Below are 288,358 nucleotides of genomic sequence, written 5' to 3' on the forward strand. Positions count from 1 at the left end.
AATTCTTAGAACAATGGAAGAGTTCCAAAGCATTTTTAAACTTTAGCGGCCTTCCGAGAACAATGGAAGAGTTCCGAAGCATATTTAAACGTCAGCAGAATTCCTTGAACAATTATAGAGTTCCGAAGCATTTTTAAGCTTCAGTTGAATTCCGGAAACAATGGAAGTGTTCCGAAGCATTTTTAAACTTCAGAAGAATTCAGTGAACAATGGAAGAGTTCCAAAGCATTTTTAAACTTCAGCAGAAATCCAAGAACAATGGAAGAGTTCCGAAGCATTTTAAAATGTCAGCAGAATTCCCAGAGCAATGGAAGAGTTCCGAAGCATTTTTAAACATCAGCTTAATTCCGAGAACAATGAAAGAGTTCCGAAGCATTTTTAAACGTCAGCAGAATTACTTGAACAATGAAAGAGTTCCGAAGCATTTTTAAGCTTCAGTGTAATTCCGGGAACAATGGAAGTGTTCCGAAGCATTTTTAATCTTCAGAAAAATTCCGGAAACAATGGAAGTGTTCCGAAGCATTTTTAAACTTCAGAAGAATTCAGTGAACAATGGAAGAGTTCCAAAGCATTTTTAAACTTCAGCAGAAATCCAAGAACAATGGAAGAGTTCCGAAGCATTTTAAAATGTCAGCAGAATTCCCAGAGCAATGGAAGAGTTCCGAAGCATTTTTAAACATCAGCTTAATTCCGAGAACAATGAAAGAGTTCCGAAGCATTTTTAAATGTCAGCAGAATTACTTGAACAATGAAAGAGTTCCGAAGCATTTTTAAGCTTCAGTGTAATTCCGGGAACAATGGAAGTGTTCCGAAGCATTTTTAATCTTCAGAAAAATTCCGGAAACAATGGAAGAGTTCCCAAGCATTTTTAAACTTCAGCAGAATTCCGAGAACAATGGAAGAGTTCCGAAGCATTTTTAAATTTCAGCAGAATTCCTTGAACAATGAAAGTGTTCCGAAGCATTTTTAAACTTCAGCAGAATTCCTTGAACAAAGAAAGAGTTCCGAAGCATTTTTAAACTTCAGCAGAATTCCTTGAACAATGGAAGAGTTCCGAAGCATTTTTAAACTTCATTGGAATTCAGGGAACAATGGAAGAGTTCCGAAGCATTTTTAAACTTCAGAAGAATTCCGGGAACAATGGAAGAGTTCCGAAGCATTTTTAAACTTCAGCAGAAATCCGAGAACAATGGAAGAGTTACGAAGCATTTTAAAATGTCAACAGAATTCCCAGAGCAATGGATGAGTTCCGAAGCATTTTTAAACTTCAGCGGAATTCCGAAAACAATGGAAGAGTTGCGAAGCATTTTTTAGCTTCAGCAGAATTCCGAGAACAATGGAAGAGTTCCGAAGTATTTCTAAACATCAGCAGAATTCCGAGAACAATGGAAGAGTTCCGAAACATTTTTAAACGTCAGCGGAATTCCGAGAGCAATGGAAGATTTCCAAAGCATTTTTAAACTTCAGCGGAATTCCTAGAACAATGGAAGAGTTCCAAAGCATTTTTAAACTTTATCGGCCTTCCGAGAACAATGGAAGAGTTCCGAAGCATTTTTAAACTTCAGCAGAATTCCTTGAACAATGGAAGAGTTCCGAAGCATTTTTAAACTTCATTGGAATTCAGGGAACAATGGAAGAGTTCCGAAGCATTTTTAAACTTCAGAAGAATTCCGGGAACAATGGAAGAGTTCCGAAGCATTTTTAAACTTCAGCAGAAATCCGAGAACAATGGAAGAGTTACGAAGCATTTTAAAATGTCAACAGAATTCCCAGAGCAATGGATGAGTTCCGAAGCATTTTTAAACTTCAGCGGAATTCCGAAAACAATGGAAGAGTTGCGAAGCATTTTTTAGCTTCAGCAGAATTCCGAGAACAATGGAAGAGTTCCGAAACATTTTTAAACGTCAGCGGAATTCCGAGAGCAATGGAAGAGTTCCAAAGCATTTTTAAACTTCAGCGGAATTCCTAGAACAATGGAAGAGTTCCAAAGCATTTTTAAACTTTATCTGCCTTCCGAGAACAATGGAAGAGTTCTGAAGCATTTTTAAACGTCAGCGGAATTCCGAGAGCAATGGAAGAGTTCCAAAGCATTTTTAAACTTCAGCGGAATTCCTAGAACAATGGAAGAGTTCCAAAGCATTTTTAAACTTTAGCGGCCTTCCGAGAACAATGGAAGAGTTCCGAAGCATTTTTAAACGTCAGCAGAATTCATTGAACAATGAAAGAGTTCCGAAGCATTTTTAAACTTCAGAAGAATTCAGTGAACAATGGAAGAGTTCCAAAGCATTTTTAAACTTCAGCAGAAATCCAAGAACAATGGAAGAGTTCCGAAGCATTTTAAAATGTCAGCAGAATTCCAAGAGCAATGGAAGAGTTCCGAAGCATTTTTAAACATCAGCTTAATTCCGAGAACAATGAAAGAGTTCCGAAGCATTTTTAAATGTCAGCAGAATTACTTGAACAATGAAAGAGTTCCGAAGCATTTTTAAGCTTCAGTGTAATTCCGGGAACAATGGAAGTGTTCCGAAGCATTTTTAATCTTCAGAAAAATTCCGGAAACAATGGAAGAGTTCCGAAGCATTTTTAAACTATAGCAGAATTCCGAGAACAATGGAAGAGTTCCGAAGCATTTTTAAACGTCAGCAGAATTCCTTGAACAATGAAAGTGTTCCAAAGCATTTTTAAACTTCAGCAGAATTCCTTGAACAAAGAAAGAGTTCCGAAGCATTTTTAAACTTCAGCAGAATTCCTTGAACAATGGAAGAGTTCCGAAGCATTTTTAAACTTCATTGGAATTCAGGGAACAATGGAAGAGTTCCGAAGCATTTTTAAACTTCAGAAGAATTCCGGGAACAATGGAAGAGTTCCGAAGCATTTTTAAACTTCAGCAGAAATCCGAGAACAATGGAAGAGTTACGAAGCATTTTAAAATGTCAACAGAATTCCCAGAGCAATGGATGAGTTCCGAAACATTTTTAAACTTCAGCGGAATTCCGAAAACAATGGAAGAGTTGCGAAGCATTTTTTAGCTTCAGCAGAATTCCGAGAACAATGGAAGAGTTCCGAAACATTTTTAAACGTCAGCGGAATTCCGAGAGCAATGGAAGAGTTCCAAAGCATTTTTAAACTTCAGCGGAATTCCTAGAACAATGGAAGAGTTCCAAAGCATTTTTAAACTTTATCTGCCTTCCGAGAACAATGGAAGAGTTCTGAAGCATTTTTAAACGTCAGCAGAATTCCGAGAGCAATGGAAGAGTTCCAAAGCATTTTTAAACTTCAGCGGAATTCCTAGAACAATGGAAGAGTTCCAAAGCATTTTTAAACTTCAGCAGAATTCCGAGAACAATGGAAGAGTTCCAAAGCATTTTTAAACGTCAGCGGAATTCCGAGAACAAAGAAAGAGTTCTGAAGCATTTTTAAACGTCAGCGGAATTCCGAGAGCAATGGAAGAGTTCCAAAGCATTTTTAAACTTCAGCGGAATTCCTAGAACAATGGAAGAGTTCCAAAGCATTTTTAAACTTCAGCAGAATTCCTAGAACAATGGAAGAGTTCCAAAGCATTTTTAAACTTTATCTGCCTTCTGAGAACAATGGAAGAGTTCTGAAGCATTTTTAAACGTCAGCAGAATTCCTTGAACAAAGAAAGAGTTCCGAAGGATTTTTAAACTTCAGCAGAATTCCTTGAACAATGGAAGAGTTCCGAAGCATTTTTAAACTTCATTGTAATTCCGGGAACAATGGAAGAGTTCCGAAGCATTTTTAAACTTTAGCGGATTTCCGAGAACAATGGAAGAGTTCCGAAGCATTATTAAATGTCAGCAGAATTCCTTGAACAATGAAAGAGTTCCGAAGCATTTTTAAACTTCATTGGAATTCCGGGAACAATGGAAGAGTTCCGAAGCATTTTTAAACTTCAGAAGAATTCCGGGAACAATGGAAGAGTTCCGAAGCATTTTTAAACTTCAGCAGAAATCCGAGAACAATGGAAGAGTTACGAAGCATTTTAAAATGTCAACAGAATTCCCAGAGCAATGGATGAGTTCCGAAGCATTTTTAAACTTCAGCGGAATTCCGAAAACAATGGAAGAGTTGCAAAGCATTTTTTAGCTTCAGCAGAATTCCGAGAACAATGGAAGAGTTCCGAAGTATTTCTAAACATCAGCAGAATTCCGAGAACAATGGAAGAGTTCCGAAACATTTTTAAACGTCAGCGGAATTCCGAGAGCAATGGAAGAGTTCCAAAGCATTTTTAAACTTCAGCGGAATTCCTAGAACAATGGAAGAGTTCCAAAGCATTTTTAAACTTTAGCGGCCTTCCGAGAACAATGGAAGAGTTCCGAAGCATTTTTAAACGTCAGCAGAATTCCTTGAACAACTAAAGAGTTCCGAAGCATTTTTAAGCTTCAGTGGAATTCCGGAAACAATGGAAGTGTTCCGAAGCATTTTTAAACTTCAGAACAATTCAGTGAACAATGGAAGAGTTCCAAAGCATTTTTAAACTTCAGCAGAAATCCGAGAAGAATGGAAGAGTTCCGAAGCATTTTTAAACATCAGCTTAATTCCGAGAACAATGAAAGAGTTCCGAAGCATTTTTAAACGTCAGCAGAATTACTTGAACAATGAAAGAGTTCCGAAGCATTTTTAAGCTTCAGTGGAATTCCGGGAACAATGGAAGTGTTCCGAAGCATTTTTAATCTTCAGAAAAATTCCGGAAACAATGGAAGAGTTCCGAAGCATTTTTAAACTTCAGCAGAATTCCGAGAACAATGGAAGAGTTCCGATGCATTTTTAAACGTCAGCGGAATTCTGAGAACAATGAAAGAGTTCCGAACCATTTTTAAACATCAGCAGAATTCCTTGAACAATGAAAGTGTTCCGAAGCATTTTTAAACTTCAGCAGAATTCCTTGAACAAAGAAATAGTTCCGAAGCATTTTTAAACTTCAGCAGAATTCCTTGAACAATGGAAGAGTTCCGAAGCATTTTTAAACTTCATTGGAATTCCGGGAACAATGGAAGAGTTCCGAAGCATTTTTAAACTTCATTGTAATTCCGGGAACAATGGAAGAGTTCCGAAGCATTTTTAAACTTTAGAAGAATTCCGAAAACAATGGAAGAGTTGCGAAGCATTTTTTAGCTTCAGCAGAATTCCGAGAACAATGGAAGAGTTCCAAAGCATTTTTAAACTTTAGCGGATTTCCGAGAACAATGGAAGAGTTCCGAAGCATTATTAAATGTCAGCAGAATTCCTTGAACAATGAAAGAGTTCCGAAGCATTTTTAAACTTCAGCGGAATTCCGAAAACAATGGAAGAGTTGCGAAGCATTTTTTAGCTTCAGCAGAATTCCGAGAACAATGGAAGAGTTCCGAAGTATTTCTAAACATCACCAGAATTCCGGGAACATTGGAAGAGTTCCGAAACATTTTTAAACGTCAGCGGAATTCCGAGAGCAATGGAAGAGTTCCAAAGCATTTTTAAACTTCAGCGGAATTCCTAGAACAATGGAAGAGTTCCAAAGCATTTTTAAACTTTAGCGGCCTTCCGAGAACAATGGAAGAGTTCCGAAGCATTTTTAAACGTCAGCAGAATTCATTGAACGATGAAAGAGTTCCGAAGCATTTTTAAACTTCAGTGGAATTACGGGAACAATGGAGAAGTTCCGAAGCATTTTTAAACTTCAGAAGAATTCCGGGAACAATGGAAGAGTTCCAAAGCATTTTTAAACTTCAGCAGAAATCCGAGAACAATGGAAGAGTTCCGAAGCATTTTAAAATGTCAGCAGAATTCTAAGAGCAATGGAAGAGTTCAGAAGCATTTTTAAACTTCAGCGGAATGCCGAAAACAATGGAAGAGTTCCGAAGCATTTCTAAACTTCAGCAGAATTCTAAGAACAATGGAAGAGTTCTGAAGCATTTTTAAACGTCATCGTATTTCCGAGAACAATGGAAGAGTTCCAAAGCATTTTAAAACGTCAGCGGAATACCGAGAACAATGGAAGAGTTCCGAAGCATTTTTAAACTTCAGCGGATTTCCAAGAACAATGGAAGAGTTCCGAAGCATTTTTAAATGTCAGTGGAATTCCGAGAACAATGAAAGAGTTCCAAAGCATTTTTAAACTTCAGCAGAATTCCGAGAACAATGGAAGAGTTCCAAAGCATTTTTAAACGTCAGCGGAATTCCGAGAACAAAGAAAGAGTTCCGAAGCATTTTTAAACATCAGTAGAATTCCTTGAACAATGAAAGAGTTCCGAAGCATTTTTAAACTTCAGCAGAATTCCTTGAAAAATGAAAGAGTTCTGAAGCATTTTTAAACTTCAGTGGAATTCCGGGAACAAAGGAAGAGTTCCGAAGCATTTTTATACTTCAGAAGAATTCCGGGAACAATGGAAGAGTTCCGAAGCATTTTTAAACTTCAGCATAAATCCGAGAACAATGGAAGAGTTACGAAGCATTTTAAAATGTCAACAGAATTCCCAGAGCAATGGATGAGTTCCGAAACATTTTTAAACGTCAGCGGAATTCCGAGAGCAATGGAAGAGTACCAAAGCATTTTTAAACTTCAGCGGAATTCTTAGAACAATGGAAGAGTTCCAAAGCATTTTTAAACTTTAGCGGCCTTCCGAGAACAATGGAAGAGTTCCGAAGCATATTTAAACGTCAGCAGAATTCCTTGAACAATTATAGAGTTCCGAAGCATTTTTAAGCTTCAGTGGAATTCCGGAAACAATGGAAGTGTTCCGAAGCATTTTTAAACTTCAGAAGAATTCAGTGAACAATGGAAGAGTTCCAAAGCATTTTTAAACTTCAGCAGAAATCCAAGAACAATGGAAGAGTTCCGAAGCATTTTAAAATGTCAGCAGAATTCCCAGAGCAATGGAAGAGTTCCGAAGCATTTTCAAACATCAGCTTAATTCCGAGAACAATGAAAGAGTTCCGAAGCATTTTTAAACGTCAGCAGAATTACTTGAACAATGAAAGAGTTCCGAAGCATTTTTAAGCTTCAGTGTAATTCCGGGAACAATGGAAGTGTTCCGAAGCATTTTTAATCTTCAGAAAAATTCCGGAAACAATGGAAGAGTTCCGAAGCATTTTTAAACTTCAGCAGAATTCCGAGAACAATGGAAGAGTTCCGAAGCATTTTTAAATTTCAGCAGAATTCCTTGAACAATGAAAGTGTTCCGAAGCATTTTTAAACTTCAGCAGAATTCCTTGAACAAAGAAAGAGTTCCGAAGCATTTTTAAACTTCAGCAGAATTCCTTGAACAATGGAAGAGTTCCGAAGCATTTTTAAACTTCATTGGAATTCAGGGAACAATGGAAGAGTTCCGAAGCATTTTTAAACTTCAGAAGAATTCCGGGAACAATGGAAGAGTTCCGAAGCATTTTTAAACTTCAGCAGAAATCCGAGAACAATGGAAGAGTTACGAAGCATTTTAAAATGTCAACAGAATTCCCAGAGCAATGGATGAGTTCCGAAGCATTTTTAAACTTCAGCGGAATTCCGAAAACAATGGAAGAGTTGCGAAGCATTTTTTAGCTTCAGCAGAATTCCGAGAACAATGGAAGAGTTCCGAAGTATTTCTAAACATCAGCAGAATTCCGAGAACAATGGAAGAGTTCCGAAACATTTTTAAACGTCAGCGGAATTCCGAGAGCAATGGAAGATTTCCAAAGCATTTTTAAACTTCAGCGGAATTCCTAGAACAATGGAAGAGTTCCAAAGCATTTTTAAACTTTATCGGCCTTCCGAGAACAATGGAAGAGTTCCGAAGCATTTTTAAACTTCAGCAGAATTCCTTGAACAATGGAAGAGTTCCGAAGCATTTTTAAACTTCATTGGAATTCAGGGAACAATGGAAGAGTTCCGAAGCATTTTTAAACTTCAGAAGAATTCCGGGAACAATGGAAGAGTTCCGAAGCATTTTTAAACTTCAGCAGAAATCCGAGAACAATGGAAGAGTTACGAAGCATTTTAAAATGTCAACAGAATTCCCAGAGCAATGGATGAGTTCCGAAGCATTTTTAAACTTCAGCGGAATTCCGAAAACAATGGAAGAGTTGCGAAGCATTTTTTAGCTTCAGCAGAATTCCGAGAACAATGGAAGAGTTCCGAAACATTTTTAAACGTCAGCGGAATTCCGAGAGCAATGGAAGAGTTCCAAAGCATTTTTAAACTTCAGCGGAATTCCTAGAACAATGGAAGAGTTCCAAAGCATTTTTAAACTTTATCTGCCTTCCGAGAACAATGGAAGAGTTCTGAAGCATTTTTAAACGTCAGCGGAATTCCGAGAGCAATGGAAGAGTTCCAAAGCATTTTTAAACTTCAGCGGAATTCCTAGAACAATGGAAGAGTTCCAAAGCATTTTTAAACTTTAGCGGCCTTCCGAGAACAATGGAAGAGTTCCGAAGCATTTTTAAACGTCAGCAGAATTCATTGAACAATGAAAGAGTTCCGAAGCATTTTTAAACTTCAGAAGAATTCAGTGAACAATGGAAGAGTTCCAAAGCATTTTTAAACTTCAGCAGAAATCCAAGAACAATGGAAGAGTTCCGAAGCATTTTAAAATGTCAGCAGAATTCCCAGAGCAATGGAAGAGTTCCGAAGCATTTTTAAACATCAGCTTAATTCCGAGAACAATGAAAGAGTTCCGAAGCATTTTTAAATGTCAGCAGAATTACTTGAACAATGAAAGAGTTCCGAAGCATTTTTAAGCTTCAGTGTAATTCCGGGAACAATGGAAGTGTTCCGAAGCATTTTTAATCTTCAGAAAAATTCCGGAAACAATGGAAGAGTTCCGAAGCATTTTTAAACTATAGCAGAATTCCGAGAACAATGGAAGAGTTCCGAAGCATTTTTAAACGTCAGCAGAATTCCTTGAACAATGAAAGTGTTCCAAAGCATTTTTAAACTTCAGCAGAATTCCTTGAACAAAGAAAGAGTTCCGAAGCATTTTTAAACTTCAGCAGAATTCCTTGAACAATGGAAGAGTTCCGAAGCATTTTTAAACTTCATTGGAATTCAGGGAACAATGGAAGAGTTCCGAAGCATTTTTAAACTTCAGAAGAATTCCGGGAACAATGGAAGAGTTCCGAAGCATTTTTAAACTTCATTGGAATTCAGGGAACAATGGAAGAGTTCCGAAGCATTTTTAAACTTCAGCAGAAATCCGAGAACAATGGAAGAGTTACGAAGCATTTTAAAATGTCAACAGAATTCCCAGAGCAATGGATGAGTTCCGAAGCATTTTTAAACTTCAGCGGAATTCCGAAAACAATGGAAGAGTTGCGAAGCATTTTTTAGCTTCAGCAGAATTCCGAGAACAATGGAAGAGTTCCGAAACATTTTTAAACGTCAGCGGAATTCCGAGAGCAATGGAAGAGTTCCAAAGCATTTTTAAACTTCAGCGGAATTCCTAGAACAATGGAAGAGTTCCAAAGCATTTTTAAAGTTTATCTGCCTTCCGAGAACAATGGAAGAGTTCTGAAGCATTTTTAAACGTCAGCGGAATTCCGAGAGCAATGGAAGAGTTCCAAAGCATTTTTAAACTTCAGCGGAATTCCTAGAACAATGGAAGAGTTCCAAAGCATTTTTAAACTTCAGCAGAATTCCGAGAACAATGGAAGAGTTCCAAAGCATTTTTAAATGTCAGCGGAATTCCGAGAACAAAGAAAGAGTTCTGAAGCATTTTTAAACGTCAGCGGAATTCCGAGAGCAATGGAAGAGTTCCAAAGCATTTTTAAACTTCAGCGGAATTCCTAGAACAATGGAAGAGTTCCAAAGCATTTTTAAACTTCAGCAGAATTCCTAGAACAATGGAAGAGTTCCAAAGCATTTTTAAACTTTATCTGCCTTCCGAGAACAATGGAAGAGTTCTGAAGCATTTTTAAACGTCAGCAGAATTCCTTGAACAAAGAAAGAGTTCCGAAGGATTTTTAAACTTCAGCAGAATTCCTTGAACAATGGAAGAGTTCCGAAGCATTTTTAAACTTCATTGTAATTCCGGGAACAATGGAAGAGTTCCGAAGCATTTTTAAACTTTAGAAGAATTCCGAAAACAATGGAAGAGTTGCGAAGCATTTTTTAGCTTCAGCAGAATTCCGAGAACAATGGAAGAGTTCCAAAGCATTTTTAAACTTTAGCGGATTTCCGAGAACAATGGAAGAGTTCCGAAGCATTATTAAATGTCAGCAGAATTCCTTGAACAATGAAAGAGTTCCGAAGCATTTTTAAACTTCATTGGAATTCCGGGAACAATGGAAGAGTTCCGAAGCATTTTTAAACTTCAGAAGAATTCCGGGAACAATGGAAGAGTTCCGAAGCATTTTTAAACTTCAGCAGAAATCCGAGAACAATGGAAGAGTTACAAAGCATTTTAAAATGTCAACAGAATTCCCAGAGCAATGGATGAGTTCCGAAGCATTTTTAAACTTCAGCGGAATTCCGAGAACAATGGAAGAGTTCCGAAGTATTTCTAAACATCAGCAGAATTCCGAGAACAATGGAAGAGTTCCGAAACATTTTTAAACGTCAGCGGAATTCCGAGAGCAATGGAAGAGTTCCAAAGCATTTTTAAACTTCAGCGGAATTCCTAGAACAATGGAAGAGTTCCAAAGCATTTTTAAACTTTAGCGGCCTTCCGAGAACAATGGAAGAGTTCCGAAGCATTTTTAAACGTCAGCAGAATTCCTTGAACAACTAAAGAGTTCCGAAGCATTTTTAAGCTTCAGTGGAATTCCGGAAACAATGGAAGAGTTCCGAAGCATTTTTAAACTTCAGCAGAATTCCGAGAACAATGGAAGAGTTCCGATGCATTTTTAAACGTCAGCGGAATTCTGAGAACAATGAAAGAGTTCCGAACCATTTTTAAACATCAGCAGAATTCCTTGAACAATGAAAGTGTTCCGAAGCATTTTTAAACTTCAGCAGAATTCCTTGAACAAAGAAATAGTTCCGAAGCATTTTTAAACTTCAGCAGAATTCCTTGAACAATGGAAGAGTTCCGAAGCATTTTTAAACTTCATTGGAATTCCGGGAACAATGGAAGAGTTCCGAAGCATTTTTAAACTTCAGCAGAATTCCTTGAACAATGGATGAGTTCCGAAGCATTTTTAAACTTCAGCGGAATTCCGAAAACAATGGAAGAGTTGCGAAGCATTTTTTAGCTTCAGCAGAATTCCGAGAACAATGGAAGAGTTCCGAAGTATTTCTAAACATCACCAGAATTCCGGGAACATTGGAAGAGTTCCGAAACATTTTTAAACGTCAGCGGAATTCCGAGAGCAATGGAAGAGTTCCAAAGCATTTTTAAACTTCAGCGGAATTCCTAGAACAATGGAAGAGTTCCAAAGCATTTTTAAACTTTAGCGGCCTTCCGAGAACAATGGAAGAGTTCCGAAGCATTTTTAAACGTCAGCAGAATTCATTGAACAATGAAAGAGTTCCGAAGCATTTTTAAACTTCAGTGGAATTCCGGGAACAATGGAGAAGTTCCGAAGCATTTTTAAACTTCAGAAGAATTCCGGGAACAATGGAAGAGTTCCAAAGCATTTTTAAACTTCAGCAGAAATCCGAGAACAATCGAAGAGTTACGAAGCATTTTTTAGCTTCAGCAGAATTCCGAGAACAATGGAAGAGTTCCGAAGTATTTCTAAACATCAGCAGAATTCCGAGAACAATGGAAGAGTTCCGAAACCTTTTTAAACGTCAGCGGAATTCCGAGAGCAATGGAAGAGTTCCAAAGCATTTTTAAACTTCAGCGGAATTCCTAGAACAATGGAAGAGTTCCAAAGCATTTTTAAACTTTAGCGGCCTTCCGAGAACAAAGGAAGAGTTCCGAAGCATTTTTAAACTTCAGAAGAATTCCTTGAACAATGAAAGAGTTCCAAAGCATTTTTAAACTTCAGCAGAAATCAGAGAACAATGGAAGAGTTACAAAGCATTTTAAAATGTCAACAGAATTCCCAGAGCAATGGATGAGTTCCGAAGCATTTTTAAACTTCAGCGGAATTCCGAAAACAATGGAAGAGTTGCGAACATTTTTTAGCTTCAGCAGAATTCCGAGAACAATGGAAGAGTTCCGAAGCATTTTTAAACTTCAGAAGAATTCCGAAAACAATGGAAGAGTTGCGAAGCATTTTTTAGCTTCAGCAGAATTCCGAGAACAATGGAAGAGTTCCGAAGTATTTCTAAACATCACCAGAATTCCAAGAACAATGGAAGAGTTCCGAAACATTTTTAAACTTCAGCGGAATGACGAAAACAATGGAAGAGTTCCGAAGCATTTTTAAACTTCAGCAGAATTCTAAGAACAATGGAAGAGTTCTGAAGCATTTTTAAACGTCATCGTATTTCCGAGAACAATGGAAGAGTTCCAAAGCATTTTTAAACGTCAGCGGAACACCGAGAACAATGGAAGAGTTCCAAAGCATTTTTAAACTTCAGCGGATTTCCAAGAACAATGAAAGAGTTCCGAAGCATTTTTAAACGTCAGCGGAATTCCGAGAACAATGAAACGGTTCCGAAGCATTTTTAAACTTCAGCAGAATTCCGAGAACAATGGAAGAGTTCCAAAGCATTTTTAAACGTCAGCGGAATTCCGAGAACAATGAAAGGGTTCCGAAGCATTTTTAAACTTCAGCAGAATTCCGAGAACAATGGAAGAGTTCCGAAGCATTTTTAAACGTCAGCAGAATTCCTTGAACAATTAAAGAGTTCCGAAGCATTTTTAAGCTTCAGTGGAATTCCGGAAACAATGGAAGTGTTCCGAAGCATTTTTAAACTTCAGAAGAATTCAGTGAACAATGGAAGAGTTCCAAAGCATTTTTAAACTTCAGCAGAAATCCAAGAACAATGGAAGAGTTCCGAAGCATTTTAAAATGTCAGCAGAATTCCCAGAGCAATGGAAGAGTTCCGAAGCATTTTTAAACATCAGCTTAATTCCGAGAACAATGAAAGAGTTCCGAAGCATTTTTAAACGTCAGCAGAATTACTTGAACAATGAAAGAGTTCCGAAGCATTTTTAAGCTTCAGTGTAATTCCGGGAACAATGGAAGTGTTCCGAAGCATTTTTAATCTTCAGAAAAATTCCGGAAACAATGGAAGAGTTCCGAAGCATTTTTAAACTTTAGCAGAATTCCGAGAACAATGGAAGAGTTCCGAAGCATTTTTAAACGTCAGCAGAATTCCTTGAACAATGAAAGTGTTCCGAAGCATTTTTAAACTTCAGCAGAATTCCTTGAACAAAGAAAGAGTTCCAAAGCATTTTTAAACTTCAGCAGAATTCCTTGAACAATGGAAGAGTTTCGAAGCATTTTTAAACTTCATTGGAATTCAGGGAACAATGGAAGAGTTCCGAAGCATTTTTAAACTTCAGAAGAATTCCGGGAACAATGGAAGAGTTCCGAAGCATTTTTAAACTTCAGCAGAAATCCGAGAACAATGGAAGAGTTACGAAGCATTTTAAAATGTCAACAGAATTCCCAGAGCAATGGATGAGTTCCGAAGCATTTTTAAACTTCAGCGGAATTCCGAAAACAATGGAAGAGTTGCGAAGCATTTTTAAGCTTCAGCAGAATTCCGAGAACAATGGAAGAGTTCCGAAACATTTTTAAACGTCAGCGGAATTCCGAGAGCAATGGAAGAGTTCCAATGCATTTTTAAACTTCAGCGGAATTCCTAGAATAATGGAAGAGTTCCAAAGCATTTTTAAACTTTATCTGCCTTCCGAGAACAATGGAAGAGTTCTGAAGCATTTTTAAACGTCAGCGGAATTCTGAGAGCAATGGAAGAGTTCTAAAGCATTTTTAAACTTCAGCGGAATTCCTAGAACAATGGAAGAGTTCCAAAGCATTTTTAAACTTCAGCAGAATTCCGAGAACAATGGAAGAGTTCCAAAGCATTTTTAAACGTCAGCGGAATTCCGAGAACAAAGAAAGAGTTCTGAAGCATTTTTAAACGTCAGCGGAATTCCGAGGGCAATGGAAGAGTTCCAAAGCATTTTTAAACTTCAGCGGAATTCCTAGAACAATGGAAGAGTTCCAAAGCATTTTTAAACTTCAGCAGAATTCCTAGAACAATGGAAGAGTTCCAAAGCATTTTTAAACTTTATCTGCCTTCCGAGAACAATGGAAGAGTTCCAAAGCATTTTTAAACGTCAGCGGAATTCCGAGAACAAAGAAAGAGTTCCGAAGCATTTTTAAACATCAGCAGAATTCCTTGAACAATTAAAGAGTTCCGAAGCATTTTTAAGCTTCAGTGGAATTCCGGAAACAATGGAAGTGTTCCGAAGCATTTTTAAACTTCAGAAGAATTCAGTGAACAATGGAAGAGTTCCAAAGCATTTTTAAACTTCAGCAGAAATCCAAGAACAATGGAAGAGTTACGAAGCATTTTAAAATGTCAACAGAATTCCCAGAGCAATGGATGAGTTCCAAAGCATTTTTAAACTTCAGCGGAATTCCGAAAACAATGGAAGAGTTCCGAAGCATTTTTAAACTTCAGCAGAAATCCGAGAACAATGGAAGAGGTACGAAGCATTTTAAAATGTCAACAGAATTCCCAGAGCAATGGATGAGTTCCGAAGCATTTTTAAACTTCAGCGGAATTCCGAAAACAATGGAAGAGTTGCGAAGCATTTTTTAGCTTCAGCAGAATTCCGATACCAATGGAAGTGTTCCGAAGCATTTTTAAACTTCAGCGGAATTCCTAGAACAATGGAAGAGTTCCAAAGCATTTTTAAACTTTATCGGCCTTCCGAGAACAATGGAAGAGTTCCGAAGCATTTTTAAACTTCAGAAGAATTCCGAAAACAATGGAAGAGTTGCGAAGCATTTTTTAGCTTCAGCAGAATTCCGAGAACAATAAAAGAGTTCCGAAGTATTTCTAAACACCACCAGAATTCCAAGAACAATGGAAGAGTTCCGAAACATTTTTAAACGTCAGCGGAATTCCGAGAGCAATGGAAGAGTTCCAAAGCATTTTTAAACTTCAGCGGAATTCCTAGAACAATGGAAGAGTTCCAAAGCATTTTTAAACTTTAGCGGCCTTCCGAGAACAATGGAAGAGTTCCAAAGCATTTTTAAACGTCAGCGGAATTCCGAGAACAAAGAAAGAGTTCTGAAGCATTTTTAAACGTCAGTGGAATTCCGAGAGCAATGGAAGAGTTCCAAAGCATTTTTAAACTTCAGCGGAATTCCTAGAACAATGGAAGAGTTCCAAAGCATTTTTAAACTTCAGCAGAATTCCTAGAACAATGGAAGAGTTCCAAAGCATTTTTAAACTTTATCTGCCTTCCGAGAACAATGGAAGAGTTCTGAAGCATTTTTAAATGTCAGCAGAATTCCTTGAACAAAGAAAGAGTTCCGAAGGATTTTTAAACTTCAGCAGAATTCCTTGAACAATGGAAGAGTTCCGAAGCATTTTTAAACTTCATTGTAATTCCGGGAACAATGGAAGAGTTCCGAAGCATTATTAAACTTTAGAAGAATTCCGAAAACAATGGAAGAGTTGCGAAGCATTTTTTAGCTTCAGCAGAATTCCGAGAACAATGGAAGAGTTCCAAAGCATTTTTAAACTTTAGCGGATTTCCGAGAACAATGGAAGAGTTCCGAAGCATTATTAAATGTCAGCAGAATTCCTTGAACAATGAAAGAGTTCCGAAGCATTTTTAAACTTCATTGGAATTCCGGGAACAATGGAAGAGTTCCGAAGCATTTTTAAACTTCAGAAGAATTCCGGGAACAATGGAAGAGTTCCGAAGCATTTTTAAACTTCAGCAGAAATCCGAGAACAATGGAAGAGTTACAAAGCATTTTAAAATGTCAACAGAATTCCCAGAGCAATGGATGAGTTCCGAAGCATTTTTAAACTTCAGCGGAATTCCGAAAACAATGGAAGAGTTGCGAAGCATTTTTTAGCTTCAGCAGAATTCCGAGAACAATGGAAGAGTTCCGAAGTATTTCTTAACATCAGCAGAATTCCGAGAGCAATGGAAGAGTTCCAAAACATTTTTAAACGTCAGCGGAATTCCGAGAGCAATGGAAGAGTTCCAAAGCATTTTTAAACTTCAGCGGAATTCCTAGAACAATGGAAGAGTTCCAAAGCATTTTTAAACTTTAGCGGCCTTCCGAGAACAATGGAAGAGTTCCGAAGCATTTTTAAACGTCAGCAGAATTCCTTGAACAACTAAAGAGTTCCGAAGCATTTTTAAGCTTCAGTGGAATTCCGGAAACAATGGAAGTGTTCCGAAGCATTTTTAAACTTCAGAACAATTCAGTGAACAATGGAAGAGTTCCAAAGCATTTTTAAACTTCAGCAGAAATCCGAGAAGAATGGAAGAGTTCCGAAGCATTTTTAAACATCAGCTTAATTCCGAGAACAATGAAAGAGTTCCGAAGCATTTTTAAACGTCAGCAGAATTACTTGAACAATGAAAGAGTTCCGAAGCATTTTTAAGCTTCAGTGGAATTCCGAGAACAATGGAAGTGTTCCGAAGCATTTTTAATCTTCAGAAAAATTCTGGAAACAATGGAAGAGTTCCGAAGCATTTTTAAACTTCAGCAGAATTCCGAGAACAATGGAAGAGTTCCGATGCATTTTTAAACGTCAGCGGAATTCTGAGAACAATGAAAGAGTTCCGAACCATTTTTAAACATCAGCAGAATTCCTTGAACAATGAAAGTGTTCCGAAGCATTTTTAAACTTCAGCAGAATTCCTTGAACAAAGAAATAGTTCCGAAGCATTTTTAAACTTCAGCAGAATTCCTTGAACAATGGAAGAGTTCCGAAGCATTTTTAAACTTCATTGGAATTCCGGGAACAATGGAAGAGTTCCGAAGCATTTTTAAACTTCAGCAGAATTCCGTGAACAATGGATGAGTTCCGAAGCATTTTTAAACTTCAGCGGAATTCCGAAAACAATGGAAGAGTTGCGAAGCATTTTTTAGCTTCAGCAGAATTCCGAGAACAATGGAAGAGTTCCGAAGTATTTCTAAACATCACCAGAATTCCGGGAACATTGGAAGAGTTCCGAAACATTTTTAAACGTCAGCGGAATTCCGAGAGCAATGGAAGAGTTCCAAAGCATTTTTAAACTTCAGCGGAATTCCTAGAACAATGGAAGAGTTCCAAAGCATTTTTAAACTTTAGCGGCCTTCCGAGAACAATGGAAGAGTTCCGAAGCATTTTTAAACGTCAGCAGAATTCATTGAACAATGAAAGAGTTCCGAAGCATTTTTAAACTTCAGTGGAATTCCGGGAACAATGGAGAAGTTCCGAAGCATTTTTAAACTTCAGAAGAATTCCGGGAACAATGGAAGAGTTCCAAAGCATTTTTAAACTTCAGCAGAAATCCGAGAACAATGGAAGAGTTACGAAGCATTTTTTAGCTTCAGCAGAATTCCGAGAACAATGGAAGAGTTCCGAAGTATTTCTAAACATCAGCAGAATTCCGAGAACAATGGAAGAGTTCCGAAACCTTTTTAAACGTCAGCGGAATTCCGAGAGCAATGGAAGAGTTCCAAAGCATTTTTAAACTTCAGCGGAATTCCTAGAACAATGGAAGAGTTCCAAAGCATTTTTAAACTTTAGCAGCCTTCCGAGAACAATGGAAGAGTTCCGAAGCATTTTTAAACGTCAGCGGAATTCCGAGAGCAATGGAAGAGTTCCAAAGCATTTTTAAACTTTAGCGGCCTTCCGAGAACAATGGAAGAGTTCCGAAGCATTTTTAAACTTCAGAAGAATTCCTTGAACAATGAAAGAGTTCCAAAGCATTTTTAAACTTCAGCAGAAATCAGAGAACAATGGAAGAGTTACAAAGCATTTTAAAATGTCAACAGAATTCCCAGAGCAATGGATGAGTTCCGAAGCATTTTTAAACTTCAGCGGAATTCCGAAAACAATGGAAGAGTTGCGAACATTTTTTAGCTTCAGCAGAATTCCGAGAACAATGGAAGAGTTCCGAAGCATTTTTAAACTTCAGAAGAATTCCGAAAACAATGGAAGAGTTGCGAAGCATTTTTTAGCTTCAGCAGAATTCCGAGAACAATGGAAGAGTTCCGAAGTATTTCTAAACATCACCAGAATTCCAAGAACAATGGAAGAGTTCCGAAACATTTTTAAACTTCAGCGGAATGACGAAAACAATGGAAGAGTTCCGAAGCATTTTTAAACTTCAGCAGAATTCTAAGAACAATGGAAGAGTTCTGAAGCATTTTTAAACGTCATCGTATTTCCGAGAACAATGGAAGAGTTCCAAAGCATTTTTAAACGTCAGCGGAACACCGAGAACAATGGAAGAGTTCCGAAGCATTTTTAAACTTCAGCGGATTTCCAAGAACAATGGAAGAGTTCCGAAGCATTTTTAAACGTCAGCGGAATTCCGTGAACAATGAAACGGTTCCGAAGCATTTTTAAACTTCAGCAGAATTCCGAGAACAATGGAAGAGTTCCAAAGCATTTTTAAACGTCAGCGGAATTCCGAGAACAATGAAAGGGTTACGAAGCATTTTTAAACTTCAGCAGAATTCCGAGAACAATGGAAGAGTTCCGAAGCATTTTTAAACGTCAGCAGAATTACTTGAACAATGAAAGAGTTCCGAAGCATTTTTAAGCTTCAGTGTAATTCCGGGAACAATGGAAGTGTTCCGAAGCATTTTTAATCTTCAGAAAAATTCCGGAAACAATGGAAGAGTTCCGAAGCATTTTTAAACTTTAGCAGAATTCCGAGAACAATGGAAGAGTTCCGAAGCATTTTTAAACGTCAGCAGAATTCCTTGAACAATGAAAGTGTTCCGAAGCATTTTTAAACTTCAGCAGAATTCCTTGAACAAAGAAAGAGTTCCAAAGCATTTTTAAACTTCAGCAGAATTCCTTGAACAATGGAAGAGTTCCGAAGCATTTTTAAACTTCATTGGAATTCAGGGAACAATGGAAGAGTTCCGAAGCATTTTTAAACTTCAGAAGAATTCCGGGAACAATGGAAGAGTTCCGAAGCATTTTTAAACTTCAGCAGAAATCTGAGAACAATGGAAGAGTTACGAAGCATTTTAAAATGTCAACAGAATTCCCAGAGCAATGGATGAGTTCCGAAGCATTTTTAAACTTCAGCGGAATTCCGAAAACAATGGAAGAGTTGCGAAGCATTTTTTAGCTTCAGCAGAATTCCGAGAACAATGGAAGAGTTCCGAAACATTTTTAAACGTCAGCGGAATTCCGAGAGCAATGGAAGAGTTCCAATGCATTTTTAAACTTCAGCGGAATTCCTAGAATAATGGAAGAGTTCCAAAGCATGTTTAAACTTTATCTGCCTTCCGAGAACAATGGAAGAGTTCTGAAGCATTTTTAAACTTCAGCAGAATTCCTTGAACAAAGAAAGAGTTCCGAAGCATTTTTAAACTTCAGCAGAATTCCTTGAACAATGGAAGAGTTCCGAAGCATTTTTAAACTTCATTGGAATTCAGGGAACAATGGAAGAGTTCCGAAGCATTTTTAAACTTCAGAAGAATTCCGGGAACAATGGAAGAGTTCAGAAGCATTTTTAAACTTCAGCAGAAATCCGAGAACAATGGAAGAGTTGCGAAGCATTTTAAAATGTCAACAGAATTCCCAGAGCAATGGATGAGTTCCGAAGCATTTTTAAACTTCAGCGGAATTCCGAAAACAATGGAAGAGTTGCGAAGCATTTTTTAGCTTCAGCAGAATTCCAAGAACAATGGAAGAGTTCTGAAGCATTTTTAAACGTCAGCGGAATTCCGAGAGCAATGGAAGAGTTCCAAAGCATTTTTAAACTTCAGCGGAATTCCTAGAACAATGGAAGAGTTCCAAAGCATTTTTAAACTTCAGCAGAATTCCGAGAACAATGGAAGAGTTCCAAAGCATTTTTAAACGTCAGCGGAATTCCGAGAACAAAGAAAGAGTTCTGAAGCATTTTTAAACGTCAGCGGAATTCCGAGAGCAATGGAAGAGTTCCAAAGCATTTTTAAACTTCAGCGGAATTCCTAGAACAATGTAAGAGTTCCAAAGCATTTTTAAACTTCAGCAGAATTCCTAGAACAATGGAAGAGTTCCAAAGCATTTTTAAACTTTATCTTCCTTCCGGGAACAATGGAAGAGTTCCAAAGCATTTTTAAACTTCAGCAGAATTCCGAGAACAATGGAAGAGTTCCGAAACATTTTTAAACGTCAGCGGAATTCCGAGAGCAATGGAAGAGTTCCAAAGCATTTTAAAACTTCAGCGGAATTCCTAGAACAATGGAAGAGTTCCAAAGCATTTTTAAACTTTAGCGGCCTTCCGAGAACAATGGAAGAGTTCCGAAGCATTTTTATACGTCAGCAGAATTCCTTGAACAATTAAAGAGTTCCGAAGCATTTTTAAGCTTCAGTGGAATTCCGGAAACAATGGATGTGTTCCGAAGCATTTTTAAACTTCATAAGAATTCAGTGAACAATGGAAGAGTTCCGAAGCATTTTTAGACTTCAGCAGAATTCTGAGAACAATGGAAGAGTTCCGAAGCATTTTTAAACGTCAGAGGATTTCTGAGAACAATGAAAGAGTTCCGAAGCATTTTTAAACGTCAGCAGAATTCCTTGAACAATGAAAGAGTTCCGAACCATTTTTAAACATCAGCAGAATTCCTTGAACAATGAATGAGTTCCGAAGCATTTTTAAACTTCAGCAGAATTCCTTGAACAAAGAAAGAGTTCCGAAGGATTTTTAAACTTCAGCAGAATTCCTTGAACAATGGAAGAGTTACGAAGCATTTTTAAACTTCATTGGAATTCCGGGAACAATGGAAGAGTTCCGAAGCATTTTTAAACTTCAGAAGAATTCCGAAAACAATGGAAGAGTTGCGAAGCATTTTTTAGCTTCAGCAGAATTCCGAGAACAATGGAAGAGTTCCGAAGTATTTCTAAACACCACCAGATTTCCAAGAACAATGGAAGAGTTCCGAAACATTTTTAAACGTCAGCGGAATTCCGAGAGCAATGGAAGAGTTCCAAAGCATTTTTAAACTTCAGCGGAATTCCTAGAACAATGGAAGAGTTCCAAAGCATTTTTAAACTTTAGAGGCCTTCCGAGAACAATGGAAGAGTTCCGAATCATTTTTAAACGTCAGCAGAATTCATTGAACGATGAAAGAGTTCCGAAGCATTTTTAAACTTCAGTGGAATTACGGGAACAATGGAGAAGTTCCGAAGCATTTTTAAACTTCAGAAGAATTCCGGGAACAATGGAAGAGTTCCGAAGCATTTTTAAACTTCAGCAGAAATCCGAGAACAATGGAAGAGTTACGAAGCATTTTAAAATGTCAACAGAATTCCCAGAGCAATGGATGAGTTCCGAAGCATTTTTAAACTTCAGCGGAATTCCGAAAACAATGGAAGAGTTGAGAAGCATTTTTTAGCTTCAGCAGAATTCCGAGAACAATGGAAGAGTTCCGAAGTATTTCTAAACATCAGCAGAATTCCGAGAACAATGGAAGAGTTCCGAAACATTTTTAAACGTCAGCGGAATTCCGAGAGCAATGGAAGATTTCCAAAGCATTTTTAAACTTCAGCGGAATTCCTAGAACAATGGAAGAGTTCCAAAGCATTTTTAAACTTTATCGGCCTTCCGAGAACAATGGAAGAGTTCCGAAGCATTTTTAAACGTCAGCGGAATTCCGAGAGCAATGGAAGAGTTCCAAAGCATTTTTAAACTTCAGCGGAATTCCTAGAACAATGGAAGAGTTCCAAAGCATTTTTAAACTTTAGCGGCCTTCCGAGAACAATGGAAGAGTTCCGAAGCATTTTTAAACGTCAGCAGAATTCATTGAACAATGAAAGAGTTCCGAAGCATTTTTAAACTTCAGAAGAATTCAGTGAACAATGGAAGAGTTCCAAACATTTTTAAACTTCAGCAGAAATCCAAGAACAATGGAAGAGTTCCGAAGCATTTTAAAATGTCAGCAGAATTCCCAGAGCAATGGAAGAGTTCCGAAGCATTTTTAAACATCAGCTTAATTCCGAGAACAATGAAAGAGTTCCGAAGCATTTTTAAATGTCAGCAGAATTACTTGAACAATGAAAGAGTTCCGAAGCATTTTTAAGCTTCAGTGTAATTCTGGGAACAATGGAAGTGTTCCGAAGCATTTTTAATCTTCAGAAAAATTCCGGAAACAATGGAAGAGTTCCGAAGCATTTTTAAACTATAGCAGAATTCCGAGAACAATGGAAGAGTTCCGAAGCATTTTTAAACGTCAGCAGAATTCCTTGAACAATGAAAGTGTTCCGAAGCATTTTTAAACTTCAGCAGAATTCCTTGAACAAAGAAAGAGTTCTGAAGCATTTTTAAACTTCAGCAGAATTCCTTGAACAATGGAAGAGTTCCGAAGCATTTTTAAACTTCATTGGAATTCAGGGAACAATGGAAGAGTTCCGAAGCATTTTTAAACTTCAGAAGAATTCCGGGAACAATGGAAGAGTTCCGAAGCATTTTTAAACTTCAGCAGAAATCCGAGAACAATGGAAGAGTTACGAAGCATTTTAAAATGTCAACAGAATTCCCAGAGCAATGGATGAGTTCCGAAGCATTTTTAAACTTCAGCGGAATTCCGAAAACAATGGAAGAGTTGCGAAGCATTTTTTAGCTTCAGCAGAATTCCGAGAACAATGGAAGAGTTCCGAAACATTTTTAAACGTCAGCGGAATTCCGAGAGCAATGGAAGAGTTCCAAAGCATTTTTAAACTTCAGCGGAATTCCTAGAACAATGGAAGAGTTCCAAAGCATTTTTAAACTTTATCTGCCTTCCGAGAACAATGGAAGAGTTCTGAAGCATTTTTAAACGTCAGCGGAATTCCAAGAGCAATGGAAGAGTTCCAAAGCATTTTTAAACTTCAGCGGAATTCCTAGAACAATGGAAGAGTTCCAAAGCATTTTTAAACTTCAGCAGAATTCCGAGAACAATGGAAGAGTTCCAAAGCATTTTTAAACGTCAGCGGAATTCCGAGAACAAAGAAAGAGTTCTGAAGCATTTTTAAACGTCAGCGGAATTCCGAGAGCAATGGAAGAGTTCCAAAGCATTTTTAAACTTCAGCGGAATTCCTAGAACAATGGAAGAGTTCCAAAGCATTTTTAAACTTCAGCAGAATTCCTAGAACAATGGAAGAGTTCCAAAGCATTTTTAAACTTTATCTGCCTTCCGAGAAAAATGGAAGAGTTCTGAAGCATTTTTAAACGTCAGCGGTATTCCGAGAGCAATGGAAGAGTTCAAAAGCATTTTTAAACTTCAGCAGAATTCCGAGAACAATGGAAGAGTTCCAAAGCATTTTTAAACGTCAGCGGAATTCCGAGAACAAAGAAAGAGTTCCGAAGCATTTTTAAACATCAGCAGAATTCCTTGAACAATGAAAGAGTTCCGAAGCATTTTTAAACTTCAACAAAATTCCTTGAAAAATGAAAGAGTTCTGAAGCATTTTTAAACTTCAGTGGAATTCCGGGAACAATGGAGAAGTTACGAAGCATTTTTAAACTTCAGAAGAATTCCGGGAACAATGGAAGAGTTCCAAAGCATTTTTAAACTTCAGCAGAATTCCTTGAACAATGAAAGAGTTCTGAAGCATTTTTAAACTTCAGTGGAATTCCGGGAACAATGGAAGAGTTCCGAAGCATTTTTAAACTGAAGAAGAATTCCGGGAACAATGGAAGAGTTCCGAAGCATTTTTAAACTTCAGCAGAATTCCGAGAACAATGGAAGAGTTCCAAAGCATTTTTAAACTTTAGCGGCCTTCCGAGAACAATGGAAGAGTTCCGAAGCATTTTTAAACGTCAGAGGATTTCTGAGAACAATGAAAGAGTTCCGAAGCATTTTTAAACGTCAGCAGAATTCCTTGAACAATGAAAGAGTTCCGAACCATTTTTAAACATCAGCAGAATTCCTTGAACAATGAATGAGTTCCGAAGCATTTTTAAACTTCAGCAGAATTCCTTGAACAAAGAAAGAGTTCCGAAGGATTTTTAAACTTCAGCAGAATTCCTTGAACAATGGAAGAGATCCGAAGCATTTTTAAACTTCATTGGAATTCCGGGAACAATGGAAGAGTTCCGAAGCATTTTTAAACTTCAGAAGAATTCCGAAAACAATGGAAGAGTTGCGAAGCATTTTTTAGCTTCAGCAGAATTCCGAGAACAATGGAAGAGTTCCGAAGTATTTCTAAACACCACCAGAATTCCAAGAACAATGGAAGAGTTCCGAAACATTTTTAAACGTCAGCGGAATTCCGAGAGCAATGGAAGAGTTCCAAAGCATTTTTAAACTTCAGCGGAATTCCTAGAACAATGGAAGAGTTCCAAAGCATTTTTAAACTTTAGCGGCCTTCCGAGAACAATGGAAGAGTTCCGAAGCATTTTTAAACGTCAGCAGAATTCATTGAACGATGAAAGAGTTCCGAAGCATTTTTAAACTTCAGTGGAATTACGGGAACAATGGAGAAGTTCCGAAGCATTTTTAAACTTCAGAAGAATTCCGGGAACAATGGAAGAGTTCCAAAGCATTTTTAAACTTCAGCAGAAATCCGAGAACAATGGAAGAGTTCCGAAGCATTTTAAAATGTCAGCAGAATTCTAAGAGCAATGGAAGAGTTCAGAAGCATTTTTAAACTTCAGCGGAATGCCGAAAACAATGGAAGAGTTCCGAAGCATTTCTAAACTTCAGCAGAATTCTAAGAACAATGGAAGAGTTCTGAAGCATTTTTAAACGTCATCGTATTTCCGAGAACAATGGAAGAGTTCCAAAGCATTTTTAAACGTCAGCGGAATACCGAGAACAATGGAAGAGTTCCGAAGCATTTTTAAACTTCAGCGGATTTCCAAGAACAATGGAAGAGTTCCGAAGCATTTTTAAATGTCAGTGGAATTCCGAGAACAATGAAAGAGTTCCAAAGCATTTTTAAACTTCAGCAGAATTCCGAGAACAATGGAAGAGTTCCAAAGCATTTTTAAACGTCAGCGGAATTCCGAGAACAAAGAAAGAGTTCCGAAGCATTTTTAAACATCAGCAGAATTCCTTGAACAATGAAAGAGTTCCGAAGCATTTTTAAACTTCAGCAGAATTCCTTGAAAAATGAAAGAGTTCTGAAGCATTTTTAAACTTCAGTGGAATTCCGGGAACAAAGGAAGAGTTCCGAAGCATTTTTATACTTCAGAAGAATTCCGGGAACAATGGAAGAGTTCCGAAGCATTTTTAAACTTCAGCATAAATCCGAGAACAATGGAAGAGTTACGAAGCATTTTAAAATGTCAACAGAATTCCCAGAGCAATGGATGAGTTCCGAAACATTTTTAAACGTCAGCGGAATTCCGAGAGCAATGGAAGAGTTCCGAAGCATATTTAAACGTCAGCAGAATTCCTTGAACAATTATAGAGTTCCGAAGCATTTTTAAGCTTCAGTGGAATTCCGGAAACAATGGAAGTGTTCCGAAGCATTTTTAAACTTCAGAAGAATTCAGTGAACAATGGAAGAGTTCCAAAGCATTTTTAAACTTCAGCAGAAATCCAAGAACAATGGAAGAGTTCCGAAGCATTTTAAAATGTCAGCAGAATTCCCAGAGCAATGGAAGAGTTCCGAAGCATTTTTAAACATCAGCTTAATTCCGAGAACAATGAAAGAGTTCCGAAGCATTTTTAAGCTTCAGTGTAATTCCGGGAACAATGGAAGTGTTCCGAAGCATTTTTAATCTTCAGAAAAATTCCGGAAACAATGGAAGAGTTCCGAAGCATTTTTAAACTATAGCAGAATTCCGAGAACAATGGAAGAGTTCCGAAGCATTTTTAAACGTCAGCAGAATTCCTTGAACAATGAAAGTGTTCCGAAGCATTTTTAAACTTCAGCAGAATTCCTTGAACAAAGACAGAGTTCCGAAGCATTTTTAAACTTCAGCAGAATTCCTTGAACAATGGAAGAGTTCCGAAGCATTTTTAAACTTCATTGGAATTCAGGGAACAATGGAAGAGTTCCGAAGCATTTTTAAACTTCAGAAGAATTCCGGGAACAATGGAAGAGTTCCGAAGCATTTTTAAACTTCAGCAGAAATCCGAGAACAATGGAAGAGTTACGAAGCATTTTAAAATGTCAACAGAATTCCCAGAGCAATGGATGAGTTCCGAAGCATTTTTAAACTTCAGCGGAATTCCGAAAACAATGGAAGAGTTGCGAAGCATTTTTTAGCTTCAGCAGAATTCCGAGAACAATGGAAGAGTTCCGAAACATTTTTAAACGTCAGCGGAATTCCGAGAGCAATGGAAGAGTTCCAAAGCATTTTTAAACTTCAGCGGAATTCCTAGAACAATGGAAGAGTTCCAAAGCATTTTTAAACTTTATCTGCCTTCCGAGAACAATGGAAGAGTTCTGAAGCATTTTTAAACGTCAGCGGAATTCCAAGAGCAATGGAAGAGTTCCAAAGCATTTTTAAACTTCAGCGGAATTCCTAGAACAATGGAAGAGTTCCAAAGCATTTTTAAACTTCAGCAGAATTCCGAGAACAATGGAAGAGTTCCAAAGCATTTTTAAACGTCAGCGGAATTCCGAGAACAAAGAAAGAGTTCTGAAGCATTTTTAAACGTCAGCGGAATTCCGAGAGCAATGGAAGAGTTCCAAAGCATTTTTAAACTTCAGCGGAATTCCTAGAACAATGGAAGAGTTCCAAAGCATTTTTAAACTTCAGCAGAATTCCTAGAACAATGGAAGAGTTCCAAAGCATTTTTAAACTTTATCTGCCTTCCGAGAACAATGGAAGAGTTCTGAAGCATTTTTAAACGTCAGCGGTATTCCGAGAGCAATGGAAGAGTTCCAAAGCATTTTTAAACTTCAGCAGAATTCCGAGAACAATGGAAGAGTTCCAAAGCATTTTTAAACGTCAGCGGAATTCCGAGAACAAAGAAAGAGTTCCGAAGCATTTTTAAACATCAGCAGAATTCCTTGAACAATGAAAGAGTTCCGAAGCATTTTTAAACTTCAACAAAATTCCTTGAAAAATGAAAGAGTTCTGAAGCAGTTTTAAACTTCAGTGGAATTCCGGGAACAATGGAGAAGTTACGAAGCATTTTTAAACTTCAGAAGAATTCCGGGAACAATGGAAGAGTTCCAAAGCATTTTTAAACTTCAGCAGAATTCCTTGAACAATGAAAGAGTTCTGAAGCATTTTTAAACTTCAGAAGAATTCCGAAAACAATGGAAGAGTTGCGAAGCATTTTTTAGCTTCAGCAGAATTCCGAGAACAATGAAAGAGTTCCGAAGTATTTCTAAACACCACCAGAATTCCAAGAACAATGGAAGAGTTCCGAAACATTTTTAAACGTCAGCGGAATTCCGAGAGCAATGAAAGAGTTCCAAAGCATTTTTAAACTTCAGCGGAATTCCTAGAACAATGGAAGAGTTCCAAAGCATTTTTAAACTTTAGCGGCCTTCCGAGAACAATGGAAGAGTTCCGAAGCATTTTTAAACGTCAGCAGAATTCATTGAACGATGAAAGAGTTCCGAAGCATTTTTAAACTTCAGTGGAATTACGGGAACAATGGAGAAGTTCCGAAGCATTTTTAAACTTCAGAAGAATTCCGGGAACAATGGAAGAGTTCCAAAGCATTTTTAAACTTCAGCAGAATTCCGAGAACAATGGAAGAGTTCCGAAACATTTTTAAACGTCAGCGGAATTCCGAGAGCAATGGAAGAGTTCCAAAGCATTTTTAAACTTCAGCGGAATTCCTAGAACAATGGAAGAGTTCCAAAGCATTTTTAAACTTTAGCGGCCTTCCGAGAACAATGGAAGAGTTCCGAAGCATTTTTATACGTCAGCAGAATTCCTTGAACAATTAAAGAGTTCCGAAGCATTTTTAAGCTTCAGTGGAATTCCGGAAACAATGGATGTGTTCCGAAGCATTTTTAAACTTCATAAGAATTCAGTGAACAATGGAAGAGTTCCGAAGCATTTTTAGACTTCAGCAGAATTCTGAGAACAATGGAAGAGTTCCGAAGCATTTTTAAACGTCAGAGGATTTCTGAGAACAATGAAAGAGTTCCGAAGCATTTTTAAACGTCAGCAGAATTCCTTGAACAATGAAAGAGTTCCGAACCATTTTTAAACATCAGCAGAATTCCTTGAACAATGAATGAGTTCCGAAGCATTTTTAAACTTCAGCAGAATTCCTTGAACAAAGAAAGAGTTCCGAAGGATTTTTAAACTTCAGCAGAATTCCTTGAACAATGGAAGAGTTACGAAGCATTTTTAAACTTCATTGGAATTCCGGGAACAATGGAAGAGTTCCGAAGCATTTTTAAACTTCAGAAGAATTCCGAAAACAATGGAAGAGTTGCGAAGCATTTTTTAGCTTCAGCAGAATTCCGAGAACAATGGAAGAGTTCCGAAGTATTTCTAAACACCACCAGATTTCCAAGAACAATGGAAGAGTTCCGAAACATTTTTAAACGTCAGCGGAATTCCGAGAGCAATGGAAGAGTTCCAAAGCATTTTTAAACTTCAGCGGAATTCCTAGAACAATGGAAGAGTTCCAAAGCATTTTTAAACTTTAGCGGCCTTCCGAGAACAATGGAAGAGTTCCGAATCATTTTTAAACGTCAGCAGAATTCATTGAACGATGAAAGAGTTCCGAAGCATTTTTAAACTTCAGTGGAATTACGGGAACAATGGAGAAGTTCCGAAGCATTTTTAAACTTCAGAAGAATTCCGGGAACAATGGAAGAGTTCCGAAGCATTTTTAAACTTCAGCAGAAATCCGAGAACAATGGAAGAGTTACGAAGCATTTTAAAATGTCAACAGAATTCCCAGAGCAATGGATGAGTTCCGAAGCATTTTTAAACTTCAGCGGAATTCCGAAAACAATGGAAGAGTTGAGAAGCATTTTTTAGCTTCAGCAGAATTCCGAGAACAATGGAAGAGTTCCGAAGTATTTCTAAACATCAGCAGAATTCCGAGAACAATGGAAGAGTTCCGAAACATTTTTAAACGTCAGCGGAATTCCGAGAGCAATGGAAGATTTCCAAAGCATTTTTAAACTTCAGCGGAATTCCTAGAACAATGGAAGAGTTCCAAAGCATTTTTAAACTTTATCGGCCTTCCGAGAACAATGGAAGAGTTCCGAAGCATTTTTAAACGTCAGCGGAATTCCGAGAGCAATGGAAGAGTTCCAAAGCATTTTTAAACTTCAGCGGAATTCCTAGAACAATGGAAGAGTTCCAAAGCATTTTTAAACTTTAGCGGCCTTCCGAGAACAATGGAAGAGTTCCGAAGCATTTTTAAACGTCAGCAGAATTCATTGAACAATGAAAGAGTTCCGAAGCATTTTTAAGCTTCAGTGTAATTCTGGGAACAATGGAAGTGTTCCGAAGCATTTTTAATCTTCAGAAAAATTCCGGAAACAATGGAAGAGTTCCGAAGCATTTTTAAACTATAGCAGAATTCCGAGAACAATGGAAGAGTTCCGAAGCATTTTTAAACGTCAGCAGAATTCCTTGAACAATGAAAGTGTTCCGAAGCATTTTTAAACTTCAGCAGAATTCCTTGAACAAAGAAAGAGTTCCGAAGCATTTTTAAACTTCAGCAGAATTCCTTGAACAATGGAAGAGTTCCGAAGCATTTTTAAACTTCATTGGAATTCAGGGAACAATGGAAGAGTTCCGAAGCATTTTTAAACTTCAGAAGAATTCCGGGAACAATGGAAGAGTTCCGAAGCATTTTTAAACTTCAGCAGAAATCCGAGAACAATGGAAGAGTTACGAAGCATTTTAAAATGTCAACAGAATTCCCAGAGCAATGGATGAGTTCCGAAGCATTTTTAAACTTCAGCGGAATTCCGAAAACAATGGAAGAGTTGCGAAGCATTTTTTAGCTTCAGCAGAATTCCGAGAACAATGGAAGAGTTCCGAAACATTTTTAAACGTCAGCGGACTTCCGAGAGCAATGGAAGAGTTCCAAAGCATTTTTAAACTTCAGCGGAATTCCTAGAACAATGGAAGAGTTCCAAAGCATTTTTAAACTTTATCTGCCTTCCGAGAACAATGGAAGAGTTCTGAAGCATTTTTAAACGTCAGCGGAATTCCGAGAGCAATGGAAGAGTTCCAAAGCATTTTTAAACTTCAGCGGAATTCCTAGAACAATGGAAGAGTTCCAAAGCATTTTTAAACTTCAGCAGAATTCCGAGAACAATGGAAGAGTTCCAAAGCATTTTTAAACGTCAGCGGAATTCCGAGAACAAAGAAAGAGTTCTGAAGCATTTTTAAACGTCAGCGGAATTCCGAGAGCAATGGAAGAGTTCCAAAGCATTTTTAAACTTCAGCGGAATTCCTAGAACAATGGAAGAGTTCCAAAGCATTTTTAAACTTCAGCAGAATTCCTAGAACAATGGAAGAGTTCCAAAGCATTTTTAAACTTTATCTGCCTTCCGAGAACAATGGAAGAGTTCTGAAGCATTTTTAAACGTCAGCGGTATTCCGAGAGCAATGGAAGAGTTCCAAAGCATTTTTAAACTTCAGCAGAATTCCGAGAACAATGGAAGAGTTCCAAAGCATTTTTAAACGTCAGCGGAATTCCGAGAACAAAGAAAGAGTTCCGAAGCATTTTTAAACATCAGCAGAATTCCTTGAACAATGAAAGAGTTCCGAAGCATTTTTAAACTTCAGCAAAATTCCTTGAAAAATGAAAGAGTTCTGAAGCATTTTTAAACTTCAGTGGAATTCCGGGAACAATGGAGAAGTTACGAAGCATTTTTAAACTTCAGAAGAATTCCGGGAACAATGGAAGAGTTCCAAAGCATTTTTAAACTTCAGCAGAATTCCTTGAACAATGAAAGAGTTCTGAAGCATTTTTAAACTTCAGAAGAATTCCGAAAACAATGGAAGAGTTGCGAAGCATTTTTTAGCTTCAGCAGAATTCCGAGAACAATGGAAGAGTTCCGAAGTATTTCTAAACACCACCAGAATTCCAAGAACAATGGAAGAGTTCCGAAACATTTTTAAACGTCAGCGGAATTCCGAGAGCAATGGAAGAGTTCCAAAGCATTTTTAAACTTCAGCGGAATTCCTAGAACAATGGAAGAGTTCCAAAGCATTTTTAAACTTTAGCGGCCTTCCGAGAACAATGGAAGAGTTCCGAAGCATTTTTAAACGTCAGCAGAATTCATTGAACGATGAAAGAGTTCCGAAGCATTTTTAAACTTCAGTGGAATTACGGGAACAATGGAGAAGTTCCGAAGCATTTTTAAACTTCAGAAGAATTCCGGGAACAATGGAAGAGTTCCAAAGCATTTTTAAACTTCAGCAGAATTCCGAGAAAAATGGAAGAGTTCCGAAACATTTTTAAACGTCAGCGGAATTCCGAGAGCAATGGAAGAGTTCCAAAGCATTTTTAAACTTCAGCGGAATTCCTAGAACAATGGAAGAGTTCCAAAGCATTTTTAAACTTTAGCGGCCTTCCGATAACAATGGAAGAGTTCCGAAGCATTTTTATACGTCAGCAGAATTCCTTGAACAATTAAAGAGTTCCGAAGCATTTTTAAGCTTCAGTGGAATTCCGGAAACAATGGATGTGTTCAGAAGCATTTTTAAACTTCATAAGAATTCAGTGAACAATGGAAGAGTTCCGAAGCATTTTTAGACTTCAGCAGAATTCTGAGAACAATGGAAGAGTTCCGAAGCATTTTTAAACGTCAGAGGATTTCTGAGAACAATGAAAGAGTTCCAAAGCATTTTTAAACGTCAGCAGAATTCCTTGAACAATGAAAGAGTTCCGAACCATTTTTAAACATCAGCAGAATTCCTTGAACAATGAATGAGTTCCGAAGCATTTTTAAACTTCAGCAGAATTCCTTGAACAAAGAAAGAGTTCCGAAGGATTTTTAAACTTCAGCAGAATTCCTTGAACAATGGAAGAGTTACGAAGCATTTTTAAACTTCATTGGAATTCCGGGAACAATGGAAGAGTTCCGAAGCATTTTTAAACTTCAGAAGAATTCCGAAAACAATGGAAGAGTTGCGAAGCATTTTTTAGCTTCAGCAGAATTCCGAGAACAATGGAAGAGTTCCGAAGTATTTCTAAACACCACCAGAATTCCAAGAACAATGGAAGAGTTCCGAAACATTTTTAAACGTCAGCGGAATTCCGAGAGCAATGGAAGAGTTCCAAAGCATTTTTAAACTTCAGCGGAATTCCTAGAACAATGGAAGAGTTCCAAAGCATTTTTAAACTTTAGCGGCCTTCCGAGAACAATGGAAGAGTTCCGAATCATTTTTAAACGTCAGCAGAATTCATTGAACGATGAAAGAGTTCCGAAGCATTTTTAAACTTCAGTGGAATTACGGGAACAATGGAGAAGTTCCGAAGCATTTTTAAACTTCTGAAGAATTCCGGGAACAATGGAAGAGTTCCAAAGCATTTTTAAACTTCAGCAGAAATCCGAGAACAATGGAAGAGTTCCGAAGCATTTTAAAATGTCAGCAGAATTCTAAGAGCAATGGAAGAGTTCAGAAGCATTTTTAAACTTCAGCGGAATGCCGAAAACAATGGAAGAGTTCCGAAGCATTTCTAAACTTCAGCAGAATTCTAAGAACAATGGAAGAGTTCTGAAGCATTTTTAAACGTCATCGTATTTCCGAGAACAATGGAAGAGTTCCAAAGCATTTTTAAACGTCAGCGGAATACCGAGAACAATGGAAGAGTTCCGAAGCATTTTTAAACTTCAGCAGATTTCCAAGAACAATGGAAGAGTTCTGAAGCATTTTTAAACGTCATCATATTTCCGAGAACAATGGAAGAGTTCCAAAGCATTTTTAAACGTCAGCGGAATACCGAGAACAATGGAAGAGTTCCGAAGCATTTTTAAACTTCAGCAGATTTCCAAGAAGAATGGAAGAGTTCCGAAGCATTTTTAAATGTCAGTGGAATTCCGAGAACAATGAAAGAGTTCCGTAGCATTTTTAAACTTCAGCAGAATTCCGAGAACAATGGAAGAGTTCCAAAGCATTTTTAAACGTCAGCGGAATTCCGAGAACAAAGAAAGAGTTCCGAAGCATTTTTAAACATCAGCAGAATTCCTTGAACAATGAAAGAGTTCCGAAGCATTTTTAAACTTCAGCAGAATTCCTTGAACAATGAAAGAGTTCTGAAGCATTTTTAAACTTCAGTGGAATTCCGGGAACAATGGAAGAGTTCCGAAGCATTTTTAAACTGAAGAAGAATTCCGGGAACAATGGAAGAGTTCCGAAGCATTTTTAAACTTCAGCAGAATTCCGAGAACAATGGAAGAGTTCCGAAACATTTTTAAACGTCAGCGGAATTCCGAGAGCAATGGAAGAGTTCCAAAGCATTTTTAAACTTCAGCGGAATTCCTAGAAGAATGGAAGAGTTCCAAAGCATTTTTAAACTTTAGCGGCCTTCCGAGAACAATGGAAGAGTTCCGAAGCATTTTTAAACGTCAGCAGAATTCCTTGAACAATTAAAGAGTTCCGAAGCATTTTTAAGCTTCAGTGGAATTCCGGAAACAATGGATGTGTTCCGAAGCATTTTTAAACTTCAGAAGAATTCAGTGAACAATGGAAGAGTTCCAAAGCATTTTTAAACTTCAGCAGAAATCCAAGAACAATGGAAGAGTTCCGAAGCATTTTAAAATGTCAGCAGAATTCCCAGAGCAATGGAAGAGTTCCGAAGCATTTTTAAACATCAGCTTAATTCCGAGAACAATGAAAGAGTTCCGAAGCATTTTTAAACGTCAGCAGAATTACTTGAACAATGAAAGAGTTCCGAAGCATTTTTAAGCTTCAGTGTAATTCCGGGAACAATGGAAGTGTTCCGAAGCATTTTTAATCTTCAGAAAAATTCCGGAAACAATGGAAGAGTTCCGAAGCATTTTTAAACTTCAGCAGAATTCCGAGAACAATGGAAGAGTTCCGAAGCATTTTTAAACGTCAGCAGAATTCCTTGAACAATGAAAGTGTTCCGAAGCATTTTTAAACTTCAGCAGAATTCCTTGAACAAAGAAAGAGTTCCGAAGCATTTTTAAACTTCAGCAGAATTCCTTGAACAATGGAATAGTTCCGAAGCATTTTTAAACTTCATTGGAATTCAGGGAACAATGGAAGAGTTCCGAAGCATTTTTAAACTTCAGAAGAATTCCGGGAACAATGGAAGAGTTCCGAAGCATTTTTAAACTTCAGCAGAAATCCGAGAACAATGGAAGAGTTACGAAGCATTTTAAAATGTCAACAGAATTCCCAGAGCAATGGATGAATTCCGAAGCATTTTTAAACTTCAGCGGAATTCCGAAAACAATGGAAGAGTTGCGAAGCATTTTTTAGCTTTAGCAGAATTCCGAGAACAATGGAAGAGTTCCGAAGTATTTCTAAACATCAGCAGAATTCCGAGAACAATGGAAGAGTTCCGAAACATTTTTAAACGTCAGCGGAATTCCGAGAGCAATGGAAGATTTCCAAAGCATTTTTAAACTTCAGCGGAATTCCTAGAACAATGGAAGAGTTCCGAAGCATTTTAAAATGTCAGCAGAATTCTAAGAGCAATGGAAGAGTTCAGAAGCATTTTTAAACTTCAGCGGAATGCCGAAAACAATGGAAGAGTTCCGAAGCATTTCTAAACTTCAGCAGAATTCTAAGAACAATGGAAGAGTTCTGAAGCATTTTTAAACGTCATCGTATTTCCGAGAACAATGGAAGAGTTCCAAAGCATTTTTAAACGTCAGCGGAATACCGAGAACAATGGAAGAGTTCCGAAGCATTTTTAAACTTCAGCGGATTTCCAAGAACAATGGAAGAGTTCCGAAGCATTTTTAAATGTCAGTGGAATTCCGAGAACAATGAAAGAGTTCCGAAGCATTTTTAAACTTCAGCAGAATTCCGAGAACAATGGAAGAGTTCCAAAGCATTTTTAAACGTCAGCGGAATTCCGAGAACAAAGAAAGAGTTCCGAAGCATTTTTAAACATCAGCAGAATTCCTTGAACAATGAAAGAGTTCCGAAGCATTTTTAAACTTCAGCAGAATTCCTTGAAAAATGAAAGAGTTCTGAAGCATTTTTAAACTTTATCGGCCTTCCGAGAACAATGGAAGAGTTCCGAAGCATTTTTAAACGTCAGCGGAATTCCGAGAGCAATGGAAGAGTTCCAAAGCATTTTTAAACTTCAGCGGAATTCCTAGAACAATGGAAGAGTTCCAAAGCATTTTTAAACTTTAGCGGCCTTCCGAGAACAATGGAAGAGTTCCGAAGCATTTTTAAACGTCAGCAGAATTCATTGAACAATGAAAGAGTTCCGAAGCATTTTTAAACTTCAGAAGAATTCAGTGAACAATGGAAGAGTTCCAAAGCATTTTTAAACTTCAGCAGAAATCCAAGAACAATGGAAGAGTTCCGAAGCATTTTAAAATGTCAGCAGAATTCCCAGAGCAATGGAAGAGTTCCGAAGCATTTTTAAACATCAGCTTAATTCCGAGAACAATGAAAGAGTTCCGAAGCATTTTTAAATGTCAGCAGAATTACTTGAACAATGAAAGAGTTCCGAAGCATTTTTAAGCTTCAGTGTAATTCTGGGAACAATGGAAGTGTTCCGAAGCATTTTTAATCTTCAGAAAAATTCCGGAAACAATGGAAGAGTTCCGAAGCATTTTTAAACTATAGCAGAATTCCGAGAACAATGGAAGAGTTCCGAAGCATTTTTAAACGTCAGCAGAATTCCTTGAACAATGAAAGTGTTCCGAAGCATTTTTAAACTTCAGCAGAATTCCTTGAACAAAGAAAGAGTTCCGAAGCATTTTTAAACTTCAGCAGAATTCCTTGAACAATGGAAGAGTTCCGAAGCATTTTTAAACTTCATTGGAATTCAGGGAACAATGGAAGAGTTCCGAAGCATTTTTAAACTTCAGAAGAATTCCGGGAACAATGGAAGAGTTCCGAAGCATTTTTAAACTTCAGCAGAAATCCGAGAACAATGGGAGAGTTACGAAGCATTTTAAAATGTCAACAGAATTCCCAGAGCAATGGATGAGTTCCGAAGCATTTTTAAACTTCAGCAGAATTCCGAGAACAATGGAAGAGTTCCGAAACATTTTTAAACGTCAGCGGAATTCCGAGAGCAATGGAAGAGTTCCAAAGCATTTTTAAACTTCAGCGGAATTCCTAGAACAATGGAAGAGTTCCAAAGCATTTTTAAACTTTATCTGCCTTCCGAGAACAATGGAAGAGTTCTGAAGCATTTTTAAACGTCAGCGGAATTCCGAGAGCAATGGAAGAGTTCCAAAGCATTTTTAAACTTCAGCGGAATTCCTAGAACAATGGAAGAGTTCCAAAGCATTTTTAAACTTTATCTGCCTTCCGAGAACAATGGAAGAGTTCTGAAGCATTTTTAAACGTCAGCGGTATTCCGAGAGCAATGGAAGAGTTCCAAAGCATTTTTAAACTTCAGCAGAATTCCGAGAACAATGGAAGAGTTCCAAAGCATTTTTAAACGTCAGCGGAATTCCGAGAACAAAGAAAGAGTTCCGAAGCATTTTTAAACATCAGCAGAATTCCTTGAACAATGAAAGAGTTCCGAAGCATTTTTAAACTTCAGCAAAATTCCTTGAAAAATGAAAGAGTTCTGAAGCATTTTTAAACTTCAGTGGAATTCCGGGAACAATGGAGAAGTTACGAAGCATTTTTAAACTTCAGAAGAATTCCGGGAACAATGGAAGAGTTCCAAAGCATTTTTAAACGTCAGCGGAATTCCGAGAACAAAGAAAGAGTTCCGAAGCATTTTTAAACATCAGCAGAATTCCTTGAACAATGAAAGAGTTCCGAAGCATTTTTAAACTTCAGCAAAATTCCTTGAAAAATGAAAGAGTTCTGAAGCATTTTTAAACTTCAGTGGAATTCCGGGAACAATGGAGAAGTTACGAAGCATTTTTAAACTTCAGAAGAATTCCGGGAACAATGGAAGAGTTCCAAAGCATTTTTAAACTTCAGCAGAATTCCTTGAACAATGAAAGAGTTCTGAAGCATTTTTAAACTTCAGAAGAATTCCGAAAACAATGGAAGAGTTGCGAAGCATTTTTTAGCTTCAGCAGAATTCCGAGAACAATGGAAGAGTTCCGAAGTATTTCTAAACACCACCAGAATTCCAAGAACAATGGAAGAGTTCCGAAACATTTTTAAACGTCAGCGGAATTCCGAGAGCAATGGAAGAGTTCCAAAGCATTTTTAAACTTCAGCGGAATTCCTAGAACAATGGAAGAGTTCCAAAGCATTTTTAAACTTTAGCGGCCTTCCGAGAACAATGGAAGAGTTCCGAAGCATTTTTAAACGTCAGCAGAATTCATTGAACGATGAAAGAGTTCCGAAGCATTTTTAAACTTCAGTGGAATTACGGGAACAATGGAGAAGTTCCGTAGCATTTTTAAACTTCAGAAGAATTCCGGGAACAATGGAAGAGTTCCAAAGCATTTTTAAACTTCAGCAGAATTCCGAGAACAATGGAAGAGTTTCGAAACATTTTTAAACGTCAGCGGAATTCCGAGAGCAATGGAAGAGTTCCAAAGCATTTTTAAACTTCAGCGGAATTCCTAGAACAATGGAAGAGTTCCAAAGCATTTTTAAACTTTAGCGGCCTTCCGATAACAATGGAAGAGTTCCGAAGCATTTTTATACGTCAGCAGAATTCCTTGAACAATTAAAGAGTTCCGAAGCATTTTTAAGCTTCAGTGGAATTCCGGAAACAATGGATGTGTTCCGAAGCATTTTTAAACTTCATAAGAATTCAGTGAACAATGGAAGAGTTCCGAAGCATTTTTAGACTTCAGCAGAATTCTGAGAACAATGGAAGAGTTCCGAAGCATTTTTAAACGTCAGAGGATTTCTGAGAACAATGAAAGAGTTCCAAAGCATTTTTAAACGTCAGCAGAATTCCTTGAACAATGAAAGAGTTCCGAACCATTTTTAAACATCAGCAGAATTCCTTGAACAATGAATGAGTTCCGAAGCATTTTTAAACTTCAGCAGAATTCCTTGAACAAAGAAAGAGTTCCGAAGGATTTTTAAACTTCAGCAGAATTCCTTGAACAATGGAAGAGTTACGAAGCATTTTTAAACTTCATTGGAATTCCGGGAACAATGGAAGGGTTCCGAAGCATTTTTAAACTTCAGAAGAATTCCGAAAACAATGGAAGAGTTGCGAAGCATTTTTTAGCTTCAGCAGAATTCCGAGAACAATGGAAGAGTTCCGAAGTATTTCTAAACACCACCAGAATTCCAAGAACAATGGAAGAGTTCCGAAACATTTTTAAACGTCAGCGGAATTCCGAGAGCAATGGAAGAGTTCCAAAGCATTTTTAAACTTCAGCGGAATTCCTAGAACAATGGAAGAGTTCCAAAGCATTTTTAAACTTTAGCGGCCTTCCGAGAACAATGGAAGAGTTCCGAATCATTTTTAAACGTCAGCAGAATTCATTGAACGATGAAAGAGTTCCGAAGCATTTTTAAACTTCAGTGGAATTACGGGAACAATGGAGAAGTTCCGAAGCATTTTTAAACTTCAGAAGAATTCCGGGAACAATGGAAGAGTTCCAAAGCATTTTTAAACTTCAGCAGAAATCCGAGAACAATGGAAGAGTTCCGAAGCATTTTAAAATGTCAGCAGAATTCTAAGAGCAATGGAAGAGTTCAGAAGCATTTTTAAACTTCAGCGGAATGCCGAAAACAATGGAAGAGTTCCGAAGCATTTCTAAACTTCAGCAGAATTCTAAGAACAATGGAAGAGTTCTGAAGTATTTTTAAACGTCATCGTATTTCCGAGAACAATGGAAGAGTTCCAAAGCATTTTTAAACGTCAGCGGAATACCGAGAACAATGGAAGAGTTCCGAAGCATTTTTAAACTTCAACAGATTTCCAAGAACAATGGAAGAGTTCTGAAGCATTTTTAAACGTCATCGTATTTCCGAGAACAATGGAAGAGTTCCAAAGCATTTTTAAACGTCAGCGGAATACCGAGAACAATGGAAGAGTTCCGAAGCATTTTTAAACTTCAGCAGATTTCCAAGAACAATGGAAGAGTTCCGAAGCATTTTTAAATGTCAGTGGAATTCCGAGAACAATGAAAGAGTTCCGAAGCATTTTTAAACGTCAGCAGAATTCATTGAACAATGAAAGAGTTCCGAAGCATTTTTAAACTTCAGAAGAATTCAGTGAACAATGGAAGAGTTCCAAAGCATTTTTAAACTTCAGCAGAAATCCAAGAACAATGGAAGAGTTCCGAAGCATTTTAAAATGTCAGCAGAATTCCCAGAGCAATGGAAGAGTTCCGAAGCATTTTTAAACATCAGCTTAATTCCGAGAACAATGAAAGAGTTCCGAAGCATTTTTAAATGTCAGCAGAATTACTTGAACAATGAAAGAGTTCCGAAGCATTTTTAAGCTTCAGTGTAATTCTGGGAACAATGGAAGTGTTCCGAAGCATTTTTAATCTTCAGAAAAATTCCGGAAACAATGGAAGAGTTCCGAAGCATTTTTAAACTATAGCAGAATTCCGAGAACAATGGAAGAGTTCCGAAGCATTTTTAAACGTCAGCAGAATTCCTTGAACAATGAAAGTGTTCCGAAGCATTTTTAAACTTCAGCAAAATTCCTTGAACAAAGAAAGAGTTCCGAAGCATTTTTAAACTTCAGCAGAATTCCTTGAACAATGGAAGAGTTCCGAAGCATTTTTAAACTTCATTGGAATTCAGGGAACAATGGAAGAGTTCCGAAGCATTTTTAAACTTCAGAAGAATTCCGGGAACAATGGAAGAGTTCCGAAGCATTTTTAAACTTCAGCAGAAATCCGAGAACAATGGAAGAGTTACGAAGCATTTTTAAACTTTATCTGCCTTCTGAGAACAATGGAAGAGTTCTGAAGCATTTTTAAACGTCAGCGGTATTCCGAGAGCAATGGAAGAGTTCCAAAGCATTTTTAAACGTCAGCGGAATTCCGAGAACAAAGAAAGAGTTCTGAAGCATTTTTAAACATCAGCAGAATTCCTTGAACAATGAAAGAGTTCCGAAGCATTTTTAAACTTCAGCAAAATTCCTTGAAAAATGAAAGAGTTCTGAAGCATTTTTAAACTTCAGTGGAATTCCGGGAACAATGGAGAAGTTACGAAGCATTTTTAAACTTCAGAAGAATTCCGGGAACAATGGAAGAGTTCCAAAGCATTTTTAAACTTCAGCAGAATTCCTTGAACAATGAAAGAGTTCTGAAGCATTTTTAAACTTCAGAAGAATTCCGAAAACAATGGAAGAGTTGCGAAGCATTTTTTAGCTTCAGCAGAATTCCGAGAACAATGGAAGAGTTCCGAAGTATTTCTAAACACCACCAGAATTCCAAGAACAATGGAAGAGTTCCGAAACATTTTTAAACGTCAGCGGAATTCCGAGAGCAATGGAAGAGTTCCAAAGCATTTTTAAACTTCAGCGGAATTCCTAGAACAATGGAAGAGTTCCAAAGCATTTTTAAACTTTAGCGGCCTTCCGAGAACAATGGAAGAGTTCCGAAGCATTTTTAAACGTCAGCAGAATTCATTGAACGATGAACGAGTTCCGAAGCATTTTTAAACTTCAGTGGAATTACGGGAACAATGGAGAAGTTCCGAAGCATTTTTAAACTTCAGAAGAATTCCGGGAACAATGGAAGAGTTCCAAAGCATTTTTAAACTTCAGCAGAATTCCGAGAACAATGGAAGAGTTTCGAAACATTTTTAAACGTCAGCGGAATTCCGAGAGCAATGGAAGAGTTCCAAAGCATTTTTAAACTTCAGCGGAATTCCTAGAACAATGGAAGAGTTCCAAAGCATTTTTAAACTTTAGCGGCCTTCCGATAACAATGGAAGAGTTCCGAAGCATTTTTATACGTCAGCAGCATTCCTTGAACAATTAAAGAGTTCCGAAGCATTTTTAAGCTTCAGTGGAATTCCGGAAACAATGGATGTGTTCCGAAGCATTTTTAAACTTCATAAGAATTCAGTGAACAATGGAAGAGTTCCGAAGCATTTTTAGACTTCAGCAGAATTCTGAGAACAATGGAAGAGTTCCGAAGCATTTTTAAACGTCAGAGGATTTCTGAGAACAATGAAAGAGTTCCAAAGCATTTTTAAACGTCAGCAGAATTCCTTGAACAATGAAAGAGTTCCGAACCATTTTTAAACATCAGCAGAATTCCTTGAACAATGAATGAGTTCCGAAGCATTTTTAAACTTCAGCAGAATTCCTTGAACAAAGAAAGAGTTCCGAAGGATTTTTAAACTTCAGCAGAATTCCTTGAACAATGGAAGAGTTACGAAGCATTTTTAAACTTCATTGGAATTCCGGGAACAATGGAAGAGTTCCGAAGCATTTTTAAACTTCAGAAGAATTCCGAAAACAATGGAAGAGTTGCGAAGCATTTTTTAGCTTCAGCAGAATTCCGAGAACAATGGAAGAGTTCCGAAGTATTTCTAAACACCACCAGAATTCCAAGAACAATGGAAGAGTTCCGAAACATTTTTAAACGTCAGCGGAATTCCGAGAGCAATGGAAGAGTTCCAAAGCATTTTTAAACTTCAGCGGAATTCCTAGAACAATGGAAGAGTTCCAAAGCATTTTTAAACTTTAGCGGCCTTCCGAGAACAATGGAAGAGTTCCGAATCATTTTTAAACGTCAGCAGAATTCATTGAACGATGAAAGAGTTCCGAAGCATTTTTAAACTTCAGTGGAATTACGGGAACAATGGAGAAGTTCCGAAGCATTTTTAAACTTCAGAAGAATTCCGGGAACAATGGAAGAGTTCCAAAGCATTTTTAAACTTCAGCAGAAATCCGAGAACAATGGAAGAGTTCCGAAGCATTTTAAAATGTCAGCAGAATTCTAAGAGCAATGGAAGAGTTCAGAAGCATTTTTAAACTTCAGCGGAATGCCGAAAACAATGGAAGAGTTCCGAAGCATTTCTAAACTTCAGCAGAATTCTAAGAACAATGGAAGAGTTCTGAAGCATTTTTAAACGTCATCGTATTTCCGAGAACAATGGAAGAGTTCCAAAGCATTTTTAAACGTCAGCGGAATACCGAGAACAATGGAAGAGTTCCGAAGCATTTTTAAACTTCAGCAGATTTCCAAGAACAATGGAAGAGTTCTGAAGCATTTTTAAACGTCATCGTATTTCCGAGAACAATGGAAGAGTTCCAAAGCATTTTTAAACGTCAGCGGAATACCGAGAACAATGGAAGAGTTCCGAAGCATTTTTAAACTTCAGCAGATTTCCAAGAACAATGGAAGAGTTCCGAAGCATTTTTAAATGTCAGTGGAATTCCGAGAACAATGAAAGAGTTCCGAAGCATTTTTAAACTTCAGCAGAATTCCGAGAACAATGGAAGAGTTCCAAAGCATTTTTAAACGTCAGCGGAATTCCGAGAACAAAGAAAGAGTTCCGAAGCATTTTTAAACATCAGCAGAATTCCTTGAACAATGAAAGAGTTCCGAAGCATTTTTAAACTTCAGCAGAATTCCTTGAACAATGAAAGAGTTCTGAAGCATTTTTAAACTTCAGTGGAATTCCGGGAACAATGGAAGAGTTCCGAAGCATTTTTAAACTGAAGAAGAATTCCGGGAACAATGGAAGAGTTCCGAAGCATTTTTAAACTTCAGCAGAATTCCGAGAACAATGGAAGAGTTCCGAAACATTTTTAAACGTCAGCGGAATTCCGAGAGCAATGGAAGAGTTCCAAAGCATTTTTAAACTTCAGCGGAATTCCTAGAACAATGGAAGAGTTCCAAAGCATTTTTAAACTTTAGCGGCCTTCCGAGAACAATGGAAGAGTTCCGAAGCATTTTTAAACGTCAGCAGAATTCCTTGAACAATTAAAGAGTTCCGAAGCATTTTTAAGCTTCAGTGGAATTCCGGAAACAATGGATGTGTTCCGAAGCATTTTTAAACTTCAGAAGAATTCAGTGAACAATGGAAGAGTTCCAAAGCATTTTTAAACTTCAGCAGAAATCCAAGAACAATGGAAGAGTTCCGAAGCATTTTTAAACGTCAGCAGAATTCCTTGAACAATTAAAGAGTTCCGAAGCATTTTTAAACTTCATTGGAATTCAGGGAACAATGGAAGAGTTCCGAAGCATTTTTAAACTTCAGAAGAATTCCGGGAACAATGGAAGCGTTCCGAAGCATTTTTAAACTTCAGCAGAAATCCGAGAACAATGGAAGAGTTACGAAGCATTTTAAAATGTCAACAGAATTCCCAGAGCAATGGATGAATTCCGAAGCATTTTTAAACTTCAGCGGAATTCCGAAAACAATGGAAGAGTTGCGAAGCATTTTTTAGCTTTAGCAGAATTCCGAGAACAATGGAAGAGTTCCGAAGTATTTCTAAACATCAGCAGAATTCCGAGAACAATGGAAGAGTTCCGAAACATTTTTAAACGTCAGCGGAATTCCGAGAGCAATGGAAGATTTCCAAAGCATTTTTAAACTTCAGCGGAATTCCTAGAACAATGGAAGAGTTCCGAAGCATTTTAAAATGTCAGCAGAATTCTAAGAGCAATGGAAGAGTTCAGAAGCATTTTTAAACTTCAGCGGAATGCCGAAAACAATGGAAGAGTTCCGAAGCATTTCTAAACTTCAGCAGAATTCTAAGAACAATGGAAGAGTTCTGAAGCATTTTTAAACGTCATCGTATTTCCGAGAACAATGGAAGAGTTCCAAAGCATTTTTAAACGTCAGCGGAATACCGAGAACAATGGAAGAGTTCCGAAGCATTTTTAAACTTCAGCGGATTTCCAAGAACAATGGAAGAGTTCCGAAGCATTTTTAAATGTCAGTGGAATTCCGAGAACAATGAAAGAGTTCCGAAGCATTTTTAAACTTCAGCAGAATTCCGAGAACAATGGAAGAGTTCCAAAGCATTTTTAAACGTCAGCGGAATTCCGAGAACAAAGAAAGAGTTCCGAAGCATTTTTAAACATCAGCAGAATTCCTTGAACAATGAAAGAGTTCCGAAGCATTTTTAAACTTCAGCAGAATTCCTTGAAAAATGAAAGAGTTCTGAAGCATTTTTAAACTTCAGTGGAATTCCGGGAACAAAGGAAGAGTTCCGAAGCATTTTTAAACTTCAGAAGAATTCCGGGAACAATGGAAGAGTTCCGAAGCATTTTTAAACTTCAGCATAAATCCGAGAACAATGGAAGAGTTACAAAGCATTTTAAAATGTCAACAGAATTCCCAGAGCAATGGATGAGTTCCGAAACATTTTTAAACGTCAGCGGAATTCCGAGAGCAATGGAAGAGTTCCAAAGCATTTTTAAACTTCAGCGGAATTCTTAGAACAATGGAAGAGTTCCAAAGCATTTTTAAACTTTAGCGGCCTTCCGAGAACAATGGAAGAGTTCCGAAGCATATTTAAACGTCAGCAGAATTCCTTGAACAATTATAGAGTTCCGAAGCATTTTTAAGCTTCAGTGGAATTCCGGAAACAATGGAAGTGTTCCGAAGCATTTTTAAACTTCAGAAGAATTCAGTGAACAATGGAAGAGTTCCAAAGCATTTTTAAACTTCAGCAGAAATCCAAGAACAATGGAAGAGTTCCGAAGCATTTTAAAATGTCAGCAGAATTCCCAGAGCAATGGAAGAGTTCCGAAGCATTTTTAAACATCAGCTTAATTCCGAGAACAATGAAAGAGTTCCGAAGCATTTTTAAACGTCAGAGGATTTCTGAGAACAATGAAAGAGTTCCGAAGCATTTTTAAACGTCAGCAGAATTCCTTGAACAATGAAAGAGTTCCGAACCATTTTTAAACATCAGCAGAATTCCTTGAACAATGAATGAGTTCCGAAGCATTTTTAAACTTCAGCAGAATTCCTTGAACAAAGAAAGAGTTCCGAAGGATTTTTAAACTTCAGCAGAATTCCTTGAACAATGGAAGAGTTCCGAAGCATTTTTAAACTTCATTGGAATTCCGGGAACAATGGAAGAGTTCCGAAGCATTTTTAAACTTCAGAAGAATTCCGAAAACAATGGAAGAGTTGCGAAGCATTTTTTAGCTTCAGCAGAATTCCGAGAACAATGGAAGAGTTCCGAAGTATTTCTAAACACCACCAGAATTCCAAGAACAATGGAAGGGTTCCGAAACATTTTTAAACGTCAGCGGAATTCCGAGAGCAATGGAAGAGTTCCAAAGCATTTTTAAACTTCAGCGGAATTCCTAGAACAATGGAAGAGTTCCAAAGCATTTTTAAACTTTAGCGGCCTTCCGAGAACAATGGAAGAGTTCCGAAGCATTTTTAAACGTCAGCAGAATTCATTGAACGATGAAAGAGTTCCGAAGCATTTTTAAACTTCAGTGGAATTACGGTAACAATGGAGAAGTTCCGAAGCATTTTTAAACGTCAGCGGAATTCCGAGAGCAATGGAAGAGTTCCAAAGCATTTTTAAACTTCAGCGGAATTCCTAGAACAATGGAAGAGTTCCAAAGCATTTTTAAACTTTAGCGGCCTTCCGAGAACAAAGGAAGAGTTCCGAAGCATTTTTATACGTCAGCAGAATTCCTTGAACAATTAAAGAGTTCCGAAGCATTTTTAAGCTTCAGTGGAATTCCGGAAACAATGGATGTGTTCCGAAGCATTTTTAAACTTCAGAAGAATTCAGTGAACAATGGAAAAGTTCCGAAGCATTTTTAGACTTCAGCAGAATTCTGAGAACAATGGAAGATTTCCGAAGCATTTTTAAACGTCAGAGGATTTCTGAGAACAATGAAAGAGTTCCGAAGCATTTTTAAACGTCAGCAGAATTCCTTGAACAATGAAAGAGTTCCGAACCATTTTTAAACATCAGCAGAATTCCTTGAACAATGAATGAGTTCCGAAGCATTTTTAAACTTCAGCAGAATTCCTTGAACAAAGAAAGAGTTCCGAAGGATTTTTAAACTTCAGCAGAATTCCTTGAACAATGGAAGAGTTCCGAAGCATTTTTAAACTTCATTGGAATTCCGGGAACAATGGAAGAGTTCCGAAGCATTTTTAAACTTCAGAAGAATTCCGAAAACAATGGAAGAGTTGCGAAGCATTTTTTAGCTTCAGCAGAATTCCGAGAACAATGGAAGAGTTCCGAAGTATTTCTAAACACCACCAGAATTCCAAGAACAATGGAAGAGTTCCGAAACATTTTTAAACGTCAGCGGAATTCCGAGAGCAATGGAAGAGTTCCAAAGCATTTTTAAACTTCAGCGGAATTCCTAGAACAATGGAAGAGTTCCAAAGCATTTTTAAACTTTAGCGGCCTTCCAAGAACAATGGAAGAGTTCCGAAGCATTTTTAAACGTCAGCAGAATTCATTGAACGATGAAAGAGTTCCGAAGCATTTTTAAACTTCAGTGGAATTACGGGAACAATGGAGAAGTTCCGAAGCATTTTTAAACTTCAGAAGAATTCCGGGAACAATGGAAGAGTTCCAAAGCATTTTTAAACTTCAGCAGAATTCCGAGAACAATGGAAGAGTTCCGAAACATTTTTAAACGTCAGCGGAATTCCGAGAGCAATGGAAGAGTTCCAAAGCATTTTTAAACTTCAGCGGAATTCCTAGAACAATGGAAGAGTTCCAAAGCATTTTTAAACTTTAGCGGCCTTCCGAGAACAATGGAAGAGTTCCGAAGCATTTTTATACGTCAGCAGAATTCCTTGAACAATTAAAGAGTTCCGAAGCATTTTTAAGCTTCAGTGGAATTCCGGAAACAATGGATGTGTTCCGAAGCATTTTTAAACTTCAGAAGAATTCAGTGAACAATGGAAGAGTTCCGAAGCATTTTTAGACTTCAGCAGAATTCTGAGAACAATGGAAGAGTTCCGAAGCATTTTTAAACGTCAGAGGATTTCTGAGAACAATGAAAGAGTTCCGAAGCATTTTTAAACGTCAGCAGAATTCCTTGAACAATGAAAGAGTTCCGAACCATTTTTAAACATCAGCAGAATTCCTTGAACAATGAATGAGTTCCGAAGCATTTTTAAACTTCAGCAGAATTCCTTGAACAAAGAAAGAGTTCCGAAGGATTTTTAAACTTCAGCAGAATTCCTTGAACAATGGAAGAGTTACGAAGCATTTTTAAACTTCATTGGAATTCCGGGAACAATGGAAGAGTTCCGAAGCATTTTTAAACTTCAGAAGAATTCCGAAAACAATGGAAGAGTTGCGAAGCATTTTTTAGCTTCAGCAGAATTCCGAGAATAATGGAAGAGTTCCGAAGTATTTCTAAACACCACCAGAATTCCAAGAACAATGGAAGAGTTCCGAAACATTTTTAAACGTCAGCGGAATTCCGAGAGCAATGGAAGAGTTCCAAAGCATTTTTAAACTTCAGCGGAATTCCTAGAACAATGGAAGAGTTCCAAAGCATTTTTAAACTTTAGCGGCCTTCCGAGAACAATGGAAGAGTTCCGAAGCATTTTTAAACGTCAGCAGAATTCATTGAACGATGAAAGAGTTCCGAAGCATTTTTAAACTTCAGTGGAATTACGGGAACAATGGAGAAGTTCCGAAGCATTTATAAACTTCAGAAGAATTCCGGGAACAATGGAAGAGTTCAGAAGCATTTTTAAACTTCAGCGGAATGCCGAAAACAATGGAAGAGTTCCGAAGCATTTCTAAACTTCAGCAGAATTCTAAGAACAATGGAAGAGTTCTGAAGCATTTTTAAACGTCATCGTATTTCCGAGAACAATGGAAGAGTTCCGAAGCATTTTTAAATGTCAGTGGAATTCCGAGAACAATGAAAGAGTTCCGAAGCATTTTTAAACTTCAGCAGAATACCGAGAACAATGGAAGAGTTCCAAAGCATTTTTAAACGTCAGCAGAATACCGAGAACAATGGAAGAGTTCCGAAGCATTTTTAAACTTCAGCGGATTTCCACGAACAATGGAAGAGTTCCGAAGCATTTTTAAATGTCAGTGGAATTCCGAGAACAATGAAAGAGTTCCGAAACATTTTTAAACTTCAGCAGAATTCCGAGAACAATGGAAGAGTTCCAAAGCATTTTTAAACGTCAGCGGAATTCCGAGAACAAAGAAAGAGTTCCGAAGCATTTTTAAACATCAGCAGAATTCCTTGAACAATGAAAGAGTTCCGAAGCATTTTTAAACTTCAGCAGAATTCCTTGAACAATGAAAGAGTTCTGAAGCATTTTTAAACTTCAGTGGAATTCCGGGAACAATGGAAGAGTTCCGAAGCATTTTTAAACTGAAGAAGAATTCCGGGAACAATGGAAGAGTTCCAAAGCAATTTTAAACGTCAGCGGAATACCGAGAACAATGGAAGAGTTCCGAAGCATTTTTAAACTTCAGCGGATTTCCAAGAACAATGGAAGAGTTCCGAAGCATATTTAAATGTCAGTGGAATTCCGAGAACAATGAAAGAGTTCCGAAGCATTTTTAAACTTCAGCAGAATTCCGAGAACAATGGAAGAGTTCCAAAGCATTTTTAAACGTCAGCGGAATTCCGAGAACAAAGAAAGAGTTCCGAAGCATTTTTAAACATCAGCAGAATTCCTTGAACAATGAAAGAGTTCCGAAGCATTTTTAAACTTCAGCAGAATTCCTTGAACAATGAAAGAGTTCTGAAGCATTTTTAAACTTCAGTGGAATTCCGGGAACAATGGAAGAGTTCCGAAGCATTTTTAAACTGAAGAAGAATTCCGGGAACAATGGAAGAGTTCCGAAGCATTTTTAAACTTCAGCAGAATTCCGAGAACAATGGAAGAGTTCCGAAACATTTTTAAACGTCAGCGGAATTCCGAGAGCAATGGAAGAGTTCCAAAGCTTTTTTAAACTTCAGCGGAATTCCTAGAACAGTGGAAGAGTTCCAAAGCATTTTTAAACTTTAGCGGCCTTCCGAGAACAATGGAAGAGTTCCGAAGCATTTTTAAACTTCAGAAGAATTCAGTGAACAATGGAAGAGTTCCAAAGCATTTTTAAACTTCAGCAGAAATCCAAGAACAATGGAAGAGTTCCGAAGCATTATAAAATGTCAGCAGAATTCCCAGAGCAATGAAGAGTTCCGAAGCATTTTTAAACATCAGCTTAATTCCGAGAACAATGAAAGAGTTCCGAAGCATTTTTAAACGTCAGCAGAATTACTTGAACAATGAAAGAGTTCCGAAGCATTTTTAAGCTTCAGTGTAATTCCGGGAACAATGGAAGTGTTCCGAAGCATTTTTAATCTTCAGAAAAATTCCGGAAACAATGGAAGAGTTCCGAAGCATTTTTAAACTTCAGCAGAAATCCGAGAACAATGGAAGAGTTACGAAGCATTTTAAAATGTCAACAGAATTCCCAGAGCAATGGATGAGTTCCGAAGCATTTTTAAACTTCAGCGGAATTCCGAAAACAATGGAAGAGTTGCGAAGCATTTTTTAGCTTCAGCAGAATTCCGAGAACAATGGAAGAGTTCCGAAGTATTTCTAAACATCAGCAGAATTCCGAGAACAATGGAAGAGTTCCGAAACATTTTTAAACGTCAGCGGAATTCCGAGAGCAATGGAAGATTTCCAAAGCATTTTTAAACTTCAGCGGAATTCCTAGAACAATGGAAGAGTTCCAAAGCATTTTTAAACTTTAGCGGCCTTCCGAGAACAATGGAAGAGTTCCGAAGCATTTTTAAACGTCAGCAGAATTCATTGAACAATGAAAGAGTTCCGAAGCATTTTTAAACTTCAGAAGAATTCAGTGAACAATGGAAGAGTTCCAAAGCATTTTTAAACTTCAGCAGAAATCCAAGAACAATGGAAGAGTTCCGAAGCATTTTAAAATGTCAGCAGAATTCCCAGAGCAATGGAAGAGTTCCGAAGCATTTTTAAACATCAGCTTAATTCCGAGAACAATGAAAGAGTTCCGAAGCATTTTTAAATGTCAGCAGAATTACTTGAACAATGAAAGAGTTCCGAAGCATTTTTAAGCTTCAGTGTAATTCCGGGAACAATGGAAGTGTTCCGAAGCATTTTTAATCTTCAGAAAAATTCCGGAAACAATGGAAGAGTTCCGAAGCATTTTTAAACTATAGCAGAATTCCGAGAACAATGGAAGAGTTCCGAAGCATTTTTAAACGTCAGCAGAATTCCTTGAACAATGAAAGTGTTCCGAAGCATTTTTAAACTTCAGCAGAATTCCTTGAACAAAGAAAGAGTTCCGAAGCATTTTTAAACTTCAGCAGAATTCCTTGAACAATGGAAGAGTTTCGAAGCATTTTTAAACTTCATTGGAATTCAGGGAACAATGGAAGAGTTCCGAAGCATTTTTAAACTTCAGAAGAATTCCGGGAACAATGGAAGAGATCCGAAGCATTTTTAAACTTCAGCAGAAATCCGAGAACAATGGAAGAGTTACGAAGCATTTTAAAATGTCAACAGAATTCCCAGAGCAATGGATGAGTTCCGAAGCATTTTTAAACTTCAGCGGAATTCCGAAAACAATGGAAGAGTTGCGAAGCATTTTTTAGCTTCAGCAGAATTCCGAGAACAATGGAAGAGTTCCGAAACATTTTTAAACGTCAGCGGAATTCCGAGAACAATGGAAGAGTTCCGAAACATTTTTAAACGTCAGCGGAATTCCGAGAGCAATGGAAGAGTTCCAAAGCATTTTTAAACTTCAGCGGAATTCCTAGAACAATGGAAGAGTTCCAAAGCATTTTTAAACTTTATCTGCCTTCCGAGAACAATGGAAGAGTTCTGAAGCATTTTTAAACGTCAGCGGAATTCCGAGAGCAATGGAAGAGTTCCAAAGCATTTTTAAACTTCAGCGGAATTCCGAGAACAAAGAAAGAGTTCTGAAGCATTTTTAAACGTCAGCGGAATTCCGAGAGCAATGGAAGAGTTCCAAAGCATTTTTAAACTTCAGCGGAATTCCTAGAACAATGGAAGAGTTCCAAAGCATTTTTAAACTTCAGCAGAATTCCTAGAACAATGGAAGAGTTCCAAAGCATTTTTAAACTTTATCTGCCTTCTGAGAACAATGGAAGAGTTCTGAAGCATTTTTAAACGTCAGCGGTATTCCGAGAGCAATGGAAGAGTTCCAAAGCATTTTTAAACTTCAGCAGAATTCAGAGAACAATGGAAGAGTTCCAAAGCATTTTTAAACGTCAGCGGAATTCCGAGAACAAAGAAAGAGTTCCGAAGCATTTTTAAACATCAGCAGAATTCCTTGAAAAATGAAAGAGTTCTGAAGCATTTTTAAACTTCAGTCCAATTCCGGGAACAATGGAGAAGTTACGAAGCATTTTTAAACTTCAGAAGAATTCCGGGAACAATGGAAGAGTTCCGAAGCATTTTTAAACTTCAGCAGAATTCCGAGAACAATGGAAGAGTTCCGAAACATTTTTAAACGTCAGCGGAATTCCGAGAGCAATGGTAGAGTTCCAAAGCATTTTTAAACTTCAGCGGAATTCCTAGAACAATGGAAGAGTTCCAAAGCATTTTTAAACTTTAGCGGCCTTCCGAGAACAATGGAAGAGTTCCGAAGCATTTTTAAACGTCAGCAGAATTCCTTGAACAATTAAAGAGTTCCGAAGCATTTTTAAGCTTCAGTGGAATTCCGGAAACAATGGATGTGTTCCGAAGCATTTTTAAACTTCAGAAGAATTCAGTGAACAATGGAAGAGTTCCGAAGCATTTTTAGACTTCAGCAGAATTCTGAGAACAATGGAAGAGTTCCGAAGCATTTTTAAACGTCAGAGGATTTCTGAGAACAATGAAAGAGTTCCGAAGCATTTTTAAACGTCAGCAGAATTCCTTGAACAATGAAAGAGTTCCGAACCATTTTTAAACATCAGCAGAATTCCTTGAACAATGAATGAGTTCCGAAGCATTTTTAAACTTCAGCAGAATTCCTTGAACAAAGAAAGAGTTCCGAAGGATTTTTAAACTTCAGCAGAATTCCTTGAACAATGGAAGAGTTACGAAGCATTTTTAAACTTCATTGGAATTCCGGGAACAATGGAAGAGTTCCGAAGCATTTTTAAACTTCAGAAGAATTCCGAAAACAATGGAAGAGTTGCGGAGCATTTTTTAGCTTCAGCAGAATTCCGAGAATAATGGAAGAGTTCCGAAGTATTTCTAAACACCACCAGAATTCCAAGAACAATGGAAGAGTTCCGAAACATTTTTAAACGTCAGCGGAATTCCGAGAGCAATGGAAGAGTTCCAAAGCATTTTTAAACTTCAGCGGAATTCCTAGAACAATGGAAGAGTTCCAAAGCATTTTTAAACTTTAGCGGCCTTCCGAGAACAATGGAAGAGTTCCGAAGCATTTTTAAACGTCAGCAGAATTCATTGAACGATGAAAGAGTTCCGAAGCATTTTTAAACTTCAGTGGAATTACGGGAACAATGGAGAAGTTCCGAAGCATTTATAAACTTCAGAAGAATTCCGGGAACAATGGAAGAGTTCCAAAGCATTTTTAAACTTCAGCAGAAATCCGAGAACAATGGAAGAGTTCCGAAGCATTTTAAAATGTCAGCAGAATTCTAAGAGCAATGGAAGAGTTCAGAAGCATTTTTAAACTTCAGCGGAATGCCGAAAACAATGGAAGAGTTCCGAAGCATTTCTAAACTTCAGCAGAATTCTAAGAACAATGGAAGAGTTCTGAAGCATTTTTAAACGTCATCGTATTTCCGAGAACAATGGAAGAGTTCCGAAGCATTTTTAAATGTCAGTGGAATTCCGAGAACAATGAAAGAGTTCCGAAGCATTTTTAAACTTCAGCAGAATACCGAGAACAATGGAAGAGTTCCAAAGCATTTTTAAACGTCAGCAGAATACCGAGAACAATGGAAGAGTTCCGAAGCATTTTTAAACTTCAGCGGATTTCCACGAACAATGGAAGAGTTCCGAAGCATTTTTAAATGTCAGTGGAATTCCGAGAACAATGAAAGAGTTCCGAAACATTTTTAAACTTCAGCAGAATTCCGAGAACAATGGAAGAGTTCCAAAGCATTTTTAAACGTCAGCGGAATTCCGAGAACAAAGAAAGAGTTCCGAAGCATTTTTAAACATCAGCAGAATTCCTTGAACAATGAAAGAGTTCCGAAGCATTTTTAAACTTCAGCAGAATTCCTTGAACAATGAAAGAGTTCTGAAGCATTTTTAAACTTCAGTGGAATTCCGGGAACAATGGAAGAGTTCTGAAGCATTTTTAAACTGAAGAAGAATTCCGGGAACAATGGAAGAGTTCCAAAGCAATTTTAAACGTCAGCGGAATACCGAGAACAATGGAAGAGTTCCGAAGCATTTTTAAACTTCAGCAGATTTCCAAGAACAATGGAAGAGTTCCGAAGCATATTTAAATGTCAGTGGAATTCCGAGAACAATGAAAGAGTTCCGAAGCATTTTTAAACTTCAGCAGAATTCCGAGAACAATGGAAGAGTTCCAAAGCATTTTTCAACGTCAGCGGAATTCCGAGAACAAAGAAAGCGTTCCGAAGCATTTTTAAACATCAGCAGAATTCCTTGAACAATGAAAGAGTTCCGAAGCATTTTTAAACTTCAGCAGAATTCCTTGAACAATGAAAGAGTTCTGAAGCATTTTTAAACTTCAGTGGAATTCCGGGAACAATGGAAGAGTTCCGAAGCATTTTTAAACTGAAGAAGAATTCCGGGAACAATGGAAGAGTTCCGAAGCATTTTTAAACTTCAGCAGAATTCCGAGAACAATGGAAGAGTTCCGAAACATTTTTAAACGTCAGCGGAATTCCGAGAGCAATGGAAGAGTTCCAAAGCTTTTTTAAACTTCAGCGGAATTCCTAGAACAGTGGAAGAGTTCCAAAGCATTTTTAAACTTTAGCGGCCTTCCGAGAACAATGGAAGAGTTCCGAAGCATTTTTAAATGTCAGCAGAATTCCTTGAACAATTAAAGAGTTCCGAAGCATTTTTAAGCTTCAGTGGAATTCCGGAAACAATGGATGTGTTCCGAAGCATTTTTAAACTTCAGAAGAATTCAGTGAACAATGGAAGAGTTCCAAAGCATTTTTAAACTTCAGCAGAAATCCAAGAACAATGGAAGAGTTCCGAAGCATTTTAAAATGTCAGCAGAATTCCCAGAGCAATGAAGAGTTCCGAAGCATTTTTAAACATCAGCTTAATTCCGAGAACAATGAAAGAGTTCCGAAGCATTTTTAAACGTCAGCAGAATTACTTGAACAATGAAAGAGTTCCGAAGCATTTTTAAGCTTCAGTGTAATTCCGGGAACAATGGAAGTGTTCCGAAGCATTTTTAATCTTCAGAAAAATTCCGGAAACAATGGAAGAGTTCCGAAGCATTTTTAAACTTCAGCAGAAATCCGAGAACAATGGAAGAGTTACGAAGCATTTTAAAATGTCAACAGAATTCCCAGAGCAATGGATGAGTTCCGAAGCATTTTTAAACTTCAGCGGAATTCCGAGAACAATGGAAGAGTTCCGAAGTATTTCTAAACATCAGCAGAATTCCGAGAACAATGGAAGAGTTCCGAAACATTTTTAAACGTCAGCGGAATTCCGAGAGCAATGGAAGATTTCCAAAGCATTTTTAAACTTCAGCGGAATTCCTAGAACAATGGAAGAGTTCCAAAGCATTTTTAAACTTTAGCAGCCTTCCGAGAACAATGGAAGAGTTCCGAAGCATTTTTAAACGTCAGCAGAATTCATTGAACAATGAAAGAGTTCCGAAGCATTTTTAAACTTCAGAAGAATTCAGTGAACAATGGAAGAGTTCCAAAGCATTTTTAAACTTCAGCAGAAATCCAAGAACAATGGAAGAGTTCCGAAGCATTTTAAAATGTCAGCAGAATTCCCAGAGCAATGGAAGAGTTCCGAAGCATTTTTAAACATCAGCTTAATTCCGAGAACAATGAAAGAGTTCCGAAGCATTTTTAAATGTCAGCAGAATTACTTGAACAATGAAAGAGTTCCGAAGCATTTTTAAGCTTCAGTGTAATTCCGGGAACAATGGAAGTGTTCCGAAGCATTTTTAATCTTCAGAAAAATTCCGGAAACAATGGAAGAGTTCCGAAGCATTTTTAAACTATAGCAGAATTCCGAGAACAATGGAAGAGTTACGAAGCATTTTAAAATGTCAACAGAATTCCCAGAGCAATGGATGAGTTCCGAAGCATTTTTAAACTTCAGCGGAATTCCGAAAACAATGGAAGAGTTGCGAAGCATTTTTTAGCTTCAGCAGAATTCCGAGAACAATGGAAGAGTTCCGAAACATTTTTAAACGTCAGCGGAATTCCGAGAACAATGGAAGAGTTCCGAAACATTTTTAAACGTCAGCGGAATTCCGAGAGCAATGGAAGAGTTCCAAAGCATTTTTAAACTTCAGCGGAATTCCTAGAACAATGGAAGAGTTCCAAAGCATTTTTAAACTTTATCTGCCTTCCGAGAACAATGGAAGAGTTCTGAAGCATTTTTAAACGTCAGCGGAATTCCGAGAGCAATGGAAGAGTTCCAAAGCATTTTTAAACTTCAGCGGAATTCCGAGAACAAAGAAAGAGTTCTGAAGCATTTTTAAACGTCAGCGGAATTCCGAGAGCAATGGAAGAGTTCCAAAGCATTTTTAAACTTCAGCGGAATTCCTAGAACAATGGAAGAGTTCCAAAGCATTTTTAAACTTCAGCAGAATTCCTAGAACAATGGAAGAGTTCCAAAGCATTTTTAAACTTTATCTGCCTTCTGAGAACAATGGAAGAGTTCTGAAGCATTTTTAAACGTCAGCGGTATTCCGAGAACAATGGAAGAGTTCCAAAGCATTTTTAAACTTCAGCAGAATTCAGAGAACAATGGAAGAGTTCCAAAGCATTTTTAAACGTCAGCGGAATTCCGAGAACAAAGAAAGAGTTCCGAAGCATTTTTAAACATCAGCAGAATTCCTTGAAAAATGAAAGAGTTCTGAAGCATTTTTAAACTTCAGTCCAATTCCGGGAACAATGGAGAAGTTACGAAGCATTTTTAAACTTCAGAAGAATTCCGGGAACAATGGAAGAGTTCCGAAGCATTTTTAAACTTCAGCAGAATTCCGAGAACAATGGAAGAGTTCCGAAACATTTTTAAACGTCAGCGGAATTCCGAGAGCAATGGTAGAGTTCCAAAGCATTTTTAAACTTCAGCGGAATTCCTAGAACAATGGAAGAGTTCCAAAGCATTTTTAAACTTTAGCGGCCTTCCGAGAACAATGGAAGAGTTCCGAAGCATTTTTAAACGTCAGCAGAATTCCTTGAACAATTAAAGAGTTCCGAAGCATTTTTAAGCTTCAGTGGAATTCCGGAAACAATGGATGTGTTCCGAAGCATTTTTAAACTTCAGAAGAATTCAGTGAACAATGGAAGAGTTCCGAAGCATTTTTAGACTTCAGCAGAATTCTGAGAACAATGGAAGAGTTCCGAAGCATTTTTAAACGTCAGAGGATTTCTGAGAACAATGAAAGAGTTCCGAAGCATTTTTAAACGTCAGCAGAATTCCTTGAACAATGAAAGAGTTCCGAACCATTTTTAAACATCAGCAGAATTCCTTGAACAATGAATGAGTTCCGAAGCATTTTTAAACTTCAGCAGAATTCCTTGAACAAAGAAAGAGTTCCGAAGGATTTTTAAACTTCAGCAGAATTCCTTGAACAATGGAAGAGTTACGAAGCATTTTTAAACTTCATTGGAATTCCGGGAACAATGGAAGAGTTCCGAAGCATTTTTAAACTTCAGAAGAATTCCGAAAACAATGGAAGAGTTGCGGAGCATTTTTTAGCTTCAGCAGAATTCCGAGAATAATGGAAGAGTTCCGAAGTATTTCTAAACACCACCAGAATTCCAAGAACAATGGAAGAGTTCGGGAAACATTTTTAAACGTCAGCGGAATTCCGAGAGCAATGGAAGAGTTCCAAAGCATTTTTAAACTTCAGCGGAATTCCTAGAACAATGGAAGAGTTCCAAAGCATTTTTAAACTTTAGCGGCCTTCCGAGAACAATGGAAGAGTTCCGAAGCATTTTTAAACGTCAGCAGAATTCATTGAACGATGAAAGAGTTCCGAAGCATTTTTAAACTTCAGTGGAATTACGGGAACAATGGAGAAGTTCCGAAGCATTTATAAACTTCAGAAGAATTCCGGGAACAATGGAAGAGTTCCAAAGCATTTTTAAACTTCAGCAGAAATCCGAGAACAATGGAAGAGTTCCGAAGCATTTTAAAATGTCAGCAGAATTCTAAGAGCAATGGAAGAGTTCAGAAGCATTTTTAAACTTCAGCGGAATGCCGAAAACAATGGAAGAGTTCCGAAGCATTTCTAAACTTCAGCAGAATTCTAAGAACAATGGAAGAGTTCTGAAGCATTTTTAAACGTCATCGTATTTCCGAGAACAATGGAAGAGTTCCAAAGCATTTTTAAACGTCAGCGGAATACCGAGAACAATGGAAGAGTTCCGAAGCATTTTTAAACTTCAGCGGATTTCCAAGAACAATGGAAGAGTTCCGAAGCATTTTTAAATGTCAGTGGAATTCCGAGAACAATGAAAGAGTTCCGAAGCTTTTTAAACTTCAGCAGAATTCCGAGAACAATGGAAGAGTTCCAAAGCATTTTTAAACGTCAGCGGAATTCCGAGAACAAAGAAAGAGTTCCGAAGCATTTTTAAACATCAGCAGAATTCCTTGAACAATGAAAGAGTTCCGAAGCATTTTTAAACTTCAGCAGAATTCCTTGAACAATGAAAGAGTTCTGAAGCATTTTTAAACTTCAGTGGAATTCCGGGAACAATGGAAGAGTTCCGAAGCATTTTTAAACTGAAGAAGAATTCCGGGAACAATGGAAGAGTTCCGAAGCATTTTTAAACTTCAGCAGAATTCCGAGAACAATGGAAGAGTTCCGAAACATTTTTAAACGTCAGCGGAATTCCGAGAGCAATGGCAGAGTTCCAAAGCATTTTTAAACTTCAGCGGAATTCCTAGAACAGTGGAAGAGTTCCAAAGCATTTTTAAACTTTAGCGGCCTTCCAAGAACAATGGAAGAGTTCCGAAGCATTTTTAAACGTCAGCAGAATTCCTTGAACAATTAAAGAGTTCCGAAGCATTTTTAAGCTTCAGTGGAATTCCGGAAACAATGGATGTGTTCCGAAGCATTTTTAAACTTCAGAAGAATTCAGTGAACAATGGAAGAGTTCCAAAGCATTTTTAAACTTCAGCAGAAATCCAAGAACAATGGAAGAGTTCCGAAGCATTTTAAAATGTCAGCAGAATTCCCAGAGCAATGAAGAGTTCCGAAGCATTTTTAAACTTCAGCAGAAATCCGAGAACAATGGAAGAGTTACGAAGCATTTTAAAATGTCAACAGAATTCCCAGAGCAATGGATGAGTTCCGAAGCATTTTTAAACTTCAGCGGAATTCCGAAAACAATGGAAGAGTTGCGAAGCATTTTTTAGCTTCAGCAGAATTCCGAGAACAATGGAAGAGTTCCGAAGTATTTCTAAACATCAGCAGAATTCCGAGAACAATGGAAGAGTTCCGAAACATTTTTAAACGTCAGCGGAATTCCGAGAGCAATGGAAGATTTCCAAAGCATTTTTAAACTTCAGCGGAATTCCTAGAACAATGGAAGAGTTCCAAAGCATTTTTAAACTTTATCGGCCTTCCGAGAACAATGGAAGAGTTCCGAAGCATTTTTAAACGTCAGCGGAATTCCTAGAACAATGGAAGAGTTCCAAAGCATTTTTAAACTTTAGCGGCCTTCCGAGAACAATGGAAGAGTTCCGAAGCATTTTTAAACGTCAGCAGAATTCATTGAACAATGAAAGAGTTCCGAAGCATTTTTAAACTTCAGAAGAATTCAGTGAACAATGGAAGAGTTCCAAAGCATTTTTAAACTTCAGCAGAAATCCAAGAACAATGGAAGAGTTCCGAAGCATTTTAAAATGTCAGCAGAATTCCCAGAGCAATGGAAGAGTTCCGAAGCATTTTTAAACATCAGCTTAATTCCAAGAACAATGAAAGAGTTCCGAAGCATTTTTAAACGTCAGCAGAATTACTTGAACAATGAAAGAGTTCCGAAGCATTTTTAAGCTTCAGTGTAATTCCGGGAACAATGGAAGTGTTCCGAAGCATTTTTAATCTTCAGAAAAATTCCGGAAACAATGCAAGAGTTCCGAAGCATTTTTAAACTATAGCAGAATTCCGAGAACAATGGAAGAGTTCCGAAGCATTTTTAAACGTCAGCAGAATTCCTTGAACAATGAAAGTGTTCCGAAGCATTTTTAAACTTCAGCAGAATTCCTTGAACAAAGAAAGAGTTCCGAAGCATTTTTAAACTTCAGCAGAATTCCTTGAACAATGGAAGAGTTCCGAAGCATTTTTAAACTTCATTGGAATTCAGGGAACAATGGAAGAGTTCCGAAGCATTTTTAAACTTCAGAAGAATTCCGGGAACAATGGAAGAGTTCCGAAGCATTTTTAAACTTCAGCAGAAATCCGAGAACAATGGAAGAGTTACGAAGCATTTTAAAATGTCAACAGAATTCCCAGAGCAATGGATGAGTTCCGAAGCATTTTTAAACTTCAGCGGAATTCCTAGAACAATGGAAGAGTTCCAAAGCATTTTTAAACTTCAGCAGAATTCCGAGAACAATGGAAGAGTTCCAAAGCATTTTTAAACGCCAGCGGAATTCCGAGAACAAAGAAAGAGTTCTGAAGCATTTTTAAACGTCAGCGGAATTCCGAGAGCAATGGAAGAGTTCCAAAGCATTTTTAAACTTCAGCGGAATTCCTAGAACAATGAAAGAGTTCCGAAGCATTTTTAAACTTCAGCAAAATTCCTTGAAAAATGAAAGAGTTCTGAAGCATTTTTAAACTTCAGTGGAATTCCGGGAACAATGGAGAAGTTACGAAGCATTTTTAAACTTCAGAAGAATTCCGGGAACAATGGAAGAGTTCCAAAGCATTTTTAAACTTCAGCAGAATTCCTTGAACAATGAAAGAGTTCTGAAGCATTTTTAAACTTCAGCGGAATTCCTAGAACAATGGAAGAGTTCCAAAGCATTTTTAAACTTTAGCGGCCTTCCGAGAACAATGGAAGAGTTCCGAAGCATTTTTAAACGTCAGCAGAATTCATTGAACGATGAAAGAGTTCCGAAGCATTTTTAAACTTCAGTGGAATTACGGGAACAATGGAGAAGTTCCGAAGCATTTTTAAACTTCAGAAGAATTCCGGGAACAATGGAAGAGTTCCAAAGCATTTTTAAACTTCAGCAGAATTCCGAGAACAATGGAAGAGTTCCGAAACATTTTTAAACGTCAGCGGAATTCCGAGAGCAATGGAAGAGTTCCAAAGCATTTTTAAACGTCAGCAGAATTCCTTGAACAATGAAAGAGTTCCGAACCATTTTTAAGCTTCAGTGGAATTCCGGAAACAATGGATGTGTTCCGAAGCATTTTTAAACTTCAGAAGAATTCAGTGAACAATGGAAGAGTTCCGAAGCATTTTTAGACTTCAGCAGAATTCTGAGAACAATGGAAGAGTTCCGAAGCATTTTTAAACGTCAGAGGATTTCTGAGAACAATGAAAGAGTTCCGAAGCATTTTTAAACGTCAGCAGAATTCCTTGAACAATGAAAGAGTTCCGAACCATTTTTAAACATCAGCAGAATTCCTTGAACAATGAATGAGTTCCGAAGCATTTTTAAACTTCAGCAGAATTCCTTGAACAAAGAAAGAGTTCCGAAGGATTTTTAAACTTCAGCAGAATTCCTTGAACAATGGAAGAGTTACGAAGCATTTTTAAACTTCATTGGAATTCCGGGAACAATGGAAGAGTTCCGAAGCATTTTTAAACTTCAGAAGAATTCCGAAAACAATGGAAGAGTTGCGAAGCATTTTTTAGCTTCAGCAGAATTCCGAGAACAATGGAAGAGTTCCGAAGTATTTCTAAACACCACCAGAATTCCAAGAACAATGGAAGAGTTCCGAAACATTTTTAAACGTCAGCGGAATTCCGAGAGCAATGGAAGAGTTCCAAAGCATTTTTAAACTTCAGCGGAATTCCTAGAACAATGGAAGAGTTCCAAAGCATTTTTAAACTTTAGCGGCCTTCCGAGAACAATGGAAGAGTTCCGAAGCATTTTTAAACGTCAGCAGAATTCATTGAAAGATGAAAGAGTTCCGAAGCATTTTTAAACTTCAGTGGAATTACGGGAACAATGGAGAAGTTCCGAAGCATTTTTAAACTTCAGAAGAATTCCGGGAACAATGGAAGAGTTCCAAAGCATTTTTAAACGTCAGCGGAATTCCGAGAACAAAGAAAGAGTTCCGAAGCATTTTTAAACATCAGCAGAATTCCTTGAACAATGAAAGAGTTCCGAAGCATTTTTAAACTTCAGCAGAATTCCTTGAACAATGAAAGAGTTCTGAAGCATTTTTAAACTTCAGTGGAATTCCGGGAACAATGGAAGAGTTCCGAAGCATTTTTAAACTGAAGAAGAATTCCGGGAACAATGGAAGAGTTCCGAAGCATTTTTAAACTTCAGCAGAATTCCGAGAACAATGGAAGAGTTCCGAAACATTTTTAAACGTCAGCGGAATTCCGAGAGCAATGGAAGAGTTCCAAAGCATTTTTAAACTTCAGCGGAATTCCTAGAACAATGGAAGAGTTCCAAAGCATTTTTAAACTTTAGCGGCCTTCCGAGAACAATGGAAGAGTTCCAAAGCATTTTTAAACTTCAGCGGAATTCCTAGAACAATGGAAGAGTTCCAAAGCATTTTTAAACTTTAGCGGCCTTCCGAGAACAATGGAAGAGTTCCGAAGCATTTTTAAACGTCAGCAGAATTCATTGAACGATGAAAGAGTTCCGAAGCATTTTTAAACTTCAGTGGAATTACGGGAACAATGGAGAAGTTCCGAAGCATTTTTAAACTTCAGAAGAATTCCGGGAACAATGGAAGAGTTCCAAAGCATTTTTAAACTTCAGCAGAATTCCGAGAACAATGGAAGAGTTCCGAAACATTTTTAAACGTCAGCGGAATTCCGAGAGCAATGGAAGAGTTCCAAAGCATTTTTAAACTTCAGCGGAATTCCTAGAACAATGGAAGAGTTCCAAAGCATTTTTAAACTTTAGCGGCCTTCCGAGAACAATGGAAGAGTTCCGAAGCATTTTTATACGTCAGCAGAATTCCTTGAACAATTAAAGAGTTCCGAAGCATTTTTAAGCTTCAGTGGAATTCCGGAAACAATGGATGTGTTCCGAAGCATTTTTAAACTTCAGCAGAAATCGGAGAACAATGGAAGAGTTCCGAAGCATTTTAAAATGTCAGCAGAATTCTAAGAGCAATGGAAGAGTTCAGAAGCATTTTTAAACTTCAGCGGAATGCCGAAAACAATGGAAGAGTTCCGAAGCATTTCTAAACTTCAGCAGAATTCTAAGAACAATGGAAGAGTTCTGAAGCATTTTTAAACGTCATCGTATTTCCGAGAACAATGGAAGAGTTCCAAAGCATTTTTAAATGTCAGCGGAATACCGAGAACAATGGAAGAGTTCCGAAGCATTTTTAAACTTCAGCAGAATTCCGAGAACAATGGAAGAGTTCCAAAGCATTTTTAAACGTCAGCGGAATTCCGAGAACAAAGAAAGAGTTCCGAAGCATTTTTAAACATCAGCAGAATTCCTTGAACAATGAAAGAGTTCCGAAGCATTTTTAAACTTCAGCAGAATTCCTTGAAAAATGAAAGAGTTCTGAAGCATTTTTAAACTTCAGTGGAATTCCGGGAACAAAGGAAGAGTTCCGAAGCATTTTTAAACTTCAGAAGAATTCCGGGAACAATGGAAGAGTTCCGAAGCATTTTTAAACTTCAGCATAAATCCGAGAACAATGGAAGAGTTACGAAGCATTTTAAAATGTCAACAGAATTCCCAGAGCAATGGATGAGTTCCGAAACATTTTTAAACGTCAGCGGAATTCCGAGAGCAATGGAAGAGTTCCAAAGCATTTTTAAACTTCAGCGGAATTCTTAGAACAATGGAAGAGTTCCAAAGCATTTTTAAACTTTAGCGGCCTTCCGAGAACAATGGAAGAGTTCCGAAGCATTTTTAAACGTCAGCAGAATTCCTTGAACAATTATAGAGTTCCGAAGCATTTTTAAGCTTCAGTGGAATTCCGGAAACAATGGAAGTGTTCCGAAGCATTTTTAAACTTCAGAAGAATTCAGTGAACAATGGAAGAGTTCCAAAGCATTTTTAAACTTCAGCAGAAATCCAAGAACAATGGAAGAGTTCCGAAGCATTTTAAAATGTCAGCAGAATTCCCAGAGCAATGGAAGAGTTCCGAAGCATTTTTAAACATCAGCTTAATTCCGAGAACAATGAAAGAGTTCCGAAACATTTTTAAACGTCAGCAGAATTACTTGAACAATGAAAGAGTTCCGAAGCATTTTTAAGCTTCAGTGTAATTCCGGGAACAATGGAAGTGTTCCGAAGCATTTTTAATCTTCAGAAAAATTCCGGAAACAATGGAAGAGTTCCGAAGCATTTTTAAACTTCAGCAGAATTCCGAGAACAATGGAAGAGTTCCGAAGCATTTTTAAACGTCAGCAGAATTCCTTGAACAATGAAAGTGTTCGGAAGCATTTTTAAACTTCAGCAGAATTCCTTGAACAAAGAAAGAGTTCCGAAGCATTTTTAAACTTCAGCAGAATTCCTTGAACAATGGAAGAGTTCCGAAGCATTTTTAAACTTCATTGGAATTCAGGGAACAATGGAAGAGTTCCGAAGCATTTTTAAACTTCAGAAGAATTCCGGGAACAATGGAAGAGTTCCGAAGCATTTTTAAACTTCAGCAGAAATCCGAGAACAATGGAAGAGTTACGAAGCATTTTAAAATGTCAACAGAATTCCCAGAGCAATGGATGAGTTCCGAAGCATTTTTAAACTTCAGCGGAATTCCGAAAACAATGGAAGAGTTGCGAAGCAATTTTTAGCTTCAGCAGAATTCCGAGAACAATGGAAGAGTTCCGAAGTATTTCTAAACATCAGCAGAATTCCGAGAACAATGGAAGAGTTCCGAAACATTTTTAAACGTCAGCGGAATTCCGAGAGCAATGGAAGATTTCCAAAGCATTTTTAAACTTCAGCGGAATTCCTAGAACAATGGAAGAGTTCCAAAGCATTTTTAAACTTTATCGGCCTTCCGAGAACAATGGAAGAGTTCCGAAGCATTTTTAAACGTCAGCGGAATTCCGAGAGCAATGGAAGAGTTCCAAAGCATTTTTAAACTTCAGCGGAATTCCTAGAACAATGGAAGAGTTCCAAAGCATTTTTAAACTTTAGCGGCCTTCCGAGAACAATGGAAGAGTTCCGAAGCATTTTTAAACGTCAGCAGAATTCATTGAACAATGAAAGATTTCCGAAGCATTTTTAAACTTAAGAAGAATTCAGTGAACAATGGAAGAGTTCCAAAGCATTTTTAAACTTTAGGAGAAATCCAAGAACAATGGAAGAGTTCCGAAGCATTTTAAAATGTCAGCAGAATTCCCAGAGCAATGGAAGAGTTCCGAAGCATTTTTAAACATCAGCTTAATTCCAAGAACAATGAAAGAGTTCCGAAGCATTTTTAAACGTCAGCAGAATTACTTGAACAATGAAAGAGTTCTGAAGTATTTTTAAGCTTCAGTGTAATTCCGGGAACAATGGAAGTGTTCCGAAGCATTTTTAATCTTCAGAAAAATTCCAGAAACAATGGAAGAGTTCCGAAGCATTTTTAAACTATAGCAGAATTCCGAGAACAATGGAAGAGTTCCGAAGCATTTTTAAACGTCAGCAGAATTCCTTGAACAATGAAAGAGTTCCGAAGCATTTTTAAACTTCATTGGAATTCAGGGAACAACGGAAGAGTTCCGAAGCATTTTTAAACTTAAGAATTCCGGAAACAATGGAAGAGTTCCGAAGCATTTTTAAACTTCAGCAGAAATCCGAGAACAATGGAAGAGTTACGAAGCATTTTAAAATGTCAACAGAATTCCCAGAGCAATGGATGAGTTCCGAAGCATTTTTAAACTTCAGCGGAATTCCGAAAACAATGGAAGAGTTGCGAAGCATTTTTTAGCTTCAGCAGAATTCCGAGAACAATGGAAGAGTTCCGAAACATTTTTAAACGTCAGCGGAATTCCGAGAGCAATGGAAGAGTTCCAAAGCATTTTTAAACTTCAGCGGAATTCCTAGAACAATGGAAGAGTTCCAAAGCATTTTTAAACTTTATCTGCCTTCCGAGAACAATGGAAGAGTTCTGAAGCATTTTTAAACATCAGCGGAATTCCGAGAGCAATGGAAGAGTTCCAAAGCATTTTTAAACTTCAGCGGAATTCCTAGAACAATGGAAGAGTTCCAAAGCATTTTTAAACTTCAGCAGAATTCCGAGAACAATGGAAGAGTTCCAAAGCATTTTTAAACGTCAGCGGAATTCCGAGAACAAAGAAAGAGTTCTGAAGCATTTTTAAACGTCAGAGGAATTCCGAGAGCAATGGAAGAGTTCCAAAGCATTTTTAAACTTCAGCGGAATTCCTAGAACAATGGAAGAGTTCCAAAGCATTTTTAAACTTCAGCAGAATTCCTAGAACAATGGAAGAGTTCCAAAGCATTTTTAAACTTTATCTGCCTTCCGAGAACAATGGAAGAGTTCTGAAGCATTTTTAAACGTCAGCGGAATTCCGAGAGCAATGGAAGAGTTCCAAAGCATTTTTAAACTTCAGCGGAATTCCTAGAACAATGGAAGAGTTCCAAAGCATTTTTAAACTTCAGCAGAATTCCGAGAACAATGGAAGAGTTCCAAAGCATTTTTAAACGTCAGCGGAATTCCGAGAACAAAGAAAGAGTTCCGAAGCATTTTTAAACATCAGCAGAATTCCTTGAACAATGAAAGAGTTCCGAAGCATTTTTAAACTTCAGCAAAATTCCTTGAAAAATGAAAGAGTTCTGAAGCATTTTTAAACTTCAGTGGAATTCCGGGAACAATGGAGAAGTTACGAAGCATTTTTAAACTTCAGAAGAATTCCGGGAACAATGGAAGAGTTCCAAAGCATTTTTAAACTTCAGCAGAATTCCTTGAACAATGAAAGAGTTCTGAAGCATTTTTAAACTTAAGTGGAATTCCGGGAACAATGGAAGAGTTCCGAAGTATTTTTAAACTGAAGAAGAATTCCGGGAACAATGGAAGAGTTCCAAAGCATTTTTAAACTTCAGCAGAATTCCGAGAACAATGGAAGAGTTCCGAAGCATTTTTAAATGTCAGCGGAATACCGAGAACAATGGAAGAGTTCCGAAGCATTTTTAAACTTCAGCAGAATTCCGAGAACAATGGAAGAGTTCCAAAGCATTTTTAAACGTCAGCGGAATTCCGAGAACAAAGAAAGAGTTCCGAAGCATTTTTAAACATCAGCAGAATTCCTTGAACAATGAAAGAGTTCCGAAGCATTTTTAAACTTCAGCAGAATTCCTTGAAAAATGAAAGAGTTCTGAAGCATTTTTAAACTTCAGTGGAATTCCGGGAACAAAGGAAGAGTTCCGAAGCATTTTTAAACTTCAGAAGAATTCCGGGAACAATGGAAGAGTTCCGAAGCATTTTTAAACTTCAGCATAAATCCGAGAACAATGGAAGAGTTACGAAGCATTTTAAAATGTCAACAGAATTCCCAGAGCAATGGATGAGTTCCGAAACATTTTTAAACGTCAGCGGAATTCCGAGAGCAATGGAAGAGTTCCAAAGCATTTTTAAACTTCAGCGGAATTCTTAGAACAATGGAAGAGTTCCAAAGCATTTTTAAACTTTAGCGGCCTTCCGAGAACAATGGAAGAGTTCCGAAGCATTTTTAAACGTCAGCAGAATTCCTTGAACAATTATAGAGTTCCGAAGCATTTTTAAGCTTCAGTGGAATTCCGGAAACAATGGAAGTGTTCCGAAGCATTTTTAAACTTCAGAAGAATTCAGTGAACAATGGAAGAGTTCCAAAGCATTTTTAAACTTCAGCAGAAATCCAAGAACAATGGAAGAGTTCCGAAGCATTTTAAAATGTCAGCAGAATTCCCAGAGCAATGGAAGAGTTCCGAAGCATTTTTAAACATCAGCTTAATTCCGAGAACAATGAAAGAGTTCCGAAACATTTTTAAACGTCAGCAGAATTACTTGAACAATGAAAGAGTTCCGAAGCATTTTTAAGCTTCAGTGTAATTCCGGGAACAATGGAAGTGTTCCGAAGCATTTTTAATCTTCAGAAAAATTCCGGAAACAATGGAAGAGTTCCGAAGCATTTTTAAACTTCAGCAGAATTCCGAGAACAATGGAAGAGTTCCGAAGCATTTTTAAACGTCAGCAGAATTCCTTGAACAATGAAAGTGTTCGGAAGCATTTTTAAACTTCAGCAGAATTCCTTGAACAAAGAAAGAGTTCCGAAGCATTTTTAAACTTCAGCAGAATTCCTTGAACAATGGAAGAGTTCCGAAGCATTTTTAAACTTCATTGGAATTCAGGGAACAATGGAAGAGTTCCGAAGCATTTTTAAACTTCAGAAGAATTCCGGGAACAATGGAAGAGTTCCGAAGCATTTTTAAACTTCAGCAGAAATCCGAGAACAATGGAAGAGTTACGAAGCATTTTAAAATGTCAACAGAATTCCCAGAGCAATGGATGAGTTCCGAAGCATTTTTAAACTTCAGCGGAATTCCGAAAACAATGGAAGAGTTGCGAAGCAATTTTTAGCTTCAGCAGAATTCCGAGAACAATGGAAGAGTTCCGAAGTATTTCTAAACATCAGCAGAATTCCGAGAACAATGGAAGAGTTCCGAAACATTTTTAAACGTCAGCGGAATTCCGAGAGCAATGGAAGATTTCCAAAGCATTTTTAAACTTCAGCGGAATTCCTAGAACAATGGAAGAGTTCCAAAGCATTTTTAAACTTTATCGGCCTTCCGAGAACAATGGAAGAGTTCCGAAGCATTTTTAAACGTCAGCGGAATTCCGAGAGCAATGGAAGAGTTCCAAAGCATTTTTAAACTTCAGCGGAATTCCTAGAACAATGGAAGAGTTCCAAAGCATTTTTAAACTTTAGCGGCCTTCCGAGAACAATGGAAGAGTTCCGAAGCATTTTTAAACGTCAGCAGAATTCATTGAACAATGAAAGATTTCCGAAGCATTTTTAAACTTAAGAAGAATTCAGTGAACAATGGAAGAGTTCCAAAGCATTTTTAAACTTCAGGAGAAATCCAAGAACAATGGAAGAGTTCCGAAGCATTTTAAAATGTCAGCAGAATTCCCAGAGCAATGGAAGAGTTCCGAAGCATTTTTAAACATCAGCTTAATTCCAAGAACAATGAAAGAGTTCCGAAGCATTTTTAAACGTCAGCAGAATTACTTGAACAATGAAAGAGTTCTGAAGTATTTTTAAGCTTCAGTGTAATTCCGGGAACAATGGAAGTGTTCCGAAGCATTTTTAATCTTCAGAAAAATTCCAGAAACAATGGAAGAGTTCCGAAGCATTTTTAAACTATAGCAGAATTCCGAGAACAATGGAAGAGTTCCGAAGCATTTTTAAACGTCAGCAGAATTCCTTGAACAATGAAAGAGTTCCGAAGCATTTTTAAACTTCATTGGAATTCAGGGAACAACGGAAGAGTTCCGAAGCATTTTTAAACTTCAGAAGAATTCCGGGAACAATGGAAGAGTTCCGAAGCATTTTTAAACTTCAGCAGAAATCCGAGAACAATGGAAGAGTTACGAAGCATTTTAAAATGTCAACAGAATTCCCAGAGCAATGGATGAGTTCCGAAGCATTTTTAAACTTCAGCGGAATTCCGAAAACAATGGAAGAGTTGCGAAGCATTTTTTAGCTTCAGCAGAATTCCGAGAACAATGGAAGAGTTCCGAAACATTTTTAAACGTCAGCGGAATTCCGAGAGCAATGGAAGAGTTCCAAAGCATTTTTAAACTTCAGCGGAATTCCTAGAACAATGGAAGAGTTCCAAAGCATTTTTAAACTTTATCTGCCTTCCGAGAACAATGGAAGAGTTCTGAAGCATTTTTAAACATCAGCGGAATTCCGAGAGCAATGGAAGAGTTCCAAAGCATTTTTAAACTTCAGCGGAATTCCTAGAACAATGGAAGAGTTCCAAAGCATTTTTAAACTTCAGCAGAATTCCGAGAACAATGGAAGAGTTCCAAAGCATTTTTAAACGTCAGCGGAATTCCGAGAACAAAGAAAGAGTTCTGAAGCATTTTTAAACGTCAGAGGAATTCCGAGAGCAATGGAAGAGTTCCAAAGCATTTTTAAACTTCAGCGGAATTCCTAGAACAATGGAAGAGTTCCAAAGCATTTTTAAACTTCAGCAGAATTCCTAGAACAATGGAAGAGTTCCAAAGCATTTTTAAACTTTATCTGCCTTCCGAGAACAATGGAAGAGTTCTGAAGCATTTTTAAACGTCAGCGGAATTCCGAGAGCAATGGAAGAGTTCCAAAGCATTTTTAAACTTCAGCGGAATTCCTAGAACAATGGAAGAGTTCCAAAGCATTTTTAAACTTCAGCAGAATTCCGAGAACAATGGAAGAGTTCCAAAGCATTTTTAAACGTCAGCGGAATTCCGAGAACAAAGAAAGAGTTCCGAAGCATTTTTAAACATCAGCAGAATTCCTTGAACAATGAAAGAGTTCCGAAGCATTTTTAAACTTCAGCAAAATTCCTTGAAAAATGAAAGAGTTCTGAAGCATTTTTAAACTTCAGTGGAATTCCGGGAACAATGGAGAAGTTACGAAGCATTTTTAAACTTCAGAAGAATTCCGGGAACAATGGAAGAGTTCCAAAGCATTTTTAAACTTCAGCAGAATTCCTTGAACAATGAAAGAGTTCTGAAGCATTTTTAAACTTAAGTGGAATTCCGGGAACAATGGAAGAGTTCCGAAGTATTTTTAAACTGAAGAAGAATTCCGGGAACAATGGAAGAGTTCCAAAGCATTTTTAAACTTCAGCAGAATTCCGAGAACAATGGAAGAGTTCCGAAGCATTTTTAAACTTCAGCAGAATTCCGAGAACAATGGAAGAGTTCCGAAACATTTTTAAACGTCAGCGGAATTCCGAGAGCAATGGAAGAGTTCCAAAGCATTTTTAAACTTCAGCGGAATGCCGAAAACAATGGAAGAGTTCCGAAGCATTTCTAAACTTCAGCAGAATTCTAAGAACAATGGAAGAGTTCTGAAGCATTTTGAAACGTCATCGTATTTCCGAGAACAATGGAAGAGTTCCAAAGCATTTTTAAATGTCAGCGGAATACCGAGAACAATGGAAGAGTTCCGAAGCATTTTTAAACTATAGCAGAATTCCGAGAACAATGGAAGAGTTCCGAAGCATTTTTAAACGTCAGCAGAATTCCTTGAACAATGAAAGAGTTCCGAAGCATTTTTAAACTTCATTGGAATTCAGGGAACAACGGAAGAGTTCCGAAGCATTTTTAAACTTCAGAAGAATTCCGGGAACAATGGAAGAGTTCCGAAGCATTTTTAAACTTCAGCAGAAATCCGAGAACAATGGAAGAGTTACGAAGCATTTTAAAATGTCAACAGAATTCCCAGAGCAATGGATGAGTTCCGAAGCATTTTTAAACTTCAGCGGAATTCCGAAAACAATGGAAGAGTTGCGAAGCATTTTTTAGCTTCAGCAGAATTCCGAGAACAATGGAAGAGTTCCGAAACATTTTTAAACGTCAGCGGAATTCCGAGAGCAATGGAAGAGTTCCAAAGCATTTTTAAACTTCAGCGGAATTCCTAGAACAATGGAAGAGTTCCAAAGCATTTTTAAACTTTATCTGCCTTCCGAGAACAATGGAAGAGTTCTGAAGCATTTTTAAACATCAGCGGAATTCCGAGAGCAATGGAAGAGTTCCAAAGCATTTTTAAACTTCAGCGGAATTCCTAGAACAAAGGAAGAGTTCCAAAGCATTTTTAAACTTCAGCAGAATTCCGAGAACAATGGAAGAGTTCCAAAGCATTTTTAAACGTCAGCGGAATTCCGAGAACAAAGAAAGAGTTCTTAAACATTTTTAAACGTCAGAGGAATTCCGAGAGCAATGGAAGAGTTCCAAAGCATTTTTAAACTTCAGCGGAATTCCTAGAACAATGGAAGAGTTCCAAAGCATTTTTAAACTTCAGCAGAATTCCTAGAACAATGGAAGAGTTCCAAAGCATTTTTAAACTTTATCTGCCTTCCGAGAACAATGGAAGAGTTCTGAAGCATTTTTAAACGTCAGCGGAATTCCGAGAGCAATGGAAGAGTTCCAAAGCATTTTTAAACTTCAGCGGAATTCCTAGAACAATGGAAGAGTTCCAAAGCATTTTTAAACTTCAGCAGAATTCCGAGAACAATGGAAGAGTTCCAAAGCATTTTTAAACGTCAGCGGAATTCCGAGAACAAAGAAAGAGTTCCGAAGCATTTTTAAACATCAGCAGAATTCCTTGAACAATGAAAGAGTTCCGAAGCATTTTTAAACTTCAGCAAAATTCCTTGAAAAATGAAAGAGTTCTGAAGCATTTTTAAACTTCAGTGGAATTCCGGGAACAATGGAGAAGTTACGAAGCATTTTTAAACTTCAGAAGAATTCCGGGAACAATGGAAGAGTTCCAAAGCATTTTTAAACTTCAGCAGAATTCCTTGAACAATGAAAGAGTTCTGAAGCATTTTTAAACTTAAGTGGAATTCCGGGAACAATGGAAGAGTTCCGAAGTATTTTTAAACTGAAGAAGAATTCCGGGAACAATGGAAGAGTTCCAAAGCATTTTTAAACTTCAGCAGAATTCCGAGAACAATGGAAGAGTTCCGAAGCATTTTTAAACTTCAGCAGAATTCCGAGAACAATGGAAGAGTTCCGAAACATTTTTAAACGTCAGCGGAATTCCGAGAGCAATGGAAGAGTTCCAAAGCATTTTTAAACTTCAGCGGAATGCCGAAAACAATGGAAGAGTTCCGAAGCATTTCTAAACTTCAGCAGAATTCTAAGAACAATGGAAGAGTTCTGAAGCATTTTTAAACGTCATCGTATTTCCGAGAACAATGGAAGAGTTCCAAAGCATTTTTAAATGTCAGCGGAATACCGAGAACAATGGAAGAGTTCCGAAGCATTTTTAAACTATAGCAGAATTCCGAGAACAATGGAAGAGTTCCGAAGCATTTTTAAACGTCAGCAGAATTCCTTGAACAATGAAAGAGTTCCGAAGCATTTTTAAACTTCATTGGAATTCAGGGAACAACGGAAGAGTTCCGAAGCATTTTTAAACTTCAGAAGAATTCCGGGAACAATGGAAGAGTTCCGAAGCATTTTTAAACTTCAGCAGAAATCCGAGAACAATGGAAGAGTTACGAAGCATTTTAAAATGTCAACAGAATTCCCAGAGCAATGGATGAGTTCCGAAGCATTTTTAAACTTCAGCGGAATTCCGAAAACAATGGAAGAGTTGCGAAGCATTTTTTAGCTTCAGCAGAATTCCGAGAACAATGGAAGAGTTCCGAAACATTTTTAAACGTCAGCGGAATTCCGAGAGCAATGGAAGAGTTCCAAAGCATTTTTAAACTTCAGCGGAATTCCTAGAACAATGGAAGAGTTCCAAAGCATTTTTAAACTTTATCTGCCTTCCGAGAACAATGGAAGAGTTCTGAAGCATTTTTAAACATCAGCGGAATTCCGAGAGCAATGGAAGAGTTCCAAAGCATTTTTAAACTTCAGCAGAATTCCGAGAACAATGGAAGAGTTCCAAAGCATTTTTAAACGTCAGCGGAATTCCGAGAACAAAGAAAGAGTTCCGAAGCATTTTTAAACATCAGCAGAATTCCTTGAACAATGAAAGAGTTCCGAAGCATTTTTAAACTTCAGCAAAATTCCTTGAAAAATGAAAGAGTTCTGAAGCATTTTTAAACTTCAGTGGAATTCCGGGAACAATGGAGAAGTTACGAAGCATTTTTAAACTTCAGAAGAATTCCGGGAACAATGGAAGAGTTCCAAAGCATTTTTAAACTTCAGCAGAATTCCTTGAACAATGAAAGAGTTCTGAAGCATTTTTAAACTTAAGTGGAATTCCGGGAACAATGGAAGAGTTCCGAAGTATTTTTAAACTGAAGAAGAATTCCGGGAACAATGGAAGAGTTCCAAAGCATTTTTAAACTTCAGCAGAATTCCGAGAACAATGGAAGAGTTCCGAAGCATTTTTAAACTTCAGCAGAATTCCGAGAACAATGGAAGAGTTCCGAAACATTTTTAAACGTCAGCGGAATTCCGAGAGCAATGGAAGAGTTCCAAAGCATTTTTAAACTTCAGCGGAATGCCGAAAACAATGGAAGAGTTCCGAAGCATTTCTAAACTTCAGCAGAATTCTAAGAACAATGGAAGAGTTCTGAAGCATTTTTAAACGTCATCGTATTTCCGAGAACAATGGAAGAGTTCCAAAGCATTTTTAAATGTCAGCGGAATACCGAGAACAATGGAAGAGTTCCGAAGCATTTTTAAACTATAGCAGAATTCCGAGAACAATGGAAGAGTTCCGAAGCATTTTTAAACGTCAGCAGAATTCCTTGAACAATGAAAGAGTTCCGAAGCATTTTTAAACTTCATTGGAATTCAGGGAACAACGGAAGAGTTCCGAAGCATTTTTAAACTTCAGAAGAATTCCGGGAACAATGGAAGAGTTCCGAAGCATTTTTAAACTTCAGCAGAAATCCGAGAACAATGGAAGAGTTACGAAGCATTTTAAAATGTCAACAGAATTCCCAGAGCAATGGATGAGTTCCGAAGCATTTTTAAACTTCAGCGGAATTCCGAAAACAATGGAAGAGTTGCGAAGCATTTTTTAGCTTCAGCAGAATTCCGAGAACAATGGAAGAGTTCCGAAACATTTTTAAACGTCAGCGGAATTCCGAGAGCAATGGAAGAGTTCCAAAGCATTTTTAAACTTCAGCGGAATTCCTAGAACAATGGAAGAGTTCCAAAGCATTTTTAAACTTTATCTGCCTTCCGAGAACAATGGAAGAGTTCTGAAGCATTTTTAAACATCAGCGGAATTCCGAGAGCAATGGAAGAGTTCCAAAGCATTTTTAAACTTCAGCGGAATTCCTAGAACAATGGAAGAGTTCCAAAGCATTTTTAAACTTCAGCAGAATTCCGAGAACAATGGAAGAGTTCCAAAGCATTTTTAAACGTCAGCGGAATTCCGAGAACAAAGAAAGAGTTCTGAAGCATTTTTAAACGTCAGAGGAATTCCGAGAGCAATGGAAGAGTTCCAAAGCATTTTTAAACTTCAGCGGAATTCCTAGAACAATGGAAGAGTTCCAAAGCATTTTTAAACTTCAGCAGAATTCCTAGAACAATGGAAGAGTTCCAAAGCATTTTTAAACTTTATCTGCCTTCCGAGAACAATGGAAGAGTTCTGAAGCATTTTTAAACGTCAGCGGAATTCCGAGAGCAATGGAAGAGTTCCAAAGCATTTTTAAACTTCAGCGGAATTCCTAGAACAATGGAAGAGTTCCAAAGCATTTTTAAACTTTATCTGCCTTCCGAGAACAATGGAAGAGTTCTGAAGCATTTTTAAACATCAGCGGAATTCCGAGAGCAATGGAAGAGTTCCAAAGCATTTTTAAACTTCAGCAGAATTCCGAGAACAATGGAAGAGTTCCAAAGCATTTTTAAACGTCAGCGGAATTCCGAGAACAAAGAAAGAGTTCCGAAGCATTTTTAAACATCAGCAGAATTCCTTGAACAATGAAAGAGTTCCGAAGCATTTTTAAACTTCAGCAAAATTCCTTGAAAAATGAAAGAGTTCTGAAGCATTTTTAAACTTCAGTGGAATTCCGGGAACAATGGAGAAGTTACGAAGCATTTTTAAACTTCAGAAGAATTCCGGGAACAATGGAAGAGTTCCAAAGCATTTTTAAACTTCAGCAGAATTCCTTGAACAATGAAAGAGTTCTGAAGCATTTTTAAACTTAAGTGGAATTCCGGGAACAATGGAAGAGTTCCGAAGTATTTTTAAACTGAAGAAGAATTCCGGGAACAATGGAAGAGTTCCAAAGCATTTTTAAACTTCAGCAGAATTCCGAGAACAATGGAAGAGTTCCGAAGCATTTTTAAACTTCAGCAGAATTCCGAGAACAATGGAAGAGTTCCGAAACATTTTTAAACGTCAGCGGAATTCCGAGAGCAATGGAAGAGTTCCAAAGCATTTTTAAACTTCAGCGGAATGCCGAAAACAATGGAAGAGTTCCGAAGCATTTCTAAACTTCAGCAGAATTCTAAGAACAATGGAAGAGTTCTGAAGCATTTTTAAACGTCATCGTATTTCCGAGAACAATGGAAGAGTTCCAAAGCATTTTTAAATGTCAGCGGAATACCGAGAACAATGGAAGAGTTCCGAAGCATTTTTAAACTATAGCAGAATTCCGAGAACAATGGAAGAGTTCCGAAGCATTTTTAAACGTCAGCAGAATTCCTTGAACAATGAAAGAGTTCCGAAGCATTTTTAAACTTCATTGGAATTCAGGGAACGACGGAAGAGTTCCGAAGCATTTTTAAACTTCAGAAGAATTCCGGGAACAATGGAAGAGTTCCGAAGCATTTTTAAACTTCAGCAGAAATCCGAGAACAATGGAAGAGTTACGAAGCATTTTAAAATGTCAACAGAATTCCCAGAGCAATGGATGAGTTCCGAAGCATTTTTAAACTTCAGCGGAATTCCGAAAACAATGGAAGAGTTGCGAAGCATTTTTTAGCTTCAGCAGAATTCCGAGAACAATGGAAGAGTTCCGAAACATTTTTAAACGTCAGCGGAATTCCGAGAGCAATGGAAGAGTTCCAAAGCATTTTTAAACTTCAGCGGAATTCCTAGAACAATGGAAGAGTTCCAAAGCATTTTTAAACTTTATCTGCCTTCCGAGAACAATGGAAGAGTTCTGAAGCATTTTTAAACATCAGCGGAATTCCGAGAGCAATGGAAGAGTTCCAAAGCATTTTTAAACTTCAGCGGAATTCCTAGAACAATGGAAGAGTTCCAAAGCATTTTTAAACTTCAGCAGAATTCCGAGAACAATGGAAGAGTTCCAAAGCATTTTTAAACGTCAGCGGAATTCCGAGAACAAAGAAAGAGTTCTGAAGCATTTTTAAACGTCAGAGGAATTCCGAGAGCAATGGAAGAGTTCCAAAGCATTTTTAAACTTCAGCGGAATTCCTAGAACAATGGAAGAGTTCCAAAGCATTTTTAAACTTCAGCAGAATTCCTAGAACAATGGAAGAGTTCCAAAGCATTTTTAAACTTTATCTGCCTTCCGAGAACAATGGAAGAGTTCTGAAGCATTTTTAAACGTCAGCGGAATTCCGAGAGCAATGGAAGAGTTCCAAAGCATTTTTAAACTTCAGCGGAATTCCTAGAACAATGGAAGAGTTCCAAAGCATTTTTAAACTTCAGCAGAATTCCGAGAACAATGGAAGAGTTCCAAAGCATTTTTAAACGTCAGCGGAATTCCGAGAACAAAGAAAGAGTTCCGAAGCATTTTTAAACATCAGCAGAATTCCTTGAACAATGAAAGAGTTCCGAAGCATTTTTAAACTTCAGCAAAATTCCTTGAAAAATGAAAGAGTTCTGAAGCATTTTTAAACTTCAGTGGAATTCCGGGAACAATGGAGAAGTTACGAAGCATTTTTAAACTTCAGAAGAATTCCGGGAACAATGGAAGAGTTCCAAAGCATTTTTAAACTTCAGCAGAATTCCTTGAACAATGAAAGAGTTCTGAAGCATTTTTAAACTTAAGTGGAATTCCGGGAACAATGGAAGAGTTCCGAAGTATTTTTAAACTGAAGAAGAATTCCGGGAACAATGGAAGAGTTCCAAAGCATTTTTAAACTTCAGCAGAATTCCGAGAACAATGGAAGAGTTCCGAAGCATTTTTAAACTTCAGCAGAATTCCGAGAACAATGGAAGAGTTCCGAAACATTTTTAAACGTCAGCGGAATTCCGAGAGCAATGGAAGAGTTCCAAAGCATTTTTAAACTTCAGCGGAATGCCGAAAACAATGGAAGAGTTCCGAAGCATTTCTAAACTTCAGCAGAATTCTAAGAACAATGGAAGAGTTCTGAAGCATTTTTAAACGTCATCGTATTTCCGAGAACAATGGAAGAGTTCCAAAGCATTTTTAAATGTCAGCGGAATACCGAGAACAATGGAAGAGTTCCGAAGCATTTTTAAACTATAGCAGAATTCCGAGAACAATGGAAGAGTTCCGAAGCATTTTTAAACGTCAGCAGAATTCCTTGAACAATGAAAGAGTTCCGAAGCATTTTTAAACTTCATTGGAATTCAGGGAACAACGGAAGAGTTCCGAAGCATTTTTAAACTTCAGAAGAATTCCGGGAACAATGGAAGAGTTCCGAAGCATTTTTAAACTTCAGCAGAAATCCGAGAACAATGGAAGAGTTACGAAGCATTTTAAAATGTCAACAGAATTCCCAGAGCAATGGATGAGTTCCGAAGCATTTTTAAACTTCAGCGGAATTCCGAAAACAATGGAAGAGTTGCGAAGCATTTTTTAGCTTCAGCAGAATTCCGAGAACAATGGAAGAGTTCCGAAACATTTTTAAACGTCAGCGGAATTCCGAGAGCAATGGAAGAGTTCCAAAGCATTTTTAAACTTCAGCGGAATTCCTAGAACAATGGAAGAGTTCCAAAGCATTTTTAAACTTTATCTGCCTTCCGAGAACAATGGAAGAGTTCTGAAGCATTTTTAAACATCAGCGGAATTCCGAGAGCAATGGAAGAGTTCCAAAGCATTTTTAAACTTCAGCGGAATTCCTAGAACAATGGAAGAGTTCCAAAGCATTTTTAAACTTCAGCAGAATTCCGAGAACAATGGAAGAGTTCCAAAGCATTTTTAAACGTCAGCGGAATTCCGAGAACAAAGAAAGAGTTCTGAAGCATTTTTAAACGTCAGAGGAATTCCGAGAGCAATGGAAGAGTTCCAAAGCATTTTTAAACTTCAGCGGAATTCCTAGAACAATGGAAGAGTTCCAAAGCATTTTTAAACTTCAGCAGAATTCCTAGAACAATGGAAGAGTTCCAAAGCATTTTTAAACTTTATCTGCCTTCCGAGAACAATGGAAGAGTTCTGAAGCATTTTTAAACGTCAGCGGAATTCCGAGAGCAATGGAAGAGTTCCAAAGCATTTTTAAACTTCAGCGGAATTCCTAGAACAATGGAAGAGTTCCAAAGTATTTTTAAACTTCAGCAGAATTCCGAGAACAATGGAAGAGTTCCAAAGCATTTTTAAACGTCAGCGGAATTCCGAGAACAAAGAAAGAGTTCCGAAGCATTTTTAAACATCAGCAGAATTCCTTGAACAATGAAAGAGTTCCGAAGCATTTTTAAACTTCAGCAAAATTCCTTGAAAAATGAAAGAGTTCTGAAGCATTTTTAAACTTCAGTGGAATTCCGGGAACAATGGAGAAGTTACGAAGCATTTTTAAACTTCAGAAGAATTCCGGGAACAATGGAAGAGTTCCAAAGCATTTTTAAACTTCAGCAGAATTCCTTGAACAATGAAAGAGTTCTGAAGCATTTTTAAACTTAAGTGGAATTCCGGGAACAATGGAAGAGTTCCGAAGTATTTTTAAACTGAAGAAGAATTCCGGGAACAATGGAAGAGTTCCAAAGCATTTTTAAACTTCAGCAGAATTCCGAGAACAATGGAAGAGTTCCGAAGCATTTTTAAACTTCAGCAGAATTCCGAGAACAATGGAAGAGTTCCGAAACATTTTTAAACGTCAGCGGAATTCCGAGAGCAATGGAAGAGTTCCAAAGCATTTTTAAACTTCAGCGGAATGCCGAAAACAATGGAAGAGTTCCGAAGCATTTCTAAACTTCAGCAGAATTCTAAGAACAATGGAAGAGTTCTGAAGCATTTTTAAACGTCATCGTATTTCCGAGAACAATGGAAGAGTTCCAAAGCATTTTTAAATGTCAGCGGAATACCGAGAACAATGGAAGAGTTCCGAAGCATTTTTAAACTTCAGCAGAATTCCGAGAACAATGGAAGAGTTCCAAAGCATTTTTAAACGTCAGCGGAATTCCGAGAACAAAGAAAGAGTTCCGAAGCATTTTTAAACATCAGCAGAATTCCTTGAACAATGAAAGAGTTCCGAAGCATTTTTAAACTTCAGCAGAATTCCTTGAAAAATGAAAGAGTTCTGAAGCATTTTTAAACTTCAGTGGAATTCCGGGAACAAAGGAAGAGTTCCGAAGCATTTTTAAACTTCAGAAGAATTCCGGGAACAATGGAAGAGTTCCGAAGCATTTTTAAACTTCAGCATAAATCCGAGAACAATGGAAGAGTTACGAAGCATTTTAAAATGTCAACAGAATTCCCAGAGCAATGGATGAGTTCCGAAACATTTTTAAACGTCAGCGGAATTCCGAGAGCAATGGAAGAGTTCCAAAGCATTTTTAAACTTCAGCGGAATTCTTAGAACAATGGAAGAGTTCCAAAGCATTTTTAAACTTTAGCGGCCTTCCGAGAACAATGGAAGAGTTCCGAAGCATTTTTAAACGTCAGCAGAATTCCTTGAACAATTATAGAGTTCCGAAGCATTTTTAAGCTTCAGTGGAATTCCGGAAACAATGGAAGTGTTCCGAAGCATTTTTAAACTTCAGAAGAATTCAGTGAACAATGGAAGAGTTCCAAAGCATTTTTAAACTTCAGCAGAAATCCAAGAACAATGGAAGAGTTCCGAAGCATTTTAAAATGTCAGCAGAATTCCCAGAGCAATGGAAGAGTTCCGAAGCCTTTTTAAACATCAGCTTAATTCCGAGAACAATGAAAGAGTTCCGAAACATTTTTAAACGTCAGCAGAATTACTTGAACAATGAAAGAGTTCCGAAGCATTTTTAAGCTTCAGTGTAATTCCGGGAACAATGGAAGTGTTCCGAAGCATTTTTAATCTTCAGAAAAATTCCGGAAACAATGGAAGAGTTCCGAAGCATTTTTAAACTTCAGCAGAATTCCGAGAACAATGGAAGAGTTCCGAAGCATTTTTAAACGTCAGCAGAATTCCTTGAACAATGAAAGTGTTCGGAAGCATTTTTAAACTTCAGCAGAATTCCTTGAACAAAGAAAGAGTTCCGAAGCATTTTTAAACTTCAGCAGAATTCCTTGAACAATGGAAGAGTTCCGAAGCATTTTTAAACTTCATTGGAATTCAGGGAACAATGGAAGAGTTCCGAAGCATTTTTAAACTTCAGAAGAATTCCGGGAACAATGGAAGAGTTCCGAAGCATTTTTAAACTTCAGCAGAAATCCGAGAACAATGGAAGAGTTACGAAGCATTTTAAAATGTCAACAGAATTCCCAGAGCAATGGATGAGTTCCGAAGCATTTTTAAACTTCAGCGGAATTCCGAAAACAATGGAAGAGTTGCGAAGCAATTTTTAGCTTCAGCAGAATTCCGAGAACAATGGAAGAGTTCCGAAGTATTTCTAAACATCAGCAGAATTCCGAGAACAATGGAAGAGTTCCGAAACATTTTTAAACGTCAGCGGAATTCCGAGAGCAATGGAAGATTTCCAAAGCATTTTTAAACTTCAGCGGAATTCCTAGAACAATGGAAGAGTTCCAAAGCATTTTTAAACTTTATCGGCCTTCCGAGAACAATGGAAGAGTTCCGAAGCATTTTTAAACGTCAGCGGAATTCCGAGAGCAATGGAAGAGTTCCAAAGCATTTTTAAACTTCAGCGGAATTCCTAGAACAATGGAAGAGTTCCAAAGCATTTTTAAACTTTAGCGGCCTTCCGAGAACAATGGAAGAGTTCCGAAGCATTTTTAAACGTCAGCAGAATTCATTGAACAATGAAAGATTTCCGAAGCATTTTTAAACTTAAGAAGAATTCAGTGAACAATGGAAGAGTTCCAAAGCATTTTTAAACTTCAGGAGAAATCCAAGAACAATGGAAGAGTTCCGAAGCATTTTAAAATGTCAGCAGAATTCCCAGAGCAATGGAAGAGTTCCGAAGCATTTTTAAACATCAGCTTAATTCCAAGAACAATGAAAGAGTTCCGAAGCATTTTTAAACGTCAGCAGAATTACTTGAACAATGAAAGAGTTCTGAAGTATTTTTAAGCTTCAGTGTAATTCCGGGAACAATGGAAGTGTTCCGAAGCATTTTTAATCTTCAGAAAAATTCCAGAAACAATGGAAGAGTTCCGAAGCATTTTTAAACTATAGCAGAATTCCGAGAACAATGGAAGAGTTCCGAAGCATTTTTAAACGTCAGCAGAATTCCTTGAACAATGAAAGAGTTCCGAAGCATTTTTAAACTTCATTGGAATTCAGGGAACAACGGAAGAGTTCCGAAGCATTTTTAAACTTCAGAAGAATTCCGGGAACAATGGAAGAGTTCCGAAGCATTTTTAAACTTCAGCAGAAATCCGAGAACAATGGAAGAGTTACGAAGCATTTTAAAATGTCAACAGAATTCCCAGAGCAATGGATGAGTTCCGAAGCATTTTTAAACTTCAGCGGAATTCCGAAAACAATGGAAGAGTTGCGAAGCATTTTTTAGCTTCAGCAGAATTCCGAGAACAATGGAAGAGTTCCGAAACATTTTTAAACGTCAGCGGAATTCCGAGAGCAATGGAAGAGTTCCAAAGCATTTTTAAACTTCAGCGGAATTCCTAGAACAATGGAAGAGTTCCAAAGCATTTTTAAACTTTATCTGCCTTCCGAGAACAATGGAAGAGTTCTGAAGCATTTTTAAACATCAGCGGAATTCCGAGAGCAATGGAAGAGTTCCAAAGCATTTTTAAACTTCAGCGGAATTCCTAGAACAATGGAAGAGTTCCAAAGCATTTTTAAACTTCAGCAGAATTCCGAGAACAATGGAAGAGTTCCAAAGCATTTTTAAACGTCAGCGGAATTCCGAGAACAAAGAAAGAGTTCTGAAGCATTTTTAAACGTCAGAGGAATTCCGAGAGCAATGGAAGAGTTCCAAAGCATTTTTAAACTTCAGCGGAATTCCTAGAACAATGGAAGAGTTCCAAAGCATTTTTAAACTTCAGCAGAATTCCTAGAACAATGGAAGAGTTCCAAAGCATTTTTAAACTTTATCTGCCTTCCGAGAACAATGGAAGAGTTCCAAAGCATTTTTAAACTTCAGCAGAATTCCGAGAACAATGGAAGAGTTCCAAAGCATTTTTAAACGTCAGCGGAATTCCGAGAACAAAGAAAGAGTTCCGAAGCATTTTTAAACATCAGCAGAATTCCTTGAACAATGAAAGAGTTCCGAAGCATTTTTAAACTTCAGCAAAATTCCTTGAAAAATGAAAGAGTTCTGAAGCATTTTTAAACTTCAGTGGAATTCCGGGAACAATGGAGAAGTTACGAAGCATTTTTAAACTTCAGAAGAATTCCGGGAACAATGGAAGAGTTCCAAAGCATTTTTAAACTTCAGCAGAATTCCTTGAACAATGAAAGAGTTCTGAAGCATTTTTAAACTTAAGTGGAATTCCGGGAACAATGGAAGAGTTCCGAAGTATTTTTAAACTGAAGAAGAATTCCGGGAACAATGGAAGAGTTTCAAAGCATTTTTAAACTTCAGCAGAATTCCGAGAACAATGGAAGAGTTCCGAAGCATTTTTAAACTTCAGCAGAATTCCGAGAACAATGGAAGAGTTCCGAAACATTTTTAAACGTCAGCGGAATTCCGAGAGCAATGGAAGAGTTCCAAAGCATTTTTAAACTTCAGCGGAATTCCTAGAACAATGGAAGAGTTCCAAAGCATTTTTAAACTTTAGCGGCCTTCCGAGAACAATGGAAGAGTTCCGAAGCATTTTTAAACGTCAGCAGAATTCCTTGAACAATTAAAGAGTTCCGAAGCATTTTTAAGCTTCAGTGGAATTCCGGAAACAATGGATGTGTTCCGAAGCATTTTTAAACTTCAGAAGAATTCAGTGAACAATGGAAGAGTTCCGAAGCATTTTTAGACTTCAGCAGAATTCTGAGAACAATGGAAGAGTTCCGAAGCATTTTTAAACGTCAGAGGATTTCTGAGAACAATGAAAGAGTTCCGAAGCATTTTTAAACATCAGCAGAATTCCTTGAACAATGAAAGAGTTCCGAACCATTTTTAAACATCAGCAGAATTCCTTGAACAATGAATGAGTTCCGAAGCATTTTTAAACTTCAGCAGAATTCCTTGAACAAAGAAAGAGTTCCGAAGGATTTTTAAACTTCAGCAGAATTCCTTGAACAATGGAAGAGTTCCGAAGCATTTTTAAACTTCATTTGAATTCCGGGAACAATGGAAGAGTTCCGAAGCATTTTTAAACTTCAGAAGAATTCCGAAAACAATGGAAGAGTTGCGAAGCATTTTTTAGCTTCAGCAGAATTCCGAGAACAATGGAAGAGTTCCGAAGTATTTCTAAACACCACCAGAATTCCAAGAACAATGGAAGAGTTCCGAAACATTTTTAAACGTCAGCGGAATTCCGAGAGCAATGGAAGAGTTCCAAAGCATTTTTAAACTTCAGCGGAATTCCTAGAACAATGGAAGACTTCCAAAGCATTTTTAAACTTTAGCGGCCTTCCGAGAACAATGGAAGAGTTCCGAAGCATTTTTAAACGTCAGCAGAATTCATTGAACGATGAAAGAGTTCCGAAGCATTTTTAAACTTCAGTGGAATTACGGGAACAATGGAGAAGTTCCGAAGCATTTTTAAACTTCAGAAGAATTCCGGGAACAATGGAAGAGTTCCAATGCATTTTTAAACTTCAGCAGAAATCCGAGAACAATGGAAGAGTTCCGAAGCATTTTTAAACTTCAGCGGAATGCCGAAAACAATGGAAGACTTCCGAAGCATTTCTAAACTTCAGCAGAATTCTAAGAACAATGGAAGAGTTCTGAAGCATTTTTAAACGTCATCGTATTTCCGAGAACATTGGAAGAGTTCCGAAGCATTTTTAAACTTCAGCGGATTTCCAAGAACAATGGAAGAGTTCCGAAGCATTTTTAAATGTCAGTGGAATTCCGAGAACAATGAAAGAGTTTCGAAGCATTTTTAAACTTCAGCAGAATTCCGAGAACAATGGAAGAGTTCCAAAGCATTTTTAAACATCAGCGGAATTCCGAGAACAAAGAAAGAGTTCCGAAGCATTTTTAAACATCAGTAGAATTCCTTGAACAATGAAAGAGTTCCGAAGCATTTTTAAACTTCAGCAGAATTCCTTGAAAAATGAAAGAGTTCTGAAGCATTTTTAAACTTCAGTGGAATTCCGGGAACAAAGGAAGAGTTCCGAAGCATTTTTAAACTTCAGAAGAATTCCGGGAACAATGGAAGAGTTCCGAAGCATTTTTAAACTTCAGCATAAATCCGAGAACAATGGAAGAGTTACGAAGCATTTTAAAATGTCAACAGAATTCCCAGAGCAATGGATGAGTTCCGAAACATTTTTAAACGTCAGCGGAATTCCAAGAGCAATGGAAGAGTTCCAAAGCATTTTTAAACTTCAGCGGAATTCCTAGAACAATGGAAGAGTTCCAAAGCATTTTTAAACTTTAGCGGCCTTCCGAGAACAATGGAAGAGTTCCGAAGCATTTTTAAACGTCAGCAAAATTCCTTGAACAATTAAAGAGTTCCGAAGCATTTTTAAGCTTCAGTGGAATTCCGGAAACAATGGATGTGTTCCGAAGCATTTTTAAACTTCAGAAGAATTCCGAAAACAATGGAAGAGTTGCGAAGCATTTTTTAGCTTCAGCAGAATTCCGAGAACAATGGAAGAGTTCCGAAGTATTTCTAAACACCACCAGAATTCCAAGAACAATGGAAGAGTTCCGAAACATTTTTAAACGTCAGCGGAATTCCGAGAGCAATGGAAGAGTTCCAAAGCATTTTTAAACTTCAGCGGAATTCCTAGAACAATGGAAGAGTTCCAAAGCATTTTTAAACTTTAGCGGCCTTCCGAGAACAATGGAAGAGTTCCGAAGCATTTTTAAACGTCAGCAGAATTCATTGAACGATGAAAGAGTTCCGAAGCATTTTTAAACTTCAGTGGAATTACGGGAACAATGGAGAAGTTCCGAAGCATTTTTAAACTTCAGAAGAATTCCGGGAACAATGGAAGAGTTCCAATGCATTTTTAAACTTCAGCAGAAATCCGAGAACAATGGAAGAGTTCCGAAGCATTTTTAAACTTCAGCGGAATGCCGAAAACAATGGAAGACTTCCGAAGCATTTCTAAACTTCAGCAGAATTCTAAGAACAATGGAAGAGTTCTGAAGCATTTTTAAACGTCATCGTATTTCCGAGAACAATGGAAGAGTTCCGAAGCATTTTTAAACTTCAGCGGATTTCCAAGAACAATGGAAGAGTTCCGAAGCATTTTTAAATGTCAGTGGAATTCCGAGAACAATGAAAGAGTTTCGAAGCATTTTTAAACTTCAGCAGAATTCCGAGAACAATGGAAGAGTTCCAAAGCATTTTTAAACATCAGCGGAATTCCGAGAACAAAGAAAGAGTTCCGAAGCATTTTTAAACATCAGCAGAATTCCTTGAACAATGAAAGAGTTCCGAAGCATTTTTAAACTTCAGCAGAATTCCTTGAAAAATGAAAGAGTTCTGAAGCATTTTTAAACTTCAGTGGAATTCCGGGAACAAAGGAAGAGTTCCGAAGCATTTTTAAACTTCAGAAGAATTCCGGGAACAATGGAAGAGTTCCGAAGCATTTTTAAACTTCAGCATAAATCCGAGAACAATGGAAGAGTTACGAAGCATTTTAAAATGTCAACAGAATTCCCAGAGCAATGGATGAGTTCCGAAACATTTTTAAACGTCAGCGGAATTCCGAGAGCAATGGAAGAGTTCCAAAGCATTTTTAAACTTCAGCGGAATTCCTAGAACAATGGAAGAGTTCCAAAGCATTTTTAAACTTTAGCGGCCTTCCGAGAACAATGGAAGAGTTCCGAAGCATTTTTAAACGTCAGCAGAATTCCTTGAACAATTAAAGAGTTCCGAAGCATTTTTAAGCTTCAGTGGAATTCCGGAAACAATGGATGTGTTCCGAAGCATTTTTAAACTTCAGAAGAATTCAGTGAACAATGGAAGAGTTCTGAAGCATTTTTAGACTTCAGCAGAATTCTGAGAACAATGGAAGAGTTCCGAAGCATTTTTAAACGTCAGAGGATTTCTGAGAACAATGAAAGAGTTCCGAAGCATTTTTAAACATCAGCAGAATTCCTTGAACAATGAAAGAGTTCCGAACCATTTTTAAACATCAGCAGAATACCTTGAACAATGAATGAGTTCCGAAGCATTTTTAAACTTCAGCAGAATTCCTTGAACAAAGAAAGAGTTCCGAAGGATTTTTAAACTTCAGCAGAATTCCTTGAACAATGGAAGAGTTCCGAAGCATTTTTAAACTTCATTTGAATTCCGGGAACAATGGAAGAGTTCCGAAGCATTTTTAAACTTCAGAAGAATTCCGAAAACAATGGAAGAGTTGCGAAGCATTTTTTAGCTTCAGCAGAATTCCGAGAACAATGGAAGAGTTCCGAAGTATTTCTAAACACCACCAGAATTCCAAGAACAATGGAAGAGTTCCGAAACATTTTTAAACGTCAGCGGAATTCCGAGAGCAATGGAAGAGTTCCAAAGCATTTTTAAACTTCAGCGGAATTCCTAGAACAATGGAAGAGTTCCAAAGCATTTTTAAACTTTAGCGGCCTTCCGAGAACAATGGAAGAGTTCCGAAGCATTTTTAAACGTCAGCAGAATTCATTGAACGATGAAAGAGTTCCGAAGCATTTTTAAACTTCAGTGGAATTACGGGAACAATGGAGAAGTTCCGAAGCATTTTTAAACTTCAGAAGAATTCCGGGAACAATGGAAGAGTTCCAATGCATTTTTAAACTTCAGCAGAAATCCGAGAACAATGGAAGAGTTCCGAAGCATTTTTAAACTTCAGCGGAATGCCGAAAACAATGGAAGACTTCCGAAGCATTTCTAAACTTCAGCAGAATTCTAAGAACAATGGAAGAGTTCTGAAGCATTTTTAAACGTCATCGTATTTCCGAGAACAATGGAAGAGTTCCGAAGCATTTTTAAACTTCAGCGGATTTCCAAGAACAATGGAAGAGTTCCGAAGCATTTTTAAATGTCAGTGGAATTCCGAGAACAATGAAAGAGTTTCGAAGCATTTTTAAACTTCAGCAGAATTCCGAGAACAATGGAAGAGTTCCAAAGCATTTTTAAACATCAGCGGAATTCCGAGAACAAAGAAAGAGTTCCGAAGCATTTTTAAACATCAGCAGAATTCCTTGAACAATGAAAGAGTTCCGAAGCATTTTTAAACTTCAGCAGAATTCCTTGAAAAATGAAAGAGTTCTGAAGCATTTTTAAACTTCAGTGGAATTCCGGGAACAAAGGAAGAGTTCCGAAGCATTTTTAAACTTCAGAAGAATTCCGGGAACAATGGAAGAGTTCCGAAGCATTTTTAAACTTCAGCATAAATCCGAGAACAATGGAAGAGTTACGAAGCATTTTAAAATGTCAACAGAATTCCCAGAGCAATGGATGAGTTCCGAAACATTTTTAAACGTCAGCGGAATTCCGAGAGCAATGGAAGAGTTCCAAAGCATTTTTAAACTTCAGCGGAATTCTTAGAACAATGGAAGAGTTCCAAAGCATTTTTAAACTTTAGCGGCCTTCCAAGAACAATGGAAGAGTTCCGAAGCATTTTTAAACGTCAGCAGAATTCCTTGAACAATTATAGAGTTCCGAAGCATTTTTAAGCTTCAGTGGAATTCCGGAAACAATGGAAGTGTTCCGAAGCATTTTTAAACTTCAGAAGAATTCAGTGAACAATGGAAGAGTTCCAAAGCATTTTTAAACTTCAGCAGAAATCCAAGAACAATGGAAGAGTTCCGAAGCATTTTAAAATGTCAGCAGAATTCCCAGAGCAATGGAAGAGTTCCGAAGCATTTTTAAACATCAGCTTAATTACGAGAACAGTGAAAGAGTTCCGAAGCATTTTTAAACGTCAGCAGAATTACTTGAACAATGAAAGAGTTCCGAAGCATTTTTAAGCTTCAGTGTAATTCCGTTAACAATGGAAGTGTTCCAAAGCATTTTTAATCTTCAGAAAAATTCCGGAAACAATGGAAGAGTTCCGAAGCATTTTTAAACTTCAGCAGAATTCCATGAACAAAGAAAGAGTTCCGAAGCATTTTTAAACTTCAGCAGAATTCCTTGAACAATGGAAGAGTTCCGAAGCATTTTTAAACTTCATTAGAATTCAGGGAACAATGGAAGAGTTCTGAAGCATTTTTAAACTTCAGAAGAATTTCGGGAACAATGGAAGAGTTCCGAAGCATTTTTAAACTTCAGCAGAAATCCGAGAACAATGGAAGAGTTACGAAGCATTTTAAAATGTCAACAGAATTCCCAGAGCAATGGATGAGTTCCGAAGCATTTTTAAACTTCAGCGGAATTCCGAAAACAATGGAAGAGTTGCGAAGCATTTTTTAGCTTCAGCAGAATTCCGAGAACAATGGAAGAGTTCCGAAACATTTTTAAACGTCAGCGGAATTCCGAGAGCAATGGAAGAGTTCCAAAGCATTTTTAAACTTCAGCGGAATTCCTAGAACAATGGAAGAGTTCCAAAGCATTTTTAAACTTTATCTGCCTTCCGAGAACAATGGAAGAGTTCTGAAGCATTTTTAAACGTCAGCGGAATTCCGAGAGCAATGGAAGAGTTCCAAAGCATTTTTAAACTTCAGCGGAATTCCTAGAACAATGGAAGAGTTCCGAAGCATTTTTAAACTTCAGCAGAATTCCTTGAACAAAGAAAGAGTTCCGAAGGATTTTTAAACTTCAGCAGAATTCCTTGAACAATGGAAGAGTTCCGAAGCATTTTTAAACTTCATTGGAATTCCGTGAACAATGGAAGAGTTCCGAAGCATTTTTAAACTTCAGAAGAATTCCGAAAACAATGGAAGAGTTGCGAAGCATTTTTTAGCTTCAGCAGAATTCCGAGAACAATGGAAGAGTTCCGAAGTATTTCTAAACACCACCAGAATTCCAAGAACAATGGAAGAGTTCCGAAACATTTTTAAACGTCAGCGGAATTCCGAGAGCAATGGAAGAGTTCCAAAGCATTTTTAAACGTCAGCAGAATTACTTGAACAATGAAAGAGTTCCGAAGTATTTTTAAGCTTCAGTGTAATTCCGGGAACAATGGAGGTGTTCCGAAGCATTTTTAATCTTCAGAAAAATTCCAGAAACAATGGAAGAGTTCCGAAGCATTTTTAAACTATAGCAGAATTCCGAGAACAATGGAAGAGTTCCGAAGCATTTTTAAACGTCAGCAGAATTCCTTGAACAATGAAAGAGTTCCGAAGCATTTTTAAACTTCAGCAGAATTCCTTGAACAATGGAAGAGTTCCGAAGCATTTTTAAACTTCATTGGAATTCAGGGAACAATGGAAGAGTTCCGAAGCATTTTTAAACTTCAGAAGAATTCCGGGAACAATGGAAGAGTTCCGAAGCATTTTTAAACTTCAGCAGAAATCCGAGAACAATGGAAGAGTTACGAAGCATTTTAAAATGTCAACAGAATTCCCAGAGCAATGGATGAGTTCCGAAGCATTTTTAAACTTCAGCGGAATTCCGAAAACAATGGAAGAGTTGCGAAGCATTTTTTAGCTTCAGCAGAATTCCGAGAACAATGGAAGAGTTCCGAAACATTTTTAAACGTCAGCGGAATTCCGAGAGCAATGGAAGAGTTCCAAAGCATTTTTAAACTTCAGCGGAATTCCTAGAACAATGGAAGAGTTCCAAAGCATTTTTAAACTTTATCTGCCTTCCGAGAACAATGGAAGAGTTCTGAAGCATTTTTAAACATCAGCGGAATTCCGAGAGCAATGGAAGAGTTCCAAAGCATTTTTAAACTTCAGCGGAATTCCTAGAACAATGGAAGAGTTCCAAAGCATTTTTAAACTTCAGCAGAATTCCGAGAACAATGGAAGAGTTCCAAAGCATTTTTAAACGTCAGCGGATTTCCGAGAACAAAGAAAGAGTTCTGAAGCATTTTTAAACGTCAGCGGAATTCCGAGAGCAATGGAAGAGTTCCAAAGCATTTTTAAACTTCAGCGGAATTCCTAGAACAATGGAAGAGTTCCAAAGCATTTTTAAACTTCAGCAGAATTCCTAGAACAATGGAAGAGTTCCAAAGCATTTTTAAACTTTATCTGCCTTCCGAGAACAATGGAAGAGTTCTGAAGCATTTTTAAACGTCAGCGGAATTCCGAGAGCAATGGAAGAGTTCCAAAGCATTTTTAAACTTCAGCGGAATTCCTAGAACAATGGAAGAGTTCCAAAGCATTTTTAAACTTCAGCAGAATTCCGAGAACAATGGAAGAGTTCCAAAGCATTTTTAAACTTCAGCGGAATTCCTAGAGCAATGGATGAGTTCCGAAGCATTTTTAAACTTCAGCGGAATTCCGAAAACAATGGAAGAGTTGCGAAGCATTTTTTAGCTTCAGCAGAATTCCGAGAACAATGGAAGAGTTCCGAAACATTTTTAAACGTCAGCGGAATTCCGAGAGCAATGGAAGAGTTCCAAAGCATTTTTAAACTTCAGCGGAATTCGTAGAACAATGGAAGAGTTCCAAAGCATTTTTAAACTTTATCTGCCTTCCGAGAACAATGGAAGAGTTCTGAAGCATTTTTAAACGTCAGCGGAATTCCGAGAGCAATGGAAGAGTTCCAAAGCATTTTTAAACTTCAGCGGAATTCCTAGAACAATGGAAGAGTTCCGAAGCATTTTTAAACTTCAGCAGAATTCCTTGAACAAAGAAAGAGTTCCGAAGGATTTTTAAACTTCAGCAGAATTCCTTGAACAATGGAAGAGTTCCGAAGCATTTTTAAACTTCATTGGAATTCCGGGAACAATGGAAGAGTTCCGAAGCATTTTTAAACTTCAGAAGAATTCCGAAAACAATGGAAGAGTTGCGAAGCATTTTTTAGCTTCAGCAGAATTCCGAGAACAATGGAAGAGTTCCGAAGTATTTCTAAACACCACCAGAATTCCAAGAACAATGGAAGAGTTCCGAAACATTTTTAAACATCAGCGGAATTCCGAGAGCAATGGAAGAGTTCCAAAGCATTTTTAAACTTCAGCGGAATTCCTAGAACAATGGAAGAGTTCCAAAGCATTTTTAAACTTTAGCGGCCTTCCGAGAACAATGGAAGAGTTACGAAGCATTTTTAAACGTCAGCAGAATTCATTGAACGATGAAAGAGTTCCGAAGCATTTTTAAACTTCAGTGGAATTACGGGAACAATGGAGAAGTTCCGAAGCATTTTTAAACTTCAGAAGAATTCCGGGAACAATGGAAGAGTTCCAAAGCATTTTTAAACTTCAGCAGAAATCCGAGAACAATGGAAGAGTTCCGAAGCATTTTAAAATGTCAGCAGAATTCTAAGAGCAATGGAAGAGTTCAGAAGCATTTTTAAACTTCAGCGGAATGCCGAAAACAATGGAAGAGTTCCGAAGCATTTCTAAACTTCAGCAGAATTCTAAGAACAATGGAAGAGTTGTGAAGCATTTTTAAACGTCATTGTATTTCCGAGAACAATGGAAGAGTTCCAAAGCATTTTTAAACGTCAGCGGAATACCGAGAACAATGGAAGAGTTCCGAAGCATTTTTAAACTTCAGCGGATTTCCAAGAACAATGGAAGTGTTCCGAAGCATTTTTAAATGTCAGTGGAATTCCGAGAACAATGAAAGAGTTCCGAAGCATTTTTAAACTTCAGCAGAATTCCGAGAACAATGGAAGAGTTCCAAAGCATTTTTAAACGTCAGCGGAATTCCGAGAACAAAGAAAGAGTTCCGAAGCATTTTTAAACATCAGCAGAATTCCTTGAACAATGAAAGAGTTCCGAAGCATTTTTAAACTTCAGCAGAATTCCTTGAAAAATGAAAGAGTTCTGAAGCATTTTTAAACTTCAGTGGAATTCCGGGAACAAAGGAAGAGTTCCGAAGCATTTTTAAACTTCAGAAGAATTCCGGGAACAATGGAAGAGTTCCGAAGCATTTTTAAACTTCAGCATAAATCCGAGAACAATGGAAGAGTTACGAAGCATTTTAAAATGTCAACAGAATTCCCAGAGCAATGGATGAGTTCCGAAACATTTTTAAACGTCAGCGGAATTCCGAGAGCAATGGAAGAGTTCCAAAGCATTTTTAAACTTCAGCGGAATTCTTAGAACAATGGAAGAGTTCCAAAGCATTTTTAAACTTTAGCGGCCTTCCGAGAACAATGGAAGAGTTCCGAAGCATTTTTAAACGTCAGCAGAATTCCTTGAACAATTATAGAGTTCCGAAGCATTTTTAAGCTTCAGTGGAATTCCGGAAACAATGGAAGTGTTCCGAAGCATTTTTAAACTTCAGAAGAATTCAGTGAACAATGGAAGAGTTCCAAAGCATTTTTAAACTTCAGCAGAAATCCAAGAACAATGGAAGAGTTCCGAAGCATTTTAAAATGTCAGCAGAATTCCCAGAGCAATGGAAGAGTTCCGAAGCATTTTTAAACATCAGCTTAATTCCGAGAACAGTGAAAGAGTTCCGAAGCATTTTTAAAAGTCAGCAGAATTACTTGAACAATGAAAGAGTTCCGAAGCATTTTTAAGCTTCAGTGTAATTCCGGGAACAATGGAAGTGTTCCAAAGCATTTTTAATCTTCAGAAAAATTCCGGAAACAATGGAAGAGTTCCGAAGCATTTTTAAACTTCAGCAGAATTCCGAGAACAATGGAAGAGTTCCGAAGCATTTTTAAACGTCAGCAGAATTCCTTGAACAATGAAAGTGTTCCGAAGCATTTTTAAACTTCAGCAGAATTCCTTGAACAAAGAAAGAGTTCCAAAGCATTTTTAAACTTCAGCAGAATTCCTTGAACAATGGAAGAGTTCCGAAGCATTTTTAAACTTCATTGGAATTCAGGGAACAATGGAAGAGTTCCGAAGCATTTTTAAACTTTAGAAGAATTCCGGGAACAATGGAAGAGTTCCGAAGCATTTTTAAACTTCAGCAGAAATCCGAGAAAAATGGAAGAGTTACGAAGCATTTTAAAATGTCAACAGAATTCCCAGAGCAATGGATGAGTTCCGAAGCATTTTTAAACTTCAGCGGAATTCCGAAAACAATGGAAGAGTTGCGAAGCATTTTTTAGCTTCAGCAGAATTCCGAGAACAATGGAAGAGTTCCGAAGTATTTCTAAACATCAGCAGAATTCCGAGAACAATGGAAGAGTTCCGAAACATTTTTAAACGTCAGCGGAATTCCGAGAGCAATGGAAGATTTCCAAAGCATTTTTAAACTTCAGCGGAATTCCTAGAACAATGGAAGAGTTCCAAAGCATTTTTAAACTTTATCGGCCTTCCGAGAACAATGGAAGAGTTCCGAAGCATTTTTAAACGTCAGCGGAATTCCGAGAGCAATGGAAGAGTTCCAAAGCATTTTTAAACTTCAGCGGAATTCCTAGAACAATGGAAGAGTTCCAAAGCATTTTTAAACTTTAGCGGCCTTCCGAGAACAATGGAAGAGTTCCGAAGAATTTTTAAACGTCAGCAGAATTCATTGAACAATGAAAGAGTTCCGAAGCATTTTTAAACTTCAGAAGAATTCAGTGAACAATGGAAGAGTTCCAAAGCATTTTTAAACTTCAGCAGAAATCCAAGAACAATGGAAGAGTTCCGAAGCATTTTAAAATGTCAGCAGAATTCCCAGAGCAATGGAAGAGTTCCGAAGCATTTTTAAACATCAGCTTAATTCCGAGAACAATGAAAGAGTTCCGAAGCATTTTTAAACGTCAGCAGAATTACTTGAACAATGAAAGAGTTCCGAAGCATTTTTAAGCTTCAGTGTAATTCCGGGAACAATGGAAGTGTTCCGAAGCATTTTTAATCTTCAGAAAAATTCCAGAAACAATGGAAGAGTTCCGAAGCATTTTTAAACTATAGCAGAATTCCGAGAACAATGGAAGAGTTCCGAAGCATTTTTAAACGTCAGCAGAATTCCTTGAACAATGAAAGTGTTCCGAAGCATTTTTAAACTTCAGCAGAATTCCTTGAACAAAGAAAGAGTTCCGAAGCATTTTTAAACTTCAGCAGAATTCCTTGAACAATGGAAGAGTTCCGAAGCATTTTTAAACTTCATTGGAATTCAGGGAACAATGGAAGAGTTCCGAAGCATTTTTAAACTTCAGAAGAATTCCGGGAACAATGGAAGAGTTCCGAAGCATTTTTAAACTTCAGCAGAAATCCGAGAACAATGGAAGAGTTACGAAGCATTTTAAAATGTCAACAGAATTCCCAGAGCAATGGATGAGTTCCGAAGCATTTTTAAACTTCAGCGGAATTCCGAAAACAATGGAAGAGTTGCGAAGCATTTTTTAGCTTCAGCAGAATTCCGAGAACAATGGAAGGGTTCCGAAACATTTTTAAACGTCAGCGGAATTCCGAGAGCAATGGAAGAGTTCCAAAGCATTTTTAAACTTCAGCGGAATTCCTAGAACAATGGAAGAGTTCCAAAGTATTTTTAAACTTTATCTGCCTTCCGAGAACAATGGAAGAGTTCTGAAGCATTTTTAAACGTCAGCGGAATTCCGAGAGCAATGGAAGAGTTCCAAAGCATTTTTAAACTTCAGCGGAATTCCTAGAACAATGGAAGAGTTCCGAAGCATTTTTAAACTTCAGCAGAATTCCTTGAAAAAAGAAAGAGTTCCGAAGGATTTTTAAACTTCAGCAGAATTCCTTGAACAATGGAAGAGTTCCGAAGCATTTTTAAACTTCATTGGAATTCCGGGAACAATGGAAGAGTTCCGAAGCATTTTTAAACTTCAGAAGAATTCCGAAAACAATGGAAGAGTTGCGAAACATTTTTTAGCTTCAGCAGAATTCCGAGAACAATGGAAGAGTTCCGAAGTATTTCTAAACACCACCAGAATTCCAAGAACAATGGAAGAGTTCCGAAACATTTTTAAACGTCAGCGGAATTCCGAGAGCAATGGAAGAGTTCCAAAGCATTTTTAAACTTCAGCGGAATTCCTAGAACAATGGAAGAGTTCCAAAGCATTTTTAAACTTTAGCGGCCTTCCGAGAACAATGGAAGAGTTCCGAAGCATTTTTAAACGTCAGCAGAATTCATTGAACGATGAAAGAGTTCCGAAGCATTTTTAAACTTCAGTGGAATTACGGGAACAATGGAGAAGTTCCGAAGCATTTTTAAACTTCAGAAGAATTCCGGGAACAATGGAAGAGTTCCAAAGCATTTTTAAACTTCAGCAGAAATCCGAGAACAATGGAAGAGTTCCGAAGCATTTTAAAATGTCAGCAGAATTCTAAGAGCAATGGAAGAGTTCAGAAGCATTTTTAAACTTCAGCGGAATGCCGAAAACAATGGAAGAGTTCCGAAGCATTTCTAAACTTCAGCAGAATTCTAAGAACAATGGAAGAGTTCTGAAGCATTTTTAAACGTCATCGTATTTCCGAGAACAATGGAAGAGTTCCAAAGCATTTTTAAACGTCAGCGGAATACCGAGAACAATGGAAGAGTTCCGAAGCATTTTTAAACTTCAGCGGATTTCCAAGAACAATGGAAGAGTTCCGAAGCATTTTTAAATGTCAGTGGAATTCCGAGAACAATGAAAGAGTTCCGAAGCATTTTTAAACTTCAGCAGAATTCCGAGAACAATGGAAGAGTTCCAAAGCATTTTTAAACGTCAGCGGAATTCCGAGAACAAAGAAAGAGTTCCGAAGCATTTTTAAACATCAGCAGAATTCCTTGAACAATGAAAGAGTTCCGAAGCATTTTTAAACTTCAGCAGAATTCCTTGAAAAATGAAAGAGTTCTGAAGCATTTTTAAACTTCAGTGGAATTCCGGGAACAAAGGAAGAGTTCCGAAGCATTTTTAAACTTCAGAAGAATTCCGGGAACAATGGAAGAGTTCCGAAGCATTTTTAAACTTCAGCATAAATCCGAGAACAATGGAAGAGTTACGAAGCATTTTAAAATGTCAACAGAATTCCCAGAGCAATGGATGAGTTCCGAAACATTTTTAAACGTCAACGGAATTCCGAGAGCAATGGAAGAGTTCCGAAGCATTTTTAAACGTCAGCAGAATTCCTTGAACAATTATAGAGTTCCGAAGCATTTTTAAGCTTCAGTGGAATTCCGGAAACAATGGAAGTGTTCCGAAGCATTTTTAAACTTCAGAAGAATTCAGTGAACAATGGAAGAGTTCCAAAGCATTTTTAAACTTCAGCAGAAATCCAAGAACAATGGAAGAGTTCCGAAGCATTTTAAAATGTCAGCAGAATTCCCAGAGCAATGGAAGAGTTCCGAAGCATTTTTAAACATCAGCTTAATTCCGAGAACAATGAAAGAGTTCCGAAGCATTTTTAAACGTCAGCAGAATTCCTTGAACAATGAAAGTGTTCCGAAGCATTTTTAAACTTCAGCAGAATTCCTTGAACAAAGAAAGAGTTCCGAAGCATTTTTAAACTTCAGCAGAATTCCTTGAACAATGGAAGAGTTCCGAAGCATTTTTAAACTTCATTGGAATTCAGGGAACAATGGAAGAGTTCCGAAGCATTTTTAAACTTCAGAAGAATTCCGGGAACAATGGAAGAGTTCCGAAGCATTTTTAAACTTCAGCAGAAATCCGAGAACAATGGAAGAGTTACGAAGCATTTTAAAATGTCAACAGAATTCCCAGAGCAATGGATGAGTTCCGAAGCATTTTTAAACTTCAGCGGAATTCCGAAAACAATGGAAGAGTTGCGAAGCATTTTTTAGCTTCAGCAGAATTCCGAGAACAATGGAAGAGTTCCGAAGTATTTCTAAACATCAGCAGAATTCCGAGAACAATGGAAGAGTTCTGAAACATTTTTAAACGTCAGCGGAATTCCGAGAGCAATGGAAGATTTCCAAAGCATTTTTAAACTTCAGCGGAATTCCTAGAACAATGGAAGAGTTCCAAAGCATTTTTAAACTTTATCGGCCTTCCGAGAACAATGGAAGAGTTCCGAAGCATTTTTAAACGTCAGCGGAATTCCGAGAGCAATGGAAGAGTTCCAAAGCATTTTTAAACTTCAGCGGAATTCCTAGAACAATGGAAGAGTTCCAAAGCATTTTTAAACTTTAGCGGCCTTCCGAGAACAATGGAAGAGTTCCGAAGCATTTTTAAACGTCAGCAGAATTCATTGAACAATGAAAGAGTTCCGAAGCATTTTTAAACTTCAGAAGAATTCAGTGAACAATGGAAGAGTTCCAAAGCATTTTTAAACTTCAGCAGAAATCCAAGAACAATGGAAGAGTTCCGAAGCATTTTAAAATGTCAGCAGAATTCCCAGAGCAATGGAAGAGTTCCGAAGCATTTTTAAACATCAGCTTAATTCCGAGAACAATGAAAGAGTTCCGAAGCATTTTTAAACGTCAGCAGAATTACTTGAACAATGAAAGAGTTCCGAAGCATTTTTAAGCTTCAGTGTAATTCCGGGTACAATGGAAGTGTTCCGAAGCATTTTTAATTTTCAGAAAAATTCCGGAAACAATGGAAGAGTTCCGAAGCATTTTTAAACTATAGCAGAATTCCGAGAACAATGGAAGAGTTCCGAAGCATTTTTAAACGTCAGCAGAATTCCTTGAACAATGAAAGTGTTCCGAAGCATTTTTAACCTTCAGCAGAATTCCTTGAACAAAGAAAGAGTTCCGAAGCATTTTTAAACTTCAGCAGAATTGCTTGAACAATGGAAGAGTTCCGAAGCATTTTTAAACTTCATTGGAATTCAGGGAACAATGGAAGAGTTCCGAAGCATTTTTAAACTTCAGAAGAATTCCGGGAACAATGGAAGAGTTCCGAAGCATTTTTAAACTTCAGCAGAAATCCGAGAACAATGGAAGAGTTACGAAGCATTTTAAAATGTCAACAGAATTCCCAGAGCAATGGATGAGTTCCGAAGCATTTTTAAACTTCAGCGGAATTCCGAAAACAATGGAAGAGTTGCGAAGCATTTTTTAGCTTCAGCAGAATTCCGAGAACAATGGAAGAGTTCCGAAACATTTTTAAACGTCAGCGGAATTCCGAGAGCAATGGAAGAGTTCCAAAGCATTTTTAAACTTCAGCGGAATTCCTAGAACAATGGAAGAGTTCCAAAGCATTTTTAAACGTCAGCGGAAATCCGAGAACAAAGAAAGAGTTCCGAATCATTTTTAAACATCAGCAGAGTTCCTTGAACAATGAAAGAGTTCCAAAGCATTTTTAAACTTCAGCAGAATTCCGAGAACAATGGAAGAGTTCTAAAGCATTTTTAAACGTCAGCGGAAATCCGAGAACAAAGAAAGAGTTCCGAATCATTTTTAAACATCAGCAGAGTTCCTTGAACAATGAAAGAGTTCCGAAGCATTTTTAAACTTCAGCAGAATTCCTTGAAAAATGAAAGAGTTCTGAAGCATTTTTAATCTTCAGTGGAATTCCAGGAACAATGGAGAAGTTCCGAAGCATTTTTAAACTTCAGAAGAATTCCGGGAACAATGGAAGAGTTCCAAAGCATTTTTAAACTTCAGCAGAATTCCTTGAACAATGAAAGAGTTCTGAAGCATTTTTAAACTTCAGTGGAATTCCGGGTACAATGGAAGAGTTCCGAAGCATTTTTAAACTGAAGAAGAATTCCGGGAACAATGGAAGAGTTCCGAAGCATTTTTAAACTTCATCAGAATTCCGAGAATAATGGAAGAGTTCCGAAACATTTTTAAACGTCAGCGGAATTCCGAGAGCAATGGAAGAGTTCCAAAGCATTTTTAAACTTCAGCGGAATTCCTAGAACAATGGAAGAGTTCCAAAGCATTTTTAAACTTTAGCTGCCTTCCGAGAACAATGGAAGAGTTCCGAAGCATTTTTAAACGTCAGCAGAATTCCTTGAACAATTAAAGAGTTCCGAAGCATTTTTAAGCTTCAGTGGAATTCCGGAAACAATGGATGTGTTCCGAAGCATTTTTAAACTTCAGAAGAATTCAGTGAACAATGGAAGAGTTCCGAAGCATTTTTAGACTTCAGCAGAATTCTGAGAACAATGGAAGAGTTCCGAAGCATTTTTAAACGTCAGAGGATTTCTGAGAACAATGAAAGAGTTCCGAAGCATTTTTAAACGTCAGCAGAATTCCTTGAACAATGAAAGACTTCCGAACCATTTTTAAACATCAGCAGAATTCCTTGAACAATGAATGAGTTCCGAAGCATTTTTAAACTTCAGCAGAATTCCTTGAACAAAGAAAGAGTTCCGAAGGATTTTTAAACTTCAGCAGAATTCCTTGAACAATGGAAGAGTTCCGAAGCATTTTTAAACTTCATTGGAATACCGGGAACAATGGAAGAGTTCCGAAGCATTTTTAAACTTCAGAAGAATTCCGAAAACAATGGAAGAGTTGCGAAGCATTTTTTAGCTTCAGCAGAATTCCGAGAACAATGGAAGAGTTCCAAAGTATTTCTAAACATCACCAGAATTCCAAGAACAATGGAAGAGTTCCGAAACATTTTTAAACGTCAGCGGAATTCCGAGAGCAATGGAAGAGTTCCAAAGCATTTTTAAACTTCAGCGGAATTCCTAGAAAAATGGAAGAGTTCCAAAGCATTTTTAAACTTTAGCGGCCTTCCGAGAACAATGGAAGAGTTGCGAAGCATTTTTAAACGTCAGCAGAATTCATTGAACGATGAAAGAGTTCCGAAGCATTTTTAAACTTCATTGGAATTCAGGGAACAATGGAAGAGTTCCGAAGCATTTTTAAACTTCAGAAGAATTCCGGGAACAATGGAAGAGTTCCGAAGCATTTTTAAACTTCAGCAGAAATCCGAGAACAATGGAAGAGTTACGAAGCATTTTAAAATGTCAACAGAATTCCCAGAGCAATGGATGAGTTCCGAAGCATTTTTAAACTTCAGCGGAATTCCGAAAACAATGGAAGAGTTGCGAAGCATTTTTTAGCTTCAGCAGAATTCCGAGAACAATGGAAGAGTTCCGAAACATTTTTAAACGTCAGCGGAATTCCGAGAGCAATGGAAGAGTTCCAAAGCATTTTTAAACTTCAGCGGAATTCCTAGAACAATGGAAGAGTTCCAAAGCATTTTTAAACGTCAGCGGAAATCCGAGAACAAAGAAAGAGTTCCGAATCATTTTTAAACATCAGCAGAGTTCCTTGAACAATGAAAGAGTTCCAAAGCATTTTTAAACTTCAGCAGAATTCCGAGAACAATGGAAGAGTTCTAAAGCATTTTTAAACGTCAGCGGAAATCCGAGAACAAAGAAAGAGTTCCGAATCATTTTTAAACATCAGCAGAGTTCCTTGAACAATGAAAGAGTTCCGAAGCATTTTTAAACTTCAGCAGAATTCCTTGAAAAATGAAAGAGTTCTGAAGCATTTTTAAACTTCAGTGGAATTCCAGGAACAATGGAGAAGTTCCGAAGCATTTTTAAACTTCAGAAGAATTCCGGGAACAATGGAAGAGTTCCAAAGCATTTTTAAACTTCAGCAGAATTCCTTGAACAATGAAAGAGTTCTGAAGCATTTTTAAACTTCAGTGGAATTCCGGGTACAATGGAAGAGTTCCGAAGCATTTTTAAACTGAAGAAGAATTCCGGGAACAATGGAAGAGTTCCGAAGCATTTTTAAACTTCATCAGAATTCCGAGAATAATGGAAGAGTTCCGAAACATTTTTAAACGTCAGCGGAATTCCGAGAGCAATGGAAGAGTTCCAAAGCATTTTTAAACTTCAGCGGAATTCCTAGAACAATGGAAGAGTTCCAAAGCATTTTTAAACTTTAGCTGCCTTCCGAGAACAATGAAGTAGGTGCTGGTAAAAAATCCGCGCTCCTCCGTAGTGAAGAATTATGACGAGAGATTGTATAATTAAACAATCTTGTGGTTTATTGTTAAAAGCTACGATTACTACGCGTTTCGTGGACGTCCCGTCCACTTCCTCAGGTACATAGCTGATGTAGACCGATTTATCAAACGGTCTTATATACATAAAACTACACGTGGTGAAAAAAAAAAGGAGAAAAGCCCGCTGTTATTCTTGACGCCAAGACCAACCAACGGTTTACAGAGAGACAGTGAAATTATTTATAAATAGATTAAATAAAATTATTGGTCGACTAATTACACTCTTATGCAGATAAAATGAAAACCATAGAACAAATAATTAAAATGACCTCTGAAATGTAATGATCCAAATGTTTTAAAACATTTATATTAAAACACATGGGACAAAACATTTGTAGTTGATCGAGGACCGCAGTGTATGCGATCCCAAAGTCCTAGCTATATTGTATCATGTGTGAAAGATCAGAGAGTCCAGACCGCTCTGCCAGACCTCACACCTCGTCGGCTGACAGGCAGAAAACCAAGAGCTGAAGGAATGGCAGAAGGTGCAAGCCTGCTACTGGTGTATTAGGTATGAGGTGTTTGTCAGTGAGGAAAGGGGGGGAAGGAGGGAGGACGGGCATGTAGAGATGACTGAGGACCGCAAGTGTGTAAACTCCTGAACGATTGGTATATTACAATGAGGTGTTTGTCAGTGAGGAAAGGGGGGGAAGGAGGGAGGACGGGCATGTAGAGATGACTGAGGACCGCAAGTGTGTAAACTCCTGAACGATTGGTATATTACAATGTATTGAAGATAAGATCTTCCAGATCACTGTGCTGGATCTCACACCTCGTCGGCTGACTGACAGTCAGCCGACGAGGTGTGAGATCCAGCACAGTGATCTGGAAGATCTTATCTTCAATACATTGTAATATACCAATCGTTCAGGAGTTTACACACTTGCGGTCCTCAGTCATCTCTACATGCCCGTCCTCCCTCCTTCCCCCCCTTTCCTCACTGACAAACACCTCATACCTAATACACCAGTAGCAGGCTTGCACCTTCTGCCATTCCTTCAGCTCTTGGTTTTCTGCCTGTCAGCCGACGAGGTGTGAGGTCTGGCAGAGCGGTCTGGACTCTCTGATCTTTCACACATGATACAATATAGCTAGGACTTTGGGATCGCATACACTGCGGTCCTCGATCAACTACAAATGTTTTGTCCCATGTGTTTTAATATAAATGTTTTAAAACATTTGGATCATTACATTTCAGAGGTCATTTTAATTATTTGTTCTATGGTTTTCATTTTATCTGCATAAGAGTGTAATTAGTCGACCAATAATTTTATTTAATCTATTTATAAATAATTTCACTGTCTCTCTGTAAACCGTTGGTTGGTCTTGGCGCCAAGAATAACAGCGGGCTTTTCTCCTTTTTTTTTTTTCACCACGTGTAGTTTTATGTATATAAGACCGTTTGATAAATCGGTCTACATCAGCTATGTACCTGAGGAAGTGGACGGGACGTCCACGAAACGCGTAGTAATCGTAGCTTTTAACAATAAACCACAAGATTGTTTAATTATACAATCTCTCGTCATAATTCTTCACTACGGAGGAGCGCGGATTTTTTACCAGCACCTACTTCATCCTACTACAGACTACCTACAAGATCCCTAGGGATTCTGTGCTGGCTGCAGCCCTTCGTCACTAATTCTTACATGAGTTGTGCATTACACAACTCATTAAGGTGAGCACATTTTCTTTTTACCCACGTGGTTGTTGTTGGATAACAGCGCTATTGCGCCCCTATCTTTTTACTTATTTTCCGAGAACAATGGAAGAGTTCCGAAGCATTTTTAAACGTCAGCAGAATTCCTTGAACAATTAAAGAGTTCCGAAGCATTTTTAAGCTTCAGTGGAATTCCGGAAACAATGGATGTGTTCCGAAGCATTTTTAAACTTCAGAAGAATTCAGTGAACAATGGAAGAGTTCCGAAGCATTTTTAGACTTCAGCAGAATTCTGAGAACAATGGAAGAGTTCCGAAGCATTTTTAAACGTCAGAGGATTTCTGAGAACAATGAAAGAGTTCCGAAGCATTTTTAAACGTCAGCAGAATTCCTTGAACAATGAAAGAGTTCCGAACCATTTTTAAACATCAGCAGAATTCCTTGAACAATGAATGAGTTCCGAAGCATTTTTAAACTTCAGCAGAATTCCTTGAACAAAGAAAGAGTTCCGAAGGATTTTTAAACTTCAGCAGAATTCCTTGAACAATGGAAGAGTTCCGAAGCATTTTTAAACTTCATTGGAATACCGGGAACAATGGAAGAGTTCCGAAGCATTTTTAAACTTCAGAAGAATTCCGAAAACAATGGAAGAGTTGCGAAGCATTTTTTAGCTTCAGCAGAATTCCGAGAACAATGGAAGAGTTCCAAAGTATTTCTAAACATCACCAGAATTCCAAGAACAATGGAAGAGTTCCGAAACATTTTTAAACGTCAGCGGAATTCCGAGAGCAATGGAAGAGTTCCAAAGCATTTTTAAACTTCAGCGGAATTCCTAGAAAAATGGAAGAGTTCCAAAGCATTTTTAAACTTTAGCGGCCTTCCGAGAACAATGGAAGAGTTGCGAAGCATTTTTAAACGTCAGCAGAATTCATTGAACGATGAAAGAGTTCCGAAGCATTTTTAAACTTCAGAAGAATTCCGGGAACAATGGAAGAGTTCCAAAGCATTTTTAAACTTCAGCAGAAATCCAAGAACAATGGAAGAGTTCCGAAGCATTTTAAAATGTCAGCAGAATTCTAAGAGCAATGGAAGAGTTCAGAAGCATTTTTAAACTTCAGCGGAATGCCGAAAACAATGGAAGAGTTCCGAAGCATTTCTAAACTTCAGCAGAATTCTAAGAATAATGGAAGAGTTCTGAAGCATTTTTAAACGTCATCGTATTTCCGAGAACAATGGAAGAGTTCCAAAGCATTTTTAAACGTCAGCGGAATACCGAGAACAATGGAAGAGTTCCGAAGCATTTTTAAACTTCAGCGGATTTCCAAGAACAATGGAAGAGTTCCGAAGCATTTTTAAACGTCAGTGGAATTCCGAGAACAATGAAAGAGTTCCGAAGCATTTTTAAACTTCAGCAGAATTCCGAGAACAATGGAAGAGTTCCAAAGTATTTTTAGACTTCAGCAGAATTCTGAGAACAATGGAAGAGTTCCGAAGCATTTTTAAACGTCAGAGGATTTCTGAGAACAATGAAAGAGTTCCGAAGCATTTTTAAACGTCAGCAGAATTCCTTGAACAATGAAAGAGTTCCGAACCATTTTTAAACATCAGCAGAATTCCTTGAACAATGAATGAGTTCCGAAGCATTTTTAAACTTCAGCAGAATTCCTTGAACAAAGAAAGAGTTCCGAAGGATTTTTAAACTTCAGCAGAATTCCTTGAACAAAGGAAGAGTTCCGAAGCATTTTTAAACTTCATTGGAATACCGGGAACAATGGAAGAGTTCCGAAGCATTTTTAAACTTCAGAAGAATTCCGAAAACAATGGAAGAGTTGCGAAGCATTTTTTAGCTTCAGCAGAATTCCGAGAACAATGGAAGAGTTCCAAAGTATTTCTAAACATCACCAGAATTCCAAGAACAATGGAAGAGTTCCGAAACATTTTTAAACGTCAGCGGAATTCCGAGAGCAATGGAAGAGTTCCAAAGCATTTTTAAACTTCAGCGGAATTCCTAGAACAATGGAAGAGTTCCAAAGCATTTTTAAACTTTAGCGGCCTTCCGAGAACAATGGAAGAGTTGCGAAGCATTTTTAAACGTCAGCAGAATTCATTGAACGATGAAAGAGTTCCGAAGCATTTTTAAACTTCAGTGGAATTACGGGATCAATGGAGAAGTTCCGAAGCATTTTTAAACTTCAGAAGAATTCCGGGAACAATGGAAGAGTTCCAAAGCATTTTTAAACTTCAGCAGAAATCCAAGAACAATGGAAGAGTTCCGAAGCATTTTAAAATGTCAGCAGAATTCTAAGAGCAATGGAAGAGTTCAGAAGCATTTTTAAACTTCAGCGGAATGCCGAAAACAATGGAAGAGTTCCGAAGCATTTCTAAACTTCAGCAGAATTCTAAGAATAATGGAAGAGTTCTGAAGCATTTTTAAACGTCATCGTATTTCCGAGAACAATGGAAGAGTTCCAAAGCATTTTTAAACGTCAGCGGAATACCGAGAACAATGGAAGAGTTCCGAAGCATTTTTAAACTTCAGCGGATTTCCAAGAACAATGGAAGAGTTCCGAAGCATTTTTAAACGTCAGTGGAATTCCGAGAACAATGAAAGAGTTCCGAAGCATTTTTAAACTTCAGCAGAATTCCGAGAACAATGGAAGAGTTCCAAAGTATTTTTAAACGTCAGCGGAATTCCGAGAACAAAGAAAGAGTTCCGAAGCATTTTTAAACTTCAGCAGAATTCCTTGAAAAATGAAAGAGTTCTGAAGCATTTTTAAACTTCAGTGGAATTCCGGGAACAATGGAAGAGTTCCAAAGCATTTTTAAACTTCAGAAGAATTCCGGGAACAATGGAAGAGTTCCGAAGCATTTTTAAACTTCAGCATAAATCCGAGAACAATGGAAGAGTTACGAAGCATTTTAAAATGTCAACAGAATTCCCAGAGCAATGGATGAGTTCCGAAACATTTTTAAACGTCAGCGGAATTCCGAGAGCAATGGAAGAGTTCCAAAGCATTTTTAAACTTCAGCGGAATTCCTAGAACAATGGAAGAGTTCCAAAGCATTTTTAAACTTTATCGGCCTTCCGAGAACAGTGGAAGAGTTCCGAAGCATTTTTAAACGTCAGCGGAATTCCGAGAGCAATGGAAGAGTTCCAAAGCATTTTTAAACTTCAGCAGAATTCCTAGAACAATGGAAGAGTTCCAAAGCATTTTTAAACTTTAGCGGCCTTCCGAGAACAATGGAAGAGTTCCGAAGCATTTTTAAACGTCAGCAGAATTCATTGAACAATGAAAGAGTTCCGAAGCATTTTTAAACTTCAGAAGAATTCCGGGAACAATGGAAGAGTTCCAAAGCATTTTTAAACTTCAGCAGAATTCCTTGAACAATGAAAGAGTTCTGAAGCATTTTTAAACTTCAGCGGAATTCCGAAAACAATGGAAGAGTTGCGAAGCATTTTTAAACTTCATTGGAATACCGGGAACAATGGAAGAGTTCCGAAGCATTTTTAAACTTCAGAAGAATTCCGAAAACAATGGAAGAGTTGCGAAGCATTTTTTAGCTTCAGCAGAATTCCGAGAACAATGGAAGAGTTCCAAAGTATTTCTAAACATCACCAGAATTCCAAGAACAATGGAAGAGTTCCGAAACATTTTTAAACGTCAGCGGAATTCCGAGAGCAATGGAAGAGTTCCAAAGCATTTTTAAACTTCAGCGGAATTCCTAGAACAATGGAAGAGTTCCAAAGCATTTTTAAACTTTAGCGGCCTTCCGAGAACAATGGAAGAGTTGCGAAGCATTTTTAAACGTCAGCAGAATTCATTGAACGATGAAAGAGTTCCGAAGCATTTTTAAACTTCAGTGGAATTACGGGATCAATGGAGAAGTTCCGAAGCATTTTTAAACTTCAGAAGAATTCCGGGAACAATGGAAGAGTTCCAAAGCATTTTTAAACTTCAGCAGAAATCCAAGAACAATGGAAGAGTTCCGAAGCATTTTAAAATGTCAGCAGAATTCTAAGAGCAATGGAAGAGTTCAGAAGCATTTTTAAACTTCAGCGGAATGCCGAAAACAATGGAAGAGTTCCGAAGCATTTCTAAACTTCAGCAGAATTCTAAGAACAATGGAAGAGTTCTGAAGCATTTTTAAACGTCATCGTATTTCCGAGAACAATGGAAGAGTTCCAAAGCATTTTTAAACGTCAGCGGAATACCGAGAACAATGGAAGAGTTCCGAAGCATTTTTAAACTTCAGCGGATTTCCAAGAACAATGGAAGAGTTCCGAAGCATTTTTAAACGTCAGTGGAATTCCGAGAACAATGAAAGAGTTCCGAAGCATTTTTAAACTTCAGCAGAATTCCGAGAACAATGGAAGAGTTCCAAAGTATTTTTAAACGTCAGCGGAATTCCGAGAACAAAGAAAGAGTTCCGAAGCATTTTTAAACTTCAGCAGAATTCCTTGAAAAATGAAAGAGTTCTGAAGCATTTTTAAACTTCAGTGGAATTCCGGGAACAATGGAAGAGTTCCAAAGCATTTTTAAACTTCAGAAGAATTCCGGGAACAATGGAAGAGTTCCGAAGCATTTTTAAACTTCAGCATAAATCCGAGAACAATGGAAGAGTTACGAAGCATTTTAAAATGTCAACAGAATTCCCAGAGCAATGGATGAGTTCCGAAACATTTTTAAACGTCAGCGGAATTCCGAGAGCAATGGAAGAGTTCCAAAGCATTTTTAAACTTCAGCGGAATTCCTAGAACAATGGAAGAGTTCCAAAGCATTTTTAAACTTTATCGGCCTTCCGAGAACAGTGGAAGAGTTCCGAAGCATTTTTAAACGTCAGCGGAATTCCGAGAGCAATGGAAGAGTTCCAAAGCATTTTTAAACTTCAGCAGAATTCCTAGAACAATGGAAGAGTTCCAAAGCATTTTTAAACTTTAGCGGCCTTCCGAGAACAATGGAAGAGTTCCGAAGCATTTTTAAACGTCAGCAGAATTCATTGAACAATGAAAGAGTTCCGAAGCATTTTTAAACTTCAGAAGAATTCCGGGAACAATGGAAGAGTTCCAAAGCATTTTTAAACTTCAGCAGAATTCCTTGAACAATGAAAGAGTTCTGAAGCATTTTTAAACTTCAGCGGAATTCCGAAAACAATGGAAGAGTTGCGAAGCATTTTTAAACGTCAGCAGAATTCCTTGAACAATTAAAGAGTTCCGAAGCATTTTTAAGCTTCAGTGGAATTCCGGAAACAATGGAAGTGTTCCGAAGCATTTTTAAACTTCAGAAGAATTCAGTGAACAATGGAAGAGTTCCAAAGCATTTTTAAACTTCAGCAGAAATCCAAGAACAATGGAAGAGTTCCGAAGCATTTTAAAATGTCAGCAGAATTCCCAGAGCAATGGAAGAGTTCCGAAGCATTTTTAAACATCAGCTTAATTCCGAGAACAATGAAAGAGTTCCGAAGCATTTTTAAACGTCAGCAGAATTACTTGAACAATGAAAGAGTTCCGAAGCATTTTTAAGCTTCAGTGTAATTCCGGGAACAATGGAAGTGTTCCGAAGCATTTTTAATCTTCAGAAAAATTCCGGAAACAATGGAAGAGTTCCGAAGCATTTTTAAACTTCAGTGGAATTCCGGGAACAATGGAGAAGTTCCGAAGCATTTTTAAACTTCAGAAGAATTCCGGGAACAATGGAAGAGTTCCAAAGCATTTTTAAACTTCAGCAGAATTCCTTGAACAATGAAAGAGTTCTGAAGCATTTTTAAACTTCAGTGGAATTCCGGGAACAATGGAAGAGTTCCGAAGCATTTTTAAACTTCAGAAGAATTCCGGGAACAATGGAAGAGTTCCGAAGCATTTTAAAATGTCAACAGAATTCCCAGAGCAATGGATGAGTTCCGAAGCATTTTTAAACTTCAGCGGAATTCCGAAAACAATGGAAGAGTTGCGAAGCATTTTTAAATGTCAGCAGAATTCCTTGAACAATTAAAGAGTTCCGAAGCATTTTTAAGCTTCAGTGGAATTCCGGAAACAATGGAAGTGTTCCGAAGCATTTTTAAACTTCAGAAGAATTCAGTGAACAATGGAAGAGTTCCAAAGCATTTTTAAACTTCAGCAGAAATCCAAGAACAATGGAAGAGTTCCGAAGCATTTTAAAATGTCAGCAGAATTCCCAGAGCAATGGAAGAGTTCCGAAGCATTTTTAAACATCAGCTTAATTCCGAGAACAATGAAAGAGTTCCGAAGCATTTTTAAACGTCAGCAGAAATACTTGAACAATGAAAGAGTTCCAAAGCATTTTTAAGCTTCAGTGGAATTCCGGGAACAATGGAAGTGTTCCGAAGCATTTTTAATCTTCAGAAAAATTCCGGAAACAATGGAAGAGTTCCGAAGCATTTTTAAACTTCAGCAGAATTCCGAGAACAATGGAAGAGTTCCGAAGCATTTTTAAACGTCAGCGGAATTCCGAGAACAATGAAAGAGTTCCGAACCATTTTTAAACATCAGCATAATTCCTTGAACAATGAAAGTGTTCCGAAGCATTTTTAAACTTCAGCGGAATGCCGAAAACAATGGAAGAGTTCCGAAGCATTTTTAAACTTCAGCAGAATTCTAAGAACAATGGAAGAGTTCTGAAGCATTTTTAAACGTCATCGTATTTCCGAGAACAATGGAAGAGTTCCAAAGCATTTTTAAACGTCAGCGGAATACCGAGAACAATGGAAGAGTTCTGAAGCATTTTTAAACTTCAGCGGATTTCCAAGAACATTGGAAGAGTTCCGAAGCATTTTTAAACGTCAGTGGAATTCCGAGAACAATGAAAGAGTTCCGAAGCATTTTTAAACTTCAGCAGAATTCCGAGAACAATGGAAGAGTTCCAAAGCATTTTTAAACGTCAGCGGAATTCCGAGAACAAAGAAACAGTTCCGAAGCATTTTTAAACATCAGCAGAATTCCTTGAACAATGAAAGAGTTCCGAAGCATTTTTAAACTTCAGCAGAATTCCTTGAAAAAATGAAAGAGTTCTGAAGCATTTTTAAACTTCAGTGGAATTACGGGTACAATGGAAGAGTTCCGAAGCATTTTTAAACTTCAGAAGTATTCCGGGAACAATGGAAGAGTTCCGAAGAATTTTTAAACTTCAGCATAAATCCGAGAACAATGGAAGAGTTACGAAGCATTTTAAAATGTCAACAGAATTCTCAGAGCAATGGATGAGTTCCGAAACATTTTTAAACGTCAGTGGAATTCCGAGAGCAATGGAAGAGTTCCAAAGCATTTTTAAACTTCAGCGGAATTCCTAGAACAATGGAAGAGTTCCAAAGCATTTTTAAACTTTAGCGGCCTTCCGAGAACAATGGAAGAGTTCCGAAGCATTTTTAAACGTCAGCAGAATTCCTTGAACAATTAAAGAGTTCCGAAGCATTTTTAAGCTTCAGTGGAATTCCGGAAACAATGGAAGTGTTCCGAAGCATTTTTAAACTTCAGAAGAATTCAGTGAACAATGGAAGAGTTCCAAAGCATTTTTAAACTTCAGCAGAAATCCAAGAACAATGGAAGAGTTCCGAAGCATTTTAAAATGTCAGCAGAATTCCCAGAGCAATGGAAGAGTTCCGAAGCATTTTTAAACATCAGCTTAATTCCGAGAACAATGAAAGAGTTCCGAAGCATTTTTAAACGTCAGCAGAATTACTTGAACAATGAAAGTGTTCCAAAGCATTTTTAATCTTCAGAAAAATTCCGGAAACAATGGAAGAGTTCCGAAGCATTTTTAAACTTCAGCAGATTTCCGAGAACAATGGAAGAGTTCCGAAGCATTTTTAAACGTCAGCAGAATTCCTTGAACAATGAAAGTGTTCCGAAGCATTTTTAAACTTCAGCAGAATTCCTTGAACAAAGAAAGAGTTCCGAAGCATTTTTAAACTTCAGCAGAATTACTTGAACAATGGAAGAGTTCCGAAGCATTTTTAAACTTCATTGGAATTCAGGGAACAATGGAAGAGTTACGAAGCATTTTAAAATGTCAACAGAATTCCCAGAGCAATGGATGAGTTCCGAAGCATTTTTAAACTTCAGCGGAACTCCGAAAACAATGGAAGAGTTGCGAAGCATTTTTTAGCTTCAGCAGAATTCCAAGAACAATGGAAGAGTTCCGAAGTATTTCTAAACATCAGCAGAATTCCGAGAACAATGGAAGAGTTCCGAAACATTTTTAAACGTCAGGGGAATTCCGAGAGAAATGGAAGAGTTCCAAAGCATTTTTAAACTTCAGCGGAATTCCTAGAACAATGGAAGAGTTCCAAAGCATTTTTAAACGTCAGCAGAATTACTTGAACAATGAAAGAGTTCCGAAGCATTTTTAAGCTTCAGTGTAATTCCGGGAACAATGGAAGTGTTCCGAAGCATTTTTAATCTTCAGAAAAATTCCGGAAACAATGGAAGAGTTCCGAAGCATTTTTAAACTATAGAAGAATTCCGAGAACAATGGAAGAGTTCCGAAGCATTTTTAAATGTCAGCAGAATTCCTTGAACAATGAAAGTGTTCCGAAGCATTTTTAAACTTCAGCAGAATTCCTTGAACAAAGAAAGAGTTCCGAAGCATTTTTAAACTTCAGCAGAATTCCTTGAACAATGGAAGAGTTCCGAAGCATTTTTAAACTTCATTGGAATTCAGGGAACAATGGAAGAGTTCCGAAGCATTTTTAAACTTCAGAAGAATTCCGGGAACAATGGATGAGTTCCGAAGCATTTTTAAACTTCAGCAGAAATCCGAGAACAATGGAAGAGTTACGAAGCATTTTAAAATGTCAACAGAATTCCCAGAGCAATGGATGAGTTCCGAAGCATTTTTAAACTTCAGCGGAATTCCAAAAACAATGGAAGAGTTGCGAAGCATTTTTTAGCTTCAGCAGAATTCCGAGAACAATGGAAGAGTTCCGAAACATTTTTAAACGTCAGCGGAATTCCGAGAGCAATGGAAGAGTTCCAAAGCATTTTTAAACTTCAGCGGAATTCCTAGAACAATGGAAGAGTTCCAAAGCATTTTTAAACTTTATCTGCCTTCCGAGAACAATGGAAGAGTTCTGAAGCATTTTTAAACGTCAGCGGAATTCCGAGAGCAATGGAAGAGTTCCAAAGCATTTTTAAACTTCAGCGGAATTCCTAGAACAATGGAAGAGTTCCGAAGCAATTTTAAACTTCAGCAGAATTCCTTGAACAAAGAAAGAGTTCCGAAGGATTTTTAAACTTCAGCAGAATTCCTTGAACAATGGAAGAGTTCCGAAGCATTTTTAAACTTCATTGGAATTCCGGGAACAATGGAAGAGTTCCGAAGCATTTTTAAACTTCAGAAGAATTCCGAAAACAATGGAAGAGTTGCGAAGCATTTTTTAGCTTCAGCAGAATTCCGAGAACAATGGAAGAGTTCCGAAGTATTTCTAAACACCACCAGAATTCCAAGAACAATGGAAGAGTTCCGAAACATTTTTAAACGTCAGCGGAATTCCGAGAGCAATGGAAGAGTTCCAAAGCATTTTTAAACTTCAGCGGAATTCCTAGAACAATGGAAGAGTTCCAAAGCATTTTTAAACTTTAGCGGCCTTCCGAGAACAATGGAAGAGTTCCGAAGCATTTTTAAACGTCAGCAGAATTCATTGAACGATGAAAGAGTTCCGAAGCATTTTTAAACTTCAGTGGAATTACGGGAACAATGGAGAAGTTCCGAAGCATTTTTAAACTTCAGAAGAATTCCGGGAACAATGGAAGAGTTCCAAAGCATTTTTAAACTTCAGCAGAAATCCGAGAACAATGGAAGAGTTCCGAAGCATTTTAAAATGTCAGCAGAATTCTAAGAGCAATGGAAGAGTTCAGAAGCATTTTTAAACTTCAGCGGAATGCCGAAAACAATGGAAGAGTTCCGAAGCATTTCTAAACTTCAGCAGAATTCTAAGAACAATGGAAGAGTTCTGAAGCATTTTTAAACGTCATCGTATTTCCGAGAACAATGGAAGAGTTCCAAAGCATTTTTAAACGTCAGTGGAATACCGAGAACAATGGAAGAGTTCCGAAGCATTTTTAAACGTCAGCGGAATTCCGAGAACAAAGAAAGAGTTCCGAAGCATTTTTAAATGTCAGTGGAATTCCGAGAACAATGAAAGAGTTCCGAAGCATTTTTAAACGTCAGCGAAATTCCGAGAACAAAGAAAGAGTTCCGAAGCATTTTTAAACATCAGCAGAATTCCTTGAACAATGAAAGAGTTCCGAAGCATTTTTAAACTTCAGCAGAATTCCTTGAAAAATGAAAGAGTTCTGAAGCATTTTTAAACTTCAGTGGAATTCCGGGAACAAAGGAAGAGTTCCGAAGCAATTTTAAACTTCAGAAGAATTCCGGGAACAATGGAAGAGTTCCGAAGCATTTTTAAACTTCAGCATAAATCCGAGAACAATGGAAGAGTTACGAAGCATTTTAAAATGTCAACAGAATTCCCAGAGCAATGGATGAGTTCCGAAACATTTTTAAACGTCAGCGGAATTCCGAGAGCAATGGAAGAGTTCCAAAGCATTTTTAAACTTCAGCGGAATTCTTAGAACAATGGAAGAGTTCCAAAGCATTTTTAAACTTTAGCGGCCTTCCGAGAACAATGGAAGAGTTCCGAAGCATTTTTAAACGTCAGCAGAATTCCTTGAACAATTATAGAGTTCCGAAGCATTTTTAAGCTTCAGTGGAATTCCGGAAACAATGGAAGTGTTCCGAAGCATTTTTAAACTTCAGAAGAATTCCGAGAACAATGAAAGAGTTCCGAAGCATTTTTAAACGTCAGCAGAATTCCTTGAACAATGAAAGTGTTCCGAAGCATTTTTAAACTTCAGCAGAATTCCGAGAACAATGGAAGAGTTCCGAAACATTTTTAAACGTCAGCGGAATTCCGAGAGCAATGGAAGATTTCCAAAGCATTTTTAAACTTCAGCGGAATTCCTAGAACAATGGAAGAGTTCCGAAGCATTTTTAAACGTCAGCGGAATTCCGAGAGCAATGGAAGAGTTCCAAAGCATTTTTAAACTTCAGCGGAATTCCTAGAACAATGGAAGAGTTCCAAAGCATTTTTAAACTTTAGCGGCCTTCCGAGAACAATGGAAGAGTTCCGAAGCATTTTTAAACGTCAGCAGAATTCATTGAACAATGAAAGAGTTCCGAAGCATTTTTAAACTTCAGAAGAATTCAGTGAACAATGGAAGAGTTCCAAAGCATTTTTAAACTTCAGCAGAAATCCAAGAACAATGGAAGAGTTCCGAAGCATTTTAAAATGTCAGCAGAATTCCCAGAGCAATGGAAGAGTTCCGAAGCATTTTTAAACATCAGCTTAATTCTGAGAACAATGAAAGAGTTCCGAAGCATTTTTAAACGTCAGCAGAATTACTTGAACAATGAAAGAGTTCCGAAGCATTTTTAAGCTTCAGAAAAATTCCGGAAACAATGGAAGAGTTCCGAAGCATTTTTAAACTATAGCAGAATTCCGAGAACAATGGAAGAGTTCCGAAGCATTTTTAAACGTCAGCAGAATTCCTTGAACAATGAAAGTGTTCCGAAGCATTTTTAAACTTCAGCAGAATTCCTTGAACAAAGAAAGAGTTCCGAAGCATTTTTAAACTTCAGCAGAATTCCTTGAACAATGGAAGAGTTCCGAAGCATTTTTAAACTTCATTGGAATTCAGGGAACAATGGAAGAGTTCCGAAGCATTTTTAAACTTCAGAAGAATTCCGGGAACAATGGAAGAGTTCCGAAGCATTTTTAAACTTCAGCAGAAATCCGAGAACAATGGAAGAGTTACAAAGCATTTTAAAATGTCAACAGAATTCCCAGAGCAATGGATGAGTTCCGAAGCATTTTTAAACTTCAGCGGAATTCCGAAAACAATGGAAGAGTTGCGAAGCATTTTTTAGCTTCAGCAGAATTCCGAGAACAATGGAAGAGTTCCGAAACATTTTTAAACGTCAGCGGAATTCCGAGAGCAATGGAAGAGTTCCAAAGCATTTTTAAACTTCAGCGGAATTCCTAGAACAATGGAAGAGTTCCAAAGCATTTTTAAACTTTATCTGCCTTCCGAGAACAATGGAAGAGTTCTGAAGCATTTTTAAACGTCAGCGGAATTCCGAGAGCAATGGAAGAGTTCCAAAGCATTTTTAAACTTCAGCGGAATTCCTAGAACAATGGAAGAGTTCCAAAGCATTTTTAAACTTCAGCAGAATTCCGAGAACAATGGAAGAGTTCCAAAGCATTTTTAAACGTCAGCGGAAATCCGAGAACAAAGAAAGAGTTCCGAATCATTTTTAAACATCAGCAGAATTCCTTGAACAATGAAAGAGTTCCGAAGCATTTTTAAACTTCAGCAGAATTCCTTGAAAAATGAAAGAGTTCTGAAGAATTTTAAACTTCAGTGGAATTCCGGGAACAATGGAGAAGTTCCGAAGCATTTTTAAACTTCAGAAGAATTCCGGGAACAATGGAAGAGTTCCAAAGCATTTTTAAACTTCAGCAGAATTCCTTGAACAATGAAAGAGTTCTGAAGCATTTTTAAACTTCAGTGGAATTCCGGGAACAATGGAAGAGTTCCGAAGCATTTTTAAACTGAAGAAGAATTCCGGGAACAATGGAAGAGTTCCGAAGCATTTTTAAACTTCAGCAGAATTCCGAGAACAATGGAAGAGTTCCGAAACATTTTTAAACGTCAGCGGAATTCCGAGAGCAATGGAAGAGTTCCAAAGCATTTTTAAACTTCAGCGGAATTCCTAGAACAATGGAAGAGTTCCAAAGCATTTTTAAACTTTAGCTGCCTTCCGAGAACAATGGAAGAGTTCCGAAGCATTTTTAAACGTCAGAGGATTTCTGAGAACAATGAAAGAGTTCCGAAGCATTTTTAAACGTCAGCAGAATTCCTTGAACAATGAAAGAGTTCCGAACCATTTTTAAACATCAGCAGAATTCCTTGAACAATGAATGAGTTCCGAAGCATTTTTAAACTTCAGCAGAATTCCTTGAACAAAGAAACAGTTCCGAAGGATTTTTAAACTTCAGCAGAATTCCTTGAACAATGGAAGAGTTCCGAAGCATTTTTAAACTTCATTGGAATTCCGGGAACAATGGAAGAGTTCCGAAGCATTTTTAAACTTCAGAAGAATTCCGAAAACAATGGAAGAGTTGCGAAGCATTTTTTAGCTTCAGCAGAATTCCGAGAACAATTGAAGAGTTCCAAAGTATTTCTAAACACCACCAGAATTCCAAGAACAATGGAAGAGTTCCGAAACATTTTTAAACGTCAGCGGAATTCCGAGAGCAATGGAAGAGTTCCAAAGCATTTTTAAACTTCAGCGGAATTCCTAGAACAATGGAAGAGTTCCAAAGCATTTTTAAACTTCAGCGGAATGCCAAAAACAATGGAAGAGTTCCGAAGCATTTCTAAACTTCAGCAGAATTCTAAGAACAATGGAAGAGTTCTGAAGCATTTTTAAACGTCATCGTATTTCTGAGAACAATGGAAGAGTTCCAAAGCATTTTTAAACGTCAGCGGAATACCGAGAACAATGGAAGAGTTCCGAAGCATTTTTAAACTTCAGCGGATTTCCAAGAACAATGGAAGAGTTCCGAAGCATTTTTAAATGTCAGTGGAATTCCGAGAACAATGAAAGAGTTCCGAAGCATTTTTAAACTTCAGCAGAATTCCGAGAACAATGGAAGAGTTCCAAAGCATTTTTAAACGTCAGCGGAATTCCGAGAACAAAGAAAGAGTTCCGAAGCATTTTTAAACATCAGCAGAATTCCTTGAACAATGAAAGAGTTCCGAAGCATTTTTAAACTTCAGCAGAATTCCTTGAAAAATGAAAGAGTTCTGAAGCATTTTTAAACTTCAGTGGAATTCCGGGAACAAAGGAAGAGTTCCGAAGCATTTTTAAACTTCAGAAGAATTCCGGGAACAATGGAAGAGTTCCGAAGCATTTTTAAACTTCAGCATAAATCCGAGAACAATGGAAGAGTTACGAAGCATTTTAAAATGTCAACAGAATTCCCAGAGCAATGGATGAGTTCCGAAACATTTTTAAACGTCAGCGGAATTCCGAGAGCAATGGAAGATTTCCAAAGCATTTTTAAACTTCAGCGGAATTCCTAGAACAATGGAAGAGTTCCAAAGCATTTTTAAACTTTATCGGCCTTCCGAGAACAATGGAAGAGTTCCGAAGCATTTTTAAACGTCAGCGGAATTCCGAGAGCAATGGAAGAGTTCCAAAGCATTTTTAAACTTCAGCGGAATTCCTAGAACAATGGAAGAGTTCCAAAGCATTTTTAAACTTTAGCGGCCTTCCGAGAACAATGGAAGAGTTCCGAAGCATTTTTAAACGTCAGCAGAATTCATTGAACAATGAAAGAGTTCCGAAGCATTTTTAAACTTCAGAAGAATTCAGTCAACAATGGAAGAGTTCCAAAGCATTTTTAAACTTCAGCAGAAATCCAAGAACAATGGAAGAGTTCCGAAGCATTTTAAAATGTCAGCAGAATTCCCAGAGCAATGGAAGAGTTCCGAAGCATTTTTAAACTTCAGCGGAATTCCTAGAACAATGGAAGAGTTCCAAAGCATTTTTAAACTTTATCTGCCTTCCGAGAACAATGGAAGAGTTCTGAAGCATTTTTAAACGTCAGCGGAATTCCGAGAGCAATGGAAGAGTTCCAAAGCATTTTTAAACTTCAGCGGAATTCCTAGAACAATGGAAGAGTTCCAAAGCATTTTTAAACTTCAGCAGAATTCCGAGAACAATGGAAGAGTTCCAAAGCATTTTTAAACGTCAGCGGAAATCCGAGAACAAAGAAAGAGTTCCGAATCATTTTTAAACATCAGCAGAATTCCTTGAACAATGAAAGAGTTCCGAAGCATTTTTAAACTTCAGCAGAATTCCTTGAAAAATGAAAGAGTTCTGAAGAATTTTAAACTTCAGTGGAATTCCGGGAACAATGGAGAAGTTCCGAAGCATTTTTAAACTTCAGAAGAATTCCGGGAACAATGGAAGAGTTCCAAAGCATTTTTAAACTTCAGCAGAATTCCTTGAACAATGAAAGAGTTCTGAAGCATTTTTAAACTTCAGTGGAATTCCGGGAACAATGGAAGAGTTCCGAAGCATTTTTAAACTGAAGAAGAATTCCGGGAACAATGGAAGAGTTCCGAAGCATTTTTAAACTTCAGCAGAATTCCGAGAACAATGGAAGAGTTCCGAAACATTTTTAAACGTCAGCGGAATTCCGAGAGCAATGGAAGAGTTCCAAAGCATTTTTAAACTTCAGCGGAATTCCTAGAACAATGGAAGAGTTCCAAAGCATTTTTAAACTTTAGCTGCCTTCCGAGAACAATGGAAGAGTTCCGAAGCATTTTTAAACGTCAGAGGATTTCTGAGAACAATGAAAGAGTTCCGAAGCATTTTTAAACGTCAGCAGAATTCCTTGAACAATGAAAGAGTTCCGAACCATTTTTAAACATCAGCAGAATTCCTTGAACAATGGAAGAGTTCCGAAGCATTTTTAAACTTCATTGGAATTCCGGGAACAATGGAAGAGTTCCGAAGCATTTTTAAACTTCAGAAGAATTCCGAAAACAATGGAAGAGTTGCGAAGCATTTTTTAGCTTCAGCAGAATTCCGAGAACAATGGAAGAGTTCCAAAGTATTTCTAAACACCACCAGAATTCCAAGAACAATGGAAGAGTTCCGAAACATTTTTAAACGTCAGCGGAATTCCGAGAGCAATGGAAGAGTTCCAAAGCATTTTTAAACTTCAGCGGAATTCCTAGAACAATGGAAGAGTTCCAAAGCATTTTTAAACTTCAGCGGAATGCCGAAAACAATGGAAGAGTTCCGAAGCATTTCTAAACTTCAGCAGAATTCTAAGAACAATGGAAGAGTTCTGAAGCATTTTTAAACGTCATCGTATTTCCGAGAACAATGGAAGAGTTCCAAAGCATTTTTAAACGTCAGCGGAATACCGAGAACAATGGAAGAGTTCCGAAGCATTTTTAAACTTCAGCGGATTTCCAAGAACAATGGAAGAGTTCCGAAGCATTTTTAAATTTCAGTGGAATTCCGAGAACAATGAAAGAGTTCCGAAGCATTTTTAAACTTCAGCAGAATTCCGAGAACAATGGAAGAGTTCCAAAGCATTTTTAAACGTCAGCGGAATTCCGAGAACAAAGAAAGAGTTCCGAAGCATTTTTAAACATCAGCAGAATTCCTTGAACAATGAAAGAGTTCCGAAGCATTTTTAAACTTCAGCAGAATTCCTTGAAAAATGAAAGAGTTCTGAAGCATTTTTAAACTTCAGTGGAATTCCGGGAACAAAGGAAGAGTTCCGAAGCATTTTTAAACTTCAGAAGAATTCCGGGAACAATGGAAGAGTTCCGAAGCATTTTTAAACTTCAGCATAAATCCGAGAACAATGGAAGAGTTACGAAGCATTTTAAAATGTCAACAGAATTCCCAGAGCAATGGATGAGTTCCGAAACATTTTTAAACGTCAGCGGAATTCCGAGAGCAATGGAAGAGTTCCAAAGCATTTTTAAACTTCAGCGGAATTCTTAGAACAATGGAAGAGTTCCAAAGCATTTTTAAACTTTAGCGGCCTTCCGAGAACAATGGAAGAGTTCCGAAGCATTTTTAAACGTCAGCAGAATTCCTTGAACAATTATAGAGTTCCGAAGCATTTTTAAGCTTCAGTGGAATTCCGGAAACAATGGAAGTGTTCCGAAGCATTTTTAAACTTCAGAAGAATTCAGTGAACAATGGAAGAGTTCCAAAGCATTTTTAAACTTCAGCAGAAATCCAAGAACAATGGAAGAGTTCCGAAGCATTTTAAAATGTCAGAAGAATTCCCAGAGCAATGGAAGAGTTCCGAAGCATTTTTAAACATCAGCTTAATTCCGAGAACAATGAAATAGTTCCGAAGCATTTTTAAACGTCAGCAGAATTCCTTGAACAATGAAAGTGTTCCGAAGCATTTTTAAACTTCAGCAGAATTCCTTGAACAAAGAAAGAGTTCCGAATCATTTTTAAACTTCAGCAGAATTCCTTGAACAATGGAAGAGTTCCGAAGCATTTTTAAACTTCATTGGAATTCAGGGAACAATGGAAGAGTTCCGAAGCATTTTTAAACTTCAGAAGAATTCCGGGAACAATGGAAGAGTTCCGAAGCATTTTTAAACTTCAGCAGAAATCCGAGAACAATGGAAGAGTTACGAAGCATTTTAAAATGTCAACAGAATTCCCAGAGCAATGGATGAGTTCCGAACCATTTTTAAACTTCAGCGGAATTCCGAAAACAATGGAAGAGTTGCGAAGCATTTTTTAGCTTCAGCAGAATTCCGAGAACAATGGAAGAGTTCCGAAGTATTTCTAAACATCAGCAGAATTCCGAGAACAATGGAAGAGTTCCGAAACATTTTTAAACGTCAGCGGAATTCCGAGAGCAATGGAAGATTTCCAAAGCATTTTTAAACTTCAGCGGAATTCCTAGAACAATGGAAGAGTTCCAAAGCATTTTTAAACTTTATCGGCCTTCCGAGAACAATGGAAGAGTTCCGAAGCATTTTTAAACGTCAGCGGAATTCCGAGAGCAATGGAAGAGTTCCAAAGCATTTTTAAACTTCAGCGGAATTCCTAGAACAATGGAAGAGTTCCAAAGCATTTTTAAACTTTAGCGGCCTTCCGAGAACAATGGAAGAGTTCCGAAGCATTTTTAAACGTCAGCAGAATTCATTGAACAATGAAAGAGTTCCGAAGCATTTTTAAACTTCAGAAGAATTCAGTCAACAATGGAAGAGTTCCAAAGCATTTTTAAACTTCAGCAGAAATCCAAGAACAATGGAAGAGTTCCGAAGCATTTTAAAATGTCAGCAGAATTCCCAGAGCAATGGAAGAGTTCCGAAGCATTTTTAAACATCAGCTTAATTCCGAGAACAATGAAAGAGTTGCGAAGCATTTTTAAACGTCAGCAGAATTACTTGAACAATGAAAGAGTTCCGAAGCATTTTTAAGCTTCAGTGTAATTCCGGGTACAATGGAAGTGTTCCGAAGCATTTTTAATCTTCAGAAAAATTCCGGAAACAATGGAAGAGTTCCGAAGCATTTTTAAACTATAGCAGAATTCCGAGAACAATGGAAGAGTTCCGAAGCATTTTTAAACGTCAGCAGAATTCCTTGAACAATGAAAGTGTTCCGAAGCATTTTTAAACTTCAGCAGAATTCCTTGAACAAAGAAAGAGTTCCGAAGCATTTTTAAACTTCAGAAGAATTCCTTGAACAATGGAAGAGTTCCGAAGCATTTTTAAACTTCAGCGGAATTCCGAAAACAATGGAAGAGTTGCGAAGCATTTTTTAGCTTCAGCAGAATTCCGAGAACAATGGAAGAGTTCCGAAACATTTTTAAACGTCAGCGGAATTCCGAGAGCAATGGAAGAGTTCCAAAGCATTTTTAAACTTCAGCGGAATTCCTAGAACAATGGAAGAGTTCCAAAGCATTTTTAAACTTTATCTGCCTTCCGAGAACAATGGAAGAGTTCTGAAGCATTTTTAAACGTCAGCGGAATTCCGAGAGCAATGGAAGAGTTCCAAAGCATTTTTAAACTTCAGCGGAATTCCTAGAACAATGGAAGAGTTCCAAAGCATTTTTAAACTTCAGCAGAATTCCGAGAACAATGGAAGAGTTCCAAAGCATTTTTAAACGTCAGCGGAAATCCGAGAACAAAGAAAGAGTTCCGAATCATTTTTAAACATCAGCAGAATTCCTTGAACAATGAAAGAGTTCCGAAGCATTTTTAAACTTCAGCAGAATTCCTTGAAAAATGAAAGAGTTCTGAAGCATTTTTAAACTTCAGTGGAATTCCGGGAACAATGGAGAAGTTCCGAAGCATTTTTAAACTTCAGAAGAATTCCGGGAACAATGGAAGAGTTCCAAAGCATTTTTAAACTTCAGCAGAATTCATTGAACAATGAAAGAGTTCTGAAGCATTTTTAAACTTCAGTGGAATTCCGGGAACAATGGAAGAGTTCCGAAGCATTTTTAAACTGAAGAAGAATTCCGGGAACAATGGAAGAGTTCCGAAGCATTTTTAAACTTCAGCAGAATTCCGAGAACAATGGAAGAGTTCCGAAACATTTTTAAACGTCAGCGGAATTCCGAGAGCAATGGAAGAGTTCCAAAGCATTTTTAAACTTCAGCGGAATTCCTAGAACAATGGAAGAGTTCCAAAGCATTTTTAAACTTTAGCTGCCTTCCGAGAACAATGGAAGAGTTCCGAAGCATTTTTAAACGTCAGAGGATTTCTGAGAACAATGAAAGAGTTCCGAAGCATTTTTAAACGTCAGCAGAATTCCTTGAACAATGAAAGAGTTCCGAACCATTTTTAAACTTCAGCAGAATTCTAAGAACAATGGAAGAGTTCTGAAGCATTTTTAAACGTCATCGTATTTCCGAGAACAATGGAAGAGTTCCAAAGCATTTTTAAACGTCAGTGGAATACCGAGAACAATGGAAGAGTTCCGAAGCATTTTTAAACGTCAGCGGAATTCCGAGAACAAAGAAAGAGTTCCGAAGCATTTTTAAATGTCAGTGGAATTCCGAGAACAATGAAAGAGTTCCGAAGCATTTTTAAACGTCAGCGGAATTCCGAGAACAAAGAAAGAGTTCCGAAGCATTTTTAAACATCAGCAGAATTCCTTGAACAATGAAAGAGTTCCGAAGCATTTTTAAACTTCAGCAGAATTCCTTGAAAAATGAAAGAGTTCTGAAGCATTTTTAAACTTCAGTGGAATTCCGGGAACAAAGGAAGAGTTCCGAAGCAATTTTAAACTTCAGAAGAATTCCGGGAACAATGGAAGAGTTCCGAAGCATTTTTAAACTTCAGCATAAATCCGAGAACAATGGAAGAGTTACGAAGCATTTTAAAATGTCAACAGAATTCCCAGAGCAATGGATGAGTTCCGAAACATTTTTAAACGTCAGCGGAATTCCGAGAGCAATGGAAGAGTTCCAAAGCATTTTTAAACTTCAGCGGAATTCTTAGAACAATGGAAGAGTTCCAAAGCATTTTTAAACTTTAGCGGCCTTCCGAGAACAATGGAAGAGTTCCGAAGCATTTTTAAACGTCAGCAGAATTCCTTGAACAATTATAGAGTTCCGAAGCATTTTTAAGCTTCAGTGGAATTCCGGAAACAATGGAAGTGTTCCGAAGCATTTTTAAACTTCAGAAGAATTCCGAGAACAATGAAAGAGTTCCGAAGCATTTTTAAACGTCAGCAGAATTCCTTGAACAATGAAAGTGTTCCGAAGCATTTTTAAACTTCAGCAGAATTCCGAGAACAATGGAAGAGTTCCGAAACATTTTTAAACGTCAGCGGAATTCCGAGAGCAATGGAAGATTTCCAAAGCATTTTTAAACTTCAGCGGAATTCCTAGAACAATGGAAGAGTTCCGAAGCATTTTTAAACGTCAGCGGAATTCCGAGAGCAATGGAAGAGTTCCAAAGCATTTTTAAACTTCAGCGGAATTCCTAGAACAATGGAAGAGTTCCAAAGCATTTTTAAACTTTAGCGGCCTTCCGAGAACAATGGAAGAGTTCCGAAGCATTTTTAAACGTCAGCAGAATTCATTGAACAATGAAAGAGTTCCGAAGCATTTTTAAACTTCAGAAGAATTCAGTGAACAATGGAAGAGTTCCAAAGCATTTTTAAACTTCAGCAGAAATCCAAGAACAATGGAAGAGTTCCGAAGCATTTTAAAATGTCAGCAGAATTCCCAGAGCAATGGAAGAGTTCCGAAGCATTTTTAAACATCAGCTTAATTCTGAGAACAATGAAAGAGTTCCGAAGCATTTTTAAACGTCAGCAGAATTACTTGAACAATGAAAGAGTTCCGAAGCATTTTTAAGCTTCAGTGTAATTCCGGGTACAATGGAAGTGTTCCGAAGCATTTTTAATCTTCAGAAAAATTCCGGAAACAATGGAAGAGTTCCGAAGCATTTTTAAACTATAGCAGAATTCCGAGAACAATGGAAGAGTTCCGAAGCATTTTTAAACGTCAGCAGAATTCCTTGAACAATGAAAGTGTTCCGAAGCATTTTTAAACTTCAGCAGAATTCCTTGAACAAAGAAAGAGTTCCGAAGCATTTTTAAACTTCAGCAGAATTCCTTGAACAATGGAAGAGTTCCGAAGCATTTTTAAACTTCATTGGAATTCAGGGAACAATGGAAGAGTTCCGAAGCATTTTTAAACTTCAGAAGAATTCCGGGAACAATGGAAGAGTTCCGAAGCATTTTTAAACTTCAGCAGAAATCCGAGAACAATGGAAGAGTTACAAAGCATTTTAAAATGTCAACAGAATTCCCAGAGCAATGGATGAGTTCCGAAGCATTTTTAAACTTCAGCGGAATTCCGAAAACAATGGAAGAGTTGCGAAGCATTTTTTAGCTTCAGCAGAATTCCGAGAACAATGGAAGAGTTCCGAAACATTTTTAAACGTCAGCGGAATTCCGAGAGCAATGGAAGAGTTCCAAAGCATTTTTAAACTTCAGCGGAATTCCTAGAACAATGGAAGAGTTCCAAAGCATTTTTAAACTTTATCTGCCTTCCGAGAACAATGGAAGAGTTCTGAAGCATTTTTAAACGTCAGCGGAATTCCGAGAGCAATGGAAGAGTTCCAAAGCATTTTTAAACTTCAGCGGAATTCCTAGAACAATGGAAGAGTTCCAAAGCATTTTTAAACTTCAGCAGAATTCCGAGAACAATGGAAGAGTTCCAAAGCATTTTTAAACGTCAGCGGAAATCCGAGAACAAAGAAAGAGTTCCGAATCATTTTTAAACATCAGCAGAATTCCTTGAACAATGAAAGAGTTCCGAAGCATTTTTAAACTTCAGCAGAATTCCTTGAAAAATGAAAGAGTTCTGAAGAATTTTAAACTTCAGTGGAATTCCGGGAACAATGGAGAAGTTCCGAAGCATTTTTAAACTTCAGAAGAATTCCGGGAACAATGGAAGAGTTCCAAAGCATTTTTAAACTTCAGCAGAATTCCTTGAACAATGAAAGAGTTCTGAAGCATTTTTAAACTTCAGTGGAATTCCGGGAACAATGGAAGAGTTCCGAAGCATTTTTAAACTGAAGAAGAATTCCGGGAACAATGGAAGAGTTCCGAAGCATTTTTAAACTTCAGCAGAATTCCGAGAACAATGGAAGAGTTCCGAAACATTTTTAAACGTCAGCGGAATTCCGAGAGCAATGGAAGAGTTCCAAAGCATTTTTAAACTTCAGCGGAATTCCTAGAACAATGGAAGAGTTCCAAAGCATTTTTAAACTTTAGCTGCCTTCCGAGAACAATGGAAGAGTTCCGAAGCATTTTTAAACGTCAGAGGATTTCTGAGAACAATGAAAGAGTTCCGAAGCATTTTTAAACGTCAGCAGAATTCCTTGAACAATGAAAGAGTTCCGAACCATTTTTAAACATCAGCAGAATTCCTTGAACAATGGAAGAGTTCCGAAGCATTTTTAAACTTCATTGGAATTCCGGGAACAATGGAAGAGTTCCGAAGCATTTTTAAACTTCAGAAGAATTCCGAAAACAATGGAAGAGTTGCGAAGCATTTTTTAGCTTCAGCAGAATTCCGAGAACAATGGAAGAGTTCCAAAGTATTTCTAAACACCACCAGAATTCCAAGAACAATGGAAGAGTTCCGAAACATTTTTAAACGTCAGCGGAATTCCGAGAGCAATGGAAGAGTTCCAAAGCATTTTTAAACTTCAGCGGAATTCCTAGAACAATGGAAGAGTTCCAAAGCATTTTTAAACTTCAGCGGAATGCCGAAAACAATGGAAGAGTTCCGAAGCATTTCTAAACTTCAGCAGAATTCTAAGAACAATGGAAGAGTTCTGAAGCATTTTTAAACGTCATCGTATTTCCGAGAACAATGGAAGAGTTCCAAAGCATTTTTAAACGTCAGCGGAATACCGAGAACAATGGAAGAGTTCCGAAGCATTTTTAAACTTCAGCGGATTTCCAAGAACAATGGAAGAGTTCCGAAGCATTTTTAAATTTCAGTGGAATTCCGAGAACAATGAAAGAGTTCCGAAGCATTTTTAAACTTCAGCAGAATTCCGAGAACAATGGAAGAGTTCCAAAGCATTTTTAAACGTCAGCGGAATTCCGAGAACAAAGAAAGAGTTCCGAAGCATTTTTAAACATCAGCAGAATTCCTTGAACAATGAAAGAGTTCCGAAGCATTTTTAAACTTCAGCAGAATTCCTTGAAAAATGAAAGAGTTCTGAAGCATTTTTAAACTTCAGTGGAATTCCGGGAACAAAGGAAGAGTTCCGAAGCATTTTTAAACTTCAGAAGAATTCCGGGAACAATGGAAGAGTTCCGAAGCATTTTTAAACTTCAGCATAAATCCGAGAACAATGGAAGAGTTACGAAGCATTTTAAAATGTCAACAGAATTCCCAGAGCAATGGATGAGTTCCGAAACATTTTTAAACGTCAGCGGAATTCCGAGAGCAATGGAAGAGTTCCAAAGCATTTTTAAACTTCAGCGGAATTCTTAGAACAATGGAAGAGTTCCAAAGCATTTTTAAACTTTAGCGGCCTTCCGAGAACAATGGAAGAGTTCCGAAGCATTTTTAAACGTCAGCAGAATTCCTTGAACAATTATAGAGTTCCGAAGCATTTTTAAGCTTCAGTGGAATTCCGGAAACAATGGAAGTGTTCCGAAGCATTTTTAAACTTCAGAAGAATTCAGTGAACAATGGAAGAGTTCCAAAGCATTTTTAAACTTCAGCAGAAATCCAAGAACAATGGAAGAGTTCCGAAGCATTTTAAAATGTCAGAAGAATTCCCAGAGCAATGGAAGAGTTCCGAAGCATTTTTAAACATCAGCTTAATTCCGAGAACAATGAAATAGTTCCGAAGCATTTTTAAACGTCAGCAGAATTCCTTGAACAATGAAAGTGTTCCGAAGCATTTTTAAACTTCAGCAGAATTCCTTGAACAAAGAAAGAGTTCCGAATCATTTTTAAACTTCAGCAGAATTCCTTGAACAATGGAAGAGTTCCGAAGCATTTTTAAACTTCATTGGAATTCAGGGAACAATGGAAGAGTTCCGAAGCATTTTTAAACTTCAGAAGAATTCCGGGAACAATGGAAGAGTTCCGAAGCATTTTTAAACTTCAGCAGAAATCCGAGAACAATGGAAGAGTTACGAAGCATTTTAAAATGTCAACAGAATTCCCAGAGCAATGGATGAGTTCCGAACCATTTTTAAACTTCAGCGGAATTCCGAAAACAATGGAAGAGTTGCGAAGCATTTTTTAGCTTCAGCAGAATTCCGAGAACAATGGAAGAGTTCCGAAGTATTTCTAAACATCAGCAGAATTCCGAGAACAATGGAAGAGTTCCGAAACATTTTTAAACGTCAGCGGAATTCCGAGAGCAATGGAAGATTTCCAAAGCATTTTTAAACTTCAGCGGAATTCCTAGAACAATGGAAGAGTTCCAAAGCATTTTTAAACTTTATCGGCCTTCCGAGAACAATGGAAGAGTTCCGAAGCATTTTTAAACGTCAGCGGAATTCCGAGAGCAATGGAAGAGTTCCAAAGCATTTTTAAACTTCAGCGGAATTCCTAGAACAATGGAAGAGTTCCAAAGCATTTTTAAACTTTAGCGGCCTTCCGAGAACAATGGAAGAGTTCCGAAGCATTTTTAAACGTCAGCAGAATTCATTGAACAATGAAAGAGTTCCGAAGCATTTTTAAACTTCAGAAGAATTCAGTCAACAATGGAAGAGTTCCAAAGCATTTTTAAACTTCAGCAGAAATCCAAGAACAATGGAAGAGTTCCGAAGCATTTTAAAATGTCAGCAGAATTCCCAGAGCAATGGAAGAGTTCCGAAGCATTTTTAAACATCAGCTTAATTCCGAGAACAATGAAAGAGTTGCGAAGCATTTTTAAACGTCAGCAGAATTACTTGAACAATGAAAGAGTTCCGAAGCATTTTTAAGCTTCAGTGTAATTCCGGGTACAATGGAAGTGTTCCGAAGCATTTTTAATCTTCAGAAAAATTCCGGAAACAATGGAAGAGTTCCGAAGCATTTTTAAACTATAGCAGAATTCCGAGAACAATGGAAGAGTTTCGAAGCATTTTTAAACGTCAGCAGAATTCCTTGAACAATGAAAGTGTTCCGAAGCATTTTTAAACTTCAGCAGAATTCCTTGAACAAAGAAAGAGTTCCGAAGCATTTTTAAACTTCAGAAGAATTCCTTGAACAATGGAAGAGTTCCGAAGCATTTTTAAACTTCAGCGGAATTCCGAAAACAATGGAAGAGTTGCGAAGCATTTTTTAGCTTCAGCAGAATTCCGAGAACAATGGAAGAGTTCCGAAACATTTTTAAACGTCAGCGGAATTCCGAGAGCAATGGAAGAGTTCCAAAGCATTTTTAAACTTCAGCGGAATTCCTAGAACAATGGAAGAGTTCCAAAGCATTTTTAAACTTTATCTGCCTTCCGAGAACAATGGAAGAGTTCTGAAGCATTTTTAAACGTCAGCGGAATTCCGAGAGCAATGGAAGAGTTCCAAAGCATTTTTAAACTTCAGCGGAATTCCTAGAACAATGGAAGAGTTCCAAAGCATTTTTAAACTTCAGCAGAATTCCGAGAACAATGGAAGAGTTCCAAAGCATTTTTAAACGTCAGCGGAAATCCGAGAACAAAGAAAGAGTTCCGAATCATTTTTAAACATCAGCAGAATTCCTTGAACAATGAAAGAGTTCCGAAGCATTTTTAAACTTCAGCAGAATTCCTTGAAAAATGAAAGAGTTCTGAAGCATTTTTAAACTTCAGTGGAATTCCGGGAACAATGGAGAAGTTCCGAAGCATTTTTAAACTTCAGAAGAATTCCGGGAACAATGGAAGAGTTCCAAAGCATTTTTAAACTTCAGCAGAATTCATTGAACAATGAAAGAGTTCTGAAGCATTTTTAAACTTCAGTGGAATTCCGGGAACAATGGAAGAGTTCCGAAGCATTTTTAAACTGAAGAAGAATTCCGGGAACAATGGAAGAGTTCCGAAGCATTTTTAAACTTCAGCAGAATTCCGAGAACAATGGAAGAGTTCCGAAACATTTTTAAACGTCAGCGGAATTCCGAGAGCAATGGAAGAGTTCCAAAGCATTTTTAAACTTCAGCGTAATTCCTAGAACAATGGAAGAGTTCCAAAGCATTTTTAAACTTTAGCTGCCTTCCGAGAACAATGGAAGAGTTCCGAAGCATTTTTAAACGTCAGAGGATTTCTGAGAACAATGAAAGAGTTCCGAAGCATTTTTAAACGTCAGCAGAATTCCTTGAACAATGAAAGAGTTCCGAACCATTTTTAAACATCAGCAGAATTGCTTGAACAATGAATGAGTTCCGAAGCATTTTTAAACTTCAGCAGAATTCCTTGAACAAAGAAAGAGTTCCAAAGGATTTTTAAACTTCAGCAGAATTCCTTGAACAATGGAAGAGTTCCGAAGCATTTTTAAACTTCATTGGAATTCCGGGAACAATGGAAGAGTTCCGAAGCATTTTTAAACTTCAGAAGAATTCCGAAAACAATGGAAGAGTTGCGAAGCATTTTTTAGCTTCAGCAGAATTCCTTGAACAATGGAAGAGTTCCGAAGCATTTTTAAACTTCATTGGAATTCCGGGAACAATGGAAGAGTTCCGAAGCATTTTTAAACTTCAGAAGAATTCCGAGAACAATGGAAGAGTTCCAAAGTATTTCTAAACATCACCAGAATTCCAAGAACAATGGAAGAGTTCCGAAACATTTTTAAACGTCAGCGGAATTCCGAGAGCAATGGAAGAGTTCCAAAGCATTTTTAAACTTCAGCGGAATTCCTAGAACAATGGAAGAGTTCCAAAGCATTTTTAAACTTTAGCGGCCTTCCGAGAACAATGGAAGAGTTCCGAAGCATTTTTAAACGTCAGCAGAATTCATTGAACGATGAAAGAGTTCCGAAGCATTTTTAAACTTCAGTGGAATTACGGGAACAATGGAGAAGTTCCGAAGCATTTTTAAACTTCAGAAGAATTCCGGGAACAATGGAAGAGTTCCAAAGCATTTTTAAACTTCAGCAGAAATCCAAGAACAATGGAAGAGTTCCGAAGCATTTTAAAATGTCAGCAGAATTCTAAGAGCAATGGAAGAGTTCAGAAGCATTTTTAAACTTCAGCGGAATGCCGAAAACAATGGAAGAGTTCCGAAGCATTTCTAAACTTCAGCAGAATTCTAAGAACAATGGAAGAGTTCTGAAGCATTTTTAAACGTCATCGTATTTCCGAGAACAATGGAAGAGTTCCAAAGCATTTTTAAACGTCAGCGGAATACCGAGAACAATGGAAGAGTTCCGAAGCATTTTTAAACTTCAGCGGATTTCCAAGAACAATGGAAGAGTTCCGAAGCATTTTTAAATGTCAGTGGAATTCCGAGAACAATGAAAGAGTTCCGAAGCATTTTTAAACTTCAGCAGAATTCCGAGAACAATGGAAGAGTTCCAAAGCATTTTTAAACGTCAGCGGAATTCCGAGAACAAAGAAAGAGTTCCGAAGCATTTTTAAACATCAGCAGAATTCCTTGAACAATGAAAGAGTTCCGAAGCATTTTTAAACTTCAGCAGAATTCCTTGAAAAATGAAAGAGTTCTGAAGCATTTTTAAACTTCAGTGGAATTCCGGGAACAAAGGAAGAGTTCCGAAGCATTTTTAAACTTCAGAAGAATTCCGGGAACAATGGAAGAGTTCCGAAGCATTTTTAAACTTCAGCATAAATCCGAGAACAATGGAAGAGTTACGAAGCATTTTAAAATGTCAACAGAATTCCCAGAGCAATGGATGAGTTCTGAAACATTTTTAAACGTCAGCGGAATTCCGAGAGCAATGGAAGAGTTCCAAAGCATTTTTAAACTTCAGCGGAATTCTTAGAACAATGGAAGAGTTCCAAAGCATTTTTAAACTTTAGCGGCCTTCCGAGAACAATGGAAGAGTTCCGAAGCATTTTTAAACGTCAGCAGAATTCCTTGAACAATTATAGAGTTCCGAAGCATTTTTAAGCTTCAGTGGAATTCCGGAAACAATGGAAGTGTTCCGAAGCATTTTTAAACTTCAGAAGAATTCAGTGAACAATGGAAGAGTTCCGAAGCATTTTTAAACGTCAGCAGAATTCCTTGAACAATGAAAGTGTTCCGAAGCATTTTTAAACTTCAGCAGAATTCCTTGAACAAAGAAAGAGTTCCGAAGCATTTTCAAACTTCAGCAGAATTCCTTGAACAATGGAAGAGTTCCGAAGCATTTTTAAACTTCATTGGAATTCAGGGAACAATGGAAGAGTTCCGAAGCATTTTTAAACTTCAGAAGAATTCCGGGAACAATGGAAGAGTTCCGAAGCATTTTTAAACTTCAGCAGAAATCCGAGAACAATGGAAGAGTTACGAAGCATTTTAAAATGTCAACAGAATTCCCAGAGCAATGGATGAGTTCCGAAGCATTTTTATACTTCAGCGGAATTCCGAAAACAATGGAAGAGTTGCGAAGCATTTTTTAGCTTCAGCAGAATTCCGAGAACAATGGAAGAGTTCCGAAGTATTTCTAAACATCAGCAGAATTCCGAGAACAATGGAAGAGTTCCGAAACATTTTTAAACGTCAGCGGAATTCCGAGAGCAATGGAAGATTTCCAAAGCATTTTTAAACTTCAGCGGAATTCCTAGAACAATGGAAGAGTTCCAAAGCATTTTTAAACTTTATCGGCCTTCCGAGAACAATGGAAGAGTTCCGAAGCATTTTTAAACGTCAGCGGAATTCCGAGAGCAATGGAAGAGTTCCAAAGCATTTTTAAACTTCAGCGGAATTCCTAGAACAATGGAAGAGTTCCAAAGCATTTTTAAACTTTAGCGCCCTTCCGAGAACAATGGAAGAGTTCCGAAGCATTTTTAAACGTCAGCAGAATTCATTGAACAATGAAAGAGTTCCGAAGCATTTTTAAACTTCAGAAGAATTCAGTGAACAATGGAAGAGTTCCAAAGCATTTTTAAACTTCAGCAGAAATCCAAGAACAATGGAAGAGTTCCGAAGCATTTTAAAATGTCAGCAGAATTCCCAGAGCAATGGAAGAGTTCCGAAGCATTTTTAAACATCAGCTTAATTCCGAGAACAATGAAAGAGTTCCGAAGCATTTTTAAACGTCAGCAGAATTACTTGAACAATGAAAGAGTTCCGAAGCATTTTTAAGCTTCAGTGTAATTCCGGGTACAATGGAAGTGTTCCGAAGCATTTTTAATCTTCAGAAAAATTCCGGAAACAATGGAAGAGTTCCGAAGCATTTTTAAACTATAGCAGAATTCCGAGAACAATGGAAGAGTTCCGAAGCATTTTTAAACGTCAGCAGAATTCCTTGAACAATGAAAGTGTTCCGAAGCATTTTTAAACTTCAGCAGAATTCCTTGAACAAAGAAAGAGTTCCGAAGCATTTTTAAACTTCAGCAGAATTCCTTGAACAATGGAAGAGTTCCGAAGCATTTTTAAACTTCATTGGAATTCAGGGAACAATGGAAGAGTTCCGAAGCATTTTTAAACTTCAGAAGAATTCCGGGAACAATGGAAGAGTTCCGAAGCAAATTTAAACTTCAGCAGAAATCCGAGAACAATGGAAGAGTTACGAAGCTTTTTAAAATGTCAACAGAATTCCCAGAGCAATGGATGAGTTCCGAAGCATTTTTAAACTTCAGCGGAATTCCGAAAACAATGGAAGAGTTGCGAAGCATTTTTTAGCTTCAGCAGAATTCCGAGAACAATGGAAGAGTTCCGAAACATTTTTAAACGTCAGCGGAATTCCGAGAGCAATGGAAGAGTTCCAAAGCATTTTTAAACTTCAGCGGAATTCCTAGAACAATGGAAGAGTTCCAAAGCATTTTTAAACTTTATCTGCCTTCCGAGAACAATGGAAGAGTTCTGAAGCATTTTTAAACGTCAGCGGAATTCCGAGAGCAATGGAAGAGTTCCAAAGCATTTTTAAACTTCAGCGGAATTCCTAGAACAATGGAAGAGTTCCAAAGCATTTTTAAACTTCAGCAGAATTCCGAGAACAATTGAAGAGTTCCAAAGCATTTTTAAACGTCAGCGGAAATCCGAGAACAAAGAAAGAGTTCCGAATCATTTTTAAACATCAGCAGAATTCCTTGAACAATGAAAGAGTTCCGAAGCATTTTTAAACTTCAGCAGAATTCCTTGAAAAATGAAAGAGTTCTGAAGCATTTTTAAACTTCAGTGGAATTCCGGGAACAATGGAGAAGTTCTGAAGCATTTTTAAACTTCAGAAGAATTCCGGGAACAATGGAAGAGTTCCAAAGCATTTTTAAACTTCAGCAGAATTCCTTGAACAATGAAAGAGTTCTGAAGCATTTTTAAACTTCAGTGGACTTCCGGGAACAATGGAAGAGTTCCGAAGCATTTTTAAACTTCAGCAGAATTCCGAGAACAATGGAAGAGTTCCGAAACATTTTTAAACGTCAGCGGAATTCCGAGAGCAATGGAAGAGTTCCAAAGCATTTTTAAACTTCAGCGGAATTCCTTGAACAATGGAAGAGTTCCGAAGCATTTTTAAACTTCATTGGAATTCCGGGAACAATGGAAGAGTTCCAAAGTATTTCTAAACATCACCAGAATTCCAAGAACAATGGAAGAGTTCCGAAACATTTTTAAACGTCAGCGGAATTCCGAGAGCAATGGAAGAGTTCCAAAGCATTTTTAAACTTCAGCGGAATTCCTAGAACAATGGAAGAGTTCCAAAGCATTTTTAAACTTTAGCGGCCTTCCGAGAACAATGGAAGAGTTCCGAAGCATTTTTAAACGTCAGTGGAATTACGGGAACAATGGAGAAGTTCCGAAGCATTTTTAAACTTCAGAAGAATTCCGGGAACAATGGAAGAGTTCCAAAGCATTTTTAAACTTCAGCAGAAATCCAAGAGCAATGGAAGAGTTCCGAAGCATTTTAAAATGTCAGCAGAATTCTAAGAGCAATGGAAGAGTTCAGAAGCATTTTTAAACTTCAGCGGAATGCCGAAAACAATGGAAGAGTTCCGAAGCATTTCTAAACTTCAGCAGAATTCTAAGAACAATGGAAGAGTTCTGAAGCATTTTTAAACGTCATCGTATTTCCGAGAACAATGACAGAGTTCCAAAGCATTTTTAAACGTCAGCGGAATACCGAGAACAATGGAAGAGTTCCGAAGCATTTTTAAACTTCAGCGGATTTCCAAGAACAATGGAAGAGTTCCGAAGCATTTTTAAATGTCAGTGGAATTCTGAGAACAATGAAAGAGTTCCGAAGCATTTTTAAACTTCAGCAGAATTCCGAGAACAATGGAAGAGTTCCAAAGCATTTTTAAACGTCAGCGGAATTCCGAGAACAAAGAAAGAGTTCCGAAGCATTTTTAAACATCAGCAGAATTCCTTGAACAATGAAAGAGTTCCGAAACATTTTTAAACTTCAGCAGAATTCCTTGAAAAATGAAAGAGTTCTGAAGCATTTTTAAACTTCAGTGGAATTCCGGGAACAAAGGAAGAGTTCCGAAGCATTTTTAAACTTCAGAACAATTCCGGGAACAATGGAAGAGTTCCGAAGCATTTTTAAACTTCAGCATAAATCCGAGAACAATGGAAGAGTTACGAAGCATTTTAAAATGTCAACAGAATTCCCAGAGCAATGGATGAGTTCCGAAACATTTTTAAACGTCAGCGGAATTCCGAGAGCAATGGAAGAGTTCCAAAGCATTTTTAAACTTCAGCGGAATTCTTAGAACAATGGAAGAGTTCCAAAGCATTTTTAAACTTTAGCGGCCTTCCGAGAACAATGGAAGAGTTCCGAAGCATTTTTAAACGTCAGCAGAATTCCTTGAACAATTATAGAGTTCCGAAGCATTTTTAAGCTTCAGTGGAATTCCGGAAACAATGGAAGTGTTCCGAAGCATTTTTAAACTTCAGAAGAATTCAGTGAACAATGGAAGAGTTCCAAAGCATTTTTAAACTTCAGCAGAAATCCAAGAACAATGGAAGAGTTCCGAAGCATTTTAAAATGTCAGCAGAATTCCCAGAGCAATGGAAGAGTTCCGAAGCATTTTTAAACATCAGCTTAATTCCGAGAACAATGAAAGAGTTCCGAAGCATTTTTAAACGTCAGCAGAATTCCTTGAACAATGAAAGTGTTCCGAAGCATTTTTAAACTTCAGCAGAATTCCTTGAACAAAGAAAGAGTTCCGAAGCATTTTTAAACTTCAGCAGAATTCCTTGAACAATGGAAGAGTTCCGAAGCATTTTTAAACTTCATTGGAATTCAGGGAACAATGGAAGAGTTCCGAAGCATTTTTAAACTTCAGAAGAATTCCGGGAACAATGGAAGAGTTCCGAAGCATTTTTAAACTTCAGCAGAAATCCGAGAACAATGGAAGAGTTACGAAGCATTTTAAAATGTCAACAGAATTCCCAGAGCAATGGATGAGTTCCGAAGCATTTTTAAACTTCAACGGAATTCCGAAAACAATGGAAGAGTTGCGAAGCATTTTTTAGCTTCAGCAGAATTCCGAGAACAATGGAAGAGTTCCGAAGTATTTCTAAACATCAGCAGAATTCCGAGATTAATGGAAGAGTTCCGAAACATTTTTAAACGTCAGCGGAATTCCGAGAGCAATGGAAGATTTCCAAAGCATTTTTAAACTTCAGCGGAATTCCTAGAACAATGGAAGAGTTCCAAAGCATTTTTAAACTTTATCGGCCTTCCGAGAACAATGGAAGAGTTCCGAAGCATTTTTAAACGTCAGCGGAATTCCGAGAGCAATGGAAGAGTTCCAAAGCATTTTTAAACTTTAGCGGCCTTCCGAGAACAATGGAAGAGTTCCGAAGCATTTTTAAACGTCAGCAGAATTCATTGAACAATGAAAGAGTTCCGAAGCATTTTAAAATGTCAGCAGAATTCCCAGAGCAATGGAAGAGTTCCGAAGCATTTTTAAACATCAGCTTAATTCCGAGAACAATGAAAGAGTTCCGAAGCATTTTTAAACGTCAGCAGAATTACTTGAACAATGAAAGAGTTCCGAAGCATTTTTAAGCTTCAGTGTAATTCCGGGTACAATGGAAGTGTTCCGAAGCATTTTTAATCTTCAGAAAACTTCCGGAAACAATGGAAGAGTTCCGAAGCATTTTTAAACTATAGCAGAATTCCGAGAACAATGGAAGAGTTCCGAAGCATTTTTAAACGTCAGCAGAATTCCTTGAACAATGAAAGTGTTCCGAAGCATTTTTAAACTTCAGCAGAATTCCTTGAACAAAGAAAGAGTTCCGAAGCATTTTTAAACTTCAGCAGAATTCCTTGAACAATGGAAGAGTTCCGAAGCATTTTTAAACTTCATTGGAATTCAGGGAACAATGGAAGAGTTCCGAAGCATTTTTAAACTTCAGAAGAATTCCGGGAACAATGGAAGAGTTCCGAAGCATTTTTAAACTTCAGCAGAAATCCGAGAACAATGGAAGAGTTACGAAGCATTTTAAAATGTCAACAGAATTCCCAGAGCAATGGATGAGTTCCGAAGCATTTTTAAACTTCAGCGGAATTCCGAAAACAATGGAAGAGTTGCGAAGCATTTTTTAGCTTCAGCAGAATTCCGAGAACAATGGAAGAGTTCCGAAACATTTTTAAACGTCAGCGGAATTCCGAGAGCAATGGAAGAGTTCCAAAGCATTTTTAAACTTCAGCGGAATTCCTAGAACAATGGAAGAGTTCCAAAGCATTTTTAAACTTCAGCAGAATTCCTTGAACAATGAAAGAGTTCTGAAGCATTTTTAAACTTCAGTGGAATTCCGGGAACAATGGAAGAGTTCCGAAGCATTTTTAAACTGAAGAAGAATTCCGGGAACAATGGAAGAGTTCCGAAGCATTTTTAAACTTCAGCAGAATTCCGAGAACAATGGAAGAGTTCCGAAACATTTTTAAACGTCAGCGGAATTCCGAGAGCAATGGAAGAGTTCCAAAGCATTTTTAAACTTCAGCGGAATTCCTAGAACAATGGAAGAGTTCCAAAGCATTTTTAAACTTTAGCTGCCTTCCGAGAACAATGGAAGAGTTCCGAAGCATTTTTAAACGTCAGAGGATTTCTGAGAACAATGAAAGAGTTCCGAAGCATTTTTAAACGTCAGCAGAATTCCTTGAACAATGAAAGAGTTCCGAACCATTTTTAAACATCAGCAGAATTCCTTGAACAATGAATGAGTTCCGAAGCATTTTTAAACTTCAGCAGAATTCCTTGAACAAAGAAAGAGTTCCAAAGGATTTTTAAACTTCAGCAGAATTCCTTGAACAATGGAAGAGTTCCGAAGCATTTTTAAACTTCATTGGAATTCCGGGAACAATGGAAGAGTTCCGAAGCATTTTTAAACTTCAGAAGAATTCCGAAAACAATGGAAGAGTTGCGAAGCATTTTTTAGCTTCAGCAGAATTCCGAGAACAATGGAAGAGTTCCAAAGTATTTCTAAACATCACCAGAATTCCAAGAACAATGGAAGAGTTCCGAAACATTTTTAAACGTCAGCGGAATTCCGAGAGCAATGGAAGAGTTCCAAAGCATTTTTAAACTTCAGCGGAATTCCTAGAACAATGGAAGAGTTCCAAAGCATTTTTAAACTTTAGCGGCCTTCCGAGAACAATGGAAGAGTTCCGAAGCATTTTTAAACGTCAGCAGAATTCATTGAACGATGAAAGAGTTCCGAAGCATTTTTAAACTTCAGTGGAATTAGGGGAACAATGGAGAAGTTCCGAAGCATTTTTAAACTTCAGAAGAATTCCGGGAACAATGGAAGAGTTCCAAAGCATTTTTAAACTTCAGCAGAAATCCAAGAACAATGGAAGAGTTCCGAAGCATTTTAAAATGTCAGCAGAATTCTAAGAGCAATGGAAGAGTTCAGAAGCATTTTTAAACTTCAGCGGAATGCCGAAAACTATGGAAGAGTTCCGAAGCATTTCTAAACTTCAGCAGAATTCTAAGAACAATGGAAGAGTTCTGAACCATTTTTAAACGTCATCGTATTTCCGAGAACAATGGAAGAGTTCCAAAGCATTTTTAAACGTCAGCGGAATACCGAGAACAATGGAAGAGTTCCGAAGCATTTTTAAACTTCAGCGGATTTCCAAGAACAATGGAAGAGTTCCGAAGCATTTTTAAACGTCATCGTATTTCCGAGAACAATGGAAGAGTTCCAAAGCATTTTTAAACGTCAGCGGAATACCGAGAACAATGGAAGAGTTCCGAAGCATTTTTAAACTTCAGCGGATTTCCAAGAACAATGGAAGAGTTCCGAAGCATTTTTAAATGTCAGTGGAATTCCGAGAACAATGAAAGAGTTCCGAAGCATTTTTAAACTTCAGCAGAATTCCGAGAACAATGGAAGAGTTCCAAAGCATGTTTAAACGTCAGCGGAATTCCGAGAACAAAGAAAGAGTTCCGAAGCATTTTTAAACATCAGCAGAATTCCTTGAACAATGAAAGAGTTCCGAAGCATTTTTAAACTTCAGCAGAATTCCTTGAACAATGAAAGAGTTCTGAAGCATTTTTAAACTTCAGTGGACTTCCGGGAACAATGGAAGAGTTCCGAAGCATTTTTAAACTTCAGCAGAATTCCGAGAACAATGGAAGAGTTCCGAAACATTTTTAAACGTCAGCGGAATTCCGAGAGCAATGGAAGAGTTCCAAAGCATTTTTAAACTTCAGCGGAATTCCTTGAACAATGGAAGAGTTCCGAAGCATTTTTAAACTTCATTGGAATTCCGGGAACAATGGAAGAGTTCCAAAGTATTTCTAAACATCACCAGAATTCCAAGAACAATGGAAGAGTTCCGAAACATTTTTAAACGTCAGCGGAATTCCGAGAGCAATGGAAGAGTTCCAAAGCATTTTTAAACTTCAGCGGAATTCCTAGAACAATGGAAGAGTTCCAAAGCATTTTTAAACTTTAGCGGCCTTCCGAGAACAATGGAAGAGTTCCGAAGCATTTTTAAACGTCAGTGGAATTACGGGAACAATGGAGAAGTTCCGAAGCATTTTTAAACTTCAGAAGAATTCCGGGAACAATGGAAGAGTTCCAAAGCATTTTTAAACTTCAGCAGAAATCCAAGAGCAATGGAAGAGTTCCGAAGCATTTTAAAATGTCAGCAGAATTCTAAGAGCAATGGAAGAGTTCAGAAGCATTTTTAAACGTCAGCGGAATTCCGAGAGCAATGGAAGAGTTCCAAAGCATTTTTAAACTTCAGCGGAATTCCTAGAACAATGGAAGAGTTCCAAAGCATTTTTAAACTTTAGCGGCCTTCCGAGAACAATGGAAGAGTTCCGAAGCATTTTTTAAACGTCAGCAGAATTCATTGAACAATGAAAGAGTTCCGAAGCATTTTAAAATGTCAGCAGAATTCCCAGAGCAATGGAAGAGTTCCGAAGCATTTTTAAACATCAGCTTAATTCCGAGAACAATGAAAGAGTTCCGAAGCATTTTTAAACGTCAGCAGAATTACTTGAACAATGAAAGAGTTCCGAAGCATTTTTAAGCTTCAGTGTAATTCCGGGTACAATGGAAGTGTTCCGAAGCATTTTTAATCTTCAGAAAACTTCCGGAAACAATGGAAGAGTTCCGAAGCATTTTTAAACTATAGCAGAATTCCGAGAACAATGGAAGAGTTCCGAAGCATTTTTAAACGTCAGCAGAATTCCTTGAACAATGAAAGTGTTCCGAAGCATTTTTAAACTTCAGCAGAATTCCTTGAACAAAGAAAGAGTTCCGAAGCATTTTTAAACTTCAGCAGAATTCCTTGAACAATGGAAGAGTTCCGAAGCATTTTTAAACTTCATTGGAATTCAGGGAACAATGGAAGAGTTCCGAAGCATTTTTAAACTTCAGAAGAATTCCGGGAACAATGGAAGAGTTCCGAAGCATTTTTAAACTTCAGCAGAAATCCGAGAACAATGGAAGAGTTACGAAGCATTTTAAAATGTCAACAGAATTCCCAGAGCAATGGATGAGTTCCGAAGCATTTTTAAACTTCAGCGGAATTCCGAAAACAATGGAAGAGTTGCGAAGCATTTTTTAGCTTCAGCAGAATTCCGAGAACAATGGAAGAGTTCCGAAACATTTTTAAACGTCAGCGGAATTCCGAGAGCAATGGAAGAGTTCCAAAGCATTTTTAAACTTCAGCGGAATTCCTAGAACAATGGAAGAGTTCCAAAGCATTTTTAAACTTCAGCAGAATTCCTTGAACAATGAAAGAGTTCTGAAGCATTTTTAAACTTCAGTGGAATTCCGGGAACAATGGAAGAGTTCCGAAGCATTTTTAAACTGAAGAAGAATTCCGGGAACAATGGAAGAGTTCCGAAGCATTTTTAAACTTCAGCAGAATTCCGAGAACAATGGAAGAGTTCCGAAACATTTTTAAACGTCAGCGGAATTCCGAGAGCAATGGAAGAGTTCCAAAGCATTTTTAAACTTCAGCGGAATTCCTAGAACAATGGAAGAGTTCCAAAGCATTTTTAAACTTTAGCTGCCTTCCGAGAACAATGGAAGAGTTCCGAAGCATTTTTAAACGTCAGAGGATTTCTGAGAACAATGAAAGAGTTCCGAAGCATTTTTAAACGTCAGCAGAATTCCTTGAACAATGAAAGAGTTCCGAACCATTTTTAAACATCAGCAGAATTCCTTGAACAATGAATGAGTTCCGAAGCATTTTTAAACTTCAGCAGAATTCCTTGAACAAAGAAAGAGTTCCAAAGGATTTTTAAACTTCAGCAGAATTCCTTGAACAATGGAAGAGTTCCGAAGCATTTTTAAACTTCATTGGAATTCCGGGAACAATGGAAGAGTTCCGAAGCATTTTTAAACTTCAGAAGAATTCCGAAAACAATGGAAGAGTTGCGAAGCATTTTTTAGCTTCAGCAGAATTCCGAGAACAATGGAAGAGTTCCAAAGTATTTCTAAACATCACCAGAATTCCAAGAACAATGGAAGAGTTCCGAAACATTTTTAAACGTCAGCGGAATTCCGAGAGCAATGGAAGAGTTCCAAAGCATTTTTAAACTTCAGCGGAATTCCTAGAACAATGGAAGAGTTCCAAAGCATTTTTAAACTTTAGCGGCCTTCCGAGAACAATGGAAGAGTTCCGAAGCATTTTTAAACGTCAGCAGAATTCATTGAACGATGAAAGAGTTCCGAAGCATTTTTAAACTTCAGTGGAATTACGGGAACAATGGAGAAGTTCCGAAGCATTTTTAAACTTCAGAAGAATTCCGGGAACAATGGAAGAGTTCCAAAGCATTTTTAAACTTCAGCAGAAATCCAAGAACAATGGAAGAGTTCCGAAGCATTTTAAAATGTCAGCAGAATTCTAAGAGCAATGGAAGAGTTCAGAAGCATTTTTAAACTTCAGCGGAATGCCGAAAACAATGGAAGAGTTCCGAAGCATTTCTAAACTTCAGCAGAATTCTAAGAACAATGGAAGAGTTCTGAACCATTTTTAAACGTCATCGTATTTCCGAGAACAATGGAAGAGTTCCAAAGCATTTTTAAACGTCAGCGGAATACCGAGAACAATGGAAGAGTTCCGAAGCATTTTTAAACTTCAGCGGATTTCCAAGAACAATGGAAGAGTTCCGAAGCATTTTTAAACGTCATCGTATTTCCGAGAACAATGGAAGAGTTCCAAAGCATTTTTAAACGTCAGCGGAATACCGAGAACAATGGAAGAGTTCCGAAGCATTTTTAAACTTCAGCGGATTTCCAAGAACAATGGAAGAGTTCCGAAGCATTTTTAAATGTCAGTGGAATTCCGAGAACAATGAAAGAGTTCCGAAGCATTTTTAAACTTCAGCAGAATTCCGAGAACAATGGAAGAGTTCCAAAGCATGTTTAAACGTCAGCGGAATTCCGAGAACAAAGAAAGAGTTCCGAAGCATTTTTAAACATCAGCAGAATTCCTTGAACAATGAAAGAGTTCCGAAGCATTTTTAAACTTCAGCAGAATTCCTTGAAAAATGAAAGAGTTCTGAAGCATTTTTAAACTTCAGTGGAATTCCGGGAACAAAGGAAGAGTTCCGAAGCATTTTTAAACTTCAGAAGAATTCCGGGAACAATGGAAGAGTTCCGAAGCATTTTTAAACTTCAGCATAAATCCGAGAACAATAGAAGAGTTATGAAGCATTTTAAAATGTCAACAGAATTCCCAGAGCAATGGATGAGTTCCGAAACATTTTTAAACGTCAGCGGAATTCCGAGAGCAATGGAAGAGTTCCAAAGCATTTTTAAACTTCAGCGGAATTCTTAGAACAATGGAAGAGTTCCAAAGCATTTTTAAACTTTAGCGGCCTTCCGAGAACAATGGAAGAGTTCCGAAGCATTTTTAAACGTCAGCAGAATTCCTTGAACAATTATAGAGTTCCGAAGCATTTTTAAGCTTCAGTGGAATTCCGGAAACAATGGAAGTGTTCCGAAGCATTTTTAAACTTCAGAAGAATTCAGTGAACAATGGAAGAGTTCCAAAGCATTTTTAAACTTCGGCAGAAATCCAAGAACAATGGAAGAGTTCCGAAGCATTTTAAAATGTCAGCAGAATTCCCAGAGCAATGGAAGAGTTCCGAAGCATTTTTAAACATCAGCTTAATTCCGAGAACAATGAAAGAGTTCCGAAGCATTTTTAAACGTCAGCAGAATTCCTTGAACAATGAAAGTGTTCCGAAGCATTTTTAAACTTCAGCAGAATTCCTTGAACAAAGAAAGAGTTCCGAAGCATTTTTAAACTTCAGCAGAATTCCTTGAACAATGGAAGAGTTCCGAAGCATTTTTAAACTTCATTGGAATTCAGGGAACAATGGAAGAGTTCCGAAGCATTTTTAAACTTCAGAAGAATTCCGGGAACAATGGAAGAGTTCCAAAGCATTTTTAAACTTCAGCGGAATTCCTAGAACAATGGAAGAGTTCCAAAGCATTTTTAAACTTTATCGGCCTTCCGAGAACAATGGAAGAGTTCCGAAGCATTTTTAAACGTCAGCGGAATTCCGAGAGCAATGGAAGAGTTCCAAAGCATTTTTAAACTTCAGCGGAATTCCTAGAACAATGGAAGAGTTCCAAAGCATTTTTAAACTTTAGCGGCCTTCCGAGAACAATGGAAGAGTTCCGAAGCATTTTTAAACATCAGCAGAATTCATTGAACAATGAAAGAGTTCCGAAGCATTTTTAAACTTCAGAAGAATTCAGTGAACAATGGAAGAGTTCCAAAGCATTTTTAAACTTCAGCAGAAATCCAAGAACAATGGAAGAGTTCCGAAGCATTTTAAAATGTCAGCAGAATTCCCAGAGCAATGGAAGAGTTCCGAAGCATTTTTAAACATCAGCTTAATTCCGAGAACAATGAAAGAGTTCCGAAGCATTTTTAAACGTCAACAGAATTACTTGAACAATGAAAGAGTTCCGAAGCATTTTTAAGCTTCAGTGTAATTCCGGGTACAATGGAAGTGTTCCGAAGCATTTTTAATCTTCAGAAAAATTCCGGAAACAATGGAAGAGTTCCGAAGCATTTTTAAACTATAGCAGAATTCCGAGAACAATGGAAGAGTTCCGAAGCATTTTTAAACGTCAGCAGAATTCCTTGAACAATGAAAGTGTTCCGAAGCATTTTTAAACTTCAGCAGAATTCCTTGAACAAAGAAAGAGTTCCGAAGCATTTTTAAACTTCAGCAGAATTCCTTGAACAATGGAAGAGTTCCGAAGCATTTTTAAACTTCATTGGAATTCAGGGAACAATGGAAGAGTTCCGAAGCATTTTTAAACTTCAGAAGAATTCCGGGAACAATGGAAGAGTTCCGAAGCATTTTTAAACTTCAGCAGAAATCCTAGAACAATGGAAGAGTTACGAAGCATTTTAAAATGTCAACAGAATTCCCAGAGCAATGGATGAGTTCCGAAGCATTTTTAAACTTCAGCGGAATTCCGAAAACAATGGAAGAGTTGCGAAGCATTTTTTAGCTTCAGCAGAATTCCGAGAACAATGGAAGAGTTCCGAAACATTTTTAAACGTCAGCGGAATTCCGAGAGCAATGGAAGAGTTCCAAAGCATTTTTAAACTTCAGCGGAATTCCTAGAACAATGGAAGAGTTCCAAAGCATTTTTAAACTTTATCTGCCTTCCGAGAACAATGGAAGAGTTCTGAAGCATTTTTAAACGTCAGCGGAATTCCGAGAGCAATGGAAGAGTTCCAAAGCATTTTTAAACTTCAGCGGAATTCCTAGAACAATGGAAGAGTTCCAAAGCATTTTTAAACTTCAGCAGAATTCCGAGAACAATGGAAGAGTTCCAAAGCATTTTTAAATGTCAGCGGAAATCCGAGAACAAAGAAAGAGTTCCGAATCATTTTTAAACATCAGCAGAATTCCTTGAACAATGAAAGAGTTCCGAAGCATTTTTAAACTTCAGCAGAATTCCTTGAAAAATGAAAGAGTTCTGAAGCATTTTTAAACTTCAGTGGAATTCCGGGAACAATGGAGAAGTTCCGAAGCATTTTTAAACTTCAGAAGAATTCCGGGAACAATGGAAGAGTTCCAAAGCATTTTTAAACTTCAGCAGAATTCCTTGAACAATGAAAGAGTTCTGAAGCATTTTTAAACTTCAGTGGAATTCCGGGAACAATGGAAGAGTTCCGAAGCATTTTTAAACTTCAGAAGAATTCCGGGAACAATGGAAGAGTTCCGAAGCATTTTTAAACTTCAGCAGAATTCCGAGAACAATGGAAGAGTTCCGAAACATTTTTAAACGTCAGCGGAATTCCGAGAGCAATGGAAGAGTTCCAAAGCATTTTTAAACTTCAGCGGAATTCCTAGAACAATGGAAGAGTTCCAAAGCATTTTTAAACTTTAGCGGCCTTCCGAGAACAATGGAAGAGTTCCGAAGCATTTTTAAACGTCAGCAGAATTCATTGAACGATGAAAGAGTTCCGAAGCATTTTTAAACTTCAGTGGAATTACGGGAACAATGGAGAAGTTCCGAAGCATTTTTAAACTTCAGAAGAATTCCGGGAACAATGGAAGAGTTCCAAAGCATTTTTAAACTTCAGCAGAAATCCAAGAGCAATGGAAGAGTTCCGAAGCATTTTAAAATGTCAGCAGAATTCTAAGAGCAATGGAAGAGTTCAGAAGCATTTTTAAACTTCAGCGGAATGCCGAAGACAATGGAAGAGTTCCGAAGCATTTCTAAACTTCAGCAGAATTCTAAGAACAATGGAAGAGTTCTGAAGCATTTTTAAACGTCATCGTATTTCCGAGAACAATGGAAGAGTTCCGAAGCATTTTTAAACGTCAGCGGAATACCGAGAACAATGGAAGAGTTCCGAAGCATTTTTAAACTTCAGCGGATTTCCAAGAACAATGGAAGAGTTCCGAAGCATTTTTAAATGTCAGTGGAATTCCGAGAACAATGAAAGAGTTCCGAAGCATTTTTAAACTTCAGCAGAATTCCGAGAACAATGGAAGAGTTCCAAAGCATTTTTAAACGTCAGCGGAATTCCGAGAACAAAGAAAGAGTTCCGAAGCATTTTTAAACATCAGCAGAATTCCTTGAACAATGAAAGAGTTCCGAAGCATTTTTAAACTTCAGCAGAATTCCTTGAAAAATGAAAGAGTTCTGAAGCATTTTTAAACTTCAGTGGAATTCCGGGAACAAAGGAAGAGTTCCGAAGCATTTTTAAACTTCAGAAGAATTCCGGGAACAATGGAGGAGTTCCGAATCATTTTTAAACTTCAGCATAAATCCGAGAACAATGGAAGAGTTACGAAGCATTTTAAAATGTCAACAGAATTCCCAGAGCAATGGATGAGTTCCGAAACATTTTTAAACGTCAGCGGAATTCCGAGAGCAATGGAAGAGTTCCAAAGCATTTTTAAACTTCAGCGGAATTCTTAGAACAATGGAAGAGTTCCAAAGCATTTTTAAACTTTAGCGGCCTTCCGAGAACAATGGAAGAGTTCCGAAGCATTTTTAAACGTCAGCAGAATTCCTTGAACAATTATAGAGTTCCGAAGCATTTTTAAGCTTCAGTGGAATTCCGGAAACAATGGAAGTGTTCCGAAGCATTTTTAAACTTCAGAAGAATTCAGTGAACAATGGAAGAGTTCCAAAGCATTTTTAAACTTCAGCAGAAATCCAAGAACAATGGAAGAGTTCCGAAGCATTTTAAAATGTCAGCAGAATTCCCAGAGCAATGGAAGAGTTCCGAAGCATTTTTAAACATCAGCTTAATTCCGAGAACAATGAAAGAGTTCCGAAGCATTTTTAAACGTCAGCAGAATTCCTTGAACAATGAAAGTGTTCCGAAGCATTTTTAAACTTCAGCAGAATTCCTTGAACAAAGAAAGAGTTCCGAAGCATTTTTAAACTTCAGCAGAATTCCTTGAACAATGGAAGAGTTCCGAAGCATTTTTAAACTTCATTGGAATTCAGGGAACAATGGAAGAGTTCCGAAGCATTTTTAAACTTCAGAAGAATTCCGGGAACAATGGAAGAGTTCCGAAGCATTTTTAAACTTCAGCAGAAATCCGAGAACAATGGAAGAGTTACGAAGCATTTTTAAACGTCAGCAGAATTCATTGAACAATGAAAGAGTTCCGAAGCATTTTTAAACTTCAGAAGAATTCAGTGAACAATGGAAGAGTTCCAAAGCATTTTTAAACTTCAGCAGAAATCCAAGAACAATGGAAGAGTTCCGAAGCATTTTAAAATGTCAGCAGAATTCCCAGAGCAATGGAAGAGTTCCGAAGCATTTTTAAACATCAGCTTAATTCCGAGAACAATGAAAGAGTTCCGAAGCATTTTTAAACGTCAACAGAATTACTTGAACAATGAAAGAGTTCCGAAGCATTTTTAAGCTTCAGTGTAATTCCGGGTACAATGGAAGTGTTCCGAAGCATTTTTAATCTTCAGAAAAATTCTGGAAACAATGGAAGAGTTCCGAAGCATTTTTAAACTATAGCAGAATTCCGAGAACAATGGAAGAGTTCCGAAGCATTTTTAAACGTCAGCAGAATTCCTTGAACAATGAAAGTGTTCCGAAGCATTTTTAAACTTCAGCAGAATTCCTTGAACAAAGAAAGAGTTCCGAAGCATTTTTAAACTTCAGCAGAATTCCTTGAACAATGGAAGAGTTCCGAAGCATTTTTAAACTTCATTGGAATTCAGGGAACAATGGAAGAGTTCCGAAGCATTTTTAAACTTCAGAAGAATTCCGGGAACAATGGAAGAGTTCCGAAGCATTTTTAAACTTCAGCAGAAATCCGAGAACAATGGAAGAGTTACGAAGCATTTTAAAATGTCAACAGAATTCCCAGAGCAATGGATGAGTTCCGAAGCATTTTTAAACTTCAGCGGAATTCCGAAAACAATGGAAGAGTTGCGAAGCATTTTTTAGCTTCAGCAGAATTCCGAGAACAATGGAAGAGTTCCGAAACATTTTTAAACGTCAGCGGAATTCCGAGAGCAATGGAAGAGTTCCAAAGCATTTTTAAACTTCAGCGGAATTCCTAGAACAATGGAAGAGTTCCGAAGCATTTTTAAACTTTATCTGCCTTCCGAGAACAATGGAAGAGTTCTGAAGCATTTTTAAACGTCAGCGGAATTCCGAGAGCAATGGAAGAGTTCCAAAGCATTTTTAAACTTCAGCGGAATTCCTAGAACAATGGAAGAGTTCCAAAGCATTTTTAAACTTCAGCAGAATTCCGAGAACAATGGAAGAGTTCCAAAGCATTTTTAAATGTCAGCGGAAATCCGAGAACAAAGAAAGAGTTCCGAATCATTTTTAAACATCAGCAGAATTCCTTGAACAATGAAAGAGTTCCGAAGCATTTTTAAACTTCAGCAGAATTCCTTGAAAAATGAAAGAGTTCTGAAGCATTTTTAAACTTCAGTGGAATTCCGGGAACAATGGAGAAGTTCCGAAGCATTTTTAAACTTCAGAAGAATTCCGGGTACAATGGAAGAGTTCCAAAGCATTTTTAAACTTCAGCAGAATTCCTTGAACAATGAAAGAGTTCTGAAGCATTTTTAAACTTCAGTGGAATTCCGGGAACAATGGAAGAGTTCCGAAGCATTTTTAAACTTCAGAAGAATTCCGGGAACAATGGAAGAGTTCCGAAGCATTTTTAAACTTCAGCAGAATTCCGAGAACAATGGAAGAGTTCCGAAACATTTTTAAACGTCAGCGGAATTCCGAGAGCAATGGAAGAGTTCCAAAGCATTTTTAAACTTCAGCGGAATTCCTAGAACAATGGAAGAGTTCCAAAGCATTTTTAAACTTTAGCGGCCTTCCGAGAACAATGGAAGAGTTCCGAAGCATTTTTAAACGTCAGCAGAATTCATTGAACGATGAAAGAGTTCCGAAGCATTTTTAAACTTCAGTGGAATTACGGGAACAATGGAGAAGTTCCGAAGCATTTTTAAACTTCAGAAGAATTCCGGGAACAATGGAAGAGTTCCAAAGCATTTTTAAACTTCAGCAGAAATCCAAGAGCAATGGAAGAGTTCCGAAGCATTTTAAAATGTCAGCAGAATTCTAAGAGCAATGGAAGAGTTCAGAAGCATTTTTAAACTTCAGCGGAATGCCGAAGACAATGGAAGAGTTCCGAAGCATTTCTAAACTTCAGCAGAATTCTAAGAACAATGGAAGAGTTCTGAAGCATTTTTAAACGTCATCGTATTTCCGAGAACAATGGAAGAGTTCCGAAGCATTTTTAAACGTCAGCGGAATACCGAGAACAATGGAAGAGTTCCGAAGCATTTTTAAACTTCAGCGGATTTCCAAGAACAATGGAAGAGTTCCGAAGCATTTTTAAATGTCAGTGGAATTCCGAGAACAATGAAAGAGTTCCGAAGCATTTTTAAACTTCAGCAGAATTCCGAGAACAATGGAAGAGTTCCAAAGCATTTTTAAACGTCAGCGGAATTCCGAGAACAAAGAAAGAGTTCCGAAGCATTTTTAAACATCAGCAGAATTCCTTGAACAATGAAAGAGTTCCGAAGCATTTTTAAACTTCAGCAGAATTCCTTGAAAAATGAAAGAGTTCTGAAGCATTTTTAAACTTCAGTGGAATTCCGGGAACAAAGGAAGAGTTCCGAAGCATTTTTAAACTTCAGAAGAATTCCGGGAACAATGGAAGAGTTCCGAATCATTTTTAAACTTCAGCATGAATCCGAGAACAATGGAAGAGTTACGAAGCATTTTAAAATGTCAACAGAATTCCCAGAGCAATGGATGAGTTCCGAAACATTTTTAAACGTCAGCGGAATTCCGAGAGCAATGGAAGAGTTCCAAAGCATTTTTAAACTTCAGCGGAATTCTTAGAACAATGGAAGAGTTCCAAAGCATTTTTAAACTTTAGCGGCCTTCCGAGAACAATGGAAGAGTTCCGAAGCATTTTTAAACGTCAGCAGAATTCCTTGAACAATTATAGAGTTCCGAAGCATTTTTAAGCTTCAGTGGAATTCCGGAAACAATGGAAGTGTTCCGAAGCATTTTTAAACTTCAGAAGAATTCAGTGAACAATGGAAGAGTTCCAAAGCATTTTTAAACTTCAGCAGAAATCCAAGAACAATGGAAGAGTTCCGAAGCATTTTAAAATGTCAGCAGAATTCCCAGAGCAATGGAAGAGTTCCGAAGCATTTTTAAACATCAGCTTAATTCCGAGAACAATGAAAGAGTTCCGAAGCATTTTTAAACGTCAGCAGAATTCCTTGAACAATGAAAGTGTTCCGAAGCATTTTTAAACTTCAGCAGAATTCCTTGAACAAAGAAAGAGTTCCGAAGCATTTTTAAACTTCAGCAGAATTCCTTGAACAATGGAAGAGTTCCGAAGCATTTTTAAACTTCATTGGAATTCAGGGAACAATGGAAGAGTTCCGAAGCATTTTTAAACTTCAGAAGAATTCCGGGAACAATGGAAGAGTTCCGAAGCATTTTTAAACTTCAGCAGAAATCCGAGAACAATGGAAGAGTTACGAAGCATTTTAAAATGTCAACAGAATTCCCAGAGCAATGGATGAGTTCCGAAGCATTTTTAAACTTCAGCGGAATTCCGAAAACAATGGAAGAGTTGCGAAGCATTTTTTAGCTTCAGCAGAATTCCGAGAACAATGGAAGAGTTCCGAAGTATTTCTAAACATCAGCAGAATTCCGAGAACAATGGAAGAGTTCCGAAACATTTTTAAACGTCAGCGGAATTCCGAGAGCAATGGAAGATTTCCAAAGCATTTTTAAACTTCAGCGGAATTCCTAGAACAATGGAAGAGTTCCAAAGCATTTTTAAACTTTATCGGCCTTCCGAGAACAATGGAAGAGTTCCGAAGCATTTTTAAACGTCAGCGGAATTCCGAGAGCAATGGAAGAGTTCCAAAGCATTTTTAAACTTCAGCGGAATTCCTAGAACAATGGAAGAGTTCCAAAGCATTTTTAAACTTTAGCGGCCTTCCGAGAACAATGGAAGAGTTCCGAAGCATTTTTAAACGTCAGCAGAATTCATTGAACAATGAAAGAGTTCCGAAGCATTTTTAAACTTCAGAAGAATTCAGTGAACAATGGAAGAGTTCCAAAGCATTTTTAAACTTCAGCAGAAATCCAAGAACAATGGAAGAGTTCCGAAGCATTTTAAAATGTCAGCAGAATTCCCAGAGCAATGGAAGAGTTCCGAAGCATTTTTAAACATCAGCTTAATTCCGAGAACAATGAAAGAGTTCCGAAGCATTTTTAAACGTCAGCAGAATTACTTGAACAATGAAAGAGTTCCGAAGCATTTTTAAGCTTCAGTGTAATTCCGGGTACAATGGAAGTGTTCCGAAGCATTTTTAATCTTCAGAAAAATTCCGGAAACAATGGAAGAGTTCCGAAGCATTTTTAAACTATAGCAGAATTCCGAGAACAATGGAAGAGTTCCGAAGCATTTTTAAACGTCAGCAGAATTCCTTGAACAATGAAAGTGTTCCGAAGCATTTTTAAACTTCAGCAGAATTCCTTGAACAAAGAAAGAGTTCCGAAGCATTTTTAAACTTCAGCAGAATTCCTTGAACAATGGAAGAGTTCCGAAGCATTTTTAAACTTCATTGGAATTCAGGGAACAATGGAAGAGTTCCGAAGCATTTTTAAACTTCAGAAGAATTCCGGGAACAATGGAAGAGTTCCGAAGCATTTTTAAACTTCAGCAGAAATCCGAGAACAATGGAAGAGTTACGAAGCATTTTAAAATGTCAACAGAATTCCCAGAGCAATGGATGAGTTCCGAAGCATTTTTAAACTTCAGCGGAATTCCGAAAACAATGGAAGAGTTGCGAAGCATGTTTTAGCTTCAGCAGAATTCCGAGAACAATGGAAGAGTTCCGAAACATTTTTAAACTTCAGCAGAATTCCTTGAAAAATGAAAGAGTTCTGAAGCATTTTTAAACTTCAGTGGAATTCCGGGAACAATGGAGAAGTTCCGAAGCATTTTTAAACTTCAGAAGAATTCCGGGAACAATGGAAGAGTTCCAAAGCATTTTTAAACTTCAGCAGAATTCCTTGAACAATGAAAGAGTTCTGAAGCATTTTTAAACTTCAGTGGAATTCCGGGAACAATGGAAGAGTTCCGAAGCATTTTTAAACTTCAGAAGAATTCCGGGAACAATGGAAGAGTTCCGAAGCATTTTTAAACTTCAGCAGAATTCCGAGAACAATGGAAGAGTTCCGAAACATTTTTAAACGTCAGCGGAATTCCGAGAGCAATGGAAGAGTTCCAAAGCATTTTTAAACTTCATTGGAATTCCGGGAACAATGGAAGAGTTCCGAAGCATTTTTAAACTTCAGAAGAATTCCGAAAACAATGGAAGAGTTGCGAAGCATTTTTTAGCTTCAGCAGAATTCCGAGAACAATGGAAGAGTTCCAAAGTATTTCTAAACATCACCAGAATTCCAAGAACAATGGAAGAGTTCCGAAACATTTTTAAACGTCAGCGGAATTCCGAGAGCAATGGAAGAGTTCCAAAGCATTTCTAAACTTCAGCGGAATTCCTAGAACAATGGAAGAGTTCCAAAGCATTTTTAAACTTTAGCGGCCTTCCGAGAACAATGGAAGAGTTCCGAAGCATTTTTAAACGTCAGCAGAATTCATTGAACGATGAAAGAGTTCCGAAGCATTTTTAAACTTCAGTGGAATTACGGGAACAATGGAGAAGTTCCGAAGCATTTTTAAACTTCAGAAGAATTCCGGGAACAATGGAAGAGTTCCAAAGCATTTTTAAACTTCAGCAGAAATCCAAGAACAATGGAAGAGTTCCGAAGCATTTTAAAATGTCAGCAGAATTCTAAGAGCAATGGAAGAGTTCAGAAGCATTTTTAAACTTCAGCGGAATGCCGAAAACAATGGAAGAGTTCCGAAGCATTTCTAAACTTCAGCAGAATTCTAAGAACAATGGAAGAGTTCTGAAGCATTTTTAAACGTCATCGTATTTCCGAGAACAATGGAAGATTTCCAAAGCATTTTTAAACGGCAGCGGAATACCGAGAACAATGGAAGAGTTCCGAAGCATTTTTAAACTTCAGCGGATTTCCAAGAACAATGGAAGAGTTCCGAAGCATTTTTAAACGTCAGTGGAATTCCGAGAACAATGAAAGAGTTCCGAAGCATTTTTAAACTTCAGCAGAATTCCGAGAACAATGGAAGAGTTCCAAAGCATTTTTAAACGTCAGCGGAATTCCGAGAACAAAGAAAGAGTTCCGAAGCATTTTTAAACATCAGCAGAATTCCTTGAACAATGAAAGAGTTCCGAAGCATTTTTAAACTTCAGCAGAATTCCTTGAAAAATGAAAGAGTTCTGAAGCATTTTTAAACTTCAGTGGAATTCCGGGAACAAAGGAAGAGTTCCGAAGCATTTTTAAACTTCAGAAGAATTCCGGGAACAATGGAAGAGTTCCGAATCATTTTTAAACTTCAGCATAAATCCGAGAACAATGGAAGAGTTACGAAGCATTTTAAAATGTCAACAGAATTCCCAGAGCAATGGATGAGTTCCGAAACATTTTTAAACGTCAGCGGAATTCCGAGAGCAATGGAAGTGTTCCAAAGCATTTTTAAACTTCAGCGGAATTCTTAGAACAATGGAAGAGTTCCAAAGCATTCTTAAACTTTAGCGGCCTTCCGAGAACAATGGAAGAGTTCCGAAGCATTTTTAAACGTCAGCAGAATTCCTTGAACAATTATAGAGTTCCGAAGCATTTTTAAGCTTCAGTGGAATTCCGGAAACAATGGAAGTGTTCCGAAGCATTTTTAAACTTCAGAAGAATTCAGTGAACAATGGAAGAGTTCCAAAGCATTTTTAAACTTCAGCAGAAATCCAAGAACAATGGAAGAGTTCCGAAGCATTTTAAAATGTCAGCAGAATTCCCAGAGCAATGGAAGAGTTCCGAAGCATTTTTAAACATCAGCTTAATTCCGAGAACAATGAAAGAGTTCCGAAGCATTTTTAAACGTCAGCAGAATTCCTTGAACAATGAAAGTGTTCCGAAGCATTTTTAAACTTCAGCAGAATTCCTTGAACAAAGAAAGAGTTCCGAAGCATTTTTAAACTTCAGCTGAATTCCTTGAACAATGGAAGAGTTCCGAAGCATTTTTAAACTTCATTGGAATTCAGGGAACAATGGAAGAGTTCCGAAGCATTTTTAAACTTCAGAAGAATTCCGGGAACAATGGAAGAGTTCCGAAACATTTTTAAACTTCAGCAGAAATCCGAGAACAATGGAAGAGTTACGAAGCATTTTAAAATGTCAACAGAATTCCCAGAGCAATGGATGAGTTCCGAAGCATTTTTAAACTTCAGCGGAATTCCGAAAACAATGGAAGAGTTGCGAAGCATTTTTTAGCTTCAGCAGAATTCCGAGAACAATGGAAGAGTTCCGAAGTATTTCTAAACATCAGCAGAATTCCGACAACAATGGAAGAGTTCCGAAACATTTTTAAACGTCAGCGGAATTCCGAGAGCAATGGAAGATTTCCAAAGCATTTTTAAACTTCAGCGGAATTCCTAGAACAATGGAAGAGTTCCAAAGCATTTTTAAACTTTATCGGCCTTCCGAGAACAATGGAAGAGTTCCGAAGCATTTTTAAACGTCAGCGGATTTCCGAGAGCAATGGAAGAGTTCCAAAGCATTTTTAAACTTCAGCGGAATTCCTAGAACAATGGAAGAGTTCCAAAGCATTTTTAAACTTTAGCGGCCTTCCGAGAACAATGGAAGAGTTCCGAAGCATTTTTAAACGTCAGCAGAATTCATTGAACAATGAAAGAGTTCCGAAGCATTTTTAAACTTCAGAAGAATTCAGTGAACAATGGAAGAGTTCCAAAGCATTTTTAAACTTCAGCAGAAATCCAAGAACAATGGAAGAGTTCCGAAGCATTTTAAAATGTCAGCAGAATTCCCAGAGCAATGGAAGAGTTCCGAAGCATTTTTAAACATCAGCTTAATTCCGAGAACAATTAAAGAGTTCCGAAGCATTTTTAAACGTCAGCAGAATTACTTGAACAATGAAAGAGTTCCGAAGCATTTTTAAGCTTCAGTGTAATTCCGGGTACAATGGAAGTGTTCCGAAGCATTTTTAATCTTCAGAAAAATTCCGGAAACAATGGAAGAGTTCCGAAGCATTTTTAAACATCAGCTTAATTCCGAGAACAATGAAAGAGTTCCGAAGCATTTTTAAACGTCAGCAGAATTACTTGAACAATGAAAGAGTTCCGAAGCATTTTTAAGCTTCAGTGTAATTCCGGGTACAATGGAAGTGTTCCGAAGCATTTTTAATCTTCAGAAAAATTCCGGAAACAATGGAAGAGTTCCGAAGCATTTTTAAACATCAGCTTAATTCCGAGAACAATGAAAGAGTTCCGAAGCATTTTTAAACGTCAGCAGAATTACTTGAACAATGAAAGAGTTCCGAAGCATTTTTAAGCTTCAGTGTAATTCCGGGTACAATGGAAGTGTTCCGAAGCATTTTTAATCTTCAGAAAAATTCCGGAAACAATGGAAGAGTTCCGAAGCATTTTTAAACATCAGCTTAATTCCGAGAACAATGAAAGAGTTCCGAAGCATTTTTAAACGTCAGCAGAATTACTTGAACAATGAAAGAGTTCCGAAGCATTTTTAAGCTTCAGTGTAATTCCGGGTACAATGGAAGTGTTCCGAAGCATTTTTAATCTTCAGAAAAATTCCGGAAACAATGGAAGAGTTCCGAAGCATTTTTAAACATCAGCTTAATTCCGAGAACAATGAAAGAGTTCCGAAGCAGTTTTAAACGTCAGCAGAATTCCTTGAACAATGAAAGTGTTCCGAAGCATTTTTAAACTTCAGCAGAATTCCTTGAACAAAGAAAGAGTTCCGAAGCATTTTTAAACTTCAGCAGAATTCCTTGAACAATGGAAGAGTTCCGAAGCATTTTTAAACTTCATTGGAATTCAGGGAACAATGGAAGAGTTCCGAAGCATTTTTAAACTTCAGAAGAATTCCGGGAACAATGGAAGAGTTCCGAAGCATTTTTAAACTTCAGCAGAAATCCGAGAACAATGGAAGAGTTACGAAGCATTTTAAAATGTCAACAGAATTCCCAGAGCAATGGATGAGTTCCGAAGCATTTTTAAACTTCAGCGGAATTCCGAAAACAATGGAAGAGTTGCGAAGCATGTTTTAGCTTCAGCAGAATTCCGAGAACAATGGAAGAGTTCCGAAACATTTTTAAACTTCAGCAGAATTCCTTGAAAAATGAAAGAGTTCTGAAGCATTTTTAAACTTCAGTGGAATTCCGGGAACAATGGAGAAGTTCCGAAGCATTTTTAAACTTCAGAAGAATTCCGGGAACAATGGAAGAGTTCCAAAGCATTTTTAAACTTCAGCAGAATTCCTTGAACAATGAAAGAGTTCTGAAGCATTTTTAAACTTCAGTGGAATTCCGGGAACAATGGAAGAGTTCCGAAGCATTTTTAAACTTCAGAAGAATTCCGGGAACAATGGAAGAGTTCCGAAGCATTTTTAAACTTCAGCAGAATTCCGAGAACAATGGAAGAGTTCCGAAACATTTTTAAACGTCAGCGGAATTCCGAGAGCAATGGAAGAGTTCCAAAGCATTTTTAAACTTCATTGGAATTCCGGGAACAATGGAAGAGTTCCGAAGCATTTTTAAACTTCAGAAGAATTCCGAAAACAATGGAAGAGTTGCGAAGCATTTTTTAGCTTCAGCAGAATGCCGAGAACAATGGAAGAGTTCCAAAGTATTTCTAAACATCACCAGAATTCCAAGAACAATGGAAGAGTTCCGAAACATTTTTAAACGTCAGCGGAATTCCGAGAGCAATGGAAGAGTTCCAAAGCATTTCTAAACTTCAGCGGAATTCCTAGAACAATGGAAGAGTTCCAAAGCATTTTTAAACTTTAGCGGCCTTCCGAGAACAATGGAAGAGTTCCGAAGCATTTTTAAAAGTCAGCAGAATTCATTGAACGATGAAAGAGTTCCGAAGCATTTTTAAACTTCAGTGGAATTACGGGAACAATGGAGAAGTTACGAAGCATTTTTAAACTTCAGAAGAATTCCGGGAACAATGGAAGAGTTCCAAAGCATTTTTAAACTTCAGCAGAAATCCAAGAACAATGGAAGAGTTCCGAAGCATTTTAAAATGTCAGCAGAATTCTAAGAGCAATGGAAGAGTTCAGAAGCATTTTTAAACTTCAGCGGAATGCCGAAAACAATGGAAGAGTTCCGAAGCATTTCTAAACTTCAGCAGAATTCTAAGAACAATGGAAGAGTTCTGAAGCATTTTTAAACGTCATCGTATTTCCGAGAACAATGGAAGATTTCCAAAGCATTTTTAAACGGCAGCGGAATACCGAGAACAATGGAAGAGTTCCGAAGCATTTTTAAACTTCAGCGGATTTCCAAGAACAATGGAAGAGTTCCGAAGCATTTTTAAACGTCAGTGGAATTCCGAGAACAATGAAAGAGTTCCGAAGCATTTTTAAACTTCAGCAGAATTCCGAGAACAATGGAAGAGTTCCAAAGCATTTTTAAACGTCAGCGGAATTCCGAGAACAAAGAAAGATTTCCGAAGCATTTTTAAACTTCAGCAGAATTCCTTGAAAAATGAAAGAGTTCTGAAGCATTTTTAAACTTCAGTGGAATTCCGGGAACAATGGAAGAGTTCCGAAGCATTTTTAAACTTCAGAAGAATTCCGGGAACAATGGAAGAGTTCCGAAGCATTTTTAAACTTCAGCATAAATCCGAGAACAATGGAAGAGTTACGAAGCATTTTAAAATGTCAACAGAATTCCCAGAGCAATGGATGAGTTCCGAAACATTTTTAAACGTCAGCGGAATTCCGAGAGCAATGGAAGAGTTCCAAAGCATTTTTAAACTTCAGCGGAATTCCTAGAACAATGAAAGAGTTCCAAAGCATTTTTAAACTTTATCGGCCTTCCGAGAACAATGGAAGAGTTCCGAAGCATTTTTAAACGTCAGCGGAATTCCGAGAGCAATGGAAGAGTTCCAAAGCATTTTTAAACTTTAGCGGCCTTCCGAGAACAATGGAAGAGTTCCGAAGCATTTTTAAACGTCAGCAGAATTCATTGAACAATGAAAGAGTTCCGAAGCATTTTTAAACTTCAGTGGAATTCCGGGAACAATGGAGAAGTTCCGAAGCATTTTTAAACTTCAGAAGAATTCCGGGAACAATGGAAGAGTTCCAAAGCATTTTTAAACTTCAGCAGAATTCCTTGAACAATGAAAGAGTTCTGAAGCATTTTTAAACTTCAGTGGAATTCCGGGAACAATGGAAGAGTTCCGAAGCATTTTTAAACTTCAGAAGAATTCCGGGAACAATGGAAGAGTTCCGAAGCATTTTTAAGCTTCAGTGTAATTCCGGGAACAATGGAAGTGTTCCGAAGCATTTTTAATCTTCAGAAAAATTCCGGAAACAATGGAAGAGTTCCGAAGCATTTTTAAACTTCAGTGGAATTCCGGGAACAATGGAGAAGTTCCGAAGCATTTTTAAACTTCAGAAGAATTCCGGGAACAATGGAAGAGTTCCAACGTATTTTTAAACTTTAGCAGAATTCCTTGAACAATGAAAGAGTTCTGAAGCATTTTTAAACTTCAGTGGAATTCCGGGAACAATGGAAGAGTTCCGAAGCATTTTTAAACTTCAGAAGAATTCCGGGAACAATGGAAGAGTTCCGAAGCATTTTAAAATGTCAACAGAATTCCCAGAGCAATGGATGAGTTCCGAAGCATTTTTAAACTTCAGCGGAATTCCGAAAACAATGGAAGAGTTGCGAAGCATTTTTAAATGTCAGCAGAATTCCTTGAACAATTATAGAGTTCCGAAGCATTTTTAAGCTTCAGTGGAATTCCGGAAACAATGGAAGTGTTCCGAAGCATTTTTAAACTTCAGAAGAATTCAGTGAACAATGGAAGAGTTCCAAAGCATTTTTAAACTTCAGCAGAAATCCAAGAACAATGGAAGAGTTCCGAAGCATTTTAAAATGTCAGCAGAATTCCCAGAGCAATGGAAGAGTTCCGAAGCATTTTTAAACATCAGCTTAATTCCGAGAACAATGAAAGAGTTCCGAAGCATTTTTAAACGTCAGCAGAATTACTTGAACAATGACAGAGTTCCAAAGCATTTTTAAGCTTCAGTGGAATTCCGGGAACAATGGAAGTGTTCCGAAGCATTTTTAATCTTCAGAAAAATTCCGGAAACAATGGAAGAGTTCCGAAGCATTTTTAAACTTCAGCAGAATTCCGAGAACAATGGAAGAGTTCCGAAGCATTTTTAAACGTCAGCGGAATTCCGAGAACAATGAAAGAGTTCCGAACCATTTTTAAACATCAGCATAATTCCTTGAACAATGAAAGTGTTCCGAAGCATTTTTAAACTTCAGCGGAAAGCCGAAAACAATGGAAGAGTTCCGAAGCATTTTTAAACTTCAGCAGAATTCTAAGAACAATGGAAGAGTTCTGAAGCATTTTTAAACGTCAGCGGAATACCGAGAACAATGGAAGAGTTCTGAAGCATTTTTAAACTTCAGCGGATTTCCAAGAACAATGGAAGAGTTCCGAAGCATTTTTAAACGTCAGTGGAATTCCGAGAACAATGAAAGAGTTCCGAAGCATTTTTAAACTTCAGCAGAATTCCGAGAACAATGGAAGAGTTCCAAAGCATTTTTAAACGTCAGCGGAATTCCGAGAACAAAGAAAGAGTTCCGAAGCATTTTTAAACATCAGCAGAATTCCTTGAACAATGAAAGAGTTCCGAAGCATTTTTAAACTTCAGCAGAATTCCTTGAAAAATGAAAGAGTTCTGAAGCATTTTTAAACTTCAGTGGAATTACGGGAACAATGGAAGAGTTCCGAAGCATTTTTAAACTTCAGAAGAATTCCGGGAACAATGGAAGAGTTCCGAAGCATTTTTAAACTTCAGCATAAATCCGAGAACAATGGAAGAGTTACGAAGCATTTTAAAATGTCAACCGAATTCTCAGAGCAATGGATGAGTTCCGAAACATTTTTAAACGTCAGCGGAATTCCGAGAGCAGTGGAAGAGTTCCAAAGCATTTTTAAACTTCAGCGGAATTCCTAGAACAATGGAAGAGTTCCAAAGCATTTTTAAACTTTAGCGGCCTTCCGAGAACAATGGAAGAGTTCCGAAGCATTTTTAAACGTCAGCAGAATTCCTTGAACAATTAAAGAGTTCCGAAGCATTTTTAAGCTTCAGTGGAATTCCGGAAACAATGGAAGTGTTCCGAAGTATTTTTAAACTTCAGAAGAATTCAGTGAACAATGGAAGAGTTCCAAAGCATTTTTAAACTTCAGCAGAAATCCAAAAACAATGGAAGAGTTCCGAAGCATTTTAAAATGTCAGCAGAATTCCCAGAGCAATGGAAGAGTTCCGAAGCATTTTTAAACATCAGCTTAATTCCGAGAACAATGAAAGAGTTCCGAAGCATTTTTAAACGTCAGCAGAATTACTTGAACAATGACAGAGTTCCAAAGCATTTTTAAGCTTCAGTGGAATTCCGGGAACAATGGAAGTGTTCCGAAGCATTTTTAATCTTCAGAAAAATTCCGGAAACAATGGAAGAGTTCCGAAGCATTTTTAAACGTCAGCAGAATTCCTTGAACAATGAAAGTGTTCCGAAGCATTTTTAAACTTCAGCAGAATTCCTTGAACAAAGAAAGAGTTCCGAAGCATTTTTAAACTTCAGCAGAATTACTTGAACAATGGAAGAGTTCCGAAGCATTTTTAAACTTCATTGGAATTCAGGGAACAATGGAAGAGTTCCGAAGCATTTTTAAACTTCAGAAGAATTCCGGGAACAATGGAAGAGTTCCGAAGCATTTTTATACTTCAGCAGAAATCCGAGAACAATGGAAGAGTTACGAAGCATTTTAAAATGTCAACAGAATTCCCAGAGCAATGGATGAGTTCCGAAGCTTTTTTAAACTTCAGCGGAATTCCGAAAACAATGGAAGAGTTGCGAAGCATTTTTTAGCTTCAGCAGAATTCCGAGAACAATGGAAGAGTTCCGAAGTATTTCTAAACATCAGCAGAATTCCGAGAACAATGGAAGAGTTCCGAAACATTTTTAAACGTCAGGGAAATTCCGAGAGAAATGGAAGAGTTCCAAAGCATTTTTAAACTTCAGCGGAATTCCTAGAACAATGGAAGAGTTCCAAAGCATTTTTAAACTTTATCGGCCTTCCGAGAACAATGGAAGAGTTCCGAAGCATTTTTAAATGTCAGCAGAATTCCGAGAGCAATGGAAGAGTTCCGCAGCATTTTTAAACGTCAGCAGAATTCATTGAACAATGAAAGAGTTCCGAAGCATTTTTAAACTTCAGTGGAATTCCGGGAACAATGGAGAAGTTCCGAAGCATTTTTAAACTTCAGAAGAATTCCGGGAACAATGGAAGAGTTCCAAAGCATTTTTAAACTTCAGCAGAATTCCTTGAACAATGAAAGAGTTCTGAAGCATTTTTAAACTTCAGTGGAATTCCGGGAACAATGGAAGAGTTCCGAAGCATTTTTAAACTTCAGAAGAATTCCGGTAACAATGGAAGAGTTCCGAAGCATTTTTAAACTTCAGCAGAAATCCGAGAACAATGGAAGAGTTACGAAGCATTTTAAAATGTCAACAGAATTCCCAGAGCAATGGATGAGTTCCGAAGCGTTTTTAAACTTCAGCGGAATTCCGAAAACAATGGAAGAGTTGCGAAGCATTTTTAAACGTCAGCAGAATTCCTTGAACAATTAAAGAGTTCCGAAGCATTTTTAAGCTTCAGTGGAATTCCGGAAACAATGGAAGTGTTCCGAAGCATTTTTAAACTTCAGAAGAATTCAGTGAACAATGGAAGAGTTCCAAAGCATTTTTAAACTTCAGCAGAAATCCAAGAACAATGGAAGAGTTCCGAAGCATTTTAAAATGTCAGCAGAATTCCCAGAGCAATGGAAGAGTTCCGAAGCATTTTTAAACATCAGCTTAATTCCGAGAACAATGAAAGAGTTCCGAAGCATTTTTAAACGTCAGCAGAATTACTTGAACAATGACAGAGTTCCAAAGCATTTTTAAGCTTCAGTGGAATTCCGGGAACAATGGAAGTGTTCCGAAGCATTTTTAATCTTCAGAAAAATTCCGGAAACAATGGAAGAGTTCCGAAGCATTTTTAAACTTCAGCAGAATTCCGAGAACAATGGAAGAGTTCCGAAGCATTTTTAAACGTCAGCGGAATTCCGAGAACAATGAAAGAGTTCCGAACCATTTTTAAACATCAGCATAATTCCTTGAACAATGAAAGTGTTCCGAAGCATTTTTAAACTTCAGCGGAAAGCCGAAAACAATGGAAGAGTTCCGAAGCATTTTTAAACTTCAGCAGAATTCTAAGAACAATGGAAGAGTTCTGAAGCATTTTTAAACGTCAGCGGAATACCGAGAACAATGGAAGAGTTCTGAAGCATTTTTAAACTTCAGCGGATTTCCAAGAACAATGGAAGAGTTCCGAAGCATTTTTAAACGTCAGTGGAATTCCGAGAACAATGAAAGAGTTCCGAAGCATTTTTAAACTTCAGCAGAATTCCGAGAACAATGGAAGAGTTCCAAAGCATTTTTAAACGTCAGCGGAATTCCGAGAACAAAGAAAGAGTTCCGAAGCATTTTTAAACATCAGCAGAATTCCTTGAACAATGAAAGAGTTCCGAAGCATTTTTAAACTTCAGCAGAATTCCTTGAAAAATGAAAGAGTTCTGAAGCATTTTTAAACTTCAGTGGAATTACGGGAACAATGGAAGAGTTCCGAAGCATTTTTAAACTTCAGAAGAATTCCGGGAACAATGGAAGAGTTCCGAAGCATTTTTAAACTTCAGCATAAATCCGAGAACAATGGAAGAGTTACGAAGCATTTTAAAATGTCAACAGAATTCTCAGAGCAATGGATGAGTTCCGAAACATTTTTAAACGTCAGCGGAATTCCGAGAGCAGTGGAAGAGTTCCAAAGCATTTTTAAACTTCAGCGGAATTCCTAGAACAATGGAAGAGTTCCAAAGCATTTTTAAACTTTAGCGGCCTTCCGAGAACAATGGAAGAGTTCCGAAGCATTTTTAAACGTCAGCAGAATTCCTTGAACAATTAAAGAGTTCCGAAGCATTTTTAAGCTTCAGTGGAATTCCGGAAACAATGGAAGTGTTCCGAAGTATTTTTAAACTTCAGAAGAATTCAGTGAACAATGGAAGAGTTCCAAAGCATTTTTAAACTTCAGCAGAAATCCAAAAACAATGGAAGAGTTCCGAAGCATTTTAAAATGTCAGCAGAATTCCCAGAGCAATGGAAGAGTTCCGAAGCATTTTTAAACATCAGCTTAATTCCGAGAACAATGAAAGAGTTCCGAAGCATTTTTAAACGTCAGCAGAATTACTTGAACAATGACAGAGTTCCAATGCATTTTTAAGCTTCAGTGGAATTCCGGGAACAATGGAAGTGTTCCGAAGCATTTTTAATCTTCAGAAAAATTCCGGAAACAATGGAAGAGTTCCCAAGCATTTTTAAACGTCAGCAGAATTCCTTGAACAATGAAAGTGTTCCGAAGCATTTTTAAACTTCAGCAGAATTCCTTGAACAAAGAAAGAGTTCCGAAGCATTTTTAAACTTCAGCAGAATTACTTGAACAATGGAAGAGTTCCGAAGCATTTTTAAACTTCATTGGAATTCAGGGAACAATGGAAGAGTTCCGAAGCATTTTTAAACTTCAGAAGAATTCCGGGAACAATGGAAGAGTTCCGAAGCATTTTTATACTTCAGCAGAAATCCGAGAACAATGGAAGAGTTACGAAGCATTTTAAAATGTCAACAGAATTCCCAGAGCAATGGATGAGTTCCGAAGCATTTTTAAACTTCAGCGGAATTCCGAAAACAATGGAAGAGTTGCGAAGCATTTTTTAGCTTCAGCAGAATTCCGAGAACAATGGAAGAGTTCCGAAGTATTTCTAAACATCAGCAGAATTCCGAGAACAATGGAAGAGTTCCGAAACATTTTTAAACGTCAGGGAAATTCCGAGAGAAATGGAAGAGTTCCAAAGCATTTTTAAACTTCAGCGGAATTCCTAGAACAATGGAAGAGTTCCAAAGCATTTTTAAACTTTATCGGCCTTCCGAGAACAATGGAAGAGTTCCGAAGCATTTTTAAATGTCAGCAGAATTCCGAGAGCAATGGAAGAGTTCCGAAGCATTTTTAAACGTCAGCAGAATTCATTGAACAATGAAAGAGTTCCGAAGCATTTTTAAACTTCAGTGGAATTCCGGGAACAATGGAGAAGTTCCGAAGCATTTTTAAACTTCAGAAGAATTCCGGGAACAATGGAAGAGTTCCAAAGCATTTTTAAACTTCAGCAGAATTCCTTGAACAATGAAAGAGTTCTGAAGCATTTTTAAACTTCAGTGGAATTCCGGGAACAATGGAAGAGTTCCGAAGCATTTTTAAACTTCAGAAGAATTCCGGGAACAATGGAAGAGTTCCGAAGCATTTTTAAACTTCAGCAGAAATCCGAGAACAATGGAAGAGTTACGAAGCATTTTAAAATGTCAACAGAATTCCCAGAGCAATGGATGAGTTCCGAAGCGTTTTTAAACTTCAGCGGAATTCCGAAAACAATGGAAGAGTTGCGAAGCATTTTTAAACGTCAGCAGAATTCCTTGAACAATTAAAGAGTTCCGAAGCATTTTTAAGCTTCAGTGGAATTCCGGAAACAATGGAAGTGTTCCGAAGCATTTTTAAACTTCAGAAGAATTCAGTGAACAATGGAAGAGTTCCAAAGCATTTTTAAACTTCAGCAGAAATCCAAGAACAATGGAAGAGTTCCGAAGCATTTTAAAATGTCAGCAGAATTCCCAGAGCAATGGAAGAGTTCCGAAGCATTTTTAAACATCAGCTTAATTCCGAGAACAATGAAAGAGTTCCGAAGCATTTTTAAACGTCAGCAGAATTACTTGAACAATGAAAGAGTTCCAAAGCATTTTTAACCTTCAGTGGAATTCCGGGAACAATGGAAGTGTTCCGAAGCATTTTTAATCTTCAGAAAAATTCCGGAAACAATGGAAGAGTTCCGAAGCATTTTTAAACTTCAGCAGAATTCCGAGAACAATGGAAGAGTTCCGAAGCATTTTTAAACATCAGCGGAATTCCGAGAACAATGAAATACTTCCGAACCATTTTTAAACATCAGCATAATTCCTTGAACAATGAAAGTGTTCCGAAGCATTTTTAAACTTCAGCGGAATGCCGAAAACAATGAAAGAGTTCCGAAGCATTTTTAAACTTCAGCAGAATTCCTTGAAAAATGAAAGAGTTCTGAAGCATTTTTAAACTTCAGTGGAATTACGGGAACAATGGAAGAGTTCCGTAGCATTTTTAAACTTCAGAAGAATTCCGGGAACAATGGATGAGTTCCGAAACATTTTTAAACGTCAGCGGAATTCCGAGAGCAATGGAAGAGTTCCAAAGCATTTTTAAACTTCAGTGGAATTCCTAGAACAATGAAAGAGTTCCAAAGCATTTTTAAACTTTATCGGCCTTCCGAGAACAATGGAAGAGTTCCGAAGCATTTTTAAACGTCAGCGGAATTCCGAGAGCAATGGAAGAGTTCCAAAGCATTTTTAAACTTTAGCGGCCTTCCGAGAACAATGGAAGAGTTCCGAAGCATTTTTAAACGTCAGCAGAATTCATTGAACAATGAAAGAGTTCCGAAGCATTTTTAAACTTCAGTGGAATTCCGGGAACAATGGAGAAGTTCCGAAGCATTTTTAAACTTCAGAAGAATTCCGGGAACAATGGAAGAGTTCCAAAGCATTTTTAAACTTCAGCAGAATTCCTTGAACAATGAAAGAGTTCTGAAGCATTTTTAAACTTCAGTGGAATTCCGGGAACAATGGAAGAGTTCCGAAGCATTTTTAAACTTCAGAAGAATTCCGGGAACAATGGAAGAGTTCCGAAGCATTTTTAAGCTTCAGTGTAATTCCGGGAACAATGGAAGTGTTCCGAAGCATTTTTAATCTTCAGAAAAATTCCGGAAACAATGGAAGAGTTCCGAAGCATTTTTAAACTTCAGTGGAATTCCGGGAACAATGGAGAAGTTCCGAAGCATTTTTAAACTTCAGAAGAATTCCGGGAACAATGGAAGAGTTCCAAAGCATTTTTAAACTTCAGCAGAATTCCTTGAACAATGAAAGAGTTCTGAAGCATTTTTAAACTTCAGTGGAATTCCGGGAACAATGGAAGAGTTCCGAAGCATTTTTAAACTTCAGAAGAATTCCGGGAACAATGGAAGAGTTCCGAAGCATTTTTAAACTTCAGCAGAAATCCGAGAACAATGGAAGAGTTACGAAGCATTTTAAAATGTCAACAGAATTCCCAGAGCAATGGATGAGTTCCGAAGCGTTTTTAAACTTCAGCGGAATTCCGAAAACAATGGAAGAGTTGCGAAGCATTTTTAAACGTCAGCAGAATTCCTTGAACAATTAAAGAGTTCCGAAGCATTTTTAAGCTTCAGTGGAATTCCGGAAACAATGGAAGTGTTCCGAAGCATTTTTAAACTTCAGAAGAATTCAGTGAACAATGGAAGAGTTCCAAAGCATTTTTAAACTTCAGCAGAAATCCAAGAACAATGGAAGAGTTCCGAAGCATTTTAAAATGTCAGCAGAATTCCCAGAGCAATGGAAGAGTTCCGAAGCATTTTTAAACATCAGCTTAATTCCGAGAACAATGAAAGAGTTCCGAAGCATTTTTAAACGTCAGCAGAATTACTTGAACAATGACAGAGTTCCAAAGCATTTTTAAGCTTCAGTGGAATTCCGGGAACAATGGAAGTGTTCCGAAGCATTTTTAATCTTCAGAAAAATTCCGGAAACAATGGAAGAGTTCCGAAGCATTTTTAAACTTCAGCAGAATTCCGAGAACAATGGAAGAGTTCCGAAGCATTTTTAAACGTCAGCGGAATTCCGAGAACAATGAAAGAGTTCCGAACCATTTTTAAACATCAGCATAATTCCTTGAACAATGAAAGTGTTCCGAAGCATTTTTAAACTTCAGCGGAAAGCCGAAAACAATGGAAGAGTTACGAAGCATTTTTAAACTTCAGCAGAATTCTAAGAACAATGGAAGAGTTCTGAAGCATTTTTAAACGTCAGCGGAATACCGAGAACAATGGAAGAGTTCTGAAGCATTTTTAAACTTCAGCGGATTTCCAAGAACAATGGAAGAGTTCCGAAGCATTTTTAAACGTCAGTGGAATTCCGAGAACAATGAAAGAGTTCCGAAGCATTTTTAAACATCAGCAGAATTCCTTGAACAATGAAAGAGTTCCGAAGCATTTTTAAACTTCAGCAGAATTCCTTGAAAAATGAAAGAGTTCTGAAGCATTTTTAAACTTCAGTGGAATTACGGGAACAATGGAAGAGTTCCGAAGCATTTTTAAACTTCAGAAGAATTCCGGGAACAATGGAAGAGTTCCGAAGCATTTTTAAACTTCAGCATAAATCCGAGAACAATGGAAGAGTTACGAAGCATTTTAAAATGTCAACAGAATTCTCAGAGCAATGGATGAGTTCCGAAACATTTTTAAACGTCAGCGGAATTCCGAGAGCAGTGGAAGAGTTCCAAAGCATTTTTAAACTTCAGCGGAATTCCTAGAACAATGGAAGAGTTCCAAAGCATTTTTAAACTTTAGCGGCCTTCCGAGAACAATGGAAGAGTTGCGAAGCATTTTTAAACGTCAGCAGAATTCCTTGAACAATTAAAGAGTTCCGAAGCATTTTTAAGCTTCAGTGGAATTCCGGAAACAATGGAAGTGTTCCGAAGCATTTTTAAACTTCAGAAGAATTCAGTGAACAATGAAAGAGTTCCAAAGCATTTTTAAACTTCAGCAGAAATCCAAGAACAATGGAAGAGTTCCGAAGCATTTTAAAATGTCAGCAGAATTCCCAGAGCAATGGAAGAGTTCCGAAGCATTTTTAAACATCAGCTTAATTCCGAGAACAATGAAAGAGTTCCGAAGCATTTTTAAACGTCAGCAGAATTACTTGAACAATGACAGAGTTCCAAAGCATTTTTAAGCTTCAGTGGAATTCCGGGAACAATGGAAGTGTTCCGAAGCATTTTTAATCTTCAGAAAAATTCCGGAAACAATGGAAGAGTTCCGAAGCATTTTTAAACTTCAGCAGATTTCCGAGAACAATGGAAGAGTTCCGAAGCATTTTTAAACGTCAGCAGAATTCCTTGAACAATGAAAGTGTTCCGAAGCATTTTTAAACTTCAGCAGAATTCCTTGAACAAAGAAAGAGTTCCGAAGCATTTTTAAACTTCAGCAGAATTACTTGAACAATGGAAGAGTTCCGAAGCATTTTTAAACTTCATTGGAATTCAGGGAACAATGGAAGAGTTCCGAAGCATTTTTAAACTTCAGAAGAATTCCGGGAACAATGGAAGAGTTCCGAAGCATTTTTATACTTCAGCAGAAATCCGAGAACAATGGAAGAGTTACGAAGCATTTTAAAATGTCAACAGAATTCCCAGAGCAATGGATGAGTTCCGAAGCATTTTTAAACTTCAGCGGAATTCCGAAAACAATGGAAGAGTTGCGAAGCATTTTTTAGCTTCAGCAGAATTCCGAGAACAATGGAAGAGTTCCGAAGTATTTCTAAACATCAGCAGAATTCCGAGAACAATGGAAGAGTTCCGAAACATTTTTAAACGTCAGGGGAATTCCGAGAGAAATGGAAGAGTTCCAAAGCATTTTTAAACTTCAGCGGAATTCCTAGAACAATGGAAGAGTTCCAAAGCATTTTTAAACTTTATCGGCCTTCCGAGAACAATGGAAGAGTTCCGAAGCATTTTTAAATGTCAGCAGAATTCCGAGAGCAATGGAAGAGTTCCAAAGCATTTTTAAACTTCAGCGGAATTCCTAGAACAATGGAAGAGTTCCAAAGCATTTTTAAACTTTAGCGGCCTTCCGAGAACAATGGAAGAGTTCCGAAGCATTTTTAAACGTCAGCAGAATTCATTGAACAATGAAAGAGTTCCGAAGCATTTTTAAACTTCAGTGGAATTCCGGGAACAATGGAGAAGTTCCGAAGCATTTTTAAACTTCAGAAGAATTCCGGGAACAATGGAAGAGTTCCAAAGCATTTTTAAACTTCAGCAGAATTCCTTGAACAATGAAAGAGTTCTGAAGCATTTTTAAACTTCAGTGGAATTCCGGGAACAATGGAAGAGTTCCGAAGCATTTTTAAACTTCAGAAGAATTCCGGGAACAATGGAAGAGTTCCGAAGCATTTTTAAACTTCAGCAGAAATCCGAGAACAATGGAAGAGTTACGAAGCATTTTAAAATGTCAACAGAATTCCCAGAGCAATGGATGAGTTCCGAAGCGTTTTTAAACTTCAGCGGAATTCCGAAAACAATGGAAGAGTTGCGAAGCATTTTTAAACGTCAGCAGAATTCCTTGAACAATTAAAGAGTTCCGAAGCATTTTTAAGCTTCAGTGGAATTCCGGAAACAATGGAAGTGTTCCGAAGCATTTTTAAACTTCAGAAGAATTCAGTGAACAATGGAAGAGTTCCAAAGCATTTTTAAACTTCAGCAGAAATCCAAGAACAATGGAAGAGTTCCGAAGCATATTAAAATGTCAGCAGAATTCCCAGAGCAATGGAAGAGTTCCGAAGCATTTTTAAACATCAGCTTAATTCCGAGAACAATGAAAGAGTTCCGAAGCATTTTTAAACGTCAGCAGAATTACTTGAACAATGAAAGAGTTCCAAAGCATTTTTAACCTTCAGTGGAATTCCGGGAACAATGGAAGTGTTCCGAAGCATTTTTAATCTTCAGAAAAATTCCGGAAACAATGGAAGAGTTCCGAAGCATTTTTAAACTTCAGCAGAATTCCGAGAACAATGGAAGAGTTCCGAAGCATTTTTAAACGTCAGCGGAATTCCGAGAACAATGAAATAGTTCCGAACCATTTTTAAACATCAGCATAATTCCTTGAACAATGAAAGTGTTCCGAAGCATTTTTAAACTTCAGCGGAATGCCGAAAACAATGAAAGAGTTCCGAAGCATTTTTAAACTTCAGCAGAATTCCTTGAAAAATGAAAGAGTTCTGAAGCATTTTTAAACTTCAGTGGAATTACGGGAACAATGGAAGAGTTCCGAAGCATTTTTAAACTTCAGAAGAATTCCGGGAACAATGGAAGAGTTCCGAAGCATTTTTAAACTTCAGCATAAATCCGAGAACAATGGAAGAGTTACGAAGCATTTTAAAATGTCAACAGAATTCTCAGAGCAATGGATGAGTTCCGAAACATTTTTAAACGTCAGCGGAATTCCGAGAGCAGTGGAAGAGTTCCAATGCATTTTTAAACTTCAGCGGAATTCCTAGAACAATGGAAGAGTTCCAAAGCATTTTTAAACTTTAGCGGCCTTCCGAGAACAATGGAAGAGTTCCGAAGCATTTTTAAACGTCAGCAGAATTCCTTGAACAATTAAAGAGTTCCGAAGCATTTTTAAGCTTCAGTGGAATTCCGGAAACAATGGAAGTGTTCCGAAGCATTTTTAAACTTCAGAAGAATTCAGTGAACAATGGAAGAGTTCCAAAGCATTTTTAAACTTCAGCAGAAATCCAAGAACAATGGAAGAGTTCCGAAGCATTTTAAAATGTCAGCAGAATTCCCAGAGCAATGGAAGAGTTCCGAAGCATTTTTAAACATCAGCTTAATTCCGAGAACAATGAAAGAGTTCCGAAGCATTTTTAAACGTCAGCAGAATTACTTGAACAATGACAGAGTTCCAAAGCATTTTTAAGCTTCAGTGGAATTCCGGGAACAATGGAAGTGTTCCGAAGCATTTTTAATCTTCAGAAAAATTCCGGAAACAATGGAAGAGTTCCGAAGCATTTTTAAACTTCAGCAGATTTCCGAGAACAATGGAAGAGTTCCGAAGCATTTTTAAACGTCAGCAGAATTCCTTGAACAATGAAAGTGTTCCGAAGCATTTTTAAACTTCAGCAGAATTCCTTGAACAAAGAAAGAGTTCCGAAGCATTTTTAAACTTCAGCAGAATTACTTGAACAATGGAAGAGATCCGAAGCATTTTTAAACTTCATTGGAATTCAGGGAACAATGGAAGAGTTCCGAAGCATTTTTAAACTTCAGAAGAATTCCGGGAACAATGGAAGAGTTCCGAAGCATTTTTATACTTCAGCAGAAATCCGAGAACAATGGAAGAGTTACGAAGCATTTTAAAATGTCAACAGAATTCCCAGAGCAATGGATGAGTTCCGAAGCATTTTTAAACTTCAGCGGAATTCCGAAAACAATGGAAGAGTTGCGAAGCATTTTTTAGCTTCAGCAGAATTCCGAGAACAATGGAAGAGTTCCGAAGTATTTCTAAACATCAGCAGAATTCCGAGAACAATGGAAGAGTTCCGAAACATTTTTAAACGTCAGGGGAATTCCGAGAGAAATGGAAGAGTTCCAAAGCATTTTTAAACTTCAGCGGAATTCCTAGAACAATGGAAGAGTTCCAAAGCATTTTTAAACTTTATCGGCCTTCCGAGAACAATGGAAGAGTTCCGAAGCATTTTTAAATGTCAGCAGAATTCCGAGAGCAATGGAAGAGTTCCAAAGCATTTTTAAACTTCAGCGGAATTCCTAGAACAATGGAAGAGTTCCAAAGCATTTTTAAACTTTAGCGGCCTTCCGAGAACAATGGAAGAGTTCCGAAGCATTTTTAAACGTCAGCAGAATTCATTGAACAATGAAAGAGTTCCGAAGCATTTTTAAACTTCAGTGGAATTCCGGGAACAATGGAGAAGTTCCGAAGCATTTTTAAACTTCAGAAGAATTCCGGGAACAATGGAAGAGTTCCAAAGCATTTTTAAACTTCAGCAGAATTCCTTGAACAATGAAAGAGTTCTGAAGCATTTTTAAACTTCAGTGGAATTCCGGGAACAATGGAAGAGTTCCGAAGCATTTTTAAACTTCAGAAGAATTCCGGGAACAATGGAAGAGTTCCGAAGCATTTTTAAACTTCAGCAGAAATCCGAGAACAATGGAAGAGTTACGAAGCATTTTAAAATGTCAACAGAATTCCCAGAGCAATGGATGAGTTCCGAAGCGTTTTTAAACTTCAGCGTAATTCCGAAAACAATGGAAGAGTTGCGAAGCATTTTTAAACGTCAGCAGAATTCCTTGAACAATTAAAGAGTTCCGAAGCATTTTTAAGCTTCAGTGGAATTCCGGAAACAATGGAAGTGTTCCGAAGCATTTTTAAACTTCAGAAGAATTCAGTGAACAATGGAAGAGTTACGAAGCATTTTAAAATGTCAACAGAATTCTCAGAGCAATGGATGAGTTCCGAAACATTTTTAAACGTCAGCGGAATTCCGAGAGCAGTGGAAGAGTTCCAAAGCATTTTTAAACTTCAGCGGAATTCCTAGAACAATGGAAGAGTTCCAAAGCATTTTTAAACTTTAGCGGCCTTCCGAGAACAATGGAAGAGTTCCGAAGCATTTTTAAACGTCAGCAGAATTCCTTGAACAATTAAAGAGTTCCGAAGCATTTTTAAGCTTCAGTGGAATTCCGGAAACAATGGAAGTGTTCCGAAGCATTTTTAAACTTCAGAAGAATTCAGTGAACAATGGAAGAGTTCCAAAGCATTTTTAAACTTCAGCAGAAATCCAAGAACAATGGAAGAGTTCCGAAGCATTTTAAAATGTCAGCAGATTTCCCAGAGCAATGGAAGAGTTCCGAAGCATTTTTAAACATCAGCTTAATTCCGAGAACAATGAAAGAGTTCCGAAGCATTTTTAAACGTCAGCAGAATTACTTGAACAATGAAAGAGTTCCAAAGCATTTTTAACCTTCAGTGGAATTCCGGGAACAATGGAAGTGTTCCGAAGCATTTTTAATCTTCAGAAAAATTCCGGAAACAATGGAAGAGTTCCGAAGCATTTTTAAACTTCAGCAGAATTCCGAGAACAATGGAAGAGTTCCGAAGGATTTTTAAACGTCAGCGGAATTCCGAGAACAATGAAATAGTTCCGAACCATTTTTAAACATCAGCATAATTCCTTGAACAATGAAAGTGTTCCGAAGCATTTTTAAACTTCAGCGGAATGCCGAAAACAATGGAAGAGTTCCGAAGCATTTTTAAACTTCAGCAGAATTCTAAGAACAATGGAAGAGTTCTGAAGCATTTTTAAACGTCATCGTATTTCCGAGAACAATGGAAGAGTTCCAAAGCATTTTTAAACGTCAGTGGAATACCGAGAACAATGGAAGAGTTCTGAAGCATTTTTAAACTTCAGCGGATTTCCAAGAACAATGGAAGAGTTCCGAAGCATTTTTAAACGTCAGTGGAATTCCGAGAACAATGAAAGAGTTCCGCAGCATTTTTAAACTTCAGCAGAATTCCGAGAACAATGGAAGAGTTCCAAAGCATTTTTAAACGTCAGCGGAATTCCGAGAACAAAGAAAGAGTTCCGAAGCATTTTTAAACATCAGCAGAATTCCTTGAACAATGAAAGAGTTCCGAAGCATTTTTAAACTTCAGCAGAATTCCTTGAAAAATGAAAGAGTTCTGAAGCATTTTTAAACTTCAGTGGAATTCCGGGAACAATGGAAGAGTTCCAAAGCATTTTTAAACTTCAGAAGAATTCCGGGAACAATGGAAGAGTTCCGAAGCATTTTTAAACTTCAGCATAAATCCAAGAACAATGGAAGAGTTACGAAGCATTTTAAAATGTCAACAGAATTCTCAGAGCAATGGATGAGTTCCGAAACATTTTTAAACGTCAGCGGAATTCCAAGAGCAATGGAAGAGTTCCAAAGCATTTTTAAACTTCAGCGGAACTCCTAGAACAATGGAAGAGTTCCAAAGCATTTTTAAACTTTAGCGGCCTTCCGAGAACAATGGAAGAGTTCCGAAGCATTTTTAAACGTCAGCAGAATTCCTTGAACAATTAAAGAGTTCCGAAGCATTTTTAAGCTTCAGTGGAATTCCGGAAACAATGGAAGTGTTCCGAAGCATTTTTAAACTTCAGAAGAATTCAGTGAACAATGGAAGAGTTCCAAAGCATTTTTAAACTTCAGCAGAAATCCAAGAACAATGGAAGAGTTCCGAAGCATTTTAAAATGTCAGCAGAATTCCCAGAGCAATGGAAGAGTTCCGAAGCATTTTTAAACATCAGCTTAATTCCGAGAACAATGAAAGAGTTCCGAAGCATTTTTAAACGTCAGCAGAATTACTTGAACAATGAAAGTGTTCCGAAGCATTTTTAAACTTCAGCAGAATTCCTTGAACAAAGAAAGAGTTCCGAAGCATTTTTAAACTTCAGCAGAATTACTTGAACAATGGAAGAGTTCCGAAACATTTTTAAACTTCATTGGAATTCAGGGAACAATGGAAGAGTTCCGAAGCATTTTTAAACTTCAGAAGAATTCCGGGAACAATGGAAGAGTTCCGAAGCATTTTTATACTTCAGCAGAAATCCGAGAACAATGGAAGAGTTACGAAGCATTTTAAAATGTCAACAGAATTCCCAGAGCAATGGATGAGTTCCGAAGCATTTTTAAACTTCAGCGGAATTCCTAGAACAATGGAAGAGTTCCAAAGCATTTTTAAACTTTATCGGCCTTCCGAGAACAATGGAAGAGTTCCGAAGCATTTTTAAACGTCAGCAGAATTCCGAGAGCAATGGAAGAGTTCCAAAGCATTTTTAAACTTCAGCGGAATTCCTAGAACAATGGAAGAGTTCCAAAGCATTTTTAAACTTTAGCGGCCTTCCGAGAACAATGGAAGAGTTCCGAAGCATTTTTAAACTTCAGCAGAATTCCTTGAACAATGAAAGAGTTCTGAAGCATTTTTAAACTTCAGTGGAATTCCGGGAACAATGGAAGAGTTCCGAAGCATTTTTAAACTTCAGAAGAATTCCGGGAACAATGTAAGAGTTCCGAAGCATTTTTAAACTTCAGCAGAAATCCGAGAACAATGGAAGAGTTACGAAGCATTTTAAAATGTCAACAGAATTCCCAGAGCAATGGATGAGTTCCGAAGCATTTTTAAACTTCAGCGGAATTCCGAAAACAATGGAAGAGTTGCGAAGCATTTTTAAACGTCAGCAGAATTCCCAGAGCAATGGAAGAGTTCCGAAGCATTTTTAAACATCAGCTTAATTCCGAGAACAATGAAAGAGTTCCGAAGCATTTTTAAACGTCAGCAGAATTACTTGAACAATGAAAGAGTTCCAAAGCATTTTTAAGCTTCAGTGGAATTCCGGGAACAATGGAAGTGTTCCGAAGCATTTTTAATCTTCAGAAAAATTCCGGAAACAATGGAAGAGTTCCGAAGCATTTTTAAACTTCAGCAGAATTCCGAGAACAATGGAAGAGTTCCGAAGCATTTTTAAACGTCAGCGGAATTCCGAGAACAATGAAATAGTTCCGAACCATTTTTAAACATCAGCATAATTCCTTGAACAATGAAAGTGTTCCGAAGCATTTTTAAACTTCAGCGGAATGCCGAAAACAATGGAAGAGTTCCAAAGCATTTTTAAACTTCAGCAGAATTCTAAGAACAATGGAAGAGTTCTGAAGCATTTTTAAACGTCATCGTATTTCCGAGAACAATGGAAGAGTTCCAAAGCATTTTTAAACGTCAGCGGAATACCGAGAACAATGGAAGAGTTCTGAAGCATTTTTAAACTTCAGCGGATTTCCAAGAACAATGGAAGAGTTCCGAAGCATTTTTAAACGTCAGTGGAATTCCGAGAACAATGAAAGAGTTCCGAAGCATTTTTAAACTTCAGCAGAATTCCGAGAACAATGGAAGAGTTCAAAAGCATTTTTAAACGTCAGCGGAATTCCGAGAACAAAGAAAGAGTTCCGAATCATTTTTAAACATCAGCAGAATTCCTTGAACAATGAAAGAGTTCCGAAGCATTTTTAAACTTCAGCAGAATTCCTTGAAAAATGAAAGAGTTCTGAAGCATTTTTAAACTTCAGTGGAATTCCGGGAACAATGGAAGAGTTCCGAAGCATTTTTAAACTTCAGAAGAATTCCGGGAACAATGGAAGAGTTCCGAAGCATTTTTAAACTTCAGCATAAATCCAAGAACAATGGAAGAGTTACGAAGCATTTTAAAATGTCAACAGAATTCTCAGAGCAATGGATGAGTTCCGAAACATTTTTAAACGTCAGCGGAATTCCGAGAGCAGTGGAAGAGTTCCAAAGCATTTTTAAACTTCAGCGGAATTCCTAGAACAATGGAAGAGTTCCAAAGCATTTTTAAACTTTAGCGGCCTTCCGAGAACAATGGAAGAGTTCCGAAGCATTTTTAAACGTCAGCAGAATTCCTTGAACAATTAAAGAGTTCCGAAGCATTTTTAAGCTTCAGTGGAATTCCGGAAACAATGGAAGTGTTCCGAAGCATTTTTAAACTTCAGAAGAATTCAGTGAACAATGGAAGAGTTCCAAAGCATTTTTAAACTTCAGCAGAAATCCAAGAACAATGGAAGAGTTCCGAAGCATTTTAAAATGTCAGCAGAATTCCCAGAGCAATGGAAGAGTTCCGAAGCATTTTTAAACATCAGCTTAATTCCGAGAACAATGAAAGAGTTCCGAAGCATTTTTAAACGTCAGCAGAATTACTTGAACAATGACAGAGTTCCAAAGCATTTTTAAGCTTCAGTGGAATTCCGGGAACAATGGAAGTGTTCCGAAGCATTTTTAATCTTCAGAAAAATTCCGGAAACAATGGAAGAGTTCCGAAGCATTTTTAAACTTCAGCAGATTTCCGAGAACAATGGAAGAGTTCCGAAGCATTTTTAAACGTCAGCAGAATTCCTTGAACAATGAAAGTGTTCCGAAGCATTTTTAAACTTCAGCAGAATTCCTTGAACAAAGAAAGAGTTCCGAAGCATTTTTAAACTTCAGCAGAATTACTTGAACAATGGAAGAGTTCCGAAGCATTTTTAAACTTCATTGGAATTCAGGGAACAATGGAAGAGTTCCGAAGCATTTTTAAACTTCAGAAGAATTCCGGGAACAATGGAAGAGTTCCGAAGCATTTTTATACTTCAGCAGAAATCCGAGAACAATGGAAGAGTTACGAAGCATTTTAAAATGTCAACAGAATTCCCAGAGCAATGGATGAGTTCCGAAGCATTTTTAAACTTCAGCGGAATTCCGAAAACAATGGAAGAGTTGCGAAGCATTTTTTAGCTTCAGCAGAATTCCGAGAACAATGGAAGAGTTCCGAAGTATTTCTAAACATCAGCAGAATTCCGAGAACAATGGAAGAGTTCCGAAACATTTTTAAACGTCAGTGGAATTCCGAGAGAAATGGAAGAGTTCCAAAGCATTTTTAAACTTCAGCGGAATTCCTAGAACAATGGAAGAGTTCCAAAGCATTTTTAAACTTTATCGGCCTTCCGAGAACAATGGAAGAGTTCCGAAGCATTTTTAAATGTCAGCAGAATTCCGAGAGCAATGGAAGAGTTCCAAAGCATTTTTAAACTTCAGCGGAATTCCTAGAACAATGGAAGAGTTCCAAAGCATTTTTAAACTTTAGCGGCCTTCCGAGAACAATGGAAGAGTTCCGAAGCATTTTTAAACGTCAGCAGAATTCATTGAACAATGAAAGAGTTCCGAAGCATTTTTAAACTTCAGTGGAATTCCGGGAACAATGGAGAAGTTCCGAAGCATTTTTAAACTTCAGAAGAATTCCGGGAACAATGGAAGAGTTCCAAAGCATTTTTAAACTTCAGCAGAATTCCTTGAACAATGAAAGAGTTCTGAAGCATTTTTAAACTTCAGTGGAATTCCGGGAACAATGGAAGAGTTCCGAAGCATTTTTAAACTTCAGAAGAATTCCGGGAACAATGGAAGAGTTCCGAAGCATTTTTAAACTTCAGCAGAAATCCGAGAACAATGGAAGAGTTACGAAGCATTTTAAAATGTCAACAGAATTCCCAGAGCAATGGATGAGTTCCGAAGCGTTTTTAAACTTCAGCGGAATTCCGAAAACAATGGAAGAGTTGCGAAGCATTTTTAAACGTCAGCAGAATTCCTTGAACAATTAAAGAGTTCCGAAGCATTTTTAAGCTTCAGTGGAATTCCGGAAACAATGGAAGTGTTCCGAAGCATTTTTAAACTTCAGAAGAATTCAGTGAACAATGGAAGAGTTACGAAGCATTTTAAAATGTCAACAGAATTCTCAGAGCAATGGATGAGTTCCGAAACATTTTTAAACGTCAGCGGAATTCCGAGAGCAGTGGAAGAGTTCCAAAGCATTTTTAAACTTCAGCGGAATTCCTAGAACAATGGAAGAGTTCCAAAGCATTTTTAAACTTTAGCGGCCTTCCGAGAACAATGGAAGAGTTCCGAAGCATTTTTAAACGTCAGCAGAATTCCTTGAACAATTAAAGAGTTCCGAAGCATTTTTAAGCTTCAGTGGAATTCCGGAAACAATGGAAGTGTTCCGAAGCATTTTTAAACTTCAGAAGAATTCAGTGAACAATGGAAGAGTTCCAAAGCATTTTTAAACTTCAGCAGAAATCCAAGAACAATGGAAGAGTTCCGAAGCATTTTAAAATGTCAGCAGATTTCCCAGAGCAATGGAAGAGTTCCGAAGCATTTTTAAACATCAGCTTAATTCCGAGAACAATGAAAGAGTTCCGAAGCATTTTTAAACGTCAGCAGAATTACTTGAACAATGAAAGAGTTCCAAAGCATTTTTAACCTTCAGTGGAATTCCGGGAACAATGGAAGTGTTCCGAAGCATTTTTAATCTTCAGAAAAATTCCGGAAACAATGGAAGAGTTCCGAAGCATTTTTAAACTTCAGCAGAATTCCGAGAACAATGGAAGAGTTCCGAAGCATTTTTAAACGTCAGCGGAATTCCGAGAACAATGAAATAGTTCCGAACCATTTTTAAACATCAGCATAATTCCTTGAACAATGAAAGTGTTCCGAAGCATTTTTAAACTTCAGCGGAATGCCGAAAACAATGGAAGAGTTCCGAAGCATTTTTAAACTTCAGCAGAATTCTAAGAACAATGGAAGAGTTCTGAAGCATTTTTAAACGTCATCGTATTTCCGAGAACAATGGAAGAGTTCCAAAGCATTTTTAAACGTCAGTGGAATACCGAGAACAATGGAAGAGTTCTGAAGCATTTTTAAACTTCAGCGGATTTCCAAGAACAATGGAAGAGTTCCGAAGCATTTTTAAACGTCAGTGGAATTCCGAGAACAATGAAAGAGTTCCGCAGCATTTTTAAACTTCAGCAGAATTCCGAGAACAATGGAAGAGTTCCAAAGCATTTTTAAACGTCAGCGGAATTCCGAGAACAAAGAAAGAGTTCCGAAGCATTTTTAAACATCAGCAGAATTCCTTGAACAATGAAAGAGTTCCGAAGCATTTTTAAACTTCAGCAGAATTCCTTGAAAAATGAAAGAGTTCTGAAGCATTTTTAAACTTCAGTGGAATTCCGGGAACAATGGAAGAGTTCCAAAGCATTTTTAAACTTCAGAAGAATTCCGGGAACAATGGAAGAGTTCCGAAGCATTTTTAAACTTCAGCATAAATCCAAGAACAATGGAAGAGTTACGAAGCATTTTAAAATGTCAACAGAATTCTCAGAGCAATGGATGAGTTCCAAAACATTTTTAAACGTCAGCGGAATTCCAAGAGCAATGGAAGAGTTCCAAAGCATTTTTAAACTTCAGCGGAATTCCTAGAACAATGGAAGAGTTCCAAAGCATTTTTAAACTTTAGCGGCCTTCCGAGAACAATGGAAGAGTTCCGAAGCATTTTTAAACGTCAGCAGAATTCCTTGAACAATTAAAGAGTTCCGAAGCATTTTTAAGCTTCAGTGGAATTCCGGAAACAATGGAAGTGTTCCGAAGCATTTTTAAACTTCAGAAGAATTCAGTGAACAATGGAAGAGTTCCAAAGCATTTTTAAACTTCAGCAGAAATCCAAGAACAATGGAAGAGTTCCGAAGCATTTTAAAATGTCAGCAGAATTCCCAGAGCAATGGAAGAGTTCCGAAGCATTTTTAAACATCAGCTTAATTCCGAGAACAATGAAAGAGTTCCGAAGCATTTTTAAACGTCAGCAGAATTACTTGAACAATGAAAGTGTTCCGAAGCATTTTTAAACTTCAGCAGAATTCCTTGAACAAAGAAAGAGTTCCGAAGCATTTTTAAACTTCAGCAGAATTACTTGAACAATGGAAGAGTTCCGAAACATTTTTAAACTTCATTGGAATTCAGGGAACAATGGAAGAGTTCCGAAGCATTTTTAAACTTCAGAAGAATTCCGGGAACAATGGAAGAGTTCCGAAGCATTTTTATACTTCAGCAGAAATCCGAGAACAATGGAAGAGTTACGAAGCATTTTAAAATGTCAACAGAATTCCCAGAGCAATGGATGAGTTCCGAACCATTTTTAAACTTCAGCGGAATTCCTAGAACAATGGAAGAGTTCCAAAGCATTTTTAAACTTTATCGGCCTTCCGAGAACAATGGAAGAGTTCCGAAGCATTTTTAAACGTCAGCAGAATTCCGAGAGCAATGGAAGAGTTCCAAAGCATTTTTAAACTTCAGCGGAATTCCTAGAACAATCGAAGAGTTCCAAAGCATTTTTAAACTTTAGCGGCCTTCCGAGAACAATGGAAGAGTTCCGAAGCATTTTTAAACGTCAGCAGAATTCATTGAACAATGAAAGAGTTCCGAAGCATTTTTTAACTTCAGTGGAATTCCGGGAACAATGGAGAAGTTCCGAAGCATTTTTAAACTTCAGAAGAATTCCGGGAACAATGGAAGAGTTCCAAAGCATTTTTAAACTTCAGCAGAATTCCTTGAACAATGAAAGAGTTCTGAAGCATTTTTAAACTTCAGTGGAATTCCGGGAACAATGGAAGAGTTCCGAAGCATTTTTAAACTTCAGAAGAATTCCGGGAACAATGTAAGAGTTCCGAAGCATTTTTAAACTTCAGCAGAAATCCGAGAACAATGGAAGAGTTACGAAGCATTTTAAAATGTCAACAGAATTCCCAGAGCAATGGATGAGTTCCGAAGCATTTTTAAACTTCAGCGGAATTCCGAAAACAATGGAAGAGTTGCGAAGCATTTTTAAACGTCAGCAGAATTCCTTGAACAATTAAAGAGTTCCGAAGCATTTTTAAGCTTCAGTGGAATTCCGGAAACAATGGAAGTGTTCCGAAGCATTTTTAAACTTCAGAAGAATTCAGTGAACAATGGAAGAGTTCCAAAGCATTTTTAAACTTCAGCAGAAATCCAAGAACAATGGAAGAGTTCCGAAGCATTTTAAAATGTCAGCAGAATTCCCAGAGCAATGGAAGAGTTCCGAAGCATTTTTAAACATCAGCTTAATTCCGAGAACAATGAAAGAGTTCCGAAGCATTTTTAAACGTCAGCAGAATTACTTGAACAATGAAAGAGTTCCAAAGCATTTTTAAGCTTCAGTGGAATTCCGGGAACAATGGAAGTGTTCCAAAGCATTTTTAATCTTCAGAAAAATTCCGGAAACAATGGAAGAGTTCCGAAGCATTTTTAAACTTCAGCAGAATTCCGAGAACAATGGAAGAGTTCCGAAGCATTTTTAAACGTCAGCGGAATTCCGAGAACAATGAAATAGTTCCGAACCATTTTTAAACATCAGCATAATTCCTTGAACAATGAAAGTGTTCCGAAGCATTTTTAAACTTCAGCGGAATGCCGAAAACAATGGAAGAGTTCCAAAGCATTTTTAAACTTCAGCAGAATTCTAAGAACAATGGAAGAGTTCTGAAGCATTTTTAAACGTCATCGTATTTCCGAGAACAATGGAAGAGTTCCAAAGCATTTTTAAACGTCAGCGGAATACCGAGAACAATGGAAGAGTTCTGAAGCATTTTTAAACTTCAGCGGATTTCCAAGAACAATGGAAGAGTTCCGAAGCATTTTTAAACGTCAGTGGAATTCCGAGAACAATGAAAGAGTTCCGAAGCATTTTTAAACTTCAGCAGAATTCCGAGAACAATGGAAGAGTTCAAAAGCATTTTTAAACGTCAGCGGAATTCCGAGAACAAAGAAAGAGTTCCGAATCATTTTTAAACATCAGCAGAATTCCTTGAACAATGAAAGAGTTCCGAAGCATTTTTAAACTTCAGCAGAATTCCTTGAAAAATGAAAGAGTTCTGAAGCATTTTTAAACTTCAGTGGAATTCCGGGAACAATGGAAGAGTTCCGAAGCATTTTTAAACTTCAGAAGAATTCCGGGAACAATGGAAGAGTTCCGAAGCATTTTTAAACTTCAGCATAAATCCAAGAACAATGGAAGAGTTACGAAGCATTTTAAAATGTCAACAGAATTCTCAGAGCAATGGATGAGTTCCGAAACATTTTTAAACGTCAGCGGAATTCCGAGAGCAATGGAAGAGTTCCAAAGCATTTTTAAACTTCAGCGGAATTCCTAGAACAATGGAAGAGTTCCAAAGCATTTTTAAACTTTAGCGGCCTTCCGAGAACAATGGAAGAGTTCCGAAGCATTTTTAAACGTCAGCAGAATTCCTTGAACAATTAAAGAGTTCCGAAGCATTTTTAAGCTTCAGTGGAATTCCGGAAACAATGGAAGTGTTCCGAAGCATTTTTAAACTTCAGAAGAATTCAGTGAACAATGGAAGAGTTCCAAAGCATTTTTAAACTTCAGCAGAAATCCAAGAACAATGGAAGAGTTCCGAAGCATTTTAAAATGTCAGCAGAATTCCCAGAGCAATGGAAGAGTTCCGAAGCATTTTTAAACATCAGCTTAATTACGAGAACAATAAAAGAGTTCCGAAGCATTTTTAAACGTCAGCAGAATTACTTGAACAATGAAAGTGTTCCAAAGCATTTTTAAACTTCAGCAGAATTCCTTGAACAAAGAAAGAGTTCCGAAGCATTTTTAAACTTCAGCAGAATTACTTGAACAATGGAAGAGTTCCGAAATATTTTTAAACTTCATTGGAATTCAGGGAACAATGGAAGAGTTCCGAAGCATTTTTAAACTTCAGAAGAATTCCGGGAACAATGGAAGAGTTCCGAAGCATTTTTATACTTCAGCAGAAATCCGAGAACAATGGAAGAGTTACGAAGCATTTTAAAATGTCAACAGAATTCCCAGAGCAATGGATGAGTTCCGAAGCATTTTTAAACTTCAGCGGAATTCCGAAAACAATGGAAGAGTTGCGAAGCATTTTTTAGCTTCAGCAGAATTCCGAGAACAATGGAAGAGTTCCGAAGTATTTCTAAACATCAGCAGAATTCCGAGAACAATGGAAGAGTTCCGAAACATTTTTAAACGTCAGGGGAATTCCGAGAGAAATGGAAGAGTTCCAAAGCATTTTTAAACTTCAGCGGAATTCCTAGAACAATGGAAGAGTTCCAAAGCATTTTTAAACTTTATCGGCCTTCCGAGAACAATGGAAGAGTTCCGAAGCATTTTTAAACGTCAGCAGAATTCCGAGAGCAATGGAAGAGTTCCAAAGCATTTTTAAACTTCAGCGGAATTCCTAGAACAATGGAAGAGTTCCAAAGCATTTTTAAACTTTAGCGGCCTTCCGAGAACAATGGAAGAGTTCCGAAGCATTTTTAAACGTCAGCAGAATTCATTGAACAATGAAAGAGTTCCGAAGCATTTTTAAACTTCAGTGGAATTCCGGGAACAATGGAGAAGTTCCGAAGCATTTTTAAACTTCAGAAGAATTCCGGGAACAATGGAAGAGTTCCAAAGCATTTTTAAACTTCAGCAGAATTCCTTGAACAATGAAAGAGTTCTGAAGCATTTTTAAACTTCAGTGGAATTCCGGGAACAATGGAAGAGTTCCGAAGCATTTTTAAACTTCAGAAGAATTCCGGGAACAATGGAAGAGTTCCGAAGCATTTTTAAACTTCAGCAGAAATCCGAGAACAATGGAAGAGTTATGAAGCATTTTAAAATGTCAACAGAATTCCCAGAGCAATGGATGAGTTCCGAAGCATTTTTAAACTTCAGCGGAATTCCGAAAACAATGGAAGAGTTGCGAAGCATTTTTAAACGTCAGCAGAATTCCTTGAACAATTAAAGTGTTCCGAAGCATTTTTAAACTTCAGAAGAATTCAGTGAACAATGGAAGAGTTCCAAAGCATTTTTAAACTTCAGCAGAAATCCAAGAACAATGGAAGAGTTCCGAAGCATTTTAAAATGTCAGCAGAATTCCCAGAGCAATGGAAGAGTTCCGAAGCATTTTTAAACATCAGCTTAATTCCGAGAACAATGAAAGAGTTCCGAAGCATTTTTAAACGTCAGCAGAATTACTTGAACAATGAAAGAGTTCCAAAGCATTTTTAAGCTTCAGTGGAATTCCGGGAACAATGGAAGTGTTCCGAAGCATTTTTAATCTTCAGAAAAATTCCGAAAACAATGGAAGAGTTCCGAAGCATTTTTAAACTTCAGCAGAATTCCGAGAACAATGGAAGAGTTCCGAAGCATTTTTAAACGTCAGCGGAATTCCGAGAACAATGAAAGAGTTCCGAAAGATTTTTAAACATCAGCAGAATTCCTTGAACAATGAAAGTGTTCCGAAGCATTTTTAAACTTCAGCAGAATTCCTTGAACAAAGAAAGAGTTCCGAAGCATTTTTAAACTTCAGCAGAATTCCTTGAACAATGGAAGAGTTCCGAAGCATTTTTAAACTTCATTGGAATTCTGGGAACAATGGAAGAGTTCCAAAGCATTTTTAAACTTCAGCAGAAATCCAAGAACAATGGAGGAGTTCCGAAGCATTTTAAAATGTCAGCAGAATTCCCAGAGCAATGGAAGAGTTCCTAAGCATTTTTAAACATCAGCTTAATTCCGAGAACAATGAAAGAGTTACGAAGCATTTTTAAACGTCAGCAGAATTACTTGAACAATGAAAGAGTTCCAAAGCATTTTTAAGCTTCAGTGGAATTCCGTGAACAATGGAAGTGTTCCAAAGCATTTTTAATCTTCAGAAAAATTCCGGAAAAAATGGAAGAGTTCCGAAGCATTTTTAAACTTCAGCAGAATTCCGAGAACAATGGAAGAGTTCCGAAGCATTTGTAAACGTCAGCGGAATTCCGAGAACAATAGAGTTCCGAACCATTTTTAAACATCAGCAGAATTCCTTGAACAATGAAAGTGTTCCGAAGCATTTTTAAACTTCAGCAGAATTCCTTGAACAAAGAAAGAGTTCCGAAGCATTTTTAAACTTCAGCACAATTCCTTGAACAATGGAAGAGTTCCGAAGCATTTTTAAACTTCATTGGAATTCCGGGAGCAATGGAAGAGTTCCAAAGCATTTTTAAACTTCAGAAGAATTCCGGGAACAATGGAAGAGTTCCGAAGCATTTTTAAACTTCAGCAGTAATCCGAGAACAATGGAAGAGTTACGAAGCATTTTAAAATGTCAACAGAATTCCCAGAGCAATGGATGAGTTCCGAAGCATTTTTAAACTTCAGCGGAATTCCGAAAACAATGGAAGAGTTGCGAAGCATTTTTTAGCTTCAGCAGAATTCCGAGAACAATGGAAGAGTTCCGAAGTATTTCTAAACATCAGCAGAATTCCGAGAACAATGGAAGAGTTCTGAAACATTTTTAAACGTCAGCGGAATTCCGAGAGCAATGGAAGAGTTCCAAAGCATTTTTAAACTTCAGCGGAATTCCTAGAACAATGGAAGAGTTCCAAAGCATTTTTAAACTTTATCAGCCTTCCGAGAACAATGGAAGAGTTCCGAAGCATTTTTAAACGTCAGCGGAATTCCGAGAACAATGAAAGAGTTCCGAACCATTTTTAAACATCAGCAGAATTCCTTGAACAATGAAAGTGTTCCGAAGCATTTTTAAACTTCAGCAGAATTCCTTGAACAAAGAAAGAGTTCCGAAGCATTTTTAAACTTCAGCAGAATTCCTTGAACAATGGAAGAGTTCCGAAGCATTTTTAAACTTCATTGGAATTCTGGGAACAATGGAAGAGTTCCAAAGCATTTTTAAACTTCAGCAGAAATCCAAGAACAATGGAGGAGTTCCGAAGCATTTTAAAATGTCAGCAGAATTCCCAGAGCAATGGAAGAGTTCCTAAGCATTTTTAAACATCAGCTTAATTCCGAGAACAATGAAAGAGTTACGAAGCATTTTTAAACGTCAGCAGAATTACTTGAACAATGAAAGAGTTCCAAAGCATTTTTAAGCTTCAGTGGAATTCCGTGAACAATGGAAGTGTTCCAAAGCATTTTTAATCTTCAGAAAAATTCCGGAAAAAATGGAAGAGTTCCGAAGCATTTTTAAACTTCAGCAGAATTCCGAGAACAATGGAAGAGTTCCGAAGCATTTGTAAACGTCAGCGGAATTCCGAGAACAATAGAGTTCCGAACCATTTTTAAACATCAGCAGAATTCCTTGAACAATGAAAGTGTTCCGAAGCATTTTTAAACTTCAGCAGAATTCCTTGAACAAAGAAAGAGTTCCGAAGGATTTTTAAACTTCAGCACAATTCCTTGAACAATGGAAGAGTTCCGAAGCATTTTTAAACTTCATTGGAATTCCGGGAGCAATGGAAGAGTTCCGAAGCATTTTTAAACTTCAGAAGAATTCCGGGAACAATGGAAGAGTTCCGAAGCATTTTTAAACTTCAGCAGAAATCCGAGAACAATGGAAGAGTTACGAAGCATTTTAAAATGTCAACAGAATTCCCAGAGCAATGGATGAGTTCCGAAGCATTTTTAAACTTCAGCGGAATTCCGAAAACAATGGAAGAGTTGCGAAGCATTTTTTAGCTTCAGCAGAATTCCGAGAACAATGGAAGAGTTCCGAAGTATTTCTAAACATCAGCAGAATTCCGAGAACAATGGAAGAGTTCTGAAACATTTTTAAACGTCAGCGGAATTCCGAGAGCAATGGAAGAGTTCCAAAGCATTTTTAAACTTCAGCGGAATTCATTGAACAATGAAAGAGTTCCGAAGCATTTTTAAACTTCAGTGGAATTCCGGGAACAATGGAGAAGTTCCGAAGCATTTTTAAACTTCAGAAGATTTCCGGGAACAATGGAAGAGTTCCAAAGCATTTTTAAACTTCAGCAGAATTCCTTGAACAATGAAAGAGTTCTGAAGCATTTTTAAACTTCAGTGGAATTCCGGGAACAATGGAAGAGTTCCGAAGCATTTTTAAACTTCAGAAGAATTCCGGGAACAATGGAAGAGTTCCGAAGCATTTTTAAACTTCAGCAGAAATCCGAGAACAATGGAAGAGTTACGAAGCATTTTAAAATGTCAACAGAATTCCCAGAGCAATGGATGAGTTCCGAAGCATTTTTAAACTTCAGCGGAATTCCGAAAACAATTTAAGAGTTGCGAAGCATTTTTAAACTTCAGCAGAAATCCGAGAACAATGGAAGAGTTCCGAAACATTTTTAAACGTCAGCGGAATTCCGATAGCAATGGAAGAGTTCCAAAGCATTTTTAAACTTCAGCGGAATTCCTAGAACAATGGAAGAGTTCCAAAGCATTTTTAAACTTTAGCGGCCTTCCGAGAACAATGGAAGAGTTCCGAAGCATTTTTAAACGTCAGCAGAATTCCTTGAACAATTAAAGAGTTCCGAAGCATTTTTAAGCTTCAGTGGAATTCCGGAAACAATGGAAGTGTTCCGAAGCATTTTTAAACTTCAGAAGAATTCAGTGAACAATGGAAGAGTTCCAAAGCATTTTTAAACTTCAGCAGAAATCCAAGAACAATGGAAGAGTTCCGAAGCATTTTAAAATGTCAGCAGAATTCCCAGAGCAATGGAAGAGTTCCGAAGCATTTTTAAACATCAGCTTAATTCCGAGAACAATAAAAGAGTTCCGAAGCATTTTTAAACGTCAGCAGAATTACTTGAACAATGAAAGTGTTCCAAAGCATTTTTAAACTTCAGCAGAATTCCTTGAACAAAGAAAGAGTTCCGAAGCATTTTTAAACTTCAGCAGAATTACTTGAACAATGGAAGAGTTCCGAAATATTTTTAAACTTCATTGGAATTCAGGGAACAATGGAAGAGTTCCGAAGCATTTTTAAACTTCAGAAGAATTCCGGGAACAATGGAAGAGTTCCGAAGCATTTTTATACTTCAGCAGAAATCCGAGAACAATGGAAGAGTTACGAAGCATTTTAAAATGTCAACAGAATTCCCAGAGCAATGGATGAGTTCCGAAGCATTTTTAAACTTCAGCGGAATTCCGAAAACAATGGAAGAGTTGCGAAGCATTTTTTAGCTTCAGCAGAATTCCGAGAACAATGGAAGAGTTCCGAAGTATTTCTAAACATCAGCAGAATTCCGAGAACAATGGAAGAGTTCCGAAACATTTTTAAACGTCAGGGGAATTCCGAGAGAAATGGAAGAGTTCCAAAGCATTTTTAAACTTCAGCGGAATTCCTAGAACAATGGAAGAGTTCCAAAGCATTTTTAAACTTTATCGGCCTTCCGAGAACAATGGAAGAGTTCCGAAGCATTTTTAAACGTCAGCAGAATTCCGAGAGCAATGGAAGAGTTCCAAAGCATTTTTAAACTTCAGCGGAATTCCTAGAACAATGGAAGAGTTCCAAAGCATTTTTAAACTTTAGCGGCCTTCCGAGAACAATGGAAGAGTTCCGAAGCATTTTTAAACGTCAGCAGAATTCATTGAACAATGAAAGAGTTCCGAAGCATTTTTAAACTTCAGTGGAATTCCGGGAACAATGGAGAAGTTCCGAAGCATTTTTAAACTTCAGAAGAATTCCGGGAACAATGGAAGAGTTCCAAAGCATTTTTAAACTTCAGCAGAATTCCTTGAACAATGAAAGAGTTCTGAAGCATTTTTAAACTTCAGTGGAATTCCGGGAACAATGGAAGAGTTCCGAAGCATTTTTAAACTTCAGAAGAATTCCGGGAACAATGGAAGAGTTCCGAAGCATTTTTAAACTTCAGCAGAAATCCGAGAACAATGGAAGAGTTATGAAGCATTTTAAAATGTCAACAGAATTCCCAGAGCAATGGATGAGTTCCGAAGCATTTTTAAACTTCAGCGGAATTCCGAAAACAATGGAAGAGTTGCGAAGCATTTTTAAACGTCAGCAGAATTCCCAGAGCAATGGAAGAGTTCCGAAGCATTTTTAAACATCAGCTTAATTCCGAGAACAATGAAAGAGTTCCGAAGCATTTTTAAGCTTCAGTGGAATTCCGGAAACAATGGAAGTGTTCCGAAGCATTTTTAAACTTCAGAAGAATTCAGTGAACAATGGAAGAGTTCCGAAGCATTTTTAGACTTCAGCAGAATTCTGAGAACAATGGAAGAGTTCCGAAGCATTTTTAAACGTCAGAGGAATTCCGAGAACAATGAAAGAGTTCCGAAGCATTTTTAAACTTCAGCAGAATTCCTTGAACAATGAAAGAGTTCCGAAGCATTTTTAAACTTCAGTGGAATTCCGGGAACAATGGAAGAGTTCCGAACCATTTTTAAACATCAGCAGAATTCCTTGAACAATGAAAGAGTTCCGAAGCATTTTTAAACTTCAGCAGAATTCCTTGAACAATGAAAGAGTTCCGAAGCATTTTTAAACTTCAGTGGAATGCCGGGAACAATGGAAGAGTTCCGAACCATTTTTAAACATCAGAAGTATTCCTTGAACAATGAAAGAGTTCCGAAGCATTTTTAAACTTCAGCAGAAATCAGAGAACAATGGAAGAGTTACAAATCATTTTAAAATGTCAACAGAATTCCCAGAGCAATGGATGAGTTCCGAAGCATTTTTAAACTTCAGCGGAATTCCGAAAACAATGAAAGAGTTCCGAAGTATTTTTAAACTTCAGCAGAAATCCGAGAACAATGGAAGAGTTCCGAAACATTTTTAAACGTCAGCGGAATTCCGAGAGCAATGGAAGAGTTCAAAAGCATTTTTAAACTTCAGCGGAATTCCTAGAACAATGGAAGAGTTCCAAAGCATTTTTAAACTTCAGCAGAATTCCGAGAACAATGGAAGAGTTCCAAAGCATTTTTAAACGTCAGCGGAATTCCGAGAACAATGGAAGAGTTCCAAAGCATTTTTAAACGTCAGCGGAATTCCGAGAACAAAGAAAGAGTTCCGAAGCATTTTTAAACATCAGCAGAATTCCTTGAACAATGAAAGAGTTCCGAAGCATTTTTAAACTTCAGCAGAAATCCTTGAACAATGAAAGAGTTCTGAAGCATTTTTAAACTTCAGTGGAATTCCGGGAACAATGGAAGAGTTCCGAAGCATTTTTAAACTTCAGAAGAATTCCAGGAACAATGGAAGAGTTCCGAAGCATTCTTAAACTTCAGCGGAATTCCGAAAACAATGGAAGAGTTGCGAAGCATTTTTTAGCTTCAGCAGATTTCCGAGAACAATGGAAGAGTTCCGAAGTATTTCTAAACATCAGCAGAATTCCGAGAACAATGGAAGAGTTCCGAAACATTTTTAAACGTCAGCGGAATTCCGAGAGCAATGGAAGAGTTCCAAAGCATTTTTAAACTTCAGCGGAATTCCTAGAACAATGGAAGAGTTCCAAAGCATTTTTAAACTTTAGCGGCCTTCCGAGAACAATGGAAGAGTTCCGAAGCATTTTTAAACGTCAGCAGAATTCCTTGAACAATTAAAGAGTTCCGAAGCATTTTTAAGCTTCAGTGGAATTCCGGAAACAATGGAAGTGTTCCGAAGTATTTTTAAAGTTCAGAAGAATTCAGTGAACAATGGAAGAGTTCCGAAGCATTTTTAGACTTCAGCAGAATTCTGAGAACAATGGAAGAGTTCCGAAGCATTTTTAAACGTCAGAGGAATTCCGAGAACAATGAAAGAGTTCCGAAGCATTTTTAAACGTCAGCGGAATTCCTTGAACAATGAAAGAGTTCCGAAGCATTTTTAAGCTTCAGTGGAATTCCGGAAACAATGGAAGTGTTTCGAAGCATTTTTAAACTTCAGAAGAATTCAGTGAACAATGGAAGAGTTCCAAAGCATTTTTAAACTTCAGCAGAAATCCGAGAACAATGGAAGAGTTCCGAAGCATTTTAAAATGTCAGCAGAATTCCCAGAGCAATTGAAGAGTTCCGAAGCATTTTTAAACATCAGCTTAATTCCGAGAACAATGGAAGTGTTCCGAAGCATTTTTAATCTTCAGAAAAATTCCGGAAACAATGGAAGAGTTCCGAAGCATTTTTAAACTTCAGCAGAATTCCGAGAACAATGGAAGAGTTCCGAAGCATTTTTAAACGTCAGCGGAATTCCCAGAACAATGAAAGAGTTCCGAACCATTTTTAAACATCAGCAGAATTCCTTGAACAATGAAAGAGTTCCGAAGCATTTTTAAACTTCAGCGGCATTCCGAAAACAATGGAAGAGTTGCGAAGCATTTTTTAGCTTCAGCAGAATTCCGAGAACAATGGAAGAGTTCCGAAGTATTTCTAAACATCAGCAGAATTCCGAGAACAATGGAAGAGTTCTGAAACATTTTTAAACGTCAGCGGAATTCCGAGAGCAATGGAAGAGTTCCAAAGCATTTTTAAACTTCAGCGGAATTCATTGAACAATGAAAGAGTTCCGAAGCATTTTTAAACTTCAGTGGAATTCCGGGAACAATGGAGAAGTTCCGAAGCATTTTTAAACTTCAGAAGATTTCCGGGAACAATGGAAGAGTTCCAAAGCATTTTTAAACTTCAGCAGAATTCCTTGAACAATGAAAGAGTTCTGAAGCATTTTTAAACTTCAGTGGAATTCCGGGAACAATGGAAGAGTTCCGAAGCATTTTTAAACTTCAGAAGAATTCCGGGAACAATGGAAGAGTTCCGAAGCATTTTTAAACTTCAGCAGAAATCCGAGAACAATGGAAGAGTTACGAAGCATTTTAAAATGTCAACAGAATTCCCAGAGCAATGGATGAGTTCCGAAGCATTTTTAAACTTCAGCGGAATTCCGAAAACAATGGAAGAGTTGCGAAGCATTTTTAAACTTCAGCAGAAATCCGAGAACAATGGAAGAGTTCCGAAACATTTTTAAACGTCAGCGGAATTCCGATAGCAATGGAAGAGTTCCAAAGCATTTTTAAACTTCAGCGGAATTCCTAGAACAATGGAAGAGTTCCAAAGCATTTTTAAACTTTAGCGGCCTTCCGAGAACAATGGAAGAGTTCCGAAGCATTTTTAAACGTCAGCAGAATTCCTTGAACAATTGAAGAGTTCCGAAGCATTTTTAAGCTTCAGTGGAATTCCGGAAACAATGGAAGTGTTTCGAAGCATTTTTAAACTTCAGAAGAATTCAGTGAACAATGGAAGAGTTCCAAAGCATTTTTAAACTTCAGCAGAAATCCGAGAACAATGGAAGAGTTCCGAAGCATTTTAAAATGTCAGCAGAATTCCCAGAGCAATGGAAGAGTTCCGAAGCATTTTTAAACATCAGCTTAATTCCGAGAACAATGAAAGAGTTCCGAAGCATTTTTAAGCTTCAGTGGAATTCCGGAAACAATGGAAGTGTTCCGAAGCATTTTTAAACTTCAGAAGAATTCAGTGAACAATGGAAGAGTTCCGAAGCATTTTTAGACTTCAGCAGAATTCTGAGAACAATGGAAGAGTTCCGAAGCATTTTTAAACGTCAGAGGAATTCCGAGAACAATGAAAGAGTTCCGAAGCATTTTTAAACTTCAGCAGAATTCCTTGAACAATGAAAGAGTTCCGAAGCATTTTTAAACTTCAGTGGAATTCCGGGAACAATGGAAGAGTTCCGAACCATTTTTAAACATCAGCAGAATTCCTTGAACAATGAAAGAGTTCCGAAGCATTTTTAAACTTCAGCAGAATTCCTTGAATAATGAAAGAGTTCCGAAGCATTTTTAAACTTCAGTGGAATGCCGGAAACAATGGAAGAGTTCCGAACCATTTTTAAACATCAGAAGTATTCCTTGAACAATGAAAGAGTTCCGAAGCATTTTTAAACTTCAGCAGAAATCCGAGAACAATGGAAGAGTTACGAAGCATTTTAAAATGTCAACAGAATTCCCAGAGCAATGGATGAGTTCCGAAGCATTTTTAAACTTCAGCGGAATTCCGAAAACAATGGAAGAGTTGCGAAGCATTTTTTAGCTTCAGCAGAATTCCGAGAACAATGGAAGAGTTCCGAAGTATTTCTAAACATCAGCAGAATTCCGAGAACAATGGAAGAGTTCTGAAACATTTTTAAACGTCAGCGGAATTCCGAGAGCAATGGAAGAGTTCCAAAGCATTTTTAAACTTCAGCGGAATTCCTAGAACAATGGAAGAGTTCCAAAGCATTTTTAAACTTTATCGGCCTTCCGAGAACAATGGAAGAGTTCCGAAGCATTTTTAAACGTCAGCGGAATTCCGAGAGCAATGGAAGAGTTCCAAAGCTTTTTTAAACTTCAGCGGAATTCCTAGAACAATGGAAGAGTTCCAAAGCATTTTTAAACTTTAGCGGCCTTCCGAGAACAATGGAAGAGTTCCGAAGCATTTTTAAACGTCAGCAGAATTCATTGAACAATGAAAGAGTTCCGAAGCATTTTTAAACTTCAGTGGAATTCCCGGAACAATGGAGAAGTTCCGAAGCATTTTTAAACTTCAGAAGAATTCTGGGAACAATGGAAGAGTTCCAAAGCATTTTTAAACTTCAGCAGAATTCCTTGAACAATGAAAGAGTTCTGAAGCATTTTTAAACTTCAGTGGAATTCCGGGAACAATGGAAGAGTTCCGAAGCATTTTTAAACTTCAGAAGAATTCCGGGAACAATGGAAGAGTTCCGAAGCATTTTTAAACTTCAGCAGAAATCCGAGAACAATGGAAGAGTTACGAAGCATTTTAAAATGTCAACAGAATTCCCAGAGCAATGGATGAGTTCCGAAGCATTTTTAAACGTCAGCAGAATTCATTGAACAATGAAAGAGTTCCGAAGCATTTTTAAACTTCAGTGGAATTCCGGGAACAATGGAGAAGTTCCGAAGCATTTTTAAACTTCAGAAGACTTCCGGGAACAATGGTAGAGTTCCAAAGCATTTTTAAACTTCAGCAGAATTCCTTGAACAATGAAACAGTTCTGAAGCATTTTTAAACTTCAGCAGAATTCCGAAAACAATGGAAGAGTTGCGAAGCATTTTTAAACGTCAGCAGAATTCCTTGAACAATTAAAGAGTTCCGAAGCAATTTTAAGCTTCAGTGGAATTCCGGAAACAATGGAAGTGTTCCGAAGCATTTTTAAACTTCAGAAGAATTCAGTGAACAATGGAAGAGTTCCAAAGCATTTTTAAACTTCAGCAGAAATCCAAGAACAATGGAAGAGTTCCGAAGCATTTTAAAATGTCAGCAGAATTCCCAGAGCAATGGAAGAGTTCCGAAGCATTTTTAAACATCAGCTTAATTCCGAGAACAATGATAGAGTTCCGAAGCATTTTTAAACGTCAGCAGAATTACTTGAACAATGAAAGAGTTCCAAAGCATTTTTAAGCTTCAGTGGAATTCCGGGAACAATGGAAGTGTTCCGAAGCATTTTTAATCTTCAGAAAAATTCCGAAAACAATGGAAGAGTTCCGAAGCATTTTTAAACTTCAGCAGAATTCCGAGAACAATGGAAGAGTTCCGAAGCATTTTTAAACGTCAGCGGAATTCCGAGAACAATGAAAGAGTTCCGAACCATTTTTAAACATCAGCAGAATTCCTTGAACAATGAAAGTGTTCCGAAGCATTTTTAAACTTCAGCAGAATTCCTTGAACAAAGAAAGAGTTCCGAAGCATTTTTAAACGTCAGCAGAATTCATTGAACAATGAAAGAGTTCCAAAGCATTTTTAAACTTCAGTGGAATTCCGGGAACAATGGAGAAGTTCCGAAGCATTTTTAAACTTCAGAAGAATTCCGGGAACAATGGAAGAGTTCCAAAGCATTTTTAAACTTCAGCAGAATTCCTTGAACAATGAAAGAGTTCTGAAGCATTTTTAAACTTCAGTGGAATTCCGGGAACAATGGAAGAGTTCCGAAGCATTTTTAAACTTCAGAAGAATTCCGGGAACAATGGAAGAGTTCCGAAGCATTTTTAAACTTCAGCAGAAATCCGAGAACAATGGAAGAGTTACGAAGCATTTTAAAATGTCAACAGAATTCCCAGAGCAATGGATGAGTTCCGAAGCATTTTTAAACGTCAGCAGAATTCATTGAACAATGAAAGAGTTCCGAAGCATTTTTAAACTTCAGTGGAATTCCGGGAACAATGGAGAAGTTCCGAAGCATTTTTAAACTTCAGAAGATTTCCGGGAACAATGGAAGAGTTCCAAAGCATTTTTAAACTTCAGCAGAATTCCTTGAACAATGAAAGAGTTCTGAAGCATTTTTAAACTTCAGTGGAATTCCGGGAACAATGGAAGAGTTCCGAAGCATTTTTAAACTTCAGAAGAATTCCGGGAACAATGGAAGAGTTCCGAAGCATTTTTAAACTTCAGCAGAAATCCGAGAACAATGGAAGAGTTACGAAGCATTTTAAAATGTCAACAGAATTCCCAGAGCAATGGATGAGTTCCGAAGCATTTTTAAACTTCAGCGGAATTCCGAAAACAATGGAAGAGTTGCGAAGCATTTTTAAACTTCAGCAGAAATCCGAGAACAATGGAAGAGTTCCGAAACATTTTTAAACGTCAGCGGAATTCCGATAGCAATGGAAGAGTTCCAAAGCATTTTTAAACTTCAGCGGAATTCCTAGAACAATGGAAGAGTTCCAAAGCATTTTTAAACTTTAGCGGCCTTCCGAGAACAATGGAAGAGTTCCGAAGCATTTTTAAACGTCAGCAGAATTCCTTGAACAATGAAACAGTTCTGAAGCATTTTTAAACTTCAGCAGAATTCCGAAAACAATGGAAGAGTTGCGAAGCATTTTTAAACGTCAGCAGAATTCCTTGAACAATTAAAGAGTTCCGAAGCAATTTTAAGCTTCAGTGGAATTCCGGAAACAATGGAAGTGTTCCGAAGCATTTTTAAACTTCAGAAGAATTCAGTGAACAATGGAAGAGTTCCAAAGCATTTTTAAACTTCAGCAGAAATCCAAGAACAATGGAAGAGTTCCGAAGCATTTTAAAATGTCAGCAGAATTCCCAGAGCAATGGAAGAGTTCCGAAGCATTTTTAAACATCAGCTTAATTCCGAGAACAATGATAGAGTTCCGAAGCATTTTTAAACGTCAGCAGAATTACTTGAACAATGAAAGAGTTCCAAAGCATTTTTAAGCTTCAGTGGAATTCCGGGAACAATGGAAGTGTTCCGAAGCATTTTTAATCTTCAGAAAAATTCCGAAAACAATGGAAGAGTTCCGAAGCATTTTTAAACTTCAGCAGAATTCCGAGAACAATGGAAGAGTTCCGAAGCATTTTTAAACGTCAGCGGAATTCCGAGAACAATGAAAGAGTTCCGAACCATTTTTAAACATCAGCAGAATTCCTTGAACAATGAAAGTGTTCCGAAGCATTTTTAAACTTCAGCAGAATTCCTTGAACAAAGAAAGAGTTCCGAAGCATTTTTAAACGTCAGCAGAATTCATTGAACAATGAAAGAGTTCCAAAGCATTTTTAAACTTCAGTGGAATTCCGGGAACAATGGAGAAGTTCCGAAGCATTTTTAAACTTCAGAAGAATTCCGGGAACAATGGAAGAGTTCCAAAGCATTTTTAAACTTCAGCAGAATTCCTTGAACAATGAAAGAGTTCTGAAGCATTTTTAAACTTCAGTGGAATTCCGGGAACAATGGAAGAGTTCCGAAGCATTTTTAAACTTCAGAAGAATTCCGGGAACAATGGAAGAGTTCCGAAGCATTTTTAAACTTCAGCAGAAATCCGAGAACAATGGAAGAGTTACGAAGCATTTTAAAATGTCAACAGAATTCCCAGAGCAATGGATGAGTTCCGAAGCATTTTTAAACGTCAGCAGAATTCATTGAACAATGAAAGAGTTCCGAAGCATTTTTAAACTTCAGTGGAATTCCGGGAACAATGGAGAAGTTCCGAAGCATTTTTAAACTTCAGAAGATTTCCGGGAACAATGGAAGAGTTCCAAAGCATTTTTAAACTTCAGCAGAATTCCTTGAACAATGAAAGAGTTCTGAAGCATTTTTAAACTTCAGTGGAATTCCGGGAACAATGGAAGAGTTCCGAAGCATTTTTAAACTTCAGAAGAATTCCGGGAACAATGGAAGAGTTCCGAAGCATTTTTAAACTTCAGCAGAAATCCGAGAACAATGGAAGAGTTACGAAGCATTTTAAAATGTCAACAGAATTCCCAGAGCAATGGATGAGTTCCGAAGCATTTTTAAACTTCAGCGGAATTCCGAAAACAATGGAAGAGTTGCGAAGCATTTTTAAACTTCAGCAGAAATCCGAGAACAATGGAAGAGTTCCGAAACATTTTTAAACGTCAGCGGAATTCCGATAGCAATGGAAGAGTTCCAAAGCATTTTTAAACTTCAGCGGAATTCCTAGAACAATGGAAGAGTTCCAAAGCATTTTTAAACTTTAGCGGCCTTCCGAGAACAATGGAAGAGTTCCGAAGCATTTTTAAACGTCAGCAGAATTCCTTGAACAATTGAAGAGTTCCGAAGCATTTTTAAGCTTCAGTGGAATTCCGGAAACAATGGAAGTGTTTCGAAGCATTTTTAAACTTCAGAAGAATTCAGTGAACAATGGAAGAGTTCCAAAGCATTTTTAAACTTCAGCAGAAATCCGAGAACAATGGAAGAGTTCCGAAGCATTTTAAAATGTCAGCAGAATTCCCAGAGCAATGGAAGAGTTCCGAAGCATTTTTAAACATCAGCTTAATTCCGAGAACAATGAAAGAGTTCCGAAGCATTTTTAAGCTTCAGTGGAATTCCGGAAACAATGGAAGTGTTCCGAAGCATTTTTAAACTTCAGAAGAATTCAGTGAACAATGGAAGAGTTCCGAAGCATTTTTAGACTTCAGCAGAATTCTGAGAACAATGGAAGAGTTCCGAAGCATTTTTAAACGTCAGAGGAATTCCGAGAACAATGAAAGAGTTCCGAAGCATTTTTAAACTTCAGCAGAATTCCTTGAACAATGAAAGAGTTCCGAAGCATTTTTAAACTTCAGTGGAATTCCGGGAACAATGGAAGAGTTCCGAACCATTTTTAAACATCAGCAGAATTCCTTGAACAATGAAAGAGTTCCGAAGCATTTTTAAACTTCAGCAGAATTCCTTGAACAATGAAAGAGTTCCGAAGCATTTTTAAACTTCAGTGGAATGCCGGGAACAATGGAAGAGTTCCGAACCATTTTTAAACATCAGAAGTATTCCTTGAACAATGAAAGAGTTCCGAAGCATTTTTAAACTTCAGCAGAAATCAGAGAACAATGGAAGAGTTACAAATCATTTTAAAATGTCAACAGAATTCCCAGAGCAATGGATGAGTTCCGAAGCATTTTTAAACTTCAGCGGAATTCCGAAAACAATGAAAGAGTTCCGAAGTATTTTTAAACTTCAGCAGAAATCCGAGAACAATGGAAGAGTTCCGAAACATTTTTAAACGTCAGCGGAATTCCGAGAGCAATGGAAGAGTTCAAAAGCATTTTTAAACTTCAGCGGAATTCCTAGAACAATGGAAGAGTTCCAAAGCATTTTTAAACTTCAGCAGAATTCCGAGAACAATGGAAGAGTTCCAAAGCATTTTTAAACGTCAGCGGAATTCCGAGAACAATGGAAGAGTTCCAAAGCATTTTTAAACGTCAGCGGAATTCCGAGAACAAAGAAAGAGTTCCGAAGCATTTTTAAACATCAGCAGAATTCCTTGAACAATGAAAGAGTTCCGAAGCATTTTTAAACTTCAGCAGAAATCCTTGAACAATGAAAGAGTTCTGAAGCATTTTTAAACTTCAGTGGAATTCCGGGAACAATGGAAGAGTTCCGAAGCATTTTTAAACTTCAGAAGAATTCCAGGAACAATGGAAGAGTTCCGAAGCATTCTTAAACTTCAGCGGAATTCCGAAAACAATGGAAGAGTTGCGAAGCATTTTTTAGCTTCAGCAGATTTCCGAGAACAATGGAAGAGTTCCGAAGTATTTCTAAACATCAGCAGAATTCCGAGAACAATGGAAGAGTTCCGAAACATTTTTAAACGTCAGCGGAATTCCGAGAGCAATGGAAGAGTTCCAAAGCATTTTTAAACTTCAGCGGAATTCCTAGAACAATGGAAGAGTTCCAAAGCATTTTTAAACTTTATCGGCCTTCCGAGAACAATGGAAGAGTTCCGAAGCATTTTTAAACGTCAGCGGAATTCCGAGAGCAATGGAAGAGTTCCAAAGCTTTTTTAAACTTCAGCGGAATTCCTAGAACAATGGAAGAGTTCCAAAGCATTTTTAAACTTTAGCGGCCTTCCGAGAACAATGGAAGAGTTCCGAAGCATTTTTAAACGTCAGCAGAATTCATTGAACAATGAAAGAGTTCCGAAGCATTTTTAAACTTCAGTGGAATTCCCGGAACAATGGAGAAGTTCCGAAGCATTTTTAAACTTCAGAAGAATTCTGGGAACAATGGAAGAGTTCCAAAGCATTTTTAAACTTCAGCAGAATTCCTTGAACAATGAAAGAGTTCTGAAGCATTTTTAAACTTCAGTGGAATTCCGGGAACAATGGAAGAGTTCCGAAGCATTTTTAAACTTCAGAAGAATTCCGGGAACAATGGAAGAGTTCCGAAGCATTTTTAAACTTCAGCAGAAATCCGAGAACAATGGAAGAGTTACGAAGCATTTTAAAATGTCAACAGAATTCCCAGAGCAATGGATGAGTTCCGAAGCATTTTTAAACGTCAGCAGAATTCATTGAACAATGAAAGAGTTCCGAAGCATTTTTAAACTTCAGTGGAATTCCGGGAACAATGGAGAAGTTCCGAAGCATTTTTAAACTTCAGAAGACTTCCGGGAACAATGGTAGAGTTCCAAAGCATTTTTAAACTTCAGCAGAATTCCTTGAACAATGAAACAGTTCTGAAGCATTTTTAAACTTCAGCAGAATTCCGAAAACAATGGAAGAGTTGCGAAGCATTTTTAAACGTCAGCAGAATTCCTTGAACAATTAAAGAGTTCCGAAGCAATTTTAAGCTTCAGTGGAATTCCGGAAACAATGGAAGTGTTCCGAAGCATTTTTAAACTTCAGAAGAATTCAGTGAACAATGGAAGAGTTCCAAAGCATTTTTAAACTTCAGCAGAAATCCAAGAACAATGGAAGAGTTCCGAAGCATTTTAAAATGTCAGCAGAATTCCCAGAGCAATGGAAGAGTTCCGAAGCATTTTTAAACATCAGCTTAATTCCGAGAACAATGATAGAGTTCCGAAGCATTTTTAAACGTCAGCAGAATTACTTGAACAATGAAAGAGTTCCAAAGCATTTTTAAGCTTCAGTGGAATTCCGGGAACAATGGAAGTGTTCCGAAGCATTTTTAATCTTCAGAAAAATTCCGAAAACAATGGAAGAGTTCCGAAGCATTTTTAAACTTCAGCAGAATTCCGAGAACAATGGAAGAGTTCCGAAGCATTTTTAAACGTCAGCGGAATTCCGAGAACAATGAAAGAGTTCCGAACCATTTTTAAACATCAGCAGAATTCCTTGAACAATGAAAGTGTTCCGAAGCATTTTTAAACTTCAGCAGAATTCCTTGAACAAAGAAAGAGTTCCGAAGCATTTTTAAACGTCAGCAGAATTCATTGAACAATGAAAGAGTTCCAAAGCATTTTTAAACTTCAGTGGAATTCCGGGAACAATGGAGAAGTTCCGAAGCATTTTTAAACTTCAGAAGAATTCCGGGAACAATGGAAGAGTTCCAAAGCATTTTTAAACTTCAGCAGAATTCCTTGAACAATGAAAGAGTTCTGAAGCATTTTTAAACTTCAGTGGAATTCCGGGAACAATGGAAGAGTTCCGAAGCATTTTTAAACTTCAGAAGAATTCCGGGAACAATGGAAGAGTTCCGAAGCATTTTTAAACTTCAGCAGAAATCCGAGAACAATGGAAGAGTTACGAAGCATTTTAAAATGTCAACAGAATTCCCAGAGCAATGGATGAGTTCCGAAGCATTTTTAAACGTCAGCAGAATTCATTGAACAATGAAAGAGTTCCGAAGCATTTTTAAACTTCAGTGGAATTCCGGGAACAATGGAGAAGTTCCGAAGCATTTTTAAACTTCAGAAGATTTCCGGGAACAATGGAAGAGTTCCAAAGCATTTTTAAACTTCAGCAGAATTCCTTGAACAATGAAAGAGTTCTGAAGCATTTTTAAACTTCAGTGGAATTCCGGGAACAATGGAAGAGTTCCGAAGCATTTTTAAACTTCAGAAGAATTCCGGGAACAATGGAAGAGTTCCGAAGCATTTTTAAACTTCAGCAGAAATCCGAGAACAATGGAAGAGTTACGAAGCATTTTAAAATGTCAACAGAATTCCCAGAGCAATGGATGAGTTCCGAAGCATTTTTAAACTTCAGCGGAATTCCGAAAACAATGGAAGAGTTGCGAAGCATTTTTAAACTTCAGCAGAAATCCGAGAACAATGGAAGAGTTCCGAAACATTTTTAAACGTCAGCGGAATTCCGATAGCAATGGAAGAGTTCCAAAGCATTTTTAAACTTCAGCGGAATTCCTAGAACAATGGAAGAGTTCCAAAGCATTTTTAAACTTTAGCGGCCTTCCGAGAACAATGGAAGAGTTCCGAAGCATTTTTAAACGTCAGCAGAATTCCTTGAACAATGAAACAGTTCTGAAGCATTTTTAAACTTCAGCAGAATTCCGAAAACAATGGAAGAGTTGCGAAGCATTTTTAAACGTCAGCAGAATTCCTTGAACAATTAAAGAGTTCCGAAGCAATTTTAAGCTTCAGTGGAATTCCGGAAACAATGGAAGTGTTCCGAAGCATTTTTAAACTTCAGAAGAATTCAGTGAACAATGGAAGAGTTCCAAAGCATTTTTAAACTTCAGCAGAAATCCAAGAACAATGGAAGAGTTCCGAAGCATTTTAAAATGTCAGCAGAATTCCCAGAGCAATGGAAGAGTTCCGAAGCATTTTTAAACATCAGCTTAATTCCGAGAACAATGATAGAGTTCCGAAGCATTTTTAAACGTCAGCAGAATTACTTGAACAATGAAAGAGTTCCAAAGCATTTTTAAGCTTCAGTGGAATTCCGGGAACAATGGAAGTGTTCCGAAGCATTTTTAATCTTCAGAAAAATTCCGAAAACAATGGAAGAGTTCCGAAGCATTTTTAAACTTCAGCAGAATTCCGAGAACAATGGAAGAGTTCCGAAGCATTTTTAAACGTCAGCGGAATTCCGAGAACAATGAAAGAGTTCCGAACCATTTTTAAACATCAGCAGAATTCCTTGAACAATGAAAGTGTTCCGAAGCATTTTTAAACTTCAGCAGAATTCCTTGAACAAAGAAAGAGTTCCGAAGCATTTTTAAACGTCAGCAGAATTCATTGAACAATGAAAGAGTTCCAAAGCATTTTTAAACTTCAGTGGAATTCCGGGAACAATGGAGAAGTTCCGAAGCATTTTTAAACTTCAGAAGAATTCCGGGAACAATGGAAGAGTTCCAAAGCATTTTTAAACTTCAGCAGAATTCCTTGAACAATGAAAGAGTTCTGAAGCATTTTTAAACTTCAGTGGAATTCCGGGAACAATGGAAGAGTTCCGAAGCATTTTTAAACTTCAGAAGAATTCCGGGAACAATGGAAGAGTTCCGAAGCATTTTTAAACTTCAGCAGAAATCCGAGAACAATGGAAGAGTTACGAAGCATTTTAAAATGTCAACAGAATTCCCAGAGCAATGGATGAGTTCCGAAGCATTTTTAAACGTCAGCAGAATTCATTGAACAATGAAAGAGTTCTGAAGCATTTTTAAACTTCAGTGGAATTCCGGGAACAATGGAAGAGTTCCGAAGCATTTTTAAACTTCAGAAGAATTCCGGGAACAATGGAAGAGTTCCGAAGCATTTTTAAACTTCAGCAGAAATCCGAGAACAATGGAAGAGTTACGAAGCATTTTAAAATGTCAACAGAATTCCCAGAGCAATGGATGAGTTCCGAAGCATTTTTAAACTTCAGCGGAATTCCGAAAACAATGGAAGAGTTGCGAAGCATTTTTAAACTTCAGCAGAAATCCGAGAACAATGGAAGAGTTCCGAAACATTTTTAAACGTCAGCGGAATTCCGATAGCAATGGAAGAGTTCCAAAGCATTTTTAAACTTCAGCGGAATTCCTAGAACAATGGAAGAGTTCCAAAGCATTTTTAAACTTTAGCGGCCTTCCGAGAACAATGGAAGAGTTCCGAAGCATTTTTAAACGTCAGCAGAATTCCTTGAACAATGAAACAGTTCTGAAGCATTTTTAAACTTCAGCAGAATTCCGAAAACAATGGAAGAGTTGCGAAGCATTTTTAAACGTCAGCAGAATTCCTTGAACAATTAAAGAGTTCCGAAGCAATTTTAAGCTTCAGTGGAATTCCGGAAACAATGGAAGTGTTCCGAAGCATTTTTAAACTTCAGAAGAATTCAGTGAACAATGGAAGAGTTCCAAAGCATTTTTAAACTTCAGCAGAAATCCAAGAACAATGGAAGAGTTCCGAAGCATTTTAAAATGTCAGCAGAATTCCCAGAGCAATGGAAGAGTTCCGAAGCATTTTTAAACATCAGCTTAATTCCGAGAACAATGATAGAGTTCCGAAGCATTTTTAAACGTCAGCAGAATTACTTGAACAATGAAAGAGTTCCAAAGCATTTTTAAGCTTCAGTGGAATTCCGGGAACAATGGAAGTGTTCCGAAGCATTTTTAATCTTCAGAAAAATTCCGAAAACAATGGAAGAGTTCCGAAGCATTTTTAAACTTCAGCAGAATTCCGAGAACAATGGAAGAGTTCCGAAGCATTTTTAAACGTCAGCGGAATTCCGAGAACAATGAAAGAGTTCCGAACCATTTTTAAACATCAGCAGAATTCCTTGAACAATGAAAGTGTTCCGAAGCATTTTTAAACTTCAGCAGAATTCCTTGAACAAAGAAAGAGTTCCGAAGCATTTTTAAACGTCAGCAGAATTCATTGAACAATGAAAGAGTTCCAAAGCATTTTTAAACTTCAGTGGAATTCCGGGAACAATGGAGAAGTTCCGAAGCATTTTTAAACTTCAGAAGAATTCCGGGAACAATGGAAGAGTTCCAAAGCATTTTTAAACTTCAGCAGAATTCCTTGAACAATGAAAGAGTTCTGAAGCATTTTTAAACTTCAGTGGAATTCCGGGAACAATGGAAGAGTTCCGAAGCATTTTTAAACTTCAGAAGAATTCCGGGAACAATGGAAGAGTTCCGAAGCATTTTTAAACTTCAGCAGAAATCCGAGAACAATGGAAGAGTTACGAAGCATTTTAAAATGTCAACAGAATTCCCAGAGCAATGGATGAGTTCCGAAGCATTTTTAAACGTCAGCAGAATTCATTGAACAATGAAAGAGTTCTGAAGCATTTTTAAACTTCAGTGGAATTCCGGGAACAATGGAAGAGTTCCGAAGCATTTTTAAACTTCAGAAGAATTCCGGGAACAATGGAAGAGTTCCGAAGCATTTTTAAACTTCAGCAGAAATCCGAGAACAATGGAAGAGTTACGAAGCATTTTAAAATGTCAACAGAATTCCCAGAGCAATGGATGAGTTCCGAAGCATTTTTAAACTTCAGCGGAATTCCGAAAACAATGGAAGAGTTGCGAAGCATTTTTAAACTTCAGCAGAAATCCGAGAACAATGGAAGAGTTCCGAAACATTTTTAAACGTCAGCGGAATTCCGATAGCAATGGAAGAGTTCCAAAGCATTTTTAAACTTCAGCGGAATTCCTAGAACAATGGAAGAGTTCCAAAGCATTTTTAAACTTTAGCGGCCTTCCGAGAACAATGGAAGAGTTCCGAAGCATTTTTAAACGTCAGCAGAATTCCTTGAACAATGAAACAGTTCTGAAGCATTTTTAAACTTCAGCAGAATTCCGAAAACAATGGAAGAGTTGCGAAGCATTTTTAAACGTCAGCAGAATTCCTTGAACAATTAAAGAGTTCCGAAGCAATTTTAAGCTTCAGTGGAATTCCGGAAACAATGGAAGTGTTCCGAAGCATTTTTAAACTTCAGAAGAATTCAGTGAACAATGGAAGAGTTCCAAAGCATTTTTAAACTTCAGCAGAAATCCAAGAACAATGGAAGAGTTCCGAAGCATTTTAAAATGTCAGCAGAATTCCCAGAGCAATGGAAGAGTTCCGAAGCATTTTTAAACATCAGCTTAATTCCGAGAACAATGATAGAGTTCCGAAGCATTTTTAAACGTCAGCAGAATTACTTGAACAATGAAAGAGTTCCAAAGCATTTTTAAGCTTCAGTGGAATTCCGGGAACAATGGAAGTGTTCCGAAGCATTTTTAATCTTCAGAAAAATTCCGAAAACAATGGAAGAGTTCCGAAGCATTTTTAAACTTCAGCAGAATTCCGAGAACAATGGAAGAGTTCCGAAGCATTTTTAAACGTCAGCGGAATTCCGAGAACAATGAAAGAGTTCCGAACCATTTTTAAACATCAGCAGAATTCCTTGAACAATGAAAGTGTTCCGAAGCATTTTTAAACTTCAGCAGAATTCCTTGAACAAAGAAAGAGTTCCGAAGCATTTTTAAACGTCAGCAGAATTCATTGAACAATGAAAGAGTTCCAAAGCATTTTTAAACTTCAGTGGAATTCCGGGAACAATGGAGAAGTTCCGAAGCATTTTTAAACTTCAGAAGAATTCCGGGAACAATGGAAGAGTTCCAAAGCATTTTTAAACTTCAGCAGAATTCCTTGAACAATGAAAGAGTTCTGAAGCATTTTTAAACTTCAGTGGAATTCCGGGAACAATGGAAGAGTTCCGAAGCATTTTTAAACTTCAGAAGAATTCCGGGAACAATGGAAGAGTTCCGAAGCATTTTTAAACTTCAGCAGAAATCCGAGAACAATGGAAGAGTTACGAAGCATTTTAAAATGTCAACAGAATTCCCAGAGCAATGGATGAGTTCCGAAGCATTTTTAAACGTCAGCAGAATTCATTGAACAATGAAAGAGTTCTGAAGCATTTTTAAACTTCAGTGGAATTCCGGGAACAATGGAAGAGTTCCGAAGCATTTTTAAACTTCAGAAGAATTCCGGGAACAATGGAAGAGTTCCGAAGCATTTTTAAACTTCAGCAGAAATCCGAGAACAATGGAAGAGTTACGAAGCATTTTAAAATGTCAACAGAATTCCCAGAGCAATGGATGAGTTCCGAAGCATTTTTAAACTTCAGCGGAATTCCGAAAACAATGGAAGAGTTGCGAAGCATTTTTAAACTTCAGCAGAAATCCGAGAACAATGGAAGAGTTCCGAAACATTTTTAAACGTCAGCGGAATTCCGATAGCAATGGAAGAGTTCCAAAGCATTTTTAAACTTCAGCGGAATTCCTAGAACAATGGAAGAGTTCCAAAGCATTTTTAAACTTTAGCGGCCTTCCGAGAACAATGGAAGAGTTCCGAAGCATTTTTAAACGTCAGCAGAATTCCTTGAACAATGAAACAGTTCTGAAGCATTTTTAAACTTCAGCAGAATTCCGAAAACAATGGAAGAGTTGCGAAGCATTTTTAAACGTCAGCAGAATTCCTTGAACAATTAAAGAGTTCCGAAGCAATTTTAAGCTTCAGTGGAATTCCGGAAACAATGGAAGTGTTCCGAAGCATTTTTAAACTTCAGAAGAATTCAGTGAACAATGGAAGAGTTCCAAAGCATTTTTAAACTTCAGCAGAAATCCAAGAACAATGGAAGAGTTCCGAAGCATTTTAAAATGTCAGCAGAATTCCCAGAGCAATGGAAGAGTTCCGAAGCATTTTTAAACATCAGCTTAATTCCGAGAACAATGATAGAGTTCCGAAGCATTTTTAAACGTCAGCAGAATTACTTGAACAATGAAAGAGTTCCAAAGCATTTTTAAGCTTCAGTGGAATTCCGGGAACAATGGAAGTGTTCCGAAGCATTTTTAATCTTCAGAAAAATTCCGAAAACAATGGAAGAGTTCCGAAGCATTTTTAAACTTCAGCAGAATTCCGAGAACAATGGAAGAGTTCCGAAGCATTTTTAAACGTCAGCGGAATTCCGAGAACAATGAAAGAGTTCCGAACCATTTTTAAACATCAGCAGAATTCCTTGAACAATGAAAGTGTTCCGAAGCATTTTTAAACTTCAGCAGAATTCCTTGAACAAAGAAAGAGTTCCGAAGCATTTTTAAACGTCAGCAGAATTCATTGAACAATGAAAGAGTTCCAAAGCATTTTTAAACTTCAGTGGAATTCCGGGAACAATGGAGAAGTTCCGAAGCATTTTTAAACTTCAGAAGAATTCCGGGAACAATGGAAGAGTTCCAAAGCATTTTTAAACTTCAGCAGAATTCCTTGAACAATGAAAGAGTTCTGAAGCATTTTTAAACTTCAGTGGAATTCCGGGAACAATGGAAGAGTTCCGAAGCATTTTTAAACTTCAGAAGAATTCCGGGAACAATGGAAGAGTTCCGAAGCATTTTTAAACTTCAGCAGAAATCCGAGAACAATGGAAGAGTTACGAAGCATTTTAAAATGTCAACAGAATTCCCAGAGCAATGGATGAGTTCCGAAGCATTTTTAAACGTCAGCAGAATTCATTGAACAATGAAAGAGTTCTGAAGCATTTTTAAACTTCAGTGGAATTCCGGGAACAATGGAAGAGTTCCGAAGCATTTTTAAACTTCAGAAGAATTCCGGGAACAATGGAAGAGTTCCGAAGCATTTTTAAACTTCAGCAGAAATCCGAGAACAATGGAAGAGTTACGAAGCATTTTAAAATGTCAACAGAATTCCCAGAGCAATGGATGAGTTCCGAAGCATTTTTAAACTTCAGCGGAATTCCGAAAACAATGGAAGAGTTGCGAAGCATTTTTAAACTTCAGCAGAAATCCGAGAACAATGGAAGAGTTCCGAAACATTTTTAAACGTCAGCGGAATTCCGATAGCAATGGAAGAGTTCCAAAGCATTTTTAAACTTCAGCGGAATTCCTAGAACAATGGAAGAGTTCCAAAGCATTTTTAAACTTTAGCGGCCTTCCGAGAACAATGGAAGAGTTCCGAAGCATTTTTAAACGTCAGCAGAATTCCTTGAACAATGAAACAGTTCTGAAGCATTTTTAAACTTCAGCAGAATTCCGAAAACAATGGAAGAGTTGCGAAGCATTTTTAAACGTCAGCAGAATTCCTTGAACAATTAAAGAGTTCCGAAGCAATTTTAAGCTTCAGTGGAATTCCGGAAACAATGGAAGTGTTCCGAAGCATTTTTAAACTTCAGAAGAATTCAGTGAACAATGGAAGAGTTCCAAAGCATTTTTAAACTTCAGCAGAAATCCAAGAACAATGGAAGAGTTCCGAAGCATTTTAAAATGTCAGCAGAATTCCCAGAGCAATGGAAGAGTTCCGAAGCATTTTTAAACATCAGCTTAATTCCGAGAACAATGATAGAGTTCCGAAGCATTTTTAAACGTCAGCAGAATTACTTGAACAATGAAAGAGTTCCAAAGCATTTTTAAGCTTCAGTGGAATTCCGGGAACAATGGAAGTGTTCCGAAGCATTTTTAATCTTCAGAAAAATTCCGAAAACAATGGAAGAGTTCCGAAGCATTTTTAAACTTCAGCAGAATTCCGAGAACAATGGAAGAGTTCCGAAGCATTTTTAAACGTCAGCGGAATTCCGAGAACAATGAAAGAGTTCCGAACCATTTTTAAACATCAGCAGAATTCCTTGAACAATGAAAGTGTTCCGAAGCATTTTTAAACTTCAGCAGAATTCCTTGAACAAAGAAAGAGTTCCGAAGCATTTTTAAACGTCAGCAGAATTCATTGAACAATGAAAGAGTTCCAAAGCATTTTTAAACTTCAGTGGAATTCCGGGAACAATGGAGAAGTTCCGAAGCATTTTTAAACTTCAGAAGAATTCCGGGAACAATGGAAGAGTTCCAAAGCATTTTTAAACTTCAGCAGAATTCCTTGAACAATGAAAGAGTTCTGAAGCATTTTTAAACTTCAGTGGAATTCCGGGAACAATGGAAGAGTTCCGAAGCATTTTTAAACTTCAGAAGAATTCCGGGAACAATGGAAGAGTTCCGAAGCATTTTTAAACTTCAGCAGAAATCCGAGAACAATGGAAGAGTTACGAAGCATTTTAAAATGTCAACAGAATTCCCAGAGCAATGGATGAGTTCCGAAGCATTTTTAAACGTCAGCAGAATTCATTGAACAATGAAAGAGTTCCGAAGCATTTTTAAACTTCAGTGGAATTCCGGGAACAATGGAGAAGTTCCGAAGCATTTTTAAACTTCAGAAGATTTCCGGGAACAATGGAAGAGTTCCAAAGCATTTTTAAACTTCAGCAGAATTCCTTGAACAATGAAAGAGTTCTGAAGCATTTTTAAACTTCAGTGGAATTCCGGGAACAATGGAAGAGTTCCGAAGCATTTTTAAACTTCAGAAGAATTCCGGGAACAATGGAAGAGTTCCGAAGCATTTTTAAACTTCAGCAGAAATCCGAGAACAATGGAAGAGTTACGAAGCATTTTAAAATGTCAACAGAATTCCCAGAGCAATGGATGAGTTCCGAAGCATTTTTAAACTTCAGCGGAATTCCGAAAACAATGGAAGAGTTGCGAAGCATTTTTAAACTTCAGCAGAAATCCGAGAACAATGGAAGAGTTCCGAAACATTTTTAAACGTCAGCGGAATTCCGATAGCAATGGAAGAGTTCCAAAGCATTTTTAAACTTCAGCGGAATTCCTAGAACAATGGAAGAGTTCCAAAGCATTTTTAAACTTTAGCGGCCTTCCGAGAACAATGGAAGAGTTCCGAAGCATTTTTAAACGTCAGCAGAATTCCTTGAACAATTGAAGAGTTCCGAAGCATTTTTAAGCTTCAGTGGAATTCCGGAAACAATGGAAGTGTTTCGAAGCATTTTTAAACTTCAGAAGAATTCAGTGAACAATGGAAGAGTTCCAAAGCATTTTTAAACTTCAGCAGAAATCCGAGAACAATGGAAGAGTTCCGAAGCATTTTAAAATGTCAGCAGAATTCCCAGAGCAATGGAAGAGTTCCGAAGCATTTTTAAACATCAGCTTAATTCCGAGAACAATGAAAGAGTTCCGAAGCATTTTTAAGCTTCAGTGGAATTCCGGAAACAATGGAAGTGTTCCGAAGCATTTTTAAACTTCAGAAGAATTCAGTGAACAATGGAAGAGTTCCGAAGCATTTTTAGACTTCAGCAGAATTCTGAGAACAATGGAAGAGTTCCGAAGCATTTTTAAACGTCAGAGGAATTCCGAGAACAATGAAAGAGTTCCGAAGCATTTTTAAACTTCAGCAGAATTCCTTGAACAATGAAAGAGTTCCGAAGCATTTTTAAACTTCAGTGGAATTCCGGGAACAATGGAAGAGTTCCGAACCATTTTTAAACATCAGCAGAATTCCTTGAACAATGAAAGAGTTCCGAAGCATTTTTAAACTTCAGCAGAATTCCTTGAACAATGAAAGAGTTCCGAAGCATTTTTAAACTTCAGTGGAATGCCGGGAACAATGGAAGAGTTCCGAACCATTTTTAAACATCAGAAGTATTCCTTGAACAATGAAAGAGTTCCGAAGCATTTTTAAACTTCAGCAGAAATCAGAGAACAATGGAAGAGTTACAAATCATTTTAAAATGTCAACAGAATTCCCAGAGCAATGGATGAGTTCCGAAGCATTTTTAAACTTCAGCGGAATTCCGAAAACAATGAAAGAGTTCCGAAGTATTTTTAAACTTCAGCAGAAATCCGAGAACAATGGAAGAGTTCCGAAACATTTTTAAACGTCAGCGGAATTCCGAGAGCAATGGAAGAGTTCAAAAGCATTTTTAAACTTCAGCGGAATTCCTAGAACAATGGAAGAGTTCCAAAGCATTTTTAAACTTCAGCAGAATTCCGAGAACAATGGAAGAGTTCCAAAGCATTTTTAAACGTCAGCGGAATTCCGAGAACAATGGAAGAGTTCCAAAGCATTTTTAAACGTCAGCGGAATTCCGAGAACAAAGAAAGAGTTCCGAAGCATTTTTAAACATCAGCAGAATTCCTTGAACAATGAAAGAGTTCCGAAGCATTTTTAAACTTCAGCAGAAATCCTTGAACAATGAAAGAGTTCTGAAGCATTTTTAAACTTCAGTGGAATTCCGGGAACAATGGAAGAGTTCCGAAGCATTTTTAAACTTCAGAAGAATTCCAGGAACAATGGAAGAGTTCCGAAGCATTCTTAAACTTCAGCGGAATTCCGAAAACAATGGAAGAGTTGCGAAGCATTTTTTAGCTTCAGCAGATTTCCGAGAACAATGGAAGAGTTCCGAAGTATTTCTAAACATCAGCAGAATTCCGAGAACAATGGAAGAGTTCCGAAACATTTTTAAACGTCAGCGGAATTCCGAGAGCAATGGAAGAGTTCCAAAGCATTTTTAAACTTCAGCGGAATTCCTAGAACAATGGAAGAGTTCCAAAGCATTTTTAAACTTTAGCGGCCTTCCGAGAACAATGGAAGAGTTCCGAAGCATTTTTAAACGTCAGCAGAATTCCTTGAACAATTAAAGAGTTCCGAAGCATTTTTAAGCTTCAGTGGAATTCCGGAAACAATGGAAGTGTTCCGAAGTATTTTTAAAGTTCAGAAGAATTCAGTGAACAATGGAAGAGTTCCGAAGCATTTTTAGACTTCAGCAGAATTCTGAGAACAATGGAAGAGTTCCGAAGCATTTTTAAACGTCAGAGGAATTCCGAGAACAATGAAAGAGTTCCGAAGCATTTTTAAACGTCAGCAGAATTCCTTGAACAATGAAAGAGTTCCGAAGCATTTTTAAACTTCAGTGGAATTCCGGGAACAATGGAAGAGTTCCGAACCATTTTTAAACATCAGCAGAATTCCTTGAACAATGAAAGAGTTCCAAAGCATTTTTAAACTTCAGCAGAATTCCTTGAACAATGAAAGAGTTCCGAAGCATTTTTAAACTTCAGTGGAATTCCGGGAACAATGGAAGAGTTCCGAACCATTTTTAAACATCAGCAGAATTCCTTGAACAATGAAAGAGTTCCGAAGCATTTTTAAACTTCAGCAGAATTCCTTGAACAATGAAAGAGTTCCGAAGCATTTTTAAACTTCAGTGGAATGCCGGGAACAATGGAAGAGTTCCGAACCATTTTTAAACATCAGAAGAATTCCTTGAACAATGAAAGAGTTCCGAAGCATTTTTAAACTTCAGCAGAAATCAGAGAACAATGGAAGAGTTACAAATCATTTTAAAATGTCAACAGAATTCCCAGAGCAATGGATGAGTTCCGAAGCATTTTTAAACTTCAGCGGAATTCCGAAAACAATGAAAGAGTTCCAAAGCATTTTTAAACTTCAGCAGAAATCCGAGAACAATGGAAGAGTTCCGAAACATTTTTAAACGTCAGCGGAATTCCGAGAGCAATGGAAGAGTTCCAAAGCATTTTTAAACTTCAGCGGAATTCCTAGAACAATGGAAGAGTTCCAAAGCATTTTTAAACTTTAGCGGCCTTCCGAGAACAATGGAAGAGTTCCGAAGCATTTTTAAACGTCAGCAGAATTCCTTGAACAATTAAAGAGTTCCGAAGCATTTTTAAGCTTCAGTGGAATTCCGGAAACAATGGAAGTGTTTCGAAGCATTTTTAAACTTCAGAAGAATTCAGTGAACAATGGAAGAGTTCCAAAGCATTTTTAAACTTCAGCAGAAATCCGAGAACAATGGAAGAGTTCCGAAGCATTTTAAAATGTCAGCAGAATTCCCAGAGCAATGGAAGAGTTCCGAAGCATTTTTAAACATCAGCTTAATTCCGAGAACAATGAAAGAGTTCCGAAGCATTTTTAAGCTTCAGTGGAATTCCGGAAACAATGGAAGTGTTCCGAAGCATTTTTAAACTTCAGAAGAATTCAGTGTACAATGGAAGAGTTCCGAAGCATTTTTAGACTTCAGCAGAATTCTGAGAACAATGGAAGAGTTCCGAAGCATTTTTAAACGTCAGAGGAATTCCGAGAACAATGAAAGAGTTCCGAAGCATTTTTAAACGTCAGCAGAATTCCTTGAACAATGAAAGAGTTCCGAAGCATTTTTAAACTTCAGTGGAATTCCGGGAACAATGGAAGAGTTCCGAACCATTTTTAAACATCAGCAGAATTCCTTGAACAATGAAAGAGTTCCGAAGCATTTTTAAACTTCAGCAGAATTCCTTGAACAATGAAAGAGTTCCGAAGCATTTTTAAACTTCAGTGGAATGCCGGGAACAATGGAAGAGTTCCGAACCATTTTTAAACATCAGAAGAATTCCTTCAACAATGAAAGAGTTCAGAAGCATTTTTAAACTTCAGCAGAAATCAGAGAACAATGGAAGAGTTACGAAGCATTTTAAAATGTCAACAGAATTCCCAGAGCAATGGATGAGTTACGAAGCATTTTTAAACTTCAGCGGAATTCCGAAAACAATGGAAGAGTTCCGAAGCATTTTTAAACTTCAGCAGAAATCCGAGAACAATGGAAGAGTTACGAAGCATTTTAAAATGTCAACAGAATTCCCAGAGCAATGGATGAGTTCCGAAGCATTTTTAAACTTCAGCGCAATTCGGAAAACAATGGAAGAGTTGCGAACATTTTTTAGCTTCAGCAGATTTCCGAGAACAATGGAAGAGTTCCGAAGTATTTCTAAACATCAGCAGAATTCTGAGAACAATGGAAGAGTTCCGAAACATTTTTAAACGTCAGCGGAATTCCGAGAGCAATGGAAGAGTTCAAAAGCATTTTTAAACTTCAGCGGAATTCCTAGAACAATGGAAGTGTTCCAAAGCATTTTTAAACTTCAGCAGAATTCCGAGAACAATGGAAGAGTTCCAAAGCATTTTTAAACGTCAGCGGAATTCCGAGAACAATGGAAGAGTTCCAAAGCATTTTTAAACGTCAGCGGAATTCCGAGAACAAAGAAAGAGTTCCGAAGCATTTTTAAACATCAGCAGAATTCCTTGAACAATGAAAGAGTTCCGAAGCATTTTTAAACTTCAGCAGAAATCCTTGAACAATGAAAGAGTTCTGAAGCATTTTTAAACTTCAGTGGAATTCCGGGAACAATGGAAGAGTTCCGAAGCATTTTTAAACTTCAGAAGAATTCCGGGAACAATGGAAGAGTTCCGAAGCATTCTTAAACTTCAGCGGAATTCCGAAAACAATGGAAGAGTTGCGAAGCATTTTTTAGCTTCAGCAGATTTCCGAGAACAATGGAAGAGTTCCGAAGTATTTCTAAACATCAGCAGAATTCCGAGAACAATGGAAGAGTTCCGAAACATTTTTAAACGTCAGCGGAATTCCGAGAGCAATGGAAGAGTTCCAAAGCATTTTTAAACTTCAGCGGAATTCCTAGAACAATGGAAGAGTTCCAAAGCATTTTTAAACTTTAGCGGCCTTCCGAGAACAATGGAAGAGTTCCGAAGCATTTTTAAACGTCAGCAGAATTCCTTGAACAATTAAAGAGTTCCGAAGCATTTTTAAGCTTCAGTGGAATTCCGGAAACAATGGAAGTGTTCCGAAGTATTTTTAAAGTTCAGAAGAATTCAGTGAACAATGGAAGAGTTCCGAAGCATTTTTAGACTTCAGCAGAATTCTGAGAACAATGGAAGAGTTCCGAAGCATTTTTAAACGTCAGAGGAATTCCGAGAACAATGAAAGAGTTCCGAAGCATTTTTAAACGTCAGCAGAATTCCTTGAACAATGAAAGAGTTCCGAAGCATTTTTAAACTTCAGTGGAATTCCGGGAACAATGGAAGAGTTCCGAACCATTTTTAAACATCAGCAGAATTCCTTGAACAATGAAAGAGTTCCAAAGCATTTTTAAACTTCAGCAGAATTCCTTGAACAATGAAAGAGTTCCGAAGCATTTTTAAACTTCAGTGGAATTCCGGGAACAATGGAAGAGTTCCGAACCATTTTTAAACATCAGCAGAATTCCTTGAACAATGAAAGAGTTCCGAAGCATTTTTAAACTTCAGCAGAATTCCTTGAACAATGAAAGAGTTCCGAAGCATTTTTAAACTTCAGTGGAATGCCGGGAACAATGGAAGTGTTCCGAACCATTTTTAAACATCAGAAGAATTCCTTGAACAATGAAAGAGTTCCGAAGCATTTTTAAACTTCAGCAGAAATCAGAGAACAATGGAAGAGTTACAAATCATTTTAAAATGTCAACAGAATTCCCAGAGCAATGGATGAGTTCCGAAGCATTTTTAAACTTCAGCGGAATTCCGAATACAATGAAAGAGTTCCAAAGCATTTTTAAACTTCAGCAGAAATCCGAGAACAATGGAAGAGTTCCGAAACATTTTTAAACGTCAGCGGAATTCCGAGAGCAATGGAAGAGTTCCAAAGCATTTTTAAACTTCAGCGGAATTCCTAGAACAATGGAAGAGTTCCAAAGCATTTTTAAACTTTAGCGGCCTTCCGAGAACAATGGAAGAGTTCCGAAGCATTTTTAAACGTCAGCAGAATTCCTTGAACAATTAAAGAGTTCCGAAGCATTTTTAAGCTTCAGTGGAATTCCGGAAACAATGGAAGTGTTTCGAAGCATTTTTAAACTTCAGAAGAATTCAGTGAACAATGGAAGAGTTCCAAAGCATTTTTAAACTTCAGCAGAAATCCGAGAACAATGGAAGAGTTCCGAAGCATTTTAAAATGTCAGCAGAATTCCCAGAGCAATGGAAGAGTTCCGAAGCATTTTTAAACATCAGCTTAATTCCGAGAACAATGAAAGAGTTCCGAAGCATTTTTAAGCTTCAGTGGAATTCCGGAAACAATGGAAGTGTTCCGAAGCATTTTTAAACTTCAGAAGAATTCAGTGTACAATGGAAGAGTTCCGAAGCATTTTTAGACTTCAGCAGAATTCTGAGAACAATGGAAGAGTTCCGAAGCATTTTTAAACGTCAGAGGAATTCCGGGAACAATGGAAGAGTTCCGAACCATTTTTAAACTTCAGCAGAATTCCTTGAACAATGAAAGAGTTCCGAAGCATTTTTAAACTTCAGCAGAATTCCTTGAACAATGAAAGAGTTCCGAAGCATTTTTAAACTTCAGTGGAATGCCGGGAACAATGGAAGAGTTCCGAACCATTTTTAAACATCAGAAGAATTCCTTGAACAATGAAAGAGTTCAGAAGCATTTTTAAACTTCAGCAGAAATCAGAGAACAATGGAAGAGTTACGAAGCATTTTAAAATGTCAACAGAATTCCCAGAGCAATGGATGAGTTACGAAGCATTTTTAAACTTCAGCGGAATTCCGAAAACAATGGAAGAGTTCCGAAGCATTTTTAAACTTCAGCAGAAATCCGAGAACAATGGAAGAGTTACGAAGCATTTTAAAATGTCAACAGAATTCCCAGAGCAATGGATGAGTTCCGAAGCATTTTTAGACTTCAGCAGAATTCTGAGAACAATGGAAGAGTTCCGAAGCATTTTTAAACGTCAGAGGAATTCCGAGAACAATGAAAGAGTTCCGAAGCATTTTTAAACGTCAGCAGAAATCCTTGAACAATGAAAGAGTTCCGAAGCATTTTTAAACTTCAGTGGAATTCCGGGAACAATGGAAGAGTTCCGAACCATTTTTAAACATCAGCAGAATTCCTTGAACAATGAAAGAGTTCCGAAGCATTTTTAAACTTCAGTGGAATGCCGGGAACAATGGAAGAGTTCCGAACCATTTTTAAACATCAGAAGAATTCCTTGAACAATGAAAGAGTTCAGAAGCATTTTTAAACTTCAGCAGAAATCCGAGAACAATGGAAGAGTTACGAAGCATTTTAAAATGTCAACAGAATTCCCAGAGCAATGGATGAGTTCCGAAGCATTTTTAAGCTTCAGCGGAATTCCAAAAACAATGGAAGAGTTGCGAAGCATTTTTTAGCTTCAGCAGAATTCCGAGAACAATGGAAGAGTTCCGAAGTATTTGTAAACATCACCAGAATTCCAAGAACAATGGAAGAGTTCCGAAACATTTTTAAACGTCAGCAGAATTTTGAGAGCAATGGAAGAGTTCCAAAGCTTTTTTAAACTTCAGCGGAATTCCTAGATCAATGGAAGAGTTCCAAAGCATTTTTAAACTTTAGAGGCCTTCCGAGAACAATGGAAGAGTTCCGAAGCATTTTTAAACGTCAGCAGAATTCATTGAACAATGAAAGAGTTCCGAAGCATTTTTAAACTTCAGTGGAATTCTGCGAACAATGGAGAAGTTCCGAAGCATTTTTAAACTTCAGCAGAAATCCGAGAACAATGGAAGAGTTCCGAAGCATTTTAAAATGTCAGCAGAATTCCCAGAGCAATGGAAGAGTTCCGAACCATTTTTAAACATCAGCTTAATTCCGAGAACAATGAAAGAGTTCCGAAGCATTTTTAAACGTCAGCAGAATTCCTTGAACAATGAAAGAGTTCCGAAGCATTTTTAAGCTTCAGTGGAATTCCGGGAACAATGGAAGTGTTCCGAAGCATTTTTAATCTTCAGAAAAATTCCGGAAACAATGGAAGAGTTCCGAAGCATTTTTAAACTTCAGCAGAATTCCGAGAACAATGGAAGAGTTCCGAAGCATTTTTAAATGTTAGCGGAATTCCCAGAACAATGAAAGAGTTCCGAACCATTTTTAAACTTCAGCGGAATTCCTTGAACAATGAAAGAGTTCCGAAGCATTTTTAAACTTCATTGGAATTCCGGGAACAATGGAGAAGTTCCGAAGCATTTTTAAACTTCAGAGGAATTCAGGAAACAATGGAAGAGTTCCAAAGCATTTTTAAACTTCAGCAGATATACGAGAACAATGGAAGAGTTCCGAAGCATTTTTAAACTTCAGCAGAATTCCTTGAACAAAGAAAGAGTTCCGAAGGATTTTTAAACTTCAGCAGAATTCCTTGAACAATGGAAGAGTTCCGAAGCATTTTTAAACTTCATTGGAATTCCGGGAACAATGGAAGAGTTCCGAAGCATTTTTAAACTTCAGAAGAATTCCGGGAAAAATGGAAGAGTTCCGAAGCATTTTTAAACTTCAGCAGAAATCCGAGAACAATGGAAGAGTTACGAAGCATTTTAAAATGTCAACAGAATTCCCAGAGCAATGGATGAGTTCCGAAGCATTTTTAAGCTTCAGCGGAATTCCAAAAACAATGGAAGAGTTGCGAAGCATTTTTTAGCTTCAGCAGAATTCCGAGAACAATGGAAGAGTTCCGAAGTATTTCTAAACATCACCAGAATTCCAAGAACAATGGAAGAGTTCCGAAACATTTTTAAACGTCAGCGGAATTTTGAGAGCAATGGAAGAGTTCCAAAGCTTTTTTAAACTTCAGCGGAATTCCTAGAACAATGGAAGAGTTCCAAAGCATTTTTAAACTTTAGAGGCCTTCCGAGAACAATGGAAGAGTTCCGAAGCATTTTTAAACGTCAGCAGAATTCATTGAACAATGAAAGAGTTCCGAAGCATTTTTAAACTTCAGTGGAATTCCTCGAACAATGGAGAAGTTCCGAAGCATTTTTAAACTTCAGTAGAAATCCGAGAACAATGGAAGAGTTCCGAAGCATTTTAAAATGTCAGCAGAATTCCCAGAGCAATGGAAGAGTTCCGAACCATTTTTAAACTTCAGCAGAATTCTAAGAACAATGGAAGAGTTCTGAAGCATTTTTAAACGTCATCGTATTTCCGAGAACAATGGAAGAGTTCCAAAGCATTTTTAAACGTCAGCGGAATACCGAGAACAATGGAAGAGTTCCGAAGCATTTTTAAACTTCAGCGGATTTCCAAGAACAATGTAAGAGTTCCGAAGCATTTTTAAACGTCATCGGAATTCCGAGAACAATGAAAGAATTCCGAAGCATTTTTAAACTTCAGCAGAATTCCGAGAACAATGGAAGAGTTCCAAAGCATTTTTAAACGTCAGCGGAACTCCGAGAACAATGGAAGAGTTCCAAAGCATTTTTAAACGTCAGCGGAATTCCGAGAACAAAGAAAGAGTTCCGAAGCATTTTTAAACATCAGCAGAATTCCTTGAACAATGAAAGAGTTCCGAAGCATTTTTAAACTTCAGCAGAATTCCTTGAACAATGAAAGAGTTCTGAAGCATTATTAAACTTCAGTGGAATTCCGGGAACAATAGAAGAGTTCCGAAGCATTTTTAAACTTCAGCAGAAATCCGAGAACAATGGAAGAGTTACGAAGCATTTTAAAATGTCAACAGAATTCCCAGAGCAATGGATGAGTTCCGAAGCATTTTTAAACTTCAGCGGAATTCCGAAAACAATGGAAGAGTTGCGAAGCATTTTTTAGCTTCAGCAGATTTCCGAGAACAATGGAAGAGTTCAGAAGTATTTCTAAACATCAGCAGAATTCCGAGAACAATGGAAGAGTTCTGAAACATTTTTAAACGTCAGTGGAATTCCGAGAGCAATGGAAGAGTTCCAAAGCATTTTTAAACTTCAGCGGATTTCCTAGAACAATGGAAGAGTTCCAAAGCATTTTTAAACTTTAGCGGCCTTCCGAGAACAATGGAAGAGTTCCGAAGCATTTTTAAACGTCAGCAGAATTCCTTGAACAATGAAAGAGTTCCGAAGCATTTTTAAACTTCAGTAGAATTCCGGGAACAATGGAAGAGTTCCGAAGCATTTTTAAACTTCAGAAGAATTCCGGGAACAATGGAAGAGTTCTGAAGCATTTTTAAACTTCAGCAGTAATCCGAGAACAATGGAAGAGTTACGAAGCATTTTAAAATGTCAACAGAATTCCCAGAGCAATGGATGAGTTCCGAAGCATTTTTAAACTTCAGCGGAATTCCGAAAACAATGGTAGAGTTGCGAAGCATTTTTTAGCTCCAGCAGAATTCCGAGAACAATGGAAGAGTTCCGAAGTATTTTTAAACGTCAGAGGAATTCCGAGAACAATGAAAGAGTTCCGAAGCATTTTTAAACGTCAGCAGAATTCCTTGAACAATGAAAGAGTTCCGAAGCATTTTTAAACTTCAGTGGAATTCCGGGAACAATGGAAGAGTTCCGAACCAATTTTAAACATCAGCAGAATTCCTTGAACAATGAAAGAGTTCCGAAGCATTTTTAAACTTCAGCAGAATTCCTTGAACAATGGAAGAGTTCTGAAGCATTTTTAAACTTCAGTGGAATGCCGGGAACAATGAAAGAGTTCCGAACCATTTTTAAACATCAGAAGAATTCCTTGAACAATGAAAGAGTTCCGAAGCATTTTTAAACTTCAGCAGAAATCAGAGAACAATGGAAGAGTTACGAAGCATTTTAAAATGTCAACAGAATTCCCAGAGCAATGGATGAGTTCCGAAGCATTTTTAAACTTCAGCGGAATTCCGAAAACAATGGAAGAGTTCCGAAGCATTTTTAAACTTCAGCAGAAATCAGAGAACAATGGAAGAGTTACGAAGCATTTTAAAATGTCAACAGAATTCCCAGAGCAATGGATGAGTTCCGAAGCATTTTTAAACTTCAGCGGAATTCCGAAAACAATGGAAGAGTTGCGAACATTTTTTAGCTTCAGCAGATTTCCGAGAACAATTGGAAGAGTTCCAAAGTATTTCTAAACATCAGCAGAATTCCGAGAACAATGGAAGAGTTCCGAAACATTTTTAAACGTCAGCGGAATTCCGAGAGCAATGGAAGAGTTCCAAAGCATTTTTAAACTTCAGCGGAATTCCTAGAACAATGGAAGAGTTCCAAAGCATTTTTAAACTTTAGCGGCCTTCCGAGAACAATGGAAGAGTTCCGAAGCATTTTTAAACGTCAGCAGAATTCCATGAACAAATAAAGACTTCCGAAGCAATTTTAAGCTTCAGTGGAATTCCGGAAACAATGGAAGTGTTTCGAAGCATTTTTAAACTTCAGAAGAATTCAGTGAACAATGGAAGAGTTCCAAAGCATTTTTAAACTTCAGCAGAAATCCGAGAACAATGGAAGAGTTCCGAAGCATTTTAAAATGTCAGCAGAATTCCCAGAGCAATGGAAGAGTTCCGAAGCATTTTTAAACATCAGCTTAATTCCGAGAACAATGAAAGAGTTCCGAAGCATTTTTAAACGTCAACAGAATTCCATGCAAAAAATGAAAGAGTTCCGAAGCATTTTTAAGCTTCAGTGGAATTCCGGGAACAATGGAAGTGTTCCGAAGCATTTTTAATCTTCAGAAAAATTCCGGAAACAATGGAAGAGTTCCGAAGCATTTTTAAACTTCAGCAGAATTCCGAGAACAATGTAAGAGTTCCGAAGCATTTTTAAACGTTAGCGGAATTCCCAGAACAATGAAAGAGTTCCGAACCATTTTTAAACATCAGCAGAATTCCTTGAACAATGAAAGAGTTCCGAAGCATTTTTAAACTTCAGTGGAATTCCGGGAACAATGGAGAAGTTCCGAAGCATTTTTAAACTTCAGAGGAATTCAGGAAACAATGGAAGAGTTCCAAAGCATTTTTAAACTTCAGCAGATATACGAGAACAATGGAAGAGTTCCGAAGCATTTTTAAACTTCAGCAGAATTCCTTGAACAAAGAAAGAGTTCCGAAGGATTTTTAAACTTCAGCAGAATTCCTTGAACAATGGAAGAGTTCCGAAGCATTTTTAAACTTCATTGGAATTCCGGGAACAATGGAAGAGTTCCGAAGCATTTTTAAACTTCAGAAGAATTCCGGGAACAATGTAAGAGTTCCGAAGCATTTTTAAACTTCAGCAGAAATCCGAGAACAATCAAAGAGTTACGAATAGAGATGAGCGGTGTTCGACTAGAACTGTTCGCCAATCTCAAATTCGAGCTGTTTTGGGCGGTGTTCGAGTTGTTCGACGAACCCGAACGATTTGCAAAAAATTCGGCTGTTCGAGGTTATGTTCGATAACTGTTCGTGCACCAAAAGCGTGTCCTGCATGTCTGGCGCTATTTAGAGCACCAATCATGCAGGGATTGTCTGCCACTCACTGTAATGCCACAGCCATGGTGGTTGTGGCATTACAGTGATTGCCCAAATCGATGGGAACAGTGCCAACAGTGAAACATGAAAAGCCGGCAATTCAGCAGCGGCATACACCTGTACCCGACAATTTAGAACCGAAAGAATAGAGCTTCACACATAGATTAGATAGATATAAACATGTCAGTCACATATATATGAAGTATAGTGACAGTGTTGCTTACTGTACTTGTCATTTAGCGTAAAGGATTTATCAAAAAAAATAATAGTGTTTTCATGCACCGTCTCTTTAAAAAAGCCGGCCGGCAATTCAGCAGCGGTACCCGACAATTTATAACAGACAGAATAGAGCTTCACACATAGATTAGATAGATAGAAACATGTCAGCCACATATATACGAAGTACAGTGACAGTGTTGCTTACTGTACTTGTCATTTAGCGTAAAGGATTTATCAAAAAAAATAATAGTGTTTTCATGCACCGTCTCTTTAAAAAAGCCAGCCGGCAATTCAGCAGCGGTACCCAACAATTTATAACAGACAGAATAGAGCTTCACACATAGATTAGATAGATAGAAACATGTCAGTCACATATATATGAAGTACAGTGATAGTGTTGGTTACTGTACTTGTCATTTAGTATTAAAATAAAGGATTTATTATTAAAAAAATTGGCGTGGGGTTCCCCTTAATTTTAGGCTCTAGCGGAGGTTAAGCAGACGGCTGGGGCAGATGTTTGAAGCCTGGGAAGGGGGTAATACCCACGGAGCTTCCCAGGCTACTAATATCAGCCCCCAGCTGAATACATAGCCTTTACTAGCTATTAAAATGGGGGACCCCCCAAAAAAAATGACGTGGGGTCCCCCCTAATTTAATAGCTAGCAAAGGCTAGGCAGACAGCTGGGGGCTGATATTAATAGCCCAGGAAGGGAGCCATGAATATTGGCCCCCTCCCAGGCTAGAAACACCAGCCGTCAGCCGCCCCAGAAATGGCGCATTCATAGGATGCGCCAATTCTGGCACTTAGCCTCGCTCTTCCACGCTGCCCTGGTGCGGTGGCAGGGGGTAATAGGGTTGGGGTTGATGTCAGCTTATAATGCCAGCTGACATCAAGCCCAGGTTAGTAATGGAGAGGCGTCTATAAGACACCCCCATTACTAACCCCATAGTCAAAGTTAAAATAACACAAACACCCAGAATAAAGTCCTTTAATTGAAATAAAGACACAATCCTTTATTGTTCTAAATTAAACCATACTTACCATCACGCCCATTCCAGCTGAAGCCAACGATCTCCTGCAATAAAAGAAAAATAATAAAGCAACCTCATCCTTACCTTTCCATGGTTCCCACGACAGCTTCAGCTCTGCTACATCGAGATGACTGGCTGGACCGCAGCAGAACGCTGCCATCCAGCCTCTCATCCCGCAGACACTGAGAAGCGCAGGCTTGCTTGCGCTGCTCAGCGTCTCTCTGTGACGACATCCAGATGAGCCGAGTTCATGTCCAATGAACTCGGCTCACCTCATGCACGTCACTGACAGCGTGGGAAAATTCTCACGCTGAAGCGGTGAGTGCAGGAGAATTCTCCCACGCTGTCAGTGACGTGCATAAGGTGAGCTCATGTCCAATGAACTCAGCTCACCTCCTGCACGTCACTGACAGCGTGGGAGAATTCTCCTGCACTCAGCGCTTCAGCGTGAGAATTCTCCCACGCTGAAGCGCTGAGTGCAGGAGAATTTTCCCACGCTGTCAGTGACGTGCATAAGGTGAGCTCATGTCCAATGAACTCAGCTCACCTCCTGCACGTCACTGACAGCGTGGGAGAATTCTCCTGCACTCAGCGCTTCAGTGTGAGAATTCTCCCACGCTGAAACGCTGAGTGCAGGAGAATTTTCCCACGCTGTCAGTGACGTGCATGAGGTGAGCCGAGTTCATTGGACATTAACTCGGCTCATCTGGATGCCCTCACAGAGAGACACTGTGGAGCGCAAGCAAGCCTGCGCTTCTCAGTGTCTGCGGGATGACAGGCTGGATGGCAGCGTTCTGCTGCGGTCCAGCCAGTCATCTCGATGTAGCACCTGGCTGGACACAAAAACAGGGCGAAGCCCCACGTCAATTTTCTTTAAATTATTTCATGAAATAATTAAGAAAAAAAGGGCTTCCCTATATTGTTGTGTCTGGCCAGGTACAAATAGGCAGCTGGTGGTTGGGGGCAGCCCGTTCCTGCCTGCTGTACCTGGCTGGACACAAATATAGTGCGAAGCCCCACGTCAATTTTTTTTAAATTATTTCATGAATTTCCTGAAATAATTTAAAAAAATTGAAGTGGGGCTTCGCACTATATTTGTGTCCAGCCAGGTACAGCAGGCAGGAACGGGCTGCCCCCATCCACCAGCTGCCTATTTGTACCTGGCCGGACACAACAATATAGGTAAGGCCTTTTTTTCTTAATTATTTCATGAATTAAAATTAATTCATTAATTAAAAAAAAAGTACGTGGGGCTTCGCCCTATTTTTGTGTCCAGCCAGGTACAACTAGGCAGCTGGGGGCTGGAATCTGCAGCGCAGGGAGGCCCAAGCTTTCTGGGCCCCCCCGCTACAAATTGCAGTCCGCAGCCGCCCCGGAAAATGGCGCGTTCATAGAAGCGCCATCTTCTGGCGCTGTACCCAACTCATCCAGGGCCCTGGTGCGGTGGCTCACTGGGTAATAAAGGGGTTAGGGCCAGCTTGGTATTATCAGCTGGCCCCAAGCCCAAAATTCATGGGGTCACGCCAGTATTAGACATGACCGCCATGAATTTCTAGTAAAGTATTTAAAAAAAACACAACACTCAGAATAAAGTCCTTTAATTGAAATAAAGACACAATTCTTTATTGTTCTAAATTAAACCATACTTACCATCACACCCATTCCAGCTGAAGCCAACGATCTCCTGCAATAAAAGAAAAATAATAAACCAACCTCATCCTTACCTTTCCATGGTTCCCAGGACAGCTTCAGCTCTGCTACATCGAGATGACTGGCTGGACCGCAGCAGAACGCTGCCATCCAGTCTGTCATCCTGCAGACACTGAGAAGCGCAGGCTTGTTTGCGCTCCTCACTGTCTCGCTGTGACGGCATCCAGATGAGCCGAGGTCATGTCCAATGAACTCGGCTCACCTCATGCACGTCACTGACAGGGTGGGAAAATTCTCCTGCAATCAGCGCTTCAGCGTGAGAATTTTCCCACGCTGTCAGTGACGTGCATGAGGTGAGCCGAGTTCATTGGACATGAACTCGGCTCATCTGGATGTCGTCACAGAGAGACGCTGAGCAGCGCAAGCAAGCCTGCGCTTCTCAGTGTCTGCGGGATGACAGGCTGGATGGCAGCGTTCTGCTGCGGTCCAGCCTGTCATCTCGATGTAGCAGAGCTGAAGCTGTCGTGGGAACCATGGAAAGGTAAGGATGAGGTTGCTTTATTATTTTTCTTTTATTGCAGGAGATCGTTGGCTTCAGCTGGAATGGGCGTGATGGTAAGTATGGTTTAATTTAGAACAATAAAGGATTGTGTCTTTATTTCAATTAAAGGACTTTATTCTGGGTGTTTGTGTTTTTTTTAACTTTGACTATGGGGTTAGTAATGGGGGTGTCTTATAGACGCCTCTCCATTACTAACCTGGGCTTGATGTCAGCTGGCATTATAAGCTGACATCAACCCCAACCCTATTACCCCCTGCCACCGCACCAGGGCAGCGTGGAAGAGCGAGGCTAAGTGCCAGAATTGGCGCATCCTATGAATGCGCCATTTCTGGGGCGGCTGACGGCTGGTGTTTCTAGCCTGGGAGGGGGCCAATATTCATGGCTCCCTTCCTGGGCTATTAATATCAGCCCCCAGCTGTCTGCCTAGCCTTTGCTAGCTATTAAATTAGGGGGGATCCCACGTCATTTTTTTTGGGGGGTCCCCCATTTTAATAGCTAGTAAAGGCAATGTATTCAGCTGGGGGCTGATATTAGTAGCCTGGGAAGCTCCGTGGGTATTACCCCCTTCCCAGGCTTCAAACATCTGCCCCAGCCGTCTGCTTAACCTCCGCTAGAGCCTAAAATTAAGGGGAACCCCACGCCAATTTTTTTAATAATAAATCCTTTATTTTAATACTAAATGACAAGTACAGTAACCAACACTATCACTGTACTTCATATATATGTGACTGACATGTTTCTATCTATCTAATCTATGTGTGATGCGCTATCTTTCTGTTCTAAATTGTCGGGTACCGCTGCTGAACTGCCGGCCGGCTTTTTTAAAGAGACAGTGCATGAAAACACTAATATTTTTTTAAATAAATCCTTTACACTAAATGACAAGTACAGTAAGCAACACTATCACTGTACTTATTATATATGTGACTGACATGTTTCTATCTATCTAATCTATGTGTGAAGCTCTATTCTTTCTGTTCTAAATTGTCGGGTACAGATGCTGAATTGCCGGCCGGCTTTTTTAAAGAGACGGTGCATGAAAACACTAATATTTTTTTTTAATAAATCCTTTACACTAAATGACAAGTGCAGTAACCAACACTGTCACTGTGCTTCTTATATGTGTGAATGACATGTTTCTATCTATCTAATCTATGTGTGATGCTCTATTCCTTCTTGTCTAAATTGTCGGGTACCGGTGTATGCCGCTGCTGAATTTGCCGGCCGGCTTTTTTAAAGAGAGTGTCTTCTGAGCAGTTTGTCAGCTTTTGGACACCTTTGCAGGTGTTTTCTATGTGTTTCTATGTGTTTTTGTTTGCCTGCCATTGGTTTTAACGGTGTTCGCGGGTGTTCTAAGGTGTTCGACGTACAGTTCAACGAACAGTTCCTCGAACATCCCGGTGTTCGACGAACCGAACCGAACCCGAACACTACGGGGGTGGCTCAACACTAGTTACGAAGCATTTTAAAATGTCAACAGAATTCCCAGAGCAATGGATGAGTTCCGAAGCATTTTTAAGCTTCAGCGGAATTCCAAAAACAATGGAAGAGTTGCGAAGCATTTTTTAGCTTCAGCAGAATTCTGAGAACAATGGAAGAGTTCCGAAGTATTTCTAAACATCACCAGAATTCCAAGAACAATGGAAGAGTTCCGAAACATTTTTAAACGTCAGCGGAATTTTGAGAGCAATGGAAGAGTTCCAAAGCATTTTTAAACTTCAGCGGAATTCCTAGAACAATGGAAGAGTTCCAAAGCATTTTTAAACTTTAGTGGCCTTCCAAGAACAATGGAAGAGTTCCGAAGCATTTTTAAACGTCAGCAGAATTCATTGAACAATGAAAGAGTTCCGAAGCATTTTTAAACTTCAGTGGAATTCCGGGAACAATGGAGAAGTTCCGAAGCATTTTTAAACTTCAGCAGAAATCCGAGAACAATGGAAGAGTTCCGAAGCATTTTAAAATGTCAGCAAAATTCCCAGAGCAATGGAAGAGTTCAGAAGCATTTTTAAACTTCAGCAGAATTCCTTGAACAATGAAAGAGTTCCGAAGCATTTTTAAACTTCAGCAGAATTCCTTGAACAATGAAAGAGTTCTGAAGCATTTTTAAACTTCAGTGGAATTCCGGGAACAATAGAAGAGTTCCGAAGCATTTTTAAACTTCAGCAGAAATCCGAGAACAATGGAAGAGTTACGAAGCATTTTAATATGTCAACAGAATTCCCAGAGCAATGGATGAGTTCCGAAGCATTTTTAAACTTCAGCGGAATTCCGAAAACAATGGAAGAGTTGCGAAGCATTTTTTAGCTTCAGCAGATTTCCGAGAACAATGGAAGAGTTCAGAAGTATTTCTAAACATCAGCAGAATTCCGAGAACAATGGAAGAGTTCCGAAACATTTTTAAACGTCAGCGGAATTCCGAGAGCAATGGAAGAGTTCCAAAGCATTTTTAAACTTCAGCGGAATTCCTAGAACAATGGAAGAGTTCCAAAGCATTTTTAAACTTTAGCGGCCTTCCGAGAACAATGGAAGAGTTCCGAAGCATTTTTAAACGTCAGCAGAATTCCTTGAACAATTAAAGAGTTCCGAAGCATTTTTAAGCTTCAGTGGAATTCCGGAAACAATGGAAGTGTTCCGAAGCATTTTTAAACTTCAGAAGAATTCAGTGAACAATGGAAGAGTTCCGAAGCATTTTTAGACTTCAGCAGAATTCTGAGAACAATAGAAGAGTTCCGAAGCATTTTTAAACGTCAGAGGAATTCCGGGAACAATGGAGAAGTTCCGAAGCATTTTTAAACTTCAGCAGAAATCCGAGAACAATGGAAAAGTTCCGAAGCATTTTAAAATGTCAGCAAAATTCCCAGAGCAATGGAAGAGTTCAGAAGCATTTTTAAACTTCAGCAGAATTCTAAGAACAATGGAAGAGTTCTGAAGCATTTTTAAACGTCATCGTATTTCCGAGAACAATGGAAGAGTTCCAAAGCATTTTTAAACGTCAGCGGAATACCGAGAACAATGGAAGAGTTCCGAAGCATTTTTAAACTTCAGCGGATTTCCAAGAACAATGGAAGAGTTCCGAAGCATTTTTAAACTTCAGCAGAAATCCGAGAACAATGGAAGAGTTACGAAGCATTTTAAAATGTCAACAGAATTCCCAGAGCAATGGATGAGTTCCGAAGCATTTTTAAACATCAGCGGAATACCGAGAACAATGGAAGAGTTCCGAAGCATTTTTAAACGTCAGAGGAATTCCGAGAACAATGAAGGAGTTAGGAAGCATTTTTAAACGTCAGCAGAATTCCTTGAACAATGAAAGAGTTCCGAAGCATTTTTAAACTTCAGTGGAATTCCGGGAACAATGGAAGAGTTCCAAACCATTTTTAAACATCAGCAGAATTCCATGAACAATGAAAGAGTTCCGAAGCATTTTTAAACTTCAGCAGAATTCCTTGAACAAAGAAAGAGTTCCGAAGCATTTTTAAACTTCAGCAGAATTCCTTGAACAATGAAAGAGTTCCGAAGCATTTTTAAACTTCAGTAGAATTCCGGGAACAATGGAAGAGTTCCGAAGCATTTTTAAACTTCAGAAGAATTCCGGGAACAATGGAAGAGTTCCGAAGCATTTTTAAACTTCAGCAGAAATCCAAGAACAATGGAAGAGTTACGAAGCATTTTAAAATGTCAACAGAATTCCCAGAGCAATGGATGAGTTCCGAGGCATTTTTAAACTTCAGCGGAATTCTGAAAACAATGGTGGAGTTGCGAAGCATTTTTTAGCTTCAGCAGAATTCCGAGAACAATGGAAGAGTTCCGAAGTATTTCTAAACATCACCAGAATTCCTTAAACAATGAAAGAGTTCCGAAGCATTTTTAAACTTCAGTGGAATTCCGGGAACAATAGAGAAGTTCCGAAGCATTTTTAAGCTTCAGAGGAATTACGGGAACAATGGAAGAGTTCCAAAGCATTTTTAAACTTCAGCAGAATTCCTTGAACAAAGAAAGAGTTCCGAAGGATTTTTAAACTTCAGCAGAATTCCTTGAACAATGGAAGAGTTCCGAAGCATTTTTAAACTTCATTGGAATTCCGGGAACAATGGAGAAGTTCCGAAGCATTTTTAAACTTCAGCGGAATTCCGAAAACAATGGAAGAGTTCCGAAGCATTTTTAAACTTCAGCAGAAATCCGAGAACAATGGAAGAGTTACGAAGCATTTTAAAATGTCAACAGAATTCCCAGAGCAATGGATGAGTTCCGAAGCATTTTTAAACTTCAGCGGAATTCCGAAAACAATGGAGGAGTTGCGAACATTTTTTAGCTTCAGCAGATTTAAGAGAACAATGGAAGAGTTCAGAAGTATTTCTAAACATCAGCAGAATTCCGAGAACAATGGAAGAGATCTGAAACATTTTTAAACGTCAGCGGAATTACGAGAGCAATGGAAGAGTTACAAAGCATTTTTAAACTTCAGCGGAATTCCTAGAACAATGGAAGAGTTCCAAAGCATTTTTAAACTTTAGCGGCCTTCCGAGAACAATGGAAGAGTTCCGAAGCATTTTTAAACGTCAGCAGAATTCCTTGAACAATTAAAGAGTTCCGAAGCATTTTTAAGCTTCAGTGGAATTCCGGAAACAATGGAAGTGTTTCGAAGCATTTTTAAACTTCAGAAGAATTCAGAGAACAATGGAAGAGTTCCAAAGCATTTTTAAACTTCAGCAGAAATCCGAGAACAATGGAAGAGTTCCGAAGCATTTTAAAATGTCAGCAGAATTCCCAGAGCAATTGAAGAGTTCCGAAGCATTTTTAAACATCAGCTTAATTCCGAGAACAATGGAAGTGTTCCGAAGCATTTTTAATCTTCAGAAAAATTCCGGAAACAATGGAAGAGTTCCGAAGCATTTTTAAACTTCAGCAGAATTCCGAGAACAATGGAAGAGTTCCGAAGCATTTTTAAACGTCAGCGGAATTCCCAGAACAATGAAAGAGTTCCGAACCATTTTTAAACATCAGCAGAATTCCTTGAACAATGAAAGAGTTCCGAAGCATTTTTAAACTTCAGCGGAATTCCGAAAACAATGGAAGAGTTGCGAAGCATTTTTTAGCTTCAGCAGAATTCCGAGAACAATGGAAGAGTTCCGAAGTATTTCTAAACATCAGCAGAATTCCGAGAACAATGGAAGAGTTCCGAAACATTTTTAAACGTCAGCGGAATTCCGAGAGCAATGGAAGAGTTCCAACGCATTTTTAAACTTCAGCGGAATTCCTAGAACAATGGAAGAGTTCCAAAGCATTTTTAAACTTTAGCGGCCTTCCGAGAACAATGGAAGAGTTCCGAAGCATTTTTAAACGTCAGCAGAATTCCTTGAACAATTAAAGAGTTCCGAAGCATTTTTAAGCTTCAGTGGAATTCCGGAAACAATGGAAGTGTTCCGAAGCATTTTTAAACTTCAGAAGAATTCAGTGAACAATGGAAGAGTTCCGAAGCATTTTTAGACTTCAGCAGAATTCTGAGAACAATGGAAGAGTTCCGAAGCATTTTTAAACGTCAGAGGAATTCCGAGAACAATGAAAGAGTTCCGAAGCATTTTTAAACGTCAGCAGAATTCCTTGAACAATGAAAGAGTTCCGAAGCATTTTTAAACTTCAGTGGAATTCCGGGAACAATGGAAGAGTTCCGAACCATTTTTAAACATCAGCAGAATTCCTTGAACAATGAAAGAGTTCCGAAGCATTTTTAAACTTCATTGGAATTCCGGGAACAATGGAGAAGTTCCGAAGCATTTTTAAACTTCAGCGGAATTCCGAAAACAATGGAAGAGTTCCGAAGCATTTTTAAACTTCAGCAGAAATCCGAGAACAATGGAAGAGTTACGAAGCATTTTAAAATGTCAACAGAATTCCCAGAGCAATGGATGAGTTCCGAAGCATTTTTAAACTTCAGCGGAATTCCGAAAACAATGGAGGAGTTGCGAACATTTTTAAACGTCAGCGGAATTCCGAGAGCAATGGAAGAGTTCCAAAGCATTTTTAAACTTCAGCGGAATTCCTAGAACAATGGAAGAGTTCCAAAGCATTTTTAAACTTTAGCGGCCTTCCGAGAACAATGGAAGAGTTCCGAAGCATTTTTAAACGTCAGCAGAATTCCTTGAACAATTAAAGAGTTCCGAAGCATTTTTAAGCTTCAGTGGAATTCCGGAAACAATGGAAGTGTTCCGAAGCATTTTTAAACTTCAGAAGAATTCAGTGAACAATGGAAGAGTTCCGAAGCATTTTTAGACTTCAGCAGAATTCTGAGAACAATGGAAGAGTTCCGAAGCATTTTTAAACGTCAGAGGAATTCCGAGAACAATGAAAGAGTTCCGAAGCATTTTTAAACGTCAGCAGAATTCCTTGAACAATGAAAGAGTTCCGAAGCATTTTTAAACTTCAGTGGAATTCCGGGAACAATGGAAGAGTTCCGAACCATTTTTAAACATCAGCAGAATTCCTTGAACAATGAAAGAGTTCCGAAGCATTTTTAAACTTCATTGGAATTCCGGGAACAATGGAGAAGTTCCGAAGCATTTTTAAACTTCAGCGGAATTCCGAAAACAATGGAAGAGTTCCGAAGCATTTTTAAACTTCAGCAGAAATCCGAGAACAATGGAAGAGTTACGAAGCATTTTAAAATGTCAACAGAATTCCCAGAGCAATGGATGAGTTCCGAAGCATTTTTAAACTTCAGCGGAATTCCGAAAACAATGGAGGAGTTGCGAACATTTTTAAACGTCAGCGGAATTCCGAGAGCAATGGAAGAGTTCCAAAGCATTTTTAAACTTCAGCGGAATTCCTAGAACAATGGAAGAGTTCCAAAGCATTTTTAAACTTTAGCGGCCTTCCGAGAACAATGGAAGAGTTCCGAAGCATTTTTAAACGTCAGCAGAATTCCTTGAACAATTAAAGAGTTCCGAAGCATTTTTAAGCTTCAGTGGAATTCCGGAAACAATGGAAGTGTTCCGAAGCATTTTTAAACTTCAGAAGAATTCAGTGAACAATGGAAGAGTTCCGAAGCATTTTTAGACTTCAGCAGAATTCTGAGAACAATGGAAGAGTTCCGAAGCATTTTTAAACGTCAGAGGAATTCCGAGAACAATGAAAGAGTTCCGAAGCATTTTTAAACGTCAGCAGAATTCCTTGAACAATGAAAGAGTTCCGAAGCATTTTTAAACTTCAGTGGAATTCCGGGAACAATGGAAGAGTTCCGAACCATTTTTAAACATCAGCAGAATTCCTTGAACAATGAAAGAGTTCCGAAGCATTTTTAAACGTCAGCGGAATTCCCAGAACAATGAAAGAGTTCCGAACCATTTTTAAACATCAGCAGAATTCCTTGAACAATGAAAGAGTTCTGAAGCATTTTTAAACTTCAGTGGAATTCCGGGAACAAAGGAAGAGTTCCGAAGCATTTTTAAACTTCAGCAGAAATCCGAGAACAATGGAAGAGTTACGAAGCATTTTAAAATGTCAACAGAATTCCCAGAGCAATGGATGAGTTCCGAAGCATTTTTAAACTTCAGCGGAATTCCGAAAACAATGGAAGAGTTGCGAAGTATTTTTTAGCTTCAACAGATTTCCGAGAACAATGGAAGAGTTCCGAAGTATTTCTAAACATCAGCAGAATTCCGAGAACAGTGGAAGAGTTCCGAAACATTTTTAAACGTCAGCGGAATTCCGAGAGCAATGGAAGAGTTCCAAAGCATTTTTAAACTTCAGCGGAATTCCTAGAACAATGGAAGAGTTCCAAAGCATTTTTAAACTTTAGCGGCCTTCCGAGAACAATGGAAGAGTTCCGAAGCACTTTTAAACGTCAGAGGAATTCCGAGAACAATGAAAGAGTTCCGAAGCATTTTTAAACGTCAGCAGAATTCCTTGAACAATGAAAGAGTTCCGAAGCATTTTTAAACTTCAGTTGAATTCCGGGAACAATGGAAGAGTTCCAAAGCATTTTTAGACTTCAGCAGAATTCTGAGAACAATGGAAGAGTTCCGAAGCATTTTTAAACGTCAGAGGAATTCCGACAACAATGAAAGAGTTCCGAAGCATTTTTAAACGTCAGCAGAATTCCTTGAACAATGAAAGAGTTCCGAAGCATTTTTAAACTTCAGTTGAATTCCGGGAACAATGGAAGAGTTCCGAACCATTTTTAAACATCAGCAGAATTCCTTGAACAATGAAAGAGTTCCGAAGCATTTTTAAACTTCAGCAGAATTCCTTAAACAATGAAAGAGTTCCGAAGCATTTTTAAACTTCAGTGGAATTCCGGGAACAATGGAAGAGTTCCGAACCATTTTTAAACATCAGAAGAATTCCTTGAACAATGAAAGAGTTCCGAAGCATTTTTAAACTTCAGCAGAAATCAGAGAACAATTTTAGAGTTACGAAGCATTTTAAAATTTCAAAAGAATTCAAAGAGCAATGGATGAGTTCCGAAGCATTTTTAAACTTCAGCGGAATTCCGAAAACAATGGAAGATTTCCGTATCATTTTTAAACTTCAGCAGAAATCCGAGAACAATGGAAGAGTTGCGAAGCATTTTAAAATGTCAACAGAATTCCCAGAGCAATGGATGAGTTCCGAAGCATTTTTAAACTTCAGCGGAATTCCGAAAACAATGGAAGAGTTGCGAACATTTTTTAGCTTCAGCAGATTTCCGAGAACAATGGAAGAGTTCCGAAGTATTTCTAAACATCAGCAGAATTCAGAGAACAATGGAAGAGTTCCGAAGCATTTTTAAACGTCAGCAGAATTCCTTGAACAATTAAAGAGTTCCGAAGCATTTTTAAGCTTCAGTGGAATTCCGGAAACAATGGAAGTTTTCCGCAGCATTTTTAAACTTCAGAAGAATTCAGTGAACAATGGAAGAGTTCCAAAGCATTTTTAAACTTCAGCAGAAATCCGAGAACAATGGAAGAGTTCCGAAGCATTTTAAAATGTCAGCAGAATTCCCAGAGCAATGGAAGAGTTCCGAAGCATTTTTAAACATCAGCTTAATTCCGAGAACAATGAAAGAGTTCCAAAGCATTTTTAAACGTCAGCAGAATTCCTTGAACAATGAAAGAGTTCCGAAGCATTTTTAAGCTTCAGTGGAATTCCGGGAACAATGGAAGTGTTCCGAAGCATTTTTAATCTTCAGAAAAATTCCGGAAACAATGGAAGAGTTCCGAAGCATTTTTAAACTTCAGCAGAATTCCGAGAACAATGGAAGAGTTCCGAAGCATTTTTAAACGTCAGCGGAATTCCCCGAACAATGAAAGAGTTCCGAACCATTTTTAAACATCAGCAGAATTCCTTGAACAATGAAAGAGTTCCGAAGCATTTTTAAACTTCAGCAGAATTCCTTGAACAAAGAAAGAGTTCCGAAGGATTTTTAAACTTCAGCAGAATTCCTTGAACAATGGAAGAGTTCCGAAGCATTTTGAAACTTCATTGGAATTCCGGGAACAATGGAAGAGTTCCGAAGCATTTTTAAACTTCAGAAGAATTCCGAAAACAATGGAAGAGTTGCGAAGCATTTTTTAGCTTCAGCAGAATTCCGAGAACAATGGAAGAGTTCCGAAGTATTTCTAAACATCACCAGAATTCCAAGAACAATGGAAGAGTTCCGAAACATTTTTAAACGTCAGCGGAATTCCGAGAGCAATGGAAGAGTTCCAAAGCATTTTTAAACTTCAGCGGAATTCCTAGAACAATGGAGGAGTTCCAAAGCATTTTTAAACTTTAGCGGCCTTCCGAGAACAATGGAAGAGTTCTGAAGCATTTTTAAACGTCAGCAGAATTCATTGAACAATGAAACAGTTCAGAAGCATTTTTAAACTTCAGTGGAATTCCGGGAACAATGGAAGTGTTCCGAAGCATTTTTAAACTTCAGAAGAATTCAGTGAACATTGGAAGAGTTCCGAAGCATTTTTAGACTTCAGCAGAATTCTGAGAACAATGGAAGAGTTCCGAAGCATTTTTAAACGTCAGAGGAATTCCGAGAACAATGAAAGAGTTCCGAAGCATTTTTAAATGTCAGCACAATTCCTTGAACAATGAAAGAGTTCCGAAGCATTTTTAAACTTCAGTGGAATTCCGGGAACAATGGAAGAGTTCCGAACCATTTTTAAACGTCAGCGGAATTCCGAGAACAATGAAAGAGTTCCGAAGCATTTTTAAACATCAGCAGAATTCCTTGAACAATGAAAGAGTTCCGAAGCATTTTTAAACTTCAGCAGAATTCCTTGAACAATGAAAGAGTTCTGAAGCATTTTTAAACTTCAGTGGAATTCCGGGAACAATGGAAGAGTTCAGAACCATTTTTAAACATCAGCAGAATTCCTTGAACAATGAAAGAGTTCCGAATCATTTTTAAACTTCAGCAGAATTCCTTGAACAATGAAAGAGTTCCGAAGCATTTTTAAACTTCAGCAGAATTCCTTGAACAAAGATAGAGTTCCGAAGCATTTTTAAACTTCAGCAGAATTCCTTGAACAATGAAAGAGTTCCGAAGCATTTTTAAACTTCAGTGGAATTCCAGGAACAATGGAACAGTTCCGAAGCATTTTTAAACTTCAGAAGTATTCCGGGAACAATGGAAGAGTTCCGAAGCATTTTTAAACTTCAGCAGAAATCCGAGAACAATGGACGAGTTAGGAAGCATTTTAAAATGTCAACAGAATTCCCAGAGCAAAGGATTAGTTCCGAAGCATGTTTAAACTTCAGAGGAATTCCGAAAACAATGGAAGAGTTGCGAAGCATTTTTTAGCTTCAGCAGAATTACGAGAACAATGGAGGAGTTCCAAAGTATTTCTAAACATCACCAGAATTCCGAGAACAATGGAAGAGTTCCGAAACATTTTTTAACGTCAGCGGAATTCCGAGAGCAATGGAAGAGTTCCAAAGCATTTTTAAACTTCAGCGGAATTCCTAGAACAATGGAAGAGTTCCAAAGCATTTTTAAACTTTAGCGGCCTTCCGAGAACAATGTAAGAGTTCCGAAGCATTTTTAAATGTCAGCAGAATTCATTGAACAATTAAAGAGTTCCGATGCATTTTAAAGCTTCAGTGGAATTCCGGAAACAATGGAAGTGTTCCGAAGCATTTTTAAACTTCAGCGGAATTCCGAAAACAATGGAAGAGTTCCGTAGCATTTTTAAACTTCAGCAGAAATCCGAGAACAATGGAAGAGTTGCGAAGCATTTTAAAATGTCAACAGAATTCCCAGAGCAATGGATGAGTTCCGAAGCATTTTTAAACTTCAGCGGAATTCCGAAAACAATGGAAGAGTTGCGAACATTTTTTAGCTTCAGCAGATTTCCGAGAACAATGGAAGAGTTCCGAAGTATTTCTAAACATCAGCAGAATTCAGAGAACAATGGAAGAGTTCCGAAGCATTTTTAAACGTCAGCAGAATTCCTTGAACAATTAAAGAGTTCCGAAGCATTTTTAAGCTTCAGTGGAATTCCGGAAACAATGGAAGTGTTCCGCAGCATTTTTAAACTTCAGAAGAATTCAGTGAACAATGGAAGAGTTCCAAAGCATTTTTAAACTTCAGCAGAAATCCAAGAACAATGGAAGAGTTCCGAAGCATTTTAAAATGTCAGCAGAATTCCCAGAGCAATGGAAGAGTTCCGAAGCATTTTTAAACATCAGCTTAATTCCGAGAACAATGAAAGAGTTCCAAAGCATTTTTAAACGTCAGCAGAATTCCTTGAACAATGAAAGAGTTCCGAAGCATTTTTAAGCTTCAGTGGAATTCCGGGAACAATGGAAGTGTTCCGAAGCATTTTTAATCTTCAGAAAAATTCCGGAAACAATGGAAGAGTTCCGAAGCATTTTTAAACTTCAGCAGAATTCCGAGAACAATGGAAGAGTTCCGAAGCATTTTTAAACGTCAGCGGAATTCCCCGAACAATGAAAGAGTTCCGAACCATTTTTAAACATCAGCAGAATTCCTTGAACAATGAAAGAGTTCCGAAGCATTTTTAAACTTCAGCAGAATTCCTTGAACAAAGAAAGAGTTCCGAAGGATTTTTAAACTTCAGCAGAATTCCTTGAACAATGGAAGAGTTCCGAAGCATTTTGAAACTTCATTGGAATTCCGGGAACAATGGAAGAGTTCCGAAGCATTTTTAAACTTCAGAAGAATTCCGAAAACAATGGAAGAGTTGCGAAGCATTTTTTAGCTTCAGCAGAATTCCGAGAACAATGGAAGAGTTCCGAAGTATTTCTAAACATCACCAGAATTCCAAGAACAATGGAAGAGTTCCGAAACATTTTTAAACGTCAGCGGAATTCCGAGAGCAATGGAAGAGTTCCAAAGCATTTTTAAACTTCAGCGGAATTCCTAGAACAATGGAGGAGTTCCAAAGCATTTTTAAACTTTAGCGGCCTTCCGAGAACAATGGAAGAGTTCTGAAGCATTTTTAAACGTCAGCAGAATTCATTGAACAATGAAACAGTTCAGAAGCATTTTTAAACTTCAGTGGAATTCCGGGAACAATGGAAGTGTTCCGAAGCATTTTTAAACTTCAGAAGAATTCAGTGAACATTGGAAGAGTTCCGAAGCATTTTTAGACTTCAGCAGAATTCTGAGAACAATGGAAGAGTTCCGAAGCATTTTTAAACGTCAGAGGAATTCCGAGAACAATGAAAGAGTTCCGAAGCATTTTTAAATGTCAGCACAATTCCTTGAACAATGAAAGAGTTCCGAAGCATTTTTAAACTTCAGTGGAATTCCGGGAACAATGGAAGAGTTCCGAACCATTTTTAAACGTCAGCGGAATTCCGAGAACAATGAAAGAGTTCCGAAGCATTTTTAAACATCAGCAGAATTCCTTGAACAATGAAAGAGTTCCGAAGCATTTTTAAACTTCAGCAGAATTCCTTGAACAATGAAAGAGTTCTGAAGCATTTTTAAACTTCAGTGGAATTCCGGGAACAATGGAAGAGTTCAGAACCATTTTTAAACATCAGCAGAATTCCTTGAACAATGAAAGAGTTCCGAATCATTTTTAAACTTCAGCAGAATTCCTTGAACAATGAAAGAGTTCCGAAGCATTTTTAAACTTCAGTGGAATTCCAGGAACAATGGAACAGTTCCGAAGCATTTTTAAACTTCAGAAGTATTCCGGGAACAATGGAAGAGTTCCGAAGCATTTTTAAACTTCAGCAGAAATCCGAGAACAATGGACGCGTTAGGAAGCATTTTAAAATGTCAACAGAATTCCCAGAGCAAAGGATTAGTTCCGAAGCATGTTTAAACTTCAGAGGAATTCCGAAAACAATGGAAGAGTTGCGAAGCATTTTTTAGCTTCAGCAGAATTACGAGAACAATGGAGGAGTTCCGAAGTATTTCTAAACATCACCAGAATTCCGAGAACAATGGAAGAGTTCCGAAACATTTTTTAACGTCAGCGGAATTCCGAGAGCAATGGAAGAGTTCCAAAGCATTTTTAAACTTCAGCGGAATTCCTAGAACAATGGAAGAGTTCCAAAGCATTTTTAAACTTTAGCGGCCTTCCGAGAACAATGTAAGAGTTCCGAAGCATTTTTAAATGTCAGCAGAATTCATTGAACAATTAAAGAGTTCCGATGCATTTTAAAGCTTCAGTGGAATTCCGGAAACAATGGAAGTGTTCCGAAGCATTTTTAAACTTCAGAAGAATTCAGTGAACAATGTAATAGTTCCGAAGCATTTTTAGACTTCAGAGGAATTCCGAGAACAAAGAAAGAGTTCCGAAGCCTTTTTAAACTTCAATGGAATTCCGGGAACAATGGAGAAGTTCCGAAGCATTTTTAAACTTCAGAAGAATTCCGGGAACAATGGAAGAGTTCCAAAGCATTTTTAAACTTCAGCAGAAATCCGAGAACAATGGAAGAGTTACGAAGCATTTTAAAATGTCAGGAGAATTCCCAGAACAATGGAAGAGTTCAGAAGCATTTTTAAACTTCAGCAGAATGACGAAAACAATGGAAGAGTTCCGAAGCATTTTTAAACTTCAGCAGAATTCTAAGAACAATGGAAGAGTTCTGAAGCATTTTTAAACGTCATCGTATTTCCGAGAACAATGGAAGAGTTCCAAAGCATTTTTAAACGTCAGTGGAATTCCAAGAACAATGGAAGAGTTCCGAAGCATTTTTAAACGTCAGTGGAATTCCGAGAACAATGAAAGAGTTCCGAAGCATTTTTAAACTTCAGCAGAATTCCGAGTACAATGGAAGAGTTCCAAAGCATTTTTAAACGTCAGCGGAATTCCGAGAACAATGGAAGAGTTCCAAAGCATTTTTAAACGTCAGCGGAATTCCGAGAAAAAAGAAAGAGTTTCGAAGCATTTTTAAACATCAGCAGAATTCCTTGAACAATGAAAGAGTTCCGAAGCATTTTTAAACTTCAGCAGAATTTCTTGAACAATGAAAGTGTTCTGAAGCATTTTTAAACTTCAGTGGAATTCCGGGAACAATGGAAGAGTTCCGAAGCATTTTTAAACTTCAGAAGAATTCCGGGAACAATGGAAGAGTTCCGAAGCATTTTTAAACTTCAGCAGAAATCCGAGAACAATGGAAGAGTTACGAAGCATTTTAAAATGTCAACAGAATTCCCAGAGCAATGGATGAGTTCCGAAGCATTTTTAAACTTCAGCGGAATTCCGAAAACAATGGAAGAGTTGCGAAGCATTTTTTAGCTTCAGCAGATTTCTGAGAACAATGGAAGAGTTCCGAAGTATTTCTAAACATCAGCAGAATTCCGAGAACAATGGAAGAGTTCCGAAACATTTTTAAACGTTAGCGGAATTCCGAGAGCAATGGAAGAGTTCCAAAGCATTTTTAAACTTCAGCAGAATTCCTAGAACAATGGAAGAGTTCCAAAGCATTTTTAAACTTTAGCGGCCTTCCGATAACAATGGAAGAGTTCCGAAGCATTTTTAAACGTCAGCAGAATTCCTTGAACAATTAAAGAGTTCCGAAGCATTTTTAAGCTTCAGTGGAATTCCGGAAACAATGGAAGTGTTCCGAAGCATTTTTAAACTTCAGAAGAATTCAGTGAACATTGGAAGAGTTCCGAAGCATTTTTAGACTTCAGCAGAATTCTGAGAACAATGGAAGAGTTCCGAAGCATTTTTAAACGTCAGAGGAATTCCGAGAACAATGAAAGAGTTCCGAAGCATTTTTAAATGTCAGCACAATTCCTTGAACAATGAAAGAGTTCCGAAGCATTTTTAAACTTCAGTGGAATTCCGGGAACAATGGAAGAGTTCCGAACCATTTTTAAACATCAGCAGAATTCCTTGAACAATGAAAGAGTTCCGAAGCATTTTTAAACTTCAGTAGAATTCCGGGAACAATGGAAGAGTTCCGAAGCATTTTTAAACTTCAGAAGAATTCCGGGAACAATGGAAGAGTTCCAAAGCATTTTTAAACTTCAGCAGAAATCCGAGAACAATGGAAGAGTTATGAAGCATTTTATAATGTCAACAGAATTCCCAGAGCAATGGATGAGTTCCGAAGCATTTTTAAACTTCAGCGGAATTCCGAAAACAATGGAAGAGTTGCGAAGCATTTTTTAGCTTCAGCAGAATTCCAAGAACAATGGAAGAGTTCCGAAGTATTTCTAAACATCACCAGAATTCCATGAACAATGGAAGAGTTCCGAAACATTTTTAAACGTCAGCGGAATTTTGAGAGCAATGGAAGAGTTCCAAAGCATCTTTAAACTTCAGAAGAATTCCGGGGACAATGGAAGAGTTCCGAAGCATTTTTAAACTTCAGCAGAAATCCGAGAACAATGGAAGAGTTACAAAGCATTTTAAAATGTCAACAGAATTCCCAGAGCAATGGATGAGTTCCGAAGCATTTTTAAACTTCAGCGGAATTCCAAAAACAATGGAAGAGTTGCGAAGCATTTTTAAGCTTCAGTGGAATTCCGGAAACAATGGAAGTGTTCCGAAGCATTTTTAAACTTCAGAAGAATTCAGTGAACAATGGAAGAGTTCTGAAGCATTTTTAGACTTCAGCAGAATTCTGAGAACAATGGAAGAGTTCCAAAGCATTTTTAAACGTCAGCGGAATTCCGAGAACAATGAAAGAGTTCCGAAGCATTTTTAAACTTCAGCAGAATTCCTTGAACAATGAAAGAGTTCTGAAGCATTTTTAAACTTCAGTGGAATTCCGGGAACAATGGAACAGTTCCGAACCATTTTTAAACATCAGCAGAATTCCTTGAACAATGAAAGAGTTCCGAAGCATTTTTAAACTTCAGCAGAATTCCTTGAACAATGAAAGAGTTCCGAAGCATTTTTAAACTTCAGCAGAATTCCTTGAACAATGAAAGAGTTCTGAAGCATTTTTAAACTTCAGTGGAATTCCGGGAACAATGGAAGAGTTGCGAAGCATTTTTTAGCTTCAGCAGATTTCCGAGAACAATGGAAGAGTTCCGAAGTATTTCTAAACATCAGCAGAATTCCGAGAACAATGGAAGAGTTCCGAAACATTTTTAAACGTCAGCGGAATTCCGAGAGCAATGGAAGAGTTCCAAAGTGTTTTTAAACTTCAGCGGAATTCCTAGAAAAATGGAAGAGTTCCAAAGCATTTTTAAACTTTAGCGGCCTTCCGAGAACAATGGAAGAGTTCCGAAGCATTTTTAAACTTCAGCAGAATTCCTTGAACAACGAAAGAGTTCCGAAGCATTTTTAAACTTCAGCAGAATTCCTTGAACAAAGAAAGAGTTCCGAAGTATTTTTAAACTTCAGCAGAATTCCTTGAACAAAGAAAGAGTTCCGAAGCATTTTTAAACGTCAGCAGAATTCATTGAACAATTAAAGAGTTCCGATGCATTTTTAAGCTTCAGTGGAATTCCGGAAACAATGGAAGTGTTCCGAAGCATTTTTAAACTTCAGAAGAATTCAGTGAACAATGTAATAGTTCCGAAGCATTTTTAGACTTCAGAGGAATTCCGAGAACAATGAAAGAGTTCCGAATCATTTTTAAACGTCAGCAGAATTCCTTGAACAATGAAAGAGTTCCGAAGCATTTTTTAACTTCAGTGGAATTCCGGGAACAATGGAGAAGTTCCGAAGCATTTTTAAACTTCAGAAGAATTCCGGGAACAATGGAAGAGTTCCAAAGCATTTTTAAACTTCAGCAGAAATCCGAGAACAATGGAAGAGTTCCGAAGCATTTTAAAATGTCAGCAGAATTCCCAGAGCAATGGAAGAGTTCAGAAGCATTTTTAAACTTCAGCGGAATGACGAAAACAATGGAAGAGTTCCGAAGCATTTTTAAACTTCAGCAGAATTCTAAGAACAATGGAAGAGTTCTGAAGCACTTTTAAACGTCATCGTATTTCCGAGAACAATGGAAGAGTTCCAAAGAATTTTTAAACGTCAGCGGAATACCGAGAACAATGGAAAAGTTCCGAAGCATTTTTAAACTTCAGCGGATTTCCAAGAACAATGGAAGAGTTCCGAAGCATTTTTAAACGTCAGCGGAATTCCGAGAACAATGAAAGAGTTCCGAAGCATTTTTAAACTTCAGCAGAATTCCGAGAACAATGGAAGAGTTCCAAAGCATTTTTAAACGTCAGCGGAATTCCGAGAACAATGGAAGAGTTCCAAAGCATTTTTAAACGTCAGCGGAATACCGAGAACAATGGAAGAGTTCCGAAGCATTTTTAAACTTCAGCGGATTTCCAAGAACAATGGAAGAGTTCCGAAGCATTTTTAAACATCAGCAGAATTCCTTGAACAATGAAAGAGTTCCGAAGCATTTTTAAACTTCAGCAGAATTCCTTGAACAATGAAAGAGTTCTGAAGCATTTTTAAACTTCAGAAGTATTCCGGGAACAATGGAAGAGTTCCGAAGCATTTTTAAACTTCAGCAGAATTCCGAGAACAATGGAAGAGTTAGGAAGCATTTTAAAATGTCAACAGAATTCCCAGAGCAATGGATTAGTTCCGAAGCATGTTTAAACTTCAGAGGAATTCCGAAAACAATGGAAGAGTTGCGAAGCATTTTTTAGCTTCAGCAGAATTACGAGAACAATGGAGGAGTTCCGAAGTATTTCTAAACATCACCAGAATTCCGAGAACAATGGAAGAGTTCCGAAACATTTTTTAACGTCAGCGGAATTCCGAGAGCAATGGAAGAGTTCCAAAGCATTTTTAAACTTCAGCGGAATTCCTAGAACAATGGAAGAGTTCCAAAGCATTTTTAAACTTTAGCGGCCTTCCGAGAACAATGGAAGAGTTCCGAAGCATTTTTACATGTCAGCAGAATTCATTGAACAATTAAAGAGTTCCGATGCATTTTAAAGCTTCAGTGGAATTCCGGAAACAATGGAAGTGTTCCGAAGCATTTTTAAACTTCAGAAGAATTCAGTGAACAATGTAATAGTTCCGAAGCATTTTTAGACTTCAGAGGAATTCCGAGAACAAAGAAAGAGTTCCGAAGCATTTTTAAACTTCAGTGGAATTTCGGGAACAATGGAGAAGTTCCGAAGCATTTTTAAACTTCAGAAGAATTCCGGGAACAATGGAAGAGTTCCAAAGCATTTTTAAACTTCAGCAGAAATCCGAGAACAATGGAAGAGTTACGAAGCATTTTAAAATGTCAGCAGAATTCCCAGAACAATGGAAGAGTTCAGAAGCATTTTTAAACTTCAGCAGAATGACGAAAACAATGGAAGAGTTCCGAAGCATTTTTAAACTTCAGCAGAATTCCTTGAACAATGAAAGAGTTCCGAAGCATTTTTAAACTTCAGCAGAATTCCTTGAACAATGAAAGAGTTCTGAAGCATTTTTAAACTTCAGTGGAATTCCGGGAACAATGGAAGAGTTGCGAAGCATTTTTTAGCTTCAGCAGATTTCCGAGAACAATGGAATAGTTCCGAAGTATTTCTAAACATCAGCAGAATTCCGAGAACAATGGAAGAGTTCCGAAACATTTTTAAACGTCAGCGGAATTCCGAGAGCAATGGAAGAGTTCCAAAGTGTTTTTAAACTTCAGCGGAATTCCTAGAAAAATGGAAGAGTTCCAAAGCATTTTTAAACTTTAGCGGCCTTCCGAGAACAATGGAAGAGTTCCGAAGCATTTTTAAACTTCAGCAGAATTCCTTGAACAACGAAAGAGTTCCGAAGCATTTTTAAACTTCAGCAGAATTCCTTGAACAAAGAAAGAGTTCCGAAGTATTTTTAAACTTCAGCAGAATTCCTTGAACAAAGAAAGAGTTCCGAAGCATTTTTAAACTTCAGTGGAATTCCAGGAACAATGGAACAGTTCCGAAGCATTTTTAAACTTCAGAAGTATTCCGGGAACAATGGAAGAGTTCCGAAGCATTTTTAAACTTCAGCAGAAATCCGAGAACAATGGACGAGTTAGGAAGCATTTTAAAATGTCAACAGAATTCCCAGAGCAAAGGATTAGTTCCGAAGCATGTTTAAACTTCAGAGGAATTCCGAAAACAATGGAAGAGTTGCGAAGCATTTTTTAGCTTCAGCAGAATTACGAGAACAATGGAGGAGTTCCGAAGTATTTCTAAACATCACCAGAATTCCGAGAACAATGGAAGAGTTCCGAAACATTTTTTAACGTCAGCGGAATTCCGAGAGCAATGGAAGAGTTCCAAAGCATTTTTAAACTTCAGCGGAATTCCTAGAACAATGGAAGAGTTCCAAAGCATTTTTAAACTTTAGCGGCCTTCCGAGAACAATGTAAGAGTTCCGAAGCATTTTTAAATGTCAGCAGAATTCATTGAACAATTAAAGAGTTCCGATGCATTTTAAAGCTTCAGTGGAATTCCGGAAACAATGGAAGTGTTCCGAAGCATTTTTAAACTTCAGAAGAATTCAGTGAACAATGTAATAGTTCCGAAGCATTTTTAGACTTCAGAGGAATTCCGAGAACAAAGAAAGAGTTCCGAAGCCTTTTTAAACTTCAATGGAATTCCGGGAACAATGGAGAAGTTCCGAAGCATTTTTAAACTTCAGAAGAATTCCGGGAACAATGGAAGAGTTCCAAAGCATTTTTAAACTTCAGCAGAAATCCGAGAACAATGCAAGAGTTACGAAGCATTTTAAAATGTCAGGAGAATTCCCAGAACAATGGAAGAGTTCAGAAGCATTTTTAAACTTCAGCAGAATGACGAAAACAATGGAAGAGTTCCGAAGCATTTTTAAACTTCAGCAGAATTCTAAGAACAATGGAAGAGTTCTGAAGCATTTTTAAACGTCATCGTATTTCCGAGAACAATGGAAGAGTTCCAAAGCATTTTTAAACGTCAGTGGAATTCCAAGAACAATGGAAGAGTTCCGAAGCATTTTTAAACGTCAGTGGAATTCCGAGAACAATGAAAGAGTTCCGAAGCATTTTTAAACTTCAGCAGAATTCCGAGTACAATGGAAGAGTTCCAAAGCATTTTTAAACGTCAGCGGAATTCCGAGAACAATGGAAGAGTTCCAAAGCATTTTTAAACGTCAGCGGAATTCCGAGAAAAAAGAAAGAGTTTCGAAGCATTTTTAAACATCAGCAGAATTCCTTGAACAATGAAAGAGTTCCGAAGCATTTTTAAACTTCAGCAGAATTCCGGGAACAATGGAAGAGTTCCGAAGCATTTTTAAACTTCAGCAGAAATCCGAGAACAATGGAAGAGTTACGAAGCATTTTAAAATGTCAACAGAATTCCCAGAGCAATGGATGAGTTCCGAAGCATTTTTAAACTTCAGCGGAATTCCGAAAACAATGGAAGAGTTGCGAAGCATTTTTTAGCTTCAGCAGATTTCTGAGAACAATGGAAGAGTTCCGAAGTATTTCTAAACATCAGCAGAATTCCGAGAACAATGGAAGAGTTCCGAAACATTTTTAAACGTTAGCGGAATTCCGAGAGCAATGGAAGAGTTCCAAAGCATTTTTAAACTTCAGCAGAATTCCTAGAACAATGGAAGAGTTCCAAAGCATTTTTAAACTTTAGCGGCCTTCCGATAACAATGGAAGAGTTCCGAAGCATTTTTAAACGTCAGCAGAATTCCTTGAACAATTAAAGAGTTCCGAAGCATTTTTAAGCTTCAGTGGAATTCCGGAAACAATGGAAGTGTTCCGAAGCATTTTTAAACTTCAGAAGAATTCAGTGAACATTGGAAGAGTTCCGAAGCATTTTTAGACTTCAGCAGAATTCTGAGAACAATGGAAGAGTTCCGAAGCATTTTTAAACGTCAGAGGAATTCCGAGAACAATGAAAGAGTTCCGAAGCATTTTTAAATGTCAGCACAATTCCTTGAACAATGAAAGAGTTCCGAAGCATTTTTAAACTTCAGTGGAATTCCGGGAACAATGGAAGAGTTCCGAACCATTTTTAAACATCAGCAGAATTCCTTGAACAATGAAAGAGTTCCGAAGCATTTTTAAACTTCAGTAGAATTCCGGGAACAATGGAAGAGTTCCGAAGCATTTTTAAACTTCAGAAGAATTCCGGGAACAATGGAAGAGTTCCAAAGCATTTTTAAACTTCAGCAGAAATCCGAGAACAATGGAAGAGTTATGAAGCATTTTATAATGTCAACAGAATTCCCAGAGCAATGGATGAGTTCCGAAGCATTTTTAAACTTCAGCGGAATTCCGAAAACAATGGAAGAGTTGCGAAGCATTTTTTAGCTTCAGCAGAATTCCAAGAACAATGGAAGAGTTCCGAAGTATTTCTAAACATCACCAGAATTCCATGAACAATGGAAGAGTTCCGAAACATTTTTAAACGTCAGCGGAATTTTGAGAGCAATGGAAGAGTTCCAAAGCATCTTTAAACTTCAGAAGAATTCCGGGGACAATGGAAGAGTTCCGAAGCATTTTTAAACTTCAGCAGAAATCCGAGAACAATGGAAGAGTTACAAAGCATTTTAAAATGTCAACAGAATTCCCAGAGCAATGGATGAGTTCCGAAGCATTTTTAAACTTCAGCGGAATTCCAAAAACAATGGAAGAGTTGCGAAGCATTTTTAAGCTTCAGTGGAATTCCGGAAACAATGGAAGTGTTCCGAAGCATTTTTAAACTTCAGAAGAATTCAGTGAACAATGGAAGAGTTCTGAAGCATTTTTAGACTTCAGCAGAATTCTGAGAACAATGGAAGAGTTCCAAAGCATTTTTAAACGTCAGCGGAATTCCGAGAACAATGAAAGAGTTCCGAAGCATTTTTAAACTTCAGCAGAATTCCTTGAACAATGAAAGAGTTCTGAAGCATTTTTAAACTTCAGTGGAATTCCGGGAACAATGGAACAGTTCCGAACCATTTTTAAACATCAGCAGAATTCCTTGAACAATGAAAGAGTTCCGAAGCATTTTTAAACTTCAGCAGAATTCCTTGAACAATGAAAGAGTTCCGAAGCATTTTTAAACTTCAGCAGAATTCCTTGAACAATGAAAGAGTTCTGAAGCATTTTTAAACTTCAGTGGAATTCCGGGAACAATGGAAGAGTTGCGAAGCATTTTTTAGCTTCAGCAGATTTCCGAGAACAATGGAAGAGTTCCGAAGTATTTCTAAACATCAGCAGAATTCCGAGAACAATGGAAGAGTTCCGAAACATTTTTAAACGTCAGCGGAATTCCGAGAGCAATGGAAGAGTTCCAAAGTGTTTTTAAACTTCAGCGGAATTCCTAGAAAAATGGAAGAGTTCCAAAGCATTTTTAAACTTTAGCGGCCTTCCGAGAACAATGGAAGAGTTCCGAAGCATTTTTAAACTTCAGCAGAATTCCTTGAACAACGAAAGAGTTCCGAAGCATTTTTAAACTTCAGCAGAATTCCTTGAACAAAGAAAGAGTTCCGAAGTATTTTTAAACTTCAGCAGAATTCCTTGAACAAAGAAAGAGTTCCGAAGCATTTTTAAACGTCAGCAGAATTCATTGAACAATTAAAGAGTTCCGATGCATTTTTAAGCTTCAGTGGAATTCCGGAAACAATGGAAGTGTTCCGAAGCATTTTTAAACTTCAGAAGAATTCAGTGAACAATGTAATAGTTCCGAAGCATTTTTAGACTTCAGAGGAATTCCGAGAACAATGAAAGAGTTCCGAATCATTTTTAAACGTCAGCAGAATTCCTTGAACAATGAAAGAGTTCCGAAGCATTTTTTAACTTCAGTGGAATTCCGGGAACAATGGAGAAGTTCCGAAGCATTTTTAAACTTCAGAAGAATTCCGGGAACAATGGAAGAGTTCCAAAGCATTTTTAAACTTCAGCAGAAATCCGAGAACAATGGAAGAGTTCCGAAGCATTTTAAAATGTCAGCAGAATTCCCAGAGCAATGGAAGAGTTCAGAAGCATTTTTAAACTTCAGCGGAATGACGAAAACAATGGAAGAGTTCCGAAGCATTTTTAAACTTCAGCAGAATTCTAAGAACAATGGAAGAGTTCTGAAGCACTTTTAAACGTCATCGTATTTCCGAGAACAATGGAAGAGTTCCAAAGAATTTTTAAATGTCAGCGGAATACCGAGAACAATGGAAAAGTTCCGAAGCATTTTTAAACTTCAGCGGATTTCCAAGAACAATGGAAGAGTTCCGAAGCATTTTTAAACGTCAGCGGAATTCCGAGAACAATGAAAGAGTTCCGAAGCATTTTTAAACTTCAGCAGAATTCCGAGAACAATGGAAGAGTTCCAAAGCATTTTTAAACGTCAGCGGAATTCCGAGAACAATGGAAGAGTTCCAAAGCATTTTTAAACGTCAGCGGAATACCGAGAACAATGGAAGAGTTCCGAAGCATTTTTAAACTTCAGCGGATTTCCAAGAACAATGGAAGAGTTCCGAAGCATTTTTAAACATCAGCAGAATTCCTTGAACAATGAAAGAGTTCCGAAGCATTTTTAAACTTCAGCAGAATTCCTTGAACAATGAAAGAGTTCTGAAGCATTTTTAAACTTCAGAAGTATTCCGGGAACAATGGAAGAGTTCCGAAGCATTTTTAAACTTCAGCAGAATTCCGAGAACAATGGAAGAGTTAGGAAGCATTTTAAAATGTCAACAGAATTCCCAGAGCAATGGATTAGTTCCGAAGCATGTTTAAACTTCAGAGGAATTCCGAAAACAATGGAAGAGTTGCGAAGCATTTTTTAGCTTCAGCAGAATTACGAGAACAATGGAGGAGTTCCGAAGTATTTCTAAACATCACCAGAATTCCGAGAACAATGGAAGAGTTCCGAAACATTTTTTAACGTCAGCGGAATTCCGAGAGCAATGGAAGAGTTCCAAAGCATTTTTAAACTTCAGCGGAATTCCTAGAACAATGGAAGAGTTCCAAAGCATTTTTAAACTTTAGCGGCCTTCCGAGAACAATGGAAGAGTTCCGAAGCATTTTTACATGTCAGCAGAATTCATTGAACAATTAAAGAGTTCCGATGCATTTTAAAGCTTCAGTGGAATTCCGGAAACAATGGAAGTGTTCCGAAGCATTTTTAAACTTCAGAAGAATTCAGTGAACAATGTAATAGTTCCGAAGCATTTTTAGACTTCAGAGGAATTCCGAGAACAAAGAAAGAGTTCCGAAGCATTTTTAAACTTCAGTGGAATTCCGGGAACAATGGAGAAGTTCCGAAGCATTTTTAAACTTCAGAAGAATTCCGGGAACAATGGAAGAGTTCCAAAGCATTTTTAAACTTCAGCAGAAATCCGAGAACAATGGAAGAGTTACGAAGCATTTTAAAATGTCAGCAGAATTCCCAGAACAATGGAAGAGTTCAGAAGCATTTTTAAACTTCAGCAGAATGACGAAAACAATGGAAGAGTTCCGAAGCATTTTTAAACTTCAGCAGAATTCCTTGAACAATGAAAGAGTTCCGAAGCATTTTTAAACTTCAGCAGAATTCCTTGAACAATGAAAGAGTTCTGAAGCATTTTTAAACTTCAGTGGAATTCCGGGAACAATGGAAGAGTTGCGAAGCATTTTTTAGCTTCAGCAGATTTCCGAGAACAATGGAATAGTTCCGAAGTATTTCTAAACATCAGCAGAATTCCGAGAACAATGGAAGAGTTCCGAAACATTTTTAAACGTCAGCGGAATTCCGAGAGCAATGGAAGAGTTCCAAAGTGTTTTTAAACTTCAGCGGAATTCCTAGAAAAATGGAAGAGTTCCAAAGCATTTTTAAACTTTAGCGGCCTTCCGAGAACAATGGAAGAGTTCCGAAGCATTTTTAAACTTCAGCAGAATTCCTTGAACAACGAAAGAGTTCCGAAGCATTTTTAAACTTCAGCAGAATTCCTTGAACAAAGAAAGAGTTCCGAAGTATTTTTAAACTTCAGCAGAATTCCTTGAACAAAGAAAGAGTTCCGAAGGATTTTTAAACTTCAGCAGAATTCCTTGAACAATGGAAGAGTTCCGAAGCATTTTGAAACTTCATTGGAATTCCGGGAACAATGGAAGAGTTCCGAAGCATTTTTAAACTTCAGAAGAATTCCGAAAACAATGGAAGAGTTGCGAAGCATTTTTTAGCTTCAGCAGAATTCCGAGAACAATGGAAGAGTTCCGAAGTATTTCTAAACATCACCAGAATTCCAAGAACAATGGAAGAGTTCCGAAACATTTTTAAACGTCAGCGGAATTCCGAGAGCAATGGAAGAGTTCCAAAGCATTTTTAAACTTCAGCGGAATTTCTAGAACAATGGAGGAGTTCCAAAGCATTTTTAAACTTTAGCGGCCTTCCGAGAACAATGGAAGAGTTCTGAAGCATTTTTAAACGTCAGCAGAATTCATTGAACAATGAAACAGTTCAGAAGCATTTTTAAACTTCAGTGGAATTCCGGGAACAATGGAAGTGTTCCGAAGCATTTTTAAACTTCAGAAGAATTCAGTGAACATTGGAAGAGTTCCGAAGCATTTTTAGACTTCAGCAGAATTCTGAGAACAATGGAAGAGTTCCGAAGCATTTCTAAACGTCAGAGGAATTCCGAGAACAATGAAAGAGTTCCGAAGCATTTTTAAATGTCAGCACAATTCCTTGAACAATGAAAGAGTTCCGAAGCATTTTTAAACTTCAGTGGAATTCCGGGAACAATGGAAGAGTTCCGAACCATTTTTAAACGTCAGCGGAATTCCGAGAACAATGAAAGAGTTCCGAAGCATTTTTAAACATCAGCAGAATTCCTTGAACAATGAAAGAGTTCCGAAGCATTTTTAAACTTCAGCAGAATTCCTTGAACAATGAAAGAGTTCTGAAGCATTTTTAAACTTCAGTGGAATTCCGGGAACAATGGAAGAGTTCAGAACCATTTTTAAACATCAGCAGAATTCCTTGAACAATGAAAGAGTTCCGAATCATTTTTAAACTTCAGCAGAATTCCTTGAACAATGAAAGAGTTCCGAAGCATTTTTAAACTTCAGCAGAATTCCTTGAACAAAGATAGAGTTCCGAAGCATTTTTAAACTTCAGCAGAATTCCTTGAACAATGAAAGAGTTCCGAAGCATTTTTAAACTTCAGTGGAATTCCAGGAACAATGGAACAGTTCCGAAGCATTTTTAAACTTCAGAAGTATTCCGGGAACAATGGAAGAGTTCCGAAGCATTTTTAAACTTCAGCAGAAATCCGAGAACAATGGACGAGTTAGGAAGCATTTTAAAATGTCAACAGAATTCCCAGAGCAAAGGATTAGTTCCGAAGCATGTTTAAACTTCAGAGGAATTCCGAAAACAATGGAAGAGTTGCGAAGCATTTTTTAGCTTCAGCAGAATTACGAGAACAATGGAATAGTTCCGAAGTATTTCTAAACATCACCAGAATTCCGAGAACAATGGAAGAGTTCCGAAACATTTTTTAACGTCAGCGGAATTCCGAGAGCAATGGAAGAGTTCCAAAGCATTTTTAAACTTCAGCGGAATTCCTAGAACAATGGAAGAGTTCCAAAGCATTTTTAAATGTCAGCAGAATTCATTGAACAATTAAAGAGTTCCGATGCATTTTAAAGCTTCAGTGGAATTCCGGAAACAATGGAAGTGTTCCGAAGCATTTTTAAACTTCAGAAGAATTCAGTGAACAATGTAATAGTTCCGAAGCATTTTTAGACTTCAGAGGAATTCCGAGAACAAAGAAAGAGTTCCGAAGCCTTTTTAAACTTCAATGGAATTCCGGGAACAATGGAGAAGTTCCGAAGCATTTTTAAACTTCAGAAGAATTCCGGGAACAATGGAAGAGTTCCAAAGCATTTTTAAACTTCAGCAGAAATCCGAGAACAATGGAAGAGTTACGAAGCATTTTAAAATGTCAGCAGAATTCCCAGAACAATGGAAGAGTTCAGAAGCATTTTTAAACTTCAGCAGAATGACGAAAACAATGGAAGAGTTCCGAAGCATTTTTAAACTTCAGCAGAATTCTAAGAACAATGGAAGAGTTCTGAAGCATTTTTAAACGTCATCGTATTTCCGAGAACAATGGAAGAGTTCCAAAGCATTTTTAAACGTCAGTGGAATTCCAAGAACAATGGAAGAGTTCCGAAGCATTTTTAAACGTCAGTGGAATTCCGAGAACAATGAAAGAGTTCCGAAGCATTTTTAAACTTCAGCAGAATTCCGAGTACAATGGAAGAGTTCCAAAGCATTTTTAAACGTCAGCGGAATTCCGAGAACAATGGAAGAGTTCCAAAGCATTTTTAAACGTCAGCGGAATTCCGAGAAAAAAGAAAGAGTTTCGAAGCATTTTTAAACATCAGCAGAATTCCTTGAACAATGAAAGAGTTCCGAAGCATTTTTAAACTTCAGCAGAATTTCTTGAACAATGAAAGTGTTCTGAAGCATTTTTAAACTTCAGTGGAATTCCGGGAACAATGGAAGAGTTCCGAAGCATTTTTAAACTTCAGAAGAATTCCGGGAACAATGGAAGAGTTCCGAAGCATTTTTAAACTTCAGCAGAAATCCGAGAACAATGGAAGAGTTACGAAGCATTTTAAAATGTCAACAGAATTCCCAGAGCAATGGATGAGTTCCGAAGCATTTTTAAACTTCAGCGGAATTCCGAAAACAATGGAAGAGTTGCGAAGCATTTTTTAGCTTCAGCAGATTTCTGAGAACAATGGAAGAGTTCCGAAGTATTTCTAAACATCAGCAGAATTCCGAGAACAATGGAAGAGTTCCGAAACATTTTTAAACGTTAGCGGAATTCCGAGAGCAATGGAAGAGTTCCAAAGCATTTTTAAACTTCAGCAGAATTCCTAGAACAATGGAAGAGTTCCAAAGCATTTTTAAACTTTAGCGGCCTTCCGATAACAATGGAAGAGTTCCGAAGCATTTTTAAACGTCAGCAGAATTCCTTGAACAATTAAAGAGTTCCGAAGCATTTTTAAGCTTCAGTGGAATTCCGGAAACAATGGAATTGTTCCGAAGCATTTTTAAACTTCAGAAGAATTCAGTGAACATTGGAAGAGTTCCGAAGCATTTTTAGACTTCAGCAGAATTCTGAGAACAATGGAAGAGTTCCGAAGCATTTTTAAACGTCAGAGGAATTCCGAGAACAATGAAAGAGTTCCGAAGCATTTTTAAATGTCAGCACAATTCCTTGAACAATGAAAGAGTTCCGAAGCATTTTTAAACTTCAGTGGAATTCCGGGAACAATGGAAGAGTTCCGAACCATTTTTAAACATCAGCAGAATTCCTTGAACAATGAAAGAGTTCCGAAGCATTTTTAAACTTCAGTAGAATTCCGGGAACAATGGAAGAGTTCCGAAGCATTTTTAAACTTCAGAAGAATTCCGGGAATAATGGAAGAGTTCCAAAGCATTTTTAAACTTCAGCAGAAATCCGAGAACAATGGAAGAGTTATGAAGCATTTTATAATGTCAACAGAATTCCCAGAGCAATGGATGAGTTCCGAAGCATTTTTAAACTTCAGCGGAATTCCGAAAACAATGGAAGAGTTGCGAAGCATTTTTTAGCTTCAGCAGAATTCCAAGAACAATGGAAGAGTTCCGAAGTATTTCTAAACATCACCAGAATTCCATGAACAATGGAAGAGTTCCGAAACATTTTTAAACGTCAGCGGAATTTTGAGAGCAATGGAAGAGTTCCAAAGCATCTTTAAACTTCAGAAGAATTCCGGGGACAATGGAAGAGTTCCGAAGCATTTTTAAACTTCAGCAGAAATCCGAGAACAATGGAAGAGTTACAAAGCATTTTAAAATGTCAACAGAATTCCCAGAGCAATGGATGAGTTCCGAAGCATTTTTAAACTTCAGCGGAATTCCAAAAACAATGGAAGAGTTGCGAAGCATTTTTAAGCTTCAGTGGAATTCCGGAAACAATGGAAGTGTTCCGAAGCATTTTTAAACTTCAGAAGAATTCAGTGAACAATGGAAGAGTTCCGAAGCATTTTTAGACTTCAGCAGAATTCTGAGAACAATGGAAGAGTTCCAAAGCATTTTTAAACGTCAGCGGAATTCCGAGAACAATGAAAGAGTTCCGAAGCATTTTTAAACTTCAGCAGAATTCCTTGAACAATGAAAGAGTTCTGAAGCATTTTTAAACTTCAGTGGAATTCCGGGAACAATGGAACAGTTCCGAACCATTTTTAAACATCAGCAGAATTCCTTGAACAATGAAAGAGTTCCGAAGCATTTTTAAACTTCAGCAGAATTCCTTGAACAATGAAAGAGTTCCGAAGCATTTTTAAACTTCAGCAGAATTCCTTGAACAATGAAAGAGTTCTGAAGCATTTTTAAACTTCAGTGGAATTCCGGGAACAATGGAAGAGTTGCGAAGCATTTTTTAGCTTCAGCAGATTTCCGAGAACAATGGAAGAGTTCCGAAGTATTTCTAAACATCAGCAGAATTCCGAGAACAATGGAAGAGTTCCGAAACATTTTTAAACGTCAGCGGAATTCCGAGAGCAATGGAAGAGTTCCAAAGTGTTTTTAAACTTCAGCGGAATTCCTAGAAAAATGGAAGAGTTCCAAAGCATTTTTAAACTTTAGCGGCCTTCCGAGAACAATGGAAGAGTTCCGAAGCATTTTTAAACTTCAGCAGAATTCCTTGAACAACGAAAGAGTTCCGAAGCATTTTTAAACTTCAGCAGAATTCCTTGAACAAAGAAAGAGTTCCGAAGTATTTTTAAACTTCAGCAGAATTCCTTGAACAAAGAAAGAGTTCCGAAGAATTTTTAAACGTCAGCAGAATTCATTGAACAATTAAAGAGTTCCGATGCATTTTTAAGCTTCAGTGGAATTCCGGAAACAATGGAAGTGTTCCGAAGCATTTTTAAACTTCAGAAGAATTCAGTGAACAATGTAATAGTTCTGAAGCATTTTTAGACTTCAGAGGAATTCCGAGAACAATGAAAGAGTTCCGAATCATTTTTAAACGTCAGCAGAATTCCTTGAACAATGAAAGAGTTCCGAAGCATTTTTTAACTTCAGTGGAATTCCGGGAACAATGGAGAAGTTCCGAAGCATTTTTAAACTTCAGAAGAATTCCGGGAACAATGGAAGAGTTCCAAAGCATTTTTAAACTTCAGCAGAAATCCGAGAACAATGGAAGAGTTCCGAAGCATTTTAAAATGTCAGCAGAATTCCCAGAGCAATGGAAGAGTTCAGAAGCATTTTTAAACTTCAGCGGAATGACGAAAACAATGGAAGAGTTCCGAAGCATTTTTAAACTTCAGCAGAATTCTAAGAACAATGGAAGAGTTCTGAAGCACTTTTAAACGTCATCGTATTTCCGAGAACAATGGAAGAGTTCCAAAGAATTTTTAAACGTCAGGGGAATACCGAGAACAATGGAAAAGTTCCGAAGCATTTTTAAACTTCAGCGGATTTCCAAGAACAATGGAAGAGTTCCGAAGCATTTTTAAACGTCAGCGGAATTCCGAGAACAATGAAAGAGTTCCGAAGCATTTTTAAACTTCAGCAGAATTCCGAGAACAATGGAAGAGTTCCAAAGCATTTTTAAACGTCAGCGGAATTCCGAGAACAATGGAAGAGTTCCAAAGCATTTTTAAACGTCAGCGGAATACCGAGAACAATGGAAGAGTTCCGAAGCATTTTTAAACTTCAGCGGATTTCCAAGAACAATGGAAGAGTTCTGAAGCATTTTTAAACTTCAGCAGAATTCCGAGAACAATGGAAGAGTTCCAAAGCATTTTTAAACGTCAGCGGAATTCCGAGAACAATGGAAGAGTTCCAAAGCATTTTTAAACGTCAGCGGAATTCCGAGAACAATGAAAGAGTTCCGAAGCATTTTTAAACATCAGCAGAATTCCTTGAACAATGAAAGAGTTCCGAAGCATTTTTAAACTTCAGCAGAATTCCTTGAACAATGAAAGAGTTCTGAAGCATTTTTAAACTTCAGAAGTATTCCGGGAACAATGGAAGAGTTCCGAAGCATTTTTAAACTTCAGCAGAAATCCGAGAACAATGGAAGAGTTAGGAAGCATTTTAAAATGTCAACAGAATTCCCAGAGCAATGGATTAGTTCCGAAGCATGTTTAAACTTCAGAGGAATTCCGAAAACAATGGAAGAGTTGCGAAGCATTTTTTAGCTTCAGCAGAATTACGAGAACAATGGAGGAGTTCCGAAGTATTTCTAAACATCACCAGAATTCCGAGAACAATGGAAGAGTTCCGAAACATTTTTTAACGTCAGCGGAATTCCGAGAGCAATGGAAGAGTTCCAAAGCATTTTTAAACTTCAGCGGAATTCCTAGAACAATGGAAGAGTTCCAAAGCATTTTTAAACTTTAGCGGCCTTCCGAGAACAATGGAAGAGTTCCGAAGCATTTTTACATGTCAGCAGAATTCATTGAACAATTAAAGAGTTCCGATGCATTTTAAAGCTTCAGTGGAATTCCGGAAACAATTTAAGTGTTCCGAAGCATTTTTAAACTTCAGAAGAATTCAGTGAACAATGTAATAGTTCCGAAGCATTTTTAGACTGCAGAGGAATTCCGAGAACAAAGAAAGAGTTCCGAAGCATTTTTAAACTTCAGTGGAATTCCGGGAACAATGGAGAAGTTCCGAAGCATTTTTAAACTTCAGAAGAATTCCGGGAACAATGGAAGAGTTCCAAAGCATTTTTAAACTTCAGCAGAAATCCGAGAACAATGGAAGAGTTAAGAAGCATTTTAAAATGTCAGCAGAATTCCCAGAACAATGGAAGAGTTCAGAAGCATTTTTAAACTTCAGCAGAATGACGAAAACAATGGAAGAGTTCCGAAGCATTTTTAAACTTCAGCAGAATTCTAAGAACAATGGAAGAGTTCTGAAGCATTTTTAAACGTCATCGTATTTCCGAGAACAATGGAAGAGTTCCAAAGCATTTTTAAACGTCAGTGGAATTCCAAGAACAATGGAAGAGTTCCGAAGCATTTTTAAACGTCAGTGGAATTCCGAGAACAATGAAAGAGTTCCGAAGCATTTTTAAACTTCAGCAGAATTCCGAGTACAATGGAAGAGTTCCAAAGCATTTTTAAACGTCAGCGGAATTCCGAGAACAATGGAAGAGTTCCAAAGCATTTTTAAACGTCAGCGGAATTCCGAGAAAAACGAAAGAGTTCCGAAGCATTTTTAAACATCAGCAGAATTCCTTGAACAATGAAAGAGTTCCGAAGCATTTTTAAACTTCAGCAGAATTTCTTAAACAATGAAAGAGTTCTGAAGCATTTTTAAACTTCAGTGGAATTCCGGGAACAATGGAAGAGTTCCGAAGCATTTTTAAACTTCAGAAGAATTCCGGGAACAATGGAAGAGTTCCGAAGCATTTTTAAACTTCAGCAGAAATCCGAGAACAATGGAAGAGTTACGAAGCATTTTAAAATGTCAACAGAATTCCCAGAGCAATGGATGAGTTCCGAAGCATTTTTAAACTTCAGCGGAATTCCGAAAACAATGGAAGATTTGCGAAGCATTTTTTAGCTTCAGCAGATTTCTGAGAACAATGGAAGAGTTCCGAAGTATTTCTAAACATCAGCAGAATTCCGAGAACAATGGAAGAGTTCCGAAACATTTTTAAACGTTAGCGGAATTCCGAGAGCAATGGAAGAGTTCCAAAGCATTTTTAAACTTCAGCGGAATTCCTAGAACAATGGAAGAGTTCCAAAGCATTTTTAAACTTTAGCGGCCTTCCGAGAACAATGGAAGAGTTCCGAAGCATTTTTAAACGTCAGCAGAATTCCTTGAACAATTAAAGAGTTCCGAAGCATTTTTAAGCTTCAGTGGAATTCCGGAAACAATGGAAGTGTTCCGAAGCATTTTTAAACTTCAGAAGAATTCAGTGAACATTGGAAGAGTTCCGAAGCATTTTTAGACTTCAGCAGAATTCTGAGAACAATGGAAGAGTTCCGAAGCATTTTTAAACGTCAGAGGAATTCCGAGAACAATGAAAGAGTTCCGAAGCATTTTTAAATGTCAGCACAATTCCTTGAACAATGAAAGAGTTCCGAAGCATTTTTAAACTTCAGTGGAATTCCGGGAACAATGGAAGAGTTCCGAACCATTTTTAAACATCAGCAGAATTCCTTGAACAATGAAAGAGTTCCGAAGCATTTTTAAACTTCAGTAGAATTCCGGGAACAATGGAAGAGTTCCGAAGCATTTTTAAACTTCAGAAGAATTCCGGGAACAATGGAAGAGTTCCGAAGCATTTTTAAACTTCAGCAGAAATCCGAGAACAATGGAAGAGTTATGAAGCATTTTATAATGTCAACAGAATTCCCAGAGCAATGGATGAGTTCCGAAGCATTTTTAAACTTCAGCGGAATTCCGAAAACAATGGAAGAGTTGCGAAGCATTTTTTAGCTTCAGCAGAATTCCAAGAACAATGGAAGAGTTCCGAAGTATTTCTAAACATCACCAGAATTCCATGAACAATGGAAGAGTTCCGAAACATTTTTAAACGTCAGCGGAATTTTGAGAGCAATGGAAGAGTTCCAAAGCATTTTTAAACTTCAGCGGAATTCCTAGAACAATGGAAGAGTTCCAAAGCATTTTTAAACTTTAGCGGCCTTCCGAGAACAATGGAAGAGTTCCGAAGCATTTTTAAATGTCAGCAGAATTCATTGAACAATGAAAGAGTTCCGAAGCATTTTTAAACTTCAGTGGAATTCCGGGAACAATGGAGAAGTTCCGAAGCATTTTTAAACTTCAGAAGAATTCCGGGAACAATGGAAGAGTTCCAAAGCATTTTTAAACTTCAGCAGAAATCCGAGAATAATGGAAGAGTTCTGAAGCATTTTAAAATGTCAGCAGAATTCCCAGAGCAATGGAAGAGTTCAGAAGCATTTTTAAACTTCAGCGGAATGACGAAAACAATGGAAGAGTTCCGAAGCATTTTTAAACTTCAGCAGAATTCTAAGAACAATGGAAGAGTTCTGAAGCATTTTTAAACGTCATCGTATTTCCGAGAACAATGGAAGAGATCCAAAGCATTTTTAAACGTCAGCGGAATACCGAGAACAATGGAAGAGTTCCGAAGCATTTTTAAACTTCAGCGGATTTCCAAGAACAATGGAAGAGTTCCGAAGCATTTTTAAACATCAGCGGAATTCCGAGAACAATGAAAGAGTTCCAAAGCATTTTTAAACTTCAGCAGAATTCCGAGAACAATGGAAGAGTTCCAAAGCATTTTTAAACGTCAGCGGAATTCCGAGAACAATGGAAGAGTTCCAAAGCATTTTTAAACGTCAGCAGAATTCCGAGAACAAAGAAAGAGTTCCGAAGCATTTTTAAACATCAGCAGAATTCCTTGAACAATGAAAGAGTTCCGAAGCATTTTTAAACTTCAGCAGAATTCCTAGAACAATGAAAGAGTTCTGAAGCATTTTTAAACTTCAGTGGAATTCCGGGAACAATGGAAGAGTTCCGAAGCATTTTTAAACTTCAGAAGAATTCCGGGAACAATGGAAGAGTGCCGAAGCATTTTTAAACTTCAGCAGAAATCCAAGAACAATGGAAGAGTTACGAAGCATTTTAAAATGTCAACAGAATTCCCAGAGCAATGGATGAGTTCTGAAGCATTTTTAAACCTCAGCGGAATTCCGAAAACAATGGAAGAGTTGCGAAGCATTTTTTAGCTTCAGCAGATTTCTGAGAACAATGGAAGAGTTCCGAAGTATTTCTAAACATCAGCAGAATTCCGAGAACAATGGAAGAGTTCCGAAACATTTTTAAACGTTAGCGGAATTCCGAGAGCAATGGAAGAGTTCCAAAGCATTTTTAAACTTCAGCGGAATTCCTAGAACAATGGAAGAGTTCCAAAGCATTTTTAAACTTTAGCGGCCTTCCGAGAACAATGGAAGAGTTCCGAAGCATTTTTAAACGTCAGCAGAATTCCTTGAACAATTAAAGAGTTCCGAAGCATTTTTAAGCTTCAGTGGAATTCCGGAAACAATGGAAGTGTTCCGAAGCATTTTTAAACTTCAGAAGAATTCAGTGAACATTGGAAGAGTTCCGAAGCATTTTTAGACTTCAGCAGAATTCTGAGAACAATGGAAGAGTTCCGAAGCATTTTTAAACGTCAGAGGAATTCCGAGAACAATGAAAGAGTTCCGAAGCATTTTTAAATGTCAGCACAATTCCTTGAACAATGAAAGAGTTTCGAAGCATTTTTAAACTTCAGTGGAATTCCGGGAACAATGGAAGAGTTCCGAACCATTTTTAAACATCAGCAGAATTCCTTGAACAATGAAAGAGTTCCGAAGCATTTTTAAACTTCAGTAGAATTCCGGGAACAATGGAAGAGTTCCGAAGCATTTTTAAACTTCAGAAGAATTCCGGGAACAATGGAAGAGTTCCGAAGCATTTTTAAACTTCAGCAGAAATCCGAGAACAATGGAAGAGTTATGAAGCATTTTATAATGTCAACAGAATTCCCAGAGCAATGGATGAGTTCCGAAGCATTTTTAAACTTCAGCGGAATTCCGAAAACAATGGAAGAGTTGCGAAGCATTTTTTAGCTTCAGCAGAATTCCAAGAACAATGGAAGAGTTCCGAAGTATTTCTAAACATCACCAGAATTCCATGAACAATGGAAGAGTTCCGAAACATTTTTAAACGTCAGCGGAATTTTGAGAGCAATGGAAGAGTTCCAAAGCATTTTAAAACTTCAGCGGAATTCCTAGAACAATGGAAGAGTTCCAAAGCATTTTTAAACTTTAGCGGCCTTCCGAGAACAATGGAAGAGTTCCGAAGCATTTTTAAATGTCAGCAGAATTCATTGAACAATGAAAGAGTTCCGAAGCATTTTTAAACTTCAGTGGAATTCCGGGAACATTGGAGAAGTTCCGAAGCATTTTTAAACTTCAGAAGAATTCCGGGAACAATGGAAGAGTTCCAAAGCATTTTTAAACGTCAGCGGAATACCGAGAACAATGGAAGAGTTCTGAAGCATTTTTAAACGTCATCGTATTTCCGAGAACAATGGAAGAGATCCAAAGCATTTTTAAACGTCAGCGGAATACCGAGAACAATGGAAGAGTTCCGAAGCATTTTTAAACTTCAGCGGATTTCCAAGAACAATGGAAGAGTTCCAAAGCATTTTTAAACGTCAGCGGAATTCCGAGAACAATGAAAGAGTTCCAAAGCATTTTTAAACTTCAGCAGAATTCCGAGAACAATGGAAGAGTTCCAAAGCATTTTTAAACGTCAGCGGAATTCCGAGAACAATGGAAGAGTTCCAAAGCATTTTTAAACGTCAGCGGAATTCCGAGAACAAAGAAAGAGTTCCGAAGCATTTTTAAACATCATCAGAATTCCTTGAACAATGAAAGAGTTCCGAAGCATTTTTAAACTTCAGCAGAATTCCTAGAACAATGAAAGAGTTCTGAAGCATTTTTAAACTTCAGTGGAATTCCGGGAACAATGGAAGAGTTCCGAAGCATTTTTAAACTTCAGAAGAATTCCGGGAACAATGGAAGAGTGCCGAAGCATTTTTAAACTTCAGCAGAAATCCAAGAACAATGGAAGAGTTACGAAGCATTTTAAAATGTCAACAGAATTCCCAGAGCAATGGATGAGTTCTGAAGCATTTTTAAACCTCAGCGGAATTCCGAAAACAATGGAAGAGTTGCGAAGCATTTTTTAGCTTCAGCAGATTTCAGAGAACAATGGAAGAGTTCCGAAGTATTTCTAAACATCAGCAGAATTCTGAGAACAATGGAAGAGTTCCGAAACATTTTTAAACGTCAGCGGAATTCCGAGAGCAATGGAAGAGTTCCAAAGCATTTTTAAACTTCAGCGGAATTCCTAGAACAATGGAAGAGTTCCAAAGCATTTTTAAACTTTAGCGGCCTTCCGAGAACAATGGAACAGTTCCGAAGCATTTTTAAACGTCAGCAGAATTCCTTGAACAATTAAAGAGTTCCGAAGCATTTTTAAGCTTCAGTGGAATTCCGGAAACAATGGAATGTTCTGAAGCATTTGTAAACTTCAGAAGAATTCAGTGAACAATGGAAGAGTTCCGAAGCATTTTTAGACTTCAGCAGAATTCTGAGAACAATGGAAGAGTTCCGAAGCATTTTTAAACGTCAGAGGAATTCCGAGAACAATGAAAGAGTTCCGAAGCATTTTTAAACGTCAGCAGAATTCCTTGAACAATGAAAGAGTTCCGAAGCATTTTTAAACTTCAGTGGAATTCCGGAAACAATGGAAGAGTTCCGAACCATTTTTAAACATCAGCAGAATTCCTTGAACAATGAAAGAGTTCCGAAGCAATTTTAAACTTCAGCAGAAATTCTTGAACAAAGAAAGAGTTCCGAATCATTTTTAAACTTCAGCAGAATTCCTTGAACAATGAAAGAGTTCCGAAGCATTTTCAAACTTCAGTAGAATTCCGGGAACAATGGAAGGGTTCGGAAGCATTTTTAAACTTCAGAAGAATTCCGAGAACAATGGAAGAGTTCCGAAGCATTTTTAAACTTCAGCAGAAATCCGAGAACAATGGAAGAGTTACTAAGCATTTTAAAATGTCAACAGAATTCCCAGAGCAATGGATGAGTTCCGAAGCATTTTTAAACTTCAGCGGAATTCCGAAAACAATGGAAGAGTTGCGAAGCATTTTTTAGCTTCAGCAGATTTCCGAGAACAATGGAAGAGTTCCGAAGTATTTCTAAATATCACCAGAATTCCTTAAACAATGAAAGAGTTCCGAAGTATTTTTAAACTTCAGTGGAATTCCGGGAACAATGGAGAAGTTCCGAAGCATTTTTAAACTTCAGAGGAATTCCGGGAACAATGGAAGAGTTCCAAAGCATTTTTAAACTTCAGCAGATATACGAGAACAATGGAAGAGTTCCGAAGCATTTTAACATGTCAGCAGAATTCCCAGAGCAATGGAAGAGTTCAGAAGCATTTTTAAACTTCAGCGGAATGACGAAAACAATGGAAGAGTTCCGAAGCATTTTTAAACTTCAGCAGAATTCTAAGAACAATGGAAGAGTTCTGAAGCATTTTTAAACGTCATCGTATTTCCGAGAACAATGGAAGAGTTCCAAAGCATTTTTAAACGTCAGCGGAATACCGAGAACAATGGAAGAGTTCCGAAGCATTTTTAAACTTCAGCGGATTTCCAAGAACAATGGAAGAGTTCCGAAGCATTTTTAAACGTCAGCGGAATTCCGAGAACAATGAAAGAGTTCCGAATCATTTTTAATCTTCAGCAGAATTCCTTGAACAATGAAAGAGTTCTGAAGCATTTTTAAACTTCAGTGGAATTCCGGGAACAATGGAACAGTTCCGAACCATTTTTAAACATCAGCAGAATTCCTTGAACAATGAAAGAGTTCCGAAGCATTTTTAAACTTCAGCAGAAATCCGAGAACAATGGAAGAGTTACAAAGCATTTTAAAACGTCAACAGAATTCCCAGAGCAATGGATGAGTTCCGAAGCATTTTTAAACTTCAGCGGAATTCCAAAAACAATGGAAGAGTTGCGAAGCATTTTTAAGCTTCAGTGGAATTCCGGAAACAATGGAAGTGTTCCGAAGCATTTTTAAACTTCAGAAGAATTCAGTGAACAATGGAAGAGTTCCGAAGCATTTTTAGACTTCAGCAGAATTCTGAGAACAATGGAAGAGTTCCAAAGCATTTTTAAACGTCAGCGGAATTCCGAGAACAATGAAAGAGTTCCGAAGCATTTTTAAACTTCAGCAGAATTCCTTGAACAATGAAAGAGTTCCGAAGCATTTTTAAACTTCAGCAGAATTACTTGAACAAAGAAAGAGTTCCGAAGTATTTTTAAACTTCAGCAGAAGTCCTTGAACAAAGAAAGAGTTCCGAAGCATTTTTAAATGTCAGCAGAATTCATTGAACAATTAAAGAGTTCCGATGCATTTTTAAGCTTCAGTGGAATTCCGGAAACAATGGAAGTGTTCCGAAACATTTTTAAACTTCAGAAGAATTCAGTGAACAATGTAATAGTTCCGAAGCATTTTTAGACTTCAGAGGAATTCCGAGAACAATGAAAGAGTTCCGAATCATTTTTAAACGTCAGCAGAATTCCTTGAACAATGAAAGAGTTCCGAAGCATTTTTTAACTTCAGTGGAATTCCGGGAACAATGGAGAAGTTCCGAAGCATTTTTAAACTTCAGAAGAATTCCGGGAACAATGGAAGAGTTCCAAAGCATTTTTAAACTTCAGCAGAAATCCGAGAACAATGGAAGAGTTCCGAAGCATTTTAAAATGTCAGCAGAATTGCCAGAGCAATGGAAGAGTTCAGAAGCATTTTTAAACTTCAGCGGAATGACGAAAACAATGGAAGAGTTCCGAAGCATTTTTAAACTTCAGCAGAATTCTAAGAACAATGGAAGAGTTCTGAAGCACTTTTAAACGTCATCGTATTTCCGAGAACAATGGAAGAGTTCCAAAGAATTTTTAAACGTCAGCGGAATACCGAGAACAATGGAAAAGTTCCGAAGCATTTTTAAACTTCAGCGGATTTCCAAGAACAATGGAAGAGTTCCGAAGCATTTTTAAACGTCAGCGGAATTCCGAGAACAATGAAAGAGTTCCGAAGCATTTTTAAACTTCAGCAGAATTCCGAGAACAATGGAAGAGTTCCAAAGCATTTTTAAACGTCAGCGGAATTCCGAGAACAATGGAAGAGTTCCAAAGCATTTTTAAACGTCAGCAGAATACCGAGAACAATGGAAGAGTTCCGAAGCATTTTTAAACTTCAGCGGATTTCCAAGAACAATGGAAGAGTTCCGAAGCATTTTTAAACGTCAGCGGAATTCAGAGAACAATGAAAGAGTTCTGAAGCATTTTTAAACTTCAGCAGAATTCCGAGAACAATGGAAGAGTTCCAAAGCATTTTTAAACGTCAGCGGAATTCCGAGAACAATGGAAGAGTTCCAAAGCATTTTTAAACGTCAGCAGAATTCCGAGAACAATGAAAGAGTTCCGAAGCATTTTTAAACATCAGCAGAATTCCTTGAACAATGAAAGAGTTCCGAAGCATTTTTAAACTTCAGCAGAATTCCTTGAACAATGAAAGAGTTCTGAAGCATTTTTAAACTTCAGTGGAATTCCGGGAACAATGGAAGAGTTCAGAACCATTTTTAAACATCAGCAGAATTCCGTCAACAATGAAAGAGTTCCGAATCATTTTTAAACTTCAGCAGAATTCCTTGAACAATGAAAGAGTTCCGAAGCATTTTTAAACTTCAGCAGAATTCCTTGAACAAAGATAGAGTTCCGAAGCATTTTTAAACTTCAGCAGAATTCCTTGAACAATGAAAGAGTTCCGAAGCATTTTTAAACTTCAGTGGAATTCCAGGAACAATGGAACAGTTCCGAAGCATTTTTAAACTTCAGAAGTATTCCGGGAACAATGGAAGAGTTCCGAAGCATTTTTAAACTTCAGCAGAAATCCGAGAACAATGGAAGAGTTAGGAAGCATTTTAAAATGTCAACAGAATTCCCAGAGCAATGGATGAGTTCCGAAGCATGTTTAAACTTCAGAGGAATTCCGAAAACAATGGAAGAGTTGCGAAGCATTTTTTAGCTTCAGCAGAATTACGAGAACAATGGAAGAGTTCCGAAGTATTTCTAAACATCACCAGAATTCCGAGAACAATGGAAGAGTTCCGAAACATTATTTAACGTCAGCGGAATTCCGAGAGCAATGGAAGAGTTCCAAAGCATTTTTAAACTTCAGCGGAATTCCTAGAACAATGGAAGAGTTCCAAAGCATTTTTAAACTTTAGCGGCCTTCCGAGAACAATGGAAGAGTTCCGAAGCATTTTTAAATGTCAGCAGAATTCATTGAACAATTAAAGAGTTCCGATGCATTTTTAAGCTTCAGTGGAATTCCGGAAACAATGGAAGTGTTCCGAAACATTTTTAAACTTCAGAAGAATTCAGTGAACAATGTAATAGTTCCGAAGCATTTTTAGACTTCAGAGGAATTCCGAGAACAATGAAAGAGTTCCGAATCATTTTTAAACGTCAGCAGAATTCCTTGAACAATGAAAGAGTTCCGAAGCATTTTTTAACTTCAGTGGAATTCCGGGAACAATGGAGAAGTTCCGAAGCATTTTTAAACTTCAGAAGAATTCCGGGAACAATGGAAGAGTTCCAAAGCATTTTTAAACTTTAGCAGAAATCCGAGAACAATGGAAGAGTTCCGAAGCATTTTAAAATGTCAGCAGAATTGCCAGAGCAATGGAAGAGTTCAGAAGCATTTTTAAACTTCAGCGGAATGACGAAAACAATGGAAGAGTTCCGAAGCATTTTTAAACTTCAGCAGAATTCTAAGAACAATGGAAGAGTTCTGAAGCACTTTTAAACGTCATCGTATTTCCGAGAACAATGGAAGAGTTCCAAAGAATTTTTAAACGTCAGCGGAATACCGAGAACAATGGAAAAGTTCCGAAGCATTTTTAAACTTCAGCGGATTTCCAAGAACAATGGAAGAGTTCCAAAGCATTTTTAAACGTCAGCGGAATTCCGAGAACAATGAAAGAGTTCCGAAGCATTTTTAAACTTCAGCAGAATTCCGAGAACAATGGAAGAGTTCCAAAGCATTTTTAAACGTCAGCGGAATTCCGAGAACAATGGAAGAGTTCCAAAGCATTTTTAAACGTCAGCAGAATACCGAGAACAATGGAAGAGTTCCGAAGCATTTTTAAACTTCAGCGGATTTCCAAGAACAATGGAAGAGTTCCGAAGCATTTTTAAACGTCAGCGGAATTCAGAGAACAATGAAAGAGTTCTGAAGCATTTTTAAACTTCAGCAGAATTCCGAGAACAATGGAAGAGTTCCAAAGCATTTTTAAACGTCAGCGGAATTCCGAGAACAATGGAAGAGTTCCAAAGCATTTTTAAACGTCAGCAGAATTCCGAGAACAATGAAAGAGTTCCGAAGCATTTTTAAACATCAGCAGAATTCCTTGAACAATGAAAGAGTTCCGAAGCATTTTTAAACTTCAGCAGAATTCCTTGAACAATGAAAGAGTTCTGAAGCATTTTTAAACTTCAGTGGAATTCCGGGAACAATGGAAGAGTTCAGAACCATTTTTAAACATCAGCAGAATTCCGTCAACAATGAAAGAGTTCCGAATCATTTTTAAACTTCAGCAGAATTCCTTGAACAATGAAAGAGTTCCGAAGCATTTTTAAACTTCAGCAGAATTCCTTGAACAAAGATAGAGTTCCGAAGCATTTTTAAACTTCAGCAGAATTCCTTGAACAATGAAAGAGTTCCGAAGCATTTTTAAACTTCAGTGGAATTCCAGGAACAATGGAACAGTTCCGAAGCATTTTTAAACTTCAGAAGTATTCCGGGAACAATGGAAGAGTTCCGAAGCATTTTTAAACTTCAGCAGAAATCCGAGAACAATGGAAGAGTTAGGAAGCATTTTAAAATGTCAACAGAATTCCCAGAGCAATGGATGAGTTCCGAAGCATGTTTAAACTTCAGAGGAATTCCGAAAACAATGGAAGAGTTGCGAAGCATTTTTTAGCTTCAGCAGAATTACGAGAACATTGGAAGAGTTCCGAAGTATTTCTAAACATCACCAGAATTCCGAGAACAATGGAAGAGTTCCGAAACATTATTTAACGTCAGCGGAATTCCGAGAGCAATGGAAGAGTTCCAAAGCATTTTTAAACTTCAGCGGAATTCCTAGAACAATGGAAGAGTTCCAAAGCATTTTTAAACTTTAGCGGCCTTCCGAGAACAATGGAAGAGTTCCGAAGCATTTTTAAATGTCAGCAGAATTCATTGAACAATTAAAGAGTTCCGATGCATTTTTAAGCTTCAGTGGAATTCCGGAAACAATGGAAGTGTTCCGAAACATTTTTAAACTTCAGAAGAATTCAGTGAACAATGTAATAGTTCCGAAGCATTTTTAGACTTCAGAGGAATTCCGAGAACAATGAAAGAGTTCCGAATCATTTTTAAACGTCAGCAGAATTCCTTGAACAATGAAAGAGTTCTGAAGCATTTTTTAACTTCAGTGGAATTCCGGGAACAATGGAGAAGTTCCGAAGCATTTTTAAACTTCAGAAGAATTCCGGGAACAATGGAAGAGTTCCAAAGCATTTTTAAACTTCAGCAGAAATCCGAGAACAATGGAAGAGTTCCGAAGCATTTTAAAATGTCAGCAGAATTGCCAGAGCAATGGAAGAGTTCAGAAGCATTTTTAAACTTCAGCGGAATGACGAAAACAATGGAAGAGTTCCGAAGCATTTTTAAACTTCAGCAGAATTCTAAGAACAATGGAAGAGTTCTGAAGCACTTTTAAACGTCATCGTATTTCCGAGAACAATGGAAGAGTTCCAAAGAATTTTTAAACGTCAGCGGAATACCGAGAACAATGGAAAAGTTCCGAAGCATTTTTAAACTTCAGCGGATTTCCAAGAACAATGGAAGAGTTCCGAAGCATTTTTAAACGTCAGCGGAATTCCGAGAACAATGAAAGAGTTCCGAAGCATTTTTAAACTTCAGCAGAATTCCGAGAACAATGGAAGAGTTCCAAAGCATTTTTAAACGTCAGCGGAATTCCGAGAACAATGGAAGAGTTCCAAAGCATTTTTAAACGTCAGCAGAATACCGAGAACAATGGAAGAGTTCCGAAGCATTTTTAAACTTCAGCGGATTTCCAAGAACAATGGAAGAGTTCCGAAGCATTTTTAAACGTCAGCGGAATTCAGAGAACAATGAAAGAGTTCTGAAGCATTTTTAAACTTCAGCAGAATTCCTTGAACAATGGAAGAGTTCCAAAGCATTTTTAAACGTCAGCGGAATTCCGAGAACAATGGAAGAGTTCCAAAGCATTTTTAAACGTCAGCAGAATTCCGAGAACAATGAAAGAGTTCCGAAGCATTTTTAAACATCAGCAGAATTCCTTGAACAATGAAAGAGTTCCGAAGCATTTTTAAACTTCAGCAGAATTCCTTGAACAATGAAAGAGTTCTGAAGCATTTTTAAACTTCAGTGGAATTCCGGGAACAATGGAAGAGTTCAGAACCATTTTTAAACATCAGCAGAATTCCGTCAACAATGAAAGAGTTCCGAATCATTTTTAAACTTCAGCAGAATTCCTTGAACAATGAAAGAGTTCCGAAGCATTTTTAAACTTCAGCAGAATTCCTTGAACAAAGATAGAGTTCCGAAGCATTTTTAAACTTCAGCAGAATTCCTTGAACAATGAAAGAGTTCCGAAGCATTTTTAAACTTCAGTGGAATTCCAGGAACAATGGAACAGTTCCGAAGCATTTTTAAACTTCAGAAGTATTCCGGGAACAATGGAAGAGTTCCGAAGCATTTTTAAACTTCAGCAGAAATCCGAGAACAATGGAAGAGTTAGGAAGCATTTTAAAATGTCAACAGAATTCCCAGAGCAATGGATGAGTTCCGAAGCATGTTTAAACTTCAGAGGAATTCCGAAAACAATGGAAGAGTTGCGAAGCATTTTTTAGCTTCAGCAGAATTACGAGAACAATGGAAGAGTTCCGAAGTATTTCTAAACATCACCAGAATTCCGAGAACAATGGAAGAGTTCCGAAACATTATTTAACGTCAGCGGAATTCCGAGAGCAATGGAAGAGTTCCAAAGCATTTTTAAACTTCAGCGGAATTCCTAGAACAATGGAAGAGTTCCAAAGCATTTTTAAACTTTAGCGGCCTTCCGAGAACAATGGAAGAGTTCCGAAGCATTTTTAAATGTCAGCAGAATTCATTGAACAATTAAAGAGTTCCGATGCATTTTTAAGCTTCAGTGGAATTCCGGAAACAATGGAAGTGTTCCGAAGCATTTTTAAACTTCAGAAGAATTCAGTGAACAATGTAATAGTTCCGAAGCATTTTTAGACTTCAGAGGAATTCCGAGAACAATGAAAGAGTTCCGAAGCATTTTTAAACGTCAGCAGAATTCCTTGAACAATGAAAGAGTTCCGAAGCATTTTTTAACTTCAGTGGAATTCCGGGAACAATGGAGAAGTTCCGAAGCATTTTTAAACTTCAGAAGAATTCCGGGAACAATGGAAGAGTTCCAAAGCATTTTTAAACTTCAGCAGAAATCCGAGAACAATGGAAGAGTTCTGAAGCATTTTAAAATGTCAGCAGAATTCCCAGAGCAATGGAAGAGTTCAGAAGCATTTTTAAACTTCAGCGGAATGACGAAAACAATGGAAGAGTTCTGAAGCATTTTTAAACGTCATCGTATTTCCGAGAACAATGGAAGAGTTCCAAAGCATTTTTAAACGTCAGCGGAATACCGAGAACAATGGAAGAGTTCCGAAGAGTTTTTAAACTTCAGCGGATTTCCAAGAACAATGGAAGAGTTCCGAAGCATTTTTAAACGTCAGCGGAATTCCGAGAACAATGAAAGAGTTCCGAAGCATTTTTAAACTTCAGCAGAATTCCGAGAACAATGGAAGAGTTCCAAAGCATTTTTAAACGTCAGCGGAATTCTGAGAACAATGGAAGAGTTCCAAAGCATTTTTAAACGTCAGCGGAATACCGATAACAATGTAAGAGTTCCGAAGCATTTTTAAACTTCAGCGGATTTCCAAGAACAATGGAAGAGTTCCGAAGCATTTTTAAACGTCAGCAGAATTCAGAGAACAATGAAAGAGTTCTGAAGCATTTTTAAACTTCAGCAGAATTCCGAGAACAATGGAAGAGTTCCAAATCATTTTTAAACGTCAGCGGAATTCCGAGAACAATGGAAGAGTTCCAAAGCATTTTTAAACGTCAGCGGAATTCCGAGAACAATGAAAGAGTTCCGAAGCATTTTTAAACATCAGCAGAATTCCTTGAACAATGAAAGAGTTCCGAAGCATTTTTAAACTTCAGCAGAATTCCTTGAACAATGAAAGAGTTCTGAAGCATTTTTAAACTTCAGTGGAATTCCGGGAACAATGGAAGAGTTCTGAACCATTTTTAAACATCAGCAGAATTCCTTGAACAATGAAAGAGTTCCGAATCATTTTTAAACTTCAGCAGAATTCCTTGAACAATGAAAGAGTTCCGAAGCATTTTTAAACTTCAGCAGAATTCCTTGAACAATGAAAGAGTTCCGAAGCATTTTTAAACTTCAGTGGAATTCCAGGAACAATGGAACAGTTCCGAAGCATTTTTAAACTTCAGAAGTATTCCGGGAACAATGGAAGAGTTCCGAAGCATTTTTAAACTTCAGCAGAAATCCGAGAACAATGGAAGAGTTAGGAAGCATTTTAAAATGTCAACAGAATTCCCAGAGCAATGGATTAGTTCCGAAGCATGTTTAAACTTCAGAGGAATTCCGAAAACAATGGAAGAGTTGCGAAGCATTTTTTAGCTTCAGCAGAATTACGAGAACAATGGAGGAGTTCCGAAGTATTTCTAAACATCACCAGAATTCCGAGAACAATGGAAGAGTTCCGAAACATTTTTTAACGTCAGCGGTATTCCGAGAGCAATGGAAGAGTTCCAAAGCATTTTTAAACTTCAGCGGAATTCCTAGAACAATGGAAGAGTTCCAAAGCATTTTTAAACTTTAGCGGCCTTCCGAGAACAATGGAAGAGTTCCGAAGCATTTTTAAATGTCAGCAGAATTCATTGAACAATGAAAGAGTTCCGAAGCATTTTTAAACTTCAGTGGAATTCCGGGAACAATGGAGAAGTTCCGAAGCATTTTTAAACTTCAGAAGAATTCCGGGAACAATGGAAGAGTTCCAAAGCATTTTTAAACTTCAGCAGAAATCCGAGAATAATGGAAGAGTTCTGAAGCATTTTAAAATGTCAGCAGAATTCCCAGAGCAATGGAAGAGTTCAGAAGCATTTTTAAACTTCAGCGGAATGACGAAAACAATGGAAGAGTTCCGAAGCATTTTTAAACTTCAGCAGAATTCTAAGAACAATGGAAGAGTTCTGAAGCATTTTTAAACGTCATCGTATTTCCGAGAACAATGGAAGAGATCCAAAGCATTTTTAAACGTCAGCGGAATACCGAGAACAATGGAAGAGTTCCGAAGCATTTTTAAACTTCAGCGGATTTCCAAGAACAATGGAAGAGTTCCGAAGCATTTTTAAACATCAGCGGAATTCCGAGAACAATGAAAGAGTTCCAAAGCATTTTTAAACTTCAGCAGAATTCCGAGAACAATGGAAGAGTTCCAAAGCATTTTTAAACGTCAGCGGAATTCCGAGAACAATGGAAGAGTTCCAAAGCATTTTTAAACGTCAGCAGAATTCCGAGAACAAAGAAAGAGTTCCGAAGCATTTTTAAACATCAGCAGAATTCCTTGAACAATGAAAGAGTTCCGAAGCATTTTTAAACTTCAGCAGAATTCCTAGAACAATGAAAGAGTTCTGAAGCATTTTTAAACTTCAGTGGAATTCCGGGAACAATGGAAGAGTTCCGAAGCATTTTTAAACTTCAGAAGAATTCCGGGAACAATGGAAGAGTGCCGAAGCATTTTTAAACTTCAGCAGAAATCCAAGAACAATGGAAGAGTTACGAAGCATTTTAAAATGTCAACAGAATTCCCAGAGCAATGGATGAGTTCTGAAGCATTTTTAAACCTCAGCGGAATTCCGAAAACAATGGAAGAGTTGCGAAGCATTTTTTAGCTTCAGCAGATTTCTGAGAACAATGGAAGAGTTCCGAAGTATTTCTAAACATCAGCAGAATTCCGAGAACAATGGAAGAGTTCCGAAACATTTTTAAACGTTAGCGGAATTCCGAGAGCAATGGAAGAGTTCCAAAGCATTTTTAAACTTCAGCGGAATTCCTAGAACAATGGAAGAGTTCCAAAGCATTTTTAAACTTTAGCGGCCTTCCGAGAACAATGGAAGAGTTCCGAAGCATTTTTAAACGTCAGCAGAATTCCTTGAACAATTAAAGAGTTCGGAAGCATTTTTAAGCTTCAGTGGAATTCCGGAAACAATGGAAGTGTTCCGAAGCATTTTTAAACTTCAGAAGAATTCAGTGAACATTGGAAGAGTTCCGAAGCATTTTTAGACTTCAGCAGAATTCTGAGAACAATGGAAGAGTTCCGAAGCATTTTTAAATGTCAGCACAATTCCTTGAACAATGAAAGAGTTCCGAAGCATTTTTAAACTTCAGTGGAATTCCGGGAACAATGGAAGAGTTCCGAACCATTTTTAAACATCAGCAGAATTCCTTGAACAATGAAAGAGTTCCGAAGCATTTTTAAACTTCAGTAGAATTCCGGGAACAATGGAAGAGTTCCGAAGCATTTTTAAACTTCAGAAGAATTCCGGGAACAATGGAAGAGTTCCGAAGCATTTTTAAACTTCAGCAGAAATCCGAGAACAATGGAAGAGTTATGAAGCATTTTATAATGTCAACAGAATTCCCACAGCAATGGATGAGTTCCGAAGCATTTTTAAACTTCAGCGGAATTCCGAAAACAATGGAAGAGTTGCGAAGCATTTTTTAGCTTCAGCAGAATTCCAAGAACAATGGAAGAGTTCCGAAGTATTTCTAAACATCACCAGAATTCCATGAACAATGGAAGAGTTCCGAAACATTTTTAAACGTCAGCGGAATTTTGAGAGCAATGGAAGAGTTCCAAAGCATTTTAAAACTTCAGCGGAATTCCTAGAACAATGGAAGAGTTCCAAAGCATTTTTAAACTTTAGCGGCCTTCCGAGAACAATGGAAGAGTTCCGAAGCATTTTTAAATGTCAGCAGAATTCATTGAACAATGAAAGAGTTCCGAAGCATTTTTAAACTTCAGTGGAATTCCGGGAACAATGGAGAAGTTCCGAAGCATTTTTAAACTTCAGAAGAATTCCGGGAACAATGGAAGAGTTCCAAAGCATTTTTAAACTTCAGCAGAAATCCGAGAATAATGGAAGAGTTCTGAAGCATTTTAAAATGTCAGCAGAATTCCCAGAGCAATGGAAGAGTTCAGAAGCATTTTTAAACTTCAGCGGAATGACGAAAACAATGGAAGAGTTCCGAAGCATTTTTAAACTTCAGCAGAATTCTAAGAACAATGGAAGAGTTCTGAAGCATTTTTAAACGTCATCGTATTTCCGAGAACAATGGAAGAGATCCAAAGCATTTTTAAACGTCAGCGGAATACCGAGAACAATGGAAGAGTTCCGAAGCATTTTTAAACTTCAGCGGATTTCCAAGAACAATGGAAGAGTTCCGAAGCATTTTTAAACGTCAGCGGAATTCCGAGAACAATGAAAGAGTTCCAAAGCATTTTTAAACTTCAGCAGAATTCCGAGAACAATGGAAGAGTTCCAAAGCATTTTTAAACGTCAGCGGAATTCCGAGAACAATGGAAGAGTTCCAAAGCATTTTTAAACGTCAGCGGAATTCCGAGAACAAAGAAAGAGTTCCGAAGCATTTTTAAACATCAGCAGAATTCCTTGAACAATGAAAGAGTTCCGAAGCATTTTTAAACTTCAGCAGAATTCCTAGAACAATGAAAGAGTTCTGAAGCATTTTTAAACTTCAGTGGAATTCCGGGAACAATGGAAGAGTTCCGAAGCATTTTTAAACTTCAGAAGAATTCCGGGAACAATGGAAGAGTGCCGAAGCATTTTTAAACTTCAGCAGAAATCCAAGAACAATGGAAGAGTTACGAAGCATTTTAAAATGTCAACAGAATTCCCAGAGCAATGGATGAGTTCTGAAGCATTTTTAAACCTCAGCGGAATTCCGAAAACAATGGAAGAGTTGCGAAGCATTTTTTAGCTTCAGCAGATTTCAGAGAACAATGGAAGAGTTCCGAAGTATTTCTAAACATCAGCAGAATTCTGAGAACAATGGAAGAGTTCCGAAACATTTTTAAACGTCAGCGGAATTCCGAGAGCAATGGAAGAGTTCCAAAGCATTTTTAAACTTCAGCGGAATTCCTAGAACAATGGAAGAGTTCCAAAGCATTTTTAAACTTTAGCGGCCTTCCGAGAACAATGGAACAGTTCCGAAGCATTTTTAAACGTCAGCAGAATTCCTTGAACAATTAAAGAGTTCCGAAGCATTTTTAAGCTTCAGTGGAATTCCGGAAACAATGGAATGTTCTGAAGCATTTGTAAACTTCAGAAGAATTCAGTGAACAATGGAAGAGTTCCGAAGCATTTTTAGACTTCAGCAGAATTCTGAGAACAATGGAAGAGTTCCGAAGCATTTTTAAACGTCAGAGGAATTCCGAGAACAATGAAAGAGTTCCGAAGCATTTTTAAACGTCAGCAGAATTCCTTGAACAATGAAAGAGTTCCGAAGCATTTTTAAACTTCAGTGGAATTCCGGAAACAATGGAAGAGTTCCGAACCATTTTTAAACATCAGCAGAATTCCTTGAACAATGAAAGAGTTCCGAAGCAATTTTAAACTTCAGCAGAAATCCTTGAACAAAGAAAGAGTTCCGAATCATTTTTAAACTTCAGCAGAATTCCTTGAACAATGAAAGAGTTCCGAAGCATTTTCAAACTTCAGTAGAATTCCGGGAACAATGGAAGGGTTCGGAAGCATTTTTAAACTTCAGAAGAATTCCGAGAACAATGGAAGAGTTCCGAAGCATTTTTAAACTTCAGCAGAAATCCGAGAACAATGGAAGAGTTACGAAGCATTTTAAAATGTCAACAGAATTCCCAGAGCAATGGATGAGTTCCGAAGCATTTTTAAACTTCAGCGGAATTCCGAAAACAATGGAAGAGTTGCGAAGCATTTTTTAGCTTCAGCAGATTTCCGAGAACAATGGAAGAGTTCCGAAGTATTTCTAAATATCACCAGAATTCCTTAAACAATGAAAGAGTTCCGAAGTATTTTTAAACTTCAGTGGAATTCCGGGAACAATGGAGAAGTTCCGAAGCATTTTTAAACTTCAGAGGAATTCCGGGAACAATGGAAGAGTTCCAAAGCATTTTTAAACTTCAGCAGATATACGAGAACAATGGAAGAGTTCCGAAGCATTTTAACATGTCAGCAGAATTCCCAGAGCAATGGAAGAGTTCAGAAGCATTTTTAAACTTCAGCGGAATGACGAAAACAATGGAAGAGTTCCGAAGCATTTTTAAACTTCAGCAGAATTCTAAGAACAATGGAAGAGTTCTGAAGCATTTTTAAACGTCATCGTATTTCCGAGAACAATGGAAGAGTTCCAAAGCATTTTTAAACGTCAGCGGAATACCGAGAACAATGGAAGAGTTCCGAAGCATTTTTAAACTTCAGCGGATTTCCAAGAACAATGGAAGAGTTCCGAAGCATTTTTAAACGTCAGCGGAATTCAGAGAACAATGAAAGAGTTCTGAAGCATTTTTAAACTTCAGCAGAATTCCGAGAACAATGGAAGAGTTCCAAAGCATTTTTAAACGTCAGCGGAATTCCGAGAACAATGAAAGAGTTCCGAATCATTTTTAATCTTCAGCAGAATTCCTTGAACAATGAAAGAGTTCTGAAGCATTTTTAAACTTCAGTGGAATTCCGGGAACAATGGAACAGTTCCGAACCATTTTTAAACATCAGCAGAATTCCTTGAACAATGAAAGAGTTCCGAAGCATTTTTAAACTTCAGCAGAATTCCTTGAACAATGAAAGAGTTCCGAAGCATTTTTAAACTTCAGTGGAATTCCGGGAACAATGGAAGAGTTCCGAAGCATTTTTAAACTTCAGAAGAATTCCGGGGACAATGGAAGAGTTCCGAAGCATTTTTAAACTTCAGCAGAAATCCGAGAACAATGGAAGAGTTACAAAGCATTTTAAAACGTCAACAGAATTCCCAGAGCAATGGATGAGTTCCGAAGCATTTTTAAACTTCAGCGGAATTCCAAAAACAATGGAAGAGTTGCGAAGCATTTTTAAGCTTCAGTGGAATTCCGGAAACAATGGAAGTGTTCCGAAGCATTTTTAAACTTCAGAAGAATTCAGTGAACAATGGAAGAGTTCCGAAGCATTTTTAGACTTCAGCAGAATTCTGAGAACAATGGAAGAGTTCCAAAGCATTTTTAAACGTCAGCGGAATTCCGAGAACAATGAAAGAGTTCCGAAGTATTTTTAAACTTCAGCAGAATTCCTTGAACAATGAAAGAGTTCCGAAGCATTTTTAAACTTCAGCAGAATTCCTTGAACAAAGAAAGAGTTCCGAAGTATTTTTAAACTTCAGCAGAAGTCCTTGAACAAAGAAAGAGTTCCGAAGCATTTTTAAATGTCAGCAGAATTCATTGAACAATTAAAGAGTTCCGATGCATTTTTAAGCTTCAGTGGAATTCCGGAAACAATGGAAGTGTTCCGAAACATTTTTAAACTTCAGAAGAATTCAGTGAACAATGTAATAGTTCCGAAGCATTTTTAGACTTCAGAGGAATTCCGAGAACAATGAAAGAGTTCCGAATCATTTTTAAACGTCAGCAGAATTCCTTGAACAATGAAAGAGTTCCGAAGCATTTTTTAACTTCAGTGGAATTCCGGGAACAATGGAGAAGTTCCGAAGCATTTTTAAACTTCAGAAGAATTCCGGGAACAATGGAAGAGTTCCAAAGCATTTTTAAACTTCAGTGGAATTCCGGGAACAATGGAAGAGTTCCGAAGCATTTTTAAACTTCAGAAGAATTCCGGGAACAATGGAAGAGTGCCGAAGCATTTTTAAACTTCAGCAGAAATCCAAGAACAATGGAAGAGTTACGAAGCATTTTAAAATGTCAACAGAATTCCCAGAGCAATGGATGAGTTCTGAAGCATTTTTAAACCTCAGCGGAATTCCGAAAACAATGGAAGAGTTGCGAAGCATTTTTTAGCTTCAGCAGATTTCTGAGAACAATGGAAGAGTTCCGAAGTATTTCTAAACATCAGCAGAATTCCGAGAACAATGGAAGAGTTCCGAAACATTTTTAAACGTTAGCGGAATTCCGAGAGCAATGGAAGAGTTCCAAAGCATTTTTAAACTTCAGCGGAATTCCTAGAACAATGGAAGAGTTCCAAAGCATTTTTAAACTTTAGCGGCCTTCCGAGAACAATGGAAGAGTTCCGAAGCATTTTTAAACGTCAGCAGAATTCCTTGAACAATTAAAGAGTTCCGAAGCATTTTTAAGCTTCAGTGGAATTCCGGAAACAATGGAAGTGTTCCGAAGCATTTTTAAACTTCAGAAGAATTCAGTGAACATTGGAAGAGTTCCGAAGCATTTTTAGACTTCAGCAGAATTCTGAGAACAATGGAAGAGTTCCGAAGCATTTTTAAATGTCAGCACAATTCCTTGAACAATGAAAGAGTTCCGAAGCATTTTTAAACTTCAGTGGAATTCCGGGAACAATGGAAGAGTTCCGAACCATTTTTAAACATCAGCAGAATTCCTTGAACAATGAAAGAGTTCCGAAGCATTTTTAAACTTCAGTAGAATTCCGGGAACAATGGAAGAGTTCCGAAGCATTTTTAAACTTCAGAAGAATTCCGGGAACAATGGAAGAGTTCCGAAGCATTTTTAAACTTCAGCAGAAATCCGAAAACAATGGAAGAGTTATGAAGCATTTTATAATGTCAACAGAATTCCCAGAGCAATGGATGAGTTCCGAAGCATTTTTAAACTTCAGCGGAATTCCGAAAACAATGGAAGAGTTGCGAAGCATTTTTTAGCTTCAGCAGAATTCCAAGAACAATGGAAGAGTTCCGAAGTATTTCTAAACATCACCAGAATTCCATGAACAATGGAAGAGTTCCGAAACATTTTTAAACGTCAGCGGAATTTTGAGAGCAATGGAAGAGTTCCAAAGCATTTTAAAACTTCAGCGGAATTCCTAGAACAATGGAAGAGTTCCAAAGCATTTTTAAACTTTAGCGGCCTTCCGAGAACAATGAAAGAGTTCCGAAGCATTTTTAAACTTCAGCAGAATTCCTTGAACAATGAAAGAGTTCCGAAGCATTTTTAAACTTCAGCAGAATTCCTTGAACAATGAAAGAGTTCCGAAGCATTTTTAAACTTCAGCAGAATTCCTTGAACAAAGAAAGAGTTCCGAAGTATTTTTAAACTTCAGCAGAAGTCCTTGAACAAAGAAAGAGTTCCGAAGCATTTTTAAATGTCAGCAGAATTCATTGAACAATTAAAGAGTTCCGATGCATTTTTAAGCTTCAGTGGAATTCCGGAAACAATGGAAGTGTTCCGAAACATTTTTAAACTTCAGAAGAATTCAGTGAACAATGTAATAGTTCCGAAGCATTTTTAGACTTCAGAGGAATTCCGAGAACAATGAAAGAGTTCCGAATCATTTTTAAACGTCAGCAGAATTCCTTGAACAATGAAAGAGTTCCGAAGCATTTTTTAACTTCAGTGGAATTCCGGGAACAATGGAGAAGTTCCGAAGCATTTTTAAACTTCAGAAGAATTCCGGGAACAATGGAAGAGTTCCAAAGCATTTTTAAACTTCAGTGGAATTCCGGGAACAATGGAAGAGTTCCGAAGCATTTTTAAACTTCAGAAGAATTCCGGGAACAATGGAAGAGTGCCGAAGCATTTTTAAACTTCAGCAGAAATCCAAGAACAATGGAAGAGTTACGAAGCATTTTAAAATGTCAACAGAATTCCCAGAGCAATGGATGAGTTCTGAAGCATTTTTAAACCTCAGCGGAATTCCGAAAACAATGGAAGAGTTGCGAAGCATTTTTTAGCTTCAGCAGATTTCTGAGAACAATGGAAGAGTTCCGAAGTATTTCTAAACATCAGCAGAATTCCGAGAACAATGGAAGAGTTCCGAAACATTTTTAAACGTTAGCGGAATTCCGAGAGCAATGGAAGAGTTCCAAAGCATTTTTAAACTTCAGCGGAATTCCAAGAACAATGGAAGAGTTCCAAAGCATTTTTAAACTTTAGCGGCCTTCCGAGAACAATGGAAGAGTTCCGAAGCATTTTTAAACGTCAGCAGAATTCCTTGAACAATTAAAGAGTTCCGAAGCATTTTTAAGCTTCAGTGGAATTCCGGAAACAATGGAAGTGTTCCGAAGCATTTTTAAACTTCAGAAGAATTCAGTGAACATTGGAAGAGTTCCGAAGCATTTTTAGACTTCAGCAGAATTCTGAGAACAATGGAAGAGTTCCGAAGCATTTTTAAATGTCAGCACAATTACTTGAACAATGAAAGAGTTCCGAAGCATTTTTAAACTTCAGTGGAATTCCGGGAACAATGGAAGAGTTCCGAACCATTTTTAAACATCAGCAGAATTCCTTGAACAATGAAAGAGTTCCGAAGCATTTTTAAACTTCAGTAGAATTCCGGGAACAATGGAAGAGTTCCGAAGCATTTTTAAACTTCAGAAGAATTCCGGGAACAATGGAAGAGTTCCGAAGCATTTTTAAACTTCAGCAGAAATCCGAAAACAATGGAAGAGTTATGAAGCATTTTATAATGTCAACAGAATTCCCAGAGCAATGGATGAGTTCCGAAGCATTTTTAAACTTCAGCGGAATTCCGAAAACAATGGAAGAGTTGCGAAGCATTTTTTAGCTTCAGCAGAATTCCAAGAACAATGGAAGAGTTCCGAAGTATTTCTAAACATCACCAGAATTCCATGAACAATGGAAGAGTTCCGAAACATTTTTAAACGTCAGCGGAATTTTGAGAGCAATGGAAGAGTTCCAAAGCATTTTAAAACTTCAGCGGAATTCCTAGAACAATGGAAGAGTTCCAAAGCATTTTTAAACTTTAGCGGCCTTCCGAGAACAATGGAAGAGTTCCGAAGCATTTTTAAATGTCAGCAGAATTCATTGAACAATGAAAGAGTTCCGAAGCATTTTTAAACTTCAGTGGAATTCCGGGAACAATGGAGAAGTTCCGAAGCATTTTTAAACTTCAGAAGAATTCCGGGAACAATGGAAGAGTTCCAAAGCATTTTTAAACTTCAGCAGAAATCCGAGAATAATGGAAGAGTTCTGAAGCATTTTAAAATGTCAGCAGAATTCCCAGAGCAATGGAAGAGTTCAGAAGCATTTTTAAACTTCAGCGGAATGACGAAAACAATGGAAGAGTTCCGAAGCATTTTTAAACTTCAGCAGAATTCTAAGAACAATGGAAGAGTTCTGAAGCATTTTTAAACGTCATCGTATTTCCGAGAACAATGGAAGAGATCCAAAGCATTTTTAAACGTCAGCGGAATACCGAGAACAATGGAAGAGTTCCGAAGCATTTTTAAACTTCAGCGGATTTCCAAGAACAATGGAAGAGTTCCGAAGCATTTTTAAACGTCAGCGGAATTCCGAGAACAATGAAAGAGTTCCAAAGCATTTTTAAACTTCAGCAGAATTCCGAGAACAATGGAAGAGTTCCAAAGCATTTTTAAACGTCAGCGGAATTCCGAGAACAATGGAAGAGTTCCAAAGCATTTTTAAACGTCAGCGGAATTCCGAGAACAAAGAAAGAGTTCCGAAGCATTTTTAAACATCAGCAGAATTCCTTGAACAATGAAAGAGTTCCGAAGCATTTTTAAACTTCAGCAGAATTCCTAGAACAATGAAAGAGTTCTGAAGCATTTTTAAACTTCAGTGGAATTCCGGGAACAATGGAAGAGTTCCGAAGCATTTTTAAACTTCAGAAGAATTCCGGGAACAATGGAAGAGTGCCGAAGCATTTTTAAACTTCAGCAGAAATCCAAGAACAATGGAAGAGTTACGAAGCATTTTAAAATGTCAACAGAATTCCCAGAGCAATGGATGAGTTCTGAAGCATTTTTAAACCTCAGCGGAATTCCGAAAACAATGGAAGAGTTGCGAAGCATTTTTTAGCTTCAGCAGATTTCAGAGAACAATGGAAGAGTTCCGAAGTATTTCTAAACATCAGCAGAATTCTGAGAACAATGGAAGAGTTCCGAAACATTTTTAAACGTCAGCGGAATTCCGAGAGCAATGGAAGAGTTCCAAAGCATTTTTAAACTTCAGCGGAATTCCTAGAACAATGGAAGAGTTCCAAAGCATTTTTAAACTTTAGCGGCCTTCCGAGAACAATGGAACAGTTCCGAAGCATTTTTAAACGTCAGCAGAATTCCTTGAACAATTAAAGAGTTCCGAAGCATTTTTAAGCTTCAGTGGAATTCCGGAAACAATGGAATGTTCTGAAGCATTTGTAAACTTCAGAAGAATTCAGTGAACAATGGAAGAGTTCCGAAGCATTTTTAGACTTCAGCAGAATTCTGAGAACAATGGAAGAGTTCCGAAGCATTTTTAAACGTCAGAGGAATTCCGAGAACAATGAAAGAGTTCCGAAGCATTTTTAAACGTCAGCAGAATTCCTTGAACAATGAAAGAGTTCCGAAGCATTTTTAAACTTCAGTGGAATTCCGGAAACAATGGAAGAGTTCCGAACCATTTTTAAACATCAGCAGAATTCCTTGAACAATGAAAGAGTTCCGAAGCAATTTTAAACTTCAGCAGAAATCCTTGAACAAAGAAAGAGTTCCGAATCATTTTTAAACTTCAGCAGAATTCCTTGAACAATGAAAGAGTTCCGAAGCATTTTTAAACTTCAGTGGAATTCCGGGAACAATGGAAGAGTTCCGAAGCATTTTTAAACTTCAGAAGAATTCCGGGGACAATGGAAGAGTTCCGAAGCATTTTTAAACTTCAGCAGAAATCCGAGAACAATGGAAGAGTTACAAAGCATTTTAAAATGTCAACAGAATTCCCAGAGCAATGGATGAGTTCCGAAGCATTTTTAAACTTCAGCGGAATTCCAAAAACAATGGAAGAGTTGCGAAGCATTTTTAAGCTTCAGTGGAATTCCGGAAACAATGGAAGTGTTCCGAAGCATTTTTAAACTTCAGAAGAATTCAGTGAACAATGGAAGAGTTCCGAAGCATTTTTAGACTTCAGCAGAATTCTGAGAACAATGGAAGAGTTCCAAAGCATTTTTAAACGTCAGCGGAATTCCGAGAACAATGAAAGAGTTCCGAAGCATTTTTAAACTTCAGCAGAATGACTTGAACAATGAAAGAGTTCCGAAGCATTTTTAAACTTCAGCAGAATTCCTTGAACAAAGAAAGAGTTCCGAAGTATTTTTAAACTTCAGCAGAATTCCTTGAACAAAGAAAGAGTTCCGAAGCATTTTTAAATGTCAGCAGAATTCATTGAACAATTAAAGAGTTCCGATGCATTTTTAAGCTTCAGTGGAATTCCGGAAACAATGGAAGTGTTCCGAAACATTTTTAAACTTCAGAAGAATTCAGTGAACAATGTAATAGTTCCGAAGCATTTTTAAACTTCAGAGGAATTCCGAGAACAATGAAAGAGTTCCGAATCATTTTTAAACGTCAGCAGAATTCCTTGAACAATGAAAGAGTTCCGAAGCATTTTTTAACTTCAGTGGAATTCCGGGAACAATGGAGAAGTTCCGAAGCATTTTTAAACTTCAGAAGAATTCCGGGAACAATGGAAGAGTTCCAAAGCATTTTTAAACTTCAGCAGAAATCCGAGAACAATGGAAGAGTTCCGAAGCATTTTAAAATGTCAGCAGAATTGCCAGAGCAATGGAAGAGTTCAGAAGCATTTTTAAACTTCAGCGGAATGACGAAAACAATGGAAGAGTTCCGAAGCATTTTTAAACTTCAGCAGAATTCTAAGAACAATGGAAGAGTTCTGAAGCACTTTTAAACGTCATCGTATTTCCGAGAACAATGGAAGAGTTCCAAAGAATTTTTAAACGTCAGCGGAATACCGAGAACAATGGAAAAGTTCCGAAGCATTTTTAAACTTCAGCGGATTTCCAAGAACAATGGAAGAGTTCCGAAGCATTTTTAAACGTCAGCGGAATTCCGAGAACAATGAAAGAGTTCCGAAGCATTTTTAAACTTCAGCAGAATTCCGAGAACAATGGAAGAGTTCCAAAGCATTTTTAAACGTCAGCGGAATTCCGAGAACAATGGATGAGTTCCAAAGCATTTTTAAACGTCAGCAGAATACCGAGAACAATGGAAGAGTTCCGAAGCATTTTTAAACTTCAGCGGATTTCCAAGAACAATGGAAGAGTTCCGAAGCATTTTTAAACGTCAGCGGAATTCAGAGAACAATGAAAGAGTTCTGAAGCATTTTTAAACTTCAGCAGAATTCCGAGAACAATGGAAGAGTTCCAAAGCATTTTTAAACGTCAGCGGAATTCCGAGAACAATGGAAGAGTTCCAAAGCATTTTTAAACGTCAGCGGAATTCCGAGAACACTGAAAGAGTTCCGAAGCATTTTTAAACATCAGCAGAATTCCTTGAACAATGAAAGAGTTCCGAAGCATTTTTAAACTTCAGCAGAATTCCTTGAACAATGAAAGAGTTCTGAAGCATTTTTAAACTTCAGTGGAATTCCGGGAACAATGGAAGAGTTCAGAACCATTTTTAAACATCAGCAGAATTCCTTGAACAATGAAAGAGTTCCGAATCATTTTTAAACTTCAGCAGAATTCCTTGAACAATGAAAGAGTTCCGAAGCATTTTTAAACTTCAGCAGAATTCCTTGAACAAAGATAGAGTTCCGAAGCATTTTTAAACTTCAGCAGAATTCCTTGAACAATGAAAGAGTTCCGAAGCATTTTTAAACTTCAGTGGAATTCCAGGAACAATGGAACAGTTCCGAAGCATTTTTAAACTTCAGAAGTATTCCGGGAACAATGGAAGAGTTCCGAAGCATTTTTAAACTTCAGCAGAAATCCGAGAACAATGGAAGAGTTAGGAAGCATTTTAAAATGTCAACAGAATTCCCAGAGCAATGGATGAGTTCCGAAGCATGTTTAAACTTCAGAGGAATTCCGAAAACAATGGAAGAGTTGCGAAGCATTTTTTAGCTTCAGCAGAATTACGAGAACAATGGAAGAGTTCCGAAGTATTTCTAAACATCACCAGAATTCCGAGAACAATGGAAGAGTTCCGAAACATTTTTTAACGTCAGCGGAATTCCGAGAGCAATGGAAGAGTTCCAAAGCATTTTTAAACTTCAGCAGAAATCCGAGAACAATGGAAGAGTTCCGAAGCATTTTAAAATGTCAGCAGAATTGCCAGAGCAATGGAAGAGTTCAGAAGCATTTTTAAACTTCAGCGGAATGACGAAAACAATGGAAGAGTTCCGAAGCATTTTTAAACTTCAGCAGAATTCTAAGAACAATGGAAGAGTTCTGAAGCACTTTTAAACGTCATCGTATTTCCGAGAACAATGGAAGAGTTCCAAAGAATTTTTAAACGTCAGCGGAATACCGAGAACAATGGAAAAGTTCCGAAGCATTTTTAAACTTCAGCGGATTTCCAAGAACAATGGAAGAGTTCCGAAGCATTTTTAAACGTCAGCGGAATTCCGAGAACAATGAAAGAGTTCCGAAGCATTTTTAAACTTCAGCAGAATTCCGAGAACAATGGAAGAGTTCCAAAGCATTTTTAAACGTCAGCGGAATTCCGAGAACAATGGAAGAGTTCCAAAGCATTTTTAAACGTCAGCAGAATACCGAGAACAATGGAAGAGTTCCGAAGCATTTTTAAACTTCAGCGGATTTCCAAGAACAATGGAAGAGTTCCGAAGCATTTTTAAACGTCAGCGGAATTCAGAGAACAATGAAAGAGTTCTGAAGCATTTTTAAACTTCAGCAGAATTCCGAGAACAATGGAAGAGTTCCAAAGCATTTTTAAACGTCAGCGGAATTCCGAGAACAATGGAAGAGTTCCAAAGCATTTTTAAACGTCAGCGGAATTCCGAGAACACTGAAAGAGTTCCGAAGCATTTTTAAACATCAGCAGAATTCCTTGAACAATGAAAGAGTTCCGAAGCATTTTTAAACTTCAGCAGAATTCCTTGAACAATGAAAGAGTTCTGAAGCATTTTTAAACTTCAGTGGAATTCCGGGAACAATGGAAGAGTTCAGAACCATTTTTAAACATCAGCAGAATTCCTTGAACAATGAAAGAGTTCCGAATCATTTTTAAACTTCAGCAGAATTCCTTGAACAATGAAAGAGTTCCGAAGCATTTTTAAACTTCAGCAGAATTCCTTGAACAAAGATAGAGTTCCGAAGCATTTTTAAACTTCAGCAGAATTCCTTGAACAATGAAAGAGTTCCGAAGCATTTTTAAACTTCAGTGGAATTCCAGGAACAATGGAACAGTTCCGAAGCATTTTTAAACTTCAGAAGTATTCCGGGAACAATGGAAGAGTTCCGAAGCATTTTTAAACTTCAGCAGAAATCCGAGAACAATGGAAGAGTTAGGAAGCATTTTAAAATGTCAACAGAATTCCCAGAGCAATGGATGAGTTCCGAAGCATGTTTAAACTTCAGAGGAATTCCGAAAACAATGGAAGAGTTGCGAAGCATTTTTTAGCTTCAGCAGAATTACGAGAACAATGGAAGAGTTCCGAAGTATTTCTAAACATCACCAGAATTCCGAGAACAATGGAAGAGTTCCGAAACATTTTTTAACGTCAGCGGAATTCCGAGAGCAATGGAAGAGTTCCAAAGCATTTTTAAACTTCAGCAGAAATCCGAGAACAATGGAAGAGTTCCGAAGCATTTTAAAATGTCAGCAGAATTGCCAGAGCAATGGAAGAGTTCAGAAGCATTTTTAAACTTCAGCGGAATGACGAAAACAATGGAAGAGTTCCGAAGCATTTTTAAACTTCAGCAGAATTCTAAGAACAATGGAAGAGTTCTGAAGCACTTTTAAACGTCATCGTATTTCCGAGAACAATGGAAGAGTTCCAAAGAATTTTTAAACGTCAGCGGAATACCGAGAACAATGGAAAAGTTCCGAAGCATTTTTAAACTTCAGCGGATTTCCAAGAACAATGGAAGAGTTCCGAAGCATTTTTAAACGTCAGCGGAATTCCGAGAACAATGAAAGAGTTCCGAAGCATTTTTAAACTTCAGCAGAATTCCGAGAACAATGGAAGAGTTCCAAAGCATTTTTAAACGTCAGCGGAATTCCGAGAACAATGGAAGAGTTCCAAAGCATTTTTAAACGTCAGCAGAATACCGAGAACAATGGAAGAGTTCCGAAGCATTTTTAAACTTCAGCGGATTTCCAAGAACAATGGAAGAGTTCCGAAGCATTTTTAAACGTCAGCGGAATTCAGAGAACAATGAAAGAGTTCTGAAGCATTTTTAAACTTCAGCAGAATTCCGAGAACAATGGAAGAGTTCCAAAGCATTTTTAAACGTCAGCGGAATTCCGAGAACAATGGAAGAGTTCCAAAGCATTTTTAAACGTCAGCGGAATTCCGAGAACACTGAAAGAGTTCCGAAGCATTTTTAAACATCAGCAGAATTCCTTGAACAATGAAAGAGTTCCGAAGCATTTTTAAACTTCAGCAGAATTCCTTGAACAATGAAAGAGTTCTGAAGCATTTTTAAACTTCAGTGGAATTCCGGGAACAATGGAAGAGTTCAGAACCATTTTTAAACATCAGCAGAATTCCTTGAACAATGAAAGAGTTCCGAATCATTTTTAAACTTCAGCAGAATTCCTTGAACAATGAAAGAGTTCCGAAGCATTTTTAAACTTCAGCAGAATTCCTTGAACAAAGATAGAGTTCCGAAGCATTTTTAAACTTCAGCAGAATTCCTTGAACAATGAAAGAGTTCCGAAGCATTTTTAAACTTCAGTGGAATTCCAGGAACAATGGAACAGTTCCGAAGCATTTTTAAACTTCAGAAGTATTCCGGGAACAATGGAAGAGTTCCGAAGCATTTTTAAACTTCAGCAGAAATCCGAGAACAATGGAAGAGTTAGGAAGCATTTTAAAATGTCAACAGAATTCCCAGAGCAATGGATGAGTTCCGAAGCATGTTTAAACTTCAGAGGAATTCCGAAAACAATGGAAGAGTTGCGAAGCATTTTTTAGCTTCAGCAGAATTACGAGAACAATGGAAGAGTTCCGAAGTATTTCTAAACATCACCAGAATTCCGAGAACAATGGAAGAGTTCCGAAAC

Source organism: Phyllobates terribilis, unplaced genomic scaffold (genome assembly GCF_046119375.1).
Source record: "Phyllobates terribilis strain yellow unplaced genomic scaffold, ASM4611937v1 Scaffold_2__4_contigs__length_985480577, whole genome shotgun sequence".
Taxonomy (NCBI): domain Eukaryota; kingdom Metazoa; phylum Chordata; class Amphibia; order Anura; family Dendrobatidae; genus Phyllobates; species Phyllobates terribilis.